Below are 243,793 nucleotides of genomic sequence, written 5' to 3'. Positions count from 1 at the left end.
GGGGCGGGGTTCAGTGATTGACAGGCGGTCTGGGAGCGGGATTCAGTGATTGACGACGGGCGGTCTGGGAGCGGGATTCAGTGATTGACGACGGGCGGTCTGGGGGCGGGGTTCAGCGATTGACGGGCGGTCTGGGGGCGGGGTTCGGTGATTGACAGGCGGTCTGGGGGCGGGGTTCAGTGATTGACGACGGGCGGTCTGGGGGCGGGGTTCAGTGATTGACAGGTGTGGGTTGGGTCTCCGGCTGGGTGGGGGAGGGGAAACGGGCGACGGGCGCCGAGTCCATGAGAGGAAAGTGGTGGCGGGAGCAGAGCGGCTGAGCTGCGGCTTGTTCCCTCTTTATTGTCGGTGCTGCAGCGGCGGCCGCTTCGAGCGCGGGGCGGAGAAGGTTCGGGACATCTCCCCCTCCCCAGGAAGCGGGGGGGTCTGACTGGGGGAGAGACAGAGCGATCCCCCTCCCCCGGACATTTCCCCAGCACCCAGAGGGGGGAAAGAGGGCGGCTCTCCTCAGCCAGGGAGCGGGTGTGGGGAGGGGGCGCGATGGAGTGAAGCAGCCCCCCAACCCCACCCCACCCTACCCTCAGAGCCGGCTGCTGGCGAGCCTCGGGGGGCCCGATGGCGGCGGCGGTGAATTACTCGCCTCCCTGGTGGGTGAACCTCCTGCACCGGCTCCCCCACATCAACATCCAGCTGGAGACGGTGAAGAGCGAGTTCCAGCCCGAGGACAGGCAGTACCAGGAGGTAAGGCAGGGCTGGGGAAATATCCCCTCATTGTCTGGCTGCACACAACCCCAAACTTACCTCTTCCCCCCCCCCCTTCCCCTTCCCCTCACTATATCAGTAATCACATTCCTGCTTCCACAAACCCCTTCTGTTTTTCAATCCAGTACCAGGAGATAAGGCTTTAATATCCCCTCATTGTCTGACTGGAGACAATTCCAGGCAAAGTTCCCTCTCCCCCTTCCTGACTTTTCACTCACCGTCAATAAGCACATTCCTGCTTCCACAAACCCCTTCTGTTTTTCCAATCCAGCACCAGGAGGTAAGGCAGGGCTGGAGAAATATCCCCTCATTGTCTGGCTGCACACAACCCCAAACTTCCCCCTCACCATTAGTGATCACATTCCTGCTTCCACACACCCCTTCTGTTTTCCCAAATCCAGTACCAGGGGGTAAAGCTTTAATATCCCCTCATTGTCTGGCTGGAGACAACCCCAGGCAAAGTTCTCTCTCCCTGACTTTCCACTCACACCATCAATAATCACATTTCTGCTTCCACCAACCCCTTCTGTTTTTTCCAATCCATACCAGGAGATAAGGCAGGCTCGGGAAATATCCCCTCATTGTCTGGCTGGAGATAACCCCAGGCAAAGTTTCCCCCTCTCCCCAACCCCACTTTCCACTCACACCATCAATAATCACATTCCTATTTCCACAAACCTCTTCTGTTTTTCCAATCCTCCTCCTCTTCATCCTTCTCTCTCCCCCCTCCCCCCCTTTCCTCCTTTCCCTTTCTCATCGCTGGAACTCTTTTATTTATCATGTTAAAAATGTGTACTTGAGGTTACACCGGTGGCAGTCAAGTGCAAATCTTTGTTTATCATGTTAAAAATGTGTACTTGAGGTTACACCACTTGAGAAGCAGCTTTCTGCAGATAATAACTGCAACTCCTGTTTCCTTCCCCCCCCAACTCCTGAAGATGCTGGTGGGTGGGTAGTTAAATCAGTATACACCGTGACAGGACTTCAGCATTAGAATAATGATGTGATGAAATGTTCTTCAACCCAGTATTAAGTGAAAAATTAACACTTTATACGTACTAGACTGTGAAGGGTACAAAAATTGTCCAGTGTGACTGCATGACACTTATTGTGTCTTTAAGATCTCTCTCTTCCCACCCCCCCCCAACTTGCTCTGTTTCTCCCCCCCCCCAAAAAAAAACAGAACATTATTTTTTCCTCTCCCCAGGAGGAAGAGGGAAGGAATTGTAGGACAGAATGGAGGGGAAGGGGTTTTTCACACACCTTTCTTTTGTTTTGAAGCTGGCAAGTGATTTAAGAGGAGAAATTCCAAAGTGAAAGGGTGTGTGATGGGTGGATTCCCTGTCACGGGGCTGAGGGAATGCACAGCTCTGGGGCTGATAGTGCAGGATTCTATTTTGATTGTAGGATCAGGAATGAATGACCAAAATGTGTACAACACTCTAATGGTGAATTTAACTATAAAAGAGCTATTCAGTAATGTTTAAAATCCCATTATCTTGGCTGTTTTTATATAAAGTTAGACCTAATTTGATGGAACATTTTTTTTCTCTGCATAATTAACTTCTGTAGCTGCAGTATTTAATTGTCAATATGTGAGAGCAGTGGCAAACTTTGGTGGCAGATGTACTTGTATATTTTCAACATGTATCAATAAATGGTAGGGAAAATGGAACCAATCAATTTTAACGTGATGATGCTGGTCAAACATAAAAACTCGAGGGGCAAAATGTAGTTCCGTCCATCAAAATTTATCCCTCTAGTCTCTAACTTGTGTTGATTTGCCCTGAAATTTGCTCCCACTGCCAATCCTTCAACCTTGTGGGTTAAATTGCTTTCTCCAGGCATAACCTAGATTGAAAGAACCAAGTCTGTAATTGTACTGTTGGAGGTTTATTCAATTCAAGTGGGCATACTGTTTTTAAAAAAAAATTCTCATGCCCACAATTGCATGTTGCTGAAATCCAGGTGGAAGAAAACAACCCCCCCTCCCCTCGGTGTGAAATGGTGGACATGTAAAATGTTTGCTTTTCTAAAACCCCTGTGACTATTTTCAGCCCTCAAAATGGAAAAATTTGCTGCTTATCGTGCACGTCTCAGACGTGGGTATATTGCTATGTTTGCTTGTGCAATGATTTGCTTTACAAAAGCTCATAGAACGACTGCTTATCTGTTTTGTTGTTGCAATTCCTGTGGTTAAATCAGTGTGTATGTACCCTGACAGGACTTCAGCGTTAGAACTGTGATGTGATCATATTGGAAATATTTTTCAGCCCTGTATTAAGTGAAAAATTAACACTTTACCTGTACTACACTATGAAGGGTGCAAGCACTGTCTAGTGAGTGCTTGACGGAATAGAGAATAATTGTATTTTAATTAAAATACTTTGTCTATAAATACTATATTGAAGCCGTTTTAAAAGGTGCGTCCCACTTATATTTGCAAGTACAAGTCATGTTTTTATAGTAAGCTCCCTTTACCTTCTATCTGAGTTATGGATTGGGAATACGAACTGGTGAAGATGTCTTTGACCAGAAAAGTCATATTTGAGCCAATATTGCAATTCATTGCCATACCACAGTGAATATTAAGCTTGATGTGTGGGCATGGAGCAAGGATGTTCCAGATAGTGGGTTGCATGTGTGGCGCGTTGGTAAACCAATATTTAGCAAAGTGCAAGTGAGGGAAGATCCTGTCGACCAAAATAAATATTAGGATTGGATCCCGATTTCGTTTTATTCTGGAAAGATCTGGCTACTGTATTGGCAATAGTGCTAATGTTAAATGCTTATTGCCCACCTGAAGTAGGAGCAGTTCCACACTCTGCCATGTTGTCCGCAGTGTTTGACTGTGTTGTGTTGCTGCAGTCTGCATGCAATAGTTTCTACTTGAATGGTGCATAGCAATAGCAGTTAAGGAAGTTGGGGATAAAAAAAAACATTGGCTGTAAGAAGATTTATTTAAGAGAATTGCTGCCATCTTGTATATTGATTTTAATATAGAATTTAATTGGTGGGGAATCATAAAGTGTTTAATATCGGGCGAGAGAGAATTCTTCAATGCAGTGAATTATTGTGATTTTTGTGACGGGTGAATATAGCCGTATTTTAGAGAAGATCATATAATTTGCACCTTGTCACGTGGGATATTTCTTTTCAGATCTGTTAGCTATTGCTGTCGGGCTTATTATATTTAATATGGTGAATGGCAAGGTGGTTTATTCCTGAAGGTTGGTAAATTTTGATTGATTCACAGAGGGGAAGGTGTACCTACTGCCCCCTCATTCTGATTTTACAGTGAAGATCCTTTCTAAGCATAGTTCTGGGATCTACTACAGTACCTAATTTAGATTTGTCCATGGTTAAATTATTTTTACACCCCAAGAGAGTATAATTGTCTAAATGTGAATAATCTTTCTCACAAAGCTGCACAGAGTCTCAAGGTGGGAACTATTTTTCTGCATTTTGACTGGATTGCTTCATGTTAAGTTTTCTGGTTGGGATTGTATTATAAATGCACAGTGCAGGTGCAAGAAAAGGAGAGGAAGGTTTTTATATATTCAGTTAAATGGCAAAAGACTTCACAGGCTGAAGATTTGGACTAAAAAACCCCCACAGAAATGCAGAGCAGAGTCAGCATCTGTAAAGATGAAACCTTTTGGCAAGAGGTTTATTTGGTCAGGTTTGGTGGAGAACACTGGCTTGAAAGGTGGCCTGAGTGGTTTGCACAATCTTAACTTTCTGATTTCTGTAGCTGTGCTCATAGCTTGTTGAATTTTGCTTTTGGGATTCTGTATTCTAAAAGCAGAATCCTTCTGCTTCTCCTTTGTAAAGTGCAGAGTTGCAAATTCTAATTTCTGTACCAGTCTCAGAATGTGCACAACTGAATCTTCTTTCCCTCCCTCCCTCCAACTGAAGTTACAATCTTGTCAGCAATCACCATGGAACTTTAAACCAACAGTAAAATGTAATTTTAATTGAGTGGCGTGCATGGTATGGGTGAAATTATTTTTAACTGTCTCTACTTTCTGTGGTGTTGTTTCCGTCTGTCATGTCTTCTGCTTCTATCTCTTCTTCCCTTTAATTCTTTGTTTATCTTTTACAGTGGTTGGAGATGGTGTATGGTTTTATGGGGAAGGGAGCCACTACTATCTGGCTTGGACCAGGCGATATTTCTGGGGAATTGTGGTCCTTGGTGGTTCCCAGCCCCAATCATGTGCTTTCTTCTGATACACCCTCACCCCATCCCAGCTTCTCTCCCCATTACCATTGTTACTCCGTGCTATGTCCTCGCTTCTATGATGATCCCTACCTTTTGCTCATTAAGCAACCCGTTCAATCCCTGTATTGTCTCTTTTCCCATGCTGCAGTATCACTCATCTCATTTGACTTTTGCACTAGTGCTGATGAGGGACCAGAGGCCTCTTCACTCTCAAAACAGTTTCACATCCACTTCCAGTCTTCACATCCCTTCACATTTTGAGTTTGCACTTAAAATTTAACATCAACAGAAAATAAATCAAATTGGGAAGCTTATCGCCTGCCTCGCTTTCTTTTGCATGTTTTCTCTGTCTAGTATCTGTATAAACGATTACTATTAACCAATATCTACAAAACTCAGCTGATGGGGCAAACTTGAAACTTGAATTAACATTAGTATTGAACTGACTCCTCCCCTCTATAGTTTAGTGCTTTCTGATGTTCATGGGGCACAAAACTAAAATTACAATGGACATTGACAAGCAAGTCAATTGTTCAATTCTTCTTGCTTAACTATTCTTGCACTTATTTTGAACAGTAGCTGAAATGTTTCACCTTGTTTGCCCAAAGTTCATTGAGGAAGACCAGATGCGTAGAATGTGCTAGAAGCCAAAGGAAAATATTCCCTCAGTGCAGTGAATTGGGTAGAATGGAAAGAACTTCTCTGAGGAATTAGGCACACTGCACATGCTCAGAATGAAGAGTCCAATTCAGTTCACATAGTCACTGCTCTGGTCAAAATAGCAATGCTTTTGGGAGAGACTGACTCCTTCAAGGAAAAACTTACATTAAGATCATTAACATGCATCAATCATTCATTAATTTAATCACGTTATTGTGACATATGTTTTTTTTTGACTGCTCTTATTTTGGGTGCTAGAATTTTCAGTGACTGAAGGGGATAATGGTGGAAGTATGTGCTTGGAGTCATAGAATAATCCTTACAGTGCAGGAGGAGGCTATCGGGTCAGCACCGTCTCTAACAGAGCATCCCACCCAGATTCTTTCCTGTGTATTTACCTCACTTAACCCCAACCCCCCCCACCCACTAACCTACACATCTTGGGACACTAAGTGCAATTTAGCATGGCCAATCCACCTAACCAGCACATCTTTGGACTATGGGAGGAAACCCACGCAGACACGGGGGAGAACGTGAAAACTCCACACAGACAGTGACCCAAGCCAGGGATTGAATCCCTGGTGCTGTGAGGCAGCAGCATTAACCACTGTGCCACTGTGTTTGTGAAAAACTTTTTGCGAACGCAGTGACCAAATTGGCCAATCCTGGAATAATGTTCACTATTTGAAAAATACTGTTGTCTGTCTTACAGCGCAATATCTTTAACATTGAAAAGAATTTAGCACCATCGATAGAATAATACAGATACTTGGGAGTTTTTTTTATTTCTGTGTCATTCCCTATGTAGCAAATCTGATGTACAGGGCTAGACTTGGCCGCAACAGGGCATCTAATGGCATCTGCCATTAATTAGACACCACTGTATCCTTCAGCTCAACATAGGTTATCCTGCAAAGTTGCTGAAATTCTGAGGTAATAGTGCAGCCAGGGAAACAGCATCTGGGATTTGAGTGAACAGGCAAGCCAACAAGGTACCTTATTAACCAATGGGAATTGAGGATTAGGAGATAAACAGCTGAAGGACTGAGATGAAGGGTAAATTACAAGGGGTGAATCCAGTATCAAATTAGGTACAAAAAACAGATAAGCGAAGAGGAAGAATGATTAGATAGAGAGAGAGAAAGGAAAACAAGGGAAATGTAAGAAAATTTAAAATTTGACCTTTTAAATATTTTTAACGTTCAAAATCTGAAGGAATGAGATACTGCTCTTGTAATTAATTTGTCAGTTTATTAACAATTATCATGTCATTAAAGGGGTACTTGTTCTACTAATTACAGCCTTAAGTATATCTGTCGTGTTTAGTTAGTATCTGCCAAACAAGTAAAGCAGCTTCATGACATTGTGTATCAGTGAGGCAGACATTTTGATGAAATTGATGAAGTGTAGCAACTTGGACAGTAACTTTTGGGTATTTAACTAACTATCTGTTTGGTTGAAGTTGTGCATGAACAATAATGAGGGCCATTAGTTGCAATGTTATTTTGGTAGCGAGCTTTAGTTACGTTTTTGTCTTTGTTCCAAATGTCCACAATTTTGTTCATTCAGTTTTGTGTATGTTTCGGTGTCGGTGTGCAGAACTTGTCTTGACTTGCAGAAGCATTGCATCAACAGAATTCTTCATGGGAACATGACCCACAAGATTTGGAAACTGATTGAAATGCTTAAAATTGTGCTTCCGTTCAGAGTGGAAGAGCATTGATTACAAAATGTAATAAATGTGATGATACAAATTTAATTCTCAAACACTCAATGACTTCTCCAGTACCTTACTACAGAGACAACACTTGTGTTTTCCAGTTTATTTGCAGCATGACCAGAGGGCATACAGTGGAATGACTACAGCAGAGCTGGGATGAAGTGAGAGGACTGTGAGAAGGGCTCAATTGTTCTACATACTGGAATTGATTCCAATGTATATTGTTCTTCCTGTAAATAAGTTTGAAATTCTTAAGGATGAGTCCTGGAGTGCTCTTAATGCTAACTTATTATCATGTTGATGCAGTTGGGCAGGAATGTCAGCCTGAAGCATCATTTTAAAGCAGGTCCAAGATGGTATTTGTTCATCAGTTGTGACAGATAATTTAGCTCTGGGGCTTTAATTTTTAGAATTAAATTTATCTGGGATGGGCAAAGTGACATTTTCCATTTTACGTTTAAAGAAGTTGGGCAAATGTATGCATAGCACTTGTATCAATATTTGTATTTCAACACAAACGTAGCATTAATGCAAAGTCTGGTGCAATAAAATTATCAGGAGGATTTTTATTCCATGTAGCAAATCTAATGTATGGGCTAAACTTGACTAGCAGGGCATCTAACGGCACCTGCCCTTAGCTGGGGAAGGGGGAGTGAGAGGTCCAGTGCCAATGATTTATTTTCTCTTAAAGCTCTGTAAATTAAACTCTTTCTTTGTCAAAGATGTGTATAATTTGTGATCAAACTCGAGCAAGGAACTAACATTAGTTTCTAGTCATAAGCAAGTCAATGCTTTGTGGCATTGTTTCACTGAGAAAGCATTCTGTTCCCGTGCACGCATTGGAGAAATTTTAACAGTGGGATATCTCCTCACTCTGCCTTAAAACCAAGGATCTAAAAATTATATGCATTGGAATTTGTATGTTTTTCTCCTGATAATGTTGGCTCTAATTGTAAACGAAGAGGTTGATCAGTGTACTAACTCTTGTACTGAACAGTTGCACTGATATTTTCAAAGGCATTTCAAGCTAGTTAGTGTTGCACCAGAAACCTTGCATTGATGCTACGTTTGTGTTGGAATATAAATATTGATACCTGTAGTACAATGAATACATTTGCCCAATTTTTCTCATTTTATGTATTAAAAATGTAACTTTGCCCATCCAATATAAATTTAATTCTAGAAATTAAAATTGCTCAGTAGGAACTAGCAATGTGATTATAAACTAAGGAAGCAAAAAGCCAAATGTAATTTCAACCCAAGCTCTCTATTCCAGAGGTTATGGAATTTTTGCCTGCTTGCAGAACTCAAAAGAAAATGGGCAGATAATGAAAGGAGAAACCGAGGGATTCAGGCTTGTTGCCAGGAGAGGTAAAAATGGCCTATGTAGGCAGTGAATGTTCTTTTATTTAACAGTTTATATTGAATGAAATAAAATGACTGTTGACTGGGCCTGTTATAGATCCCCCCCCCCCCCCCCCCCCCCCCCCCCACCCCAAACCCCATCATAACTTTGAAATATTAAAATAAATATCTGTGCTGGCAGCTTGTCTTCTGCAGTCTGACAAATACAGATTACTTCCAGGAATTCAGCTGTGAACAGAGCCATCCTTGATATTAAAGAAAATGGCTGTAAATATATGATGGCAGCACTAGGAGCAGGGATAAAAGAGCACTCAATTGACAAGGGTTATTAAGCTGCGGCACATCTGAAAATAGCCGCATGAACTTTATTAAAATTTAAACTGTACGGTATTTTATAAACTTCAGTCTCATTTGGGTTTTGCATCACTCTTCTATAATGCATTTGGGTCAGGTTTGAGCATGGTAATACTTGATAGTTTAAATAGGAATGAGCAAGTGCAATGTTGTTGAGGTCCTGGCTCATACTGGAAAATATAGTGTCAATATTTAAGTTGATATTCTCAATAATGTGTACAAGATAGTGTGAAGCCTTGTAACACCGATAATACCCACGATAAAATGAAAACATTGTTTCAGGTTGATGATCTTTTGTTAAGAGCTAAAACATCACCTGAATCATTAACTCTGTTTCCCTTTCTGCGAAGCTGCTTGTGTTTTCAGCATGTGTGTGTTTATGTTTCGTTCCAGCATCTGCAGTGTTCTGTGTTTAAGCGCTAACATATAAAATATTTGTACAGGAAGTATCAGAATTGATAGTGTTCATTTCCACGCCCCTCTTTGAATTAAATCTGAGGTACTACACTTGCTCTGGGAAGGTACATCAATTTAATTTTTAGTCCGCATCATTTTGAGTGCCTCAATCAGGCTGGGAAGGATTCTCAACACAGAGTTTTGATTCTGTAGTTCTGATTTCTGTTTATAAAGACGCATTTTGAAGTGGTTCTCCATAATGCACACTAAAAGCACACAGTGGTGATGTCGAAGCCTTTCTGGTGTTTTGGTATCAAGTGGGAAGATCAGGTAATATTTCAGTATGTTGTGGACATTTGTGATTTTGTCGTCTTAGCTATTTTTCAGTGGTTATTTTCTTCTAACCAGTGAACAACTTGTAATACTGAGGTATGCAATTAAAAAGAACTAATGGTTAATTATCTCAAGTGATACTTTTTTAAAAGCTCTCCTACAAGTTTCATCAAAGGCTGGTAAATACATACGTAGCCCATTTCTGGTCCATCATCCATTGCATTCCTTTTTGGCCAGAGAATGGAAGTCTGGTAGTAGATGGATGTAGTATGCAGCTTGCTTCAGGCTCTACTGTTCATAAGAGGCTTTGGAGACCACTTAGTCCCCCAGAACAAGGTGTGAGTGCGAGGATAGGGTCATAGTTGTTTGGGGGGGGTGGGGGGGGGGTGCTTATGGCAGGCGGCTAGTGACTGCTTCAGTCTGATATCTGTAAAGAACAGTAGGACCTTGGGATTATGGCTTTATGGCTGGGGTAGTAGCCAGGCGTGGTGCCACTTGGGTATGGAACTGAGTGGCAGGCTTTACGGTGATGTGCTTTTTCTCCTCCCATCGTTCATTCGGCTGTAAACAGTGGCTGCGAGAAACTGAATATTTTCAGCAAGCTGTCATTTTTCCCCAACAATACTTAATGCTTTATTCACAGACAATGAACAAATAATAAAATTGGAGCACAAGTCCTCCTCAATGAACAAATCTGATACGTTACTTCAAGCAACAAATCTCTCAAATAATATATCCTCAGTTTTCTTTACAACCTTTTTATTCTGCTAATGCCGGTACATGTTCGTTCTTGTGTTTCCTTGGACATTGTGATTTGGAACGCAGTATCTGAAAGGTGTTGGAAGCAAATTCAATAATATTCAAGAGGGAATTGGGAGGAAGAGCGATTACAGGGCAATGAGGAAAGAGTAGGGGACTGATGGCTCTACCCAAGGGCTGGCATAGGCACAATGACAGGAATAGCCTCCTTCTGTACTCTGTCATTCGATGATTTTCCTTCTTGGGGTGTATAAATAAACGAATTCAGTTCGTGGAATATTCATATTTACATTACAGAAGTACTTTGCTTTTCTTGCTGGAGTAAGCACTGTGCTGGCCAGTGAGTGAAACTTGATCCTATTGGCACAGAAATTGGTGTGGCGTAGGTAATTATGCCAGTGATAGTTGGCCCTGATGCCTGAAATAGTGTTAACATTCTTCACATGGATGAGTACAAAATTCACAAAAAATTAGTTTCACTACCCTTTGCTGACTTTTTGTCCTTCGAAATGACTGTTCATCATCTGGGGTGTTTGGTCGAATTCCGGTGTGACATGACAGCTGAGTCTGATCTGTGCTCGGAATGTTTTGCTGCAAGTAGGATAGGTAGGATATCGCAGATAGTTGGGTTTCGGACAAATTGCTGGCTTGGGATTCACTCTCCTTTGTGTTTTCTCTCCATCTCTGGGTGCTTGCTTTCAAAGGGAGCTGCATTGTTTTCTATCTAGTAGTGCTGGGTGATCTTTGATTTGATTTATTATTGTCACATGTATTGGGATACAATGAAAAGTATTGTTTCTTGCGCGCTATACAGACAAAGCACACTGTTCATAGAGAAGGAAAGGCGAGAGTGCAGAATGTAGTGTTACAGTCATAGGGTGTAGATACAGATCAACTTAATGTGCAAGGTAGGTCCATTCAAAAGTCTGATGGCAGCAGGGTTTTGGTTGGTTCTTGGTTCTGCTGTTTTTGGTTGGTATGTGACCTCAGACTTTTGTATCTTTTTCCCGAGAGAAGAAGGTGGAAGAGAGAGAATGCTCGGGCTGCGTGGGGTCCTCAATTATGTCAGCTGCTCTGCCGAGGGCAGCAGGAAGTGTAGACAGAGTCGATGGATGGGAGGCTGGTTTGTGTGATGGATTGGGCTACATTCACAACCTTTTGTAGTTTCTTGTGGTCTTGGGCAGAGCAGGAGCCATACCAAGCTGTGATACAACCAGAAAGAATGCTTTCTATGGTACATCTGTAAAAGTTGGTGAGAATTGTAGCTGACATGCCAAATTTCCTTAGTCTTCTGAGAAAGTAGAGGTGTTGGTGGGCATTCTTAACTATAGTGTTGGCATGGAGGCACCAGGACAAGTTGTCAGTGATCTGGCCACCTAAAAACTTAACTCTTGACCATTTCTACTTCATCCCCGTTGATGTAGACAGGGGCATGTTCTCCACTACGCTTCCTGAAGTCGATGACAATCTCCTTTGTTTTGTTGACATTGAGGGAGAGATTATTGTCACCGCACCAGTTCCCCAGATTCTCTCTCATTCCTGTACTCTGTCTCGTCATCTACCAATCATCTATGTAATCTTCTACCAGGACTTGAAGTCAATGTCCAAATTCTTAAGTGAAGCCTTCAGAGTGTTCTCGTAGCACTTCCTTTGATCACCATGAGAGTGCATCACAGACTCGAGCTCTCCATAGAAGGTTGGCTTTGATAAGTGGGTGCCAGTTTGCTGTAAAAGAGGTATAAGTTGGACTCTTGCAATGACTTGAAATTTTGTCAGGCCTTCTAAATGAAATCTGCACTGTCTCCTCTTGCTTTTATTTTCTATTATTTTTCCCTCTTGACTAATATCAGTTGTTCTGTCTCTTCCCCTGCGTTTAGATTTTTCCCCCGTCTCCCAACAATAAATCTGAGTTTGGGTGGGTACGTTGCAACAACAAAACAGACCCACAACTCTCAATTCAATGAACTGATAAACTTCTACTTCAGCTACCCTTGAAATGCTTGCTGCGCCCTTAATTAATGACTTTGTAAAGTGGATAATAGCTGGTAAATTAGTCTTTGTCTTTAACTGTACAACTCAATGCCCACTGATTTTTAAACAGTCTCTGTCTGTTGATGAACACTGCTGCATTTTTGTAAGTTATAACTGAGGAGTCCACTTAAATCACAGGTAAATTAAGCACTTTTCATGTGTCTGTCACGGCAAACCATGCAGGCATTTAGTGGTTGCATTCGTACAGTATTGACAGCAGTTACTCTTTTAAATATTGAGGTCACTGTTGCTTGCTTCTTGCCTTGGGTAGGAGCCCCTGCAGTAGATATGCATTTAAAATGTGATGCTGAACTAACAGGATGATTGATCATGTTATTTTTTGAGAAAGCTAGAGTTACATTGTGAGAGGAACAAAACAATTTAATGCCATCTGCAGATAAGGCTGCTGCTGGAAAATACTTCGCGCATATTCTGGGCTGAAATGTGTTTTCCTGTTTTGATTTGTCTGTCAAGGTTATTTTAACGAATGGTTAGAGTGATGTAATGTTTTCGAGCAAACTGTCACCCATACTGTACATCATGCACACAAATTTAACGAGCCAATGATTGGATTTAATGACCACATGAAGAAAGACATGCTTTCACATCACAGTGACCACGGAGAAATGTTAAAACAAACTGTTTTATTAGTTATTTGCATTTTATTTTGATTAATGCTTAGAAGGTTAATTTTGTGGACGATGCCTAATTTCGCTGTTCTGTGCAATCAGGGAGGCACGGTGGTTAGCACTGCTGCCTCACAGCGCCAGGGACCCTAGTTTAATTCCAGCCTCATTCACTGCCTCTGTGGAGTTTGCACATTCTCCCCGTGTCTGCGTGGGTTTCCTCCAGGTGCTCCGGTTTCCTCCCACAGTCCAAAGATGTGCAGGGTTGGGTTTATTGGCCATGCTAAATTGACCCTCGTGTCAGCGGATTAGCTGGGCAAATATGTAGGGTTACGAGAATAAGCTTGGGTGGGCTTGTGGTCAGTGCAGACTCGGGCCAAATGGTCTCCTCCTGCAGTGTAGGGATTCTATGATTTGAGATAATGCATTGTGTAACCCCCATATAAAACACACGGGCGATCATAGAATCACTACAATGCAGAAGAGACCATTTGGTCCTTCGAATCTGCGCCGACTCTCTGACAGTGTATCTTACCTGGGCCCTCGTTCCGTATTATCCCCGTAACCCCCCACGCTTCCTATGACGAATCTATCTAACCTGCACATCTTGTGACACTAAGGGGCAATTTAGCAGTTCAAGAAGGCAGCTCGCCACCACCTCCTTGGGGGCAATTAGGGGTGGGCAATAAATGCTGGTTGTGCCAGTGACGAGCGCATCCCATGAAGGAATTTTTAAAAAAAATTACAAGTGAGATTGTCTAACTTTTGGTAATGTAGTCTTATTTGGGGATTTATAAATATATTCCATATCATTTTCTGTTGTATATTTCAACTTTGTAATTTTAGAATTGTAGTTGATGTTCTGTTAATAATAGTTATCTGTAGCTGTTCTGAAATGCTCTGTTGGGCCCCATTAGTCATTTCAACACATTTTTGTATAAAATAGATAAATGAGAAGGCACCAATGAGGCATGGGCCACTCTTTTTAATTAAATCTCAAGTCCCAACTACAGTGTCTGATCTATTTTGTGTCACTCCTGTCAGATAATAAAAAATCTGTCTTTTTAGAGCGCTGTAGGTGACATAGTTGGGATAAACAATGGCCTACTTTTCAAAAGACATTGCTTTATTTAACGTGCCATCAAAATAAATTTCTTGAATCTTAAGGTTCAGTGTAAATGAGTATTCTGATTTGTTTGGTTTGTAAGCACTTCTAAGGACATCAATGTCTCCTTTCTTCGTCTGTACTAGGGTTTGCAAATCTTCAAAATTCTTGTTCTTGAAAGAGAAGTATTAAACCCAGCCGAAGAATCCTGATGTGAATGTCTTTGGTGTTTTCCAGTCAGCAGATTAAACTTAAAGCAAAGAATTACAGAGTGTTCCATGGTGACATTTAAATAAGTTCCATCTCCTATACGTTACAGGGAATCAAGTGAAGAAAGGGGCTTTGCCTGAATAAGAAGCTTATTTTTAGAAAGGAAATATCTCCAATCCTTTTTAAAGGTAGGGCGGCAGAAGTCAGTTTTAGCTGAAATTGCAGACGTTAGGATTGTGGCTTTGAATAGAAACTTTACATGCTAAAATTTTAGTGATACCCATAGCGATTTGAACCCGCAAAGCATTGTTCTAGTCTCCAGTTGTAAAATCATTTTCTATGTACAATAAAATTTTACTGATAGCCTGCAAGAAATAGGGCACCGCAGCTTTAGCAGACATCAGCAGTACATCATGGTGAAACATAATGAACGAGAGAGAGCAGGTTGGCTGCATGATACCATCTTGGACTGCTTTTGCAGAAATTGTGCAGCAGAGAAGACAATGATAATGAATGGCATCATTTAAACTGGGAAGAACCACTGCTTTGACATTTGATTATAATTGCAGAACTTAAAAGAGAAAGTCTTTTCTAGCACTGATATAATATTTAACCACAGGTGCATACAATTCAGAAAAAAGCTCAAAAATAGCATAGTTAGGGCTGGAGGAATTTTAAAAATTCTTTTCTACAGTGCTTGTCGCTGGCAAGGCCTATATTTGTTGCTCATCCCTCATTGCCCATGAGAAGTTATTGATCACTTATTGTTCTAAAATTGTTAAAATAAAAAAAAATACACGTTTTCCCTGAACTCTGTCGATTTTCTTTTCATTATTCTTCCCATGTTCAATTAGTTCCTCCCTTTTCACCCCTTGCAAAATCTCTCCTGGCTGTCATTTAGCCAAAGACAAGTGACTTGTAGGAACAAAGTACATGCAGGAACAAAGAAGACATTTATTTTATTCATTTGTGGGACATGGGTGTCGCTGGGCTGACCAGCATTTATTGCCTATCCCCAGTTGCCCGAGGGCAATTCTGAGTCAACCACATTGCTGTGGCTCTGGAGTCATATGTAGGCCATATCAGGTAAGGATGGCCGATTTCCTTCTCTAAAGGACATTGGTGAATCAGATGGGCTTTTCCGACGAGTGATAATGGTTTCATGGTCATCAGTAGATTCTTAATTCCAGTTATTTTTTATTGAATTCAAATTCCACCATCTGCTGTGGCAGGATTCGAACTCGGGTCCCCAGAACATTAGCTGAGTTTCTGGATTAATAGTCTAGTGATAATACCACTAGACCATCGCCTCCCCCTTAGCACCTTTTAGAACTTTAGGGTTCCTGAAAGTGCTTTACAGTAAATAAACTGTAGTCATTGCTATGATTAAGGTAACCCAGTATGTAAATTTGCACAATAGGGTCTCCCAAACAGAAATGTGCTACTGACCAGATCATCATTTTTAGTGATGTTGGTTGGGGGTGAATATTAGGCTGGATACTGGGGCAAACTGCTCTGCTCTTCAGAGTAATATCATGGAATCATTTACACCCAACCTCCATAGGATCTTAATTTAACGTATCATAGAATCATAGAAACCCTACAGTACAGAAAGAGGCCATTCGGCCCATCGAGTCTGCACCAACCACAATCCCACCCATATTCCTACATATTTACCCACTAATCCCTCTAACCTACGCATCTCAGGACACTAAGGGCAATTTTAGCACGGCCAATCAACCTAACCTGCACATCTTTGGACTGTGGGAGGAAACCGGAGCACCCGGAGGAAACCCTCGCAGACACGGGGAGAATGTGCAAACTCCACACACACAGTGACCCAAGCCAAGAATCGAACCCAGGTCCCTGGAGCTGTGAAGCAACAGTGCTAACCACTGTGCTACCGTGCCGTCTCCTCTGAAAGATGGCACCTCTGACTGTGTACTAATCACTGGAGTGTCTGCCTAGATTTTGTGCCCAGGCCAACGGAGTCCACAACTTCCGAGTCTGTATGAACTCTGGGAAAAATGCCTGGCCTCTGCTTGGCACCTCCATATGATGACTTTTAGGCTTGAAATTTTGCAATGAAAATTCACCACTACAAGCTGTGTTCTGTTGCATGGTTCATTGCTGCAGGGATGGATGCATCCCACTTCTGTCACCTTTTGAAGACTCATTGCAGCACTCGCAGTGAGGTCGCCGATCTCTGAATCAATCCAAAATCAGTGGTTTTAAAAGATTCATGCATACTTAGCACCAAGGAGATTGCATTGACCCATTACTGGTGTGATTTTGGAGGCTATCCCAACCAGTCCGTGTGTCAGCATGTATTAAATTACCTGCCAGATGCATAAGCTAACTTCTGATTAACATCTAAAATTTGCAAGTGATCTAATTTATTTTGGGGGTTGAAGTCAGGTGCTATTTTTAATGTAGAACTCCCACCAGTCTTTTTATAGGATGTACCAGTGAAACTGGAGAGAAACTGAGTGCATTTAACTGCACATGTGCAGAGCCAGAAGTTGCCATCAGTTTTGCTCCTTAATGACAATAAGGGGAATTTCGCAGTAACTTCATTGCAATGTTATTGTAAGCCTTACTTGTGACTAATAAATAAACTTTACTTTACTTTAAGTGGCACTGGTTTCGTCTTCATTATGACTGAAAATTCCAGACCACTACAGGTGAAAGATCTAGGGCTATTGATGGAAATAAATAACTTGAATGGATGCAGCATCTTTTACATTCTCATCACACCCCAAAATGCTTTGAAATTAGTGAAAAGCTTTTTAGTCCAGTCAGTGCTGTTTTGCAGGCAAATGTTCTGTGCAGAACAAGCACCAGCAAACACAAATTAGATAAATGACCAGTATTTTTGGTTAGAAGAATTAATATTGTCGGAATGTGTGAGAACATGGTGCCCTTCAAGGTAGGGGAGCTCTTGCTTTAAAGTGGTATCCAAAAGTCAAAACGCAGCACTCGCTCTACAGTACTGAAGCAATAGCCTTAATTGTGTTCAGGTGATGGAGTGGGAGTTGAACTCGCCCCCTCCTAATACAGAGGCGACAGTTCCAATACAGAGCAAAGTCGACATAGTTTATTGAAGCTGATCAGCACAATGTTGGATAGCTGTAAACAAAAAAGGTCTTGGGCATGACCCAGAGAAAGACTTGTACTCGAGGTGGTGCTGAACTTGTTGACAGCTTTAGTTACCATCCTATAGTCTATCCTGCTGTTGGATATTTTATTTTATTTATTAGTGTCACAGGTAGGCTTGCATTAACACTGCAATGAAATTACTGTGAAAATCCCCTAGTCGTCACACTCCGGTGCCCGTTCGGGCACACTGGGAGAATTTGGCATGGTCAATGCACCTAACCCGCACATCTTTTGGACAGTGGGAGAAAACTGGAGCACCCAGAGGAAACCCATGCAAACACAGGGAGAATATGCAGACTCCGTTGGGAATTGAACTTGGGTCACTGGCGCTGTGAGGCAACAGTGCTAACCACTGTGCTACCCTAGGCATGGAGGAGGACAAGACTGAGAGCTGAAGAGCAAATATGGTAAGCTTATTGCTGAAAATAGAGGCATATTAGCGAAGCTTTTCATCTTGCACTTGGGACGAATGCAAGAGTGCCAAATTTCAAATGATTGCAACAATTTATACTGCAGGAGATTTATACTTTATGCTTTTCCAATGGCAGTGGCTTTACCAATAAGCATCAACTTGCCAACCAGTTCCCAATCCTTTTCCTCTGCAGTATCAATTGTTGTGATTGTTTAAAATTTGGCATTCTTGCATTTGTCCTGATGAGTGTTGGATGAAAAGCTTCAATAACATGTCTCTCCTTACTGCCAAACTCAAGTTCTGAGCTGCCAAGCAACTGTTTATAGTATGCTAATTAAAACTTTGCCATCAGTTCGATGAACAGCATTGGTCCTGCCCATTCCTGTATCTGTGGAAGGTCAAAAATAAGCACAGAGCAATTAATCAATGAGTAAGCCGAAAATTGCCACATTTGTGGCATTCACAAGAGAAAACATGTTTTAAATATAGGTACATTTTGCATTAGGTTCATCAACTCCATCCTCTTCCTTACCCACGAAAAAACAACTGTACTCTTGTGAAAATGATGACTATTGGTTACATTTTTGTCGTTCAGCTCGAGGGGAAAAGTGCTGTGGGGTGAAGGAATGAAAAGTTGTGGAAGAAAGAAATTGAGTCTGTGATTGAACAGCTTGTAGTTCGTACCTGTGGTTAAATTATTTCAGTGATTAGTTGTGACACTAACCCATAACTTGCATTGACATTTAGATTTGATTTATTATTGTCACGTATTACTATACAGTGAAAAGTATTGTTTGTTGCGTGCTATACAGACAAAGCATATCGTTCATAGAGAAGGAAAGGAGAGGGTACTAAATGTAGTGTTGGACTCATAGCTAGAGTGTAGAGCAAGATCAACTTAATATAAGGTGGGTTGATTCAGAAGTCTGATTGCAGCAGGGAAGAAACTGTTCGTGACCTCAGACTTTTGTATGTTTTTCCTAATGGAAAAAGATGAAGGAGATTATGTCTGGGGTGTGTGGGGTCCTTAATTATGCTGGCTGTTTTTCCGAGGCAGCGCGAAGTGTAGTCAATGGATGGGAGGCTGGTTTGCGTGGTGGACTAGGCTACGTTCGCAACTCATTGTAATTTCTTGCGATCTTGGTCAGAGCAAGAGCCATACCAAGCAAGCTGTGATGCAACCAGAAAGAATGTTTTCTATGGTGCATCTGTAAACATTGGTGAGAGTCGTAGCGGACATGCCAAATTTCCTTAGCCTAAGAAATTAGAGGCGTTGGTGGGCTTCCTTAAGTTCAGTTTTGTCGAAGGGAGAGGAGTTGTGTAGCGGGGAGAGGAGTTGTGTAGCGGGAAGAGGAGTGGGACATCATTATAGATTATCTACATCTACCCATTTAAAAACTCGGTGACTTGAATGCTAGCAACATTAACTGCAAAGTTTCAATCTAATGTTTTTTGGAGTAATGCAATTTTAGTAATTCCCCTTGGTGTTCTTGTTGATTTGACTTTGTGAGAAGTTTTGTATTCAATCAATTTTATTGTGCAGTCCTTTCATTAAGAAATCAATTCAACTATATGGTGTTTAGTATTAATTCAGTTTATGACTGAGCTACATGTTCTGCAGTGATTTTCTTTTACAAGCTACAAAAGTACTTAATAAAACTGAATTGTGATGCTGTTGACTTGTTTAAATGCATTTCCAATATCTTGTATTTAGCATGCAACCCTCAACAAATGGGGATGTTTTGATCTTTATGGGTTACCGTAGTTCAGTACTGCGCAGTACTTCACCAATTAGGCCATTGGTGTGCAATGTATTGTTTTCCTAACAACTGCTTGCATTTATATCCCCCTTTAAAGATAGTGAAACAAGGTTTAGAGGAGCTTTAGCAATCAAAATTTGACACCAATTCACCCAAGTAGACCGATTACCAAAAGCTTGTTCAAAGGCTTAGATGTTAAAGTGTGCTTTTAACAGAGGAGAGAGAGGTTGAAAAGTGCAGCACAGAAGGCCATTCAGTCCTTCAAATCTCTATCCACTCTTTTGAGCAGCAATCCAGGTCAAGAGGTGGAGAGATTTGCGGAGGGAATTCCAGTGTTTGGGGCCTCAGTCGTGGAAGGCGTGGCTGCCAATGTTAGAATTAATTGGAAGCGGTCAGAATTGGTAGATGGGGTTATAATTGATGTAATTTAATATTTCAGCGTGGAGCTCTCATAGCCTCTGAGATCCATCTGAAATGAGGAATGCTTTCCAGTGTGAGATTTTTGAAAATAATCTGTTTTGGCTACATTCATATTTAAATATTTGAAGTTTTCTGGTTTCTTAATCAGCTAAATGGATCTACACACACTAAAGATTGAAAAAGCTGGAAATACTCGGCTGATGAGGCAGGCATTATCTGTGGAGAGGGAAACAAAATTAATGTTTTCAGGTTGATGAATTTCAGTCATGTTCCTCTCTCCATTGATGCAGCTTGGCCTGCTGAATGTTGCCAGCATTTTCTGGTTTTATTTCAGATTTCCAACATTTGTGATATCTTGCTTTTGAATTTGGTAATTCAGTTCGTTAAAGGAAAGTCCTTCATTGTAAAGAATGTTAATTAATGCACCCTAGTACTTTGCAGGCATTTACATATCATGCATTAAGCCTATATCTCGATTCAAATAACTTAAATTATTTGTCAGTGAAAGGGTTAAAAATAACAAATTTAAAAATCACAAGCTGCCAGCTGAACCTCAGTCACGCAGGGAAAGCTATGTGCAAATGACAGGTTTTGATTAAAGTAAGCCCAGATAAGGCTCAAGGACCATCTAATCGAATGATGTGCAGCCGCAGTTCATGTCTGCCCATTAGAACAAGGAACAATGGAAAAGGAGGTTGAAATACCATTGGTCAGAGATATAGCTATCAGTTCTTGACAATATAACATGCACAAGTTTTAATTGAACATTATACCTTTATGTATGCATGATGTAACCATAACTATGATTGCATGGCGATAACTCCTATTTTGTTATCGGTATATGCCAATTACTTGTAATCAAAGCTGAGTCTTTAATTACCTTTTGTATTTTGGAATTTTTCACTCTGAATGCCCTGAATATACATTCAAGGCCCTGCAGCTGGCTCTCGTAAAGATCATCTTGAAACCTCTCTTACTTTGTTTGGCTACTTGAGGGGAACAATAGATTTTAAATGCAATAAGAAAACCATCGTTAACAGCCCCTAACAGTAAGTTTAGCACTAAATTTCCACTTCGAAAGAAGTCACATTAATTAAACAAATTGGATAATTCATTTTTTGGGCATTTCAAAAAATAATTTGGAATCATCAGGTTGCTGCTAATCTTTCGCATTAATTCCAGCGTTCTGCTCAATAAAATCATATCTGGAGATTTAGTGCAATTGCCTGAAATTAATAGTTGTCATTTTGATTTTATCCCCTTTGATCCTTTTTCCCATGTTAGTCATTTAAACTGAACAGAACACTGTCAGTCACAATTTCCACAGAAACTTTGGTAGCATTTATTTTTACATTCTTGATCTAGATTCGAGGATTAGCAGTTGACCAAGGAAGAAATACCAAAAATGTGCGTAGTATTTCAGAGAGGGGTTAGGGGGTAACCTCTCGAGCTTTTGGTCTTTACCAGGTGCAAGGTTGCAGTTAGCTTTCAAGACTACAGTATGGTAGGTAGGTTTTCAATTCCAATTAAATTAAACTGCATTTCAATTTAGTTCAATTGTGCCAAATTAAGCAGCACCAAAAATTGCATTTTAAATTTCAAAATATTAAAACACAGATCCAACACTCTTTTCAGGTATCTGGGTACAAGGCTAAAGCAACAATTACATTTCGTTTTCTGTCTTGTTTCGCAATCCTTCATATCTATTGCAATGTCACCATTTGTATTAAAAGTATTAAGTCCAGCAGCTGTTAAAGTATGTCTCAAATTTTCTGATGTTATTTCTATAGGAAAGCTGTTTTGAGTCTTCAATCTGAAAGTGGCAGAGACCTGACTTGATTGTTGTTGCGGAGAGGACTGGATTGATGTATTTTTAAATTGGATCATTGGAAGGCTTTTATGCCACTCTTGGTGTTTCCCTGTAAGATGCCCTACTGCTGAAAAGAAGCTTTGTGGACATGGCAGATTTGCAAAAGAAGGGTGACAATTTTTATGGCGCTAAATGTGTTTGTTCTTATTATTTCAGGTTTAGATGTGGCCTCTGTAAGCTTTGCACTGCTTGTATAGCTTCATTTGTTATAAAAAGTGTTTTTAAAAAATTTACAACTACAATTAACAGACAGAAGAAATCCATGTTATTACAAGAAATTTTACACACTGAAAATAACGAGGAATTGATTATTTCTATTGATCAGTTACCTGCGATGTGGTTTAGTTGCTGTTTCTGCCTGTGCTGAAGTTTGTTTGCTCAGTGACGCTTTTGAGGAGGTGGCCCAAGTAGTCATTTATGGTCAACGAGAGTAATTTTTGTTTTGGAAGTTTCCACACAAACTGACATCTGGTTGGGGGGAAAAGGATGGTTATCCAGAGGTTAGAAAATATCTCAAAAAATTACACGTGGCCTTGTGTATTTAAAAATAAAAATCAGTTTTGGCTGCGATTAATTATTTGAGATACAGTGGCGAGAAATGGACTGTGGTGAGCTATTTGGACTGGTATTTTTTGTTTCATATATTTAAACATTGCTGTTATTAATTGCCAAACATCATTAATGATGAAACATTCTAGGTCTTGTGGGTAACTCAAATTGATCTCAATTGGACACTCCTAATAATGCTGCTTTGACTTAGATGACTGTTTGAAGTTGGCTGGATTAACCATCACTGGCTAATATTTAGATTTGGAGAAAGTATCAGGCTCAGGTTCTTTCATGAAAACCCTGGATACTGAGCACCTTCAGTAAAACTTTAAAACCTTTCACTTCATTGCATTCAAAGAATTTTCCTCCTCAACTTTTCCCTCTCTCTCTCTCTCATCCCCTCCAGAGATGCTGACGTTACTGATAATTGTATTTCCTCACTGCTTTCCGGCACAGTGGTTAGCACTGCTGCCTCACAGTGCGAGGGACCCAGGTTCGATTCCTGGCTTGGGTCACTGTCTGTGTGGAGTCTGCACTTTTTCCCCCGTGCCTGCATGGGTTTCCTCCAGCTGCTCCAGTTTCCTTCCACACCTGCTGGTTAGGTGCTTTGGCCATTGTCCCTCAGTGTACCCGAGCAGGTGCTGGAGTGTGGCGACTAGGGGATTTTCACAATAACTTCATTGCAGTGTTAATGTAAGCCTACTTGTGACATGAATAAATAAACTTTAAACTATCCCAGCTATCTGGAACAGACCAGATTAAAGCTAGATTCTTCCTCATTGCTCAACTTTGTAAAGCAGGAAAATACATGGATGGCATCACTGATATGCCTGTCCAATGAACCTGTCAGCAGAGAAACTGAAATTCCAAAAGCAGAGGATTGGCTCTCAATTAAACTGGAGGTCATAAACCGCAGCCTGTAATGCTCATTCCAATTAATTAACCTATAAAAGCATTAAAATGCATATAGGCGTTATTTATGCATTTACAGTGCTTTCCATTTGATATGCTGGTGGTTTACATGAAAGCACTGCAGTTAATTGCGGATGAACCATGTATCTACAGTTGGCTACACTTCAAGCGTGAAACTGTCTTTGCTCATGTTGGTGAAGCTTGCCCACCGTGCAGATGGTGTCAGTTCATCATCAATATCTCGGATGAAGGTCTCCATTAATCTACTGAATGCATTTTTCCGTTGATTGCAATGAAGCATTTTTAAAAAGAAAAATCACAACATCACATCAGTAGTTTAAGGGGTATTCTGTTCCGTTTCCTGGCAAGCAAAACTGGACCATGCTAATGCTTATTGCAAATAGGATTTAACTATTCAGAACAGAATTCTGCTGCATCTGAAAGCAAATGTCTAAAACCTATATGATTAAGCTGGTTTGTGAGCAAGCAAGAAAATGTGTTTTTCCTCTTAAAATGTTAAACTGGTGAGATAAATATTGTAAGAAGTCTCACAACATCAGGTTGAAGTCCAACAGGTTTATTTGGCAGCACTAGCTTTCGGAGCCTCAAGCTCCTTCAGGTGAGTGAGGACTTGTGTTCACAAACAGGGCATATAAAGACACAAACTGAATTTACAAGATAATGGTTGGAATGCGAGTCTTTACAGGTAATCAAGTCTTAAAGGTACAGACAATGTGAGTGGACAGAGGGTTAAGCACAGGTTAAAGAGATGTGTATTGTCTCCAGCCAGGACAGTTAGAGAGATTTTGCGAGCCCAGGCAAGTCATGGGGGTTACAGATAGTGTGACATGAACCAAGATCCCGGTTGAGGCTGTCCTTGTGTGCAGAACTTGGCTATCAGTTTCTGCTCAGCAATTCTGCGCCGTCGTGTGTCGTGAAGGCCGCCTTGGAGAACGCTTACCCGAAGATCAGAGGCTGAATGCCCGTGACTGCTGAAGTGTTCCCCGACTGGAAGGGAACACTCCTGCCTGGTGAACAATCACCAGTCCAAGCCGGCATCTCCACATCAGAACAATCACCAGGCAGGAGTGTTCCCTTCCAGTCGGGGAACACTTCAGCAGCCACGGGCATTCAGCCTCTGATCTTCGGGTAAATGTTCTCCAAGGCGGCCTTCATGACACACGACAACGCAGAGTCGCTGAGCGGAGACTGATAGCCAAGTTCCGCACACATGAGGACGGCCTCAACCAGGATCTTGGTTCATGTCACACTATCTGTAACCCCCATGACTTGCCTGGGCTTGCAAAATCTCACTAACTGTCCTGGCTGGAGACAGTACACATCTCTTTAACCTGTGCTTAACCCTCTGTCCACTCACATTGTCTGGACCTTTAAGACTTGATTACCTGTAAAGACTCGCATTCCAACCATTATCTTGTAAATTGAGTTTGTCTTTATATGCCCTGTCCTCATTCACCTGAAGAAGGAGCTTGAGGTTCCGAAAGCTTGTGCTGCCAAATGAACCTGTTGGACTTTAACCTGGTGTTGTGAGACTTCTTACTGTGCTCATCCCAGTCCAACGCCAGCATCTCCTCATCAGAGATAAATATTTGCAGTGTTGCATGGCACTGTAGTACAAAATGGACTTTGGCCAAATGTGGAAATGTGCTCTTCTGGTCCCAGATTTTGCACATTTTTTTTTGCATAATCTTATGGTATGAATTTAATTGGTGTTAGAAGAACTAAGCCATCTTAAAATGAACGATGACAATTGCTGTTTGTTTCGGTAAGTTATCCTAAAATTGAAGGGAATGAGACTTTATTACGTGCCGAAACTTGATTTGAACTGTGTTTTTAAAATAACTGTTTGGAGAAGTAACTCACTTTAATGTTTTTAACCATGTGAACTATACAGGTTATTGCCTTTTTTCACGCTATAAAGTTACCTTTGCCATGTGAAATTGATATCTGAAGATTGCATTTGATTTATTATTGTCACATGTAGTATACAATGAAAAGTATTGTTTCTTGCGTGCTGTATGGACAAAGCATTCTGTACATAGGGAAGGAAAGGAGAGAGTGCAGAATGTAGTGTTATATAGCTACGGTTTAGAGAAAGATCAACTTGGTGCGAGGTAGGTCCATTCAAAAGTCTGGTGGCAGCAGGGAAGAAGCTGTTCTTGAGTCAGTTGGTACGTGACCTCAGACTTTTGTATCTTCCCAACAGAAGAAGGTGGAAGAGAGTATGTTCGTTGTGCGTGGGGTCCTTGATTATGCTAGCTGCTTTTCCGAGGCAGTGGAAAGTTTCGATGGAGTCAGTGGATGGGAGGCTGATTTGCATGATGGACTGGGCTTCATTCAGGACCCTTTGTAGTTTCTTGCATCAATTTTATCTTTACTTTCTTTAATTTTATTGATGAAATAAACTGGCCATGGTCCTGTGAAGTTATCCAGAGTGAGGCCGCCTCACTCAATGCTTTCTCTATCTCAATATTTAAACCACTGTTGATGTACCAGGATGATGACAGTAGTGTATTGTTCCTTTATTGTCTCAACAATTAAATGTTTGGAGCTCTTCAGGAGAAGCAATTCGACTGCCACGTAAAACACTTAGGCCACATACTGGTTTGAGGACCTACCATTCCAGTTATCCCGTATTATTATTTAAAAAATAAAAGCAAATTACTGCGGATTCTGGAATCTGAAACAAAAGCAGAAAATACTGGAAAACCTCAGCAGCTCTGACAGCATCTGTAGAGAGCGAATAGAGCCGATGTTTCGAGTCTGGATGACCCTTCATCAGAATTGGAAACAAAAAACGGATACTGTTTAGGGTTGTGGGGGAGGTGGAGGGTAAAGTAAGGTGGAAGGAGGCTTTTTGAAGTAATGTGTTTTCACTCCACGTTCTGGTAAAGAAACTACGTTATTGTATTGTTCTTTATTGTATTAATGGCTATTTACTAAACCCTTTAGTTTTGGACCTGCATGTAAGTGGAAATCTTTTATCCTATCGAACCTAAGTATAATTTTAAAGACCTCCATCAGGTCTTCTCTTTTCAAGAATAAAGAGCCCTGGCTTTTTTAGTCTTTCTGATAACTGTACCTTGTCTGTTCCACTATGATCATTGTGAATCATTTTTGTATTTTTTCCAGTGCGAACTGGGCACAGTACTCCAAGCATGGCCTAACCAAGATTCTATATAGGCTCAACATAATGGAGAATCCCTACAGTGCAGAAGGAGGCCATTCGGCCCATCGAGTCTGCACTGACTCTCTGGCAGAGCATGTTATCCAGGCACTTTCCCCTGCCCTATCCCCATAACTGTGCCTAATCTACCGAACCTACACATCTTTGGACATTGAGGGGCAATTTATCATGGTCAGTCTACCTAATCTTTGGACTGTGGGAGGAAACCGGAGCACCCGGAGGAAACCACACAGACGCTGGGAGAATGTGCAGACTCCACACAGCCACCAAAGGCCGGAATTGAACCTGGGTTGCTGGCACTGCGAGGCAGCAGTGCTTGCCACTGTGCTGCCCTATCTCTACTTTTGAACTCTTCTCCTCTGGAAATTAAGCCCTTTGCTTTTTATTTGCATTCGATATGTCTGTCTAAACCTGTGTTGCTACTTTTGATTTGAGAGTCTGTACTCCTAGATCCCCTTGTGCCTCTATCTCATTTAGACTTGTATTTTCCAAGGAGTAGGTGACCACCTCCTCCTTCCTGTCAAAATGTGTCATTTTAAATTGGCTATTTTGAAACACATTTGCCGTTTACAAGCCTGTTCTGCAGGTTTGTTTCTTGTCTTGTATGTTGTCGCAGGCCTCATCTGTATTGTACCCACCAAGTTGGTGTCGTCATCAAATTTTGATCTACTTTCTGGTTTCCAAGTACAAATCATTTTTGTAAATAGTGACAGAAATTGACCCAGCAATGATTCCTGTGGAAGAGCCCTTCCCACCATCTGTCGACTTGAGTAGCTACCATTAATTTTGCAATACTTTTGACAGTTTTGCAGACAGTTTTGCAAACAATTCACTAACCCTTTCGAGTTGCAGACTGACTTAAGCGAGGTTATGTTGTAACTGTATAAGGTGTAGCTGGTGAGCACTGTGTACAGTTTTGGTCTCCTTACTTGAGAAAGGATATACTGGCACTGGAGGGGGTGCAGAGGTGATTCACTAGGTTGATTCCAGAGTTGAGAGGGTTGGCTTATGAGGAGAGACTGAGTAGACTGGGACTATACTCATTGAAATTCAGAAGAATGAGGGGAGATCTTACAGAAACATATAAGATTATGAAGGGAATAGATAAGATAGAAGCAGGGAAGTTGTTTCCACTGGCGGGTGAAAGTAGGGGTCATGTCCTCAAAATAAGGGGAAGCAGATTTAGGACTGAGTTGAGGAGGAATTTCTTCACACACAGGGTTGTGAATCTGTGGAATTCCCTGCCCAATGAAGCAGTTGAGGCTACCTCATTAAATGTTTTTAAGGCAAGGATAGATAAATTTTTGAACAGTAAAGGAATGAAGGGTTATGGTGAGCAGGCGGGTAAGTGGAGCTGAGTCCACAAAAAGATCAGCCATTATCTTATTGGATGGCGGAGCAGGCTCGAGGGGCCATATGGCCGACTCTTGCTTCTCGTTCTTATGTTAATATATTTGATTTCTAGATGAGGTTTCTATTGCACGTTTGAGTAAAAATATGAATAGCTTTCCTATTACCATCGTTATTGTTCTATGCTCTTCAATCTAAGTAAGGATGTTAACTGAAATGACAATGATGGGTCACACCATTGTAACATTTTCTTTGGCATTCAGTTCAGGAATATGGAGCAAAAATGGATCTCTTTGTTTTCAATTTGATTAAATATATTTAGACTTGCGAACAACAGAAATCAACAGTATGAATTTACTCTCTCTAATTATGCTGGAGTTTTTTTAAGTATAATTTCCCTACCTAAGTTTGTATGATTAGTTTCAATGGAATGCAAGTTCACCTGATGAAGGAGCAGCGCTCCAAAAGCTAGTGGCCTGTGCTACCAAATAAACCTGTTGGACTTTAACCTGGTGTTGTGAGACTTACTATGCAAGTTTACACCAGAGAAATTTATTTGGTCTAATTCTGGATCCATGTTTGCTACTGCTGGTGCACCTTGCACAGAACAAAACGTTTGAAGGTGCTTCACAGGAGCATTATAAAGCAAATTTACCATAGGGTGCAATTAGGGGAGACGACCAAAAGATGAGACAGAGGTAGATTTTAAGGACCATCTTAAGAAGGAAAGTGAGACCAAGAGGTATATGAAGGCATTCCGAAGTTTAGGGCCTATGCAGTTGAAGGTGCGGCTAACAGTGGTGGCACAATTAAAATTTGGGATGCTTGAGGCCAGAAATACAGGAGTGTAGATATTTTGGAGGGGTGTGGGACCTGGGGAGATTACAGAGATTGGGAGGGGCAAGGCCATGAAGAGAGTTGAAAACCAGGATGGGCATTCAAGTGAGCATAGGTGAGAAGTGATCGGGACTTAATGCGAGTAAGGACACTGATGCATGTATACAAATATATTGGAAAAAAATGGAGTGCAGCTGATTAAAAATTAATTTGATTTGCATTATTCTAACTCCTATTGTGGCTGGATATAAATGGACCTGACCACCCCTTTAATAATGGCAGTCAAAATCTACTCATTCAAATTTCTGATCTAATTTTGGCACAAGAAATTGTCTTATTTGCAGATTCCGTTCGGGAACCTAATATCTTTTACTGGCAGTGGACTCCCAACCAAATTCCCCACAGAGTAGTTAGCTTCATTACGTTTCCTGTGCAGTTTGAAATGCCAGATCAGTGCGCAAAATCAGGGGAAATCAGGCAAAGGATTTTGAGCAATGTAGGATTATAATGTACAATTTAGATTGATGTTTTTATATTGAAGAAAACCCTAAGGGAAGTAATTTTGGTATAAATCATCTTCCCAGCTATGTTGTTTATTATGCCGCTCCCCTAGCCAAGCTCTTCCAGTACAGTTACAACACTGGCAATCAATGTGGAAAATTGCCCAGGTACACACAAAGCAGGACAAATCCAACCCAGCCAATTACTGCCCAATCAGTTTACTCTCGATCATCAGTAAAGTGATAGAAGGGGTCATCAACAGTGCTATCAAGCAGCACCTGCTCAGTTATGTCCAGTTTGGGTTTTGCCAGGGTCATTCAGCTCCGACCTCATTACAGCCTTGGTTCAAACATGGACAAAAGAACTGAATTCCTGAGGTGAGAGTGACAGCCCTTGACATCAAGACTGCATTTGACTGAGTGTGGCGTCAAGGAGCCCTAGCGAAACTGGAATCAATGAACATCAGGGGGCAAACTCACTGCTGGTTGGAGTCATACCTGGTACATAGGAAGATGGTTGAACAAGTGGCAAGTAACATTCGCGCCACACAAATGCCAGGCAATGACCATCACCAATAAGAGAGGCTCTAACCACTGCCCCTTGACATTCAATGGTGTAACCATCACTGAATCCCCCACTGTCAACGTCCTTGGGGTTACCATTGACCAGAAACTCAACTGGACTCACCACATAAACACTGGCTACAAGAGCAGGTCAGAGGCTAGGAATACTGTGGCGAGTAACTCACCTCCTGACTCCTCAAAGCCTATCCATCATCTACAAGGCACAAGTCAGGATGTGATGGAATACTCCCCACTTGCCTAGATGGGTGCAGCTCCAACAACACTCAAGAAGCTCAACACCATCCAGGACAAAACAGCCTGCTTGATTGGCACCACATCTATAAACATTCAATCCCTCCACCACCGACGTTCAGTATCAGCAGTGTGTACTATCTACAAGATGCACTGCAGCAATTCACCAAAGATCCTTAGACAGCATCTTCCAAACCCACGACCACTTCCATCTAGGAATACGAGGGCAGCAGATAAATGGGAACACCACCACCTGCAAGTTCCCCTCCAAGCCACTCACCAACCTGACTTGGAAATATATCGCTGTTCCTTCACAGCCGTCATAATCCTGGAATTCCCTCCCTAACGGCACTGGGATTAACCCAAATAACATGGACTGCAGTGATTCAAGAAGGCAGCTCACCAGCACCTTCTCAAGGGAAACTAGGGATGGGCAATTAATGCTGTCCAGCCAGCGAATGTCCCACGAATGAATAAAAAAAATTTCCCCCCAATTTCTCCTATCTTGAAGGTGTTGAATTTCTGTTAGGATGTGGTTCCCACTCATTCTGTTGTAACAGAATGACGATATATGTATGATTGTTTCCCACTGTCAGCAGAAAGCAGTTCTTTCTATTCTGGGGTGCCTTAATGATCCCTGTAGAGACCGAAAACTTTTTAAAAAAAAGAAAAATATCAGTTTACCAGCAATTGACGGAAAGAATCCCAGGACAAGATTTCACATTTAAGACCTTAATTATAATAAAGAAACTAAAATCAATATACTGGCAACTAGGACATCAAACTACAGGAAAGATACTTCCGCATTAACTAATAATCATCTAATCAAGATTCTTCATTCAACTTCTTTTGCCGTGCAGATTTTCTGGCCGATCGTCCAGGTCTTGCTGAAGCAGTCCATGTCCAAATGCAGCAAGACCTGGACAATATCCAAGTAGCAAGAAACATTTGTGTCACTCAAGTGCCAGGCAATGACCATCTCCAACAAGAGAGGACCTAACCATCTTCCCTTAACATTTAATGGCATTACCATCACTGAATCCCCCGATATCAACATTCTGGGGGTTATCATTGATCAGAAACTGGACTAGCCATATAAATACTGTGGCCACAAGAGCAGGTCAGAGACTGGGAGCGTTGCAAAGAGTAATTTACCTCCTGACTCCCCAAAGCCTGTCCACCATCTACAAAGCCCAAGTCAGATGTGTGATGGAATACTCTTTCCTTGCGCGATTGAGTGCAGCTCCAACAACACGGAACAAGTTTGACACCATCCAGGACAAAGCAGCCCAATTGATTGCTATCACTTCCATAAACATTTGATCTCTCCACCACTGATGAACCGTGGCAGCAGTGTCTGCAAGATGCACTGCACAAACGCATCAAGGTTCCTTAGGGAGCAAGTTGCAAACCCACAACCACTACCATCTCAAAGGACAAGAGCAGCAGATACTTGAGAACACCATGACTTGAAGATTCCCTCCAAGTCATTCCCCATCCTGACTTGGCAATATATTGCCGTTCCTTCACTGTCGCTGAGTCAAAATCCTGGAACTCTCTCCTTAATGGCTCTGTGGGTGTACCGAAACTTCAAGCACTGCAGTGGTTCAAGAAGGCAGCTTGCCACCAACTTCTTGAGGGCAACTAGGGATGGACAATAAATGCTGGTCGAGCCGGAGATGCTCATATCCCATAATGAATGGAAGAAATCATAGCAATGTAAGATTAAATCCCAAAGTGCTTCCCACAGGCTCTCTGCTTCGAAATTTACTGAAAATCATTCCACTCTGCTGGAGCATTCCAAAACAGACTTCCACCAGCCAGGCCCACCTTGGTAACTCCTTTTCCTTGAACCTCCAAAAGACCCGTCATTCCTGTTCCTTTCCTTTTAAACAGCCCAACTTCTACAAGCATTCTTCTTAGATGTTAACACAAAAATATTTACACTCTGCTCTGCACAGGTGTAAGTCCTTTTGACTATCTTTTTGTCCAAAAAGCAATTGTCCCACTTTGTGCCAAGGTGTCAAAACAGTTACTCGATTTTCAATAATCGTCGATTTGGGTTTCTATCCCTCTGACAACCAGATCACATGGGCCTGTGTCCAGGCAGAGTTGGTTTGATCATCAGGCACTCACTTAACCCCCCCCCCCCCGCCCAACCCACCCACTCAGAACATTTTATTTCACACTAAACTAAAGGAGACAATTGAAATCATAGCCATCTTATAAAGTGCAATGGTTGTAACGAATGCAAAGTCTAATTATAGTGCCCCTGCTGGCAAAGATTAGTTATAGTAAGAAGTTTAACAACACCAGGTTAAAGTCCAACAGGTTTATATTCACGTGTGGCTTTTGCTACCAAATAAACCTGTTGGACTTTAACCTGGTGTTGTTAAACTTACTGTGTTTACCCCAGTCCAACGTCGGCATTTCCACATAGATTAGTTATGCTAACCTGGATCTGTGAAACAGGTAAGTATCTTTAGCCAAAGAGAGAGCCTATCTATATCATTGTTAGAAAGGTGGCAATCCTTTCAAAGGTAAATTTTCAGTTTTGTGAATTTTAATTCCATAGGGAAAGAGAGAGACAGTTTTGGATCATGGCTTGCACTTGCCACTGATGTGCTGTCTAGGTTATGGTCAGCATCTTTATATCAGACGATGCTGGAAAAACTCAGGTCATGTAGCATCTTGAGAGGACAGATGGGTTAACATTTTGAGTGTGGCAGTATGTTCATAGGAACATGGGAATTAGGAGCGGGAGTAGGCAATTCAGCCCTTTGAGCCCACTCTGCCATTTAACATGATCATGGCTGATCTTGCCCTAATCTTAACTTCACTTTGCTGCCTGCTCCCCGTAGCCCATTACCCTGCTTTTCATCAGAAACATATCATGCTGGAAACATCAATTCTGTTTTATCTCTGCACAAGATCTGTTCACCTTGCAAGAGGAAAATTGTACCTTAATTTTCCACACCAATGTAGCAGTAGCGTACCTTCTACATACTGGATTTACAGGAGGTTGATTGACAGCATAATGGTGCTGTTTTTGTAGAAACATAATATGCAACATTTCCACCACTTAGTTTTTCTTTGACTCCAATCTGCAGTTCATTCTCTCCTCCTCCTTCCTCCCCTACTCCCCTGTGTACATCAGAGCTCACTGATGTGAATAGTGATGCCAGTTGCTCGTGCCTGATCCAGTTCATTCTGGCAGGCATTTTCCTACATCTGGCAAAAATGCTTTTGCATATGGCGCACCTGTGATGTTAGAGTGATTAAAGCTGACTTTAAGAGGAGGTAAATTTAGCTTGGGCAATAATCATTGTGCAACGTGATAAATTGATTCTGGACAATGAAATCTACAATTTTGTTATAAAATCTGGAATAACTTAGGCACAGTCCATCTCAGATTTTTCCACTGTACCTTTCACTTCTTTGTGCCTTCTAGTAAGGCATGCACCTTTATGTTGATTTGGCACAACTGAGTTCCAGTGTTAACAAAAAACTTCGATTTTGGCTAATTTAGGATTTTTTTTTGGTCATCTCATTTAAGGAAGGATGTAAATGCTTTGGAGGCAATTTAGAGGAGGTTTACTAATTGGATACCTGGAATGAGCAGGCTGTCTTATGAGGATAGGTTGAAAAACTAGGCTTGTTTCCACTGGAGTTTAGAAGAGTGAGGAGTGACTTGCTTGAAAGGACGGTACGGTAGCACAGTGGTTAGCACTGCTGCTTCACAGTTCCAGGGGCCTGGGTTCAATTCCCGGCTTGGGTCACTGTCTGTGTGGAGTTTGCACATTCTCCTCGTGACTGCATGGGTTTCCTCCGGGTGCTCTGGTTTCCTCCCACAGTCCAAAGATGTGCGGGTTAGGTTGACTGGCCATGTTAAAATTGCCCCTTAGTGTCCTGAGATGCATAGGTTAGAGGGATTAGTGAGTAAAGGTCGGTGCAGACTCGATGGGCCGAATGGCCTCTTTCTGTACTGTAGGGCTTCTATGATTTCTATGAAATATATAAGGACCTGAATGATATTGACAAGGTGGACATGGACAAGTCCAGAACTAGGGGGCACTGTTTTAAAATTAGGGGGACACCTTTCGGACATAAATGAGAACACTTTTTTTCCTGAAGGTTGTGACTTTGCGCCACTCTGTCTCAGCAGGCAGTGGAAGTGGGATCACTGAATATTTTTAAGGCAGAGGTAGATGGATTCTCATTGGGTGAGGGAATTAAAGGTTATTGGGGGTAGATGGGGAATGTGGAACTCATTACAAACATATCAGCAATGACCTTATTGAGTGGCGAAGCAGGCTCAATGGACCAAATGGCCCAATTCTGCTTCAATTTAGTATATTTGCAATTTTAATCCTTTGTTCAACATTCAGCCTTGTGGACTACCATCAGGAGCTGCCTCATAGTCCAAAGATGTGCGGGTTCGGTTGATTGGCCATGCTAAAATTGCCCCTTAGTGTTCTGAGATGTGTAGGTTAGAGGGATTAGCGGGTAAATGTGTAGGGATATGGGGGTAGGGCCTGGGTGGGATTGTGGTCGGTGCAGACTCAATGGGCCAGATGGCCTCTTTCTGCACTGTAGGGTTTCTATGATTCTATGATAGTGATGACTAAGAATCCTGACCGAATCCTGTCTCTCTAAATACAGAGTCACTGTGGCTAATAAAAGAAGCATGTTCCTAGCCCAACTGGGATTACCTCACAAAAGCAAAATGCAAAAGTCATCTGATATCTTGCAGATGTTCTTAAGGAGCTTTAGAAGATTCCCATCCATATGCATGAATGTGGCTCCTAAAAAAACTTTCCATGCAAAATTTAAGTAGAAGCATATCAGGAAGGTGGGAGATAGCATGAGTGAGTTTCTGAACAGATGGGAACAAATAGCAATCTTGCCTCTGAACTCTGATAACTGGATGAGCTCACTCAGGCAGCATGCATTTGGTCCAATCTTGCAAGAGTAAAATTGAACTCTTTTTCACACTGATATAGTAGAGGTATGTATTCTAAACATAGAATTTACAGGAGGCACAGTGGCCTCACAGCACCAGGGACCTGGGTTCAATTCTCGGCCTGGGTCACTGTGTGGAGTTTGCACATTCTCTGCGTGGGTTTCCGCCGGGTGCTCTGTTTTTTTTTCCACAGTCCGAAAGATGTGCTAAATTCTCTCTCCGTGTACTCGAACAGGCATCAGAGTGTGGCGACTAGGGAATTTTCACAGTAACATCATTGCAGTGTAAGTGTAAGCCTACTTGTGACACTAATAAATCAAATAAATAGAAAGAAAACATGCAACAGGTCCTAGAGTGAATACTATGGGCAATACAGCCAGGCAAGGATTCACAAGGTGGCTATGTTCCCAGTAGCCAATTTGCCACCCGATTTGTTGGAAAACAAAGGGTGTTGAGATCCTGGCTCAGTTTGAACCTCTGGGTTGTGTGGAGATTGAACGCCATTCCACAGTAAGGAGCTTACAAGGCAGAAAATTGTTGTACAGATTATTGTCAAGGCATGGACCGGTATAGACACGAGTTTGGGTAAATGGCGTTTCTATTTTATTTATTCCATATTTATTTGAAACTGACTTCCTCCATTTTGTTTCTCTTTAAAACACAGGATGCTAAATTGGATAAAAAGCAGCTTTTATGTTTGAACATCAGTATTAAAATCAATGCAAACAAATCAGCTGTGAATAGCAGTGGTTAATTATTGCACAATTATAATAACTGCTCTCCATCTGTTGGAAATGCTCGAGACATTAATAAAATCTTTTGACACTAACCTTAAATTGAAGGCAATCCACAATAAGCTTTGTTAGGGCTTCTCCTGATTTTTGGAAGCAATTTTCTTTGGGTTCCTTCTGTCGATTTTAATACATTTGAAAAAGACAATGTAATGACCAAACTCTCTCACTTGCACTGACTGGGTAAAATTGATGGGAAAAATTTCATGCCTGCTTTTCTTTATAAAATAAGCCATCAATTTACTGGTACAGGGATAAGTTTGGAGAACCTCTTAAAATTGATTTAGAAGTGGGTGATACTGGGAAATTACATTATCAAGATCTTGCATTTGCACAAATCGGTGTTTTATCACTTTATTAATCCCAGAAGATCAAGATCTCCAGATGGTAAACTAGGTCATGCAGTATATTAATACATTGTCAGCCATGACTCAGTTGGTAGCACTTTCACCTCCGAGTCAGATGGTTGTGGGTTCTTGTCCCAGTCCAGAGACTTGAGCACTCGTTAAAGTAGAAACATGCCATGCAGTGCTGAGACTGTGGTTCTCTGTCTGTCTCCCTCTCTCTCTCTTTGTGTCTGCCTGTCTCCCTCTCTCTCTCTTTGTGTCTGTCTGTCTCCCTCTCTCTCTTTGTGTCTGTCTACCTCTCTCTTTGTGTCTGTCTGTCTCCCTCTCTCTCCCTTTGTGTCTGTCTGTCTGTCTGTCTCCCCCCCCCCCCCCTCTCTCTCTCTCTTTGTGCCTGTCTGGCCTTCGCCCTCGGTCGGTCTGTGTCCCCCCCCCCTTTCTCTCTCTCTGGGTCGGTCAGTCTGTTCCTCACCCCCCCCCCCCCTCCTCTCTGGGTCTGTCTGTCTCCCCCCCTCCCTCCCTCTCTCTCTGGGTCTGTCTCCCCCCTCTCTCGTTCTCTGCATCTGCTCTGCTCGCGTGCGCACTTTTGTGTTCCCTTCCTCCTCTGATTCGAATTGGGCAATGATTGTATATTTGTGACAGTTTATAATTGCCTTAAGTTGTGAATTCCCATTGGGAATTTGAAAATCTATTATGCTTTTACCAAGTTAAAGGCAGATTTTTGGGTGTGTTGCTGAACTTGATAAAAACACATTCTGTTCACCCTCTTCTTGATCACAATGATTTTTATTAATGAGTCAGTGTCTGCAGAATTTCAATTCGGTTGCCATTAACCACTAATTACAGGCTGAAGCAAAAGCTTCTTTAAGATGTGCTATATTTTTTTCCCAATCATTTTTTTTTCCTCCTCCGCAGTGTTTTTGTCTGGTTGTCAAACTCTGCATAGATGCCATCAATGCCACAGGAACTCACTTGAGGGTACAGAAAGGAATCCTGCTGTTGCTCTCCCTCTCATTCTCCCAGGCAACTTGGTCATGCCAGGGAAACATGCCCTCTGCCAGTGCCAGTTCAAATCTGGTTTCAACTCTGGCTTCTCTCCTGAACGCGAGGCCAATGTTCCTAATCTATTCATCAAGCTGAGAACTGTGCTGCTTTTCAACATGTAGAAATAGTTTTTATTCAGTTAATCACCCTCAATTTCATAATGGCAGCTGAAATTGTATTTGATTTGGGGGGACAGTAGCATCCTCTTCCTGTTCCCCATAATAAATCGTCTCTCAACACCAGGTTAAAGTCCAATAGATTTATTTGAAATCACGAGCTTGCGGAGCGCTGACTCCACTCACCTGATGAAGGAGCAGCGCTCCGAAAACTCGTGATTCCACATAAACCTGTTGGAATTTAGCCTGGTGTTGAGACTTCTTACTGTGCCCTCCCCAGTCCAACTCCGGCATCTCCACATCATGTTCCCCATAAATTTGTAAATATGTCTAACATGTCTAGAATATAAAATGCATTAAGCATATTTTGAACTGTCCTGCATTTTTCTGAGCAATTTGGGGCTGAATTTACTGGGTCACTAATAAAGTTTATTGGACTTTTTGTTTTATTTCCTTGACTGTGGCTCGAAACATCCTCTACCTCCATTCTTATCCTTTGGGCGCCCTAATTCCCTCTTCCACAGCATCTTCCCATACAAATGTAGCCTGCCCTTGTACAGCGAAGAGAGAGGGATGGTAAAGAGCCCAAAGCAGCGACTTGCATGTATGCTGTATTCGCAGCTCACAATGTGTCCGTTTCTACGTTCGGGAGCACGAGCATAAATTGGGTGATTTGTTTGCAGAACACCTCCCTTCAGTCTTCAAGCATTCCTTGAAGCTCTGATGGCAGTCCATTTTAATACTCCACTTTGCTCTCGTGCTGACATCCCCATTTTTGGCCTGCTGCACTGTTCCAGTAAAGCTCAGCACAAGATCGAGGCACCTCATCTTTCGACTGAGCCCCTTGCAGCCTTCTGAACTCAACAAATGTCAGTCTGTAACCCCTGTGTCCCCATCCCCACATACCCCGTCGTCTTGTTTTCGTGTTTTTGTTTCAGATATATTGTTTGTTATTCTGCCATTCACATCCGCTCTAGGCAAATCTTTTATTTGTTTATTACAACCATTATCACTCCCTTTGCCTTTTGTACAATGAAATATTTTGATAGTTAACTTCCCCACTGTTCCACCCTATCATAGGCCTCCCTCTTTTGTTCTTTCTGCCCTCTTTCCCCCTCTTCTCACTTAAAATTTATCACGGGTCTATCTCCCTTTAGTTCTGATGAAAGATCACCGATCTGAAACATTAACTCTGTTTCCCTCTCCACAGATGCTGCCAGACCTGCTGAGTATTTCCAGCATTGTCTGTTTTTCTTTCAGATTTCCAGCAGCCGCAGGGTTTTGCTTTTGGAAGGCTGCTGTTTTCATGCCAGACTAAGACTCGCTCTTTGGTCCTGTAATAACTCAAATTATTCAGGAGCTTGTACAACCCCGCGGCCTGAAATCTTTTCTCCTGGAATAAATGAGCACTTCACCCTAATAAAGTGGGCTGGCTGTCATGTGCAACCTAGTGGCAACCAGTTTCAGGCAATTAATGTGCGGCAGTGAATTATCCTATATTATTTTAAAGTTAACAGCTGTCAGCCCTGGAGGTTATGTTTTTAAACTTCCCTCAAGGACTTGGGCAAGTGCTGTAGGCTGACATTTTAGTGCAGCACTAAAGGAGTGCTGCATTGTCGGGTGGTGTCTTTTCAGATGAATTGTGCGTGCTCAGGAGGGCATAGAAGATCCCATACACTGTTTCAACAATAGAGTTCTGCTGACATCCTGGCCAACATTCCCCTCTCACCCACTATGTCAAAAACAGATAATGTGGTTCTTTATTCATTTGGTGTTTGCAGGATCTTCCGTGTGTGAAAATTACCTATCAAATAAGAAACTGTACTTAAGTTATCCACTTTGGTTCTGAAACACTTTGGGCCATCGTGAGGGTGTAAAACGCACTGTGTAGATGCAGACTTGTTAAATCTTTGCCCCGCTTCCCTAAGTGTTCTGGCCTCCATTCAGCCCCTTCACATAAATAAGTAATATCAGGTGGCATCGTGTTGCTTGCACTCCTGAGAGAGAGAGAAATTGGATGTTTTTTTTTATTTTGCATGCTCCCAAGTCTGATCCCATGGTAGATGAAAGGAAAATGAGAACATATGAAATGGAAAAAAGTGGAAAAAATGGAGAAGCTTGGAGGGGTGATAGGAAGAAAGCAGGATTGCCATAACTAGCCCATCTAACCTACACATCTTGGGACACTAAGGGACAATTTGTCGTGGCCAATCCACCTAATCTGCACGCCTTTGGACTGTGGGAGGAACTGGAGCACCTTAAGGAAACCCATGCAGACACTGGGAGAATGTGCAAACTCCACACAGACCTTCACCCAAGGCCGGAATTGAACCCGGGTCCCTGGCACTGGGACAGCAGTGCCAGCCACTGTGCTGCCCTGAGGAATCAAGGAGGGAGTTGCACAAAGGGGAAGGGAATGAGAAATGGGTGTTGGAGATAAGCCTGAAGATGCCAAGAAAGCAATGAGAATGAGGCACCTCAAAGGGGAACAGAGAATGGAAGACCCGTGAAGGTAGTTACAGGGTAAGATTTTTTCCCCTTAATTTTTGTCTGGGAGTACTGTAGATTACTATTTAGAATTGTATACTGTGTTTTAACTTAGAATGGAAGTGTCTCAAAACATTAAATTGGCCATAAAAAGACTCATAGAATTCAGGGTTTTCCACTGTCATTGAAGATAAAAGCAGGAAGGTGATAAATTTGTGTAGCTCATTCTTCCCTGGTTAGAGTATTGCATAGAGTATTGCAAGCAGTTCTGGATATCCATTACACGAAGAGTTCTGAAAATTTTACTCTGATTTATTGGATTGAGTTGTCATAGTGATGAAGAAAATGTCAATCATGGTTTTATCTCTCTCCAGAACGAAGAAAGGCACAAGCAGAACAAACAACGATTCTCAAAATTCATAATGGGTTTTCCGAGGGTCAGGATTGAAAATTGTTTCTGTTCCTTTAGTAAGAAGGGGCATGGACAAAGCAGATTAGCATGAAAAGGAAAGTTGGAAGACTTTTTTCACAAGATTGTTAAGATATTTCTTTGTACAATTGACTTTGAGTTAGAGGCAATATAAAATATTTATAAAATTCAATTGGATGGGTATTTGAAAAGGAAGAATACTAGATCGAGACAAGTGCAAAGAACTTAATGGCTTCATTTTGAGCTCCAATATCAATAATTCTGTGAAAATTGTATTCAGCTTATCATGGCTAGTGCAGAGGGGGGATTTTGATATTTACTTAAAAGAAATGAGCATCCAACTTAATGGAATATGGCTCATCATTGAAAGGAATGTAGTATTGTACAGTGCACACAGCTGGTAAGTTATAGACCTAATGTATATATGCTCTTGAATTCAGTATTCCTGTTATATTCTTTGCATCCTCTTCAGAGTCAGCATGGATTTATGATAAGGAAATCATGCTTGATACTGGAATTCTTTGAGGATGTAACTAGTAAAGTTGCTGAAAGGGAGCCAGTGGATGTGGTTTAATTTGGACTTTCAGAAGACTTTCAACATGGTCCTAAGAAAGAGATTAGCGTGTAAAATTAAAAGCACATGGGATTGGGGGTAATGTATTGAAATTTTCTATGGTTCTATAAGTGCAGGTCAGTGGGACTAGGCAAAAAATGGTTCGGCACAGACCAGGAGGGCCAAAAGGCCTGTTTCTGAGCTGTAATTTTCTATGGTTCTATGGAAATAAATAGAAAACTGGTCGGCAGACAGAAAACAGAGTAGGAATCAACGGGTCTTTTTCCAAGTGGCAGGCAGTGACTAGTGGGGTACCGCAGGGATCAGTTCCAGGACCCTAGCCGTTCACAATGTATATTAATGATTTAGATGAAGGAACTAAATGTAATATCTTCAGGTTTGCAGATGAGACAAAGCCGTGTGAGAGGGTGAACTGTGAGGAGAATGCAGAGATACTTCAGTGTGATTTGGACAAGTTGAGTGAATGGGCAAATGCATGGCAGATGCAGTATAATGTGGATAAATGTGAGGTTATCCACTTTGGTAGCAAAAACAGGAAGGCAGATTTTTATCTGAATGGTTTTGGATTGGGAGAGGGGAGTGTGCAACACAACCTGGGTGTCCTCGTACACTGGTCGCTGAAAGTAAGCATGAAGGTGCACAGGTGGTAAAGAAGGCAAATGTTATGTTGGCCTTCATAGTGAGAGAATAGAGTACAGGAGCAGGGATGTCTTACTGCAGTTATACAGGGCTTTGGTGAGACCACAGCTGGAATACTGTGTGCAGTTTTGATCTTGTCTGAGGAAGGGTGTTCTTGCTATGGAGGGAGTGCAGCCACAGTTTACCAGACTGATTTTTGGGATGGCGGGACTAATGTATGAGGAGAGATTGAGTCGGTTAGGATTATATTCACTGGAGTTCAGAAGAATGAGGGGGATCTCGTAGAAAACCTATGAAATTCTAACAGGACTAGACAAGGTAGATGCAGGAAGGGCGTTCCTGATGGTGGGTGGCGTTCAGAACCCAGGGTCATTGTCAAAAGATATGGAGTAAACCAAGTAGAACTGAGGTGAGGAGAAATTTCTTCACCCAGCGAGTGGTGAGCCTGTGGATTTCTATACCACAGAAAACCGTTGAGGCCAAAACGTTGTATGTTTTCAAGAAGTTAAACATGGCTCTTGGGGCTAAAGGGATCAAAGGATATGGGAGGAAAGCGGGAACAGGATACCGAATTGGATGATCAGTCATGATCATAATGAATGGCGGAGCAGGCTCAAAGGGCCAAATGGCCTATGGCTGCTCCTATTTTCTATGTTTAAAAGTTATTTATTTGTCACAAGTAGGCTTACGTTAACATTGCAATGAAGTTGCTGTGAAAATCCCCTAGCCACCACACTCCGGCACCTGTTAGGGTACACTGAGGGAGAATTTAGCATGGCCAATGCACCTAACCAGCACGTCTTTCAGAGGGAGGAAACCCACACAGACACGGGGGGAACATGCAAACTCCACACAGACAGTGACCCATGCTGGGAATCGAACCCGGGCCCTTGGTGCTGTGAGGCTGCAGTGCTATCCATTGTGCCACCGTTTCTATGTTTCTGAATCCAAGTGCGGAGAGGCGAAGCTCTGAGTTGGATCACCTTTCTCCCTATTTGTCTATATCCCATTGTTTGGATGGCAAAGATGTTGGTTTCTCTTAATCTGTGTTGACACCCTTGTTTACAAGAACTCATCTACCCCCACACACTGATCACATTGTTGAACCTTCTTTGAAAGAAGCTCGCTGAAATAGTATATTGTCTATTTAGTAGCTGCTGGAGCAATACACAGCTTTATTCATGTTAGCAGGCAGTGATAACCATTTGTTTTATTTATCCGTGATTGTCTAACAAACAAATTACGATGCATTACTTCGTGACTCAACTGCAAGACATCAGTTACTGTTCCTCCTCTTAGATCATCGCAAAAATGTTATACTTATATCAATTTACCTGGTTAGGATGAAAAATTACATTTGGATTTTTAATGATGTGTTTAAAAAGAAAACAATTATGGAGTCATGCAAAAATAAATGAATATTTAATTTCTGTAGAAATCATGAGTCAAAACTAACATTTTATATTTATTTGGACTTGGGCAACTGTTGGGATTTTCCGGCAACTGTTGGGATTTTCCGGCCTCCTTGTGGCAGGACTTGCTGCGGGAAATTCGGCTGATAACTGGATGATTCCGGAGGAAGCCTGGGCCAGAAAATACCACCTTAAAAGCTTGTGATTGGGTATTTAGGATTTCAGATTATTTTGCAACTATTTTCCTGAAAATGTTTTGAACCTGGCTCATGTGTTACCTGTTTCTCTTTTTTGTTCTGCTCTTTCCCATGTGAATATTGCAAAGTTCCTGGCACATTCAGGGTGGCACGGCGGCACATGGTTAACACTGCTGCCTCACAGCTCCAGGAACCCGGATTCGATTCCCGGCTTGGGTCACTGTCTGTGTGGAGCTTGCACATTCTCCCCGTGTCTGCATGGGTTTCCTCTGGGTGCTCTGGTTTCCTCCCACAGTCCAAAGATGTGTGAGTTAGGTTGATTGGCCATGATAAATTGCCCCTTAGTGTCCTGGAGTGCGAAGGTTAGAGGGATTGGTGGGATAAATATATGGGGTGACAGGGATAGGGCCTGGGTGGGATTGTTGCCGGTGCAGATTCGATGGGCCGAATAGCCTCCTTCTGCACTGTAGGGATTCTATGATTTATGACAGCATTGTTTTGGTGGTATTAATATTTTTGATAAAATCCACCTGCAGCACTGCACTTTTCTAATATCTGTTAAAAGGGAATGTGTGATGCACTAAATTTTGTAAGAATTCGATAAATGCAACAACTTTACAATGGGGAGAAAAATTGGGATATAGTTTTTAGCTGCTATTGTGTAGAATGATATTGAAATTCTACAGTAATTTGGCTTCATACCTGTTTAAATGAAACACTTTATTGATCCTAATTCAGGAAGCTGAAACTTGAAAGAAGCATCAAAAGTCTACAAAAACCTGCTTGCTATGTTTGCTACTTGCAGATCCTTCAGGATATATTTTCAAAGAAAGCATTATTATGAAGTCATGCAAAAGCAAATGAATATTTAATTTCTGTAGAAATCATGAGTCAAAACGTCTATTTTATATTTATCTGGAGTTGAGAAATTGCAGGGATTATCCGGCCTCGTTGTGGAGGTGCCACGAGAGATTCGGCAACCCAGCCAAAAGACGATTGACTGGATGATTCTGTGAGCTGTAATTGGTCAAAGTGAAACACCAAATAATTACCTAGGGAAAGAAGGCACCAACAGAGCAATAGTGGGGTTCCGATATTTATACAGTGGTATTAATAATCACTCTTAAAACCCGTTTTACAATTGGCAAGCTACAGTTCAATCAAGCTGTTACTGGGGCTAGACTCGAGAAATGTTTATTTAGTACCAAATTTGTGAAATTTGCCAATAAACTGTGAAATGAGCCGCAGCCCAGTTTATGAAAGTGTATTTGTAGCACTTTCAATCATATCGGTCTGCGATGCAGTGATTAGTCTCACAACAACAGGTTAAAGTCCAACAGGTTTATTTGGTAGCACAAGCCACTCGCATTCGGAGCGCTGCCCCTTCATCAGGTGAGTGGGATTTCAGTTCACAAACAGGGCATATAAAGACACAAACTCAATTTACAAAATAATAGTTGGAATGCGAGTCTTTACAGGTAATCAAGTCTTAAAGGTCCAGACAATGTGAGTGGAGAGAGGGTTAAGCACAGGTTAAAGAGACGTGTATTGTCTCCAGCCAGGACAGTTAGTGAGATTTTGCAAGCCCAGGCAAGTCGCGGGGGTTACAGATAGTGTGACATGAACCCAAGGTCCCGGTTGAGGACGTCCTCATGTGTGCAGAACTTGGCTATCAGTCTCTGCTCAGCGACTCTGCGTTGTCGTGTGTCGTGAAGGCCACCTTGGAAAACGCTTACCCGAAGATCAGAGGCTGAATGTCTGTGACCGCTGAAGTGTTCCCCAACAGGAAGAGAACAGTTTTGCCTGGTGATTGTTGAGCGGTGTTCATTCATCCGTTGCCATAGCGTCTGCATGGTCTCCCCAATCTACCATGCCTCGGGACATCCTTTCCTGCAGCGTATCAGGTAGACAACGTTGGCCGAGTTGCAGGAGTATGTATCGTGTATCTGGTGGATGGTGTTCTCACGTGAGATGATGGCATCCGTGTCGATGATCCGGCACGTCTTGCAGAGGTTGCTGTGGCAGGGTTGTGTGGTGTCGTGGTCACTTTTCTCCTGAAGGCTGGGTAGTTTGCTGCGGACAATGGTCTGTTTGAGGTTGTGCAGTTGTTTGAAGGCAAGAAGTGGGAGTGTGGGGATGGCCTTGGCGAGATGTTCATCTTCATCAATGACATGTTGAAGGCTCCAGAGAAGATGTCGTAGCTTCTCTGCTCCGGGGAAATACTGGACGACGAAGGGTACTCTGTCCGCCATGTCCCGTGTTTGTCAAACGCGGGACACGGCGGACAGAAGTACCCTTCGTCGTCCAATACTTCCCCGGAGCAGAGAAGCTACGACATCTTCTCTGGAGCCTTCAACATGTTTGTCGTCTTCAATGACAACTTGCCAAAGCCATCCCCACACCCTCACTTCTTGCCTTCAAACAACCTCAAACAGACCATTGTCTGCAGCAAACTACCCAGCCTTCAGAGAACAGTTACCACGACGCCACACAACCCTGCCACAGCAACCTCTGCAAGACGTGCCGGATCATCGACACGGATGCCATCATCTCACGTGAGAACATTATCCACCAGGTACACGGTACATACTCCTGCAACTCGGCCAACGTTGTCTGCCTAATACGCTGCAGGAAAGGATGTCCCGAGGCATGGTACATTGGGGAGACCACGCAGACGCTACGACAACGGATGAATGAACACCGTTCGACGATCACCAGGCAAGACTGTTCTCTTCCTGTTGGGGAACACTTCAGCGGTCACGGGCATTCGGCCTCTGATCTTCAGGTAAGCGTTCTCCAAGGTGGCCTTCACGATACACGACAATGCAGAGTCGCTGAGCAGAGATTGATAGCCAAGTTCCGCACACATAAGAGCGGCCTCAACCGGGATCTTGGGTTCATGTCACACAATCTGTAACCCCAACGACTTGCCTGGGCTTGCAAAATCTCACTGACTGTCCTGGCTGGAAACAATACACATCTCTTTAACCTGTGCCTAACCCTCTCTCCACTCGCATTGTCTGTACCTTTAAGACTTGATTACCTGTAAAGACACTCATTCCAACCATTATTTTGTAAATTGAGTTTGTGTCTCTATATGCCCTGTTTGTGAACAGAACTCCCACTTACCTGATGAAGGAGCAGCGCTCCGAAAGTTAGTGGCTTGTGCTACCAAATAAACCTGTTGGACTTTAACCTGGTGTTGTGAGACTTCTTACTGTGTTTACCCCAGTCCAACGCCGGCATTTCCACATCATGCAGTGATTATGCAGCACAAAATGCATAGCATTGTTATTTATCTGTCACAATGCATTTTATCTTTATCTTGATGAATGCAGTTAATTCTATATTGCCTTTATCTGTTTAAAATTGTTACAGTAGACGTTTTGTTTTCCAGAAAGATGATTGCTCCCTTTTGTTAATTTTCTCTTTACCAATGGTGGCGATTAGCATGTACAGTAGTATTATTTTAGAATGTCACTCCTGTAAAGCAGCAAAGCAATTGGAGTTAACTACTGCAGAATGCAGTGACTGCTGTATGATGGTAATTATTTTATATATTCCAGTGGTAGCAATTTGAATGACTCCATCTCGAATTAGGCCTACTCGAAGGAATGCTGAAATTTACAATCCGTGACGTTCCTTGGTGCATGAGCCAGGCTGTGGTCGAGATTGTTTTTAGAATTCCTGAGTTGTCCATCTTGACATGCTGGAAGGCAGTTTTTAAAGGCAGATAGTATAACAGTTCTGCATCAGCTATTCAATTACTGTCATGTTCTGAACATGGCATATGACTGTGTCTTATGTGCTTTGGAATGTTCTTGTATATTTACAGAAAGGCACCACTGTGTCAGCCAGTGAGCTGCCTGCGTCGGTTCCATTTTACTGATCATGAGTACACAATGCCCTGAATCTCTTTGGACCTCCTTTATTGCTAGCTTTGCGCCATTTAAAAATGCTCAGACCTATCCTTTTTTTCATTCAAGATAATGACCCCCTCAGCTGCGTTGGGGGCATAGGAAAAGGAGCAAAGGCAAGTTCATAACTGTCCAATCATTTCTTCGCCATCGCTGTTCAATATTTGCGTCTTTTTAAGAACACTGTGCACTAATTGGAGTTTACCTGAATGAGAGGTGACCTCATTGTGACGTATCAAGTTTTCGGGTCTTGACAGGGTAGATGCTGAGAGTTTGTTTCCTCTTGGGGGCGAGTCTAGAAACAGAGGGCATAACCTCAAGGTAAAGGGTCACCCGTTTAAGACAGCGATGAGGAGGAATTTCTTCTGAGGGTAGTGAATCTGTAGAATGCTTTACCGTAGACGCTAGGTGGTTAAATATGTTGAAGGCTGAGGTAGACTGATTTTAAATCAGTTAGAGAATCAAGGGTTATGGGGCAAGGTGGAAATATCAAATCAGTCATGATCTCATTGAATGGCGGAGCAGACTCGATGGCTGCATCAAGGAACCCACGCACCCCGGACATACTCTCTTCCACCACCTTCTGTTAGGCAAAAGGATACAAAAATCTGAGGTAACGTATCAGTCGACTCAAGAACAGCTTCTCCCCTGCTGCCGTTAAACTTTTGAATGGACCTACCTCGCACTAAGTGTATTTTTTTACACCCGAGCTATGACTGTAACACAACATTCTTCACCCTCTCCTTTCCTTCTCTATGTACAGTATGCTTTGTCTGTATAGCGCATAAGAAACAATACTTTTCACTATATATTAATACATGGTGTGGTAGACAGTGAGGAAGGGTGTCGTAGTTTGCAGGAAGACTTAGACAGGTTGCAAAGTTGGGCCGAGAGGTGGCGGATGGAGTTTAATGCGGAGAAGTGTGAGGTAATTCACTTTGGTAGGAATAACAGATGTGTTGAGTATAGGGCTAACGGGAGGACTTTGAATAGTGTGGAGGAGCAGAGGGATCTAGGTGTATGTGTGCATAGATCCCTGAAAGTTGGGAATCAAGTAGATAAGGTTGTTAAGAAGGCATATGGTGTCTTGGCGTTTATTGGTAGGGGGATTGAATTTAGGAGTCGTAGCGTTATGTTGCAACTGTACACAACTCTGGTGCGGCCGCACTTGGAGTACTGTGTGCAGTTCTGGTCCCCACATTACAGGAAGGATGTGGAGGCTTTGGAGAGGGTGCAGAGGAGGTTTACCAGGATGTTGCCTGGTATGGAGGGGAGATCCTATGAGGAGAGGCTGAGGGATTTGGGATTGTTTTCGCTGGAAAGGCGGCGGCTAAGAGGGGATCTTATTGAAACATATAAGATGATTAGAGGTTTAGATAGGGTGGATAGTGATAGCCTTTTTCCTCTGATGGAGAAATCCAGCACGAGGGGGCATGGCTTTAAATTGAGGGGGGGTAGTTATAGAACCGATGTCAGGGGTAGGTTCTTTACCCAGAGGGTGGTGAGGGATTGGAATGCCCTGCCAGCATCAGTAGTAAATGCGCCTAGTTTGGGGGCGTTTAAGAGATCCGTAGATAGGTTCATGGACGAAAAGAAATTGGTTTAGGTTGGAGGGTCACAGTTTTTTTTTTTTAACTGGTCGGTGCAACATCGTGGGCCGAAGGGCCTGTTCTGCGCTGTAATGTTCTATGTTCTATGTTCTATGTGACAATAAATCAAATCAAACTTCTGTTCCTACATTTTATGGTCAAAAGTCCTTGGAGTTGGCAAGATGTGGTTAGATACTGGAAGATGGTGTCTCTGGCAGGATGTGATAGATGGGCCTACTTCATCTGTGGAAACCTGAAGAAATCAACTTAAGTTTTTACTTGTGCCCTGCAGTATAATGCAAAAGTTGTTTTTTTGCATGAAAGAAAATTGGATGATTTGATTTTCGAGTTAAGCAGCATTAATAACACAGCAACATGGGAATTTAGTGCATTATCAGGTGATTCAGATGAAGTAACTTTGAATGAAGAATATATCATATGCATATTATGCTTACAAATTGAATAATTATTTGAATGAAAATAAGCACAGTTGGGAATTGGAAATAAACGCAAAGATGTTGGAAATGCCCAACAGATTGGTCAGCATCTAAATTATACACCTATGGTTGTGTAGAGTACTTCAACAATCAAAATGGATTACATTGACAGAAGTTAGTTGTCACATTGTGAAAATACCCCCCTCATAAGGTATGGGGAGCTCACATTCCAGAGGGCATCTCATTTCACTCATTACATTTAAAAAGTCAGCAGAAAAAAGAGAAAATGGAATACTGAGTTCTGCATTCCTTTGACATTACGCATGTTGTTAAATAGGGTCATTAACTACTGCGCTGAACTAAATCCATTTAGACATCCAAAGTCAAGTCTGGGAAGGATTTGACTAGTTCTTAGTCAACAAATCTACTTGGGTAGATGAAATTCAGTCCCCCATTGATGTTTAAACCTAAATATGATCGTTCACACGTTATTCCTGTAGGAAATACTTGATTGTTTATGGAGAACCCAGGTGAAAACTCGATCTACAACTAACGTCCAACATTTGCTTAACCCTTGAGCTAGTCTTTCTTTCTCATCTCCACCATCAGTCACATTATCAACAAGCTTGGAGAATTTTGTATCGAAAAACAAGGTGACGATCCTCGTTTGTCAGTGGACGGCAGTCGTTTTGTCTGTCCACAGGACAATCGCCGACCTTTCGTATTCCAGATATTTTGTTGTCCTCCTGAATCAATAAGTTCAACAGGCTAACCACACTTGAGGTTCAAGCCTGTTCTATACCATGTAGACTCCACTGCAATTGAAATAAAATGTCCTAAGCACTTCATAAAGGATTGAATACCAAGAGTTTGGAGAGAGATGACCAAATGCTGCACAGGCTTTGAAAAGATTGGTATTGAGATTTTTAAAGGTAGGTGTGAACAGTAACCAGGGGGAAAGTTACCTGGACCCTGTGTTTCAGAGGCAGGTAGCCACATCCCTTCAGATAGGATCATATGATTTGGTTCCTGGTCAGGGACAGATGGATGTGAGTGAGATGCGGGGATCGAGAAGGTGGGAATGGAGGAGCCTTACCCCTTGCAATTGTCCAACAGATTTGAGGTTGTTTTGGCCTGTGTGGGCAAAAGTGAGGGCTGCAGGGGTGTGCGTGCGTGTGTATGTGTGCGTAGTGGGATAGTGAGGATCCGGTTGCATGGCCCAGGTGGATATAACAGTACAGGTAGGATTGCACTAGAGGTTCTGCTTGTGGCGAATGAGCACCTAGGGATTAAATGAGAAAACAGAACCTCGAGCACGATCTCTGGGTTATTGTCTGAGCCTCAAGCAAATTGGAGTAGGGTAAGGAAGATTAGGGAGTTGAATGTGTGGCTCACAGATTGGTGTGGAAGAACCAGTGCATGTGGTATATTGGGATTTTCAGAAAGGTCTCGATAAGGCCACACAAGAAGTTAGTAAGCAAAATAAGAGCGCATGGGTTTGGTGTCATATGCTGGCATGGATTGAGGATTGGTTAATGATAGAAAACATTAGGAATAAACTGCTTATTCTCAGGTTGGCAGGTTGTAACTAACGGGATAATACAAGGATCAATGCTTGGACCCCAGTTATTCACAATATATATCAATGATTCAAATGTGGAGGCCAAATGTATTTCCAAGTTTGCTGATGACACTAATTCGCATGGGACTGAGTTGTGCGGAGGATGCAAAGAGGCCTCCAAGGGCTAGATAGGCTAAATGATGGATAAGAACATGGCAGATGGTATATAATGTGGAACAATGTGAAGTTAGAGTATTTTTAGATGGCGAGAGATTGGAGAAGTGCTAATGTTCAAATGGACCTGTGTTAGCCTTGTTCACATCACTGAAAACTAACATGCAGGTTCTGCAATCAATAAGGAAGGAAGACAATGCGTTGGCCTTCATTGCTAGAGGATTTGAGTGCAGGTGTATGGATGTCTTGCTGCAATTGTATGGAACCCTGATGAGACTTCACCTGGGGTATTATGCACAGTTTGGTTTCCTTTTGTAAGGAAGGAAATATTTGCCATTGAAGGAGTGCAGGGGAGGTTGATTCCTGAGATAGCAGGATTGTCCTGAGAAGACATTGAGACCAGGCCCATATTCTCTCAAGTTTAAAAGAATGAGAGGTGATCTCATTGAAGCATACAAAATTCTTACAGGGCTTGACGGGACAGATGCAGGAAGGATGTTTTCCATGGTGAGGGGGGGTCTAGAAGTAATGTGATGAGAGGAGGTAGCAGAGCATACGTTACATCTCCTGTGTTTGCGTATTAAAGACGTGGGTTGTTGGGCTGATTCAGGAGTGGACCAGGGTGTCATGGAGGGAATGGTCCTTTTGGAATGTTGATAGGGAAGATGTTTAGTGGTAGCATCACACAAGAGGTGGCAGAAATGCTGGAAAATTATCTGTTGAATACAGAGTCTAGTGAGCTGGAAGCCAAAGATGAGGGGAACCCTATTGTAGTTCTGGGAGAGAATGAAAGAGGTGAGAGTAGAAGTATGGGAGATGTGGCTGAAACAATCGAGGGCCCTGTTGACTATGGTGAGAGGAGAGTCCTTTATGGAAAATTATGCTACCTGAGTTGGATACAGATTGACCTGTTTGTGCAACACCGCTGTTCAGTCCACAAACATAACGTCAAGCTTCTGTGAACCAGTGAAGCTCAACATAAGCTTGAGGCACACACCTCATCTATCAATTAGGCTCCTTACAGCCTTTTGGCTGAGTTCAACAATTTTAGATAGTAAATTCTGTCCCCCATTTTGTTTCCTTTTCTTTGCATGTTTTTTTCCTCTTCTTTTCACTTTCAGACAGTAACATGCCTGCTCTCGGCATGTCTTTGTTTATTTGTTTCTTTCCTTGCCCCGTCACCACTTCCTTTGGCCCCGGAAGACGGGAGTGACATTTCTGTCATTCAGTTTCTCCAGTTTTCCACCCAATTACAGACCTTCCTGTTATCTTTGTTCCACTCACTCATTGTTCAAAAACATTGCAAACTTTTCCCAGTTCTGATGAAAGGTCAGAGACCAGAAATGTTAGCTGTTATTTCTTCACAGATACTGTCTGGCTTGCTGAGAATTTCAAGTATTTTCTGTTTTTAGTTCACATTTCCACAGTCCGTGGTCTTCTGCTTTTTGATCAGTTTTTAAAAAATGTTGGAGCAAAATATTGTTGTTAACTACATACGAGTATAATTTTATTTGTCCTTGTCTTTTCTTGTACCTATTTGCAAAAGCTGGGTTATATTATAGGCCCTCATCTATCTAGATCTCAGAATTTAAAATTTCTTCAGTAAAATTGGCAGGAATTATTTGCAGCTATGGAAATGAAAGCTACAAAGGGCAGTTAGATCTCACTGAGAAATTCTGGTCAAATCGTGTTCACAACTCATTTTGTTTAAGATAACAAGTAGATACAATGGAGACATTTCTCCCATAGTAGAACCATGTAGACCAGCAAGTCCGAGGTCTCTGTTTTGTGGTTTGTGCTGAATTAACTTGGGTCTTTAATGTCGCTCGATTCAAAACTCTGAAACGAAGAAACATAGAAGATAGGAGCAGGAGGAGGCCAATTGGCCCTTCGAGCCTGCTCCGCCATTCATTAAGATCATGGCTGATTGTCCAACTCAATAGCCTAACCCTGCTTTCTCCCCTTAACCCATGACTCCATTCGCCCCAAGTGCTATATCTAACCGCCTCTTGAATACATTGTGTTTTCGCATCAACTACTTCCTGTGGTAAAGACTACCACAGGCTCGCCACTCTTTGGATGAAGAAATGTCGTCTCCTATCCGTCCTAAATGGTCTTTCCTGAATCCTCAGACTGTGACCCCTGGTCCTGGACTCCCCACCATCGGGAACATCCTCCCTGCATCTACCCTGTCAAGTCCTGTTGGAATTTTATAAGTCTCTGAGATCTCCCCTTCATTCGTCTGAACTCCAGCAAAAACAATCCTAACTTAGTCAATCTCTCCTCATACATCAATCCTGCCATCCCCGGAATCAGCCTGGTAAACCTTCGCTGCACTCCCTCAAGGGCACAAAAATCCTTCCTCAGAAAAGGAGACCAGAACTGCACACAATACTCTTCTTGGAAGCGCATACGTGGAGTTTTCACCTGCAGTGCCTCTGACTGCTGATTATGCTTTTGAACCTTGCATATAAATAATGAAAAGATTCTGGAGGGATTTGAAAGCAGGGAAATTTTGAAGGAAAAGGAAAAAAGGCTGGCAAAAATTGCAACCGATGCACTGTCCACCAGTTGAAATAGTGACACCTTCCATCCTGCAGCTTAGTGTGTTAAAATCCCTGAAAAAAGGAAAGGAAATAGACTGGACTACAGGAAGGAGAGACAGAAATGGTGCAGGAATCCTAAGCAAGGACCTAAAGGAGTCATTTTAAAAGACTGACTAAAGTAATGACTGACTAACTGTTTACACTCCTAAGCTGCGTGGGTGCCTGACTGTGGAGTAATCGTGGATATACAGAGCAGGGAACAAATAGGTCATGCATAAACAGCACTTCCTTTAGATGTGAACATGTGCGGCCGCATGACAGTCCTTCAGGATCGAAGAATGCAACAAGCAGGCTGCACACAAATAGAACAGTGCTTCCCAAAATCTTTCCCACTGGGACTCCAGTTTGAGGCTTTGAAGTTGCTGTGACCTTTCAGTGGGAGCTGTGGGGAGGGGGAGGAATCAGGCCTCCAGCATTGGCCAGGTAGACCATGCCCACCATCTTAAAGGAGCCTCGCTGCTGTTAACATTCAGTCAGAGCTTTGTGGCAGCCATTACTGCTGCAGAGCTCGCGACCCCAAAATGTCATCTCGCGACCCCCAGTTTGGGCAGTCCTAAAATAGAAGTTGGAAGAAAACGTACTTATGGCTATTTGTAGAATTGTTAGTTTAAGTATGACCTAGGGATGAGTCTGCATTTCTGATGGCCATATATCTAAAAGTACCTTAAGGTTATCAAAACATCTCCCATCAAGCTATTTAATATAGTATTGTAATCTCATTCTTATTATACAGTCAGTATGTGTCTGTGCATTTTCTTTTTGCAGAAATATCATTTTTATTCAAACTCTATGCATTGAATTGGGCAGACAGGACATCTGTTCCTGCAATTTAAAGTTTGCATGCAATGGAATAACCCCAAGTGGCCAGGATTTCCTCTCTCGGCTACAGTATAGTGTATGAAATAATTAGGCATTTATTCTTGAGCCTGAGAAGCGAAGCCAAATACTGCTACAGTACACATTGTCTTCGGCTGGAGAAACAAACCAGATTCTCAACTACACAATTCCTCCGTTTCCAGCTCTTTTGGTGTTGAATTTCATTCAACTCATTGCTCATTTTGTCACATAGAGCTTCAGCAGGCATTTATGCTGAATTTTAGGTGTGGCAAATATAAATGGAACTGAATTGGATGCATATCAGCGTACTAACTTAAGTTCAGTTGAGGTCTGTGTTTGAGACTACAATGGCAGGAACACCAATGAACAGGCACAGCAGTATACCTTGACTGCTTTTTATTGGCTTTGAAAGTGTGGACTAGAGACAACAGTATTAACATACCTGTATAGACTCATTCTCTGACCTACATACCTGCTATTGCACTGGCATTGAGATTTGTAACGCACCTAAATACGTTCCATCCAAAGTTCAAATTCGCCCTTAAAATGGAGCGGTCTAGTAAGCTCTCTTTCTTCAACTTATCAGTTGAGAAACCTGCTAATAGGTTATTTGCTACTGTCTGCCGTAAGCCTAGCTTCACTGGTCAGTATATATGTTGAGGTTCCTACAACCGCATGAGCTACAAGATTGGCCTTATCAGCAGTGTGGCACGAGCCATTTACTCACCGTTCAAGCCCGATGCTGAATTTGGGTGCATCAAAGCTATCCTGCAGGATAATGGCTACACCAATCAGATCATCGCTTGCGGTGTATCACACTGTATACCACAGGCCTGAAAAAGTGTTCAGTTTAACTCAAAAGTTCCTTGGAAGGGTAAAGCATCTCAGAAATTTGAACAACCTAGTGGTTTCATGCTGCTACTCTGTAGTGACAACCTGAGTGATATTCCCCACGGTTGTGGGGTATCTAAAGACACTTGGCATGGCGTTTACTGCTGCACTTTTAAAACTTAAACCAGCAACTTGATCAAGCCTGGGTGATCCCATGATGCATCATGCACCTTGTAACCAGAGCAGAACATCTTTTTGGTTTGAAGGTTCTTTCTCTCTCTCTCTCGCACTGAGTTTAACCTTTTTGCTACTTATAAACCTGATTTGATTGTAATTCACTTTCTTTCTCAGTAATTATGTTTCTCGATCCTTAAGCCTTATTAGTTGAGGATATACCCTATTGGTTTCATGGTTTACTAAGGTCCCAGATACTGCGTGTTGCTGAACTGTTATCAGCTCGCACTGCCAACAAGTTATGCTGCTAACATTCTTCAAGCTGGAAGGCAGAGACTCCATGATATACTCCTCCCATCCAGATTTGGCTCAATGTCTTGCTGCTGCAATTGTTTGGATATCAGAAGGATGACCAGCTGGTTTGCGCATTTTCTTCAGGTTTTTGAGTTTCTTTGCCACTGCACAGATGGTCTATGACTTTGAAGTTCATTTCTTATGCCAGTTTTCAATACAGATTAATATGCTGAGACTTGATTGTTAAGTAAAGTATTTGTTTATCTGCTTAATCATTCTTTTTCAATTTTGCTTAAATAGGAATTTTGGCCGAGGGCAGTCTGTCAAATCAGTGTTTTCTGTGAGCCTTGAATCATTTGGAGCATGCTGGATATAGACTGTTATTTCTGGAGCAAACCCAAGTGGTAGAAAGGCTTGTTGTTCACCTTGTAGAATCTGCATGCCAGATGTTTAGAGCAGAAGGTCACGTTTTGACTTGTAAGAAGAGTGTGCTTGCCCGTGGAAGCCAGTTTCTGGAGAGTATGAAAGGCTATTTCTTAACTTTGGTTTGTAAGTAGTCCTGGTTTTCTCTCTCTCTCTTGTGCTCTCAGTTTTTCTCTTTATTCCCTCTCTATTGCTTTCTTTCTCTGGCTCTCTCTCCACCTGGCACCTACCTTTTTCGCATGTAGCTTCCCTCTTGCCTCAGTGTAGTTTTGTGCCCCTCTCCCCTCCCCCAATAACCCCCCTGCCTCAGCTCCCTCTCCTTTTGTAGTTTATTTCATTTTCACAGCTGGCCATAGTCATTGTGGTGGTTCTGAGTGACGGTATTTCCTCTTATTATTTTATTCCCTTTGGATTTGTACAGCAGAGTAATATTAGCAGTTGAGTCATGAGAAAACCTATGCCAACAATTTTCCATCAGTGTGCACTGACTGCTATTGGAAGGGAATCATTAGCCCCAGACTATCGCTAGACTATTAATCCAGAAACTCAGCTAGTGTTCTGGGGACCCAGGTTCGAATCCCACCACGGCAGATGGTGGAATTTGAATTCAATAAAAAATTATCTGGAATTAAGAATCTACTGATGATCATAAAACCATTGCCAATTGTCGAAAAAACTCATCTGGTTCACTAATGTCCTTTAGGGAAGGCAATCTGCCATCCTTACCTGGTCTGGCCTGCATGTGACTCCAGAGCCACAGCAATGTGGTTCATTCTCAACTGTCCTCGGGCCATTAGGAATGGGTAATAAATGCTGGCCAGCCAGCAGCGCCCATGTCCCACAAATGAATTTTTAAAAATCTGATGAATGATCTTTTTTTTATTCATGACTGGGCCTGAGGAGCTCTGCTTTCTGGCAGTGGTTTATCATGGTGCCTTACTGTAGGTTGGTTGATAATTACTGAATACGAGCTAGAATTGGGACTGTTAATTCCGTTATCTTGCCTGTAATTTTTAGCTTTATACTTGGGACATGGTGCTTCTGTAAAGATCAAATAAACACTGCAGGAGATAGTCATTTGTGAAAAGATCTCTCTAATTGTTATTGGGTTGTGTAACGATGGGAATCACAGACAGTTGCTTTCTTCTTCTCAACTGAAGATTACCTAAACTGTTAAAATTGTCATCAAATTGACTTTTGAGTTGGCCCTCCTTTGGTATAATATAAACAGTGCTGAATATTTAGTAAGTCTCAGGCCTGTTATTGATGGAGTCACTCTGTTACATCATTCATCAACATATGTTCGACCCCAACTGGGATAATTTCAGCAGCGTGAGTTTTTCGTAGAACCACACAGCACAGAAGGAGGCTTTAGGCCTTTAGGCCCATGATAGCTATCCAATTATATTCACTGCCTCACTCAATGGTGCATATCCCTTCTGGTAATTCAGCTCCTAATCAGTGTCGGGCAACAGTAATCTGATTGCTCACTCACTGTTTATGATGAAATAGTCCACATCTGGATATGGGTACATGGGGCATAATTTCAAAGTTTGCAGGTGACTTAAATCTCGGAAACCTGAGCAGTGAGGAGGATAGTAACAGACTTGAGGAGGACAGGGGAAATGGGGAGATTTGTTACAGATGTTCAAAATCATGGAAGGTTTTGATTGAGTAAATAGAGAGAGAGATTGTTTCTAGCCGCTGAAGGTAACCAGAGGGCATAGGTTGAAGGTGATTGACGAAAGAACAAGAGGTGACGTGAGAGAAGAAGATTTATGCAGTAGATTTTTATCATCTGGAATGCACTGCTTGAAACTATTGTGGAAGCAAATTGAACAATGCCTTCAAAAGGGAATTGAATAAATATTTGCAGAGGTATGTGGAAAGAATCATAGAATCCCAACAGTGCAGAAGGAGGCCATTCAGCCCATCGAGCCTGCACCAACAACAATCCCACCCACGACCTATTCCCGTAACCCCATGTATTTACCCTGCCAGTCCTCTTGACACCGAAGGACAATTTAGCATGGCCAATCAACCTAATTCTCTCATCTTTGGACTGTGGGAGGAAACCTGAGCACCTGGAGGAAACCCACACAGTTACAGGGAGAACGTGCAAACTCTGCACACAGGGAGGGACCCAAGGCTGGAATCGAATGCGGATCCCTGGTGCTGTGAGACAGCAGTGCCAACCATTGTGCCACAGTGTCAGAAAGGACAGAGTGCGAATGGGATAGTGTTACATTGGCACAATGGACTGAATGGCTCCTTTCTGTTGTATCATGCTATGATAAGTTATTCAGCAGTAATCCTTCAAAGGTATCTGCTTTTGGTGAATTAAAATAAATGCAGACTAACTGTCGTGGCAAGATGGGACTACTGCAAGTCATTGGTCCCTTTTTTGACTATTTCAAATGAAAAAATTAGAGCCTTGCAGAACGTTTTGGTGAATTGTGATTTTTTAAAAAATCATTCCCTAAGTTCCTTTTATAAATGAGAATGCTATAACGTTAGAATGTCTGTAAATATATTGGGTGGGATTTTACGGCCTCGCTCGAGAGAGACCAGAAATTCACGCCTTGAGGTCAACGGAGATTTCTATTGACGGACCATTGCCCGCTCCGATTCTGTGGCGGGCGAGGTGGTACAGTTCTGGTGTTGAACTCTAACTTGTCACTTCAGTCTATTACCCAACACCAAATGTGACTCGACAATTTCTGATCACACTCTTGGATCTTTGAGAGTAAGGCAGTCACGCCCCATACCACCTAATTATTGTAACTAGTTTGAACCAGCTTGTATTTGTATGACACCTTAAACATAAGGAAACATCCCCAAGGCACTTCACAGAAGCATTATAAAGCAGTATTGTACAGTTGCCGTCTCCGACTGTGTACACAGGTCGATTCCTGCGATGAAGGGGCTGAACTGTGAGAAGAGGTTGAGCAGTTTGGGCTTATGAGTTTAGAAAGATGAGAGATGATCATACAGAAGATTCTGAGGCGGCACGACAGGGTAGATTTTGGGGGAATCGCTTGTGGGCGAACCTAAAACTAGGGAGCACAGTTTAAAAATAACGCGTCTCCCATTTAGAGTGGCTACCAGGAGGAATTTCTATCTGAGGGTTGTTAATCTTTGGCCTTCTCTTATGGAGAGCAGTTGTGGCTGGGTCATTGAATATATTCAAGGTGGAGTTCCTTTTGATGTACAAGGTAGTCGAGAGTTATGGGGGACAAGTAGGAAAGTGGGATCATGACCACAATCGGATCAGCCATTCACTTATTGAATGCTCAATGGGCTCCCGAAAAGAGGGAAGAAAGTTAGACAGCTGCAATTGCTGAAATAATCTTTTTGGTTGAATGAGAGATTTCCGATTTGTCTTGCTTTTATTGAACAGCAATTTGCATTTATATAACCTTCACAGGGGCATTGCACCATAAGATGCAGCACTTAAGAAAGATTCTAAGTGAGGTGACCAAAGATTTGGTGAGGGAGCCAGTTTTTAAGGAGTGTATTAAAGTAGGAGAGAGTGGTGAAGAAGTATAGACAATGAGTTCCAGAGTGTAGTGCCTAGGCAGCTGAAGGCTGGCAGTGGTGGGATGAAAGGAAATGGGAATGCATAAGAGGCCAGAATTTGAGCAACGCAGAGTTCACGGAACGGGTCGGGCAGAGATATGGAGTGACTTAAACATACAGATGAGAATTTAAGTTGAAACATTGTTGGAACAGATTGCTAAGATTGGAATGAGACGAGGGCAATCCTGCTCAGCTGAAAACAGGGAAACCTTGGAAATACATCAAAAGTAGTTGTGCTGGAACACACTTTGTTTCACAAGGTTTAAGGTTTTTACAGTGTCAATTGCAAATGTTAAACTGGGAAGTAGATTTAATCGGTGGATTTGTTCAAAAAAATTAGTAAACTATTTAAATTTTCTCTTTAGTGGGCAAAGTTGTATTTTACGTAGTATTCTTGCAAACAACTCTGTGAACATGTCTCCTAACAGTTGGCATTACTTGTTCATATGTTCTGTTTATATATTGCAAAGATACATTTATCTATTGAAGATGACATGAACCGTGGAAATGCCTTGAACAGTGAGGAAACTTCAGGACACAGACTGGTGAAATGGGTAGAATGATGGCAAATGGAACTTAAGATGTGGAGATGCCGGCGTTGGACTGGGGTAAACACAGTAAGAAGTCTAACAACACCAGGTTAAAGTCCAACAGGTTTATTTGGTAGCAAAAGCCACGAGCTTTCGGAACAGGCTGTCCCTTCGTCAGGTGGGTGGGGGAACTCCCACCCACCTGACAAAAGGACAGCCTGTTCCGAAAGCTCGTGGCTTTTGCTGCCAAATAAACCTGTTGGACTTCAACCTGGTGTTGTCAGACTTCTTACTAAATGGAACTTAATGCAGAGAAGTGTGAAGTGACTCATTTTTGTCAGAAGGAAAAGAAGTTTGATGAAAACTAAATCTACAGTTTTAAAGGAAGGGCAGGAACAGAGATGCCTAGGAGTGTATGTGCACAAATCTTTCAAGATAGTAGGATGAGAAGGTTTGAGATGGGTGTTACTATGGGGTACGGATCTATGGCTTTTTATATTTGAGGCAGAGTCCAAAAGCCTGGAAGCTGTACTGAAAAAACACTGATGTGACCAATTCTGGGTACTATATTTTCGGAAGGATGTCAAGACTTTGGAGAGGATGCAGAGGACGTTTGCAGGGATGAAAGATTTCAGTTTCGTGGAGGGACTAGAGAAACTGGGGTCATTTTCCTTGGAGTCAAGATGGTTAAGAGGGAAATTTGAAAGAGGTATTAACATTTTGTAGATTTGATCAGGAGTAAATGGGGTGCAACTGTTCCCAGTGGTAGAAGGGTTGGTAACCAGAGGACACAGATTGAAGGTGACTGACAAAAGAACCAGCAGTGATATGCCGAGTTTCTGATTTCTGAGGATTTGCAGGTGTGATCACGAAGAGGAAGAGCTGAAACAAAGGAACAGATCATGAGTGGCCGTCAGTATCTGCCTCTCACTTTTGAGAGGACATTGACGACGATGGATCTCGATCTCCCTGATGATTTTGCTCTGAAAGCACAGACCATCTTTGGTACACTCATCATGTTTGCGAGGCTCTTCACCTAGATCCTCAATCTTTTTTACCGTCACTCTTTCCCATCAGCATCAAACTTTCTAGATCATGGTAAATCAGAGGCGGCACAGTGGTTAGCACGGTTACCTCACAGCGCCAGGGACCCGGGTTCAATTCCAGCCTCGGGTCATTTTCTGTGTGGAGTTTGCACGTTCTCCCCGTGTCTGCGTGGGTTTCATCCGGTTTCCTCCCACAGTTCAAAGATGTGTGGATTAGGTTGATTGGCCATTCTAAATTGACCCTAGTGTCAGGATTTACAGGGTAAATATGTGGGATTACGAGAATAGGGCCTGGGTGGGATTGTGGTTGGTGTAGACTTGATGGGCTGAATGGCCTCCTTCTGTACTGTAGGGATTCTATGATTCTTATTACATACTCACAAATTCCAAACATCTCTTCCTAGATCTTGATCAGCAGAGATCTTTTGGTCTCAGACTTTACTCTTTTTTGGTAGTATGACTTGTCCAAGATACCTTAATTATTCAACTCAATAACAACAGCTTTGTGACTCTATTCCTCTCTGCATTGCTTCACTGATTATCAAGCTCTTGCTTCCATGTGTCAAAATTGCTACAAGGAGAACAAATAGGCCAACATTTTGTATTTAACCCTTCATTTGAACTGAAAACTGAAATAAACGAGTTAGTAGCATTGGAAAATAAAGGGCAAAAATAAAGTGTTTGTAATCAGAAAAGTTGTTAATGGGCTAAATGATCTAATTGTTTAATATTTTCCCACACTAAAGAGATGGTAGAAAAACATGGGAAAGCCTTGTGGTAAAAGCCAAATTAACTTTCTAACTATAGTACTATGTTTCTCCTGTATCATGTTTAACTTGCCTCCTATAAAACACCTGCTTTTTGTGTCATCCTTGACTCGATTGCAGCATTCGTTCTGAGTTCGAAGTTTGTAGGTTTAAGCTCCATACCTAGAGTTCTGCTCAACTGACATCAGACTGAATTGTTGGAGGTGGCATCTCCAATGGATGAGACATTGAATAGAAGTCCGGGATAGATAAAGATCCCATAACGCTATGTGAAAAAGAGCTCGAGACTTCTCCCCGTGTCCTGGCGAGACTTCTCCCCGTGTCCTGGCGAGACTTCTCCCCGTGTCCTGGCGAGACTTCTCCCCGTGTCCTGGCGAGACTTCTCCCCGTGTCCTGGCGAGACTTCTCCCCGTGTCCTGGCGAGACTTCTCCCCGTGTCCTGGCGAGACTTCTCCCCGTGTCCTGGCGAGACTTCTCCCCGTGTCCTGGCGAGACTTCTCCCCGTGTCCTGGCGAGACTTCTCCCCGTGTCCTGGCGAGACTTCTCCCCGTGTCCTGGCGAGACTTCTCCCCGTGTCCTGGCGAGACTTCTCCCCGTGTCCTGGCGAGACTTCTCCCCGTGTCCTGGCGAGACTTCTCCCCGTGTCCTGGCGAGACTTCTCCCCGTGTCCTGGCGAGACTTCTCCCCGTGTCCTGGCGAGACTTCTCCCCGTGTCCTGGCGAGACTTCTCCCCGTGTCCTGGCGAGACTTCTCCCCGTGTCCTGGCGAGACTTCTCCCCGTGTCCTGGCGAGACTTCTCCCCGTGTCCTGGCGAGACTTCTCCCCGTGTCCTGGCGAGACTTCTCCCCGTGTCCTGGCGAGACTTCTCCCCGTGTCCTGGCGAGACTTCTCCCCGTGTCCTGGCGAGACTTCTCCCCGTGTCCTGGCGAGACTTCTCCCCGTGTCCTGGCGAGACTTCTCCCCGTGTCCTGGCGAGACTTCTCCCCGTGTCCTGGCGAGACTTCTCCCCGTGTCCTGGCGAGACTTCTCCCCGTGTCCTGGCGAGACTTCTCCCCGTGTCCTGGCGAGACTTCTCCCCGTGTCCTGGCGAGACTTCTCCCCGTGTCCTGGCGAGACTTCTCCCCGTGTCCTGGCGAGACTTCTCCCCGTGTCCTGGCGAGACTTCTCCCCGTGTCCTGGCGAGACTTCTCCCCGTGTCCTGGCGAGACTTCTCCCCGTGTCCTGGCGAGACTTCTCCCCGTGTCCTGGCGAGACTTCTCCCCGTGTCCTGGCGAGACTTCTCCCCGTGTCCTGGCGAGACTTCTCCCCGTGTCCTGGCGAGACTTCTCCCCGTGTCCTGGCGAGACTTCTCCCCGTGTCCTGGCGAGACTTCTCCCCGTGTCCTGGCGAGACTTCTCCCCGTGTCCTGGCGAGACTTCTCCCCGTGTCCTGGCGAGACTTCTCCCCGTGTCCTGGCGAGACTTCTCCCCGTGTCCTGGCGAGACTTCTCCCCGTGTCCTGGCGAGACTTCTCCCCGTGTCCTGGCGAGACTTCTCCCCGTGTCCTGGCGAGACTTCTCCCCGTGTCCTGGCGAGACTTCTCCCCGTGTCCTGGCGAGACTTCTCCCCGTGTCCTGGCGAGACTTCTCCCCGTGTCCTGGCGAGACTTCTCCCCGTGTCCTGGCGAGACTTCTCCCCGTGTCCTGGCGAGACTTCTCCCCGTGTCCTGGCGAGACTTCTCCCCGTGTCCTGGCGAGACTTCTCCCCGTGTCCTGGCGAGACTTCTCCCCGTGTCCTGGCGAGACTTCTCCCCGTGTCCTGGCGAGACTTCTCCCCGTGTCCTGGCGAGACTTCTCCCCGTGTCCTGGCGAGACTTCTCCCCGTGTCCTGGCGAGACTTCTCCCCGTGTCCTGGCGAGACTTCTCCCCGTGTCCTGGCGAGACTTCTCCCCGTGTCCTGGCGAGACTTCTCCCCGTGTCCTGGCGAGACTTCTCCCCGTGTCCTGGCGAGACTTCTCCCCGTGTCCTGGCGAGACTTCTCCCCGTGTCCTGGCGAGACTTCTCCCCGTGTCCTGGCGAGACTTCTCCCCGTGTCCTGGCGAGACTTCTCCCCGTGTCCTGGCGAGACTTCTCCCCGTGTCCTGGCGAGACTTCTCCCCGTGTCCTGGCGAGACTTCTCCCCGTGTCCTGGCGAGACTTCTCCCCGTGTCCTGGCGAGACTTCTCCCCGTGTCCTGGCGAGACTTCTCCCCGTGTCCTGGCGAGACTTCTCCCCGTGTCCTGGCGAGACTTCTCCCCGCGTCCTGGCGAGACTTCTCCCCGCGTCCTGGCGAGACTTCTCCCCGCGTCCTGGCGAGACTTCTCCCCGCGTCCTGGCGAGACTTCTCCCCGCGTCCTGGCGAGACTTCTCCCCGCGTCCTGGCGAGACTTCTCCCCGCGTCCTGGCGAGACTTCTCCCCGCGTCCTGGCGAGACTTCTCCCCGCGTCCTGGCGAGACTTCTCCCCGTGTCCAACCTTATTAAAAACATTATCTCGTGTGAAGAAAATTTTTGGGGTTTCCTATTGTGAAGAAGACTTGTGGCTGTATATATGACTAATTTAATTAAACTGAAGTCAGTTTGTCCACAAGGTTAGGACGTCAAAGAAGCCTAATGTGAAAGGCTGTCACTTAAAGTAAATATGGCCAAGTTGAATTTTCTATAAGCAAATAAGACGTGGTTAGAAATTTGCATTCGGAGATAACTCACTGCTGTGTTCAGAATATAAAAACAGCGAGCAAAATTTCTACAAATATATAAAATGAAAGAGTGGCTAAAGTAACCATTAGTCCTTTAGAGGGTGAAAAGGGGGATGTAATAACTGGAAATGAGGAAATGGCTGAGACATTGAATTGGTATTTTGTGTCGATCTTCACAGTGGAAGACACAAATAACATGCCAAAAATTGATGACAAGAAGGCTATGGCAGGTGAGGACCTAGAAACCATCATCATCACGAAAGAGGTAGTGTTGGGCAAGCTAATGGGGCGAAAGGTAGGCAAGTTTTCTGGCCTTGATAGAATGCATCCCAGGGTACTAAAAGAGATGGCGGGAGAAATAGCAAATGCACTAGTGGTAATTGACTAAAATTCGCTGGACTCTGGGGTGGTTCCTGCAGATTGGAAAACAGCAAATGTGATGCCACTGTTTTAAAAAGGAGGTAGACAAGGTGGGTAACTATAGGCCGGTTAGCTTAACTCCTGTAGTAGGAAAAATGCTTGAATCTATCATCAAGGAAGAAATAGCGAGACACCTAGATATTAATTGTCCCATTGGGAAGACGCAGCATGGGTTCATTAAGGGCAGATAATGTTTGACTAATTTGGTGGAATTCTTTGCGAGCATCACGTGCACAGTGGACGATGGGGAACCTGTGGATGTGGTGAATCTGGATTTCCAGAAGGCATTTGACAAGGTGCCGCGCCAAAGGCTGCTACATAAGATAAAGGTGCACGGTGTTACAGGTAATGTATTAGCATGGATAGAGGATTGGTTAACTATAGAAAGCAAAGAGTGGGGGTAAATGGGTGTTTTTTTGGTTGGCGATCAGTGACTAGTGGTGTGCCTCAGGGATCAGTGTTGGGACTGTAATTGTTTACGATTTACATAGATGATTTGGAGTTGGGGACCAAGTGTAGTGTGTCAAAATTCGCAGATGACACTAAGATGAGTGGCAGAGCAAAGTGTGCAGAGGGCGCTGAAAGTCTGCAAAGGGATATAGATAGTCTAAGTGAGTGGGCAGGAGTCTGGCAGATGGAGTACAATGTTGGTAAATGTGAGGTCATCCATTTGGGTAGGAATAACAGCAAAATGGACTATTATTTAAATGGTAAAAAATTGCAACATGCTGCTGTGCAGAGGGACCTGGGTGTCCTTGTGCAGGAATCACAAAAAGTTGGTTTGCAGGTGCAGCAGGTAATTAAGAAGGCAAATGGAATTTTGTCCTCCATTGCTAGAGGGATGGAGTTTAAAAACAGCGAGATTATGTTGCAGCTGTATAAGGTGCTGGTGAGGCCACACCCGGAGTACTGTGTACAGTTTTGGTCTCCTTACTTGAGAAAGGATATACTGGCACTGGATGGAGTGCAGAGGAGATTCACTAGCTTGATTCTGGAGCTGAGAATGTTGGTTTTTAAGGAGAGACTGAGTAAACTGGGGCTATACTCATTGGAATTCAGAAGAATGAGGGGAGATCTTATAGAAACATATAAGATTATGAAGGGAATAGATAAGGTAGAAACAGGAAGGTTGTTTCCACTGGCGGGTGAAACTAGAACTAGGGGGCATGGCCTCAAAATAAGGGTGGGAAGATTTAAGACTGAGTTGAGGAGGAACATCTTCACACACAGGGTTGTGAATCTGTGGAATTCCCTGCCCAATGAAGCAGTTGGGGCTACCTCATTGAATGTTTTTAAGGCAAGGATAGATAAATTTTTTAACAGTAAAGGAATTGAGGATTATGGCGAGTGGGCGGGTAAGTGGAGCTGAGTCCACGAAAAGATCAGCCATGATCTTACTGAATGATGGAGCAGGCTCGAGGAGCCAGATGGCCGACTCCTGCTCCTAGTTCTTAGAAATTTAACAACTGAACATAAGAACCTAAGGGAAGTAAAAGAGTTCGCAACTTGGCAAAGGTAATAATTAAAGCAAGGTCATGAAATTTTATTTTATCCAGAAGCAGGGGCAGTAAGGAGAACATGAAAGATTTTATTTTCTGGGAACGTTAGGTTTCGAAGAAGGATTACGAACAATAGACGCAAATATGAAAAATGAGAAGTATACTGAAGGATAGGGGTGTGAGCTGTGTTTTAGGAATCCCAATGTAAGGCTTCCTGGAGTGGTGCTCTGTGTTGGGGAAAGAGCTGTGAAGAAGCAAAGTGAGGCAGTTTTCAACCCATAAGTGTCTATTGTTTTCAGAAAGCAGGATTTTGTTTTGAATGTTTTTTTCTAGAATTTCCACAGCAGAGTGGAAGAAAGAGAGAAGCCCTGTGACATACCACCCTGTTATAACACCAGTGCGCTTGCCTTGTGGTAATATTGGAATTTTTAATAGACTAAATATCTATCAGGGAATGTTGCCTAAATGGGTGTTTGTTTGTGAGTCCAACCAAGTAGGAAATTTTTGTTGAGGGAATGTTCTGTAAGATAATTTTATCTGTGTAAATAATCTTGTGTGTTTATATTTTATTTCATTTTGTTAATAAATATTTTAATTTAATATTTAAAATCCCTAAAGTGTTACTGAAAATTGTGTCTTCTGACTTGCGTGACCGTATCTTCCCATGATAAAATGCAAAAAGTAAAGAGTTGTGATAGCTTGCCAAGTTTCCCCATGGGATTGGGTTTCCATGGCACTTACCACCTGCCAGATCAGAACAAAGGTCACTCACCAAATTGCTGTTTGTGGGACATTTACTGTGACTTAGAGCTTGCTGACAAAACAACAGTTGCTGCACTTCAAAAATGTTTAATTGTCTGTAAGCTGTGGCATGCAAATACATTAATATAAATGCTTATTTTCTGTGCATTCTTGATGGCTTAAGTCATTGATTGAAATCACTGTCTGAATTTACATGTAAACATTAGGTATGAGCCAGCTGTTTTTTTGTTTTTGTGCCTCTGATAAAAGCAACTAAAATGAGTCAACACTTGATTATTGCTTGCTGGGTGTTTATTCATCTCATTATGTCATTATTGACTAACCAGCTTCCTGCTTACAATCCGAGAAAGTGTTGCTGTTTGTGAGTGATCGCTCAGCATTACAATACCTGTCGTCTTGTGGTATAATTTTTCCACCTCCGTCAAAATTATTTCTTGCTGCAATTTTCTATCTGAGAGTGGTAATAGATTTTGCCCCTGATTTGTTTCTATCAATTGTTTCTTTTTAAATTTTATGCTATTTTGGGGCTTTCTTTCGTTTAGAAATCATGGTTCATTCTGTAGTTCCTCCTTCTGTACCAGGCAGAAACTGGTACCATGAAATGAATAAGTCCATTATTCACAATAGCGTTGTACTTCACTATTTAAGGTAGTAAAATATAAATCATTGGGTCATTTTTGAATTTAGTTGTTTGAAGTATGTTCATTTTTACCTTTCAACCCCAGTGCCTTTTTTTTTTACAGTTGTACTTAAAATAACTGATCCAGTAGCAGCTTCTACTGTGTATATTTACTTTGAAATGAGGACATGATTTACCCATCACGTTTACTCTTAACATTCCCAAAATGCATTTATTAAAGTGCTTATAATTGAGGGTATGTGTGTTTCCTGATGGTGGAAGTGTTTCAGAAAAAGCAAATTTAAGATTTTCTCTTTTTTGTTTTCAAAACAAAAATGGTGTAAAATGTTACATTCTGTTGCAGATTCATGGGCATAGTTTGGCTTGTTTGCCCCTAAATATGCAACAGTGTGAAATTGTTCATTGATTTTAACTTACAATAATAAAAAAGCAAAGATGCTTAAATGCCAGCATTTGAGAGCCCTTCTTTCTACTGACCCTGTTTACCAGTTTCCAGCACATTTCCCGCAATTCAAATTAACATGCCACTGTTAATCCTGATTTCACACTTTGAGCAAAAATGCAGGAGGCATTTTCTATTTCTGCCATTATATTGTCCTGAATTGTTTTTGTATTAGGAGTATGGTTTTGCAAAGTATTTAAGCTGAATTTTTTAACCTTAAGTTTTCAGTGTAAAAAAAAATCTTTCTATGTCTCCAGTTTCAGTATGTCTCCATTCCTGCAGCATCCTCCCTCCAAAAAAAAATCCTCCTTTTTCACTCTGCATTGTTGTACAGATATTCAACGCCAGGTTATGCACTCACTGATGCACGGGAAGTGTAAGATTTCTTCATGCCTTGCTTCAAGGACTAGTTTCTTTGGTACATATATTGTGAATGATTCTGAATTTGAGGGTGACAGGAGTAACTTCAGTTATTGCATTGAATATTAACTCTTTCTCCCCCTCTCTCTCTCTACAGTCACTCTTGCTGCTGGGTGGAGTTGCTCTCGTCTGCCTCGCCCTCAACCTCCTCTTTCTTCTGTTCTATTCCTTTTGGCTGTGCTGTCGGAAGAAGAGTGAAGATCAGCCAAACGCAGACTGCTGCTGTACAGCGTGGTGTGTCATCATAGCAACACTTGTGTGCAGGTGAGAAATGCCCAGCCATTACGAGAGTCGTGTTCCTCATGCAGATATTTACACGGTTTTTTCTTGGCTAGGGTGAAGCTTATTTGTCTTGGTGATGCAATGCAGAGTGATGCAGAACTCTTCTATGTGAAGTGTGAGGTGATGCATTCTGATGGGAAGAACATGGGGAGGCAATATAAAGTAATGGGTAAAATTAAGGGGGTGCAGAAGCAGTGGGACCTGGTGTATATGTACATAGATCATTGGAGGTAACAGGACAGGTGGTGACAGCAGTTAGTAAAGCATATAGCATCCTGGGCTTTATTAACAGTGGCATAGAGTACATGAGCAAGGCCGTAATGTTGAACTTATGCAAGACACTAGTTACACCTCAGAACTGTACACAGTAACCCAGCTGAGTGCCACATAATAGGAAATATGTAAATGCATTGGAGAGAGTGCAGAAGAGCTTTACAAGAATGGTTCCAGGGATGAGAAACTTCATATATGAGAATACATTGGAGAGGTTGGGATTGTTCTTCTTGGAGAGTAGAAGGCTAAGAGAAGAATTGATAGGGGTGTTAAAAATCATGAGGGGCTGGACAGAGTAGATCGGAAGAAACTATAAAAGGAACGAGGATGAGAGGGAGGGGTCCAGACCCCCCCCCCCCCCATTTACTCATTTACTGCCTGTTCTGAGTCTGGTATAGCCTTTTGCTTGGGAGCTTATTACCTCCTCAGCCTTTTTCTTGTGATCTTAATTGCCTCCTTTGAAGTCTTGCATTGCTTACAGACTCCCTTTTTAGAGTTGCCCTCTGCTTTTAGAATTGCCCTGTAACTGAAGTCTCTTCTGATTTTTCTGCCCGTTGTCCTTTGTTCCTCCTTGTGGTTGTCATGAAATATTGTACAACTTTAAATGCATTACTGCTTTAAGACTGTCAACTGCCACAGCTGCTATCTGTATGCGTCTCTCTCTGATTTTCCCGCTTTATGGAGTTTTGGCTGGAACTACAGCTCTTTCTTGGATCTTTCTTTTCAGACTGTTAACTCATCTTTTTGCTGTTGGAAGACTTTGACTTCAATTTCCACAGTTTTCTCATTTTCCTGGCTGGCCGGAGAGTCTTTTTTTGTTCCAAATGTGTCATTCATTTTGTTAATTTCACTCGGAGATCAGTGCTGTCCTTTCAGGACCCTAATGTTCCCTCAACTTTTTAAGGCTCATTCAACAGCACAGTTCTAGAACTCGTTTCCTAATAGTACTCTGGGCAGCAGTCAGATGGATGACAGTGGTTCAAGAAAGCTCACCACTACCATCTCGAAAGTACTTGGAGATAGGCAATAAATGCTGGCCTCCCCAGCGACACCCAGATCTCATGAACGAATGAAAAAATGAGAAATCCAAAATGGGATAAAATGAACAGACTGGAGCTGACTCACTGGGGTTTAAAAATACAAAAGTCAACTTCTTTTGAAATCATCCTTGCAGTTTTTGAGATAAAACAAACATTGATCACAGAGATAGCCACCTGTCCCCTTCGTGGGCGAATAGATTTCATAAGCTTTATGCTGGTGTTTCACATGGAGCTCTCTTCTAACTCAGTTCATGACCAGTGTAAGGGGATTTTCTCAAGCGTCCCTCTGGGGGTGTTTTGTATCCAGCTGATCATAGCTAACACAAAGACTTGTGAAAGACAATATGCAGTTAAAGACGTTCTTTATTTGACCAACACTTATTGGGAGAGAGATGGTCAGAGGATTCCAAGTTTCTCTCTGACGTTGCATCACATGAGCACAGCAGATGTACATTTCTGAAGATTCGATCCTCCCGGCCAGCCTGTCATCCAAGCTGGACGGTCCAATTACATTAATACACTTTATTTATTTTGGCCAATAGCATTCTACCTTTTAGCAGAATCAGGAATTCATTGGACAACCAAACCCAGAGGTTCTTCCTCCATTGCCTGGTAGCCTTACCTACACAAATCCAGTAGGGTCGCTCCTAACACCTGCAGTCCTGGGAACAAGAAGGGAGTCGTCATCTCTTATCTGTTTTCTGTCCCCTTATCAGTGGAGGCTGAATTTGTCTATTCATTGCAGTTAGAAGCTGAATCTTTCTATTCATTTCAAAAACCTTTGTAGTTTGTAGCTGCCTGGCCTGCCTCTGATAATAGGATATATGATCAATGCTTCATTGTTCCAAAAGAATGTGGTCTGTCTAATTAAACTTATTTCCCATTATGCCAAGGGGTAAATTGCTTATTGGCCAAAGCTCACAAGAAAATACAAAAATACAGTTTAAATCTATAATACTTGTTCAAAAATGATTATATATGTGCTTATACAGACAATACCTTCGTATAATATATAAGTAAGGCACACTATGTCCCTATTTTAAATTAGTCTCAAAGCAGGGGTTTCTGTATCTCCTACTACACATGGCTAACATTGTAGTAAGAGTGATATATCTGTGACTTTTATGTACAGGATTCTCCTTTGATCTAGCAACATTCTATCCTGATGCGATTTTCAAGGCAAGTTCATTGTTGCACAACAGTTAAACATAAACTAGAATTGTTCCAGTAGGACATTAGTGCTTTACAGCATTGCAGTTGGAATATTAATGGTGCTTTGTACTTTCTCTGGGCTACTTGCATCTCTTTGGCCAGCTTGTTGGCATCCTAAAAAGCGTACAACTCCCATCTTTGAGTTTGGCATTTTAAAAGTAAATTTAAAATGAGAAAGCAAGTTTTGAGAAAAATAGAAAGAAAACATGGAAGAAATACTTTTATCATGCTCATATTGCTGCCCTGTGTCACTTGGATTGACACATTAAACTTTCTACTTCATGGAATCATTGTCTGTAATTGCATTTACTGTGGTTACACAGCAGAATTCTACAGTACCCAAAAGAGATACCACTGAAATGCAATGTCTTAAAATAGTGCATTCATCCAACCCTTGTCTCTTGTTTATCCGAAAATTATTTTCCCCCCATCTGGCTATGACATCCTTAGTTCTGGAATTTCTTCCCTATATCTCCCCGCCTTCTCTCCATCATGTGTCTTCTTGAAATCTATCTTTATGTTGGGTTTTGTCCAACCATGGGACTTTTTTTCTATTTCAAACATGCTATCTAAATGGAAGCTGTTGTGGAATTAATTTTCCCAGGCACTGAAGTTCAGTATGATTTGCTTTAAGTATAGTTTTTCCTTCCCCGACTTCCTCCTCTTGGTCTAGCTTGGGAAAATCGCAGATATGACAACAGTTCGTCGTTGCAATGTTAAACCTTGATTTTCTGATTGATATGTTAATCTAGAATTAAAGGTTAAAACATCACTGGTTGAATTGTTTAGGTCCACAATAATGCTTATAATTAGCTTGCATCTATTTTCTGATAAATAAAATCTTGTACTGGAATAGCTGTACTTTGGAGTGCTTGTCAGGAATTTATAACCATGGTGCTTGGCAGTCGCGTGGTTTCCATCATAGCTATTCTTTGAATGGATGAAGTTAGCTGACCAGGCCCTGCTTTCCATGCTGGCCCACCTGCCCATTAGTGACACCTAATGGCTTCTGTTAAGAACCCTGCTGATGTTAGATGCGCGGCTATCCCAAAACCCAAAAGGTAGCTTTGGAATGCCAGGTCTTAATTTATTTTTCAATTTTGGTATAATTTGAGGACTGATATGTAAACCAATGAGCAAAGGTCCAGTCTTGTTATAATCATTCAAAGAGAATAGTGTTTATTCATTTGAAGAAACACACCATCCCATACAATTTAACTTGGTGCTAATTTCAACAAATAATTACCACCCACAAATTGTACCTTCAACTTTGGGAAGCCATTCTTCTGATTCAGTGTAGATTTTGAGATTTTCAAACAGCAGCTTCTAGCATAAAATTGTCTGTCCTGCGAGAACTTCCTTTCAGCTGATTGTAGCTATGATCATAACTGCTGCTTATCCTGCTACTAATATAGCATATTTCCCTTTTGATCTCACTCTATCTAAATAACTCAGAAGCCATTCTTTTAGCATGTGTGTATTCTTATGTTTCCACTTTGAACCCATCCCTTCTGTATTTTCAACACCTACAATTCGCTTCTCTATTGTTCCCCACTTCACTGAAGTAAATATCTGTTTATCCTGCTGTTAAGCTAATTTGCATTTCAGAACACTTCAGGCAGCTGCAGTCTTATCCAATTTATCCTTTTATCCAATTATTTGAACTTTATTTTATCCAATTCTTAAATCAAACATTTTTGCTTCCTTCAAGTTTATTTCATTATCACAAATAGTCTTACATTAACACTGCAATGAAGTTACTGTGAAAATCCCCTAGTCGCCACGCTCCAGCGCCTGTTTGGGTTACACTGAGTGAGAATTTAGCATGGCCAATGCACCTAACCTGCATGTCTTTCGGACTGTGGCGGGGGGGGGGAAACTGGAGCACCCAGAGGAAACCCATGCAGACACGGGGAGAACGTGCAAACATCACACAGACAGTGACCCAAGCCGGGAATCGAACCCGGGTCCCTGGCGCTGAGGCAGCAGTGCTAACCACTGTGCCACCATGCTACCCCAACCCCTAGCTCAGTGTGGTAGTGTATAATGTAATTGGGAGAACAAAGACTGTGGCTGATGAATTCCTGTTAAGATTTTGTTAATGAACTGTAAGAGTTCACTCTTAACAACTGATCCGATAGCTTACTAATATAATTCTTTTTCACTTGCTGGTAAATCCACCTTGGTTTAAACTGTGGGGTATTATGGTCAACTGGAGACAAAGTGGATGCAACTGTACTGGGCACATACATCAGTGCTGAGTTTTCTGCCTCCCTTAAGATCTTTGGCTGTATTTCGTTTCTTGAAAATGGCTTGTGGCTGTAAGCTGTGTATGTAGTGGATGTGAGTCCTGATTGACATGTGGGTGGTACAGTTGCTACGCTGCCAGAATGGTGAGGGATGGGCAGCAAACAGTCTGCCACCAGCCGTGTGTTTTCACCACTAATGACTTCATTTTTGTTGCTCGCAATGTTGGTGGCAAAGTGAAACGTGAAGCGACATTTGAAACCTCAGCAAAAGAAACTGTTGTTATTGTTGTTTTCCGATATTTAAGGTTACAGAGATGACACCAATTTCTACTATTTAAATTTTGAAACTCAAAGAAGTCTTTGACTAAACGCTGCTGATTCCACTTTAGATTTTGTACATGTGACTGCTACATATAAATTCTCTTTAAATAACTTTGACAGTCTTCCTTTATGACTGCGACCTAGCTTTCTTGAATATTTTAGATGTGATGTTTATGACTAAATGGTGAGGGTTCCTTCGCTCTATGCTGTAACTATTCTGTTTTCTGGCCTGGATGGAGAACTTTAGGTTGTGGAGTAAAATTTGTTTGACATCCAGCGTTCCAGATAACATTTCTTTGCCTTGTTTTTTGGGATGGACAGTGGTATTATGCTGTTCATCTGACTTTACCTTCGTTTGCTCCTGATTAATTTATCCTTATTTGTGTATTGAAGTGTGCAACATATAATGCCATTGCTGTGGTTTAAGAAAAGGAGTGTATCTCTGATGTTGAATCATTCCACTGATCACCACAAATGTTGGAACTGCAATGTTGTAGAAGGGAATGTATATGAATCACTGGCATTTTATCTGATCCTGTGACCAGAACCTTGGTGTGAATATTGTGGTCTCTTCATGTATGGTAGTCAGAGTATAAAACAAATTAAATGGAAACAGCCACCTGTGATTTAAAAGTGACCACTTTAGTCATTCAAGGCATCTTCATCTAACATCCAGCTGTCATATAAATCTGAGTGCTTTCACTCGATATGATGTGCAATGTGTGTATTTATCCAGAGACAGCTGTGCCAAGCATCTAAGTGGGTCTAATCTCCACAGTTTCATTTTATCAGCATGTGCGATATTTGGAAGCTATTAGAAACAAATCCTATGATTCAAGAGATGAGTTTATTTTCTGAAGATAATGCGGGGAAGAACCGCAACGCTTAAATGCGGTACAAAATAGAGCCACGAGATTGGTAACCCTCCTGGAATGACTGACTGACTAGGAGAAATTTGGGCTTTTTGGCCTTGCTATCAGGCAGTTGATGGGGAATTCATAGTTATGCACAATAATAAAGACAAAAAACTGAACTGGAACATGATTTTAAACTAATGGGCCAAATGTCTCTGTCACCTCTACTAATTTTGGTGATTAATCTGTAACGGGGGGTGAAACTACAGTCTGAACCATTGACCTTTATTATGGGTGCCAGCAAGTTGTTGGTACAGAGTGATCGAGGATGTCTCTCCAGCGGTTGCAGGACGTTCTGAAGGGGGAGGGGTGAACTGTCAGTTGCTGTGGTACACATTGGTACAAACGACATAGGTAAAAAAAGGGATGAGGATCCTAAAAGCAGAATATAGAGAGCCAGGAAACAAGTTGAAAAGTAGGACCTCAAAGGATTACTACCAATACCATGTGCTAGTTCGAGTAGAACAGCAGGATATGTAGGGTGAATACATGGCTGACCACTTTCTTGCGCACTCAGTATTTTATTTTGTTTTATAATGCTCCTGTAAAGTTGCTTGGGACGTTTTGTTACATTAAAGATGCTAGATAAATGTAAACTGTTAATATTTTTAACAATACTTAATACCCCTTGCCATCCCTGTGCTGTATAAGATAGCTGCTCTGTTGGGATCTGTGTAAGAGCTTTCAAAATGAATGGTTCCTTCTTTCCCATTGAATAATTCATTGCTTTCCCAAGCACCTCTGTTGATATGCTTGAGGTTGGGAATGAGTTTACATCCCACTATTATGTGGCATGTCATTGCATCAGTTACAGTAGATTGTGGGGTATAAGCTGACCTTTGAAGACTCAAAAAACATTTCAAAAAAGGTGTCGACTTGTATAAGAGTATAAAATACAAATCGTTGGTAAGGGCATGGGTAGTCACCATTTTGAAATATGGAAATAAAAACATACCAGTGGTGATTCATATTAAATTAACTGTACCAAGATACCTTTAACTGCAATTGGTACATTTTAAAACCATCCAGTTCATTGTCTTTGGGATCTGAGAAAAAAGTTCATAGAATCGTAGAAACCCTACAGTACAGAAAGAGGCCATTCGGCCCATCGAGTCTGCACCGACCACAATCCCACCCAGGCCCTACCTCCATATCCCTACAGATTTACCCACTAATTCCTCTAACCTATGCATCTCAGGACACTAAGGGCAATTTTTAGCATGGCCAATCAACCTAACCTGCACATCTTTGGACTGTGGGAGGAAACCCACGCAGACATGAGGAGAATGTGCAAACTCCACACAGATAGTGACCCAAGCCGGGAATTGAACCCAGGTCCCTGGAGCTGTGAAGCAGCAGTGCTAACCACTGTGCTACCGTGCCGCCCTATTCATGTAATACTTTGCAGGTCACTTTGGCTATGGCATCATCACAAGGATCCTACTCTGGATCAGATGTGGCACTTTTGCTTTCAAAATCATGCCACCGCAACAAATCATTGTCGTCTTCCATCAAATTGCATGTTTGAACAATCTGATGATACTTGGTGCACATGTAGCATTCCAAGATTTTATATGGAAACCATGCGGAGCAGCGCACACACTTCCATTCGCTGTGAAGCTTTTTTTTTCTCTGTGAACCATCCACCTATTCCATTTGATACTGAAGTGTTCTTTGGCTTGTTGAAACACACATCCAAAGCTTGAACTATGGATGATAGGCCCCCTGGGTTTTTTCACAAGCACTTCATGGTCTTATCAGTTTAAGTGGGATCGAAATATGTCCCACAATAAAGCTACATTCTTTACATAGGCCAGAGGGATGCCTATTCTACACATTATCCATCCTCATGCATCCAACTATATGGACATGCACAAACGTTTCTGCAAGAAACTTGAATTTTGACATTGCCTGTCCATAAAATTGAGAAATTGCCATATATTCTAATTTAATTTTCTTGGCCATGCAGACAAGTGCTACCGTGAATCTTGTCTTCTCATGCTCTCACGTTTTCATTCGAACTGTTTACGATTCATTCCATCACTGGGTATATTGGAATTCATGGGTGTTCCACGCCTGTTGAGTTGATGTGACTTGGTGGGTATTTGTGTTTTTGCCGCTGTTTGATGAATCTTCGGAAACTTTGGCAATGGTAATTTTGGCAGTCAGGTCTTTTGGTAAATTTGCAATCTTTGTCATCTGTTGCAACACTAGTGGTTTTGTTCCATAAAGTGACTTCACCAGCCAGCTGTTGGTATGAAATCTTTGCTGCACCCGGGGTTTGATTTGACCCACTTAAATGCGTGTATAAGCATTGATTCCTGGTGACGATGTAATGATTCTGATGATGTTCGAGGACCCATTCCCATGCATGCTTCTCAAAATCAGGCCAGTGAGAGTTCCCTGTTCTCATGGAGCATCTGGCCTTGGGCATCTTCTTCAGGGCGGATTCCTTCTCCCATTTTTGCACCGGTCACTTCACGAACAGAGTTCCCTCGCCGCAGCACAGTTATTTGACAAGCTAGCAAATGTTGCCACTTGTAGCTTGAAAGCAGCTTCATGCTTCACTCTTTTTGCTCGAGGACTTATTTCTGTTCGTCGCTTGCTATGCCATGCGCACTATGCTCTGTGCGGCTGTGTCTTAAACTCCTGCATATCATCTTTGCAACACAGCCTGGATCGCTGGCTTGGTCCCATGCGCTGACCTACAGTACAAGGTAAATAAAACATGCATTTCTGGAGTGAAAAAAATATCCAATTACTAGCATGGGTATGGTATTTTGCAGTTGAAAAGGTGGGATTGGGGGTGGGGGGGGGGGGGGGGGGGGGGGGGTTGCCTTTTATGCCGAGTATTTGCAAGAGCATGATTTTTGCCAAACAAGTGAAGTTGTCTCCTATACTGGGCTGCCTTATGTGCCATGATCTGCGGTACGTTTTTAAACTGCCAAACGCAGTTACAAAGATGCAGTGGTTTTTGGATCTGTGTAAACATAAAGAAGGTACAAGCGTTGTAACTCCGGGTGGCAAGATTTATTTCCCTCCACTTTGTGATCCAGACTTGAGCAACTTAACATTCATAAAGCATTGTCCTGTAATTGGGCACCACCTGTGTTATCTCACCGATGCTTTGCATTTACTGAGGCAAATTATAGCCATCTGTGCAAGTGATTGGTTTAAAGAGCTTGAAAAGAGGAATAGTGTACATAAAACTGAGAGAAATGTTAAATTTACATCGAACTGGAATAGTGTAAAAAGATGATTGAAATGCTGGAGCCCATTTTACAAGGATGTGATTGGGATTGCGAGCATGCAACCTTTGGGGAAGATTGAGCAGACAGGATTTTCTTTCTGAAATGAGAGTAAGAGGAGACCTGACCAGTATCCAACTCGTTTCAGAGGATTCAACCTTTTCCATTCCAGACACCATGCAGGCTGATCAGTGTCAAATTCAAAGTACCTATCCTGACCACCAACCATCACTTTATGATGCATTTAAGGTTAAGTTAGATAAACGTATGAGGGGGAAAGGGGTTTGTTTGTTAGGATTACATTAAGAGAACTGGATTGACATTTATGTGGCGCAAATATTCCATTCTGGACCAGTTGGGCTGAATACCTGTTTTATGCTGGAGACTTGGTGTAAACTGATATTGGTAATCTAAATGTGTAAACCAGCCAACTAAAAACCATTAGACCTGACCATATTTGGGTCTCTGGTAGTTGGAGAGGGAGGGTCAGTGTGAATATCCCAGCTAATCCTTGTAGTCTTTGAACATCTTTTTTCTCTGCAGACCAGAGATTAAGAAAATGAAATGGGGAAAAGCAAGAACCTGAGTGGGTTCTTTGTCTGTCTCTCTCGCTCGCTCGCTGCCTGTCTCTATCTCTCTCGCTGTCTATCTGTCTCCCTCTCTCTCTTGCTGTCTGTCTCTCCCTCACTCTGTCTGCCTGTCTCTCTCTCGCACTGCCTGTCTCTCTCTCTCTCTCTTTTTCTCTCTCTCTCTCACGCTGCCTGTCTCTCTCGCGCTGCCTGTCTCTCTCTCTCTCTCTCGCGCTGCCTGTCTCTCTCTCTCTCGCGCTGCCTGTCTCTCTCTCTCTCGCGCTGCCTGTCTCTCTCTCTCTCGCGCTGCCTGTCTCTCTCTCTCTCGCGCTGCCTGTCTCTCTCTCTCTCGCGCTGCCTGTCTCTCTCTCTCTCGCGCTGCCTGTCTCTCTCTCTCTCGCGCTGCCTGTCTCTCTCTCTCTCGCGCTGCCTGTCTCTCTCTCTCTCGCGCTGCCTGTCTCTCTCTCTCTCGCGCTGCCTGTCTCTCTCTCTCTCGCGCTGCCTGTCTCTCTCTCTCTCGCGCTGCCTGTCTCTCTCTCTCTCGCGCTGCCTGTCTCTCTCTCTCTCGCGCTGCCTGTCTCTCTCTCTCTCGCGCTGCCTGTCTCTCTCTCTCTCGCGCTGCCTGTCTCTCTCTCTCTCGCGCTGCCTGTCTCTCTCTCTCTCGCGCTGCCTGTCTCTCTCTCTCTCGCGCTGCCTGTCTCTCTCTCTCTCGCGCTGCCTGTCTCTCTCTCTCTCTCGCGCTGCCTGTCTCTCTCTCTCTCTCGCGCTGCCTGTCTCTCTCTCGCGCTGCCTGTCTCTCTCTCTCTCGCGCTGCCTGTCTCTCTCTCTCTCGCGCTGCCTGTCTCTCTCTCTCTCGCGCTGCCTGTCTCTCTCTCTCTCGCGCTGCCTGTCTCTCTCTCTCTCGCGCTGCCTGTCTCTCTCTCTCTCGCGCTGCCTGTCTCTCTCTCTCTCGCGCTGCCTGTCTCTCTCTCTCTCGCGCTGCCTGTCTCTCTCTCTCTCGCGCTGCCTGTCTCTCTCTCTCTCGCGCTGCCTGTCTCTCTCTCTCTCGCGCTGCCTGTCTCTCTCTCTCTCGCGCTGCCTGTCTCTCTCTCTCTCGCGCTGCCTGTCTCTCTCTCTCTCGCGCTGCCTGTCTCTCTCTCTCTCGCGCTGCCTGTCTCTCTCTCTCGCGCTGCCTGTCTCTCTCTCTCTCGCGCTGCCTGTCTCTCTCTCTCTCGCGCTGCCTGTCTCTCTCTCTCTCGCGCTGCCTGTCTCTCTCTCTCTCGCGCTGCCTGTCTCTCTCTCTCTCGCGCTGCCTGTCTCTCTCTCTCTCGCGCTGCCTGTCTCTCTCTCTCTCGCGCTGCCTGTCTCTCTCTCTCTCTCGCGCTGCCTGTCTCTCTCTCTCTCGCGCTGCCTGTCTCTCTCTCTCTCGCGCTGCCTGTCTCTCTCTCTCTCGCGCTGCCTGTCTCTCTCTCTCTCGCGCTGCCTGTCTCTCTCTCTCTCGCGCTGCCTGTCTCTCTCTCTCTCGCGCTGCCTGTCTCTCTCTCTCTCGCGCTGCCTGTCTCTCTCTCTCTCGCGCTGCCTGTCTCTCTCTCTCTCGCGCTGCCTGTCTCTCTCTCTCTCGCGCTGCCTGTCTCTCTCTCTCTCGCGCTGCCTGTCTCTCTCTCTCTCGCGCTGCCTGTCTCTCTCTCTCTCGCGCTGCCTGTCTCTCTCTCTCTCTCGCGCTGCCTGTCTCTCTCTCTCTCGCGCTGCCTGCTCTCTCTCTCTCTCGCGCTGCCTGTCTCTCTCTCTCTCGCGCTGCCTGTCTCTCTCTCTCTCGCGCTGCCTGTCTCTCTCTCTCTCGCGCTGCCTGTCTCTCTCTCTCTCGCGCTGCCTGTCTCTCTCTCTCTCGCGCTGCCTGTCTCTCTCTCTCTCGCGCTGCCTGTCTCTCTCTCTCTCGCGCTGCCTGTCTCTCTCTCTCTCGCGCTGCCTGTCTCTCTCTCTCTCGCGCTGCCTGTCTCTCTCTCTCTCGCGCTGCCTGTCTCTCTCTCTCTCGCGCTGCCTGTCTCTCTCTCTCTCGCGCTGCCTGTCTCTCTCTCTCTCGCGCTGCCTGTCTCTCTCTCTCTCTCGCGCTGCCTGTCTCTCTCTCTCTCGCGCTGCCTGTCTCTCTCTCTCTCGCGCTGCCTGTCTCTCTCTCTCTCGCGCTGCCTGTCTCTCTCTCTCTCGCGCTGCCTGTCTCTCTCTCTCTCGCGCTGCCTGTCTCTCTCTCTCTCGCGCTGCCTGTCTCTCTCTCTCTCGCGCTGCCTGTCTCTCTCTCTCTCGCGCTGCCTGTCTCTCTCTCTCTCGCGCTGCCTGTCTCTCTCTCTCTCGCGCTGCCTGTCTCTCTCTCTCTCGCGCTGCCTGTCTCTCTCTCTCTCGCGCTGCCTGTCTCTCTCTCTCTCGCGCTGCCTGTCTCTCTCTCTCTCGCGCTGCCTGTCTCTCTCTCTCTCGCGCTGCCTGTCTCTCTCTCTCTCGCGCTGCCTGTCTCTCTCTCTCTCGCGCTGCCTGTCTCCCTCTCTCTCTCTCTCTCTCGCGCTGCCTGTCTCCCTCTCTCTCTCTCTCTCTCTCGCGCTGCCTGTCTCCCTCTCTCTCTCTCTCTCTCTCGCGCTGCCTGTCTCTCTCTCTCTCTCCCTCTCTCACCACCCCCCCCCCTCCCCCCCTTCTCGGTCCTCCCCCTCTGTTTCCTCTCTCTCTCTCTCTCTCTCTCTCTCTCTCTCTCTCTCTCTCTCTCTCTCTCTCTCTCTCTCTCTCTCAACCCCCCCACCCTCTTGGTCACCCCTCTCTCTCTCTCACTCCCACTCACACTCACACTCTCACTCTTACTCTCTCTCCTCCCCCACTCCACCCCCTCTCTCTCTCTCTCTCTCACTCTCTCTCTCTCTCTCTCTCTCCCCCCCACTCCCGTTCTCGGTCTCTCCCCCCACCCCCTCTCGATGTCTGTCTGTCTCTGTCTCTCTCTCACTCTCATAATTGCAAGAATTCACACCCCTTTGCAGCCAAGGACCTGCTGTCTCCACTAGGAAAAATAAAGCCCCCTTCAACAACTTCCCCCTGCACTTGATTCCAATTCTTGGAGGGTCATCTTGGTCAGCCTGATGCCAGCCACGTCTTCAACCTTCAGGATCCTTGAACCTGTTTAACTTAATTGGAATTGAAATTGTTTAATCTTTCCTCCCAGTCTCTGATCTATTTCTGTGTGAGGTGCGAGTGTTTGAGATTTGGAGCAATTTAATTATTTTACTTAGACTGGGTTAAATGCAATAAATACGATTCTCTTTGTTTTTAAAATCTATCCCATTTCCCCTGATCGTAACAATAAGATGGTCACTAACAGATCACATAAAGAATTCGGAAGGAATTTAATTGCATGGTGAGGCTAGGATGTAGAACTCTGCCGTATGGAGTAGGTGAAGATGATGCCATTAAAAGTGAGGATTAATGTGAGAGAGAGGGAGCGAGACACGTACACAGGCAATGCGAGAAAGTCAGAGGCTTGTGTGGAGCCTAAATGCTCCCAGAAACTATTTGGGGTGAATGGCCTGTTTCGATGGTCTGCATTCTGCGAGATTTAAAAAAAAAGTCCTTATCCAGTAATTTGGATAAAGAAAACTGTCAGCATTGTTCAATCACGTAAGGCTGGAACAGATTTCCAAGTTTGCCATTTTTATTTTAGTGTTCCAGAATAGAACACAGGAAACCATCTGGTATAGATAAAGATTTTGTAGCCATTGGATATTTGTGAAATGCTCCCATGTGCAGCCGTAGCATGAGCAAGAACGAATGAATCTCGTTATGTTCTATTGTAAGGACAGTACAGCATCTGACTTTTCAAAACACCTTGCCTCTCATTTCCCACCTTCCAGGTCACCGAGTGATTCGCAATAAAATAAAACTGGTATTCAATTTAAATGGGTCCTTAGTGGACAAGGTTTGCAACTTAATTGGAATTTGGAGTCATTAAAACGTTCAGCATCTGGAACCTGGCAGTGACTAAAGCTAACTACATGTCTTATTCGAATATGAAAATTAGGATTTCTTGGAACTGCGTGACGTTTTACTGAACCTGTGTTTATTAAGCAATAACAGTTGGATAGACTGTGCCGCACAAGTTGGGATAGATAGCTGAAGGTTTGCATTTATCATGGAATTGTTAGATTGCAGAGGAGGCCTTCGAGTCTGCATCGGCTCTCCAAATGAGCAACTTGCCCACTGCCATTCTCCCACCTCCTCTCCACATTCTTCCTTTTCAGGTAACAATCTAATTTCCTTTTAAATACTTCACTTGATCCTTCCTCTAGCTTCACAGCGTCAGGGACCCATGTTCAATTCCATACTTGGGTCACTGTCTGTGTGGAGAATCATAGAAACCCAGAGTACAGAAAGAGGCCATTTGACCCATCAAGTCTGCACCGACCACAATCCCACCCCAGCCCTACCCCCATATTCCTACATATTTTACCCGCTAATACCTCTAACCTACGCATCTCAGGACACACGGGCAATTTTTAGCATGGCCAATCAACCTAACCTGCGCACCTTTGGACTGTGGGAGGAAACCGGAGCACCCAGAGGAAACCCACGCAGACATGAGGAGAATGTGCAAACTCCACACAGACAGTGACCTGAGCCGGGAATTGAACCCAGGTCCTTGGAGCTGTGAAGCAGCAGTGCTAACCACTGTGCTACCGTGCCGCCCTGAGCTTACACATTCTCCCTGTGTCTGTGTGGGTTTCCTCCGGGTGCTCTGGTTTCCTCCCACAGTCTAAAGATATGCGGGTTAGGTTGATTGGCCATGCTAAATTGACTCTTGTGTCAGGGGGATTAGCAGGGTAAATAAATGGGGTTACAGGGATAGGGCCTGTGTGAGATTGTGGTCGGTGGAGACCTGATGGGTCGAATGGCCACCTCCTGCACTAGGGATTCTACGATGATGACGATGAAAACTCTCAGGCAATGCATTTCAAACCCTAATCACTGCGTAAAAAGTTTCTCCTGATATCACTCCAGCTCTTACTTTGAATCTGTGCCATCATAGAATCCCGACAGTGCAGATGGAGGCCATTCAGCCCATCAAGCCCGCACAAACAACAATCCCTTCTAGGCCCTATCTCTGTAACCCCACGTATTTACCCTGCTAATCCCTCTGACACGAAAGGGCAACTTAGCACGGCCAATCAATCTAACCTGCGCATCTTTGGACGTCATATTCTTGATCCTTTCATGAGTAGAAACAGTTTTTACTCTGTCCACATCCCTCATGATTTAGAATACCTTTATTAAATCTCTTCTCAACCTTCTTTTCTCTAAGGAAAACAGTTCTAACTTCCAGTCTGTCATCTTAACTAAAGTTCTCTTCATCTCTGGAACCATTCTTGTGAATCTTTTCTGGACCTCCCTCTAATGTCTTTAGACCTTTCCTGAAGTAGGGTGTCCAGATCTAGACGCAATATTTTAGCTGAGGCTAAATTAGTGACATATAAATTCAATATAACCTCCTTGCATTTGTCTGCCACCTCTCTGCCCTGGGACAATACTGTGGGACAAGTCAAAATACTTGCACCTTTGAATTTGCTGCGATTATTGTATGATTATATACCTTTGTGATTTTGTATGAATAGCTGAGATCTTAGCATACCTGCATGTAATTCACTATAATCGCAAAAAGATTATGGTTTGCAATCCAAATACTAGTGATCTGTTATGTCTGCTTGTGCGTTAAAAGAATATTCACTGGAACTTCTGAACTTTGTACTTTGAACTTTGTCCAACGCCATCATCTCCACATCATGACTTCTGAACTTTGACAGGGCTGTAAAAACTGTGATATTTGGATTTGTTTAATGGCTAGGAAAATCTAGCAAAGTTTTTTCTCATGGCTGATGGATCAGATCTGATATTGTCTGCTTTATGTTCCATCTTTGAAAGTTCAGTCTGTTACTTCCATTTAGTTTTTCAACAACTATTTTTGGTAAGATGTTATATGCGAAAAATGTTTTGCTATTTGTCAGAAGAATATTGCAGGAGTTCTTAGCACTAGCACTTCTTAGCACTATTGTAGGAGTTCTTAGTGGCACAGTGGTTAGCACTGCTGCCTCACAGCGTCAGGGACCCGCGTTCGATTCCCGGCTTGGATCACTGTGTGGAGTTTGCACGTTCTTCCTGTGTCTGCGTGGGTTTCCTCCAGGTGCTCCGGTTTCCTCCCACAGTCCAAACATGCGGGTTAGGTGGATTGGCCATGCTAAATTGTCCTTTAGTGTCGGGGGGACTAGCTGGAGTAAATGCATGGGGTTATGGAGATGGGGCTTGGGTGAGATTGTGGTCGGTGCAGACTCGATGGGCCGAATGGCCGCCTCCTGCTCTGTAGGATTCTATGATTCTAAACAAAATACGGGAAGAACAAGAACGCTATCTGGCCATAACTAATGTTTTTATTTATGCTTGTAGAACGGTAGAATTAACTGAAAACACACAGAACTGATGACATCTAAGTTGGGGAATAGTGAATATATATGTACCAATATTAACCAACAAAGTGAATGTAATGCCATATCTTGATTTGTATTATTTTGGGCAAGTGTTGATGTAATTGTATCGAGCCTTGGTGCGACTACACCGAGTATTGTGGACAGTTTTGGTCATTTTATCTAGGGAAGGATATACTTGCCATAGAGGGAGTGCCACGGAGATTCACCAGACTAATCCCTGGTATGGCGAGATTGTTTTATGAGGAGAAATTGAAGAAATGGGGCCAGTATTTTGAAGGATGAGAGGTGATCTCATTGAAACTTACAACATGTTTTACAGGGTGGATGTAGATTGAATAATTTCCTCTGGCCGGTGGGTCTAAAACCAGGGGGTCATAATCTCAGGTTAAGGGGTGGGCCTTTTAAGACTGAGATGAAGAGGATTTTTTTCATTCAGAGGGTGGTGAATCTTTGGAATTCTCTACCACTGACGGCTATAGAAGCTCAATCATTGAGTATGTCCAAGACAGAAATTGATACATTTCTGAAGACTGACATCAAGGGATATGGGGAAAGTGGTGTTGAGGCAGATGATCAGTCATAATTTGATTGAATGGCAGAGCAGGCTGGATGGATGCAATGGCCTGCTACCGTTTCTACATTACAAAGTGTATTCGAATGCTTAATTATATATGAGGGGTGAAGTACAACCCTTTGCTACTACCTTCCTATTCACATTGCCAATGTGTAATATGTTCCTCTATCTCTGAATAGCATTGGTATTCCTCTAAGCCTCTAAAGAGATGGGTACTTGCCAGATTATCTTTTTGTGTACTATTTTTAATACAAATAATGAATTCATATCTGGAGAAATTGATGAACTGAACAGATTTTATCGTAATGGGATTTCTTGTTGTTTCAGTGCGGGCATTGCTGTTGGTTTCTACGGTAATGGTGAAACCAGTGATGGAATTTTCAGACTTGCCTATTCGATGAGACATGCGAACCGCACGATAACCGGAGTTGAGTACCTGGTAAGTACTAACGTCCAGGGAGTACAAGTTTTCTACAGTTAGGGGTCCATGAAAATGAGGGATTGGATATTTAACGAAAAAACCGTTATCAGCGCAGACACTTGCCAAGGTGCACTCCCCTTGTATTTATTGTGGTATTCAAGGTTCTAACCACTTGCAAACCAAACTGTCAAACCTTGTATTTAGCTTGAATTATATCAGTTCTTTGAAGCAGCTGGAAATATTCCTCATGTTTGATAAATGGCTGTTGTGCCTGGCATCATCTGCTTAACATTAGCTAAATAGGACTTCTTGGGATCGATGTTAATTCTCCTCAAATTGATTGGATTGCAAGCTAAAGAGATTTACAGATTGGCTGCGTCCTGCTCCCCTTGGTGATGGAAATGGCACAGGAAGAAAATGAATTACAAAGATAACCTCATGCAGCAATGCCTAATCCACGCATAATATAGGAGCGCAGTGTATGAGATGTTTTCGAACTCTAATACTGCAGTGACGTTGAAAGTGCAAACTGTAGTGAAACAGATTTCACAGCATTGTTTGAAATCCAATTTTCAGTAGGATGCATTTTAAATAGCGTCCAGTTGAGCAGAGCTTACTCATCCCATCGGGTTACATTAAATCATTAGTGTTCTTTTAATATTTTTTGTGGTGAACCAGTCTTGTTTTTGTCAACTTTAGTTTTTTCCAAATACATGAAAAATGTTCTTTTAGACATTTTTTTTGTATGAAAATGCCCCAATCTCATTTTATTCCCCAAAGACAATAGAAAAGATGAATAGCCAAGGTCTTTTCACCAGAGTACGCAAGTCCAAAACTAGAGGGCACAGATTTAAGGTGAGAGGGGAAAGATTTAAAAGGGATCTGAGGGGCAACTTCTTTACACAGAGGTGTATGGGATGAGCTGCCAGAAGAGGTGGTAGAGGCGGGTACAATTACAACATTTAAAATACATTTGGACAGGCACATGGATTGGAAAGGTTTAGAGGGATATGGACCAAACACAGGCATATGGCACTAGTTCAGTTTAGGAAACCTAAACTGGACGAGTTAGGTCGAAGGGCCTGGCTCTATAATTCTATGACTCTTATCACAGATCTGGATACACTTCCCATGTGACTATTTGAATTGCTCTTGATTTAGCATTCTGCCACACTCAAATTTGGTTTGGGATGTATATTTTACGAAGAAAACTTTCCCTCACCTTGATGGCGGTACTACTGCCTCCCATCTCCATAAATTTGTTGTTATTCTTGTCCCATACCATACTAAGTCCCATTCCCCTGTTTCTTTCCTAAAAACTTCTGTCTTTCTAACTCTTCATTTAAGGCCCTCCCTAAAATGTACCACTTTCACCAACGCTGCAGTAGTTAGTGGGAGAAACCTGAAAATTCTAAGAACACACAGTTTCTGTTGCGGTGAATGAGTCCTGCATAGTTTACCTGAAAGATGATCCTGCGAAGAATTTAAGTAAGATTTCCTCATCTTTTCCATTTGCCATACCTTCCTGGCAACCCTTTTGTCGAAAGTGATGTTAGAAGTAATGAACAGGATCTTGGTGAAAGAACGTGATTTTAGGGAGGCCTTAAAGGAGCAGGAGGTAGAGGCAGAGGTACTTCTGAAGCACATGAGTGAATGGGATGGGGTATCGGGATAACAAATTTATGAAGATGGGAGACCACCTAGCGCAGTAATGCTGCTATCATGATCGAGAATTTTGTTCAGGACTTTGGTTAGGAGCATATGTTTTGACAGTGGCAGAATCCTAATTTGCAGATTCAAATGAAGTCAGAAATGAAGTCCTATCTGGGACAGAAGGTCTGAAGAGGAAAAGGATATTGGGGCAATTATTTGTGGTGTTGAAATGTCCATTACATGGAGTTTTGTCATTTGGATTATTGAATTAGATGACAAAAACTAAGAGGAGGTAATTTGCGCAGCTTGTAGTTTCTGGTGCTTGCTCCATTCTTAAATTGTCTTTTAATGGTCTCAGTTGGATTTGTTTGATCATAATTGTATTGAAAGGATTTTTAGCATGAATGTGAATATTTTTATGCTGATGAAGTATCTGGATGGAAGTATCAGGGCGGCAGTGGTTGGCACAGTGGCTAGCACTGATGCCTCACCGCTGCGGGGACCTGGGTTCAATTCCCTGGCTTGGGTCACTCTCTGTAGAGTTTGTACGTTCTCCCCGTGTCTGTGTGGGTTTCCTCCCACACTTCAAAGACGTGTGGGTTAAGTACATTGGCCATGCTAAATTGCCCTTTACTGTCCCGGGATGCGTAGGTTAGAAGGATTAGCAGGGTAAATATGTGTGGTAACGGGGATAAGGCCTAAGTGGGATTGTTGTTGGTGTAGACGCGATGGGCCGAATGGTCTCCTGCACTGTAGGGTTTCTATGATTGGAGGTTTGATATACTTGATTGCAGTCGGTTCCTGTGTTACTCTGTTGCTGTGGTACTGTCTATGCAGAACAGTTGAGAACATGGACAGTGGTAGAACTCAATTGTGGAGGTTTACTCAATCATCTTTGGAACTGGGAGCATTTTTGCAGAGCTCGTGGCTGGTGAGAACCAATGTTATAGATTCAGGATGAATCAATTGGCATTTCTTTACTCTGTGCTTCCTCATTTTTGATTCTATATTGTTTGACATCAGTGATTTGTCCACGGGAAAAGTACAGTTCAGCAAAGCTGTCGAGTGTTTACAGGACAATAATTCAGAATTCGATGCCCTGTTTCTAAGTACAGCACAGGTTAGAATATATAACAGTACATGATTGCTTCAATAGTAATATACTTTATATGAAGTTAGAATGGCAAAACTGAAACTACATCTAATGAAGTTGAGAAATTCTGATTTTTGAACTTGTGGATAAAATGGAGCAACATGTTGTTTTGTGCTAGTCCTTAAGTTGTTCTCTGCTACAGGGACATTGCTGAACATTGACTTCAATTTGTGAAATGAGTTGGTTGCATTTGAGGTTGCTTAAAAGTTCCTCCAATTGTGGTACTGCATGTTAAAGTGCAAGAACAGCACTTCAAAATGACCTTTCAAAGCTGTTGACTACTGCATTTTTGCTCTCCCTGGCTCAAATGATGGGATAAGTACTTCTCGTATTGTATGAACTGCAGTTTCTCTGCGTTTACGATCAACATTAAAGCCAATGTTAATGTAGCATTTAATTGTAGTGGGCACTTTTCATATTATTAAAGACATATACAGCATTTGGAGCTTGTCATTGTTTAAATATAATCAAATTTAAAGCTACGTAATTCTTGCGGTTACTGAAATCAGCAGTATTTGCCAGTTTCAATCCATTTATCTTGAGATATTGAAATGAAAAGTTTACTAAATTTATTTATTCACAAGCATATGATCCAGCAAATGTCATAAGTGGGGTAAAATTATTCATTAAGTAGGGAGCAAGCCATCTGAATAGCAGCACTATCAAAACAACCGTTTTTGAGGCTTGAGATGGATAGCAGACAAGAGAATAAACCAAGGAATGCAACGCCTTTCCCAACTCCCAATTCTCAAGAAAACTGCTTGAGAGGCCAAATTTTAAGAATTAAGGCGAAACGCAGCAAATTCCTCATATGTTCTTGGATAAGTCCATTGAGGCCTGTTAGCAATTTGGCTCTGCTATGGACGCCTTCTCTGGTTCAGTAACTCCTTAAGTGACCTGAACACTTTTTTTATGGATACTGATTCTAGCTGCCCTATATGCTACTTATACAGTAGCATTGTCTTTTACATGTATATTTCTTCAGATTTTCTGAATTATTACTAGGCGAGAAAAAGAATGATAGGAATCATTGAGTGACTTTATTTCACATTTAAGGTGAATTTTGTGTTTCACGTATTTATGTCAATCTAACAATATAAAAATGAGCAAGTTATAGTATCCTATATGAAGGAGATAGTCATCGACTATAGGAAGTGTAGTGGAGAACATTCCCTTGTCTACATCAATGGTGGTGAAGTGGAAATGGTCGAGAGCTTCAAGTTTCTAAGTGTCCAGATCACCAACGATCTGTCCTGGTCCCTTCATGCTGACACTATAGTTGAGAAAGCCAACCAATGCCTCTACTCAGGAGGCTAAGGAAATTCGGCATGTCCACCACAACTCTCTCCAGTTTTTACAGATGCACCATGGAAAGCATCCTTTCCAGATGTATCACGGTTTGGTATGGCTCCTGCTCTGACCAAGACCGCAAGAAACTACAAAGGGTTGTGAACGTAACCCAGTCCATCGTGCAAACCAGCCTCCCATCCATTGACTCCGTCTGTACTTCCCACTGCCTCGGGGAAAGCAGAGGATATAAGCAAGGACCCCATGCATGCCGGATATACTCTCTCCCACCACCTTCCATTGGGAAAAAGATACAAAAGTCTGAGATCATGTACTAACCGACTCAAGAATAGCTTCTTCTCTGCTGCCATCAGACTTTTGAATGGACCTACCTTGTATTAAGCTGATCTTTCTCTACACCCTATCTATGACTGTAATTGTACATTCTGCACTCTGTCCTTTCCTTCTCTCCTATGTACTCTATGAATGGTATATTTTGTCTGTATAGCGTGCAAGAAACAATACTTTTCATCGTATCCCAATACATGTGACAATAATAAATCAAATCAAAGTCCTCTTTTAATGAGTTGCCATGCTTACCAAAGCTGATTTTCTAACTCCTCCCGTCTGATTTCCATCCTTTCACTGCCCTTTTCTGTCTGTGTTTTATTTTTTGCAATTGACTCTCTAACACATGAATTAGAAGCTGGAGTGGATCATTCAGTCCTTCGAGCCTGCTCCATCATACAATAAGATCATGGCTGATCTGATTGTAACCTCAACCACACATTACTGTCTACCCCTGATAATCTTTCATCCACTTGCTAATCAAGAATCTACCTAGCTCTGTCTTAAAAATATTGAAAAATCATCTTGCTCAAAAAAGCAGTGGAAGCAGAGTTCCACAGACTCAATTCTCTGAGAGATAAACGTTCTCCTCCTCCTCTGTCTTAATTGACTAGTCCCTTATTTTTAAACAGTGACACTTCGTACTAAATTCTCCCACAGTAGGAAACATCCTCTCCACATCCACCCTGCCAATACCCCTTGGGACCTTAAGAGGCGATTTTGCTCCTCTTAACTTCAGTAAAATTAAATCCAATCTAACTACTCAACAAAAGCTTAATTCACCAGTTTAGTCTGGCAACGGTCCTGTGGTGTGGACAGACAAGCAATGAGTGTACATCACAGGAATGTTAAACTACCTTTCATTATCTCCACACTAGTTAAGACTATCGTATAACACCTTAATTTACGTCTGCCAGTGTTGCTGTCTCCATAATTAAAAAGGCTAATGGAATGTTGATCTTTAACTCGAGGAGACTGGAAATTTGGAATGCTCTTCCCCAAAAGGTTGCTGACGCAGAGAGTTTTATTAGGGCAAAAGGGTGTTAAGGTGACTGAACCAAGTGGTGGATGAAGTGAAGTTGCAGATCCACGGTGATCTAATTGAATGTTGGAACGTGCTCGAGGAACTGAATTGTTTACTCTTGTTTGCACCACCTCAGGAGTTGAGCTTGGTTTGTTAAGGGTTTCCTTTTACATTATGTCAAGGGCTTCTTGAATCCCAAAGAGTGATAGGAACCTAATGCAGTATATCTGTTAAAGGGATTTGATTTTTACTTTGGAGCTGCTCACATTTCAGTCCACTAGAAAATCAGAGCTAGCAGCAACGCTCTCTTGTCAAACTGGATCTGGCACAGTGACCGTCTCTGAAGAATCTTTGTGACTGCCTCAGTTTTCTCCCATGTTTTCTTTACAAAATATTTTAAAAGAAAATTGTTTGACATATTTTGAGAATATTGTTAATATTTCATTAACTTTGTCAAATTGAGGGAGGTTTTGTGAAAAGCTTTAGAAGAAAAATGATCTTGCGCGTCGTGAGGAGTATGCTGACCGTGGCATATCAAATTGCATCTGAACGTCAACAGACCAGAGCATACTGAATTATTTATTGTGTAGCCAGTTTGATTCCTAATTTTAAAAAATACGTAGGTCACACCTGTGCTGCAAATTCAGCTACTCAGAGGGAAGGTACAACCCTTACTGTTCTACAGGCAAGATAGAAAGAGATGAAAAGGAGAGAGAATCAATTTTTCAACCTGTTTGGTTAGTTTCTGAATTCACATTTTGTTTATTTGCAGGTTTCTGAGAGTGCTCGAGACCTGAATCGGACTGTCGAAGGGAGCATTCGAACTCTGGAGGATTTGTTCACAAAGGAACCACGGTACTTGGAGAGAGTGCAGAAGTCAAAACATCTTCTTGGAGAACTGGTTAAACAGCTCACTACTATTCCATTTTGGGAGAAGAATGACGTATCGTTAGAAGAGCTAGCTGTCTTTGTTGAGTTGTATGACTATTACAGGTATGTATCGGTTGATTGTGATTCCCTGTCCTTTCTGCTCAAGGTGAAGAATGTTGAGCAACTGAAACCTGTGTCATTTCATTGAGCAATGGGCATTTCTAGGTCAGGACATCGGCTGATTGTGTGCGGATTAAAAGTCTTTAACATCAAAAGGATTTCTAACTGCACCAACGAGGCATCATTTTCCCATTTCTTACACCAAAGCACAGGCATTCATGTTTGCTTTCGGACTGGAATGTGTATCTTTCATTTGCGTTGGAGATTTATACCATCTTTTTGTCAATAGTCTTCAGCGAGAGAAAGCAATTCCTTATAGAATCCCTACAGTGCAGATAGAGGCCATTCGGCCCATCGAGCCTGCTGTACTGACAATCCTACCCAGGTCCTATCCCCGTAACTCCATGAATTTACCCTCTGACATTAAAGTAAAGTTTATTTATTAGTCGCAAGTAGGCTTACATTAACACTGCAATGAAGTTACTGTGAAAATCCCCTAGTCGCCACACTCCGGCACCTGTTTGAGTACGTTGAGGGAGAATTTAGCATAGCCAATGCACCTAACCAGCACGTCTTTCGGACTGGGAGGAAACCGGAGCACCCGGAGGAAACCCACGCAGACACGGGGAAAATGTGCAGACTCCACACAGACAGTGACTCGAGCTGGGAATCGAACCCGGGTTCCTGGCACCGTGAGGCAGCAGTGCTAACCACTGAGCCACGGGCAATTTGCAAACTCCACACAGACAGTCATCCGAGGCTGGAATTGAACCCGGGTCCCTGGTGCTAATCACTGTGCCACCATGCAGTTTGATCATAGGGCTGGAGGTCAGTTCGTAGGAACAGATCCTTTATAAAAATATGCGCGCACTCAAAGATTTGAAAAGAACTTAACGTTTTAACAGAGGTGTAGTTAGCTTTATGATAAGGCCGTTCATTGTTACAAAGGGATCTCATGTTCATTGATCAGCAAAAAGATTAATTGAGCAGTTATCAACAAATCTTTAAATGCAATATCTCCAGCATTTAGTTGCCCTTTTGTTCGCACTAATTTAATTTGTAATTTATAAGTGCAGTCTTCAGGTCACTTGGTGATAGAAGGTGAGGAGATAATTGGATCAGGTCTGAGGAAGGTCGACAATGCTGAAGGGAAAGGTAGAGTATTAGGGGAGAGGAAGATTTTGCGGTGGGGGAGGGGGGGGGATGAGGCTGTGGGCTGGGGAGAGGAGGGGGATATGGAACAGAGAATGGGGTGAGGGTGAGGTGCAAATTTCTGATTAAATATTTGGGTGTGATAGCAAAAGGCTGCTGCTGTCTGTGGAACTGCATTCCAGTAAGAATCAATACCCTCCGGAGAGGAGGAGAGAAAATAGGTGACGGCAAAAGGGGGGAAAAAAATGAAGTGAATTGTTTTGCGGTAGTGTATTGCTTCAAGAACACTGCTGAGTCTGTACTTCCTTTTGGAAGTTTCAGCATTACTATTCCTGATGGTTTTAGATCTGTGTCGAAGTGCAGAAAAGAAGCACATCTATTTCAAATTGTTTTGTGATCACTTTTGTTTCCTTTCAGACTTGTTCTTTCTCTCTCCACTGCTTCCAATCTTTTCTTTATAAGTTCCTTCATTATTCTCATGGATCCTTGCCCAGCTGGGCAGACAAGCCATTCAGAAATGGTTTTCTCCATAACCACTGTCAGTGCTGCTCTGCTACTAGCTGGCAGCAGCATGATTTCAAACAGGGCGAGGAATATGGTGCCAATTCTTTTGTTTTCATTACAGTTTCTCTCATCTGACTGGAGACTTGTTTCTTACAGCAGAGGCAACCCGCATATATCTGAGGTTCTGCACAAGCGGGAGTGCCTACTCTACTGCTGTCAATGCTTCTACGTGTAAACCTGCACATCTTTGTGCATTGTTTTTTAACTGAAGGGTGTTTAAAGTGTTCATACCAGCAATTGTTCACCCATCCTTTAAATGCTAATGTCACTTCAGGAACTTTAAGCACTGGTGTATGATTTCCATTATGTTATAATGTTCATCAAATCTGTTGGTGATCATCTAACATTTATGTGCACTCCGAAATGGGCATGTGGTGAATTAGTCGTGGATCCAACTATTCCCCTCTGAACATTCCTTTTATTTGATGGTGATTTGCCAGCTCGGGGTTGGGGAACGGGGCACAGTTATCCTGGCCTATAATAACTTCAAATAGAAGGGTGTTTCCTCAGCTTGGAGCCACGTGGCCCCTCCTGTCTGCTTCTAACCGATAGCATGTCAGGGACATCCCTTGATTTGACAATATTGCTTTAGTTTTCATTTTGTCATCCGTGCAGCCGTGGATGAGTTCTTAAAAGATGCTTCCCACTGCGACTCCCTCCCCTGTCTATCTTGCGATGGTTAAAATTAATCAGTGTTACTGGTCAGCTGTCCTTGCATATCTCTCCCTTTAGGTCATCTCTCCTGCTTACTGACTCTGGAATGTGATCGCATTGTAACATTTTCCTTTTCACTTCCTCTCGATCCTTGTGCATTCTACCTTAATAAACAGAAACATTACAAATTGTTTAACTTGCCGATGGTTTATTTTGGACAGTTACTGCCAACTTGTTTCCTGTTATAATGCTAATTGTGCCTGTTTAAAAATCTTTCCTGTTTAACTGCAGAGTCTTAAAGGATTTTAATATTTTGCTAACCATGGTAATGAGCATCTTGGCATAAAATTCCTTCCTCCTTTAAACGCTCACAATCCTAAAATGCATTCTTTTGTACAGTAGTCTGAAACCACAACCTTTTTCTCTCAAAGAATTAATCAGTTTCTCTCTGAACTGTCGGTTATTCTCTATCTCTGTCTTGTCTTTGTTATTTGATGAATTGTAATGTGCACTGAGAATTGGATCACTTCCCTTACTCTTTCCTAATACCATTCATATGGATTCTCTCTGTGCTTCTCCTTAAGGCATACATTCTTGTGCTCTGATTGAAATCTTTACCAATTCTGTCACCGCCCCCCCACCCTACTTCCCCCATGCCTCTTGTTAAAGGCTTATAACCAGGAATGCTAAGCTTTAGCTTTGCCTAAACCTCAGCAATGCTTTCCTCCACTGTTAATGCTTTCAACTCTCCAATTTTATTTCTAATACTTGTGCAATTAAATGTATACCAGTCAATCCTGACTCTGTATTGTTGACCCTAAGTTTGTTTCCTGATTTTAATGTTTTAAAATTTTCGTGTCTCTTTGAAAGCAGAGTTTTCATCTTACTCTCTTGTGTCCTTCCTCTTTTCTGATCATATTTGCCATTAAAGTTGAACCTTCTGCTTTTCCAACAGCTTTATTAATTGGTAATCATATCTCTCATTTCAAATAGACCTTTCCTGCCCTCCTGCCATATTGCTTTAAATATGATCCCAGTGCTCTATTTGCCTACCGTTGAAGGACTTTGATATCTTTTCACTTCAAGTGATGGCTAGAGTGGCAAGGTAGCACAGTGGTTAACACTGCTGTTTCGCAACACCAGGTTAAAGTCCAACAGGTTTATTTGGTAGCAAATGCCATTAGCTTTCGGAGTGCTGCTCCTTCGTCAGATGGAGTGGAAATCTGCTCTCAAACAGGGCATACAGAGACACAAAATCAAGTTAGAGAATTCTGATTAGAATGCGAATCTCTACAGCCAACTAGGTCTTTAAAAATACAGACAATGTGAGTGGAGGGAGCATTAAGCACAGGTTAAAGAGATGTGTATTGTCTCCGGACAGGACAGCCAGAGAGATTCTGCAAGTCCAGGGGGCAAGCTGTGGGGGTTACTGATAGTGTGACATAAACCCAACATCCCGGTTTAGGCCATCCTCATGTGTGTGGAACTTGGCTATCAGTTTCTGCTCAGCGACTCTGCGCTGTCGTGTGTCGTGAAGGCCGCCTTGGAGAACGCTTACCTGAAGACCAGAGGCTGAATGCCCGTGTCTGCTGAAGTGCTCCCCCACAGGAAGAGAACAGTCTTGCCTGGTGATTGTCGAGCGGTGTTCATTCATCCATTGTCGTAGCGTCTGCATGGTTTCGATTCCCGGCTTGGGCCACTGTCTGTGTGGAGTTTGCATGTTCTCCCTGTGTCTGCGTGGGTTTCCTCCGGGTGCTTCGGTTTCCTCCCACATTCTGAAAGACATGCTGGTTAGGTGCATTGACCTGAACAGGCGTTGGACTGTGGTGATTAGGGGAATTTCGCAGTAACTTCATTGCAGTGTCAATGTAAGCCTTACTTGTGACTAATAAATAAACTTTCTCTCTTTAATGTAACCGTTCCTTCTTTCAGGACCCGCCACAATGATCTTTGAATATGAACCCTTCTGACATGCATTGACCACCTTAATCTTTTTTCCTAAACTGCACAGCATGTGGCATAGGAGGAAATCCTGAGATTACTTTCTTGTACAATTGAAGCATTTAAATGAGCATAAGAATGGAATGTACATCTTTAAATGGGGCAGAATTATCTGCCCAGGCCCTGATTCCTTTGTCTATTGTCTCTGAAGATTTCACTGTGATAAGTCTGCACTCCTAGGTGCAATACAATAGGAGATCTGTCATGTACGTGCAGTTGCTCAGTGGATATAAGGATAATGCATTAGCTTTAATTTTCATGGAAACTAGTCATGGAATTCAGTGTTGAAAACAGTTTAAAAATCCCATCATGAAAATAGTATTTTTTCCTCACAAGCTGCGTTAAATGTATTGGTGCAAATCCACAATGCTAAATGCGAGGACCTACCTAATTTCAAACATGACATTAAATTGAAAGGACTTAAACAGACAACCTAAAGTGGTGACTTGCTGTATTCCTTATTCCTCATACGCTTGTCTAGCTTCTCCTTAAAAGCATATGTATTATTTGCTTCTGCCACTCCTTGTGGAAGTGCGTTCCACATCGAATCCCTACAGTGCAGAAGGAGGCCATTTGGCCTATTGAGTCTGCACCGACCCTCCGACAGAGCATCTTACCCAGGTCCACCCCTCCTCTACACTATTCTCATAACCCCACACATTTACTCCGCTAATCTTATGACCTACGAATCTTTGGACTGTGGGAGGAAACCAGAGCATCCGGAGGAATCCCGTGTAGACTTGGGGACAATGTACAAACTGTGCATTCACCCAAGGCCGGAGACCCAGCCTTCCAATCCTTTCCTATTATGTATACCCCATCCATTTCTGATATCCTTTTGAATTGTTTGTGTACTTCTATATCCTTTTCATAGTATGGTGACCAGAATTGCACACAGTATTCTAAGTGTAGCTCTAAACTAACTTCGATACAGTTCTAACATAACATCCCTACTTTTCACTTCTATCCTTGTAGAAATAAAGCCCAGTGGTTGGTTTGATTCTTCTATGTTCACATTCGGGATGGCTCTCTGTCTGAAGATGCCAAGTAGTGCTTCAGATACGTGATTGTTGAAACTTAACGTACAATGTTTTGGACAGGCCTGTGTGCCTGCTATCTTGGGAGTTGTGAACACATCAGATACATTCCACTCGCAAGGCCATGCACTCGTTCATATCTCAGCAATAATCTCTTCCATTGTTTTGACTACTGTCGCATCCATTGGATTCAGTCTTGTCCTTCTGCCTGGTGTTCTTTATTGTTTTACCTATTCATTTTTCAGTGTCTCAGGTTCAAGCACTCGAGTGGGTTAGACCAAGAGTAGAGGTTCAGGTGTCAAGAGTTGCTAAGTGCAGTTAGGAAGTGGAAGATAGCCATGTATGGATAGGGGAAAAGAAGACTCTATAGTCTTGTCCTGGCAACAGCTGAAGGAGAAATTAGGGGCATAAGAGAAAAATTGGATGAGTGGATAACATTGAGACTTGGCCAGAGAGAATCTGGAAGAAAAGCAGAAAAGAAGCAAACTGAAGAGATCTATTCAAGATGTATTCCTTATGAGTTCTTGATGTCAGCCATGCCATATGGAGGAGATCCCAGAGGGAGATGGAGCACATGACTACTCGAGCAGAAATATTCTAGTGAAAAATTTGCGTTTGCTCATGATGCTGTAAGAGTGGGTTATCTGCCTGACATGAATGAAATCATTTTGCATTTTTAACTTTCTGATAGTGCTGCTTTCTTTTAAGGTGGTTGGGGTATCTTGGCCTGCTGCTTTTTGATGTTCTCATCTGTCTACTGGTGCTATTTGGGCTAATCCGAAACTCAAAGGGAATTCTCATTTGGTGAGTTTGCTTATGTAATGCAGTGTATTTTACTGGCAAGCAGATTTTTTTATTTTATTAAATATCTACCATTGGAAATTAGTTGCAGCAGCTCAATAGCCTTCCCCACGTGAAAATGTCTCAAGTTTATCCAGGTCATCAGAAAAGGATGATAATTGTAGACAAGGTAGTTTTCTTAGTAATTAAAAAAAAATAAGCTGTTCTATCTACTATTTTCTCTGCAACCATTACTTTCAGCATTAAGTTATTAGGGTGGAATTTTCCTGTCCCGCCCGCCACAGGAATGGGTGGGACAGGACCAGTCAAAGGTTCATTGACCTCTGGTGGGATTTTCTGGTCTTGGGGTGAGAAAATCCCATCTTTTGTCTTCCATGAGCCGATTATTCTCCTTCCGCCCCTCCCGCCAAACTCCCCACACCCAAAATAAGAGCTTTCTCCAGGATCACTCGGTTTGGGAAATTCTGCTTTCCCTTTTGCCACCTCCAAGACAATTTTTCACGTCCCATTGACTTAATGGGCCAGATTTTCACTACTGAGGTGGGTAGCTTGAGTTCGGAAATTTCCCGACTCTCAAATCTGCCTTTGTTTAAAGGGCCTTGCTATACCCAGTTTTCCCTCTGGGATGGTGGGGGTGGGACAGAGTTTGGCCCGCTGACCCCAGAAAGTGATTGTTGATGGGCAAGTGCTGAGGCAGGCATTTTATTTTTTTTTATTCCGGTGAAATTGAAAACTTCATGACTTACAATGCTTCTGTTAAAATCAATAATCTGTGTCGTGCAAAGTGAAACAGCAATTTTAATAAATGAGAGCTTTTTCCACCATGAAGGATGTATGAATAAGAGCTTACTGGATTTTTAGAAGCTTTTTTTAAATCTCCTACATGACTTCTGATGTCCATTTTAGATATCAACCGTCCCCCCTCCACCCCCTACACTGTCCCCCGGATCTCTGGGACTTTGTCCAAGTTATTTTAAAAGCCATTAGGCCCTCTAGCTTTCATCCCTCTCATTCCTTTACCCATGTCCCATGCCTCTCAATCCCATCTCTGAAACCACTTGCCTGGTATTCACTATGGTCAGTCCTCAGGAGCCATGTAGAGATTAAAAAACAACTTCTAACCATCTAATACAGCCCTGACTAACACACACTTGGTGAAAATCTCCCATTCATGAAATCTATTCAAAGTTTTCAAGTCTCACTCAAATAACTAATTTGTTATAAAAAGAAAGACTTCTGTTCACTAATAACATAGATAACTAATCCTTTAAAACATATTTAAGCTGTCAATCAAACTGTAAACTAAACTGGCTTTGTAGCTTTTGAAACTTGACCAAACATTCATAATAACAGCACTTTGGAAATGTCAACAAAGCCTTATGGAACATTACTTTTCTAACCTCTACCAGGTAGCCTGTCAATTAAAGCTGTACAACAGAGTGTTTTTAAAGCTTCACTGACAGCTTAAACCTGTTTATTCCATGTTTAAAAATTGAGCTCATGACACTTAAAAGACGATATCCACGCTTGAAGAGCATTTATGTCCAGTCAATAAATTAGTGACTCCCACACTGCAGTTAAGGCCTTTAAAATAGTCAAAATCGGTTCTGCTTGACCTCTGCACCAAGTTCAAAGGACCCTGCTGAGTTTGGGTTTTTCAGCTGTGGGAATCACACCCTGCCCCTTCCCACGCCAGCAAAAATTGGATCTTTTGGAAATGGGAACAAGACTTCCACAAGATTTATAAGCACTGGGCGTAAGACACTGATAGTTGATTTGAAACTAGAAATGGTTTGGTACGAATGGATGTATTGTCAGTACACAACCAGTACCAGTCATTTCAATGGGGAGTGTAGCTGCTATCTGCTTTTTTTAACAAAAATGTTAATGAATCAGGAGAAATGTATAACATCTAGATCGTCAAGGCTTATATGACTAGAAACTAACAGCTGTTTGTGCCTTACAATGCACTGGTGCACTGGATTACTTTTAATGTTGTGCTTTCAAGTTATTCAGATGTGCTGTTTCACTTGAAGCCAGCAGCCTTGAAGAAATATTAGCTGATTTATTAGGGTTCGATCGGCTTACTTTGCCATTTTGATGAGGGTTATGATGTTGATATTCGAAGACGGCACTAATATTGTATCAAAAAGGTTTATCTGACAGTTCAGAATAATAAATTACTTTAATCCTTGAAATTATCTTTTGGGTAAAGTAATTCATCACAAACGCCATAGATTATCAGGTTACAAACACAATTTATTTATGTTTTTGCCCTCGTGAAATTAAAAACTTCATGATTAATTCTTCTGTTAAAATCAATAACCTGTGTCATGCTAAGTGAAACAGCAATTTTAATCTTTATTTAATTTGAGGGTGATATTGAATGCATTTAAACACAATTTAACTTGCACTGCAAAACCTTGGAGTATGAACTCTTTTATGTTTGTAAGATTCATACTTTAACAAGACAGGTTTGTCGTTATTGCATCGGTGTTTTATTATGGAATTTCTGGTATAGTTTTTAAATTATGCTGTCTCTCTTGCACACCGACTTTTCTCTCTGCACAGCGCGGCCCTCCTGGGAGTGCTAACCTTGATCATCAGCTGGAGTTCACTTGGCCTGGAACTGGCTGTGTCAGTGGTGAGTTTCTTTCACTTTAGTAAATAATGGTCCAGATAACTGGCTAACAGAATGCTAGCTATAGTTTTTCTTTTTGCAGCCAATGCATGTTTAAAATGGTTGTACCAAGGCCTTAGCGGTAATTATTTGTTTTTTAGCTCAATGGTTTTCCCAAAAATGTTCTGTTGAACTCTGCCACCATGTCTTAACTCGCAGCAAGTCAGGTTCTCCTATCACCCCTTTACTTGCTGACCTGTAATGGCTCCCTGTTGAGCAATGTCTTGATTTTAAAATGATCAATTTTGTTTTTAAATCCCTCCATAGCCTGCCCATTCCTATCTCTGTAACCTCCTCCCTCCTCACAATCCTCTGAGATACCTGTGCTAATCTAATTCTGGTCTCCAATGTATCCTGGTTTTATTTCCGCCAGCATTGGTAGCCACACTTTCAGTTGCCTAGGCCCTAAATTCAAGAATTCCCTCCCTACAGGCCCCCCCCCCCCCCCCCCCCCCCCCCCCCATGCCTCATGCTCTGAGCAGTCCCCTGTATTATAATACCACGGTGGCAGAGTGGTTGGCACTGCTGCCTCACAGCACCAGCGACCTGGGTTCAATTCCTGGCTTGGGTCACTGCCTGTGTGGAGTTTGCACGTTCTGCGTGGGCTTCTCCGGGTGCTCCGGTTTCTTCCCACAATCCGAAAGACATGCTGATTAGATGCATTGGCGATGCTAAATTCTATCTCTGTACCCGAACAGGCGCTGGAGTGTGGCAAGTAGGGGATTTTCACAGTAACTTCATTGCAGTGTTAATGTAAGCCTACTTGTGACACTAATAATTAAACTTTAAACCTCTTTGACCATGCTTTTGGTCATCTGGTCTAATTGGCCTAATATAAATATAAGTTGTTGATGTGTATGGTAGTCGGCTGCTACGTAGAAGACTTGCATTTTCATGGCTATCACAGTTATAAACCCCATGTAATCAGTGTTGTCTGTAGCTTCTGATTTGAGAGTTCTGTTATATTTAGCCTGTCGTTGACTTGGAAGGTACTGAATGTATGTGTGTTATTAGAGGAGCTTCTGAACTGAACCATGCCAGTGACCTGAATTAGCTTGCATAACTGAAGCAATGGGATCTTTGAATACCTTGGGTCATTTGTTTAGGTACTGACTTTTTTCACATGGTAATTATCTGAATCATGGTAATTATTAGTGTAATCCAATACCATTAATGTTGAATTTTTGACTTTTCTGTTTGAACTTATGTTTAAAAGCTTCAATGAAATATGCTAGTGGTGAGACTCAAAACATTTTTAGAAATTGAAACTGCGTAGAAACAATTTTTGTAGAAATGGGATGAACTTTAGTATTAACACAGTCCAATCGGTGACTCAACAAACTAAGATTTACATTTCCTCAAGTTTGTACTACTTTTCTTTTGCTGCCCTTGTTCTAAATTATCATTTTGCTCCACTGCTTTCTTTTATGATGCTAATCTATGTACGTTTAAGGTGTTTTTCTTTTTTGGGTACAGTGCATATTTCAAACTGATGCCAGTTTTGCTTGGTCTGCTTGTACATTATACTATGAGTACTTCCCATGCTTTTCCCCACTGGAACCCCAATTCGAGGCAGGCCCGAGGGGCTGAATGGCCTACTCCTGCTCCTTGGTCATATGTTTATGTTCCAAGGCTTCAATGTTGCTGTGACCACCCTCAGTGGGAGCTGGAGGAACCCGTGAAAGCAGGAGAGGCAGAGTTTTTAATTTTGACATCTTTTTAAAAAACTTTTGTTTCCAGTTGATTTTCTTGAGCAGGAATCGGACATCAAGCATCGGCCATTTAGGACATACCCACCGTTAATAAAAAGCAAGGATTGAAGGGTCCCGGCAGCTGTTAACTTTCAGTTGAAACTCCGCAGCAGCCATTGCTGCCCCCCTGTTTGGGAAACCCTGGATTATGATATGAGGAACCTTGATAAAGACTTGAAAAATTATGAAGAATTCTGCTGAAAATTTTCACTGGGGAAATGCTAAGCAGATGTTGTCAATGAATTTCTCACCAAGTCTGAGGAGTGGTTGTTGCAATGTCTTGCTACAGGAACCAGTTGAGACAGGATTGCTGAATCCTTAAAGGTAAAATTGAAATGATTGAAGCAGAGGAAGGCAATGGGGTTATGAGTGGGAAGCAGGACAGTAACATTTGCTTGGATTGCTCCAGCAAAGAGGTGGCACAGACTCCAGGAGCTAAATGATCTCTGCATGATACAAGATTCTATGGAGTTCATCTTATCTGTCTAGTATCTATTTAAACAATGATGTGGTGATGGTCAGTGCGTAGGCCCTTTTTGCATGTCGTGGATATTATGAACTTTTATATGATGGCATGTATTTCCAGTATTTACAAAAAGTGAATTTAAAATCACTGTCCAGGAAAAGAAAGTTCAAATGACAACCAAAGAATTGAATGACCAGAACTCAATTTTTACAGTGGACATGATCTATTTCCTACTGCAGAATGATCTCTAATACTGTTCTTTATTCCACATCCCCCAGCCGTCTCTTGCACCAATGGTATCATGAGCCATAACCTTTTACAGTAGGGGCTGTAGCCCCTATACTATTTCCCAGATGCTTCCAGCACTTTGTCTGCTGCCCTCAGATGCCAGTATCTATTCCCTATTACTCTTAAGTATCTGAGACACAACTCCCAGATGCTACATTATCCCTTGTGCTGCGACATTCCACCATGTGTTAATCCCTTCACACTCTAAGATTGCTTCCACACTGTCTCCACATCTCAATTTCCAGTGTACGGTTTCTATTTCTTCCAGACTCTGAAATTCCCCCCCATTCCCCCCGAACTCAAGACTTGATGTCCCTCCATGTCCCAATACTCTTTTGTTGCCTGAACCCCGACAGACACTCCCTATATTCTGTGTATTCTCATACTCATCACCGGGAGATCTACTAGAGGTTCTAATGTAGCAATAAGTGCAAGTTCTTTTGGCATGCTACCTAAGTGGAATAATACCTGAAGGTGACTGAGTTACTTCCTAGTATCTGTGCATCATGTCCTCTAGCAGCACAAGGAGATTGCATTTCAAATGCAGATTATATTATTATTTACTGTATACAAAGTAAATGCCAAATGACCCAATGTAGCATTTTTATTCATAGAACATAGAACATAGAAAGCCACAGCACAAACAGGCCCTTCGGCCCACAAGTTGCGCCGATCACATCCCCACCTCTAGGCCTATCTATAGCCCTCAATCCCATTAAATCCCATGTACTCATCCAGAAGTCTCTTAAAAGACCCCAACAAGTTTGCCTCCACCACCACCGACGTCAGCCGATTCCACTCACCCACCACCCTCTGAGTGAAAAACTTACCCCTGACATCTCCTCTGTACCTACCCCCCAGCACCTTAAACCTGTGTCCTCTCGTAGCAACCATTTCAGCCCTTGGAAATAGCCTCTGAGAGTCTACCCTATCCAGACCTCTCAACATCTTGTAAACCTCTATCAGGTCACCTCTCATCCTTCGTCTCTCCAGGGAGAAGAGACCAAGCTCCCTCAACCTATCCTCATAAGGCATGCCCCCCAATCCAGGCAACATCCTTGTAAATCTCCTCTGCACCCTTTCAATGGCTTCAACATCTTTCCTGTAATGAGGTGACCAGAACTGCGCGCAGTACTCCAAGTGGGGTCTAACCAGGGTCCTATAAAGCTGCAGCATTATCTCCCGACTCCTAAACTCAATCCCTCGATTAATGAAGGCCAGTACGCCGTACGCCTTCTTGACCGCATCCTCCACCTGCGAGGCCGATTTAAGAGTCCTATGGACCCGGACCCCAAGGTCCTTCTGATCCTCTACACTGCTAAGAATGGTACCCTTCATATTATACTGCTGCTTCATCCCATTGGATCTGCCAAAATGGATCACCACACACTTATCCGGGTTGAAGTCCATCTGCCACTTCTCCGCCCAGTCTTGCATTCTATCTATGTCTCGCTGCAACTTCTGACATCCCTCCAAACTATCCACAACACCACCTACCTTGGTGTCGTCAATGTTAACAAAATTGAATGTGCTTGATTCCAGGACCAAAATGTCATTTTTAGCCTGAAAATGGGCTCAATTAAAGCTTGCCTTTCCTTTCCTCTTTACGTGTTGATGTGTTATTTGCAAAACAAGATTACATGATGTTTTGTTCAGAAGCTCCAGGCCAATACTAATGTAACATAATTTTGTCAAAATCCTTTTGAATTTGCATTACAATGCATAACACCAGCATGATTGATTCTGTTCAATAATTATGATGGGGGTTCTTCAAGGTTTTAAAGATTCTTGGCTGTAATAATTGGTTTGGGGTTAACTTAAATTGTCTGTTGGTCAATTTGTGATTTATGCCATTGTGAAGAAGAAAATATTAATAGGTTGCTGTGGGATTTGTTTTAATACATTGAGATTGATAGATTATTATAGTGATGGCCTCATTATCATGAGACCAAGTTTGTTATAATATAAAATTAGAAAGTGAGCAAGTAACAAGGAATGAAAAAAAAAGTGGAAATGAGAACACATTGTTACCGTCATATGCAGTGATATGGAATAGATTATAATGTTGCAGAATAGATTAGAGTGATTTGAAGGGTTAATTAACTAATCTGTTCTCTTGTAGGCATGTTGAGTTGCATACCAATTCACATTGCCTGGGTGTGAAAAGATCGAGAGTAGATTATTTTGAGTAAACACTTAAATGACATTAAGTGGACTATATTATGGCTCAAAATTATTTTGCACCATGAAGTAAATTTTGTAATTTAGTAATGCTACTTAATCCATAAAACCCCTTTGTTGTGGGTATAATTCACACATAATTGTACTGGATAATCTTGATTATTATCACCAATGTAATTTTTGTATTCATTCATGGGATGCAGGAGTCTCTGGCAAGACTAGTATTTATTGCCCTCCCTATTTGCCCTTGGGCAGGTGGTGGTGAGCCACCTTCTTGAGCATCTGCAGTTCATGTGGTGTTGCTACTCCCACATTGCTAGAAGGCAGTGCTGTTGGGAAGGCTGTTCCATGATTTTGACCCAGTCACAGTGAAGACATGGTAAAGTTCCAAGTCAGGATGGTGTGTGACTTGGAGGAAAACGTGAAGCTGGTGGTGTTTCCAAGCACCTGCTGCCCTTGTTTTTATAAGTTGCAGAGGTCATGGTTTTGGAAGGACTTGGTCCAGTGCATCTTGCAAATGGTGCATGCAGCCACTGTACATCGGTGGTGGAAGGAGTTGTTTAGGCTGGTGGATGGGGTTGTTTTGCTCTGGATAGTGTTAAGCTTCTTGAATGTTGTTTTAGTTGCGCTCATGCAGTATTCCATCCCACTACTTGTGCCTTGTAGATGGTGGACAGGCTCTGGGGAGTTAGAAGGTAAGTCATTTATTGCAGGATATTCAGTCTTTGACCTGCTGTTTGTAGCCACTGTATTTGTGACTGCTCCAGTTAGAGCGTCAGTCAGTAGTGCACCCCAGGATGTTGACGGTGAGAAATTCCCTGATGATAATCTGAGTGGCACGGTGGTTAGCACTGCTGCATTCACAGCACCAGGGACCCGGGTGACTCTGTGGAGTTTGCACATTCTCCCCGTGTCTGCATGGGTTTCCTCGGGGTGCTCCAGTTTCCCCCCACAGTCCAAAGATATGCAGATTAGGTTGATTGGCCATGTTAAATTGACCCTAGTGTCAGGGGGATTAGGAAGGTAAATATGTGGGTTTACAGGTATAGCGCCTGGGTGGGATTGTGGTCGGTGCAGACTCGATGGGTTGAATGGCCTCCTTTTGCATTGTAGGGATTCTATTCTATTATTCTCTCTCGTTGGACATGGGTTAAGCTTAAAGTAACAGCAGAATACAATTCTGCTGCTGCTTAAGACACCCAATGCCTCATGGATGTCTGGTTTTAAGATGTTGTATCTGTTCTGAATCCTGTTTTGCATGTGGTCCTGTCACCTAACATGATGGAGAGCATCTTCAGTGTGAAGATGAACTTTTGTCTGCAGAAGAATTGTGTGGTACTGGCCCCTACTGATACTGTTATGGGTAGATGTACAAGTGTAACTGGCAGGCTGATGAGGGTAAAGAAAGTCAAGTAGACTTCTAGTAATAGTTCTCTCATCACCTGCAGCAGGCCAAGTCTGGGAGTAGAAGGACTCGGCCACTGCAATCATTTATGGTGCTACCAAGCCACTCTTGTTGATAGACAGACATTGATGTACCTTGCTGAGCATTCTGAAAGTCACGTTATGCCTGTAAAGTTTATTGGGAAATGGGAACTTTTCACAAAAAAAAGCAACATTTTAGAACATAGAACAGTACAGCACAGAACAAGCCCTTCAGCCCACGATGTTGTGCCGAGCTTTATCTGAAACCAAGATCAAGCTATCCCACTCCCTATCATCCTGGTGTGCTCCATGTGCCTATCCAATAACTGCTTAAATGTTCCTAAAGTGTCTGACTCCACTATCACTGCAGGCAGTCCATTCCACACCCCAACCACTCTCTGCGTAAAGAACCTACCTCTGATATCCTTCCTATATCTCCCACCACGAACTCTATAGTTATGCCCCCTTGTAATAGCTCCATCCACCCGAGGAAATGACATTGTTTTTTCATAAAAAAGACTCAGTCAGGTGACCTCTTTTGTGGTTTCAAGACAGAGGTGGGCATGATAACATAGCTCTGGGAAGTTACTTCAAATGCCATTCTAGATGTTAATTGACTACGCTTTGTAATTTTAATGGAAGAGCTTTAAAATGCCAATGGCTGCCAGACCTGCCAGTCCCATGAAGATGGGATTTCAGATGGTCATAGCTGGAATGTTGAGTGGGATATCAACCATTTCCCTATTGTGTGTCAATAACATCGGCTCCAACCCATTCTACGGACAATGGGATACATCAATACTGTCATTGTATAACTGAAACTGGCTGGAGAGGGAGTTGATACCTAATTTAATTAACAAGGACAGCCCAACCAGGGAATCTGGGAGCAGCACCTCAGAGGGAGAGTTGGCCCCAAAAAACAGAAAGAACACTGCCTCAAAAAGACAATAATCTCAAGCAGTGAGAGGGATAATTTTGCTTTACCTGCAAGATTATGGGCAGATTTTACGGCCTCACTCATCCCAAAACCGTAAAATGGCGCCCAAGGTCAATGGACCTTTCCATGGTTGGCCCCTCACCTGCTCTGAGTCATGTGGCGGGCGGGGCGGTAAAATTCCAGTATATATCACTTCACAATAGAAGCTAAACCACACTTCCAGTTGAAAAGCCAGGAAGTTCCAACCTCTGTTTGTCTTCAAGGAACGAAAGAAAATCCTTCAAGCCTACAATGTTTCTGGCCACCATCTTAAAGACTATAAACAAGTGACCTGTTTCTTGTAACTCTGTTAGTAATCTTAAGTGCATGCTACATCTCTAGAAATCGTCTTTTCTTGTTTGGGAATGGTTGTTTGTTGCGTTTGCATTTCTGGTGTTGTGAAAGTAAAAGTTTACCCTTCCTTTTGATTTAAACTTACAAGAAAACCTGTTTGTGCCTATTCTTTAACGGCACTCAAAAGTGTAAAAACACACCCCTGCTCAAAAACACATCTTGTTGCTTTTAGCCAAGAGGTGAGAAAAGGAAGAAGATTGTCTCGCATCTCTCCCCATCTGTGCCCTTTTTTGCTACCCTCTGTTTCGTGCAGTTGATGATCAACACAGAGGGGTACTAATTCATCAGTTGAGTGAAGGCAGTAGGTGACAGACAGTAGGAGGTTTCTTTGCCTATTTTTGACCTGATGAGATGCTGTTCCCACATTGAGGAATCCTCAGGCCACTCCCTCCTGCCTGTATATCACTAAGAAGTTTAACACCACCAGGTTAAAGTCCAACAAGTTTATTTGGTAGCAAAAGCCACACAAGCTTTCGGAGCCTTAAGCCCCTTCTTCAAGTGAGTGGGAATTCCCACTCACCTGAAGAAGGGGCTTAAGGCTCCGAAAGCTTGTGTGGCTTTTGCTACCAAATAAACCTGTTGGACTTTAACCTGGTGTTGTTAAACTTCTTACTGTGTTTACCCCAGTCCAACACCGTCATCTCCACATCATGTGTATCACTGTGCCATGACTTCTAGCGGCTATGTCCAGCTGGTGGCTGGAGGAGTCGGGAATATTGTCTGAAAGGTATGATTCTGAGATATGGCTGTCAAGCTGTTATTTGACTTCTCTGTGGGATAGCTCTCCCTATTTTGGCAGGGTCCCAGAAAGCCAGTTGTTAAAGAATCGCACTGGAGCGATCTTTGCACACTTGTACATTTTATTTATGGCGTTACATGTTACAGGCATATGCTTGCTAACCCAACAGCCACAGTTTTAGTCTGTGTTTATTTATAGGAGACTCAGATGAATATTCGGGGGTCATTCTCCCAAAAAATTCAAAATGTCGGAATGGAGTAATTCACACTTTTTTTTCAGTGGGAGTTCACACCAGAATCTCCCGCACAATGTGCACTGCACCAGCGTGAATATCATTAGATTTCAGGGGGCAGGGCCTATTCATGCTGGAGGGGCTGAAACCAGCGGGACTCTGCACATGCGCAGTGGCCCTGAACTGTCATCCTCTCGATTGCTGGCCAGCCCATCCATTCCCGGCCCACCCCAATCTCCAGCAACCCTCCAAGCAGTGACAATCCTGCCCCCTTTGCAGGCAGAGACTGGGCAGTGCCAAGGTGCCCCTGGGCATGGGCACTTTGTCCCTTGGGTAGTGCCCATGCCAGGGGGCACCCCCCACCATCCAACTCCCTGGGGGCCCTTGATTGCTCCCCCTTCACTCCAGCGGGGTCAGACCACTAGCTCCCCTAAAGTGGGGAGCTACTGTAATTCCCGCTGGAGTGAAACAATCTGGTGGAGTGGGAGATGCTAGCGAGCTCAGAATTCAGTGCCCGCTGATGGCATTTACATAGCATGTAAATTACTTGCTTGCCCGCCGATTTCCAGCGCCGCCCAGCCACCGCTGGAAATCCGGGCCTGGGAGATGCAAGTGCGGCGCGAACGCTTGTGGGAATCCCGGCCTGGCTTTTATCACGTCTTGCCTAGGTTAATGTTAGTTTTATTATTCACTCTTTTGAAGAGGTTCAATAAAGCTGAATGGTTTGCTAGGCTATTTCAGAGGGCAGATATGTATCAACCACATTGCTGCTGTTCTGAAGCAGTGAGGTGAAAGTGACTGCCCTTGAAAATCAAGTAGTATTTGACTGAGTGGCATCAAGGGGCCCTAACAAAACTGAATGGACTGGATGGGAACCAGAGAGAAATTTCTCCACTGGTTAGAGTCACGGGTAGCAGAAAGAAAGATGTTTGTAGGTACAAACTGTTGGAGGCTGATCATCTCAGCCCCAAGACATCACTACAGGAGTTCCTGAGGAGAGTCCGAGATCCAACCATTCGGATTCACCAGAGGGCCAGAAATAGGGATGTTTTGTAGATGATTGATATGTTTGAGACTGTTTGCAATTCCTCAGATACTGCAGCAAGACCTAGATAACATTCAGGCTTGGACTGATATGTGGCAAGTAACATTCAAGCCAAGCAATGACCATCTTCAATTAGAGCGAACCTAACAACTTTCCCTTGACATTGAATGGCATTGCCATCACTGAAGCTCTACCATCAGCATCCTGGGGATTACCATTGACCAGAAACTGAACTGGACCAGCTATATACATATGTGGTACAAGAGCAGGTCAGAGGCTGGGATTTCTGTGGTGTATAACTCATCTAACTTCCCAAATCCTGTCCACCATCTACAAGGCACAAGTGAGGGGTGTAATGAAATACTGTCCACTTGCCTAAATGAGTGCAGCTCCAAAGACACTCAAGAAGCTCGACACTATCCAGGCCAGTTAGCAGCCAACTTGATTAGCACCCCATCTACCATGGGCAGCAGGCACAGCACCTGCAAATTCAGCTGAGCCACACATCATCCTGACTTGGTACTATATCACCATTCCTTCACTGGAACTTCCTTTGTAACAGTATTGTGGGTGTACTTGCACCATATGGACTGCAGTTCACCACCACCTTCTAGAGGGGGTTTGGAATGGGCAATAAAGACTGACCTTGCCAGCAACACATCCTATGAAAGAATAACAAGTCACATTTAATAGCCAGGTAATACCATATCATGTCAGAGGAGGAATGGAAAGATGATGGAGAAGTGGACTAGAATGACCCAGCTTTTGGGGGGAACTGCATGGTTGTGTACCTTGGAACTTAGTTGACCGTGTCATTGAAGCTGTATTCACCCGCATAATCAGTTGTTATGACACTGTGAACTCCATGATGATAGTACATGATTGATAAAGCTTGAAAGGGGATCTGCAAGCACCCATGTTTCATTTCTGAAATTCCAGGATTGATGGACTCCTGATCTCAAGGACTGAAGAATCAGGGAACTACTTGCAATAATATTCAGAGATTTGCATTCAGATAAGGGTCCTTAGACATTCGACATCCTGTCGCTTCTGATAAAAATATCCGAATTTTGTCAAGTATGCTCAGTGAACAGTCACAGAAAGAACTTGTCAGGAAATTGTGTGTCAACAACCTTTGTGTCTCCATCTGTTTGAGTGATGGGAGATCTAACTTTAAAAAACATTCAATTCCCAGCCAAAGCTTCCTGTAAATGTGGCTCCTCACTGAGAAAAATTACCTTTTGAAACCAAAGTGCAGACCCATTAAGCTGTTTTTCCTCCCACAAGATTAACTCAACATAAATCAGATTTACAGCAAGTAGGTACTTAACATCGAGGTCATGTCCTGGGCAGTGGTAGCATCTACATATTTGGATGGGGGAGAAGTGTTGGTAGGTCTAAAAGGAGAGAGCTATTTTGAGTAATTGTTAGAACCATAGAAAATTACAGCTCAGAAACAGGCCTCTTGGCCCTTCTTGTCTGTGCCGAACCATTTTATGCCTAGTCCCACTGACCTGCACTTGGACCATATCCCTCCACACCCCTCTCATCCATGAACCCGTCCAAGTTTTTCTTAAATGTTAAAAGTGACCCCGCATTTACCACTTTATCCGGCAGCTCATTCCACACTCCCACCACTCTCTGCGTGAAGAAGCCCCCCCTAATATTCCCTTTAAACTTTTCTCCTTTCACCCTTAACCCATGCCCTCTGGTTTTTTTTCTCCCCTAGCCTCAGCGGAAAAAGCCTGCTTGCATTCACTCTATCTATACCCATCAAAATCTTATACACCTCTATCAAATCTCCCCTCAATCTTCTACGCTCCAGGGAATAAAGTCCCAACCTATTCAATCTCTCTCTGTAACTCAGCTTCTCAAGTCCCGGCAACATCCTTGTGAACCTTCTCTGCACTCTTTCAATCTTATTTACATCCTTCCTGTAACTAGGTGACCAAAACTGTACACAATACTCCAAATTCGGCCTCACCAATGCCTTATATAACCTTACCATAACACTCCAACTTTTATACTCGATTCTCCGATTTATAAAGGCCAATGTACCAAAGGCACTCTTTATGACCCTATCCACCTGTGACGTCACTTTTAGGGAATTCTGTACCTGTATTCCCAGATCCCTCTGTTCAACTGCACTCTTCAGAGTCCTACCATTTACCCTGTACGTTCTTCTTTGGTTTGTCCCTCCAAAGTGCAATATCTCACACTTGTCCGCGTTAAACTCCATTTGCCATTTTTCAGCCCATTTTTCTAGTTGGTCCAAATCCCTCTGCAAGCTTTGAAAACCTTCCTCACTGTCCACTACACCTCCAATCTTTGTATCGTCAGCAAACTTGCTGATCCAATTTACCACATTATCATCCAGATCATTGATATAGATGACAAACAACAATGGACCCAACACCTATCCTTGCGGCACACCACTAGTCACAGGCCTCCACTCAGAGAAGCAATCCTCCACAACCACTCTCTGGCTTCTTCCATTGAGCCAGTGTCTTATCCAATTTACTACCTCCCCATGTATACCTAGCGACTGAACCTTCCTAACTAACCTCCCATGAGGGACCTTGTCAAAGGCCTTGCTGAAATCCAGGTAGACAACATCCACCGCCTTCCCTTCATCCACTTTCCTGGTAACCTCCTCGAAAAACTCTAATAGATTGGTCAAACATGACCTACCACGCACAAAGCCATGTTGACTCTCCCTAATAAGTCCCTGTCTATCCAAATATTTGTAGATCCTATCCCTTATCACACCTTCCAATAACTTGCCCACTACCGACGTCAAACTTACTGGCCGATAATTTCCCGGATTTCTTTTGGAACCTTTTTTAAACAACGGAACAACATGAGCCACCCTCCAATCATCCGGCACCTCCCCCGTGAATACTGACATTTTAAATATGTCTGCCAGGGCCCCTGCAAGTTCAACACTAGCTTCCCTCAAGGTCCGTGGGAATACCCTGTCCGGTCCTGGGGATTTATCCACTCTGATTTGCCTCAAGACAGCGAGCACCTCCTCCCCTTTAATTTGTAAAGCTTCCATGGCCTCCCTACCTGTTTGCCTAATGTTAACCTGACATTATAGCGAAGAAAGCGGTATGATGCTTAATGTTAACATAATTCCGTTTGAAGGGGAAGGAGAATTTGTGCTACTCCATATTTGACCAGAAAATAATGCTCAAATGACAATCGTGAATCATAAGCTATGAAATATCCAGATGGCCTATTGAAATGGTGGCAATGGTGTGGGAGAAGTAGGTTTAGGTTCGTGGAGCACTGGCAACAATACTGGGAAAAGGGAGAGCTGTACCCCTGGAATGGCTTTCACCTGAACTGTTAGGGCCATTGACCTGACAAATCGTATAACTGGGACAACAGAGAGGGTTTTAAACTAAATAGTGGAGGGAAGAGGGGAATGTTCACCTCAGGGGGGATTTGGAATGTTCAGGAGAAACGACGAGGCTATAGTGCAGGATAGTGATATGGCTACAAACATACTGCATGAACAAGAAAGGCCGGAGTAGGGAAAATGGTAAAAAGACAAAATAAAAGGCTTTTTATTGGAATGTAATGCACTGGATGAATTAAAAATAAATAAAAAATAAATGAATATATGATATGATAACCTTGCGATATGGGTGCAAAGTGACCATGGCTGGCACCTGAATGTTCAAGGGTTTTTGATATTTCAGAAGGACGGGAAGAAAGGACAATGCAGTCGGGTAGCTTTGATAATGGAAGGATGAGATCAATACAGTTGTGAGAAATGGTCTAGGTTTGGAGGATCAAAATATAGAATCAGTTTGGGGGTGGAGGTAAGAGATAGAAAGAAGTAATTGGTGGGAGTGGTTTACAGGCTCCCCTGACAGTAGCCACACTGTAGGACAGAGTATAAATCAAGAAGTGAGTGGGTGCTTGAAAGGTACTGCAATAATCATGGGAGATTTTTAGCTTCATATGGATTGAGCAAATTAAAATTGGCAAAAGCAGCCTGGAGGATGAGTTGTATTCGGGGCAGATTTTTAGAACAATACATTCTGCAATCAACCAGGGAACAGGCTAAAGGCTAATTTAGGTCTGGTAATAAGACAATCAATGACCTAGTAGAGGATTACCTAGATAAGAGTCATTATAACATGGTTGCATTTCTGATTCGGTTTGTGGATGAGAAATGTGGGTCTCAAACTAGTCTTAAATAAAGGAAGTGGACTGAGAAAATAGGTTAAAAGGTGAGGTGGTAAAGAAGCAGTGACAGACATTTAAGGTGGTATTTCATAACTCCCAAAAAAGTTGTATTCCATTGGAAAAACAAAAACGCTACAGAAAGGTTGTACCACCCATGGCTAACTAAAGAAGTTAAGCATGGTATCACATTGAACGAAAAGATGAACACTTGGTTACCCAGAAGATTGGACACATTTTAGAAATCAATAATAGATGGCTTAAAAAAAAGAGGGAGAAATTTGGAGTACGAGAGAAAACTAGCAAGAAATATAATATCAGACAGTAAAACTTCTACAAGTGGCACAATGGTTAGCACTGCTGCCTCACAGCGCCAGGGACCCAGGTTTGATTCCCGGCTTGGGTCACTGTGCAGAGTCTGCATGTTCTCCCTGTGTCTGTGTGGGTTTTCTCCGGGTGCTCCGGTTTCCTCCCACAATCCAAAAGACGTGCTGGTTAGGTGTATTGACCATGTTAAATTCTCCCTCAGTGTACCCGAACAGGTGCTGGAGTGTGGCGACTGGGGGATTTTCACAGCAACTTCATTGCAGTGTTAATGTAGCTTGCTTGTGTGAAAAGGAATGGAGTAGCCAAAGTTAGCCCCTTCGAAGGTGGGACTGGGGTATTAATTATGGGAAACAGTGAATTATAACTAAAAGTGCCACAGGAATCAGTGCTGGTGTCTCAATTATTTACAATCTATATTAATGGCTTGGTTGAAGGGACTACCTGTATTGTACCCATATTTACTGTCGATATGAAGAGCAGTAAGAAAGCAAAGTGTGAGGAGGACACAGTCTGCTAAGTGTTATGGGTAGCTTAACTGAATGGGTTAAACATAGACAGATAAAGTGTAATGTGGGGGAAATGGGAGAGTGTCCACTTTGGATGGAGAGAGACTGCAGAATGCTGCAATAGAGAGGGAAAGCAAATGGAATGTTTATTGCAAGAGGGGTGGAATATAAAAGTAGGAAAGTCTGCTGCTGCTATGGAGGGCATTGGTGAGACTGCAGCTGGAATACTATGTACAGATTTGGCCTGCTTACTGGGGGGGGGTTTCTATTTCAGTATTTCAGAAAAGGTTCGCTGGGCTGATTCCTGGAATAAATGTGTTGTCTTGGGAGAAAGGTTGAGCAGGTTGGTCCTACACTCATTGGAGTTTGGAAGAATGTGAAGTGATCTTATTGAAACATATGAGAGAAGCTTGACAGGGTAGATTGCGAGAGAATGTTTCCTCTTGTGAGGGTATCTGGAACTACAGTGCACAATTTTAAAAATGAAGGGTTTCCCATTTAAGATGGCAATGAGGTGGTTGCTCATCTTTGGAATTCTATTCCACAGAGAGCGGTGGAGGCTGTGTCATTGAATATTCTCTAGGCTGAGTTAGACAGATTTTTGATCAACTGGGGGGTTGAGGCTTATGGGGGACGGGCAGGAAAGTGGAGTTATGGCTACAATCAGATTGGCCATGATCTTATCGACGACTGGAGCTGGCTGGATGGGCCAAATGACCTACTTCATCTCCTGTTTCTTATCATTCTTCATTGAATTTATAGCCATGTCACTATCTTCTGACATTCCTGTTTCAGTGTTGCTATAGACGTGCGATTTGTATCTGATTGCATTGGCTTTAAATGCACTTGACCCAAACCAGTTATTAGACAGGAATAGGTTGACTCTTTCCAAATCCGCTCTTAGACAGTTTTCATTGACTATTCTGTAATTCCACATTATTAACCTTGTGCTTTCATTTCTTGGCCAGGGTTCCAGTGACTTCTGCGTGTCTCCTGAAGTATACGTCTCCAAAATGGCAGATGAGCATGGCCTTATTGCTAAAGGTATGTTGGCCTTAACAGAACTTGATAAATAAGAAATTCACTCCTCTGAATGTAACATAACAGTACAGAGGTTGTAATGATTTACTGTTCCACCAGTAATAACAATAGGCTTGTAGTTAATAACATGGCTGTTGTATCTAATTTGCGGATTATTTTTAACCGTGGTCACCGGTTGACTCAGAAATAGCTCGATGTAAAATTGTCCCGGTGCTAATTAGGGAGAAATATCTCGATACATGAAATTCAAGCTTCCCTGCTTTCAAGTACATTTCTAATTGTTCCTTTCAAGGTTTCCTTGAGGTTAGCTCTGGCATAAGTTTCAAATGGTTTCTGTAAGGGTTATCATGATTTAAGATTTATTGAGTCTTGTCCTGTCTGGACTGATATCTGTATTGATTTGACACGTCGTTTTGCTGAAGTAGACTCCTGACAACTTTCTGTCCTCTGAATATGAAGATTCTGCTTGCAGTTAGTGAACAGATGCACTCCACTCTGAAGTTTATTTGTACATTACAGTTTTTACATGAACTCCAGTTTATTTGTGCCATGCTTTTACCAAGTTCATGCATGGTTAAATAAAAAAGCAGAAAATGTTTCCCAAAACATTTACAAGCCCATAAAGATTAGCAAAGATACCAGCCCTTTGGGTGCCACCTTGTTCATGGTCAGAAACAAATTAGACCACTTTACCCAAGTGCCAGTTTTAGCAGTTGTTCTTTACCAGCAGATCAGTGTCACAGAGCAAAATCCCCTGCCCAACTCGGGGAATTTGACGGCTTAGATTGATTTTGATTGCTTTCAAAATTGCCTCTGGTAATAGTTTTCACTTACGTTGTGCCTTTAACATTGATGTATGTACCAAGGCACTGAGGAATGCTACCAAACAAAATTTGATACCTAGACGCATAGGGAAAGAGACAAGTTTTAAGGAGCAGCTTAAAGGCAGAAAGGAGAGTGGAGAGGCTTGGATAGGGAGCTCCAGAGCTTAAACCCTTGGCATGAGACAGTTTGGCTGCCAGTGGTGGAGCAGGAATGATCAGGAATATGGAAAAGGCCAGAATTGAAAGAGCACAGATACTGGTGGGTTGTTCAAGGAAGTACAGCGATAGAGAGGGCAGAGGCCATTGAGGGATTTGAAAACCAGGATGAGGATATTAAGCTGAGGCATTGGCAGACTTAGGAACCAGCGCTGCATATGGATGATCTGCAAGCTGGACATGGACAGAAGAGTTTTGAATGAGTTAAAGTTTACAGAAGTTGGAAAGTGGGGGACTGGCCAAGAGAAAGTGGAAATAGTTAAGTCTGGAGAGATCAAAAATTAAATGGCTACATACTTGCTTTCAGCCATCATTCTTGCTTGCAAATGTGCTGAAAAGAAGCTATGTTGTCCAACTCATTGTGTTTAAGTGGTTAGGATCATTAACAAAATATTACATTGATTAAACAGTTATTAATGCAATGCAACATGGATTATTTTGACTAATGCTGTTGATCCATGATGGATCCTATTCAGTGAATATATATTGTGAAATCATTTTCCTAATTGATTTGTCATGTTTTAATGAAATATTCCACAGACTGGAGTTGCAGGAGTGCTCAACTATAATGTATTTTAGATATTGATGACTTTGGCTCGACAATAATGATCTTATTAAAAACACTGAATTATTAAAGCACAGCAGATAAAATGTGTTTAATCAGGGTATTGTGTAACTTTAAATATTAAAAATGGGTGTTTTAATATCTGTTCATTCGTTAGCACAATTTTCATCCTTTATTTGAGCTTTAAATGCCTTCAAAGCGCAAGATACCTTTGTGAACCAGTTTAAATCTACCCCACGGTTGAAGGTGACTTTGCATGCTTTGTTCGAAGATTGTACCATTAATTGCTCATTATTGAAAATAATTATGTAAATTGTTTTTCATGGTCTGTTTTATAATTTGCTGTCAACCTGCTTTATCCTCGAGAATGAGAATAATGGACGAGACATTAGAGATTCCTCTGCTTATATGTTGGAAATTAAATGTTAGCTATCCAGTTTTTAAGATTTTAAAAAAATGTTCTGGATTTTCACACATCACTTCACGTGCCCACATGATTTGTATTCAGATGAATTTTCACCATGACTCTGAATTTTCTGGGAAGATAACGGCGCGTTCATAGTGCGCACGGTTATTACTAGGCATAAAAAGCCTAGTAATTTGTGATGAGGGAGAGCTAGGTTGTGAGCTGCAAGATCAGGGTGGTATGTGATGCCTATTAACCCCTCAAAAGTTGGTGATCACCAGTATTCTCCCCGAGTGTCCGAAATTGCTGGATTTGTGCCGTGACTACAAATTAAGCTTGTTGCAGAAAGTTAGAACTGCAACCTTGCAGCAAAAGGAATCCTGTTAGCATAACCTAGGAAATAGGAGTAGGCCATTCAGCCCTTTAAGACTGCTCTGCAATTTAGTACGATCATAACCTATCTTTTACCTCAACTCCCACTTCCCAATGTGACTCTCCTATCCCTTAATTCCCTTGGTATACAAAAGCCTATTGATATCTATCTTGAATATACCCAGCAATTGAGCACCCACAGCCCCCTGGGGTAGGTAGAGAACTCCTTATTCTCACAACCCTTTGAGTAAATACATTCCTTTTCATCTTAGTCCCTAAATGCTGGACCCTGAATTGGGAAACTATTCCCTCTATTTCTAGATTCCCTAGCCGGGGGAATTTTCCTCCAACATCTACCCAATCAAGCTCTGTTAAGAATTTTATGTTTCAATGAGATTACCTCTCATTCCTCAAAATGCTGTGAGCTTAGTCTGTTCAGTCTTTCTTCAACCTTCGTTGCATTCCCTCCAAGGCAGGTATACCCTGCTTTGGTTAAGGAGTCATGATGTGGAGATGCCGGCGTTGGACTGGGGTAAACACAGTAAGAAGTTTAACAACACCAGGTTAAAGTCCAACAGGTTTATTTGGTAGCAAAAGCCACAAAAGTGTGGCTTTTGCTACCAAATAAACCTGTTGGTCTTTAACCTGGTGTTGTTAAACTTCTTACTTGGTTAAGGAGACCATATTAACAGGTGTTTCTTCCCACAGCAAGAGATTTTTCTAAAATGAAAACAAAACATGGTGGGAATCTTCAGTAGGTCAGACAGAATCTGAAGAAAGAAAGAAAACCCGTTAACTTTTCACATTGGTGACCTTTCATCTCTCCCAGTTCTGATGAAAGGTTTTGTTTGTAACTTAAGCAACTGCGGGGCCAGGGTTTGGGATGGTGTCCAGGGAGAGGGAATAAAACATGGGAAAGTCTCTGTTTGGATTAAAGGCGTGAGCAGTTTTAACGGACCAAAGGGTCAATGGTTCAAGACAAAAAGGGGTGATAATGGCAAAAGTATTGAAGCAAAAGATGGGTCCAGAGGCAGCATAAATGACAAAAGCAGAACCATTCCCAGCACCTTTTGTCGCAAGAAAACGAGAGCGGTGGTTATGAACTTGACTCGGTGTTGCGTCGTGATACATCTGAAGGGTGTGGAATTTAAGCTGGCATCTGTGTGCTGAAGAAAGCAGCATGCTGCGAAAGCAAGCTTCAGTAGGTACCTGATCAAACTCAACGAGGAAACAGATAGCAGAAGGTGAACAGGGTATAAGAGACAAACTGAATTCCTGTCCGAGAGAGGAGCAGAATGTTAAGCTGGACATTGCTGTAAGAGAAGTAATGGTGAAGTAAATATTAAGAACAAAATATTATGAAAGCTGAAAACCTGAGATTTTCCTAAATTTGTTTGTTGCCATATAATGAAAAAGCAAACTGAAATATTATCTAAATGAAAGCTCCTAGTCTCCCTTTGGTTTGAGAGACTAGAACCCTGATCCAAATCAAATACATTACCTTTGGGGCAGCACAGTGGTTAGCACTGCTGCCTCAAAGTGCCAGGGTTCAGTTCCGGCCTTGGGTGTCTGTGTGGAGTTTGTGTGTTCTCCCTGTGTCTGCATGGGTTTTCTTTGGGTACGCTGGTTTCCTCCCACACTCCAAAGTCCAAAAATGTGCATGTTAGATTGATTGGCCATGCTAAATTGCCCCAGTTTAGGGGCATTGGAGGAGCAAATATATGGGGTTACACGGTTGGGATCTGGGTGGGATGCTCTGTTGGAAGATCGGTGCAGACCCGATGGGCCAACAGGCCTGCTTCTGTGCTGTAGGAATTCTATAATTCTATGATTATAGGTGGAATTATAAGGATTCACTTCACTGCATTACACAGCTGTAGAGAAATGTAGTCGAGATATCCATAGAATGGTAAGGTGATAGCATTTTGAGATCTAAATAAACAAATAAGTTTCAGTCTTAGTAGGGATACTTGATTTCTTGTGTATCTAGCAATTTTGGATTTGTAGATTGTATTTTTATAACTGACATTTCAAACAGTGCTACTCTATAAATTGTCTTATGACCTTATTGTCTCGTACAGTTTCTCAGACAGCTTTGACGGCCTTTGTGATTTACAGGAAGCAAGACTCTTGGATAATTGGTGTGTCTACTCTCTTCCTCAGCTGTATACTGACAAAATGCCTTCCTTTATCAGCAGTGAGTCAGTGACTATGAAACAGAATCTCCTGCTGGAATTCAAAACGAACCGTCCCATTTATCTAATGTCCTATTTATGCTCAATTTTGGTTTGAATAAGATGGATATTTGGATTGTTTTAATGATTAATTACAATCATTTTACTTGGCCTGGAATTTCTTCTCTTGTGTCGGCATGACATCTGAACATAGTAGGTTCTATTCTTCCCATCCATACAGTTAGGTCAGTACCAGAATGCAGTAGTTTAGTGGTAACTGTACTGGATTCTTAATCTAGGGACCTGACCATGGACTGGTGGCATTAATTCTAATCCCACCAAAGCAGTTGGGGAATTTAAATCCAGTTAATTAAATAAATCTGGAACTACCAGAAAAAAAACTAGTCGTTTCCCCTGGCAGTCTTTTCCCTTGGTTTCTGTGGCTATGACTCCTCGTTCATTCCCCCTCCCTGCAGTATAAATATCTCCCACTTTCTATGCCCTTTAGCTTTGACAAGGGGTCGTCTGGACTCGAAACGTCAGCCCTTTTCTCTCCTTACAGATGCTGCCAGACCTGCTGAGATTTTCCAGCATTTTCCCTTTTGGTTTAAAATAAACTAGTAATAGTTGTGAAACTCCTGAATTCTAGTTTCAAAACAAAAATTCTGCTTCACAAATGCCCTTTAAGGAGGAAAGTTTGCTAGCCTGACCTGAACTGGCCTAAATGTGACTCCAGAACATCTACAATGTGGTCGACCCTTAACTGTTCTCTGAAATAGCCAAGCAAGCCACTCGGTTGTATTAAAGTGCTATGCAAAATTGTAGTGAGAATAAAGCTGGATGCGTACCTTGCATTGACCAAAGACCAGACCAGACAAGACAAAGATGCATCCAACCCAAGTCAGCCCTGCAATGTCCTGTTGTAACATTTGGGGACTTGGGGCAAAATTGAGAGACTTGTCCTCCAGCATATTCAGGTAAACAGCCTGATGATCAAACTCTCAGAATCGTACCTTTTCTTCTAACGTCCCATCCCATTGTCATCGCATCCATGGATATATCCTATCCCAGCAGCATGATAGACTCACCAGAAGTGGTAGCACAGTTGTATACAGTTGAGAGAGAACATCCCTGGAAATCCTCCTCATTGACTCTGGACCCATGACGTCTCATGACATTAGGTCAAATATGGACTTGGAAATCTCTTTCTGATCACCACCTACTTCCCTTCCTCAGCAAACAAATCCATGCTACTCCCTGATGAACACTACTTGGGAAGCACAGAGGGCAGCAGGGACCCGCAGAATGTACTCTAGATGGGAGACTTCAATCTCTGAGAGTAACTCAGTAGCACTGCTACTGGCTGCACTTGATGACATGGCTGCTAAACTGAACTTGCAACCTGAAGTGAGACAACCAATACGAGGGGGACACTCACTCAACATTGACCTCGCTGATCTACCTGTCACATCAGTTTTTGTAGGAATGACAACTGCGCAGTCCTTGTGGAGATAAAAGTCCCATCTTCATGTATCGGCCATCGTCTACTGTGATTGTGTTGCTACCACTACTAAATGGAGAACTAACCCCGAGACTGGGCATTCATGAGGTGCAGTGGGCCACCAGCATTTGTAGTATTGTATTCTCCCACAGTTTATAACCACATGGCGCAGCACATCCCTCACTGTACTATTGCTCTCAAGCCAAGCGATCAACCCTGGTTCAGTGATAAATAATTCAACAACTAGGATCAAAGCTGATCAGGTCAGGGAAACCATGGCAGCTCTGTAATCCTGCCATTTCCAGTAGTGAATGATGGACAATTGAATAACAAGCTGGAGTGCCACCATCCTCCATGTCTACATGGCAAACTGGAAAATTCCCCATGTAAGACTTAGTCACAAAAAGCAGGACAGACCCTATCCAGACAATTAGCTCCCCATCACTCAATTCGCAAAGTGCTGAAAAATGTCATTGACAAAACTGTCAAGCAGAACTTAGTCACCAATAACCTGCTCACTGATGCTCAGTTTAGATTTTGCCTGGGCTACTCCACTCCAGATTTCATTACAACCTTGGTCCAAACCTGCGCAAAAGAGCTGAATTCCAGAGGTGTGGTGAGAGTGACGGCCAACTGTGGGAGCAAAGGATCCGAGTACAATTGAAATCAGTAGGGAATGGGAAGACTCCATTGATTCGAGTCATATCTAGCACGTTGGAAGATGGTTGCAAATTGTTGAAGGCAAATTGTCACAACCCCCAAGACATTCCTGCTAGAGTTCCTCGGGATAGCGTCCTCGGCTCAACCATCTTTAACTGATTCAACAATGACTTTCCCTCCATCTTTTACTAAGGTGTGGGAGTGTTTGCTGATGATTGCTATAATCAGTTTTTTTTGCAATTCCTCAGATAATGAAGAAGCCCATGCCTTCATGCAGCTGTACCTGGACAAAATTAAGGCTTGAGCTGATAAGCAGCAGGAATGTTGTTTTCCATTTTAAGTGCTAAGATCATCTCCAACAAGAGTGTGTTACCATCTCCTCATGACTTTCAATGGGATTGCCATTGCAGAATCCTCCATAATCAACATTCTGGAGGTCACCATTGTCTAGAAAATTAATGGACTCAGCCACTAAAACTGGTGATAAGAGCAGGTTATAGGCTCGGCAATTTGGCGAGTCTCTAATCTTTTGACTCCCCAAAGTCTTTCCACCACCTACAAGGTACAAATTAGGAATGTGATGGAAAGCTGTTTATTAGATGAATTCAGCTCAACAACATCTCAAAAAGGTCAACATTGTTTAGAACAAAACAGCCTGCTTGATTCATGGGTGAAATCATGATCACCTGGCAGGGGTGTACTTCTCAGCCTTTTGGCTAAGTCAAGCATCAGATCAAGTCCAAGATGGAGGACAGTGCCTTTTCTTGTCAGCTTGGACCTTGTACGTCTCTCTTTCAGAGGACCATGAATTGGATTCAATTTGAATTGGTTTTTGGAGCAAACAAGGAATGTATTCGGGACTACCCAGTCCACACTGTGAGTTGGTTTTGTAACTTTAAGAATGGACTAAAAGGGTAAAAGTTCAGTATGTACACCACCTGACTATCTGCACGATGACCTACAGCATCTCCCAATCCATGACTCTGCTGCTTAGAAAGCCGATGACAGCTGATGCATGGGCCATCACTGCCTGCGGGTTCTCCCAAGTCATCCTTATTTAGAAAAATATCGCATTCCTTCATTATCACTGGGTCAAAATCCTGGTACTCCCTACCTAACAGCACTGTAGGTGAACCTATACCACGTTCGTCTTGGTTCAAGAAGGACATTCACTGTCACCTTTAAAGGACAATTGGGGATATGCAGTAAATGTTAACATTCCCAATGCACCAACATCCTATAAATGATTAAATCACAAATTGGATCTAAATTTTGTTTGGTTATAAACAAATCTGCATTAACTACACAATGGTGTTATGCATATGTTTTAATGATAGTTGTCTTAAAGGAAATCTCTTATTTAATTGTCCATGTGTGCCAAAAGTAATTAGGATAGAACAGGAATTATGACCTATAGGCATGAGGTATTTACTCCACAATGATCAAAATTGCACAAGAAACCCATCAAAGCAACATGTATTTTTACAGCACTTTTAATAGGGTTACCATTCCACAGCACATCACTGACCTCTTGTCAAACAACGTTTTGATATACGGCCATGTGAAGGATTAAGGCAGGAGATGAAAAACTTGGTCCAAAAGCTAGGTTAAAGGATCTTGAAGGAAGAAGAGAGGAAGGCATTCCAGAATTTAAGGCAGCGACAGCTGGAGGAATGGCCGCTAGTGATGGAGCAATTAAAATCCGAATGCACAAGAGACCCGAATTGGAGGAGCACAGAACTCTTGTATGGAGAAATTTGAAAACAAGGATGAAAAGTTTGAAATTGGGCCATCATCAGACTGGCTCCTAATGTCGGTCTCTGAGCAAAGAAAAACACACATGATCCTTTGGCCTTTAGTTACAAATACCAATATTGTAGCACCAGAAATGTGAGGTGCTTGGTTAGGTCTTTTTTAAATTCATTCGTGTGACTTGGGCGTCATTACTACCTTTAGTACCTATCCCTAGTTGCCCTTGAGAAGGTGGTGGTGAGCTGCTGCCTTGAGATGCTGCAGTCCATGTGCTGTTGGTTGACCCACAATGCGATCAGGAAAGGAATTCCATGATTTTTACCCTACGAAGGAACGGCAAAATATTTCCAAGTCAAGATGGTGAGAGGCTTGGGGAGCGGGGGGGGGGGGAGGTTTGTCCTGGATGGTGTTGAGCTTCTTGAGTGTTGTTGGAGTTGCACCCATCCAGGCAAGTGGGGAGTATTCCATCACACTCCTGACTTGTGCCTTGTAGATGGTGGACAAGTTTTGCCTCTTGAATACCAGATTTTGAGTAAATATAGTAGAGACAATTGCCTCCAACGTATCTCCTCATTAGTTCAAAGCAGTTGTAAAATTCTGCTTGTGTGGAAGTTCTGTTGAATTCGGGTCCATTTACGAAGGGTTAGCTAACCGCTGGGATTATCTGATTTTAATATTGAAACCTGCAAGGAATCAGTAGAAACTGATGAGTACACTACTGGCAAATCACATCACTTGGATAAAATGGATATGATAGGCTATTGGCTGTAAACAAGATTCTGCTGCCTGATTTGCTGAATATTTCCAACATATTCTATGTTTTTCAGACTTTCTGTCTTCAATATTATGCTTTTTTTGATAAATGGCCAAGTGTCCCACAGCAACACGTCATCTAGTTTTTTGGGAGTGCACAGGCAATTTAAATTCTTTTTGTCCGATGACCTTAAGGGGCTGACTTGTGCGTGTCCTGTTTGGGAACTGTCAGGTTGATATGTGGCTGCGTCCCTCAGAAGGAACATTATCCAACCTTCAGCCATGAGTGTTCATTTTTGCATAGTATAGGTTTGAGACAGTAGGAAGAGTCCTTGGTTAATTAGCTGAAATTATCATTCCATTGAGAAATAGTGTTGGTTGTCTGCGGTCTTCTTTGTTTGCAGTCAAATCTTTTTCCACGTGTGCAGATTTAAGATGGGGCAAAAAGAATGCTGTCTCTGAGATGCCATTTTGTGGTTGCTGGACACTTGAAGATTGTAACAAAGGAAAACATGGCCAGTGAGAATCAGCATAACTGTCTTGCAACTAATTATTTGCCTGCAACAGTGGGCTTCATGCACACCATTCTAGTGCTTACACCCAAATTTCTTATCTGCAACAAGATGAAATGGGAGGGTAGTACTTGCCCAACACATTGTCTGGAACATGTAATTTGATTCCGTCTTTGTCAAGCAGGCTACAGAGTTCTGACAGAGTTCAAACACTAATACACTACAGATGCTAGAGAACTGAAATATGAACAGAAAATGCTGGAAATACTCACCAGGTCAGAGAGCATTTGTGGTGAGAAAAGTGCAGTTAATGTTTTAAGTCTGTGACCTTCCATCTGAGCTGAAAAATGCTCGAGATGCAACCGGCTTTAAGTATTTTAACTGTTTCTCCCCAGATACTGCCAGATCTGCTGAGCATTTCCAGCATCTTTTGTTTATATTCTTAAGACTACTTAATTCAAAGAGATAGTTAACTGGATACTTTTCATAACAAAAATCAAAGTATACCAAAACCTTGCTTCTTGGAATCATTTGACCGAACATTATGCTACTCCAAATTTGATATTTTTCTTAATGTTGCTTTTAATGTTGTTGTTGTTGTTGAGGATGAAGGCATGAAGTTTATTTTAACTATATGGTGAAATATAGAGATCATAAAATCCTACAGTGCAGAAGGAGGCCATTCAGCCCATGAGTCTGCAGCGAACACAATCCCACCCAGGCCCTATCCCCATATACCCATTGGTAATCCCATTGACACTAAAGGGCAATTTAGCATGGCCAATCCACCTAACCCACACATCTTTGGACTGTGGGAGGAAACCGGAGCACCCAGAGGAAACCCACGCAGACACGGGGAGAATGTGCAGACTCCACACAGACAGTGACCCAAGCCGGGAATCGAACCTGGGTCCCTGATGCTGTGAGGCAGCAGTGCTAACCACTGTGCCACCGTGCCGCCCTTATTGTCAGCAATTAAGTGGTAAGATATTGTAAGAGGATGCACAGCTCTGGCTGCTCAGGCAGTTGAACTTCAATTAAGATTGGGTGCAATGTTGAATGTGGTAGAATATGGTGCCACCACGATGATAAAAAAAGTAGTTGGAAACTTCATTAAGCTGCAGTGAGGCAGAATATTGTTTCTGCCAAAACAATGTACCTGAAAATGGCCGTGCAATCCATTCCTCACCACCGAACAGCAATACTGTACTCGGCCATGATAGGAAATGCCTAACTATGTGCTGAGTGGGTCTGAAATGTGGTTTTCATTATGCTACACACATAAAGGCATAGTAAATCATTCAACATGTGTGGACTTTTAAAAACTTGAAGGTGGTAATCTCTCAAAATTTATTAAAGGAATGTAATTTGTTATAAACCTACTGATCTACTTGGCTTACTGTAGCATTTAAATTGTCATGTTATTTTTGCTTAATAGATTATTTCAGTTTAGATTAGGAGTATATGCCAACCACTGGAATATTTGCTGTAATCCCTAGAATTGTGCACTTTCTTTATATTGCATATAATTTATTGTATAATTAAATTATATTAATTGGACTAGGCAACAAAAACAACACACAAATTAGATTTTATGTTGTGTTTTCTGCCTCACCCCAAGGCGCTCTAATTAAGAATCATTAGAAAAAATGCTTGATTTAAGGCCACTGCTGAGAATTGTAGTGCTTTGTAAAGGGGCCGTCGAGCTGAAGCAATAAATGCTGAATGGCAACGTTGCTGTCCAGCAAGCACTTGCTTCATAAGCATCCTTCAGTGTAATTTGTGTGCCTGCTCAGAATCTAAAATGTGGCATTTAAACTGCCAAAAGCCGCCGTCATTACTTCACTTCTTGATGTGTCGCTGTATGTTGCACGACCTATAGAGAATCCTTCATTCGTAATCAAGGAGGGAAGTAGAGAAGAAATTAATATCTTTGAAATATTTTGAAGATTGTGGCACTTATCAGTGAAGATTTCGAACACAATTTATTTGGTAAAAAAGCAAGATGATTTTTTTGAATGTAGAACATAGAAAAGCTACAGCACAAACAGGCCCTTCGGCCCACAAGTTGCGCCGAACATGTCCCTACCTACTAGGCTTACCTATAACCCTCTATCTTACTGATTTCCATGAACTTATCCAAAAGTCTCTTAAAAAAACCTGATCGAATCTGCCTCCACCACCAGTACCAGCAGCTGATTCCACGCACCCACCACCCTCTGAGTGAAAAACTTACCCCTAACATCTCCTCTATACCTACTCCCCAGCACCCTAAACCTGTGACCTCTTGTGGCAACCATTTCAGCCCTGGGTAAAAGCCTCTGAGAATCCACTCTATCAATACCTCTCAACATCTTATACACCTCTATCAGGTCACCTCTCATCCTTCGCCTTCTCCAAGGAGAAAAGACCTAACTCTCTCAACCTATCCTCATAAGGCATGCCACCTAATCCAGGCAACATCTTTGTAAATATCCTCTGCACCTTTTCTATGGCTTCCGCATCCTTTCTGTAATGAGGCGACCAGAACTGGGCACAGTACTCCAGGTGGGGTCTGACCAGGGTCCTATACAGCTGCAGCATTATCTCCCGATTTCTAAACTCAATTCCTCTATGGATGAAGGCCAGCATTCCATACGCCTTCTTAACCACAGCCTCTACCTGCGGCGCTGCTTTGAGTGTCCAATGAACCCGGACTGCGAGATCCTTCTGATCTTCCACACTGCCAAGCGTCTTAGCCTTAATATTATATTCTTTCAACCACCACACACTTATCTGGGTTGAAGTCCATCTGCCGCTTCTCCGTCCAGTCTTGCATCTTATCTATGTCTCGTTGCAACTGCTGACATCCCTCTACACTATCCACAACACTACGAACCTTTGTGTCATCAGCAAACTTGCCAACCCACCCTTCCACTTTCTCATCCAGGTCATTTATAAAAATCACAAAGAGCAAGGGTCACAGAACAGATCCCTGGGGCACTCCACTGGTGACCGACCGACCATGCTGAAAAAGACCCATCTACAACCATTCTTTGCCTTCTCTGGGCAAGCCAGTTCTGAATCCACAAAGCAATGTCCCCTTGTATCCCATGCCCCTTCACTTTCTCAATAAGCCTTGCATGGGGCACCTTATCAAACGCCTTGCTGAAATCCATATAAACTACATCTACCACTCTTCCCTCGTCTATGTGTCTAGTTACATCTTCAAAAAATTCAATTAGGCTCGTAAGGCATGATCTGCCTTGGACAAAGCCATGCTGGCTATTTCTGATCATACTATTCCTCTCCAGATGTTCATAAATCCTGCCTCTCAGGATCTTCTCCATCAACTTACCAACCACTGAGGTTAGACTCACTGGCCTATAATTTCCTGGGCTATCTCTTCTCCCTTTCTTGAATAACGGAACCACATCCGCAATCCTCCGGAACCTCTCCCATCTCCATTGATGACGCAAAGATCGTCGCCAGAGGCTCAGCAATCTCTTCCCTCGCCTCCCACAGTAACCTGGGGTACATCCCATCCGGTCCCGGCGATTTATCTAACTTGATGCTTTTCAAAAGCTCCCAACACATCTTTCCTAATGTCCACATGCTCAATCTTCTCAGTCCACTGCAAGTCTGCACTGCAACTACCAAGATCCCTTTCCACTGTGAATACTGAAGTAAAGTATTCATTGAGTACCTGTGCTATTTCTACCGGTTCTATACAGACTTTCCCACCGTCACATTTGATAGGTCCTACTCCTTCACACCTTATCTTCTTGCTCTTAACATACCTGTAGAATGCCTTGGGGTTTTTCTTTATTCTGTCTGCCAAGGCCTTCTCATGACCCCTTCTTGCTCTTCTAATTTCCCTCTTACGTTCCTTCCTACTAGTCGTATACTCTTCTAGATTTCTAACATTACCTAGCTCCTTGAACCTTTTGTAAGCTTTTCTTTTCTTCTTGACTAAGTTTGTTACAGCTTTCGTGCACCATGGTTCCTGTAACCCTGTCTCATTGGAATGTTGCTGTGCAGAGTTCCAGACAAATTTTCCTTGAAAATTTGCCTCATTTCTTCTGTACATTTCCCTGAGAAAACCTCCTTCCAATTTATGCCTCTAATTTCCTGCCTTATAGCCTCATAATTGCCCTTACTCCAAATAAACACTTTCCTAGCTTGACTGATCCTATCTCTCTCCAATGCTAATGTAAAGGAGATAGAGTTATGATCACTATCCCCAAAATGCTCTCCCACTGAGAGAGCTGACACCTGCCCAGGTTCATTCCCTAATACCAAATCAAGTACAGCCTCTCCTCTTGTAGGCTTATCCACATACTGTGTCAGGAAGCCCTCCTGAACACACCTAACAAACTCCTCCCCATCTAAACCCCTTACCCTAGGGATATTCGAATCGATATTTGGGAAATTAAAATCTCCCATCATGACCACTCTGTTATTATCACATCCCTCCAGGATCTGCTTCCCAATCTGCTCCTCCACATCCCTGCTACTATTGGGCGGCCTATAGAAAACACCCAGTAAAGTTATTGACTCCTTCCTGTTGCGAACCTCCACCCACAGAGATTCCTTAGACAATCCCTCTGTGGCATCCATCTTTTCTACAGCCGTGTACCTGAACTTGTTTGCCTTTAGAACGAGGGGAAAAACATTCCATTCGTCACTTAGTGGAAAAATGTTTGCTTTAGAAACTGCAAAATGCCATGTAAATAGGATGCAACACAACTGATTGGTTTTGTGCATAAGTGTCGGTATTCCTTGCTTGGAGGAAGAAACTTTTCAAAACTTGGTTTTCAGAGGATGAGTAAAATATTTATGTGGGAGAGAATCCTACAGTGTGAATAACGTATTTTTAAAAATATGTAAATGTTGGAAATCTGAGATGGAAAAGCAATACCAGATATACAGAAGCAGGTGTGTTGGTGCTTTAGAAAAAGAATAGGTTAAAGTTTCAGTCCTTCATTCAGCACCTTAAACTGTGGTGAACAGCAAAAAAACCACCTCTTTTATTCCAGCCTCATTCTCCCATGCCAATATTCCATTGTGTATAATGGTTACAGATAAAGTCATGATGATTTCATTGCATATAGAATCTCTGCAGTGCGAAACGAGGCCATTTGGCTCATCAGGTCTGCACTGACCCTCCAAAGAGCATCTCCACCCAGGCTCCAGCCTATCCCCATGTTGTGGGCAATTCATTTAGGTGGCCTGATTAATTTAAAGACTTTCATTAAACATTTTCATTTCACAAAGGCAAAAAAACAGTTTATTCAGTTCAATGAAATTCTTCAACTAAACTAGTTTTTATTAAAACATTGAAATGTTAGAGTCAAAAACATTACAAATTAACAATATTCAGACAATCGTACAATTAGGATAAGACAAATCTCATTTTGGCCATAATGGGAGATCAATAGTTCCACCTACACAGCTAACACGCTATCAGGCTTTCACAAAAGATCTCCGGTTTCATGACAAAAAAGTAGAAGAGTTATTTTTTTTAATCAGATTAATCTGTCCAACACTTAATTAACAGCAATTTTGTTCATTCACTGATCTGTCAATCTACTGATGACATGCCTTTCAATCAATAATTCTCTGACACCTTCAAATATAACTGTTATTCATCAGTCTGTTTTCCGGAAGGTGTCTCACAAAAATTTAAACCAATTGAAGACATCTTTATCTATTGGACTTATTTCCCCCGGCTTAGATATGCATTCCTAATTTACTTTGTTGCATTATTTGTGCCTGACTTGTACTGATATCTTTCATGAATACATCTTTCATTTTAATGGCATGCTAAAAACATTTCTTAGAGACGTTAAGACGTTACATATTTTGTATTATTCTCAAACCATGTATTAAAACATTAGCTGCTAATTATCCTCATGTTGGGTGTTTAGAATAAATCAGAATTCTCAACTATACCCCATAACCCCACGCATTTGCCATGGCCAATCCACCTAACCTCATCTTTGGACACTAAGGGGCAATTTAGCATGGCCAATCGAACTAACATGGCATCTTTGGACTGTGGGAGACAACTGGAGCACCCGGAGGAAACCCACACAGACACGGGGAGAACGTGCAAATTCCACACAGTCACCCAAGGCCGGAATTGAATCGGGGTCCTTGGCGCTGTGAGGCAGCAGTGCTAACCACTATGCCACCCACCGTATGTAGCAATTTTGTATATGTAGTCATTTTTTAACAATAGATGCTGGGGATGTTTTATTTCCAAACGTGGGTGCCATTGAAGTCATTCACTGCCTCATTTTCCAATTGACCTCCAACACATTGCAGTGTAGAGGAGACACAAGATTTTTCATATTTGAACAAAAACGCCAAGTTTTTAAAAAGAGAATCGACCCTACAACAGATGCTAACCCAATTTAGTGTGCCATTGTTGCTTGTATCATGACTCAATTTTACGTCACTACGCAGTCACACTGATGCATTTAGAAAACTAAGAGAGATGGCGGGATCTTTGACAACAGATTGGAAGACTGATAGCTCGGCTCAGCATCCAAATGTTCTGCTTGCCTGCTTTCTGAATTTAAGACCATGTGTGTACAATTCGCTTCTTTCCATGGTGGAAATAATATACAGTAGCAACGATGAACCCACTTTATTTTGATTTTCCATTTATTATCAACTTTTCAAGGTTATCGGTACTGCTGCTATATAAAAGGTTTGATCAAGTTTGCTGTTCTCCTTTTCAATTTTCCTCAGGGTGTGCGTTTTATAAGCTTGTACCTTGAAACTATCTGGTTGTGTTTTTCTTTCACATTTGAAGTGTTAAAAATTACAATTTTTAAATTTGCTTTCTCTCTTTCTGCAGAGGTTTTAAATTACTACCTGGTGTGCAACATTGGATATCCAAACCCTTTTCAACAGGTGAGTCGGTATCTGCTTGCTATACTCCATCCACCTTGTAATTTCGGGCATCTGTGGATGTGCTCTTCAAAGGGAAATTTAGACATGGAATTAAATTGTTACCTGTTCTACTTGTTTCCACTGCCCAGGTTGTGAAGGTTTACATGCTCATTCCATAAATACAACCAGATAAATATGTAACATTAAAAAAAAATTACATTCAAGCACAGAATTGTTGCTATCACAACATTGTAAATGAGTTATTTCGTTTCACAGTGCTATATTAATTAGTCGCGCAATGTTGCATTTTTTACCTACCTATACTTATCACAGTGCTCTGGGTAATATGTTCTTCTTGCAACTATTTTACTTAAACTGAAATCAGGAAGTCAGCTGAAGAAAAAAAAAGCAATTTTAAAAATTGCTTGGGGTGTGGATGGCGCTGACTAGGCAACATTTGCTATCCATCTCTAATTGTCTTTGAGAAGCTGGTGATCAAACACTTTTTTTGAACCGCTACAGTCCATGTGGTATGTAGGTACATCTAGAGTACTGTTCAGAAGTGGGTTCCAGGATTTGACCCGGCCATGCAACAGTGAAGGAATGGTGATATTGTTCCATGTCAGAGTGTTATTTGGCTTGGAAGGGCCCTTACAGGTGGTGATATTCCTATGCACCTGCTGCACTTCTCCTTCCGGGTGGTAGACATCACAGGTTTAGAAGATGCTGTCGAAGAAGGCTTGGTAAGTTGTTGCAGTTCATCTTGTAGAAGGTACACACTGCTGCCACTGTGCGTCAGTGATGGACGGATTGAATATTTAGGGTGGTGGATGGGGTTGGTAGTCAAGTGAGCTATTTTGTCCTGGATGGTATCAAGCTTCTTGAATGTTCATGGACTGCACTCACCAGGTAAGAGGAGATGATCCATCACACTCCTAACTTATGCCTTTTAGATGGTGGATGGACTTTAGAAAGTCAGGAGGTGAGTTACTTGTCTCAGAATTCCCAGATCCTGACCTGCTCTTGTTGATGCAGTATTTATATAGCTAGCCCAGTTAATTTTCTGGTCAGTGGTGACCCCAAGGATGTTGATATTGAGAGTTTCAGCCGTCGTAATGCTGTTGGACATCAAGGCAAGATGTTTAGATTCTGTCGTCTTGGAGGGGGTCATTCTCTGACACTTGGTTGGCAAGTAACATTTGTGTCACAGAAGTCTGAATGTTATCCAGATCTTGCTGCACATGGACGTGGACTGCTTCAGTTTTTGAGGAGTCAGAAATGGTACTGAGCATTGATGATTGCACAGCGAACATCCTCACTTCTGACCTGATGATGGAGGGAAGGTCATTGATAAAACAGCTGCAGATGGTTGGGCCGAGGATACTGCCCTGAGCAACTCCTTCATTGAGGTCCTGGGACTGAGGTGATTGGTCTCCAACAACCACAACCATCTTCTTTTGTGAGGAGCTTTCCCCTTGATTCCCCACTGATTTCACTTTTGCTTTGGCCCCATGATGCCACACGTGATCAAAGGCAGTCACTGTTGCCTCGGCCTTATGCATGATGAAGGACCGCAGTATCAGTTAGTTTGTCCAGCACAGCTACACTCAGTTCAGAACATTTGGTAAAGATTACATTGGTGACAAGGGGGCTAAGATGTATTTTTAAGATTTGCTGAGTTTCTCTTTCTTTGTATTATGCAGAGGAAATGTGTTTAAACTTCTATATTCATAGAATTCCTACAATGCAGAAGGAGGCCATTTGGTCCATCAAGACCGCACCGACAACAATCCCACCCAGGCCCTAGCCCTGTAACCCTATGTATTTAGCTTGCCAGTTCCCCCCTGACACTGAGGGGCAATTTAGCATGGCCAATTCACCTAACATCTACATCTTTGGACTGTGGGAGGAAACCCACATAGACACAGGGAAAACATGCAAACTCAACAAGACAGTCACCCAAGGCCGGAATTAAATCTGGGTCCCTGGTGTTGAGAGGCAGCAGTGTTAACTGTGCAACATGGTGACACAGCGGTTAGCACTGCTGCCTCACAACGCCAGGAAACTGAGTTCAATTCCCGGCTTGGGTCACTGTCTGTGCAGAGTTTGCACGTTCTCCCCACGCCTGTGTGTATTTCCTCCGGATGCTCCGATTTCCTCCCACAGTCTAAAAGATGTGCTGGTTAGGTGCATTGGCCATGCTAAATTCTCCTTCAGTGTACCCGAACAGGCGCCGGAGTGTGGTGACTAGTTGTTGATGTGGGACTACTTGTGACACAAATAAATGAAATAAAATAACCTCTGCACCACAGTGCCGCCCATATTGAACTGAAATAAAGAATAATTCCTATAACAATATTACAGAATTGTGTGCAAAACAGTTTTAATGACCATTGCAGTAATCATATCATGATTAAAACGACAACAAGGCTTAAAGTTTAGAGAATGATGTTTAATGTAACTGATTACATTGACTGTAGCAGTAAGCCAATGTAGCTTGTCTTTGATAATCCTGAGGCTATATGATTTGGAAAGTTGGAAGAACAAGCATTTAGTTTATACAGCTGGTACATGTTGGGCTAGAATAAACTGGAGCCAGGGAACAAATGCTATCTGTTCCTTGTTAAACTTGCCCATGCCTGTTTAATTGTTATAAGTCTGTGCTGAAAGGTACTGTCATTGGAACTGCTGCATGGTGTTTTCTTCAGGACCTGTGCGAACAGGGCAAGAACTCCATAACCCATCAGACTGAAGAATTGGTATTCAACAGTGCAAAGTCTAAACCAGGATGTGTAACTAATAATGAATTCATATTAGGTACAGAAAATAAAATAGTGAGGGAAAGAAGAGATGGAATTTTATTTTAAATATCTGAACTAAATGTAGAAGGACTGATAAATGTTAACTTTCAATTCCAGCGATGTTGCTTTGAGTAACTAAGTTGTATTGCATCATTAAAGTGGATATTTAGAGAGAAATGGAGAAGTCCTAATTTTCTGTGGCATGTTTAGTCCACATCAATGACATATGCACCAGAACATAACTCTGTTCAATGTGAAGCCAGGGGAGTGAGATGATGTTTTCACAGTCTGAGGGGGAGTGGGGTATCTTGGACAGCAGCTACCAGATTTTTGCTTTTCACTGTCTGATGTGTGCGTAAATAATGTTAACCGTACCATTTTTACAGCATGTTTTGGCCAATTTACAGAATCATGAAAAATACATCTTTAATGGCAATTGTAGAGATTATATCCGCAATAAAACAATATACAGATATAAAGTTCATGAGACAGGATTGAATGTGGCTGGTTACGTTTCCGAGCAGTAAGTAAACACAGATTGTGATAGGCAGCCCTCAGGTTACAAGCTTTGGAAACTTGGGGGAACGTTCGTTTTGTTAATGCAGCTGGAATGTGCTATGCTTGTGGTGTGGTGGTTTTATTTTCCATGGAAGAATGATTCTCAGCAAATAAATTTTTTTGAGGGGTAGTGGGAGGTGATTACTTAGATGTGTTGGATGAGTTTAGTGATAGTTTCTCATTGCAGAACCCAAGGTTTGACTGATTCAAAGTAATTGAAAGTTTTTTTTTGATGTCTTGCGGGGTAAATTTTAAACTGTCTACATTCAGATCCAGATTCAGTATCTCCTGATGGCAGTGATAAAAGGAAAGTTAATTTTTTTGTTAGATATTCGGATTTTGCACTTAACTGATCAACTTCTCAGAAGTTGGATTTTTAGAGGTAATTTTAATTATAATACACATTCGAAACACCCATTACTGAATCTACCTCGTCTGCCAGCTCATTGACAATAGCATCAAATAAGTTCTCTTTAAAATGGTTACATAGTGAAACTTCAGTGTACTAATTGCCTAATTTCAAAATTTGCTCTTTTGGCAGTGGGTGGGTGGGGAGGGGGCATTTTCCATATTTATAGTTGTACAATAACAGTAAGGATGGTTTTAGCTATTGTGTTGTCAGAGTATTAATGGCAGTAGTCATGTCTTGATCATTTTTTTTTCAGCATTGTAGACTGTAGCGGCAGTAATGAGGGCAAGGCTGGAACCATCACAGAAGTAACTGCTGGAATTGGGATGGGAGTATGAAAAGGGCTCGTAAAGGATTTCTAATGAAGAAATAACTTGAGGGGGAAGATATAACATGAAACAGTGCTAAGAGGAAGAAAGCCCTCAAAATAGACTCAAGTAATCAAGTGCAAAGCGAAAATGCGCTGGAATTAGTTTTCCGACAGTGCATGTCGCTAAAATTAATAGGGACCTATAATTTCTTTGTGATTATTAGCACAAATTGCATAGAATATAAGAAATTAACCAAATAAGTCTATGATTGTAGAATCTTTGAACGATGATTTATAATTGAGAAGGAAAGTGGGGATGAACGGGAGTGGTGTAAGACTTAAGTATCATTGTCCCCCCCGCCCCTAGAATCAATCCAGCTTGTTATAAGTTGCCAGTTCCTGACCCTGGGTGTCAGGTGGCCAGTGGTGAGATGAACGTAGAGCTCTGAAGGTTTTAAGCTGGTGCTCATGTTTTGTTTTACAGGGCCTTCATTTCAGTGAGAAACTTTCCACTGGCAGGAGGCTCGGTAACCATAGTGCACAGCTTGAAGATAATTGGCAAAGATCAAGGGGGAAAGGATCAGAATGATTTCTAAACAGCAAGTTCTTACAATCTGTAAGGCACGAACTGAAAGGATGGTGAAAGCAGATTTGATGGTAACTTTCAAAAGGGAATTAAACACAAGCTTAAAAAGGATACATTTGCAGGGCTGTGGGGAAAGAGAAGGGAAGTTGGACACATTGATTGGATCTTTCAAAGAACTGTCACAGACACACAGTGGACCAAGCCATCTTCCTATTGTGCTGTACGATTCTATTCCTGATTGTTACCAGTCGTTCTGTAGCTCGCAAAAACGATGGCTTAACAGCGCCGATGTATCTTGGTGATGTTGTGCTGACATTACTCACGTACACCACCATTCTTTCCAGTGACGCTATGATGTAATTGTTCAGTGTATGCATACTGAGCGAATTATCATGGACAGACTGCAATTGTGTGGAGTGTCTGAGTGGCTGTTTCTCCAAAGACCAACTGCACTTCAAGATGAATGCAAAAAGAGTGCAGTTAGACACAGGCCAAATATAAAAGCAGCCTTGGTTTTAAGCTGTGTTCATGCCAACTGGATTGGATGTTAAAAGTTTTTGTTCCGGGCTGGAACACAGATGCAAGAGTTGGAGGAAAGCAGCATTTACAAACTCTGGTTAAAGAGAATTAAGGTCACTGTAAACTTTAAAACCATGTTTATAGGAAATTTGACATCTGCTCTTTTGAGTATGTGTTCAATTCCACTTGTGTTTTTACAAGATCATCAGGGTTTTTTTGTCTAATAGAAATGTTAGGTATAAAAGATGACAGTGAATATTGCTTGACTTGAAAATCTAGTCAACTGCAATTTGTTTTTCCCAAACTATCGTCTTATTCAACCTCGTAGTCTCCCACCTTTTGATACCTTATATTTGTGAAGTTGATTTGAGAGATTGGAAGAGGAGCTGGAGGTTTGTGCAATTATAATTGCAGTTGGAATACCATGTGGCAACTTTAATGTAATAAAACATCCAGGTGCTTCACAGGAATGCTATAAAGCAAAGTTTGACACTCTGCCATGTAAAGCGATAGGGCAGCTAGCCAAAAGCTCGGTCAAAGAGGTGGGTTTTAAGGAGTGTATTCATGGAGGGAAGCGAAAAAGGCTGGGTGTTTAGGAAGGGAATTCCAGAGCAATAAAAATTGGGATTGTACAAGAGGTCAGAATTAGACGAGTGCAAGTATCTCCGAGCATTGTGTGGCTGGAGGAGATTGCAGAGATGGGGAGTGACAAGACCAAGAAATGGTTTGAAAGCAAGTCTAAGAAATTTAAAGTCAAGGTGCTGCTTGACCAGGGAGCAAATGTAGGTCACTGAGCACAGAGGTGAATGGGATTTTGTTGCCTGTGTTGCTACTTGGGTAACCTCAAATGGGTAGAAAGTGGGAGGCCCACCATGTGTGTTTTGGAATTGTCCAGTGGTAACAGAGGCATGAATGAAGGTTTTGGTGAGGTGGAGTTAAGTGTTATGATAGTGTTATTAACCTTGAACACAATTTGGCGTGGTGTCATTAAAACTCTTCTCTCGCTACTATTGTGTAAAAGATGGTCTTTAATCATATACCACAATGGCAGAGGTAAAGCTGTAACATAAATGAATGGTTGTCTTACCATGACAGCCTGCACTAGTACCCCCAGTTGGAACTGCCAAGGGCAACAAATGAAAATGCTGTTAACTCTATTTGGCATTGGGTCATGATTTTGGTTCAACTGGTCTAGTCCCAGCCAGGATAGCAAATTTTCAAAACCCAGTAGGATATTGAAGCCAGGTAGCCAAGGGATGACTTGATGCAAGCTAAAAAAGCACGTCCGGTTGGATGCTAGGAAATGCTGCTTTTTCTCGGAGAGTTGTCGGGCTTTGGATATGGTTACTCATACAGGGGATTTGCAGAAACCAACCAAAAGGTAGCCAGGCAAGTGCCTAGAAAAGGAAGACAATCAAAGTGATAGAAAGTTGCTGAGTTAATGTGGATTAGCGATATCAATCACCAACTTATTTGATTGCCTTTGGCGTTGAGAGAGGAAATTCCACGAGTTTTTCTGAAATGGCGGAGGCGTTTTTTTTTAGTTTCCTAGAAGATGGACTGCCGTGTGTGGATGAAATGGTGTATGTGGGTTACACCATGTTGGGTGGAATTGGCGTGATGAATATTCCCTGGCTTTTTTTCTGTATATTGTAAAAATGCATATGCTGATATTTAGGGCTGCAGGGGGTATAAATGATTCACCACCTAATTATTTTGCTTTTTTACCCTCCAGAAACTCTCCAGTAGCCATAAGGCCCTGGTAGAGATACAGGATCACATATCGGAGCTTCTGAAGTCAGCTGTACGCGAGTTCCCATCCTCTCGTGTAAGTAATAGCATAAAATCGATGGAATCCATTTTCTTTCACGCTAGAATTTTCCATATAGTTTCCCCAGTTTCCAAAGACGTTTTGCGCATTCAGCAATGTGACGATGGTGTAGCACTGAGATTGTAATTATCTGTGAAAAATGAGTAGTAATGAGAGAAATATTAACTTTTGAAATATCCCTCACTTTTGTGGATTGAATAATGATTGATTATTTTTAATGTATGTTATCCATTTGAATAATTTGTCTTTTGTTTAAAGTTGTCCCTTTACGCAGCTCTCGGATGCATAAACCATTGCAGCTGCCTGATTATGGATTGAATGCACCATTGGTTAAATGTTAATTTTTTAATGATTCGTACAAATCAAATAATATTTGAAGCACATGCTTTTCATATTGGGCATATATAGCACAGAAGGAGACCATTTAGCCCATCATGTCATCTCTTAGAGCAGTGCAATTAGTTCCACTTGTCTGTTCTTTCTCAATAGCTCAGCAAAGATTTCCTTTGCAAACATTTATACAATTCGCTTTTGAAAGTTGTCAAATAGAACATAGAACATAGAACATAGAAAGCCACAGCACAAACAGGCCCTTCGGCCCACAAGTTGCGCCGATCACATCCCCACCTCTAGGCCTATCTATAGCCCTCAATCCCATTAAATCCCATGTACTCATCCAGAAGTCTCTTAAAAGACCCCAACGAGTTTGCCTCCACCACCACCGACGTCAGCCGATTCCACTCACCCACCACCCTCTGAGTGAAAAACTTACCCCTGACATCCCCCCTGTACCTACCCCCCAGCACCTTAAACCTGTGTCCTCTCGTAGCAACCATTTCAGCCCTTGGAAATAGCCTCTGAGAGTCCACCCTATCCAGACCCCTCAACATCTTGTAAACCTCTATCAGGTCACCTCTCATCCTTCGTCTCTCCAGGGAGAAGAGACCAAGCTCCCTCAACCTATCCTCATAAGGCATGCCCCCCAATCCAGGCAACATCCTTGTAAATCTCCTCTGCACCCTTTCAATGGCTTCAACATCTTTCCTGTAATGAGGTGACCAGAACTGCGCGCAGTACTCCAAGTGGGGTCTAACCAGGGTCCTATAAAGCTGCAGCATTATCTCCCGACTCCTAAACTCAATCCCTCGATTAATGAAGGCTAGTACGCCATACGCCTTCTTGACCGCATCCTCCACCTGCGAGGCCGATTTAAGAGTCCTATGGACCCTACTTCCACTATCCTTTTAGGCAGTACATTCCAGATCATCATAACTGAATAATTTCTTTCCCCCTCAAATTGCCTCTGGTCCTTTTGCCAATTACCTTAAATATGTCCTCTCGCTATAAACCACCTGCCACAAGAGAGAATTTCTCCTTATTTACTCCATAAAAATCCTTAACGATTTTGCACATGCTATGAAATTGCCTGTTAATGTTTTCTGCTCTAAGGAGACATTTATATAGACAGCGCTGAAATGTAACAATAGCAATGCTGAAAGGCCAAGTTTACTTGTGTATTCTTCCCAATCTGAGTTGGTATTTGAGTGCAGCTCTCTTGTGGTCTGTATCCCTCAAAGAATACAAACTCTGAAATTAAACTTTGATTCCTGTGAAATGCAGGAAAGCACAGTGGTAAGGATCCAGGTCATCATAGAACAAACAAAGAACAATACAGCACAGGAACAGGCCCTTCGGCCCTCCAAGCCCGCGCCGCTCCCTGGTCCAAACTAGACCATTCTTTTGTATCCCTCCATTCCCACTCCGTTCATATGGCTGTCTAGATAAGTCTTAAACGTTCCCAGTGTGTCCGCCTCCACCACCTTGCCTGGCAGCGCATTCCAGGCCCCCACCACCCTCTGTGTAAAGTATGTCCGTCTGATATCTGTGTTAAACCTCCCCCCCTTCACCTTGAACCTATGACCCCTCGTGAACGTCACCACCGACCTGGGGAAAAGCTTCCCACCGTTCACCCTATCTATGCCTTTCGTAATTTTATACACCACTATTAAGTCTCCCCTCATCCTCCGTCTTTCTAGGGAGAACAACCCCAGTTTACCCAATCTCTCCTCATAACTAAGCCCCTCCATACCAGGTAACATCCTGGTAAACCTCCTCTGTACTCTCTCCAACGCCTCCACATCCTTCTGGTAGTGTGGCGACCAGAACTGGACGCAGTATTCCAGATGCGGCCGAACCAACGTTCTATACATCTGCAACATCAGACCCCAACTTTTATACTCTATGCCCCGTCCTATAAAGGCAAGCATGCCATGTGCCTTCTTCACCACCTTCTCCACCTGTGACATCACTTTCAAGGATCTGTGGACTTGCACACCCAGGTCCCTCTGCGTATCTACACCCTTTATGGTTCTGCCATTTATCATATAGCTCCTCCCTATTTCTACCAAAATGCATCACTTCGCATTTATCAGGATTGAACTCCATCTGCCATTTCTTTGCCCAAATTTCCAGCCTATCTATATCCTTCTGTAGCTTCTGACAATGCTCCTCACTATCTGCCATGTTTGTGATGGTGGGTGTGTGCAGTAAGCTATTACATACCATGTTTTGTTTTTATTGGAATAAATATACATAAGACTAGAGTGAAGGAGAATGTTTAAGTGAAGACTGGGTTTGAAAGGCTCAGTGGTTTCTTGGGCATTGATCAAGTCCTTTAACTGAGTGGTTAACCTATGTTTAAAGTTTATTAGTGTCAGAAGTAGGCTTACATTAACACTGCAGTGAAGTTACTGTGAAAATCCCCTAGTCACCACACTCCGGTGTCTGTTCGGCTACACTGAGGGAGAATTTAACAACACACCTAACCAGCCTTTTGGACTCTGGGAGGAAACCAGAGCACCCGGTGCAGACACGGGGAGAATGTGCAAACTCCACACAGACAGTGACTCAAGTCAGGAATCGAACCTGGGTCCCTGGTGCTGTGAGGCAGCAGTGCTAACCACCATGCCACTGTGCCGCCAGTGTAGTAACCACTCTATCAGCTGTTATAAAAAGATGAATGTTGTTCATCTTGCAGATTGTTAATCTATTTCACAATATTCTCCAATGGAAGAGCATGTACACTAAATCTCCTTAGTACGGTATGCTGACACTTTTGTATTCATTCATGGATTCTGGGATTTGCTGGCTAGGTCAGCATTTATTGCCCATTCCTAGAGCCCTTGAGAAGGTGGTGGTGACTTATCATCCTGAGCAGCTGCCATATGATGTAGTTTCAGCCACAGTGCTGTTAAGGAGTTCCAGAATTTTGACTCGGCAACAGTGAAGGTACACCAATATATTTCCAAGTCAGGATGGTGAGTGGTTTGGAGAGCAGCTTCCAGGTGGTGGCATTACTATGTTTCTGCTGCCCTTGTCCTTCTAGATGGTAACAGTCAGGGGTTTAGAAGGTACTGTCGAAGGAGCCTTGGTCAGTTCCTGCAGTGCATCTTGTGGATGGTACACACTGCTGCCGCTGTGTGTTGGTGGCAGAGGGAATGACTGGCACCTCATCCGGAAACAATCAAGTGGGCTGCTTTGTCCTGGATGGTGTCGAGCTTCTTGAGTATTGTTGAAGCTGTACTCATCCAGGCAAGTGGAGAGTATTCCATCGCACTCATGATGTGAACAGTCTTTGGGAGTCAGGAGGTGCGTTACTTGGTGCAGGATTCCCTACTCTTGTAACCACAGTATTTGTATGGCTAGTCCAATTTGGTTTCTGGTCAGGATGTGGTTAGTGTTGGATTCAGCGATGGTAATGCCATTGACTATCCAGGGGTGGTGGTTAGATCCTCTCTTGTTGGAGATAATCATTGCCTAGTACTGCCTGCACTTGTGTGGCGTAAATGTTACTTACCACTTGTCAGCCCAAGCCTGAATATTGTTCAGGTCATGTTGCATTTGGACATGGACTGACTGCTTGCTCCTGCCAGAACAGTTCCTTGCACGAAGTTGCATTGTGTGCAGTTTTGCTGTTGATAATGAATACCATGACACTTCATTGCTGTTGTGCTGTGAGCCAGTGCCATTCTTTGCTAAACATATCTCCCTTTGTCTGCTGGACTTCAGTGAGAAGAACTTGCACAGTTTCTTATGACGGGAGAAACCCTCGCTCTGCTTTGCTGACCTCAGGGACTTGCTTCACAGCAAATAAACCGAGGTTCTGCAACAAAAGCCTTTTTGTTTCATTGCCTTGTTAAAGCTGCTGCACATTTCCGCACTATTTCCATTCCTCAGTGACCAGCTTCTAATCCATTGCCACATAATAAATGTGTTTTCAAAATTGAAGCCCATGGGATTAGAGGAGCATTGGCAGCATGGATATGAAATTAGTCACGAGACTTAAAGCAAAGAGTAGTGGTAAATGTTCCAGGTTGCTGGAAAGTATGAAATGGTGTCCTATTAGGGCTACTATGTTTGCTATATATTAACCCAACTTGGGTATGGGGGGGGCACAGTATTTCGATGTTTGCAGATGGCACAAAGCTTGGAAAGATAGTAAACAGTGAGGAGGATTGTAGTAGATTTTAGACTGATGAAATGTGCAGACAAATGACAAGTGAAATTTAATGCAGCCAAGTGATGCATTTTGGAGTAAGAATGTTAAAGTAAAGTTTATTTATTAGTCACGAGTAAGGCTTGCATTAACACTGCAATGGTTACTGTGAAATTCCCCTAATCGCCACACTCCGGCGCCTGTTCGGGTCAATGCACCCTAACCAGCACATCTTTCAGATTGTGGGAGGAAACCGGAGCACCCGGGGGAAACCCACGCAGACACGGGGAGAACGTACAGACCATGACCCAAGCCAGGAATCGAACCCGGGTCCCTGGCGCTGTGAGGCAGCACTGTGCCACCGTGCCGTCCAGAATGTGGAGAAGCAATATAAATAGAAGTTGGTAAAACTGTCAAAGTTTTGGGGTTCCTTGGCCTTATAAATAGTCGCAAAGCATAGAAAAGCCAGCAAGTTACTCTAAACCTTTATAAATCATTGGTTAAGCCTCAACTAGACCATTTCGTCCCATTTCAGGCATCACACTTTAGCAAGGAGGATGTCAAGAGGGTAAAGGTACAGAGGAAATTTACCAGAGTTTGACCTGGATTAAGGGACTTCAGCAATGTGGAGAGTCTAGATAAGCTGGGGTTTTTTTCCTTTTGAGGCAAGAAAAGGTTAAGGAGAGAATTAATAGAGGTGTTCAAAATCATGAAGGCTTCAAATAAAAAAAGGAGAAATGGATTTCACTGAATGATGGGTCAGCAACCAGAGGCTGCAGATTGAAGGTAATTGACAAAAGTGCCAGAAGGGGAGCTGGGAATGTGCTTTGGATGGTGAGTTGTCACTATCTTGAATGTACTGTTTTAAAAGTTTGTGGAAGCAGACTAGTAACTTTTAATAGGGAAATAAATATAGTCGTGAAGGGAAAATGGGCAGGAAATGGGAAAAGAGTTGAGCTAATAGGATCGGTCTTTCGAAAGTTGGCATGGGCTCCTGTGCTGTATGGTTCTATGAATTCCAGATCATAACAAAGTCATCATTTTTAATAAATAGCTTGATGTTCACCCCACTTCACTGGTGTCTCCAATCGATTCCCCTAATTTTTTTGATTTGTTTTCTGGAGCAGAAATTTTAGGCTAGGGTACACATTTTATCCAAGTTAAAATAATTTTCAAACTCCTACTTTTGATTTATACTGTGAGAAACAAAATAGAAATAAGTTAGCAAGGCACACGCTGCATGATTCTTTTCGAATCCTGATTGAAATTGACTATTATTATTTGATTTATCTCATTCCATATGTGCATTTAACTAACTATAGGTAATTGAATTAGACGGGAATCATAATGACTAAGTCACGTTAGTTTTACTAATTTTTACTCGTGCATCTGTACATTTAATTAACGATGGAAAAAATTAAAATATTGCCAGAATTAGATGTTGTAGTTGGGATTGCACTGGACATGGTGAAACCTGTAACTGTGATTGTTACTGGTCCAACAATGCTGACGTATCTATTCAGTATTCGCATAGACTTTAACAACCTCCTCCTGCTCATAAACTGGTGCTCATGAGTGTTGTAAATGTGCCATCAATTGTGATAATGTCCTATAAAATGATCACTGCTTGCTTGTATTGCTAACAGGAATATCTGGACCGGACCCAAATAGTACTGAACTCAACAGAGACCACTCTGCAGCAGTTGACAGCTCTGGTTGATTGTCGTAGCCTTCACATGGTGAGTGTTCAAGGTGGCGTGAAACTGCAAAGAAAAGTCAAGTATTGGGGTTCACAAAATGTATGATTGCTGTTTGTGTTATAAGGACATAGTTTGTCACTTTTTTGCACTCCATATGTAATGCCAGTGTCAATTTTTGAGATTTTAAGACAGTCTTCTATCAGGCTCCTGACCTAGTTGATCTAATTATAGAGTAGTGTAGAAATTAATGAACCTGATAACAAGCAACAAACTGATCCAGCGCAGCATTGTACTGCAGTTTGTCGTCTTTGGCAATGCTGGTGGCCTTTCTCATGACACCTCAACTTCACACTATTTATATTTTAATTAACTTTGATGTGGAATTTCTTTTAATGAAAGGTGATAGAGTAGACTGGTGAACTTCTTAAATTGCACATTTGGTAGAATACACAATCAACGTAAGTTATTTTAGACTAATGAAGGCACATGATTCACTTGTTAATGCACAGTGAAATGATTTCATGGGTTTGTTGTGATCGCCTGATGGGGTCGGCCCCCCCCCCCCCCCCCCCCCCCATAGGCACCACAGGTTTTTTTCTCCTGTGCCTTTGTTAGGAAATTACATTTGGAGAGTTGGGCTTATAGGACATGTCAAGATTCACCAGCCATCATGTGTGTAGGGCAGGACTGATAGGCCAGCTGGTCTTTTTCTGCTCCTCATTTTATGTTCATACGCGTCTGGAAATAACACATCCATTAGCAGCTGCGTTCCACCCAGTGCACTATTAATACCCATATAGAATTGGTTCACCTGCAAACTAAATATACCTCTTCGAACTCATAGCGCAAGAACAAAATTAGAATAGATGCACATTATCACTACAGACACCTGTGACTGGTTTTAGGTACTCGCACAAAGAATGAATTTGGTAAGAAAACTGGTCCATTTATGAAGTCTTGTTACTGCCGCCTTGAAGAATTGTACAAAATAGAAGTGCAACATGGAATTTACAGGAACAAAATGCTCTTTTTTGGATAATTAAAGTTTTCTTTAATGCTAACAATTATATTTTAAGATAAAATGAGAAATTTCCTGAAATTGTAGTGAATTCCAATGTGCAGATTTTGCACATTTTTGTCCAAAAATGGACTCAAGTCAATTGAGATATTAGGTCAGGTGAACAAAAGTTTAGTCAGAGATTTTAAGGAACCTCTGAAAGGCAAAGAAGGGAACTTTGAGGTTTGGAGTCTAGAAAGCTGAAGGTGTAGCATAAATGATGACATGATGGAAGCCATGCACAAAAGATTTGAAGGAATGTGGAGTTCCTATGGGGCTGTGAAGTTAGAAGTTAGAGGTTGGGAAAATTAAGTTTTTTCAAGGCTAGGTCGTGATGCAGTGAATTGTAGCATTTTTATCTACAATAGTTGAAATTCTTAATTGACCTTTTGAGGGAGTAAGGAGAGCATTAGAGCCCAGAATCTGACACTTTCCCTGTTCTTCCTGCCTCTACTCCAATCGTTTTGAAAATATTTCGCGGGTAACTGGATATGAAATAATTGGCAAGTGAATAAGTGCATTTGTACTGTACTTTTTCTTAAAACTGCATGTTCGTGTTTTCATTCTGGCTTTCTTGCTGCTTCCTCTGATTGTGATGATGCATTTTTTGAGTATATGTCTTGGGAGTGTTGACACACTCCAGCCACCAAATGGATATTCATGCATGAATCTTTGGGTGGCTCTTAAGTGATGGTCATGTCCTCTCCGTGACTGCATGAATACTTGACAAGAGAGGGTACCAGACATTAATCAAGTATGGGACCTCTGGCCCATGATTTCCCTTCTATATTTCTATGTCTCTCTTATTTTCTGCAGGATTATGTGCAGGCTCTGACAGGACTGTGCTATGATGGCGTGGAGGGTCTAATTTATTTGGTTCTGTTCTCCTTTGTAACTGCACTGATGTTGAGTTCGATTGTCTGCAGTGTTCCTCATACTTGGAAACAGAGCAAGAGGTACAGTGATAACATCATTACATATTTGTATTTTATAATACTCTCTTTATCATCTGAAACAGCATGGATGCAGTTGACAAATGATTAGTCCCAATCTTCTTATGCTTTTGTAGGCTTTAGGGCCAAAATATGTAAAAGTAAATATGCCTGTGACGTAACATATGACATCCAGACAAAAAACAATTAAAAGGATAAATCTAAAATGACACTGCTTTATATTTAAACCGAGAACAATTTTGTCGAATTTCCAAACTTATTACAAAATCAAATGCAATTCCATTATTTTACCGTGCTTCATTACAACTTTGAAAAGTGAATTACTCATAACTTGTGTTCCTGTAGCTGTTGAGTTTGGCTTAACCCTCGAGGCAAATAGCTAGCACCAAGCACAGTTAACAGTATATTTCAAGCTTGATTGAATTCCAAAATAGTTTCAGGAATTGCAACATGTTTTATGTACAATGCTTTATCTCACTGTTTTCATGTAAGTGTAAGTAAGCATTTGATTTGATTTATTATTGTCACATGTATTAGTATCCACTTGCATGCTATACAGACAAAGCATACTGTTCATAGAGAAGGAAAGGAGAGGGTGCAGAATGTAGTGTTACAGTCATAGCTAGGGTGTAGAGAAAGATCAACTTAATGCAAGGTAGGTCCATTCAAAAGTCTGATGGCAGCTGTTCTTGAGTCGGTTGGTACGCGTCCTCAGACTTTTGTATCTTTTTCCTGAAGGAAGAAGGTGGAAGAGAGAATGTACGGGGTGCTGGCTGCTTTTCCGAGGCAGCGGGAAGTGTAGACGGAGTCCATGGGTGGGAGGCTGGTTTGAGTGATGGACTGGGTTTTGTTCATGACCCTTTATAGTTTATTGCGGTCTTGGACAGAGCAGGAGCCATACCGAGCTGGGATATAACCAGAAAGAATGTTTTCTATGGTGCATCTGCAAGAGTCATAGCGGACATGCCAAATTTCCTCAGTCTTCTGAGAAAGTAGAGGCATTGGTGGGCTTTCTTAACTATAGTGTTGGCATGGGGGACCAGACGGTTGTTGTGATCTGGACACCTAAAAACATGAAGCTCTCGACCATTTCTACTTTGTCCCCATGGATGCAGACAGGGGCATGTTCTTCACTACGCTTCCTGAAGTCAATGACTATCTCCTTCGTTTTGTTGACATTGAGGGAGAGATTATTGTCATCGCACCAGTTCACCAGATTCTCTATCTCATCCCTGTACTCTGTCTCGTCATTGTTTGAGATCCGACCCATTACGGTGATGTCATCAGCAAACTTGAAAATCGAGCTGGAGGGGAATTTGGCCGCAGAGTCATAGGTATATAAGGAGTATAGTAAGGGGCTGAGAACACAGCCTTGTGGAGCACCGGTGTTGAGGATGATCATGGAGGAGGTGTTGTTGCCTATCCTCACTGATATGGGTCTATGGGTTAGGAAGTTCAGGATCCAGTCACACAGGAAGTAATGACCATTCACATTTGTTTTGAACAGGCATGGTATGCGAAGGGGTATTGAAATTGGGCTCTATAGTTCCAGTTTTCTGGGCACCATGATGCCTTTTAAACTATGAAACTGGTAACATTTCAGGCGAGAAGTGCACCGGACCCCATATTTGTAATGGGTCTATGCACGTGCACACAGTGACGACCGGGACTGTGCAGGGCTGACGTATAGTGACATCAGTTAGCGTGTAACACTGATTTGATGCCAGTGCTGTTGTTTTGGAGGTCCATCCGCCTATACCATCTCCCAACCTTGCACAGATGAACATGTGCTTAATGGCATGGTGGTCCCCTGCTCCCTAAGTAACACTAGTAATTATAGTAATTCGTTGGTGAATTCTTTCTTCTGAGTTGCTGTAATTATTTTGTGCAGAGACCACTTGCTCTCAGATATGGATGGCCAAGTGCACCTTCATTGTGACATTGAATATGACTGGGATAATAAACCGAGGCCAAGCAGAGCAGGGCAAGCAGCTAAAGGAGGGGAGGGGGAGAAGGGCTCTTAGCAAGAGTCTTATTTGCGAAGGGTGTTTAGGGAACAATTTTCTTTCTTTTTCATGACCAATCTTTGAGGATTCATTAAAGAGAAAGTGACTGAAATCTGACACCAACTCTGCAGCAGGGCGAGGACACAATCTTTTGGCTATGTCAGGACTGTGGCCAGGACATTTTATACATCTAAATATTTTTATAGTATAAAGGTGTGCCATGACTCAAAAAAGGTTGGGAACAACTGGTCTAGGTGACACATGAACAAGTCTTTTCCTGTACGTCCATCGTTCTTCAACTGGCTGGATGGCAGTGTTCCAGGGTATGTAGGTGACTACTGAGGCTGTTCTGTGCTTGAAAGACTCTGCTTCATTTAGGACAGGATACCATAGACAATTCAATTTTGGACTTGGCTTAGGATTTCCTCCCCTTGAGTTTTCTCTCTGCTTCTGATGTATGCTTGTTTTCAAAGCAGGCTGCACCATTTTTCTTTTTATTTGGTTGCACCAGATGTATTTAGAAATCATAGGATCCCTACAGTGCAGAAGGAGGCCATTCGGCCCATCGCGTCTGCACCAACAATCCCACCTAGGCCATATTTACTCCGCTAATCCCTCTAACCTATGCATCCTGGGACACCTAAGGGGCAATTTAGCATGGCCACTGCATCTAACCTGTACATCTTTGGAGTGTGGGAGGAAACTGGAGCACCCGGAGGACACCCACGAAGACACGGGGAGAATGTGCAAAGTCCCCACAGACAGTCACCCAAGCCGGGCATCACACCCAGGTCGCTGTAGCTGTGAGGCAGCAGTGCTAACCACTATGCCACTGTGCTGCCCTTTGATTGCCATGAATACTTAACCCAAACTAAATCACTGCATAGAAAATTTGCTCTGGTAAGCGAGTCAGGCCTTTTGGCTATACGACAACCCAATTCAATATGTTGTGGATTCATGGCATGCCAGCTCAGGTGAGCGTCTCGGTGTCTCGTATTTTCACCCTGCCATCTGATCTACGGAAGTTTCTGAAGGTAGCTCAAGTAAAAATGTTGAGCTTCTTGGTATGACACGTACAAGTAGTCCATGAGTGATCCCAGTATCCTCAACCACAAATTCCCGCTCACCACCAGCTCCACCTTTCTTCTGTCACTGACCCTCACATCAGTCTCTTGCAAAATTAAAAGCCAACACAGAACCCGTACTCCAATCCAAATTTATAAATTTAACCTGCAAGGTGCTTTCTCAAGTGGCATTAGTTGTGGGAAACTGCTGACGTTCAGTGATGAAGGCTACAGTGAAGACTGCAAATGACTTTACAGGGGAGATCTCGAGCTGCTCTGGGCCCACAAGGCATGCTGCAAACTGCACTATCTCTGTGACTGGCTGGCTGACCAGAAACTGCGAGGACACTGGCAGAGTGGCAGGGGTTGGAGCACGACAGCTGTTAACCCCAAACAAAGCAGTAGATTCATACTCCATGGAACCTGCGCTGCTCTCCTGGCGAGTGTCTCTGCAATTCTAGTATTCTTTTGGGCAACACATTTCTGGAGTGCTGAGAAGCCCTTTCCTTTGCACATTGGCATCCTGAACTACGATGGTAGCAATCTGAACTTGCATGACAGCGCTCGAATGTTGGGTCGATGCTGAATGTGCTTCATTAGAAGCTGAGGTATTGACCATCAAACACTGCATCATAGTTGTGAGGGTGTGATATAGTATCATATATGTTAGCTGTGAGTGCTGATAGATTAATGCCTGGAGGATCTCCTGCATCCCACCCCTTCCCCACGATGATACAGGGCATCTCTTTTCCTTTCCACCTCTTCTGCTAAGACTTCCAGAGCAGCTTGCAAAATCCTTTGTCCGCAGTGCCTCCTATAATCAACCATTGTCGATTGTTCTGCTACATGATATTCAGGGTGATTTCAGCAGCCACAATGTACCATCCCTTTAATGCAGGCTAGGTTTAAGTTGTTCTAGGTACTAACGATATTGGCTTCACACATCAGCAAAGGGCCTAATGAAAAGCAGAGGGAGCACTGGCTGCATGCAGAAATCATGGGAATAAGCAAGCAGCACCATATTAGCAGCCTGCCTGCATTGCAATCAATTGGCACGGGTTAATCGCACATCCAGATCCTTGTTTTCATCTTTGGGAGTTACCCAATTTAACTCTATGGCACTTTCAAGCCAGAAGGTGTGCAGTATAGTAAAGAGCATGTTAGTTGTTACTTGTGTCAAGGCTGGTTGCATCAAACATTTGCAGGTGACTTATCCTGCAGGTCCTCTTGCACTGATTGGTGTGTAAAACCATTTTATTGGAATCGGGCAAATATGGCAACCACCCGCTGTTTTGAGATTTTCTCACTTTGTGCTTAAGTATAAATAGTGTCTGGTTTTTAAAATGACAGAAGCATTTTTTTATTTGTTCTGCTCATTACAGGGGAATGTTGGCAAGTTCTATCTCCCTGTGTTACTTTCTTTGGAAATAAAAGCAAAACACAGTAAATGCTGGAAACCTGAAATAAAACAGAAAATGCTGGAAACACTCAGCGGATCAGGCAGCATCTGTGGAGAGAGAAACGGAGTTCACGTTTCTGAAGTTCACTGAAGCTCGCATTTAAACAAATGTTTTATTAAATGTTGCTTCAGTGCTGATTGTGCACATCCTGCACAGTGATTTTGCTCTGCCATCTGATGCACTATTAGTCCCTGGTGCTGTTTGTGGAATTGTCAAAGTCCTTCATGTAATGCCTTTACAGGAGAGTGGAAAATATTCATACCTTTATTGAGCTTTAACTTGGTTTTCAAGGTCATGCCTACTGACTCCATATGTGTCCACTTAGGTGTTCAGGTGGTAAGAGAATCAATGGGGTCGGCAAGATAGTGGAGTTGCCATAATTTTATTGAATGGCAAAGCAGGTCCAAAGGGTCTCATGGCCGACTTCTACTCCTGTTTCGTATGTTCATAATTTACTTACTTTCTGTGCGACCCATTATCACTGCTCTATAGTTCTTGCACCTTTTTTGTAATGTCCCTGTAAATTTATTTCTCTACGTCTTCCCCAGTGACCTGCAGAATACCCTCTACTTTTTCTTAACTCTAAACAAATAGATTCCGTACTTGACCCTTTAAGATGCCCTCTATAATATTCTCCTTAATCAAAACTGCCACTCCTCTTTTCTTTCCTTATTTTTTCTGAACAGTTTGCGTCTAGAAATATTCAGCAGTCTGCCCTGCCCTTTCTTGAGCCAGATGAGTATATCGTTCAACAGCAGTGCTGCACATATTAGTGATCTGGATCTTCCCGCTTTGCTTTATGTTAACTGGATGGGTTGGTTATTGGAAAGATGTTATTTCAGAATGATATAACCTAATCGCGTTTTGTGCAGGAGTGTAATAGGGCATTTGCTATGCAAGCTGCTGAACATTGGCTCACTTTAATAGCCCCAATGTCTAGACATACAGTAACTTTTTGAGGGACCAACAGATATGTCACATTGTCAACTAAACATGTTTTTTAAATCATTAATAATTAAATCATTGGGGTAAACAGACTTAATGATTCATGGAAGTAAGGAACTAGTTGGCAGCACTCTGATGTAATGCACTGGTGTTCCAAATTGCATCCTGTGGACCATATGCAGGCCATAACTCTGGCAGCTCAGTTCTTTTGGCACTCATATTCTCCTTTGGTTTCTCATGTTTAAAATTTGCAGGTCCATAGATTTGCACAAACTGTTCATAGTATAGCTGTCCAATAAATCTCATCTTTAATTAATTGACTGATTAATGGGAACATTCAATTTTCTTTTGTGGCCTGCAAGATTCCATGACAACCACCTCATCAGCCCTACCAAGATATAAAGCTCTCTCAGTGCCGCAGTGACGTGCAGTGTGGGGTTTGGTACAAGCATCAGCGGTGCCCCTCTGTCCTCTAGTGGTGAATGCTTACCATTTCAACCTGTGAATGCTTACCATTTCAACCTATACTGGCTCTATGTCATTTTGGTTTCTTTGGGAATTAATTTTATATAATACAAAGCCACTAATTTGAATTAATTTTACTTTCATTTCAAATTTTGCGCTGCATTTAGGAGCAGTGCGGGATTATGTTATGAAAATGTTAATCTAATTATTTTATCCTATTTGTACTACCTCTGCTTTGAGCATCCTTCACTTTGGAGGACAAGCTGTCACACTCTGGAAACTGTGGCACCGTTTCCGTTCTGTAATCGGGACCCTGGGATTTTGAGAAACCTTGAGGCCGATTTTTGCAGTATCCCACACCAGATCCTGAGGGTTTAGAATGTGAACTCTGACCATTCAGGCAGTTAGAGGTCTGAAGTGAAAACGGAAGATGTTGAAATGGTGCAATAACCCTTCCAGTCACAGGAAAAGCCGACTAATAACTTTGCAGATGTACAAAACCATCCCCCACCAACAGCTTGTTTTATATATAGTGCCTTTTAAGGTAATAATGTATCCTAAGACACTTTAGAAGGGTGCTATCAAAAATATTGTGACATCAAGGAACATCAGGAGATTCATAAGCAGGATGACCAATAGCTTGATCAGAGAGATGGGTTTTAAGGAGCATCTTGAAAAGGTGGGAAGAGAAGCACTGTGGTGGAGAGGTTTATTGGGAGTAGGGGCAGAGTCAGTGGCTCGGGACATGGGCATCGCAGGCTGGCCGGCATTTATTGCCCATCCCTAGTTACTGGGGGCAGTTGAAAGTCAACCACATTGCTGTGGCTCTGGAGTCACGTAGGCCAGACCAGGTAATGACGGCAGATTTCCTTCCCTAAAGGACATTAGTGGATTAGATGGGTTTTTCTGACAATTGACAATGGTTTCATGATCACCAATAGATTCTTAATTCCAGGTATTCTTTATTGAATTCGAATTCCACCATCTGCCGTGGCAGGATTCTAACCCGGTTCCCCAGAACATTAGTTGAGTTAATAGTCCAGCAATAGTACCACGAGGCCATCATCTCCCATAAATGGAGTTTGTGGCTGAGATTGGAGATGCTGGAAAAAGCCTTCCCAATGTTTAGTTTTCTTCAGATCTAATATTGGACAAAACAGTCTGGCAATTTGGAGTCAGTGGAGGGGAGCAGGGAGGTGGTGTTGAGTTCAAACTTGGTCAATGTACATATGGCCATCACTGCCAGAATAATCCTTTTTCTGTTTATGGAATACGAGGACAGAATGGGAGGCCATTTTGCCCACATCACCTGTGCTGGCTCTTAGAACTCTCCAGTTAGACCCACTCACCTGCTCTTTCCCTGCCTGAGTTCTCGTGGCTCAATATTGTTTCCCCGTTGCAAGTGATTCTCTAGTTTCCTTTTAAAAAACTTTTCACCACCTTTTCAAGAAGTACACTTTGCAAATCATACTAACTACTGATTATGAAAAGTCGCATCTCACCTTTGGTTCTTTTGCCAATCACTTCAGACCTGTATTCTCTGGCTACGGACCCTCCTGCCACTAGTAACAATTTCTCCTCATTATCAGAAACCTTCAAGATTTTGGACACGTCTGTTGAATCTTCCACTAATATACTTTGCTCTGACAATGGCATCAGCTTTTCTAGTCTTTCCACTTAACTGAAATATTCGTCTCTGCTACAATTCTATTAAATCTTCTCTCCAGCCTCTCTAAGGCTTTGATTTTTTTTCCTAAAGTGTGGAAGGTTTGGTCACTTTAGTCCAGGTGCGGCCTAACCAATGTTTTATAAAGGTTTAGCATAATTTCCTTGCTTTTCATATTCTACCTCTATTTATAAAGATCTTGTAGGCCTTTTAAGATTCTCTCAGCTCGTCCGACTACCTTCCAAAAACTTGAGTTTTTAAGACTCGTCTTTTAAGCCAGAAGTCTCGGGCAGAAGTACACTGTTCACCCACTCTAGGGGCCAATTGAGGCCCACATGTGGCCAAAAATGCACACTTGGGGACTTTGTCTTGCTCATGCTGCTATTTTGCAAGTTGTGGGATGCCCATGCTGCTAAGGTTCCTGCCAGTTCTGACACCCAATCCCAGTGGAGGTCCATGTGTTTTTCTCCTACTGCCCTCCTGGTCCTCGCCCACCGACTCTTTTCTGGGGACTTGCCAGCCTGGTCTTGTGAAACCAAATTTCCCCCCTCCCCAGCTCAACAGTTATCACTGGCTTCAATTACCATTATCATTGGAGTCTGCCAGTGGTGCGGTGCCTACTGAAGGGTCTCAGTTGGCCCAAGGGTGGACGGGCCACCTGATGCTTCCCCCGCCACTGGTTAAGTATCAGCCGGGGAGGCTGTTGGTGACGGGCATGCAACTGATTAGAGTAACCAGTCATGCTGACCTCAGGAGATAACTAGCATGGACATGTTACGTACATCATAACAAAACCTGCACTGTGCTCTTTTAAACCACAAATCCCATTTCAATGCTAAAAGCAATTTTATCAAGTCTTCAGCATTTACAGCAAATATAATGGGTAAGAAAAACTGTTAAAATGTTTTAAACCTACAAAATAAATTAAGTTTAATTTTTTTTAAATCTGCAATATGTTACTGTGCAAAATTTAGTCCAGAATGAATATGCTAAACCTAGGATGGTTGTACACATGATTAGTTTAATATTAGTTTAAATAAGAGTGTCCTGTCTGATGTCGATATTGTCTGGTTTTCCCTTTCCTGAAGCAGTCATGTTGATGATGACGGAGACGAGGATATTGTGAGCCCACAAGGAAACCGCCAACAGCATGACAATCTGTACAGAGTTCATATGCCCAGTCTGTACAGCTGTGGGAGCAGTTTTGGCAGCGAGACCAGTATCCCTGCCGCAGCGCACACTGTCAGCAATGCCCCTGTCACAGAATACATGTAAGTGACTGAATGACCGTCTGTTCTTTTAGTTCCTGCTTTACAGTTTGCTTTATCCCCGCTTCTGCTTAAAATTAAAATATTTTGCAACTGGAAGTCCAGAAGCATTTTAAAACCTTGGGTGGAATTTTACCGGTACGTCCGCCCGAGGTTTGTTCGATCCCGCCCAAGGCCAAGGGAGAATGCTGCTCTCCGATCCTTGCCTGGCTCCCAGAATCGGGGCAGGTGTGCCGGTAAAATTCCGGCACTTGTGAGAGAAATGTTAAAGTGCATTTTATTTTATTATTGATTTATACAGCAATAATGTTAAATTATAACCTCTGTAGCCAAGTTGAGGTGGGAACCCAATTTAGCTATCGAAGTGGCATTTTTATTTGCTGCTACTGATGTGCCAGTTTATTACAGGAAGTGATCACTTTACCAGTCGAAGCCCTAAGCGGGTTGGATTTTCAATCATTCCCACCTGATTCCTTTTTCCTGATTTGATATCCGTTTGTAAAAGCAGATAAATTAACGACATTTTCCCTCAACACTTAAAGAAAGTACATTTTGGTTGTCATGATGCCTTGACATTTCTACTAGTCTGCTCGGGGTCTAGACTTTTCCCACGGCCTCTAAAATCAAACCTCTTGGTTTGAAGTTTCGGTTTCCATGACTCTTAAAAGAAATGGTTATGTAAAAGTCATTGATTTTGATTTGATTTATTATTGTCGCATGTATTAGTATACAGTGAAAAGCATTGTTTCTTGTGTGCTCCACAGACAAAGCATATCGTTTGATAGAGAAGGAAACAAGAGTGCAGAATGTAGGTTTACAGTCATAGCTAGGGTGTAGAGAAAAATCAACTTAATGCGAGGTAGGTCCATTCAAAAGTCTGACAGCAACAGGGAAGAAGTCTGTTGATACGTGACCTCGGACTTTTGTATCTTTTCCCTGATGGGAGAACATAGAACAGTACAGCACAGAACAGGCCCTTCGGCCCACGATGTTGTGCCGAGCTTTATCTGAAACCAAGATCAAGCTATCCCACTCCCTATCATCCTGGTGTGCTCCATGTCCCTATCCAATAACCGCTTAAATGTTCCCAAAGTGTCTGACTCCACTATCACTGCAGGCAGTCCATTCCACACCCAAACCACTCTCTGCGTAAAGGACCTACCTCTGATATCCTTCCTATATCTCCCACCATGAACCCTATAGTTATGCCCCCTTGTAATAGCTCCATCCACCCGAGGAAATAGTCTTTGAACGTTCACTCTATCTATCCCCGTTTGAAGAGAATATGAGAATTCAAAGTTAAAAATGCTAACTTCAGTTTATTTTAACTCTTTGGCATGAAATGCCTTATTTAAGCGGTGGGGGGCGCGGGTTACTTTTCAACATGTACATTTATAACTTCAGCGTGTCCCCCAGGTTAGTTTGAAGTCGCATTCTCCTGCTTCTCTCTACAATTGGTGCGATTGGAGTGGCTCAGGTGGGAGAGAGCGCCTCTGCTCAAAAGTGGATACTTTTCCAAAAAAAAAGTAAATTTTAGAAGAGTTTATCATTTTCTTGTGTAAAGGGTAAAAGTGCTATGCATAAACTTGATCTCCTAAACCTCACTTTCCTTTATATTTATATAAACGTACAAATAAATGGTGTTGCCATATTATCAATCGAAAGTCCCATTGAGATCAAGTTTCTTAAGCCAAGTACATGTCCAACCAGAATGTAACATTTTTTTTCCTCTGTCATTAAACAGGAGTCAGAACACAACCTATCAGAATCCCCGCTGTGAGAACACACCTCTGATTGGCAGAGAATCCCCCCCTCCTTCTGTAAGTTGATAGATTTATTTAGTTTCACACTGAAAATTAATTTAAGTCAAATGTAAAACCTGTCCAAAGCTTTAGAAAACTGTAATTCAGTAGACTTGATCAAAGAAAATATATATATATATTTTTAAAAGGGAATGCTGGTCACTTAGAATGTTTAAGTAACACTAATGCAATTGCTTTTTGTTTGTGTAGTATCCTGGTGCTGGAAAATGAATGCATACCACACAGATTTTTGAAGAGTCTGGTGCAATAGAGCCTATGGTATCTTCTAATGAAGGGATTTCATGTTGCTCTAATTTCCTGTATTAGAACAAGAACAAAAATGAGGCACCATTCATCAAAAATTTGTCCCATAGTTCTTAGACATGGTGGGATAAAACAAAAATTGACTACACTAGCCCCTTACTATAACATTGTCTGGTATGCCACAACCTCTCAGATAACACATATTCCTTATGGCTCCCTTTCCATAGGGGAACCATATAAAAGACTATCTACACCACACTCGTCAGTATAGCGAGCTTTTTGTGTGACTGCAAAAGACAGCTTTATAGAGAGGGTCTAGTGTGTACTGGTAAGTGGTGTTTTATCTTGCCTAGTTTAATTCAGATTGTTTTTCTTTTGTTGTCTATTAATGGTATGCATATAACATCAATTTAATCCTTTGAGTACAGTGTAGTATTTTGCACCATTCAAGTGCTTAAAATTGCAGCTAAACGTCCAAATTAAAATGTATTTGCATTCTTTGATAGGATTCTAATTATTTACCCCATTGTAGCATGTAATATTGGAAGATTATTGAACGGTATATTTTAAAAGGTGCAGAATAGATAAAAGTCTTAAAGGATTGAAATGTCTAAAGAAATAGTGTGAGAAATGCTGCTCAGATGATGGCACTTAACACCTCAGCAGTCCACTTTCCTTAAAAAAAAGCTTTTGTTGAAAGTGAACTGTTGAATGTATTTCTTTCTGTTTATCTGTGAACTGTTGTATGAAGATTTTGCCATCCTGGCAATGTGGGGACCAACATTTTTCTAATTCTGCTTTGCACACTGCAAAATGATGTGGTGACATCTTTTGGAATATGAAACACTTGGGAGTTTGAATTGACACCAAAGACCATTGATTGGAATACAGTATTGGGATATTTTCTTATTTTAAATGTATTTTATCACTATTTTCCATTTAAATTCTGTTTGTCCTTTTCTCATTTGTGTCTCTGTTGTTCTCGTTAACGCTGTTTTCAATGTCAATGCTCTTTCATTTTGTGTAGCTTTATGGCCTTCACTCTAATATGCACAATCTCTTCTGAGTCTTGGTTAATATCTGGTAAATACAGACTAAGAAGTTTAACAACACCAGGTTAAAGTCCAACAGGTTTATTTGGTAGCAAAAGCCACACAAGCTTTCGGAGCTGCAAGCCCCTTCTTCGCTTAAAGCCCCCCACCGCTTAAATAAGGCATTTCATGCCAAAGAGTTAAAATAAACTGAAGTTAGCATTTTTAACTTTGAATTCTCATATTCTCTTCAAACGGGGATAGATAGAGTGAACGTTCAAAGACTATTTCCTCGGGTGGATGGAGCTATTACAAGGGGGCATAACTATAGGGTTCGTGGTGGGAGATATAGGAAGGATATCAGAGGTAGGTTCTTTACGCAGAGAGTGGTTGGGGTGTGGAATGGACTGCCTGCAGTGATAGTGGAGTCAGACACTTTGGGAACATTTAAGCGGTTATTGGTTTAATAATGTTTAATAAGTTTAAATAAGGAAGAAGGGGCTTGCAGCTCCGAAAGCTTGTGTGGCTTTTGCTACCAAATAAACCTGTTGGACTTTAACCTGATGTTGTTAAACTTCTTACTGTGTTTACCCCAGTCCAACGCCGGCATCTCCACATCATAAATACAGACTTTCCAGACTTCATTGAGGTGATCACACTAAGAAGTCTCAAAACACCAGGTTAAAGTCCAACAGGTTTATTTGGAATCATGAGCTTTCGGATCACTGTTCCTTCATTAGTTGAGTGCTCCCAAAGCTCGCGATTCCAACTAAACCTGTTGGACTTTAACCTGATGTTGTGAGACTTCTTACTGTGCTTACCCCAGTCCAACACCGGCATCTCCACATATTGAGGTGATATCAGAGCCTTTTCTATTTTGATCATAATTGATCTCAAAATAGTTGGCAATCGGATTCACCTGCTGATTGGTTGTAAGCCAGGGTGCAAATTTTAGAATCATTTTTTGGCATTTGCTAAAATTGGAAACTAGTCATTTGGCATAATTTATCAAATCAAATACTGGCGTTTGCTTCCCGTACTGTGATGCTGCCCTATTATTAGGTAAAATGTGTTTGACCAGAACTGGTCAACAAGCTGACAATAAAAGGGCATCTCGTGAATAATGTTCATAATGTGATTGAACTTGTTATTGGATTTGAGAGGAAGGGGGAGTCACAAACCAAGGTTTGAAGTTTAAATAAGACAGACTTTCAAAGGATGAGAATGACCCAGGCGTGAGCTGTTAATGGGTAAACCTGTGGGAAGGATTCAAAGCATATTTGGTATGAAAGACTAGAACACTTCTCATCCTTTTGGCCAAGATCAAGCATCAGGTCAAGCCCAAGATGGGATGCAGTGCCTTTTCTTGTCAGCTTGAATCTTGTTCATCTCTGCTGTGGGGACCAGGAATTGGATTCAATTTGAATTTGGTTTTTGGAGCAAGTAAGGAGATGGATTCAGGCTTGCCCTGTCCACTTTGTAACTTTAAGAATGGAGTAAAATATTTTTTAATGAAAAGAATATACCAAAAAGGCAAACTTTCTACTTGTGCAACATTATTAAACCAACCATGGTCAACCAATGAGCTTCAGTGCAGAGAAAAGGCCTCCACAAAGGCAAGGAAAGTGGGAATTTAGTTAGGAATTACCAAAGGGACATAAAAAGTTATGAGATACAAAAAATGATATACAAAACAGCTTGCAAAGGACATCAAAGCTAACAGCACAATCTATTATAAATATGAATATGTTAAAGGAAAGAGGTGATGGGGAATGTGAACCCATTGAAGACAGATGCAGGTGTGACTATAATAAAGAAGAAAATGACAGACACTTTAAATGAATATTTTGTATGTTTTTACAATAGAAGAGGAGGATAAAATACCATTGGTTCTAAAGAACTAAAAATAAGTCACGGGGAGGAACTTGATGGATTTAGTCTAAAATAGAAATGCCAATGGAGAAAATAATGAGACTTAAAATAAACAAATCTCTGGGATCTATGGTTTCCATCCCAAGATAGTGAAAGAAATAGGTGAGGAAATTGGAACTGTTAAAATTATCCTGAATTCTCAATGGTATATTTTGGATTGGAAATTTGTAAATGTCATTTGGTTATTTAAGATGGGAGGGATTGACAAAAGAACCACATAGCTACAGACATGTCGGGACTATTTGTGGAGAAGTTACTGGAATTTGTCATCAGAGACAGTGGCTGAGCATTTGGACTTGTATACATTGATCAAAGACGATCAGCACAGACCTGTGAAGGGTGGATCTGTTTAATCTAATTGAATTCCTTTGCAGAGGTCATCACCAGCATGGTGGCTAGAGGCATGCTTATGGATAACATAAGAACTAGGAGCAGGAGTCGGCCATCTGGCCCCTCGAGCCTGCTCCGTCATTCAATAAGATCATGGCTGATCTTTTTGTGGACTCAGCTCCACTTACCTGCCCGCTCACCCTAACCCTTAATTCCTTTACTGTTCAAAAATGTATCTATCCTTGCCTTAAAAACATTAAATGAGGTAGCCTCAACTGCTTCACTGGACAGTGAATTCCACAGATTCACAACCCTTTGTGAGAAGAAGTTCCTCCTCAACTCAGTCCTAAATCTGCTCCCCCTTATTTTGAGGCCATGCCCCCTAGTTCTAGTTTCACCTGCCAGTGGAAACAACTTCCCTGATTCTATCTTATAAGATTATGAAGGGACTAGATATGTTTCTATAAGGTCTCCATAGAACTGAAGATTGTCCATATGTATTTTGAGAAACCATACAAGATTCCACACGAGTTTATTAGTGTAGATAAAACTAAATTAAATTGGAGCTAACCTTATGAAGTGGGTGGATAATTACTGGGGATATTAGGAGATATTGAATAGAGAAACAGGGCTGTTCTGTGATTGGTATGATGTGACAAGCATTGATCCCCAGAGGTCTGCACTGGAGTCTCAGCTTTTGACCATATAAATGACTTGGATAAAGGAATATGAGGTGTTGCAGTATCCAAGTTTGCAGTTAAGATCAAGCTGGAAGGCACAGTAAATTATAAAGCTGGAGCAGAAAATACCAAGAGGATGAGCTAACTCGGCAGAATTGTGGCAAATGGAGGTCAGTGTGGAAAAGTATGGTTTAGAAAAAAATCTGAACATTTACCAAATAGAGACTAGGAACTGTGGAGAATTAGAGAGATTTGGGTGCCTACACACATTACTAAAAGCTAGTGCACAGGTGCAAAAATGAGCAAATAGGCTAATTGAATGCTGGCTTTTATTTCAAGGAGGTTCCAAACAAAAGTGAGGAAGTTTTTTTTAAATTCGTTCTGCAGCACCAGGGACCTGGGTTCGATTCCTGGCTGTGCGGAGTCTGCATATTCTCCCTGTGTCTGCATGGGTTTGCTCCGGTTTCCTTCCACAGTCTGAAAGATTTGCTAGTTAGGTGCATTGGCCGTTCTAAATTCTCCCTCAGTGTACCCGAACAGGTGCCGGAGTGTGGCGACTCCGGGATTTTCACACTAACTTCATTGCAGTGTTAATATAAGTCTACTTGTGACACTAATAAATAAACTTTAAAAACTTTAAACATATGACTGGAGTAATATGTTCAGTTTTGGGTACAAAATATATCTTGAAGAGGGTACACTGAGGGAGGACATGTTACAAAAGTGGGCTGAAATCCCATCAAGTTGGAAAGGTTAAGGAGTGATCCAATAGGTGAAGCAAAATTATTTCTGAACGTGGAAGAACCTCGAACTCTGAGGACATTTTCTTAAAATTAGAGCGAGGGTATTTGGAGTGAAAGCAGGAGGCATTTTTGCTGCAAAAGGTCGTGAAAATTCGGAACACATCTCCGCCCCCCCCCCCCACCCCCCAAAAAGGGCTGAGAGTAGTGGTTGAACTGAAATTTTTAGAACTAGATTGCTGGGTATCATATCGAGTGTCAGGGCATGCAGAAAAACGGTAGGCCATTGGAATTGAGATACAGAGCGGCCATGGTTTTCTTGAATTGTAGCTAGCAGATTAAATGGCTTACTCCGGTTCCTATAGCTGAGATTTTCCAGCCCCGTTAGGGTGGGATCCATCGTGGGGGATTCAGCAGCCCAGCCAAAAGTCCATCAACTTTCGGTGGGACTGGATGATCGCAGAGGCAGGCGGGTCCGGCAAATCCCACACAATGTTTCTGAATCATGATCGTACCAAGGTCTTGCACATGGACATCACTAGAAATATCACTGGTGGTACGAGATGCTTTTTTACCCCCCTAGAAAGCAAAGTATCCCCCTCCATACCTGAGCCAGTTTGAGTTCTGCACCTCCTCGCTTCCTGAAGATTGTGTCTTTATTGTTATAGCGGTCACTTTTAATGGTGCATTGTGATGCTTTCAAAATAAGCCCCAAGCTATTGTTTTTTTAAAATACCAATACTGTGTGGATTAAATAACTACTTTGAGAAACAAAACCCGTTTTCCACCCCTTTTCAAAAATCACATTCAGGAGAAACAAGTGTTTTAAAGATATTCGAGATTTCTCTGAATTATATCAAACTGATAATTCCAGCTGTGTTTGGCTATGGTGCATAATTCTACAGTCCTCAAAGGTTAAAGTGTGCTTGGTTTAAAAGTATAATCGAGTATTGCATTAAGTTAAGAGAAGTAGGAGTGGGCTTGGTTTGCTGAGGGGTTTTTGTGCTGTTAAGTTGATAGACGTGTTCATATATGAAAAGGTTTTTAATTTTATAAGTTGTGGTGCTCCCACTTGTTCCTGTGTTCCTTCCCCCTGTCCTGGGAATGTTCCTGGGTGTTTTGTGGGTTTGTTTCCCCCTTTACACTTGCTTGCACTGGATTTCTCTTTTGAGGCTGCACTCTATTTCTCTCTCTTGCAATGCCACAGCTGTATTTGGCTGCTCTGGACAATGGCAGCCATCTGAGCTGGCAGCCAAAGAACTGCAACAGTGCGAGAACGAACTCTTACTGGTAAAGAAGGCAGCAAACCAGAACAGGTACTGAAATATGGCTTTATATCCCATTCCCTATTGCTTTCAGTTCCTCAAGTACTCACCCTTGCTAAAGATTATTATTTTGAATGAGCAATCCTTACCCCACTCTGATTCTCTGAAACAGCACCCTTTAGCCAGCACAGCATTTTAAATGGACACTGGAGCATTGCTTTGTTGCTCCACTCCATGTGGCTTCTGATCCTCTTTTAAATTCTGCACTCTTGCTAAGTATCACAGAAGAATAAACATTACGATACAGCTTGTATCCTATTTAGTTATTGCTTTTAGCACTCTCAAAAATTACACCTTGCAGAATAGCATGGAAAAGCGTTGGAAGATGGCTCCAGATACCATGCACTAGTAGGGATGTCACAACATAGGTTACGACAAGATGGTGCATTGCTTTGCCAACCCTTTCCAAACATCGAGGTTAACGTGCATGTCAAGGATATAGCATTCCGCGAAGGCTTGCAATTTTCATCAGCCCAGACTATGTGGACTAGTGCAAGTAATGTTGAATGTGGAATTCACTTGTGCTGTTTGTTTTATATCTCCAATGCTTAACATTTCTGTTGGGCTGGTGTTCCAGTAGAAATATTTGTAATCGCAACATTTATCTTCCAAAAAACACTCCCAAAATATTGCAATAACCTTCTCTGACTGGTACGATATCACGAGGCCACTATTGATGTGAAAGATCCTTTGCGAGAGATCATTAATTTGTGATACCAATCGTGTGACATCCCTGTTATATGCTTGTATGCACTCAATGGAATGTACAGAATGTAGGTGACCACTGAAGCGCAGCTTGAACACTTTGAGCACTGTATTAGCCCTTTTGCACCAAAATTATTTTAATTTTATATTTATTTTAGCTTGCTCAGAAAATGCTATAAAATGTTCTGTTTGATGTATTTTCTGGTGATTTGTGAAAATGCAATGTTTTACAGTGTGGAAACATAATTTTGTTGCTGTTATCTCAAGGACACCTTGCAACGTCTAACTTTTTAAGTTTTCATTCTTCAGCAGCAGTGATTCTGATATCCTACAATAAATGCTGTGCTGCACATCATAGTGTTCCAAATGGAAACTGAAACATGCTTTGTCACCAGTTGTCATCTTGATACTAAAATGTACATGTTTAAATAATGTGGCTTTGGTGCAGTGCCTTCTATATTCCAATGAGAAAAGAAATGGTGATGGAGTAGACATGATTTATACTTCAGCTGAATCATAATACTCACTGGGATATGTTCCTGCCGTCTTCTGGTTAGCCTGTGCAAGGGAAACATTTATTTAACTATACTACCATTGTATTTTGTTAACCAACCTGAAAAGTCAAAGGAATATAGAATTTTTGAGAGAATATGTAAATAATTGAAAGGGAGGAATTTTTATTGCTGATTTTTCTTCCTAAAAGGAAGCAGGGGAATTGAACAGGATTTATAATGGATTTGTTATATTGTATAACAAGAAGCATTTTAAGCAAAACAAGTATAATCTTATGGTCCATAGCCAGAATTGTTGGGTACAAGTCTCAAAACAATGCTGAGGCACTGGCCAGACCACACTTGGCAATATTATACAGTTTTTGGTTACCATGCATGCATTGGAAGAGGCTGCAGAAAAGAGATGTTTAATCTCTCATTCCACTCCACGGTCATCCAGCTAGATGGATTTGCACTTGCCCGGTTCTGTATCTAATAGCCAAGGGTGTTACTTGCAATGTTTTCTCTTCCTGCTCTATGATCTCTGGTGTCCCGAAAGGATTGATTCTTGGCCCACTTCTACTTGCTGCCCCTCAATGTCAGCATCCCAAAGCACCTCAGTTGTTACATGTACGTTGAAGACGCCTAGTCCCACAGTACCTCCACCTCCTCCACTTGCCAAATCATGTTGCTTAGGGGATGCCATGGTGGCACAGTGGTTGGCACTGCTGCCTCACAGTGCCAGGGCCCCAGGTTCCATTCTGGCCTTGAGTCTCTGTCTGTGTGGAGTTTGCACATTTTCTCTCTGTCTGCGGGGTTTCCTCCGGGTGCTCCAGTTTCCTCCCACAGTCCGAAGATATACAGGTTAGATTGATTGGCCATTCTAAATTGACCCTTGGTATCATGGGGACCAGCAGGGTAAATGCATGGTGTTGCGGGAATAGGGTCTGGGTGGGATTGTGGTCAGTGCAGACCTGATGGGCCGAATGGTGGCTTCCTGTAGGGATTCTATGCTTATCCAACATCTAATACTCAATGAGAAATTCCTCCAACTAAATATGGCAAAGATTAAAGCAATTGTCTGCAATCCTCACTCCAAACTCTGCTCTCCAGCTACAGACTCTGAAATACTGAAGTTATAAATTTATAAACTTACATTAACATAGTCAAAGGTTATGGGAGGGGAAGTGGCAAAGTGAGCTAAGATCACAACCAGATCAGCCATGATTGTTTTGAATGGCACAGCAGGCTCCAAGGGCTGAATGGCCTATACCTGCTGGTATGTCCTATGTCCGTATGACTCCATCCTCTCCCACGCAACTGAGCAGGCTAAACCGACCCTTCAATCTTGATGTCATACCTGTCCAAGATGAGCTTCCAAGTACATATCTGTGCTATCACAAAAGACCACCTATTTCCACCTCTGCAACATTGTTAGCTTGGCCTCACTTCAGCTCATCATCCTCTGCTGAAACCTTCCTTCATGATTTCACTTTCTCTAAATTCAACTATTCCAATGCTTTCCTGGCTGACCCCTCACATTCTTGCATCCCATAAATTTGGTGTCATCCAAAATTCTCCCCTCCGTGTTCTTATTCGCACCAAGCCCTGTTCCCATCATGCTTCACCTGCTGACCCACATTGAGCCCTGATCAACAGTTTGATTTTAAAATTCCCATCCTCGTCCCTCCCTACCTCTGTACTCTCCTCTATACTCACAATCCTCCAAGGTATCTACTCATCTAATTCTTCAACATTCCGGTTTGTAATTGCTCCACCATTGGTAACTGCCTAGGCTTCAAGTTCTGTAATTCCTTCCATGATCCTCTGTGGCTCCCTACTTCTGTTTCCTCCTTTGGCACACTCCTTAAAATAGACATCTTTGACCAAGATTTTGGCCATCTGCACAAATCTTACCTGTGTCTAGTCTTGCTTCATAACACTTCTTGGGATGGTTTATATTCACAGTGCTACATAAATACAAGTCGTTGTTGTTATTAGTTCTATGTTAATGTAAGTTGACATTCAGTTAAATTCTCTGTTCTTCAATGAATCGCAATGAGATCCCACTTTATTGTTTTATTCCTCATCACTGTAGGGCTTATGCCTCTCAGTTTTCCTCTTAACTGATCCCAGTTTTCAGATGGGAACACAGGTCACAGGAGTAGGCCATTGAGTACAAGATGTTGGATAAGCAATCTGATGATTTGGCAGGTGGAGGTGGTGCTGTGAAGCTCGGTGTCATCAACGTACATGTAACAATAAGGTGCTTTGGGATGCTGTCATTGAGGAGCAGCAAGTAGGTGGAAAGTAGAAATGGGCCAAGGAGCAATCCTTCAGGGACACCAGAAATCACAGTGCAGGAAGAGAAAACATTGCTATTACATAGGAATGGAACCACTCGAGCGCAAACCCGTCCAACTGGATGACCGTGGAGAGTGGAATGTGTGATTAATCATGTAAAAGGCTGCAGACAGGCTAAGAAGGATGAGGAGAAATAAATTTGATTTTTTTTCTCTCTCAATCACACAGAAAAATGTGGGAAAATAAATCAAGACAGTTCACTGGAGTGTGATCTAGACAATTAAAACCAGGTCAAAGGAGTGAGTTTTAAGGTTTGTAGAGAAGAGGGAGGTACAATGCTGAACAGATTTAAGGAGAAAATCCTAAACCTTAGGGTGTAGGCTGAATACTTCAGGCAGGTAAAACTACAGGGTACAGAATTACGTTGGTGGAAATTAAAGTTCAAGCAGATGTGAGAAGATAATTTATTACAAAATGATTGATCAATATTTGTAATTGTGGGGAAGGTAACAAAGCTCTGACATTGAGGGTGTTCAAAATGCATTTGAATGGGTCAAAATATTCATTCATTTACGTGCAATTAACACAATACAAATGATCGCCATCAATATTTAAAACAGTTGCATATGGATTGTTGGTTTCTGTTTGTGCAAGGGGTAGGGGAAAGATCCATAAGCATTTGTTTAAAGGGTGACTCCACTCAGTTACATCATGACTTGTGGTTCTCCATTGTCTTTGCCACTTGTGCTGAGAGAGAGTCTGGATATTGAATATTCAACTCTGCAAAGCCAAACCTTACACTATTCCTTCATCTTCTGAGAGATGGGGATCAGGAGCTGGACTATATTCCATTATTGCCAAAGTATGATGAGGCCAGTTCCAATAGTTACCCATTCTCCAGCAGGGAAGGTTAAAACTCAGTCATTGATATATTTATCAGCTGGGCACATTGTTATCTTGTGTAAGCAAATGCTGAGACGATGGATTGGCATCTGAGGAGCATTCAGCTGACATAACATTTCCAGATTCAACTCTTGTCAGCGTTCAATTCTGATGAAGGGTCTATCTTTGAAACATTAGCTTACCTGTTCTCTCTCTCTCTCCTATTTAATATTGACAGCATTTTGTATATTAGTTGTTTTCCAGCAATTGCAACTTTCTGACTTTTGTCTTTTTATTCATGAAAACAATAATTAAAATATTACTATTTTTTGAAAAGTTGTTCATCTAGCTAAGGTAGCTGCACTTGGCAAAATTTCCAGAGTTGACTTTAGGGGACACTAAATTGAAATGACGTATGGTAAGATGTCAAAAGTGTATTGAGCCATTTTGCTATCCTATGGCTGGCTGATTGAGAGACTGTACTTGCTGACTGGAGAAGGTTGAGCCATGATCTCATAGCCGTTTTTGAGATTATGAAAGTTGTTTTTTCATTTAAACCGAGATGTTGTTTCCACTTTGCAGGGGTGTTCAGAAGCAGGGGTCATAAATACAGGACGATCATTAATAAATCACACAATGGGGCATCCGTGTAGCTACTTAATCAATGAGAGTAAATGATTGAGAAATAAACAGAGGGAACATGGTGCGGGAGAGGGAATTGAAGTGGGTAAATTCAATGCCTAGTCAGGTATAGAAAGATTTTGATCCTATTTGTAATGTCTACTTCATCGCTTGGCATAAAGGCTGGCATTTTTCTTTTTCATTCCTAGTGTATTTCCCCAAAGGCAGAGAAAGTTCAGGGGAGATTTAATAGAGCCATAGAAGTCTATAAAATAATGAGGGCACAGATCAGCTAGATAGTCAATATCTTTTCTCAGAGGTAGGAGAGTCTAAAACTAGAGGGCATAGGTTTAAGGTGAGAGGGGAGAGATACAAAAGTGTCCAGAGGGGCAATTTCTTGACACAGAGGGTGGTGAGTGTCTGGAACAAGCTGCCAGGGGCAGTAGTAGAGCCAGGTACAATTTTGTCTTTTAAAAAGCATCTAGACAGTTACATGGGTAAGATGGGAATAGAGAGATATGGGCTAAAAGTGGGCAATTGGGACTAGCTTCGGGTTTTAAAAATAAAGGGCGGCGTGGACAAGTTGGGCCAAAGGGCCTGTTTCCATGCTGTAAAATTTTATGAACCTCTATGACTCTAATCACAATCATGAAGGGTTTTGTCAGCGTAAAGATGGAGAAACTGTTTCCAGGGGCACAAATTTCAGCTAAATGACAAACGAACCAGAGGCACAATGAGGATTTTTGTTTTTAAGAGTTATGATCTAGAATTCGCTGCCCAGAACTATGCTGGAAGCAGATTCACTGATAACTTTCAAAAGGGGATTGGATAAATACTTGAAAGGGAAACATTTATGAAGCTCTGGGGAGTGGGAAGAATCAAATAGTTCTTTGAAAGCCCCAGCACAGACACTGCCAAATGCTGTCATTCCATGTTTCATGATTAGTTTATAAAATCGCTTCGATATAATAACAGTACTATTCCAACTTTGATTTGTCTTTCAACTGAAATGATAAACAGCTGCCTTGCCTGCTCTGTCAAGTGGACCCTGAAAAACCCTTTGGCAAGTTTCAAAGGACAACAGGGAAATTTCTGTGTCCTGGCCAACATTAATCCCCTGAAATATTGTCTGGTTGTTTGTCTCATTGGGAACTTGCTGTGTGCAAATTGATGGCTGTGTTCACCTCGTTTACAGCCGTGACCACACTTCAATTAGTATTTAATCGCCTATATACACGCTGGGGCCTCCTGAGGTTGTCCAAGATGCTATATAAATGCACACTTTGTTCCCTCCTGATCTTTTTAACTGCAGCAGAAATGCGAACTGACGTTTCTGTAGGTCATCTACAATTAACCACAGAACTCTTTGCTTGTGAACTCTTCCCAGTATTGCCCAATAAGCATGCGTGTTCCTTGATCACACACTAAATACTAAATTTACACTTGATCCATATTGAATCCGTACCGTCTCCCCCCCCCACCCCCCACGCCGTTGAACAGCAATTCCCCTCCCGCAGGCACAGTTACTTAAAATATTGAAATCTTTCTGAACCTAGTTGTCTCGTTGCCCACCTCACTACTTTTTTAAAAAGGAGCAAGTAGCTGAGCTTGTGCACCCTGCCTGTAATCTCTTTCCATATCCAAGTTTCCATTTATGGTCATGTATCATTTCTTGATTTAAGCTGGTTATGTAGCCAGCATCATATTTTCATTCCTTAAAATAATTTTCACACGGATGTGAAACTTGTGAAAAGCTGAGAGCAGCATTTCCTTTCGCCTACTAGGCGAGAAATATTTTCTAAATCCCCCAGAATATTGGCTAAACTTCCTGAATCCGTGCTGACTGTTCTTTAGCGGGATATAACTATTCACATGGTCACCAACTGGCTAGTTGTAAAGAAAAAAACTTTCCTACATTTTGAACGTTATGCCCTGCGGTTTACACTAATATCAATTCTACTCATTTATATGCACTATTTGACGTCAGTTTGCCTTTTTTTATATAGCTGTGAAGTAGAACATTTTGTATCTGTGTGAGAATCCATAAACTAATGTGAATTAATCCTTCACTCTGGTGCTGTTCATTTTAAATGGAATCCATAGGCACACTGTACATGAGAACAAAATTGAGGTTTCCATCTTTCAGTATGGTGAATGATTGTATAGATGATTTGAGCATTGGGCTTTTATCTTTGAATATAGACAAAGTAACCGCCAAATTCTGTGATGATTAATTACATAGTGTCTCATCCCTTATGTTTATAAATGTATAAAACAATTACGTTAATTTTTGAAAGCATTTTACTTTCGATCGTAAGAACTGAGGATATTTTTAAACAATTTTACCCCTTTATTGTAGTTATGTTTGCTATAACCCTCTTAATGTGTGTGGCCATGGTGAAGTTTATTTTTGTGTAATATGTCGCTGATCATTTTCATTAAAATCCTTTATTGAACATAGGAAATAGGAGTAGGTCATTCATCCCTGGAGCCTGGAAGATCATCCGTCTCAACATAATTTTCCTGCACTATTCCGTATCCCTTGACATCTTTAATATCTAGCAATCCCATTGATTGCTGTCTTGAACGTACTCAATGAACTGAGTCTACACTGCCCTCGGGGGTAGAGAATTCCCAAGATTCCTCACCCTCTGTGTGAAAGAATTCCTCCTCAACTCAGTCTGAAATGATCTACCCCTTATTCTGAGATCTTTGTGTTGGCTCTTTTCATTCTGTCACTTCCAATACCAGATGATCCAAGTACAGGAAAATATTTAAAGGCAGAAAAGATTGCTGATTTAAATGCAATTCTGATTTGAACGTACGGAGATGCCTTTTTGCCACCCCTTCCCCATGCATGTACTCATTCTGTTACAAACGGACCACTATCATAATAATGGTATCTGAAGGCGAACACCAAGTTCCTGGGGCAAGGTGTCAGTGCCAGTAATCAAAGGCAGTCTGTGCCCATTCTAGTGAGGAAATTAATCGCAAACTTGTTCAACCTCCTCTGCAAAACAAACTTGTAACATACTATCCCACCATCACTATTCATTTTAATGAGCATGATGGCATTAAGTACAACCTCTTTATTATTCATTCATGGGACATGGTCACCACTGGCTAGCCAACATTTATTGCCCATCCTTGGTTGCCCATGAAACTAAGTGGTTTGCTGGGCCATTTCAGAGAGCAGTTGAGAGTCAACCACATTGCTGTGGTTCTGGAATCATGTGTAGGCCAGACCAAGTAAAGATGGTAAATTTCCTTCCCTAAGGGACATTAGTGAACCAGTTGGATTTTTCCAACAATGGATTCGTGGTCATCAGTAGATTCTTAATTCCAGAATTCAAACTCCACCAGCTGCCGTGGTGGGATTCGAACCCAGGTCCCCAGAGTATTAACGGAGTTTCTGGATTAATAGTCTAGCGATAATACCACTAGGCCAACGTCTTCCCATGTTGCTTAAGGTTGTTGTTTCACCAACTTGAAACTCTCTATATCTCGGCCTCCTTGATGTACAAATCCGTCTCTTCCAACATTTGTGATGATTATTCCCTACAAAATGTAATGAGTTCAACTTGGATGTTATGGCCACCACTTCATAATTGGGGATTGAGGAGCGATTAATAATATTTTACAGAAACTGAGTTCTTTCAATCGCGCTATTTGCACAAGTGTGAAATGGAAAATTGAAGGAAATAGTCTATTGGTAAAGATGATGTAGCTTATTAAATAATTGTTGTGCAAATTTGATAGACCTTGCTAACATGGTTTCTCCTCTTGCCTCACAGTACTCAAACAGCATGAGAGCCAAATACCTCGCCACAAACAGGCCTGAAACCAACAGCATCCACTAAGACTTGAGGAGAAAAGGAAAAAAAACTGGAACTTCTGCTTGTCCAATGCCACTAATACAGTCAAACTAACTTAATGAGAGCAACGCTATTCTATCAGTTGTACAACAATAGGTAGATTAGTGATTACTAGGAATGGATAATTCTGCCAAAGTAACTTGTGGTATGAATGCTTTGGGGTGTGTACTGTCACATCTGTAGATGCTGCACAACCTTACCAGTCCCGATATCACATTTTACATCATTCCAGTTTGCTTCAGTTTAAGGTTCTCTCATTTCTATTATTGCAACAGGGGTGTCAGGATATCTAGGTGCACCGGTCTATCACCGTATGAACAAGACCACGATAGCTGTACCGGTTGGTTTTCATGTTGTAATAATTGTAAAGTGCACCAGTCGCTGTAGATCAATAAACAATAATTCCGATCAAAGCAAAGTTTGTATTTATCTTGAGAAGTTCACCAAGATGGGATGCCAAAATATGATGAGAATGCAGTGCTGATGTTAATTGTTTTATGATCGTCACAAGCTCAAAGTATTGTGGCATCTCGAAGACATTAGAGATAGAAATGTGGAGAGACATTATTGAGTTCATGGTGACACCTGTGGTCTTTTACGTTTGCTATGGATGTGATATCACTTTTAACCACTTTAAGTTGAATATAAAGGGGATGTTTTATCTGTGATAATGGCATATATTGCCACAGAAATTTTGTGTAAATATTGGGAAAATGCACTAAAGCTCTGAAAGCCAGCAAACTTAGGTAGCTAATCAATGTGGTTAATCCGGTTCTAGTTATCACTGGAAATGCATGTGTCGTAACTTCTGGATTAGAAATGGTTCTCTAAAGCTTAAAAGAAATTTACACCGGAAAATGTCCAGTCCTAACAGGTGCATGTTTTCAGTATTGCTTCGCAAACGTTTTAATCTGTTGCACAAAAGATCCCTTCCAGTACTCTTTTTGATATATTTTTTAATTATATCGCAGTATTATGCAGTACCTGTAGTTTTGCTTCCATTTTGTTTTAATTTTATTTAAGGTGCAATTTCTCATGCTTTGACCTGCACAGACATTATTATGTATCACCTGATTTTAATGAGTTTAAATTGGCTCAAAGTTGTACATTACTGGAAACATATCAATGCATCTAACCACTTGAGGATATAACGTCCTTGCGGATAATAGAGTAGCTGCATTTTCCTGTAAGACTCAGTTTTGTGGACTATTAATACACAGTTTAATTAGTGCGATATTAAGAATAGAATCATTTAATTTTATCGGTTAGGTAAATCAAAAGCTTCAAAGTTTTTTTTTCTTCCTCAATTATTGCTGTATTGAAAGATGAAGTAACCACAAGCCTGAATCGTGACAATCCACTGTTCATTGTTTCCGCTGATGTTTAGCGATGGTGCTGTTTAACAATCTAATCGGCTATTTATAGAACACAGTATGGCAGTTCTGTCATTCAGATTCAAGAAGAAACATTCCAACTTTGTTGGAGTTTGAGCAGTTTTGTTTAGTGTGAAAAGGACGTTTGGAATTAAAGTGCTCAAACTTAAGGCAAGGTGTCTAATCGCTGGAGGATTCTTTAAAACAAGGTCATTTAATCTGTTCTCTTCCTACTTCTCTCCAGCTAATAGCTGAGTAATAACATGCCACAGATTCCTGAATGAAACATTCCAGAGGTCTAGCCCTCATCCCAGTCCCGTTCTTGTGGAAAAAGTATAACACAACGCTACCTTGCTCTTAACATCTGAATAATCCATCTCAACAACACTTGGAAATCATAGTGCTGCTGTTATCTTTCCAACAATCCGTGGATTCAGTTCCGGGGTAAAATAAATTGGGCCTAGTTGCTCCTGGGTGCTAGCATAAATAAAATTAATAATATTTTCTAAACTCTTTTTTTGGAAGAATTGTTCCAATAACTGAACCATGTTTAATCACTTCATGCCTAGGTCTATTATGTTTTTTTTTGTAATCTCTATAGTGGAACATTTCTGCAGTAATTTTGACAGGAATGTGGTAAATGCGGTAATACTCAATTGACGAATAAAACCGTTATGCACCAAAGTAAAAGCTGGATTGGAAACTCCTAAAACACAAACATGCCTTGTTTAGCTTATTGAAGTACAGAAGCTAGCTTTCACCAGTCAACCAGTTTTAACATTGACATGATCCTACTTCAGTTTAGATTCCCTTCCCTCCAGTTCTGCGCCGAGATGTAGCTTTGCCACCAACCAGCGTAGTTCCAAATGGGTACCCATGTCTGATTCAACTTTCCTAAAGTCAAAAGGTTACATACAAGATATTCCGTAAAATACTGATCCTTTTCCTCGAATAGAGTGACGCGCTCAAATTGTGCTTCAAAAAAAACTGAACCACATCCTGCAGTAGCAAGACATACGTTCTTCACTATAAAAACCAACATCGAAATTTACAATGTGTGAAAATAAAACCCAACATGTTTTTACAGTTCATCGCATGAAATGTAGTAGTCAAATATTACTTGGATGTGGGGAAGGGAATTAAAGGTTGAGCTTGAATTCATTGTGCACTGTGTTGCTGACGGGGTTTCTGTAATAATTTTGTTTTAAGTTCTGTCCGTCGATCAAAAAGTGGACATGTTCACCACTTTGTTCAGCCTGATCTGCAGGATAATCAAAAGAAGATTGGTGTACTCAGCTGCAAGTATGCACTTATTCTCGATCACTTTCAGAAGCACAAATGTTTTAATTCTGTGACACGTGGGTTTCCACAGTTTTATCTTTTTACACCTGGGAAAGCACATAACCAACCATGCAACCTTGAAAATGTGAATGCTGGAGACACCAGGGTGTAAAATTGACCATCAACCCAGACCTTGTGGTGATTGTAAGATATTTGCTGTGAATTTCCTAAGCACTGCAGATTTAACCTTGTAGTGCCATACTGTTTATGTAGTACTTAATGTATTCTCTTGCTAGTATGGGGACTCGAGTACTGATGGATGTTTGAATTTCCGACCAGCATTTTTGTTGTTTTGCCAAAAATTCCATTTCAAATGAACAGGTTACTTTTGTGACCAGGGTCAGTGGAAAGCAGCAGCAACATTTGCAAGATCAGTGGCTGTTTGCCCTACCTTTATGTATATTGTCTAATCGATTCCCTGCTCACAAGGTGAGATTAAAATAATAGGTTTGTTTAATAAAATTTCCAGAAGGCCTTAAGGTTAACTGCTGATGGGAGATTGGAATTGGGGTAGCGAAAGGTAGCTCGGGCATGTAGATGTTGCCTTTGTGAGGCTACGCAATGATATGATGTGCCTTTACTGGGTGACAATTTACTCAGTAGCCACATTGAATGTGATACCTGCCATTACAGCAGTGGACGGAATTGAAGCATCTAGTACAAAGTGATTATTACACACAACCTATTTACATAGTAAAGATTTTTAAGCTTAAACTTCAAAATTTGTGTCCCGAATTCAGCCACGTTTCACATGGACCCTGTCACAACTTTCTTGCCTTCCCTGTAAGCAGCAAAACTCACTTTTGTTTACATCAAACTCCCTTTTTTTTCCCAAAAAAAAAGAGATTTTAATCATTTTTTAAGTTTTATTCAATAGGTTAAATGATTGCAGTTCCAACACAATTGATCTGGAACTTTAATTTCAGATGTAGTTCACCAATATTTGAAATTATTAGAAAATGCTGGCAGGTGAAAATTTTGAAATGTAAAAAAATGTGAGTCCTGTATAATCTATTTAGTTACATTGTGAACCAGAGTTACTCTGTCGTATTAGTGTGACAATCCTTAAGTGTTTTAATAGAAATTTTATCATTTGTAGAAAGCTATATCCACAAATGAATATCTCTTGCACGAACAATGGGCGTTGATTGGTGAAATGTAATTTGCCTCAATGCACTTTTTTAACCATTTCAAACTATTTGTTGTGTAACATACTGCTTCAATTTTTACTTAATATGTAACTTAAAACTGGTAATTGTAGTAACTAGTACTAGTGTAGTTTTGTGGAGCCTGTTTTTAAAACAGCATTTTTTTTTGATTTAAAAGAAATGATAAATGATCCTATGTACTATTGCTCTTTTTATTATTTTTGCTAAGAATTGCTCTAGCTCTTAATAGATTTATAACATTTTAAAACAAAATCTTTTTTTCCAATGAGTAAAATGTTGTAAATGTCAAACCTGTGGTTCCCATGAGCTTGAACTCAATGTTTTCAAAATGAAACTAATAAAGTTTGTTGGACTTGCCAATTGCACGTCGTCATCCCTTCTGGCTTCAGCGCAAGGCAACAACCCTCCCTTATTAATACAATGGTCTGATTTAGACAGACGCTTCTCATGGAAAATGCCAGCATGTCATAGTGGGACGGCATCTGGCTTCATTTCTGCTTCTTCTACAGCCTGAGAACACCGTCCAGAAGGTCAAGGGCAGTAACTGCAGGAGGACACTATTAGCTCCAAGTCTCTCTCCATGGTGGCACGGTGGTTGGCACTGCTGCCTCACAGCACCAGGGACACGGCTTGGGTCACGGTCTGTGTGGAGTCTGCACGTTCTCCCTGTGTCTGTGTGGGTTTCCTTTGGGTGTTCCGGTTTCCTCCCACAGCCCAAAAGACATGCTGGTTAGGTGCATTGGCTACGCTAAATTCTCCCTCCGTGTACCCGAACAGGCGCTGGAATGTGGCAACTGGGGGGATTTTCACACTAAGTTCATTGTCATGTTAACATAAGCCTACTTGTGACACTAATAAATAAAATCTCATGCCATCTCCACTTTGACCATGAAAGAATGACAAAGAAAACTGGGTCAAAATCCTGGACCACCTTAGCTGAACAATGCCGTGGCAATACTTTCACCACATAGGCTGAGTCCCGTTATCACCTCATCAAGACTACCCAATAAACACTTGGTCAGCAATGTCAGAAACCTAGCATTTGTTAAATTCTTGCTGCCCTATGGGTGGAACATCCTGCCTCAAACACCCATTTATCCAATCCATCTTTACACATGAACAAGTCAAACATAAGTTCATGTTGGTTCTCCTGGCTTCAAACATTTAAGCAGAAAAATATTTAAGAATCATCTTTTCCCTTTTTAGCAGTGATATTAAAACCAGAAGGAGCTGCCCATTGCAAAACAATGGTCAGAATCTAGTGGTCCCAATAGCTTTTACATTATTTCGGGTTCTCCTCGCAGGCATCAAGACAGCTGGGGACATAGCCCTTCAAACCAGAAGGAGTATCAAAACTCTGACACCCTCAACTCTGATCTCATTGCTAGCCTCCCCAGTCCCCCACCCAATCCCAAAAATAATATTTCGTTGAGGCGAAAGCCGATCTGGGGAGGCATATCTTCAACTTGTGAGGGGGTGTGCCACTGGATTTTGTCTCGCACCTAGACCACCCTACTCGCTTCATCGATGGATCCACATGACAACTAAAAGCAAATTCTCAATACAACTGATGCAAAGGTCAAAATGTAATTTAACATTAAGTCAGCAGTGTATGTTTTTTTGATTTGATTTATTATTGTTACATGTTCTGGGATACAGTGAAAAGTATTGTTTCTTGTGCACTATATAGACAAAGCATACTGTACATAGGGAAGGAGAGGGTGTAGAATGTAGTGTTACAGTCATAGGGTGTAGAGAAAGATCAACTTAATACAAGGTAGGCCTATTCAAAGGTCTGATGGCAGCAGGGAAGAAGTTGTTTGAGACATTAGTACAGGAACAGCCGGTAAGATTGCACTCATTGTCTCCAAACGTTCCCTGACCTGTTTTGTGATCAGGGTGCAGCATTTGAAATTCTCCAGTTCTCCGGCATCACTTCTGTGTTGAAAGGAGATTGAAAGTTGTGCCCAGTTCTCTAACTTCCATCCCTTCCTCAGTGATCTTGAGCTTTTTCCCGGAATGACTTCAAGGGATATGGGGATACTGTGAGGAAAATGGTGTTAAAGAGCTAGAGGATCAGCCATGATTGATTTGAATGGCGTGGCAGGTTTTATTGTCCAATAGGCTTACTCCTGCTCCTACAGCTGGTGGCACAGTGGGTTAGCACTGCTGCCTCACAGCACCAGAGTCTCTGGTTCGATTCTGGCCATGGGTGACTGTGTGGAGTTTGTACGTTCTCCCCGTGTCTGCGTGGGTTTGCTCCAGGTGCTCTGGTTTCCTCCCACAATCCAAAGTTGTATGGTTAGGTGGATTGGCCATGCTGAATTGCCCCATAGCATCAGGGGGATTAGCAGGATAAATACGTGGGACATGGGGCCTGGGTGGGATTGTTGTCAGTGCAGACTTGATGCGCCAAATGGCCTCTTCCTGCACTGAGGGTTCTGTGATTCCCTATGCTCCTACATTTCTATCAAGTGCCTTCACTTTTGAGTGCTCTCAACCTTTTAAGTACCCTTTTATATCTAAATTTATCGCATTCAATATCACTACTATTGTTACAAGTCAGGTTTGGATATTTAAAGGTACTCCATGAAGCTCGTCTGACCTGTAATGTTTTACATTCAATTTGGCTAGGATGAGCATGAGGTTTCACTTCAAGTGTGATTGAAATGACCCACTAGGAGCTTTTATCAAAAACAAAGCTAAATTAAGAATATTGTTGACATGTACAGTAAGACCATTAGCAAGAACTTTTAACAATTACAAACAAGAAACGCAACAACCACGATAGTGTATAACTCTTAAGGAAATGTCTCTAATGTATTCCAACCAAAGTCAACATCCAATACACAAACTCCTCCAAATAAGCACAACACAGCACAGGTTAATGTCCACTTGTTACAGGAATCCAGCCTCCTGGGTTGAATGCTGAAAATCCCCTGTGAAGAAACTCAGAAGAGGTTGTAGTCGAATCTGTTTCCCAAAACACAGCTTCTTTAAGGCAGGGTCGCAATAAGCCTCTCCTTCAGCTAACTGATAACAGTTTCAGAACCAAACAAAAAGAAGAACAGGGAGAGATGGAGACTGCTTCTTAGCTTGCTGTTAAACTGCTTCCAACGCACACTCCCCAAAACGAAACTGAAAGCCCAAAAGAAAAAAATCCCTATCACCTGACTGCCGCAAAGGAAATGAAAACCCTATCACCTGACTGCTACAGCTTAGCTCCACCTCCAAATGACTGCTGAAGCTGTAAGCTGCATATTGTTTAAAAAACCTTTCTTAAAGGTACATTCACATGACATTGTCACAGCATGATAGCAATTTAATAGAGGCTGGAAATTTGAAATAACATAAAGCTGGAAAAACTCGGCAGGTCAGGCAGCATCCGTGGTTGGAAGCTCACGGTGATCTCTTCCTGTTTTACTGCATTTCCTTCCTGGATGAGGACCGATGCCAGCTATTCATTGAGGACCTAAGATCTGATCCAATGGCTAGGCTGGGGAGTATCAAATAGAAATTTATGAGCTTAAATTTAAAAGAGAACATTTCTACCTGACAAACCCCCTTCACTTTCAGAACATTGTGTTATGAATCGGAGGTGGAATCCCCCCCCCCCCCCCGCCCCACCGGCCCCGAGAACTAACACCTAACCACTCAAAGAGGAGTACCTCACTTCATAATCTGTTATGAGAGTGTGTAGTGGTACAATGTGTTCTTCAGCAACTTTTAGTGGTTAAATAAAAATAACTCCCTGACACACACTCTAAAGTCAACAAGTAACAATTTATTGATCTAACTAACAGTGAACAGGTTAACTAAGCTATTAACAAACCCAATAAACCATGATTCTAATGGAATGCAGTTCAGATAAATACAATTCCCATTCATTAACAAAAAGAAAATAGAATTTTAGTCACTCTCTAAATTACAACCGGGTTTTGTCTCTTCCGGAATATTCTGGGCCTTCTCTGTTGATGATTCTTTGCTATCTAGATGAGGCTTTGAGCTAAAAGCTATGAGAGGTGGCAGTTGCTCTCCTGCTCTGTCGCACCGCCTCCTTCCTGTGACGACATATCAATACCCACCCCATAATAGGATTGGTCCTTGGTTGCCAAGATGGATTAAATTTAATAGGTTCTTGGTATCTAGGTGCCCTAATTCAAATTGATTGGCTGAATTCAAACAATTCAAATGCCTGAACGCCTGTTGCCTTGGTAATGCTGCTGCTTGGCCTTCCGATACAAATGTTTCAGTCTGAGTTCTCTATATGTACTCACATTTTTTAAATTTTCTAAGCACAGAAAAAGCTCCACCTTTTAAAGGGACCACACAATGCTTTCTCCCCAGCATTTTACAATTTTACGAACACCAATCTACAATTACTCATCTTCACAACAATTGCAACTAAAATAGTTCATGTGGCTCCCTATGGGACTGTTTGTCCAGATAAAGATCCACATGATCATATAGCCATGGCCTGGAGATTCCTGGCCCAATCCTGAAGAGTTGGTAACCCTCCGCACTACCCTCCCCTGATCCCAAAGCACCACATTGTAATCAGCTCACCTCAAATGGCTTCTACTCCCTTAGCTGTGAGCCCTCGTCAATATGGTCGAAAACTCTGTGATTGGCCGCAGGCGCATATCCTATAATGGCTGCTAGGTCTCGCGAGCAGCTAGAAACAGGATTTGGGCTGGCGAGATCTCAGTTTGAGATCACACACCCCCTCCCGCCCCCACTCCCCAGCCAGTGACATAAGGTGCATAAACCTGATTTAGATATATTGTAATAAATTAAAATGTGATTACAGGACTGGACGCCATAGTGTCTGCCCACAATGCATCCTCCCCTCCCAGACTGTGATGTCACACCACCGTGAATCACTGCTGGTCTTCAAAGGCGAAAACCAGTTGTGATGCCAACACCGGGGACACAAAGGAGCCTGTAGTGGGGGCCCAGGGGGTTGAGGGGCAAGATGGCTACCTAGCAGTGCCAAGGTGGCATGTGAAGGGGGCAGTGCAAAGGGAATTCTAATGGGACTTTTACCCCCCTTCCATTGGCGGGTGACAAGGTTCCCCTTATGTGTGGTGGGGGAGAGAGGGGAGAGCCCTGATGTTTGTGGGGGGGGGGGGGGGGGAGCTGCCCTGATGTTGGCATTGTGGTGGGAAGGGGGTCCTGATCTCAATCGGTGGAGGAGAGGGTGCCTTAAATTTAACTTTGAGACTGGGGCGCCCTCTAATAAAGAGGTCCCAATCTCAGAATCCCAGAGTTACCGACATGTTTAGGCCCCGCCCCTCCAGCACTCTGGAATTGCACAGAGTGCCATTAAACGAGGTGAGGGAAGGTGTGTCTGTGAATCCAGCCAGTTTTACCCCTCGCCTGATCCTACCATGTGCAATTTTGGGACGATCGTACCCTTAGTTTCTGCACTTTCTACCAATACACTACCCTTCTGCTGCAAACCCTTGTCCAATACTCTCAAACCCGCTTAATAAATCTTCAACTTGCCATCTCTCATTATTCATTCAATTTTGTCTACTTGGCCATATCATCACTCACTATCGCCAACATTTTCTTGTTTGATACCCAACACTTGCCCCTTGGGGCAGTTCATTAAGTGAAAGGTCTCGAATGGCAGTATGGAGGCAAGGCATTGGGTGAACTGTTGTAGGTGGCCGAACAGTCTCAATCCTGTTTGCAGTCAGCAGAGGACACTCACTACAATAGTCTGGCCTGGAATGAAACTCGACAGAGGCCTGCACTAATATTTTGTAATATTACAGCAGGGCAAAAGTCAAGAAGCAGCTGAATTGATTGACATCCGTTGACAAAGACCAGTTTCACATACACTCAGTGACATTAGCTGCTCACGAAGGATTCAAGTGGTTCACAATGTTTGGCAGGGTTTTGAATAAATCTGGGGCCATTGCTTCAAACTGGCAGCAGAGGGCAGCAGACACAATGGAATGAGAAAGTGATTCCACCATGAACAGCAAGGTTTAGTCTCGTTGCCCATCAAACATCGATTTGACGGAGCATTAACCTACCACACGAAGCTGAATATTGTTTGCAAACATCTATCAACAAAAAAATTGCTGAGAAGGAAAGCTGTGGAAATCACAGGGACACCAGAGCTAGGAGCAGGAGCAGGCCATTTGGTCCATCGAGCCTGCTTCGCCATGCAATATAATCATGGCTGATTTTGGGTTTCAAATCCATTTTCCTGTCTTCTCTCTGTGATTAACCCCCACGAGGTCCCTAGGGAATCACTGATTGACCTCCCTGTAGGGCTCGCCGAGTATGAGTTCCCCTGGTAACAGGCAGTGGCCTGCCCAGCTGAAACTCATTCACTGAGCCTTTTATAAGGCAGGCCCGGGACTGGGCCTGCTGAACTGCAGTCCCAGGCGGGGTCTAGTGTGTGTGTACACTGTGGTAGCGGTTTTATTTTGCATTCTGTAATAAACTGTGTTCCTTTCCAGTCGGGCCTCCTGAGTCATTACATTCCTCAAATCCCTTAATTCTCCAAGAGAATATATTCACCGATGGACCATTCACATCCCTCTGGGGGAGAGAATTCCAAAGATTCACAACCCTCTGAGTGAAGTAATTTCTTCTCATCGGAGTCCGAAATGATGGTCTCCTTATGCTGAGACTGTGCCCCCGTGCTCTGGATCCCCCCGCCCGCCCCCCCCTCCCCCACCCCCGTAGTCAGCAGAAAGACCCTCTCAGCATCCACCCTGTCAAAGCTCCTTCACAATTTTGTAGATTGTCTCTCATTCTTCTAAACTCCAGAGACTATGACCCAATTTCACCACAGGACAATCACTTCATCCCAGACACCAATCCAATGGACCTTCGCTCTACAGCCTCAAGTGCAAAATCATTTAATTTACCAATACCTAGAGCAGGATTTTCCAGTCCTTTCTGCCGGCAGGATCTTCCAGACCCACCGAAGGTGACCCTGTGCCCGCCACAGCGGGTTCCTCAGCGACGGGTCAGATGAGTTGTGGTAAATGCAACGGACATCGCTGGTTGTCACCTTTGCAGCTGGAAAACAGGCCGTGGTTGGGCAGATAAATGCCTCCCCTTAAAATTGAAGAGGACTTATGTTTTTAAAGTCACGATTTTAGAACGCCCTCAAGTACCCTCCAGCCATTGAAATATAAACTTGCTGCTGTGTGGGTACTTTCAGAGTACTAAAACCTCCAAAGTTGCTACTCAGGTGCACAACCAGAGAAATATTGGCAAGGGGGTGGAACTTTACAGCCCTGTCTCAGTGGGGATGGGGCTGGAAAATAGAGTGAGCCATTAAAAAGTCTATTGACTTCGGCGAGCCTGGAAGATCCTGTCAGCGGGAAGGGTTATACAACTCCGCCCCTGTGAGGCAAAGAAGGACCCAAGTAGAGTCATAGAGGTTTACAGCATGGAAACAGGCCCTTCAGCCCAACTTCTCCATGCCGCCCATTTTTTACCACTAAGCTAGTCCCAATTACACGCATTTGGCCCATATTCCTCTATACCCATCTTACCTATGTAACTGTCTAAATGCTTTTTAAAAGACAAAATTGTACCCACCTCTACTACTACCTCTGGCAGCTTGTTCCAGACATTCACCACTCTCTATGTGGAAAGAATTGCCCCTCTGGATCCTTTTGTATCTCTCCCCTCTCACCTTAAACATATAAGTTGGTGACCCAAAGCCTATTAAAGCATTCAGTTTTAAGGAGAATCTCAAAGAGATTCAGGGGGAGAATTCTAGAACTTGAAGCCTGGACAGCTGAAGGCACCAGTGGTGGGAGCGAAGGAATGTGGGTGCACAGAATTACCGGAGAATTGTACGGCTGAAGAAAGTTCAAGATGGGGACAGACAGGCCCAAGGAGAGAATTAAAATTCAAGGCATTAACAGTCCAGGAACCAATGTGCGTCAGTGAGAATGAGGGAGAAATTGTGAAGTGAACTTGGTGCCAATCGATATGTCAAAACATTCAATTGCCTTTTTAAATTTAAATGTAATCAGTGAAAGATGTTGATGACGCATATTTTTCCTATGATGAGAGTCAAATAACTTCTACAAAAATGTCTGTGGTCAGCACTGCTGCCTCACAGCGCCAGGGAGCCGGGTTCAATTCTGGCCTTGGGTCACTGTCTGTTTGGAGTTTGCACATTTTCCCCGTGTCTGCATGGGTTTCCTCCGGGTGCTCCGGTTTCCTCCCACAGTCCGAAGCTGTGCAGATTAGGTGGATTGGCCATGCTAAATTGCCCCTTAGTGTCCAAAGATGTGCAGATTAGGTGGATTGGTTATGCTAAATTGCCTCTTAGTGTCCCAAGATGTGCAGGTTAGCTGGATTGGCCTTGGTAAATGCGCTGCATTACGAGCATAGGTTGGGGGTTGGCCTGGGTAAGATGCTGTTTTGGAGAGCCAGTACAGACTCAATGGGCCGAATGGCCTCCGTCTGCTCTGTAGAGATCTTATAGTTCAAAAATCATAAGGCTATCAAAAAATAATGTTTTTGTTCAAACTCTGGGAATATTTTAATTTATTTGTAATGTTTTTGAAGATGGTTAAAAATGGCACTTTAATCCGATAACAAGAGAATATATAAATTGTAGATTATTTGAAGCAATTTCATCAGGTTCAGTTTATTTTTTTAACTTGCTTTGCATTCTCTATTTGGAAGTAATGTTTGCGTGTTCCTTAGGAGGCAGTTCGAAGAGGGTTCACTCCTGGGGTGAAGAGATTGTCTTTTGAGGAAAGGTTGAGCAAGTTGGCCTATCCTCATAGAATCATAGAATTCCTGCAGTGCAGAAGGAGGCCATTCAGCCCATCAAGCCTGCACCGACAACAATCCCACCCAGCCCCTATCCACGTATTTACCCTGCTAATCCCCCTGACACTAAGGGTCAATTTAGCACGGCCAATCCACCCAACCCGCACATCTTTCGATTGTGGGAGGAAGCCGGAGCACCTGGAGGAAACCCACGCAGACACGGGGAGAACATGCAAACTCCACACAGACAGTGACCCATGCTGGGAACCGAACCTGGGTCCCTGGCGCTGTGAGGCCGCAGTGCTGACCACTGTGCCACGGTGCTGCCCGGTGGAGAGTGAGAGGTGGTCTTATTTTAATATGTAAGGCGGGGTGGGGGGGGAGGGGGGGGCGCCTCTTGACATGGTCGATGCTGAGAGGAGGTTTCCCTGTGTGGGGGAATCTGGAATTAGGGTGTAGGATTTCCAAATATGGAGTCTCCCATTCAAGACAGCGATGTGGAGCCATTCCTTCCCTCAGAGGGTGGTTAGTGTTTGGAATTCTCTGCCTTAGTGAGCAGTAGAAGTTGGGTCTCTGAATACATTCCAAGCTGAGTTTTGATCGACAGGAAGTCGAGGGTTGTGAGAGCGACAGGAAAGTGGAGTTTGAGAGCACAATCAGATCAGCCATGATCTTATCGAAGGGCGGGATAGGCTCGAGGGGGCCGAGTGGCTTACTCCTGCTGCTAAATCTTACAGTCTTGTGCACTGATGTCCAAGCCACACATTTTTAGTTCAACATTTATTCTAATCATAAGGGTTTGAAAAACACAGCTCTTAGAGACTGAGCTATATGGGATGTATTGATTTGATTTGATTTGATTTGATTTATTATTGTCACATGTATTAGAATACAGTGAAAAGTATTGTTTCTTGCATGCTATACAGACAAGATATACCGTTCATAGAGAAGGAAACGAGAGAGTGCAGAATGTAGTGTTACAGTCATAGCTAGGGTGTAGAGAAAGATCAACTTAATGTGAGGTAGGTCCATTCAAAAGTCTGATGGCAGCAGGGAAGAAGCTGTTCTTGTGTCGGTTGGTATATGACCTCAGACTTTTGTATCTTTTTCCCGACGGAAGAAGGTGGAAAAGAGAATGTCCGGGGTGCGTGGGGTCCTTAATTACGCTGGCTGCTTTGCCAAGGTAGCGGGAAGTGTATCGGAGTGACTTGACAATGAATGTTGACAGATTAACGAAGGAACTTTGTAGTCCATTTGAGTGCCGTAGTGTGCAATGTGAGGCAGCTCTTGGCTGTCCAAACAATTACAGCGCGGAGTTCAAACCAATATCGGGGAGTGGGGGTTGTCAGGTGGCAATCACATGCTTTTCCCAAAAGAGAGGAAAAGGAGTTCGGAATGCCGGGCAACTTGTGTTGGAATCTCTATCTCAGGTCATCCTTGGGAAATTCCTGCAGAACAACTGTGGCAAAGGTTTTCAATCTGCCCTCTTTGATTTGGTTTGCCCTGTGGGGTTAAGAGAGAGAGGAGTAAAGTCAATTTAATCATTAGGCAGTAAGTTAATTGCAATTCTGAAATATTGTTTAATTGATTTTGTCTATCGGAGCCGCGGGTAATTTTGCAGCAGTTACACTGATAAACTGTATCTGTTTACTCTGGGTATACTGAAGGTTTTGGCATCGTGAACATAGAAAAGGCAGAATTAAAATTCTGAAGTTTTCACAGTGATTCATAGAATGCCTGCAGTGCAGAAGGAGGCCATTCGACACATCAAGCCTGCACCGACCACAATCCCACCCAGGCCCTATCTCTGTGTATTTCCCCTGACAGTAAAGGGTAATTTAGCATGGCTAATCCACCTAACCCACACATCTTTAGAGTGGGAGGAAACCGGAGCACCTGGAGGAAACCCACGCAGACACAGGGAGAACGTGCAGACTCCCAAGGCAGGAATTGAACCCAGGTCCTTGGCGCTGTGAGGCCGCAGTGTTAACCACTGTGCCGCCCCTATTTGAATAATACTAGTGGATTTTCATAGAATCCTACAGTGCAGAAAGAGGCCATTCGGCCCATCGAGTCTGCACCAACCACAATCCCACCCAGGCCCTATCCCCATATCCCTACATATTTACCCACTAATCCCTCTAACCTACGCATCCTGGGACACTAAGGGGCAATTTAGAATGGCCAATCAACCTAACCCTCGCATCTTTGGACTGTGGGAGGAAACCGGAGCACCGGGAGGAAACCCACACAGACACAGGGAGAATGTGCAGACTCCGCACAGATTCGAACCCAGGTCCCTGGAGCTGTGAAGCAGCGGTGCTAACCGCTGTGCTACCGTGCCACCCTATGAATAGCAATGTATTGGATCCTAATTGCCTCACCCTTTGATGTTGGAAAGACAGTAATTCTTTATTAACCTCTGGTATTAGCTCATGATGGGATTAGATCAAGAGATAATTGTTTAATTAAGATTACTTAAGCTTCACTTTGTAGATATTTTTCTGCACTTTTGATGGATGCTTTTGAGGAGAAAAGATTGCAAAAAAGGCAGGTGCTAAGTGAAAGCAGCAAATCGATACGAGATAACACAGCTGCAATACGATAACATTACAATTCGACCAACACTAATAGTTTAGTCAAATGAGTATAGTGCTTAATCAAAAGCCCAAAGTGGCCTGGAACCAGACTGAAAATACAACTTTGAGTTTAATAACCATTTTAATATAGACAAATATTTAGATAGGTTTATTGGTGGTATGTACTGTGCAGGAGGATTGTAAAATCAGGCAGACAGTCACGTACAGAATAACCAACTTTTATTGAAATTGCAGCCTAATTCACATACATATTTATGTATACATATTTAATTAAGCCATGTAAATGCATGCTCCATTATGGGAACAATTAGACTGCGCCAGCACAGCAACCTACCTCCAACTATCCCTTGGGAGTCTGAGATGGAGAAACTAATTCCAAATTAAGCTCAGTAAGATAATCATCGAGTGGTTACATCACAGAAGGAGGCCATTTGGCCCATCAAACATGTGCCAGCTCTCTGCTAGAGCAGTTTAGTGAGTTTCACACCCCTTCCCCCCACAGCCTTTCATCCTCAGCTTCTTGTCTAACGCGCTGTAATAATCTACAAGTAATGTCACTGTTAGAACATTGAGTTCCATTACAGATTTTTCATTATCTAATGAACTCTGGTGAAATAGCTTATGGACTCGAAATTAATTAATTTTCTCATTAATAAAGTTTGCTGGATTAGTTCCAGGGATGAAGGGTCTGCATATAAAGAAAGATTGAGCAGTTCATACTCGCTGGAGTTTAGAAGAAAAAGAGGAGACCTAATTGAAGTTTATAAGTTTATTTTATTTGTGTCACAAGTAGGCTTACATTCTGCAATGGAGTTACTGTGAAAATCCCCTAGTCGCCAAACTCCGGCACCTGTTCGGGTACACTGAGGGAGAATTTAGCACGGCCAATGCACCTAACCAGCACGTCTTTCAGACTGTGGGAGGAAACTGGAGCACCTGGAGGAAACCTATGCAGATACGGGGAGAACGTGCAGACTCCACGCAGACAGTGACCCAAGGCCGGGAATCGAACCTGGGCCCCTGGCGCTGTGAGGCAGCAGTGCTAACCACTGTGTTGCCATGCTGCGGAGATTGACAGGGTAGACCTAGAGCAGATGTTTCCCCTTGTTGGATATCCTAGAACAAGAGGCCATTGCTTTAGGCTAAGGGGGTGGCAGATTTAAAACAGAAATGAAGAGGAATTACTTCACTCAATAGGTCATGAATCTGTAGACTTTTCTACCCCAGAGTGCAGTGGACACGGGGACATTAAACAAATTTAACGGGGAGATAGATAGATTTTAAATTAATAGTGGCATGAAGGGTTATGGGGAATGAGTAGGAAGGTGGCGATGAGGCTGAGATGAGATCAGCCATGATCATATTGAATGGTGGCGCAGTCTTGAGGGGCTGAATGGCCTACTCCTGCTCCTAGTAAGTTCTTATCCACATTGATTTGAATGTTGGTGTTCAGGTCTGTTGATTATTTGTCAATAAGAAGCGAAGGAAATCTGACCTGATTGGCTCTCCCATAACGTCCCCTAATATTGAACCAACTTGGTATGACAGAGGCAGTTACAACGTTCAGCTGGAAATCTTTCTTCGATAGATACAATATTCAAGGTTTACTATTAACAGGATCCTGTTACTGAGGTCAAACCCAAGACACAGTGCTTTTCATTATTCAGGGTGTTTATTGATTTGCTCAGTCTCATAGCTCTCCCCCCACACAATCCAACGTCCCCTATTACTATATTCCAAGTTCCAATTCTCTTCCCACACCTAGTGACGCACGAAGGCAGACTTTCATCTGTCTCCATCGTTAGTGATTCCCGGAACAGGTAGCTAACCTGTCATCAGGGGGCTTACGGCTTGAGGGACACCTCTCCACACCAAGTGTGGCTGACTAGTAGTTTCTCCTGCTCTTACTGTCAGCCATTGGCATGTTTGGAAGGATTTTGCCTGTTAACACTCAACCAGTTTGACCGTGTTATGAATGCATCTTCCTTGGTCATCAAGTCCCGAGGTGGGACTCGAACCCAGAGCTTTTGGCTCAGAGACAGGGATGATACTCACTGCGCCACAAGACCTTCCCTGTTTACATATGCTGAAAGACAATTAATACTCATCACCTGTTTCTCTTAATCTTAACATCATAATTAACGCGGCATTTCCAATGTAATTGACATGATATTAAGATTATTACATTCATTCAGAAATTGATGGTTGCAATGTTAAGTGTTTTAGACAAGCATTATTTGTGCTCTCTTCAGTTTGAATAATCATGCTCAGAATCTGGCTTCTCGAGACAGTGCCAAGGAAAGGAACGCGACCATCGCCCACTCACACCACTGACTCTGCCTCCAAACGCGTCAGCTGTGGACTCTCTCCATGCAAATCACCATTTTGTAACAGTGCAGCACGGTGGCACAGTGGTTAGCACTGCTGTCCCACAGGACCAGGGACCCAGCCTCGGGTCACTGTCTGTGTGGAGTCTGCATGTTCTCCCCGTGTCTGCGTGGGTTTCCTCCGGGTGCCCCGGTTTCCTCCCATAGTCCAAAGATGTGCAGGTCAGGTTGATTGGCCAATCTAAATGCGTGGGGTTACGGGGATGGGGTGGGGTGCTCTTTTGGAGAGTCAGTACCAAATCGATGGGCTGAATGGACTCCTATGGTAAGTTTTCTTTTCTTCATTCATGGGATGTGGGCACGCTGGCTGGGCCAGTATTTATTGCCCGTCCTTAATCACCTATGAGAAGGAATTTAAGAGTCAACCACATTGCTGTGGGTCTGGAGTCACATATAGGCCAGACCAGGTAAGGATGGCAGATTTCTTCTTTCCCTAAAGGTTAATGAACCAGAGGGGTTTTTTTACAACAACCGGCAATGGTTTCATGGTCATCATTAGACTTTTAATTCCAGATTTTTATTGAATTCAAATTTCACCATTTGCCCTGGTGGGATTCGAACATGGGTCCTCAGAGCATCACCCTGGATCTCTGGATTACTAGTCCAGCAGCAATACCACTACACCACCACTTCCCCTTAAGTAAATGAGAAAAAGTGTTGAAAGATGGGTGGTGGAAGGGGAGAACATAGAAACAGGAGGAGGCCATTCAGCCCTTCGAGTCTGCTCTGCCATTCATTATGATCATGGCTGATCATCGAATTCAATATCCTGATCTCACTTGATCTCTTTAGCCTCAAGAGCTATATCGAATTTCTTCTTGAAATCACACAACGATTTGGCCTCAATTACTTTCTGTGGTCATGAATTCCACGCATTCACCACCCTCTGGGTGAAGAAATTTCTCCTCACCCCAGTTCTAATAAGGACGGCAGATTTCCTTCCCTGAAGGACATTAGTGAACCAGATGGGTTTTTCCGACAATCGACAATGGTTTCATGATCATCAGTAGATTCTTAATTCCAGATTGCAGTAAAACATCTCCATTCCTATAATCAAATTTTCTCGCTATGAAGTACAAAAAGAAACATCTGTTGATAGGGGCAGAGGTACAAGAGATTAGAAGCTAAAAGGTGAGCTGTTGTTCCTGGACTAGTTTGTGAAGCTGTGTGGCTAGTTAGAGTGATAGTGGGGCAGAGAATTACAATGTCAAGTGACTGCATAAAAGCTCAGTGTTGTTCTTGTGGTCTGAATGGAGATTCCAAGTATGTTCGCCCAACCAACGTGACCCTTCACTTTTACAGATGCACCATAGAAAGCATTCTTTCTGGTTATATCACAGCTTGGTATGGTTCCTGCTCTGCCCAAGACCGCAAGAAACCACAAAAGCCCAATCCGTCATGTAAACCAACCTTCCATCCATTGACACTGTCTACAATTCCTGCTGCCTCGGAAAAGCAGCCAGCATAATTAAGGACCCCACGCACCCCGGACATGCTCACTTCCGCCTTCTTCCTTCGGGAAAAAGATACAAGAGTCTGAGGACACGCACCAACCAACTCAAGAACAGCTTCTTCTCTGCTGCTGTCAGACTTTTGAATGGACCTACCTTGCATTAAGTTGATCTTTCTCTGCACCCTAGCTATGACTGTAACACTACATTCTGCACTCTCTCCTTTCCTATGTACAATATGCTTTGTTTGTATAGTGCCCAAGAAACAATACTTTTCACTGTATCCCAATACATGTGACAATAATAAAACAAATCAAATCAAATCAACTGAGACCTGAAACAGATTGCTTGATCATTATCACAATATTCTTTTGTGGAATCATGCCATGTGAAAATCTCCCACATGATATGGAGGGGAGGTGGTGGCGTAGTGGTAATCTCGGTGGACTCGTAATCCAGAGACCCAGATGTTGTGGGGACGTGGATTCAAATCCCACCACGGCAAATGGTGAAATTTGAATTCAGTAAAAATCTGGAAATAAAAGTCGACAGATGATCATTAAACCATTGTCTGTTGTCGTACAAACACGATAGGCCAAATGGTCTCCTTCTGCACTGTAACAATTCTGCATAATGTACGTGGATCAGTGGTGAACATCGCAACTTTTAGAATTATATCTTAGGACGATAATAAAAGTGTGTTTTGTGGCAGAGACTCTTTTAAAATTATGCTTAGATTGTTCTTCAGCTGGTCCAGTATAGTCCTCCCTGTATGAGTATGAATGAAACAAAGTGAAACCATAAAAGTACAAAGCTACCTTCAAAAGCAGGAGAATTTACCATGAAGGGGGTCATTAAAGTGGATACATTATCACTGCAAACTCATTCCCAATAGCGTGACCCCGCAATATGACAGTAAATGATCAGCAGGTTTTATTTATGGCAGACAGACCGGGGACAGCACAGTGGCACAGTGGTTAGCACTGCTGTTTCACAGCGTCGGGGACCCGGATTCGATTCCCGGCTTGGGTCACTGTCTGTGCGGAATCTGCACGTTCTCCCCGTGTCTGCGTGGGTTTCCTCCGGGTGCTCCGGTTTCCTCCCACAATCCGAAAGACCTGCCAGCTAGGTGCATTGGCCATGCTAAATTCTCCCTCAGTGTACCCGAACAGGCGCCGGAGTGTGGCGACTAGGGGATTTTCACAGTAACTTCATTGCAGTGTTAATGTAAGCCTACTTGTGACTAATAAATAAACTTAAATGAGAAGTGGATGGAAGTTGCATTACGATTAGAGACTGGACTTGATATTTAATTGTGTTTGTGGCTGTACACAATGCCTGGAAATTTCTATTCTATTTTCCACATCCCTGTGTGCATGGCAACAATAACAAGGTGACCTTACAAATCATTTGCTTTGCATATCAGTGATCATGTACCAGTGAACACAAATGGACCTAATGCTACCTGGGCAGAAAATGAGTAGGTAATACAGTTTATTGTAACATAATAAAACTGTCACCACAAACTTAATGAACATTCGGAGTAGTAATTCATGTCCAGTATTCAAATCCCGTATATTTTTTAAATTCTCTGTGGAGTTATCATTAGAAGCTTCTGGTAAATTAATCAATGTTGTTCTCTTCAGAAGAGGATGAGAAGAATGGAGGTTAGCATCGTTTTGTTCTGCCTCTTTTCACCGCTCCACACTCTCTAAATTGTCACAAGGCTTTTCTGACATCTAGTACCGGGTGAACAGTAATTTCCTCCAATGCTGGGAAGCTCAAAGCCAATGTCTCGGCACCCCCCCTCCACCTACAAACTTTGTCCCCTACCTACTCACTCCATCCCTCTCCCCAGCAACTGACTCTGTCGAACTAGACTGTCCCGTGTTTCGAACAAAGAACAAAGAAGATTACAGCACAGGAACAGGCCCTTCGGCCCTCCAAGCCTGCACAACCATGCTGCCCGTCTGATCTGAAACCCCTTACCCTTCCAGGGACCATATCCCTCTATTCCATCCTATTCATGTATTTGTCCAGACGCCCCTTTAAAGTCACGACCGTATCCGCTTCCACTATCTCCCCCGGCAGCGAGTTCCAGGCACCCATGTGTAAAAAACTTGCCTTGTACATCTCCTTTAAACCTTGTCCCTCGCACCTTAAACCTGTGCCCCCTAGTAATTGACTCTTCCACCCATGCCCCTCATAATCTTGTAGACTTCTATTAGGTCACCCCTCAACCTCCGTCGTTCCAGTGAGAACAAACCGAGTTTCTCCAACCTCTCCTCATAGCTAATGCCCGCCATACCAGGTAACATCCTATAAATCTTTTCTGTACCCTCTCCAAAGCCTCCACATCCCTTTCTTCATCAATGGGGATGAAATGGAAGTGGTCGAGAGCTTCAAGTTTTTAGGTGTCCAGATCACCAACAACCTGTCCTGGTCCCCCCATGCCGACACTATAATTAAGAAAGCCCACCAACGCCTCTACTTTCTCAGAAGACTAAGGAAATTTGGCATGTCAGCTACGACTCTCACTAACTTTTACAGATGCACCATAGAAAGCATTCTTTCTGGTTGTATCACAGCTTGGTATGGCTCCTGCTCTGCCCAAGAACACAAGAAACTACAAAGGGTTGTGAATGTAGCCCAGTCCATTACGCAAACCAGCCTCCCATCCATTGACTCTGTCTACACTTCCCACTGCCTTGGAAAAGCAGCCAGCATAATTAAGGACCCCATGCACCCCGGACATTCTCCCTTCCACCTGCTTACGTCGGGAAAAAGATACAAAAGTCTGAGGTCACGTACCAACTGACTCAAAAACAACTTCTTCCCTACTGCCATCAGACTTTTGAATGGACCTATCTCATATTAAGCTGATCTTTCTCTGCACCCTAGCTATGACTGTAACACTACATTCTGCACTCTCTCCTTTCCGTCTCTATGAACGGTATGCTTTGTCTGTATAGTGTGCAAGAAACAATGCGTTTCACTGTATACTAATACATGTGACAATAATAAATCAAATCAAATTTTTAAAAAATCATATCCTTCCAGTAGTGTGGCGACCAGAATCGAACACTATATTCCAAGTACGGCCCAAGGTTCTATAAAGCTCCGGGACTGGCTTCTGATCACATAACTGTGCCCTCAATAACACCGACTATTTCCACCTCTGTAATATCACCTGACTCTGCCCAGGCCTCGTTTCAACAGCTCCTGAAACACTCAGTGCCTTTGTTAGATGTCAGCATTAGCTCCCTTGTGGAACCAAGCTTTTGGGAATGGGCCCTGGATTCAGCACATCCCGACAACGTGGTTGGAGACAATTGGGGAGTGATTAACGTGGGGGTTATGGGACGTGGATTTCGGAGATAGGGAAATTCATATTCCCATGCAAAGTAAAATAAATGTCACTGCTAACCTCTAGTCATTGGGAAAATTGCTCTCTGCTGTTAGAAAGCATGAAATTGAACTGGAGAATTATCATTACGTTACTTGTGTGTCACATCTGCTTGTGATGGAATTGACTCAAATTTCTCTTACGCTCTTTTGCCAAACTCTTGCTGTCATTCACACCAGCGGGATCTTACTGTCCCTTCAACAGTGCAACTCCACCGTGGATCTCCTGGTGGCAAGGGGTGCGTTCAACAGGAAACCCCATTGACAATGCTGGGTCCGTCAGATCACGTTGCCGAGCAACACAACGTAGAGAGGGGGAAAGGTCCAGCCCTGTGTCTGGCAGCATTTAAGTCGTAGCATGGCACTGCGGCATGGTGGCACAGTGGTTAGCACTGCTGTCTCACAGCTTCAGGGATCCAGGTTCAATTCCAGCCTCGGGTGACTGTGTGGAGTTTGCACATTCTACCCGTGTCTGCGTGGGTTTCCTCCGGGTGCTCTAGTTTCCTCCCACAGTCCAAAGATGTGCAGGTTAGGTTGATTGGCCATGATAAATTGTCCCTTAATATCAGGGGGATCAGGGGAGTAAATATGTGGGGTTACGAGGACAGGACATTACCTGGGTGGGATTGTGGTCGGTGCAGGTTCGATGGGCCAAATGGCCTCATTCTGCACTGTAGATTCTAAATCTGAACCTGAGATACTAGACAGTTCATGATCCATTAATTCTCAGCTGGGAGGTCAGTTTAGCTCTGTTAGCTGGACGGCTGATTAGTGATGCAGAGCGATGCCAACAGTGTGGATTCAATTAATGTCCCCTTCAATTAATGTCCCCTTAGTTGAAGAGTCAGTTACAAGGGGACACGAGTTAAAAGTGAGGGATGGGAGGTTTAGGAGGGATTTGAGGGAAAAATGTTTTTACTCAGAGGGTGGTGACGGTCTGGAATGTGCTGCCTGGGAGGGTGGTGGAGGCGGGATGCCTCACATCCTTTAAAAAGTACCTAGGTGAGTGCTTGGCACATCATAGCATTCGGGGCTATGGGCCAAGTGCTGATAAATGGGATTAGGTGGGCCGGTCAGGGATTCTTCCGTCGGTGCAGATTTGATGAGCCTCTTCTGCACTGTCGTATTCTGTGAATTCCCGTACCGGGTGAGATTATTCACAAAGGACCTGCCTTCTCAACCTTGCCCCTCAGCTCAGGTACGGTGACCCTCAGGTCACTGCCAGTCAGCCCATGGTCAGCTGGGAGTATGGTGATGTTACTTTTAATTTTCAGTGCATTGTGCTACGGCCGGGATTCTGTAAAGTCCAAGTCTACGTGATGCCTGATAGCAGCTGAAAGTGAGGGGTGGATTTAAATGACAACAGGACCATTTGAAATCTTTCACCCCCGGCTCCTGAGATTACTGTGACGTTGTCTTCTTTGAAAAAACAGAAGATTACAGTGCAGGGCAATCATTTTATTCAGGAAGACCTATTTAATGTGGTAAATTTTCTTTTCACAGTAACTCAGAAATAGAATTACTGCACTGTGTTAAAGGTCAGGCCTGTCACTCATATGGTGCCATGGCCTGATTGGATTCAGTACATTTTTAATGCAAACTTTGGAAATAAACAAACAGGAGGGTTTTTACTCAGCAGGAAAGGTCAACAGAAGATTATTGCACACATAAAGGCCCCAAATGCCCCTGAGGTACTTAGGATCATAGGAAATAGGAGCAGGAGTAGGCCATTCAGCCCTTCGAGTCCATTCCACCATTCACTGAGACCATGCATTATCCCCATATCCCTTCACGTTGAGTTTACTCAATGACCGGGCTTCCACAACCTAGAGGGAAAAGGTTCAACGCCCTCTGAGTGGAGAGATTCATAGAATCAGAGAAACCCTACAGTGCAGAAGGAGGCCATTTGGCCCATCGAGTATGGACCGACAACAATCCCACTTCAGGCCCTATCCCCAGAACCCCACACATTTGCCCTGCTAATCGCTCTAACCTACCCATCCCGGGACATTAAGGGGCAATTTAGCATGGCCAATGCACCTAACCCGCACATCTTTGGACTTTGGGAGGAAACCGGAGCACCCGGAGGAATCCCATGCAGGTAGGGGGAGAATGTGCAAACTCCACGCAGACAGTCACTCAAGCCGGGAAACAAACCTGGGTCCCTGGAGCTGTGAGGCAGCAGTGCTAACCACTGTGCCAGTGTGCCGCCCACTAATCCCTCCTCATCTCAGTCCTGAATGGGCCTATCCCTTATCTTGAGTCCGTGACCCCTGGTTCTAGACCCCCGCAGCCAGGGGAAACATCCTTCCTGCAGTTACCCTGTCGAGCCCTGTTAGAATTTTGGATTTTTGAAAGAGATCACCTTTCATTCTAGACTCCAGAGGAGGAGTGGACAGGTTTTGGCATGAACTCCCACGTGGAGCCAAGCATTTGGGAATGGACCCTGTATCCAGCACACCCCGGACAACGCGATCACATCGCAAATTGCCGCAGGCTCCAGGATGAGCCAAGGAAGGGTTCTCCCTCGTGCCAACCATTGGTAGAGTTTAGTCATCGCAAATTCCATGATGTCTACCTTACCCACCCCCAATGCCCCCCCCTCCCCCCAAACACCCCCCTACCCCCCCACTCCTACTGGACGCCATGATACAGTAGGTGCTACATCCTGGGCATGCTCATTGAAACCAGCATTACTGATTAAACAAAAGCTGTTGATGGTGAGATTACTGAGATTACTGGGATTATCCGCATCGATTTCTCAAAATGGTTACACCGTTTTATTCAGGAGGTCTTTACACTTTCAATTCTCTCACAGAAGCTTCTGTTTTTAAAGTTTTTTTTAGAAAAGTTTATTTATTAGTGCCACAAGTAGGCTTACATTAACACTGCAATGAGGTTACTGTGAAAATCCCCTAGTCGCCACACTCCGGCGCCTGTTTGGGTACACTGAGGGAGAATTTAGCATGGCCAATGCACTGAACCAGCACGTCTTTCGGAGGAAACTGGAGCACTTGGGAGGAAACCCACGCAGTCACGGGGAGAATGTGCAGACTCCAGTCAGTGACCCCAAGCCGGGAATCGAATCCGGTTCCCTCGTGCTGTGAGGCGGCAGTGCTAACCACTGTGCCACCATGCTGCCCTGTTGGAGGGTGATTAGAGGATGATATCTGAAGACTGCACAATAGGCTTTCCATATGATATGTACAATATATACGAGAGGCAGTGTATCCCAACTTGTGACTGTTGTGTTTCCAGATGGTTCAGGGTAGAGTTCAGAAAATAATAGAAGATTTGAATTGAGAGTCTTACCTGAACAAAGCTGGTGAGGCCATTTTGTTTTTTCTATCATTGCGGCGTGGCCGTGGGGTAGAATTCTCCTGGCATTGATCACCTGTCACACCTCTTACCATCGCTGCCTGGCCATATCTTGAAAGCCTTTGGCCCCAGTTGAAGCAACATCGAACTCCCTCTGTAGATTACCCCCGCCACGATCCTCATGAGGGGATAATCCGAGCAAAGGCACAGTGTCATGAACTCACAACTCTCTCTTTGGAAAAATGATTTAAAGAATTTTCCTCACAACACCTCACCCACATCTCACTCGTCAGCTGTCCACCTAAACCCAGTGGAACGTGGCAGCTGGTTGAGCAACATCTGGATAGCCTGAGGCTGATGGCTGGCATCACAGGAAGGCATGCTGGCAAGCTGGGTGAGTCATGGTGAGGACTGGGTAAGTTCAGGCCGAGTAGGCCGTAAGTTCCCTCATGGGGTAGAGAGGGGGGAAGGTGGGGGTCCTGACACACAAGTGGAGCAATTCCCCCTTTACTCTGGAGGCTTTGCTCATTCTCCTGACACCCAACAAGCTGCCTTCATCTGGCGGAAGAACCGTGGCAACCTCCCCAGCTGAGACCCCAGGCGATTTATGTGAATTTTATGTGGCTCCCACCAGCACCTCAGTTGCCAGGCTGTAGTTATGATGGCAGCCAGTGGGAACTACGGCCAAATCCTCCATTTTAAAGACTCCAGGCCCAGCGGTTCAACATTCCTCGGATCATGTTTACAGCATCTGGGGAAAATAATATGTGCAGCCTCACAGTGCCAGGGACCCGGGTTCAATTCCTGGCCTTGGGTCACTGTCTGTGCGGAGTCTGCATGTTCTCCCCGTGTCTGCATGGGTTTCCTCCGGGTGCTCCAGTTTCCTCCGAAAGACGTGCTGGTTAGGTACATTGGCCATGCTAAATTCTCCCTCAGTGTACCCGAACAGGCGCCGGAGTGTGACAACTAAGGAATTTTCACAGTAACTTCATTGCAGTGTTAATGTAAGCCTACTTGTGACACTAATAAATAAACTTTAAACTTTAAAGTTTGTTGACATCAAAAGACATTGTCCCGTGTAATCTTGGTAGTCAAGGACGATTGAGCGGATGTATCGAAAGCAATGAGAGCATCGTGCCAATTCTAGAAGATTCCGTCTGACACACGTTAACCAGTTTGGTCTCTGACCGCATTCATCAACATTTATGTGTCTGGGGGAATATAAGGCATTTGTCTAAAAAAGATAGACAAAGATCGCTAGTTGCTATTTTCCTTTGCTTGTGAGGTTTTGGGGGAATATAAATCCACAGACACAATAATTCATGTTGGCACGCTGTAATGAAACGGCACCAATTGTTATTGAATAACTATCTGTTTGGCTCTCAAAGTTCTCTTGCTGATGTTCCGCCATCATTTCACCGCCACTCAACACATTAGCAGCTGTCAGTGTGGACACCACGCAAAGAAATCAGGACGCCAGCCATAACTTGTTTTATCGATTCCGTGTTTCCAAGAGCGACAGAGAAACACTGACAGATGACACCCCGGGTAACATGAGAGAAAAGGGGCGAGCGGGAACAAAGGGTGAAGATGGGAGCAGGAGGTAAACTCAGTCGTGCACTTGGCTGAAACGAAGAGAGGAGGGAGAGTCAGCAAGTTGAACGAAAGCAGCGGGAAGTTCAATAGGATGAAGCCTGCTAAACTATAGGTGGAGAGCGAGGATTCTGACTGTTCTGGCTCTCTCCGCATACATCAAAGGTGGGTGGAGGAGACAGTGGGCGGCACGGTGGCACAGTAGTTAGCACTGATGCCTCACAGTGCCAAGGACCCAGGTTCGATTCCCGGCTTGGATCATTGTCTGTGCGTAGTCTGCTCGTTCTCCTCGTGTCTGCGTGGGTTTCCTCTGGGTGCTCCGGTTTCCTCCCACAGTCTGAAAGACATGCTGGTTAGGTGGATTGGCCATATTAAATTGACCCTCAATGTCAGAGGGATTAGCAGGGTAAATATGTGGGGTTATGGGGATGGGGCCTGGGTGCGATTATGGTCGTGCAGACTCGATGGGCCGAATGGCCTCCTTCTGCACTGTAGGATTCTATAACTCTGAAGACAGTGCTGTCGTGGTACAGTCACTGGATTAGTAATCCAGATGCTTCTGAGGCCAATACTCTGCAGACGTCGGTTCAAATCCCACCATGGCAACTGGTGGAATTTAAGTTCAATTGATAAATCTGGAATATAAAGCTAGTCTCAGTAACGCTGACCTTGACAACTTCCTGCTCTGCCCAGGACAGCAAGAAACTACAAAAGATAATGAATGTAGCCCAGTCCATCACACAAACCATCCTCCCATCCACTGACTTCACCTACAGTTCCCGATGCCTCTGAAAAGCAGCCAGCATAATTAAGGACCCCACGCACCCCGGACATTCTCTCTTCCACCTTCTTCCATCGGGAAAAAGATACAAAAGTCTAGATCATCTATCAACTGACTCAAGAACAGCTTCTTCCCTGCTGCTGTCAGAATTTTGAATGGATCTACCTCGCATTAAGTTGATCTTTCTCTGCACCCTAACTATGACTGTAACACTACATTCTGCACTCTCTCCTTTCCTTCTCTATGAACAGTATGTTTTGTCTGTATAGCATACAAGAAACAATACTTTTCAGTGTATACTAATACATATGATAATAATAAATCAAATCAAATCAAATCATCGATTGTTGTAAAGGCCCATCTGGTTCATAAATGTCCTTTAGGGAAGGAAATCTGCCGTCCTTACCTGGTCTGGCCTACATGTGACTCCAGAGCCACAGGAATGTGGTTGACTCTGAAATGCTCAGTTCGAGGGAAACTTATAGGGATGGGCAACATATGGTAGCTTTCCAGTGACTCCCATATTGCATGGAAGAGTAAAGGATAAAAGGATTGTTTCTAATTGCAGTTTAGAAAGTTAAGGCATGATTTGATTAAAGCTTTCAGAGAGTATCAAGGGGAACAGGTTGGGTAGATCGAAAGATCCCGGGTTGGGGAAGATTGCATTGTTGGATCAGGCGAGAAGAGCTGTGTGAAACTTGTTGGCTTGCAGTGAGGCTGAAGTATTTCACATCGGTATATAAGTGATTTGCACACGCCCACATGCACTTCACTTGAGATCAAGGTGCTCACGCAGTGCTGGGGTACACTAGGAGGCCTTGCTGCCAACACCACATCGCTACTGGGAGGTTGGGGGGGGCGGGGGTTAACAGGCAAGGCTCTGCCTAACACATCAGTGGTTAAGGTGGGGGTCACTTCAAGTTGGCTGCAAGGCCAGACCCCCAACTACGAAATGGGGAAAGCGGCCAGAAGGGCTGCAGGGTAAGGCCCCAAACCTGGCAATGGAGCAGGTGGCCAGAGGCATGACAAGGGCAAGGCTGACACTGAGGGTAAAGGTAAGGCTCACCCACATGACTGGACTGGTGTCTGTGTGTGTGTGTGTATGTGTGGGGGGAGAAGCGGGGGGAGCAGTGGGGAGTAGGGGGTGGAACGTGTTATGTGCCAGAGTGAGCATTTGGAGAACTGAGGACATGTTTCACTTCACATTGCTTATCTTACCAAGAATTTCCTTCCCCCAGTTAAGAGAGGCTGGGGCTGTGGCAGTCCAGTCTCCGTCATACCCAGAATATTGTCCATAGGGCATGAACAAAACATCTCGTGCCTCAGTCTCCAGCCCGCTCATGGCCAATCCACCTAACCGCAAGTGGTATATCAATCCAGGGGGCAATCTGCAGGCTATAGGTGGAGAAAAGGTAACGTGGGGGCATTCGAGGGTCTGACAGCAGGGGGGGGGTGGGGTGGGGATGTATTAATTGGCAGTAGGTGGGACTAGCGTCTGCTCTTGGAGAGCTGTCAACCACTCAGATTGGACAACAGCTCTCCAGGCACAGTGCTGCAGTGGTCAGAAGAGTTACTACAGTACTATACCTGAGCCTAAATCCAGGGACTGCACTTCAGGTAATTACTGGGGGACCCATGGGCGGGAGGGTAGGGGATGCTGTGGGGTTTGGGGAGGGGGGGGCAATCTCAATGTCAGGGGCTAGGTCGGGGGTGGAGGTTAAGGGGGGGCCAAAGCTCTCAGGTGCCAGAAGATTTGATTTGAGCATCCCTTCTTCTCTTCCCACTCGAGATGGGGATTTCTAACTTTTCCAGTTTCCTACCCTGCTCAGACTGCTGCAGCTAACGTAGAAATGGAGGCCAGGCAGGAAAAGGCCATTAAGTGGCACTGAAAGAGGATTCCTAATGTAGAGGCTGGCCCCTTTAAGGAGTGTACACTGGAGGATCATGTGACCTGATCGCCCAATGCGGCTGAGTGGGGGCGGGGTCTTGGTGCAGAGTGTGGGCTTTTGCAGTCAGAGTAGATGCTGGAGCTGGAAGTGTGAACATTGTGAAAGTACTCCGTGTATATATATCTGTAAATACATCGATATAGTTCATTATACCAACTGGTGGTCACCAATTTTCCCAAACACTAGGTCAACATTTTCCAGTGGAGATCCAGTGGTCTGGCGTGGTTTCCTGGCAGGTGTTTTGCCTCTCCCGCGCTAATTCTGTCACCTTAGCTGCTGTCTCAGCTGAAAGAAGTTGGATCTTTCCCTTCGTCTGACTGAGCGCTTCACTGGGAATTGTTTAAACCCACAAGCCTATTGATAAAGGCCTTATTACCAGACTGATGGCTTTTTGAGAATTGCAGTAATAAACTAACTTAAAAAAATCATTTTCTTTCCACAAACCAAGGCCGAGATTCTCCCAAAGCATTCTAATTTCCCAATGTGCGGGAAAATGGGAGTAAATCTCACTTTTTTTTGCATAATTACCAGAGTGAATCTCCCACACCCTGAGCATTGCAGAGTGCCTCAGCGGGATTCACTCTGGAAAGTAGGGGTTGGGGCCTATTCCCGCCCGAGAGGCCAGAGCACAGTGCTGACTGGGCCACTGTGCAAGAAACTCCAACCTGTCAGTGTGGAGATCGACGCATGTGCAGTGCCCTCCCCATTGCCAGCCTCCCGATCGCTGGCTTTCCTGCTCGCTGGCGAACTCTGCGACCCCCCACCCCCCCAATCACTGGCCTTCCAACACCCCCCGCCCCCCACTGCTGGCCTCCCGGACCTCCTCGGGCTAGCCCCTGTCGCCCCGGCTAGCCCCGATCTCCCTGACCCACACCCGGCAGTCCTGACATCCTCCGTCCCAATGACCAGCCTCTATGTCACCCCATCCCTAGCTAACCCTGATCTCCTTAACGCCCCCGCCCCGATAGTCTTGACCACTCCCCCCACCTGGATGGCCAGCCCCGATTGCCCTACTCCCTCCCTCCCTCCTGATCCTTTTGCAGAGTGGCAGCAGGTTTCCCCCCCCCCCCCGCCACCGATCACCCCCTCGTGCCCCCAGTAGACCCCACCCCTAGTTACTCCCTGGCCCCTCTTGGCACTGCCCCGTGCCCAGTGGGCAGTGCCAAGTTGCTCCTTGGACAGTGTCAGTTTGTCCCTTGGGCGGTGCCAGGGTGCCATACTGACACTGCCAGGCTGAAACTGCTCATGAGGCACCACTCCCCCTACCCCTGACCTCCTGTGTGGGCTTCAGTGACCACTGTTCCCTCCTGCGGGGCTGGGCCTCCTGTTCCCCCTTAGTGGGGAGCAGTCATAAACGCCACTGGAGGGGATCATTCCTGGTGGGGTGGGCGGGGGGTGCTGGGGGGGAGGCGGAATGCTGGTGGGTCCGGAGAATTCCGTCCCAGGCCCGCTAATCATTTACAAATGTCAATTTGAATGACATTTCCATAATGCAACCAGAAATCAGTGCGGAGCTGATGATGCAAAAAAACTTACCTTGGGAGAGGCTCGGAGACAGTGACGCCCAGCAGGAAGCTCGCGGAATGGCCGCCGGAATGTCTCCCGGCCTGCTGTGCTACCAGAGCAACGCAACGGGCTGGGAGAATCACTCCCAAATGTAAATCATTTCATCTCAGAATCTTCCAATCTATGGATAATTAAATCAATAAAATCTCAAGTTATTGCCAATGGACAGAATTTTAAAAAAGGAAATTGGGTAAATACCAGGAACTAATAACTGGGAGCAGACTAACACATTGATGCCTTGGCCTGCATTTTAATTCCCCTCCGCTGTGTATGTGTGAGGGTTAGCCGTCTCTGTCACTTAGTGTCGCATTCTTCTACACGATCCCTTCTCATTCATCCATTTGTGGGAGGTAATGAGCCTTTGCTCGTTACTGAACCTCGTAATATTAGGAATATCTTTTTGTAGCTTTCCCCGCGTTGGTTGGAGAGGGTGAACTTTCCCTTCGTGCCTTGGTAAAACTGAAAACAATCGGTAAGGTGAGATCTGACCAAAGCAATGTACATGACAGCCTCTCGACTGACCCAGCCGTGGAGTCTCATTCATACGGGCGGCACAGTGGCGTAGCGGTTAACACTGCTGCCTCACAGCGCCAGGGTCCCGGGTTCAATTCCCGGCTTGGATCACTGTCTATGCGGAGTTTGCACGTTCTCCCTGTGTCTGCGTGGGTTTCCTCTGGGTGCTCCGGTTTCCTCCCACTGTTCAAAGATGTTAGGTTGATTATACACGTCAAATTGACCCTAGTGTCAGGAGGGGTTAGCAGGGTAAATTAGGTTTCTGGGAATAGAGCTTGGGTGGGATCGTGGTCGGTACAGACTCAATGGGTCAAATGGCCTTCTTCTGTACTGTAGGGATTCTATGATTCTATGATATGGTACTGATTTAAAAACTAGGCTGTACGATTCCCCTTTCACCTCCACTTCCTTGACTGAATCTGCAATTCTAATGTTTGACGGTGCTCTCCTTCAGCAGGCTGCCTTGCCTCCTTAATGCTTTGCTGTGATAGCTCAGTTGGCTGGACGGCTGGTTCACGATGCAGAGCGACGCCAACAGCACGGGTTCAATTCCCGTACTGGCCCTGCCTTCTCGACATTGCCCCTCGCCTGAGGTGTGGTGATCCTGAGGTTAAAAACACCAACAGTCAGCTCTGCCCCCTCAAAGGGGAGAGAGAGCAGCCTCTGGTCATCTGGGACTGTGGTGACTTTGCCTTATGATTAGCAAACAGCGGAGTAATGTTAAGAGAAGGCTGGAGGGTACAGACATGACCTATTAGTGACGCTCAGTCTCCGTTACATTACTGGGGGGCGGGAAAGAGCAGAAAGCTGAGATCATATTGAGCCTCCAGCATCACTGAGCAATAAAATATAATATAGACTAATGGATCCCCGGGAGGGAGGATTATTAGACAGCCAGGAATTCAGTGACATCACAGCCAAAAAGCACTAGTGGTTTATAAATATAATCTGAAACTTCGATCGTTACCTTAAATCACACCCTGGTGCGTTTTTATTCATATCTTTTGTAACTATTTAAATTTGATGAGAGGGTTTTATTTTTGCTCAGTCAGTTTTAATGCTGTTAACAGCTGTCAGCACAGATGTTGTCTGGCAGTCGGCTCCTTCACCACACGATCCCCCTGCACAGTGGCATTACTTCACGGCAATGGCAATACTGCAGCTTTGCTGAGATGCCGCGTGATGGATTCTATATGAATCAGGGGGGAGGGGGTGTCCACCACAGGCAAGCCCACAGCCAGAGGCAGCAGACTGAAGCTGCGAGAGGATAAGTAACAGATTAATCCGGCCTATCCCGTATTTCTTCCCCCCCCCCCCCCATTATTTGACAGTCAGGCGAATAAGCCTATCCTTCCTTACAAAAAGATGTGTCTTAAATAACAGAGTGAAACAGATATCAATTAGCTTCATCATTAGTTGTCATTAATTAGTGTCACTAGTAGGCTTACATTAACACTGCAATGTGAAAGTCCCCTAGTCGTCACACTTCGGCACCTGTTTGGGTACACTGAGGCAGAATTTAACATGGCCAATGCATCGAACCAATATGTGCTTTGGACTGTGGGAGGAAACCAGAGCACCCGGAGGAAACCCACGCAGACACGGGGAGAACATGAAGACTCCACACACACAGTCACCCGAGGCCAGAATTGAACCCAATTCCCTGGCGTGCTGAGGAGGCAATGGCCCAGTGGTATTATCGCTAGACTATTAATCCAGAAACTCAGCTAATGTTCTGGGGACCTGGGTTCGAATCCTGCAGGTGGTGGAATTTGAATTCAATAAAAAATATCTGGAATTAAGAATCGACTGATGACCGTGAAACCATTGTCAATTGTTGGAAAAACCCATCTGGTTCACTAATGTCCTTTGAGGAAGGAAATCTGCTGTCCTTACCTGGTCTGGCCTACATGTGACTCCAGACCCACAGCAAGCAAGATCTTGGTCAATTGGGTCAGTGGGCTGACGAATGGCAGATGGAGTTTAATTTAGACAAATGCGAGGTGATGCATTTTGGTCGATCGAACCAGGGCAGGACTCACTCAGTTAATGGTAGGGAGTTGGGGAGAGTTACAGAACAAAGAGATCTAGAGGTACATGTTCATAGCTCCTTGAAAGTGGTGTCACAGGTGGTCAGAGTGGTGAAGAAGGCATTCGGCATGCTTGGTTTCATCGGTCAGAACATTGAATACAGGAGTTGGGATGTCTTGTTGAAGTTGTACAAGACATTGGTATGGCCACACTTGGAATACTGTGTGCAATTCTGGTCACCCTATTATAGAAAGGATATTATTAAACTAGAAAGAGTGCAGAAAAGATTTACTAGGATGCTACCGGGACTTGATGGATTGAGTTATAAGGAGGCTGAATAGACTGGGGCTTTTTTCTCTGGAGCGAAGGAGGCTGAGGGATGACCTTATAGAGGTCTATAAAATAATGAGGGGCATAGACAAGGTAGATAGTCAATATCTTTTCCCAAAGGTAGGGGAGTCTAAAACTAGAGGGCATAGGTTTAAGGTGAGAGGGGAGAGGTACAAAAGTGTCCAGAGGGGCAATTTTTTCACACAGAGGGTGGTGAGTGTCTGGAACAAGCTGCTAGAGATAGTAGTAGAGGCGGGTACAATTTTATCTTTTAAAAAGCATTTAGGTAGTTACATGGGTACGATGGGTATAGAGGGATATGGGCCAAATGCGGGCAATTGGGATTAGCTTAGGGGTTTTTAAAAAAAAGGGCGGCATGGACAAGTTGGGCCGAAGGGCCTGTTTCCATGCTGTAAACCTCTATGACTCTATGACTCTATGTGGTTGACTCTCAGCTAGGGCAACTAGGGATGGGCAATAAATGCTGGCCAGCCAGCGACGCCCATGTTCCACAAATGAATAAAAACAAATCAGTCACAAATGCTGATTAAGACAGTGAGATAGAAACAATCAGCAGAGAAAATATGGAATCAATTAAAAGAAGTAATTAACTAAGCTATAATGTTAGGTTTAGTTTGTGATTGATGTGTCGACAGTGAGAAGAATACTTTTTGCTTAGTAAGAGAGATAGAGAGCAGGAAATACAATGGAGAAGTGGTTTAGCAATAAAATTGCATAAAAAAGAGGTTTGTGAACTATCTGTTGTAAATTATTAAATTACATCAGTGTTATATTTATTAATATTTGACATATTTGTCGGCACTGTGAGGCACAGTGGTTAGCTCTGCTGCCTCACAGCGCCAGGGACCCGGGTTCGATTCCTGGCTTGGGTCACTGTCTGTGCGGAGTCTGCACGTTCTCCCCGTGTCTGTGTGGGTTTCCTCCGGGTGCTCCGGTTTCCTCCCACAGTCTGGAAGACATGCTGGTTAGGTGGATTGGCCATGCTAAATTCTCCCTCTGTGTAACCGAACAGGAGCCGGGAGTGTGGCGACGAGGGGATTTTCACAGTAACTTCATTGCAGTGTTAATGGAAGCCTGCTTGTGACACTAATAAATAAACTTAAACTTATAAACTTAATTTGATTTAACCCCTGACCTTGCACCCCACCCTGGATCGAGGTTGCAGCTTAAATGTTAAGGCTGCTTGGCCAATCAACACGCCCGCCAACTATAAAGGCAGACGGGCAATGGAAAATCCTGGTCAGTTGCTGTTTGATTAATTTAAATTCTTCCTGGTTGTCGGTGCGCCCCGCGACCAAAATATTGCGCAAGGACTCGATGATGTTGGGGCGCAGACTGCCATCTTCCTCCGCAGTTTCACACGCTTCTGGATTGGGCAAGTGAGCAACATAAAATTCCGACCTTGATCCTCGCAAGGGTAGGTTGCAGAATCAGGATATAATCTTCAAAACTGACTGCCCCTTTCTCATAACAAACAAAGCTTCACAGCTGCAGCCAAGCCACGTTGATGAACATTACCACGTTTATATTTCCTGAACGTATTCCGCAGCTTTCAAAAATGAGTACAAAAAAACTGTTCATCATCGTCAGTTCATGGGGAGGGTCAGCGTTCTTTCATTCATTAACGCAACTTCACGTTTGAAATGGTCCAGACCCGCACGATGGGCCTGATTTCAACTGTGCAACTGGACAGGCAATGAATGGGTTAAAATGGCATGTTTTCGCTAACGGGGCTGCCTCTGGCATTATTGAACTGTGGCCTGTCTGATGTGCATTTCCTGACAAGTTGACAGGGCGCAGATATTAATTTATCAAACCCCATAATTTGTAATTAGTTAGTCTTGAGTGCGGGCCCAGGAATGTGTCATGTTCTGTGCCATTAATTGCTCTGTGTAACAATAGCAGCGTAGTAAGTGCTGCCTTTGGTTAAAATCGCGAACTGGTAATTACTGCTACATCGTAAAAACCAACCCGATCAGTTCTGTAGATGGAAAAGACTGTCTTTATGAGGTGGACTCAGTTTTGACACTTGAATCGGCTTACTGTTAACGTTTCTGATATGAGAAAGGTAAGGGTGAGGGGAAGGGGTGGAGGAGTTTAAGGAATTGTATCCTGATGCTAAGCTTTTAATTGCTGCAAGCGCACACTGGGAGTCGGACACTCCCCATGGAATGTTGTGAGGTGGCCATTCAGCCCGACTAATTTGCCATGCTAGTTCGAACCACAAAAGAAATATTTCCGTCTGCCTCCTATTCTGAGTGTCTGACCGAGATCGATGTCTGACTAACATCTGGTGGTGAAACAGGTTCATTTTCAGCGGGCACTTCGCAAAGAATTATGTCCCAAAACGCTTCATTTTCAAAGAGTACTTTTGAAGGTTAATCGCTGTGGCAATGTAGAACAATACTACGGCAAGCTCCAACTAAAAATCAGAAAGATAAACGAGTCATTAATCTTGTTGAGTGGAGGCCGTTTTACGGGCTTCCCTCTGGGCGCCATGGCCTCTTCAAGTCTCCGGCCGCCAGATTTCCAGCATCGTCAGCTCTGTGCCAGGAATGAACGTGGAGATGTATAAATTATGTCGGTGAGGATTTAAATCCCATTAGTGGGCCCAGGATGGAAGTCTCCAGGCCCACTTGCCTCTCCCCTCACCCACGCCAGGAGTGTTTCCCTCCAGCAGGGTTTACAATAGCTCCCCACCAGCAGGGAGCTGGCGGCCCGACCCCGCCGGAGTGAAGGGGGGGCCATGGAAGCCCTCGAGAAGGTCGGGAGTAAAGGTGGGAGGGGTGCTCCTTGGACATTGCCAGCTTGGCAGTGCCAGCCTGGCCCTCCGGCACTGCCCAAGGGGCAAAGTGGGAATTCCCAGAGGGCACCTTGGCACTGCCACCGGGCACTGACAGAAGGGGGCAGGGCCTAATGGGGGAAGAGCCTGTGGGGATGTGATCAGTGGAGGTGGAGGGGTTCAGCTGCCACTCTGCACTCGGCGGCGACAGAGGGAGGGAGGCCAGTGATCGGAGCTGGCTATCGGGGTGTTGGTGGGGAGGGCGGTAGGGGAGGGCGGGGGGGGGGGTGCGGGTTGGCCTGCCAGGGGGTGGGTCGGGGCTGCTGGGGGGATGGGATGTTGGGGCTGCCAGTGGTGGGGTGATCAGAAGATTGTGATTGCCAGGGGGCTGCCGGGGGGGTCAGTTCTGGCCTGGACACATCCGAGAGACCAGTGATTGAGCTGGTCAGTGATCAGGAGGCTGGCAGTGCCGGGCTACTGCGCATGCGCTGATTTCAGGCGCTGACAGATCAGCGCATGCACTGTGGCTCGCTCAGCGCTATGCTGCCGGCCTCTCCAGCGGGAATAGGCCCTGCCCATTGATTTTCAGCATGATTCATGCTGTGCACAGAGTGTGGGAGATTCATTTTGAAAATCCCACTGAAAAACCAACGTGATTTACTCCAGTTTTGATGCAAATTCAACATTTAGAATTTTTTTCGGGAGAATCACTCCCAACATCTTTCACATCGACCTGAGAGGGTGGACAGGGGCATGATTCAAATTGCATCGAAAAGATCTTCAATGGTTCAACATTTGATTTGAGCTGACAAATTTAATATAACTTGCCCAGCTGGAAACTGGTTTAACTCCTGAAATCATACAGTGGGATCATCCGTCTTTCCTGCCAGCGAGATCTTCCAGTCCCACCGAAGTCAGAACCTCTGTCCCCCCCTACGGCATAGATACTAGAAGCAGGAGTAGGCCATTCGGCCCTTCGAGTCTGCTCTACCATTCATTTTGATCATGGCCGATCATCCAATTCAATATCCTGATTCCCCCCCCCTCATATCCCTTGATCCCTTTAGCCCCAAGAGCTGTATCTAATTTCTTCTTGAAATCACACAACGTTTTGGCCTCAACTACATTCTGTGGTAGTGAATTCCACACATTCACCACCCTCTGGGTGAAGAAGTTTCTCCTCACCTCAGGTGCAAAAGGTTTAACCTTATCCTCAAACTATGACCCCTAGTTCTGGACTGCCCCACCATTGGGAACATTTGCCAGAATTTTACTGCCTCACCCACCCGAGACTCGTAAGATCCTGCCCGTGGCCAATGGAGAATGCCTTTCTGCGAGCCTCACCCGCTCCAATTCTAGGACGGGCGTGCCAGTAAAATTCCAGCCATTCTTTCTGAATCTACCCTGTCTAATCCTGTTGGAATTTTATAAGTTTCTATGAGATCCCCTCTCACTCTTCTAAACTCCAATGAATATAATCCTAACCAAATTCATCTCTCCTCATATGACAGACCTGCCATCCCAGGAATCAGCCTGGTAAACCTTCGTTGCACTCCCTCTATAGCAAGGACATCCTTCCTCAGATAAGGACACCAAAACTGTACACAATACTTGAGATGTGGCCTCACCAGCGCCCTGTACAATTGCAGCAAAACACCCCTATCCCTATGCTCAAATCCTCTCGCTATGAAGGCCAACATGTTCCCCAGCAACGGGATGGGGGAGTCCCGCTAAAAGCCATAGACATTTGCGGGACCGACAGCAGCCAATGGCAAGCCATTTCCATTCCAGAAAACATGCCATGGCAGGGGGGGGGGGGGGGGGGGGGTCTCGGAAATCCACACCCATCGGGCTGAAATACTAAACAAGACCGAACATTGACATTTCAAAGTGGACCTGCGTGGGGTTCCTACCCAGTATGTTTGGGTAAAATGAACACTGAACTGTCAGCCTGGCTCATGTGCTGGAGTGGTGCTTGAAGCCAAGCTGCTCTGAGTGTAAGAGTGCTACAGTTGAGTCAAGTCTGATGCTAATAAACTTGCAGCTCTCCCGAGCGTACAGCTTTTAATTGTTTTTTTGGCTGCAGGATTCCCAGAGCCAGTGGTTACATCAATGTAAAGCAGCTGGGACCTTTTGGGACTAATGATAAAATGTCGTTCCAGCTTTTTTTGCATCAGGAATGTTGGACCTCTGCAGCGCAGCAAGCTTGCAGTCTGCACAGTATCAGACCAAATACAGAAGAGTGCTTCACTTATCCTGAGCCACAACATAGAATCATATATACACCAACACTATATACACCAACACTTCCCATCCAGCAGACCAGGTCCTGAGAGAGAAGCCAAATAATATCCCACCTATCCCACTTTGGGGCAGCACAGTGGGACAGTGGTTAGCACTGCTGCCTCACAGCGCCAGGGACCCGGGTTCAATTCCGGCCTTGGGTGACTGTGTGTGTGAGAGAGTGTATGGTGTGTGTGTGCGTGAGAGAGAATGTGTGTGTGGGAGAGAGAGTGTCCCCCTTAGTGTCCGGGATGAGCAGGTTAGAGGGGTAAATATGTGGGATTATGGGGGTAGGGCCTAGGTAGGACTGTCGTCGGTGCAGACTTGATGGGCCGAATGGTTTCTGTGATTCTATCCCACTTATCCCACCTTGGGAAAGCACGGTGTCACAGTGGTTAGCACTGCTGCCTCACAGGGACCCGGGTTCAATTCCAGCCTCGGGTGTCTGTGTGGAGTCTGCGTTCTCCCCATGTCTGCGTGGATTTCCTCCGGGTGCTCCGGTTTCCTCCCACAGTCCAAAATGTGCGGGTTAGGTTGATTGGCCATGCTAAAATTGTCCCTTACTGTCAGGGAGATTAGCAAGGTAAATATGTGGGGTTATGGGGATAGGGCCTGGGTGGAATTGCTGTTAGTGCAGGCCCGATGGGCCAAACGGCCTCCTTCTACACTGTAGGGTTTCTATTCTATATTTTTCTCCAAATTGCCATCTGTTTTGTTGTGGTAAATGGCATTAAATGGGCTTTCAAACCTGATTTTAACTCAGTGTGGAACAAGTGCCAAGTTCACACTGGGTTGCTGAGGTGAATCCGGGATTCATTTAATGGACCAGACCTGACTGCCGCCTGATTCTGACACCAATGGCATTGGCCAGCAGGCGAGAGATAGGCAAACACAGCTGGAAGCCACGACCAAGTATCCGTGGAAATATTCCCAACAAGATGACCAAAGATAGGGAAGGAAGGTGCAGAGCTTGGGAGAAGGGGATGTTCGTGGGGTTCAGAGGGGTAAGAATGGGTGGTAGGTGAATGGTTCTGGTGCATCTTGGAGTGACACTGGATAGTAGCTGTCCCAGAGGAGTGTGCAGCCATGACTGCAGCTGTCTCTTGTACACATACTGGGGGGAGACTGAAGCAGCAAGTTCAATGCTGTGAGGTTCTTGGGACAGAAAGAGTTATAGATTCCACCAGACCCATTTGGAATTAGAACTCCACGAGCTATTAAGCATACACCTTCCTTATTTATTACTCTCTTTCTAGCCAACCCCCTATACTGGTACATGCATGTATGGTAGCCTCAAATGGACAAAATGCACATTGCAATTTTCAAAGCACTACAACCTCCAGAAAGTGAGTGGCATCCAGGTTTTCTCCTTGGAGGCTACTAATGCTGGGAAAAGGCTCAGAGGAGCTACTGCTTGGTGTCAGAACAGACCAAATAGTCCCAACCCTACCTTACAAACCCTGTGCAAGGAGGACTTTTCAGCTGACCCTCAAAGCACCCATTCAAGCAGCAGGAGATGTGATTCCAGGAGCCACCAACCTTCAATGCTGTTCCTGGTATCTGGAAGTCACAGAATTCTCTTGGGCAAAGCGAATGGAAATAAAAATTCGGTGCGGTATTAAAAAAAAAAGGGCTGCCAATTCCTGCCAGCTGTTGTGCCCGATCAAAGTCAATGTCTCCTGGTGAGTTCCAGTTGCACTGTTTTTGGGCAGATAGCATTTGGAAAGTTGCAGGGAGGTGACAGAAGTCTGGGTTGGTATCAGTTCTGCCTCTGGTCTGGGAAGCAGAGTTAGACAGGGGCCTGGGAGTGGGTCATATGTTCACACTCTCCGAGTGCGCCAAAAACAAATCCAGCTCCAAAAAGACTGACAAGAGTTTGTGCTCAAACAATGGAATTCTGAGTCTGAGCTCAACAGAGCTTATCTCTGCTCCCAACCACACGGAACTCTCTCATTTCACATGAGCTAATGCTTTGGCTCTGATTTGTTACAGATCCCTAAATGACTATACTTTATATTGTGGCGTTCTCTTTTACACAGAACAATATGTGCACATGGCGACAATTATTTCATTGTGAACTGCAGAAAGATGTTGCCATTAATTACATGATTGTTTCATTACGGATAGTTTTATTTCCAGTGCAGATAAAGGTCCTTAAGATTATAATTGTAGAAGATGCAATAAATCTAAAGTCTTTTTATAAGTTACAATTTGAGATGCGCATTTTCCATTACAACCACATGTCCCATTATTCCTTCAGCGAAACCCATTAAAGTAACAAGAAAAATCTGTTAGAAGAATTGGTTCCCATTTTGATGCCAATGAGATTGTATGATAAAATCATAATTACATTTTATAGTGGTTGGCTAATCTTGGCTGCTTCAATGATGTGTTAGAAAGTCTAGTGATGATGTAATATGCCTTACAGGTGAACAATAAAATGGCCGTGATTCTCCCAAAAATATTCTAAGTGCCGAATTCGCGTAAAAACTGGAGTAACTCCCGCCGGTTTTTTTAGCGGGATTTTCAAAATGAATCTTCCGCACTCTGAGCATCACAGAGTGCGTGAATCACAATAAAAATCTGTGAGTGGGACTTATTCCTGCTGGAGGGGCTGGCGGCATTGCACTGAGCGGGCCATTGTGCCTGCACCGATCTGTCAGCACGGAGATCGGCGCATGCGCAGTAGCCCCGCACTGCCGGCCTTCCGATCGCTGGCCAGCCCCGCGACCCCGCATTGCTGCCCCTCTGACCCCCCTGACCCCCCCATGTCTCCGGGCTAGACCTGGCAGTCCCGCTCCCACCCTCTCTCCCTGGCCTGTCTTGATAGAATGATAGAATCCCTACAGTACAGAAAGAGGCCATTCGGCCCATCGTGTCTGCACCGACCACAATCCCACCCAGGCCCTACCCCCATATCCCTACATATTTTACCCACTAATCCCTCTAACCTACGCATCTCAGGACACTAAGGGGAAATTTTAGCACGGCCAATCAACCTAACCCGCACATCTTTGGACTGTGGGAGGAAACCGGAGCACCCGGAGGAAACCCACGCAGACACGAGGAGAATGTGCAAACTCCACACAGACAGTGACCCAAGCCAGGAATCGAACCCAGGTCCCTGGAGCTGTGAAGCAGCAGTGCTAACCACTGTGCTACCGTGCCGCCCATCTCTGCCCCCCGCCCCCGGCAGTCCCGTTCTCCACCTCCCCAACCCTTCTACCAGCTCCCTGTTAGTGGGAAGGTGTTGGAGTGAACCACCCCATCCAGAAACATTCACTCCCTCCACCTCCACAGTGGCAGCCGTGTGTACCATGCACAAGGTGCGCTGCGGAAACTCACCAAGGCTCCTTAGACAGCAGCTTCCAAACTCACATCCGCGACCAGCTAGAAGGACAACAGATGCATGGAAACACCAAATGGGGTTAGTGTGGATGAACATTTTGGTTGGCATGGACCAGGTTGGGCCGAAGGGCCTGTCTCCGTGCTGTAGAACGCTATGGCTGGAATTTTACCAACGCCGGCATCTCCACATCATGGAATTTTACTGCCACGCCTGCTCCAGAATCGGAGCGGGTGCGGCTCGCAGAATGGAATTCTCCGTTGGCCTTGGACGGGATTTTACGACCCTCGCCCGAGCGAGGTAGTGAAATACCAGCATATGACTCTATGACTCTATGACCTGGAAGTTCCCCTCCAAGCAACTCACCATCCTGACTTGAAAATATATTGCCGTTCCTTCACTGTCGGTAGGGTCACAATATTCTCAAAATGTCACACTGTCTCTTTGTCCAGCTGCAGGGTGATTTGAAAGCTGAACTAGCCACCAAATGCTTCAGGAAGCTTCTACAGCACAACGCTCTCCGCAGTGTCCCCTCCAACTGAAATGAACAGCAGTTCAGTGAGACAGCCACTGGTGAGTCTAAGACCGAGGGTGAGGTTCAGGGTATGGCAGGGAGAGGGAACAAGGAACTGTAAATGCTCTTGGCCATTTGCAGTAAAATGTGAGTAGTTTCGAAAGCCTGAAGCCGCTGATTTAACCGACTGGGAAGGTCAGTCTGATAGCAGGCAACTTCTGACAGCCAGCCTGCCTAGCTAAGGCAAGCACTGATTCATTACAGGAGAAATGTCAACAACTGCAATAGGGCTAGTTTCTTGAAAATTAGCTATGGGTCTGGAGTCACATATAGCCTGGATCTTTCCCAAAGGACATTGGTGAATCAGATGGGTTTTTACAAAAATTGGTAATAGTTTCACAGTCATCATTAGTGGGCACAATCATAGAATCCCTACAGTGTGGAAGAGACCATTCAGCCCATCAAACCCACACTGACTCTCCAACAGAGTATCTAACCCAGGGCCCACACCCCATCCTATTCCACATATTTACCCTGTTAATTCCCTTATCCTGCACATCTTGGGACACTAAGGGGCAATTTAGCATGGCCAATCCACCTAACCTCATCATCTTTGGACCGTGGGAGGAAACCGGAGCACCCGGAGGAAACCCGTGCAGACACGGGGAGAATGTGCAAACTCCGCACAGACAGTAACCCAAGGCCTGAATTGAACCCGGCGCTGTGAGGCAGCAGTGCTAACCACTGTGCCACCCCATCATCAGTAATCAGGTGGACGCAGGTAGACAGAACAGCATGAGTCATAATAGAGAGTGGATGACACACCCCACTCACAACATTGCATTCCAAGTCAGTGTCTGTGCTCAGTGCATCCTTTGGAATCTTTCCAAATTCCCAGGACGTTTCTTTCCTTCGTGCACTGAGGAAAGATTCTTAACTGAGCTTCTATTTTAAAACCAGCATTTGCAAGTTGACATGACATGTTTTGATTTGGGTCAGTTGGGTTGATGAATTAAGATCAGATTGACTCCGAGTGACAGTTTTAAGTATAAGTGAGATTTCACCACAAACGGAGTTGCCTTTACATTGCCTTGAGAATTTGTCTTAATCCAGGATTCAGGGGCAGTTTCATGCACTGATCTGACAGATTCACTTCCCCACATTCTAACCAGATGGTCGCTCAACTGAGAGTCCTGAATTTGTAGCAACAGTGTCGGATGAATGTCCCTTTTAATTGGTCAAGTTTCCATCATAGTTTTTTTTTGTAATATCTTTCTCTGGCATTTAATACTGGCCTCGTTCGTTGCCGGGATTCTCCGGTGCCGCTGAAAGTGAATGGAGTTTTGGCTGGAACGCCAGATTCTCCGTTCTCACTGGCAATGGACGTGACTGGAGAATCCCAGCCACTGTCTGTAGACAGGATTGTAATTGTTTTCGTTACTTCTAAAGTATTTAGAAAGGCAACAAAGTATAAATTTAAACTCTTGAATGTGAGCTTGAAAATATTAACGGATTAAAACTGAATTTAGCTAGTTCATTCCCTTCCCTGAAGAAGGCACTCATGCTATCGGCAACCCTCTAAGTGCTCTATTCAAGGGGCTGAGATGCTGTGCACGGTGGCACAGTGGTTAGCACTGCTGCCCCAGAGCGCCAGGGACCCTGGTTCGATTCCTGGCTCGGGTCACTGTCTGTGCGGAGTCTGCACGTTCTCCCCGTGTCTGCGTGGATTTCCTCCGCGTGCTCCGGTTTCCTCCCACACTCCAAAAATGTGTGAGTTAGGTTGATTGGCCATGCTAAAATTGACACTTGGTGTCAGGGGGATTAGCAGGGTAAATGTGTGGGATTGCAGGAATAGGGCCTGGGTGGGATTGTGGTCGGTGCAGACTTGATGGGCTGAATGGCCTCCCGTTAGTGGGGGTGTTGGCACTGTAGGATTCTATGATTCTATTCTATGATTCTAAGCTATTCAACTGTGGAGTCATTACAGATGAGGCTGGCTTTGATCTCATTTGCTTTCCACACATGTGTTCTTTCTAGTTTGGAGGTCACAAGATAATCATTACATGTAAGAATCAAGGCTGTTTTTTCACTAACATAGACTGGGGGCAGGGGAACATCCATCCCTGCTGAGAGGACTCATATAGAAGATTGCAAAAACTGTTACACTAAATATCTCTCCACTCAGCACCCCATCGAATTTTCCAGCTGGGCTGTCCACTAGTGTTAAAAACATCTTTGACAGTAATAGTCGAATGGTGTCTCAAGCCTTCTTCCTTGGTCACTTAGGAAACATATCCTGGGAGTGACAAGCAAGACCACCCTCCTCATTATCATCTGTGCCATTTGCACCCCTCAACCATCAAACTGGAATGCTAAGTTGCTTTCTATTAGATATTTAAAAGGGTTGCAGGTTGCTTTAAGAGCAGATCACATGATTTGATGGCGATGCCACTGGGGTGTTGCCACAGGCTGCTGTTTGACTTTCAATTTTGTACTCGGTGAAGAACAGAGAGCAGCTCTTCGGTAAGTCTGTTGTTGTTACTTTGAATCCATGGGTAGGATTTTCCGGCTGTCCTCGCCCCAAAACCGGAAAATCCCATCTGAGGTCAACAGACCATTGCATGGTCCGCCTCCCCCCCGCCGCCAGCTATGATTCCCGTGGTGGGCGGGATGGGAAAATTCCACACCATTTGTGCAAACTGCATCTTTTCTCTTTGTGCAAAAAACCCCTAACATAGTTCGGACATTATTTCACTTCATTACTTGGCCATAAACCTGATCTCTGACTTTCACATTTTATACTAGCTACCAGGTTGTGCCAGATATTTTGTCATCCAAGTGGACTTTGCAAAGTTTGATTTATTAGCAGTCTTTGTAAAGGTTAATATTTTTTTCTCTCCCGTCAATGGATATATAAGTGGCTACATCCTTTTAACTGTATCTGCTACTCCATGGCAATGCCTCAGCCAATCACAGTCAATATGCCAACCAATTGTCTCCCTTTTATCTCCTGCAGTATAAATTCATCGGATCATAGAGTCCCTACAGTGCAGAAGTGCTGTGATCAATTGATATTCTTGTGTTTGTCCTGATGAGTGCAAGTTGAAAAGATTCAGCAAAGTGGCTCTCTTCAGCAATATCTGCTACCTTAAGGAGGGTATGAATGTGATTCCCAGCCCCCTGTTAGTCAGCTCCTAGTACCAGGCTCATAATGAGCTGGAGGTTTCCCATATGATAGAAATGATGTCCGCTCTCTAAAACCGGGCCTGGTGAATGGAGAATTTATTGCAATTGTAACCTGCACAATATCAATCAGACTGGACTCCGACAGATTGGAATTTCAGCCTGAGGCCTCCTGATCTGTACGGTTCAATGCCCTGGAGAATTTACTGCCTGATCATTAAGATTTCCAACTGTATGTTTTATGCTACAAGACTGTGGAGCATAGGAGGCTGAGGGGTGACCTTATAGAGAGCGATAAAATAATGAGGGGCATAGATCAGCTAGATAGTCAACATCTTTTCCCAAAGGTAGGGGAGTCTAAAACTCGAGGGCATAGGTTTAAGGTGAGAGGGGAGAGATACAAAAGGGTCCAGAGGGGCAATTTTTTCACACAGAGGATGGTGAGTGTCTGGAACAAGCTGCCAGAGGTAGTAGTAGAGATGGGTACAATTTTGTCTTTTAAAAAGCATTTAGACAGTTACATGGGTAAGATGGGTATAGAGAGGTATGGGCCAAACGCGAGCAATTGGGACGAGCTTAGTGGTTTGAAAAAAAGGGCGGCATGGACAAGTTGGGCAGAAGGGCCTGTTTCCATGCTGTAAACCTCTATGACTTTGAGGCAAACTATTCCAAATCAACTGACTATGAGGTTTACAGAGAAATATTCTGAAGTACAAGCGCCCAGCAGGGCGCTCTTTACAATTGTGAAAAACTAATTCTGTGACTGTTAGTGCGAGAATACTTGCTAAGTGTCGCAACCTTATAAAGACAATGTCAAGCTGATTAGCAGCAAACTGAACTGTGTTGTTAAGTGTGCCAGGAAACCCGCTCTCACCTGCAGCACTGACCCGAACATCACCCTGTCCCCTCGCTACAGATTGAGAGATATGTTTTTGTGTCTGATGGTGTCTGATTTTAATTTGATTTGATTTATTATTGTCACATGTATTAGTATACAGTGAAATTTTGTTTCTTGCGTGCTAAACAGAAAAAGCATACCGTTCATAGAGAAGGAAAGGAGAGATTGCAGAATGTAGTGTTACAGTCATAGCTAGGGTGTAGAGAAAGATCAACTTAATGCAACGTAGGTCCATTCAAAAGTCTGATGGCAGCAGGGAAGAAGCTGTTCTTGAGTCAGTTGGTTCGTGACCTCAGACTTTTGTATCTATTTCCCGACGGAAGAAGGTGGAAGCGAGAATGTCCAGGGTGTGTGGGGTCCTTGATTATGCTGGCTGCTTTTCCGAGGCAGTGGGAAGTGTAGACAGAGTCAATGGATGGGAGGCTGGTTTATGTGATGGACTGGGCTTTATTCCCCACCCTTTGTCGTTTCTTGTGGTCTTAGGCAGAGCAGAAGCCATACCAAGCTGTGATACAACCAGAAAGAATGTTTTCTCTGGTGCATCTGTAAAAGTTGGTGAGAGTTGTAGTGGAAAGTTGAGGTGTTGGTGAGCTTTCTTTAACTATAGCACAGTATAGGGGGACCAGGACAGGTTGTTCGTGATCTGGACACTAAAAACATGATTAAATACGAGAGTGGGTGCACCGTGTTGGTGAGAATGAGGGCTTCAGCGTTTCAGTTCTGGATCCACACTCGCTAGTGCCAAAGGTGGCAAAGCTTTTGCTCTGTGCCCCTCATTCTTTTTCCCGGAGGTTCAACTCCTTCAGTTTCAGTGTGTTATGATCATTGGGGGTGACGTGGGGCTGAAGGTGTGCAGGCAATAGGAGGGGCTGCATTTTTAAACAATGGCCCATAAGGAATCCAGCTGTAGAAAGTCTTTGGCTTGGGGATGGAGCCTGATGCTGCATGAGGGTTGAAGAGCAATACAAATTCATGGGCGTTAGATCTTTAATGGGTTTGTGGATGAAGGGGGATGTTGGCTTCTGTCATGGAGATCCCATTAGTAATGATGAACTGTCTGCAAATTTGGGCCCATTCAATTATTTATTTTATTTATTAGTGTCACAAGTAGGCTTACATTAACACTGCAATGAAGTTACTGTGAAAATCCCCTAGTCACCACGCTCTGACGCCTGTTCGGGTACACTGAGGGAGAATTTAGCATGGCCAATGCACCTAACCAGCACGTCTTTCAGAGTGTGGGAGAAAGCCAGAGTATGCAAAGGAAACCCACGAAGAAATATGGAAAACGTGCAGACTCCGCACAGACTGTAAGCCAAGCCGGGAATTGAACCCGGGTCCCCGGCACTGTGAGGCAGCAGTGCTAACCACTGTGCCACCCCCAGTCACAGTTTGTGACTTCCCTGGGACTTGATACCACATCAAGCAGAAGCGAAATTGTTGAATATGAATGGGAAGTTTAACAAGCTGCTTGGAATTGAGGAGTGTTGTGATGGGCTTGTAGCCTGCTTCCACTTGGAAGCAAGAAGTTTAACAACACCAGTTTAAAGTGCAACAGGTGTATTTGGTAGCAAAAGCCACACAGGCTTTCGGAGCTTTAAGCCCCTTCTTCAGGTGAGTGGGAATTCTGTTCACAAACAGAGCAGATAAAGACACAAACTCAATTTACAGAATAATGGTTGGAATGCGAATACTTACAGCTAATCAAGTCTTTAAGATACAAACAATGTGAGTGGAGAGAACATCAAGACAGGCTAAAGAGATGTGTATTGTCTCCAGACAGGACAGCCAGTGAGACTATGCAGGTCCAGGCAAGCTGTGGGGGATTACAGATAGTGTGACATGAACCCAATATCCCAGTTGAGGCCGTCCTCATGTGTGCGGAACTTGGCTATCAGTTTCTGCTCAGCGACTCTGCGCCGTCGTGTGTCGTGAAGGCCGCCTTGGAGAACGCTTACCTGAATATCAGAGGCCGAATGCCCGTGACCATGCAGACGCTGCGACAACGGATGAATGAACACCGTTCGACAATCACCAGGCAAGACTGTTCCCTTCCTGTTGGGGAGCACTTCAGTGGTCACGGGCATTCGGCCTCTGATATTCGGGTAAGCATTCTCCAAGGTGGCCTTCACAACACACGACAGCGCAGAGTCGCTGAGCAGAAACGGATAGCCAAGTTCCGCACACATGAGGACGGCCTCAACCGGGATATTGGGTTCATGTCACACTATCTGTAATCCCCACAGCTTGCCTGGACCTGCAGAGTCTCACTGGCTGTCCTGTCTGGAGACAATACACATCTCTTTAGCCTGTCTTGATGCTCTCTCCACTCACATTGTTTGTATCTCAAAGACTTGATTAGCTGTAAGTATTCGCATTCCAACCATTATTCTGTAAATTGAGTTTGTGTCTTTATATGCCCTGCTGGTGAATAGAATTCCCACTCACCTGAAGAAGGGGCTTAAGGCTCCGAAAGCTTGTGTGGCTTTTGCTACCAAATAAACCTGTTGGACTTTAACCTGGTGTTGTTAAACTTCTTACTGTGTTTACCCCAGTCCAACGCCGGCATCTCCACATCATGGCCACTTGGAAGGGCAGCCCCATCAGTAAAACACACATCGCTGCCCATGTAACCACCAGTGCCTCGTCTTCCATAGTGGCATACTGTTTGGTATTATAATAAAACAGTTTAAAAGAAAAAGAAAAAATACAGACCCAGAGCGGAAATTAAACGGCTGCACGAAAGGAAAAGACATCTGGAGTGTGTGTTCGGAAGCTTCTTAACTTGCGAATGGAAGACCTTTTTTCAGTTTGTGTGAGTGGGTGTGATTGCAGAAGGTGTGATTCTTTAGCTTGGATGTTTTTTTTTCATATGTCTGTTTCTCTGAACTAAAAATGGTTTAACTCTTTGTGGCCAGTGTGTCGAGAGTTGTTTTATCATAGAAATCATACAGCACAGAAAGAGGCCATTCGGCCCATCGAGTCTGCACCGACCACAATCCCACCCAGGCCCTATCCCCATATCCCTACATATTTACCCACTAATCCCTCTACCCTACGCATCTTAGGATACTAAGGGCAATTTTTAGCATGGCCAATCAACCTAACCTGCACATCTTTGGACTGTGGGAGGAAACCGGAGCACCCGGAGGAAACCCACGCAGACACAGGGAGAATGTACAAACTCCACACAGACAGTGACCCAAGCCGGGAATCGAACCCAGGTCCCTGGAGCTGTGAAGCAGCAGTGCTAACCATTGTGCTACCGTGCCGCCATAAGTCTTTTGTTTAAGGTGTGGAATATATATCTGTACAATGGGTGGGTTTCTAAGCTGGTTTAAACTTTGTTTTGTTTTTAACCCCCAGTACGCAAGATCTGGGGATAGTACATTGGCACTTAGGGTTTGGAATTTCCCCGTCCTGCCCGCTACGGGAATCGTAATGGGCGGGATAAGACCATGCAAAGTTCTGTTGACCTCGGATGGGTTTTTCCGGTCTCGGGGTGAGTGTGGCCGGAAAATTCTGCCCTCTGAGTTTATAACTCGTTATAGGAATTCGTATTTCTAGGGTGCATGGGTGTGTTTATTGAGTGTGTTCATGTCAATTTAAAATTGTACAGTAAAAACTTGGATTTTGAAAGAGATTTTTGAATAAAATTTACCTGTGAATCTGTGGGGAATCCGTGAAAAGTCAATGTGAGAATTCTAAGTATGGGCTACAAAGATGTGGAATTAGTGCTGGGATATTGAAATGTTGACTCTCTGCTCCATTAACCTCCTTTCATTTTTAAAATTCTTTTTATTCTATGAATTAATTTTTATTTTTTATTCTTTCATGGGATGTGGGTATGACTGGAAAGGCCAACATTTGTCACCCAACCCTAATCACCCTTGAACTGAGTGGCTGGTCGGGCCAAATCAGAGGGCAGCTAAGGGCCAACTTTGGCAAGGCCCGCTGCGGGGGGGACATGGAGGGCCAACCAAAAATCCATTGACTTTCGAAGGGACTGGATAATCCCAGCAGTCGGTGGATCCAGAACATTCTTCCTGAAGAGTCCAGCACATTACTGTGGGTCTAGGGTCACGCGTAGGCCAGACCTGGTAAGGACGGCAGATCCCCTTCCCTGAAGGAACATTAGTGGACTATAAGACCATAAGATCATAAGATATAGGAGCAGATTTAGGCCATTCGGCCCATTGAGTCTGCTCTGCCACTCAACCATGGCTGATATGTTTCTCATCCCCATTCTCCTGGCTTCTACTCGTAACCCTTGATCCCCTTATTGATCAGGAACCTATCTAACTCTGTCTTAAAGACACTCAGTGACCTGGCCTCCACAGCCCTCTATGGCAATGAGTTCCACAGATTCACCACCCTTTGGCTGAAGCAATTCCTCCTCACCTCAGTTTTAACAACTTTCACTCTGAGGTTGTGCCCTCGAGTTCTAGTCTCTCCCACTAGTGGAAACGTCCTCTCTACGTCCACTCTGTCTAGGCCTCTCAGTATTCTGTAAGTTTCAATTAGATTTCCCCTCATCCTTCTAAACTCCATTGAGTATAGACCCAGACTCCTCAAGCACTCCTCATATGGCAAACCCTTCATTCCTGGGATCATTCTTGTGAACCTCCTCTGAACCCCCTCCAAGGCCGGCACATCCTTCCTTAGGTATGGGGCCCAAAGCTGCTCACAGTATTCCAAGTGGGGTCTGACCAGAGCCTTATAAAGCTTAAGCAGTACATCCCTGCTCTTGTATTTTAGCCCTCTAGAAATGAATGCTAACATTGAATTTGCCTTCCGAGCTGCCAATTGAACCTGCATGTTAACCAGATGGGTTTTTAGGACAATCAATGATAGTTCCACAGTCACCATCACTGAGACTAACTTTATATTCCAGATTTATTAATTGAATTTCAACTGTTGCAGATATTCGGGTTATTAAGGTAATTTGTGGGAGTTTTAATCCCAAGTACAAAATTCACACACGTAAGAATGAGTCATTTCAAATATTTTTTAATGTTTGATAGAATTTAAGACAGAAATTAGAAGGTGTTTTTTTCTCTCGGTGGGTCGTGAGACTTTGGAACTCCCTTTCTCAAAAGACAGTGGTAGCAAAATCTTTGGATGTTTTTAAGGCAGAGTTAGATAGATTCTCAATGACTAAGGGGATGAAAGGTTATCAGGGGTAGGCAAGAGGTTACAGTCTAATTGTAGCCATAATTGTATTGAATGCTGGAGCAGCCTCAAAAGACCAATGTTTCCTCAGAAGGAACTCTTCAAAATGCAGCTAATGAAAATACAACAAAACTTACTCCAACTTATAAATCAAAGAAAGGATTTAATAAAGAAACTTCATTACTCCAAACTTGGGGCCTCGCCCTGGACCACTCAAAGCTTGCCACAATTCTGCATAGTTCCTTATTTATCGTGAATCAGCTGGTCAGCTGACTATTACATCCCTCTGTAATTGGTTCCATGGTTTACTGGGTCAGCTGACCCTTACGTCTTCTTCCCATTGGTCACATTACATCCAATACAAAGTTGTCAACGGTTACATTCTCACAGCCAAAAGGCCTACTCCTGCTCCTAACCCCTATGTTCCTGTGTACGCATAGACGTATGTCTGTGTGTTAATTGGAATTTGGGATATTTAATGTGATAACGGTTTTTCAATCATCCAGGTTATATTAAAATTCTTGGGTTGGAAAAGTTTTTTTTTAAAGTTTGGGAATAATTAGGGTTTGATTTTTAAGTACCTAAATTGATTGATTTAATAGATAAATAATCCCACTGTGCTCAATGGTTTTAAATTACCTTTTTTAAACAGGTGATAAAATTCTCCGTCAATTTTGCACATTTTTGTGAGCTGGAGAGGCTGAATCAGTTGTGCTGAATTTAAACCATCGCAGAATGGGTGGTTGCCGTGGTTTATGGCCCCTGGTATGAAACCTAACAGCAAGAGACAAGTTCTTACCTGCAGCCATCCAATGTCACTGCACAGCGATCGTTTGGAACTAACGCCTTTGCTTTCAAAAGGCTTTAAACTATTGGGGCGATTTGTTATCTTCAGGAATAAGGAACTGAAGAGTTTAAGTTTATTTATTAGTGTCACAAGTCGGCTTACATTAATACTGCAATGAAGTTACTGTGAAAGTCCCACACTCCGGTGCCTGTTCGGGTACACTGAGGAAGAATTTAGCATGGCCAATGCACCTAATCAGCACATCTTTCAGACTGTGGGAGGAAACCGGAGCACCCGGAGGAAACCCACGCAGACACAGGGTGAATGTGTAAAGCCCACACAGACAGTGACCCAAGCCGGGAATGGAACCCGGGTCCCTGGCGCTGTGAGGCAGCAATGCTAGCCACTGTGCCAGCCCATATTCATTGACATTGATATTCATCCTGTAGTGTGTTTTCCCTCGATGGCTTGTCATTGGCAATCTAACTTGCTCATATAAGTTTGCACATGATAAAATTGTCAGTGTTTATGTCAGGTAAGGGTGTATGACATGCAACCTTTCTACCAGATTGTAACTCTTAGGCTGGGGCTTTCCTGTCCTCCGTGGCATGTATTCTGGCAGCAGGGGAAGTTCGTCATCGGTTGGTGATGGGATCTTCCTGCCCCGTCGAGGTCAATGGTGTTTGTGTGGCTCGCCTGCCCCACTGCTGGGGAACCGACCGCGGGAGGGGAGGTCTTCAGCAGGACTGGAAAATCCCACCAGCGGGAAGGGCCGGAAAATCCCGCTCTTCGTCTTGTACCCGTTTTAACAATGTGGCTGATTTCAGAGGTTATCATCAATCCAAGACAGCTATGAAGTAATGATGTATCGGGTCTATTAGATTTAATTTTAATTTGGAACCATTAACTTGATGTAAAAGAAAGGAATGTACAAGCTCTAAGGGCAACACATTCCTAGCCAGCAGCTGCAAGTCATCTTTGGTTAGTCACCAATCACGGTCTCATTAAAACATGGTTGCTGAATAAAACATGACCTTTGACCCTCTGGCATTTTTAAATAAAATTTTGGCAGCTGTGCATGATAGTGAGATGTTTCAATTTCCTGTGCTGAATAATCTAACCCATGGGGGGAGCCCTGGATACTGATTCTTGATCTATTCCATTTTCTGGGGAGTCTAAAATAAATGATTCTTTTCATTGAAATGTATTACTACAGGACTTTAGTTCAGTCTATATTTCTAGAGTAAATCTTCCCCTCATGAGCTCCCGAGCAGTGTGTATAAGGAAACAGCTCTGAACTTTCTCCCCATTCCATTAATGGATATGAAGCAAGTTTCCAGAGGTGCTTCGAGTGCACAACGGAAGAATTGATCATATTTACTCTCATCCTCTGCAAGTGTCGTTATGGTATATATTCACATCTAAGTGTATGGTTAAAGAATTATAGAATTAAATCATAGAATCCCTACAGTGCAGAAGGAGGTCATTCGGCCCATCGAGTCTGCAATCCCACCCAAGCCCTATTCCCGTAACCGCACGTATTTATCCTGCTAATCCCCCTCACACTAAGGGGCAATTTAGCATGGCCAATCGACCTAACCTGCACACCTTTGGACTGTGGGAGGAAACCAGAGTACCCAGAAGAAACCCACACAGACACAAGGAGAACATGCAGACTCCGCACAGACAGTGACCTGAGTCAGGAATCGAACCCGGGTCCCTAGTGCTGTGAGGTAGCAGTGCTAACCACTGTGCTACCGTGCCATCCTGTGGATCCAACATCACTAACGCATAGATGGGATGATAGCACCAATATGTTATGAATGATGTTCCCTGTGCACAGAAACAATTTTTAGCCCATTATCTTTACTTCCATGAGGGCAGAAAGGACAACTCAGAAGCAATGAAATCAAACATGACTAATCATTTGTTTCTTTATAGCACACCTGCTGCCTTCCATATTTTGCAACATTAATTTTGGATGAATATGATTTCTTTTTTTAATTTGGAAAGCATTGATGTGTTTTGCTTCAATGTCATTACATGAGGTAAAGGTTGCACCATGGCTATTTTTGCAAGATGCAATCTATTTGTCAATAGATTGCTTTGAGATATTACAATGTCACTGCCCACTCCAAATCCCTCAGTGCGAGCCTTCATTACAACAGTAGAAATGTTGCTTATTGCTCGTATTTAACCAGGCTCGTTAATTTATATTCCTCGGCAAATTAATGAATCAAATTTAATAGCATATTGAATGTGTAGACTTGTGAAAAATAATGGACCACACTGCTTACCGTTTTCCTAAATATTCTTTGCAAGAGGAATTTTGTTATCGTCTGTTGAATGAAGTGTCAGCAATTGCGACTTAAGACAACTTGTAGGAGTGTGGACCCTTTAAGGGGGCAATTCTTGAGGGTCGCGTGAGGGGAGTGGACCCTATGGAGTGTTGAGGTGGGGGGCTGAGCCAATTAGGTGCAAAGTCGCGTATCCCGGATCGGGAGGACCCTCAGTCGGAGCCAGGAGGAGTGGAGGATAGTCGTATCATTAGATCTGTCAGATCCTTGTTTGTAAATGATTATTTGTTATTGACAATAACCCTTTTATACTTTGAGACATATCGAATCGCTCTCGATTCATTACACTGGCGATGAGGAAAAACTTTTGAAGTCATTGGGGATTGCAGTGCACAACGAGAGGGGGCATAGACTTCAGCATCGAAACCACCAAGAACAAAGGTGTATCTGCACATTAAAATGCCTTTGATTGAAAAGATTGAATCACTTGATCCAGAAATGGAAAACTGGGGACAGTATATAGAAAGGCTGCATTAATTCTTTGTAGCAAATAAGATAACCACTGAAGACAAGTGAAAGGTTATTTTGCTCACAGTCTGTGGCCCACAGAATTATAGCTTAGTGAGCAGTCTAACATCACCTGATGCTCCAGACATTTGGCCAGGTAGTTGAATTGGTAAAAAATAATTTCAACCCCCGACCTTCAATCATTATGCTGAGATACATATTTCATTCAGCAGTCTGGGAGCCAAGGGAGACAATCGCCCACTTCATGTCCAGATTGAGTGGGTTAGCAGAGCGCTGCAAGTTTGGCCCAGCTTTAGGAGAAATGTTAAGGGACCGTTTGCTCTACGGTGTAAACAGCCTAACCATACAGAAGAAGCTACTGGCTGAGACCAAAACCTTTTTCAAAAAAGCTGTGGAGTTGGCCCAGGTGACTGAATGTGCTGGGCAGGACGTGAGCCAGTTGCAAAGTGTGCCAAACGAGGCAAACCGTTTGTGGTGGGAGATGGCTGTTGTGAATAATAGCGTGAGCGCGGGTGCAGAAAGTCCAAAAGAGGGAGCACAGCAATAAATGTCACGGTGGCACAGTGGTTAGCACTGCTGCCTCACAGCTCCAGGAACCTGGGTTCGATTCCTGGCTTGGGTGACAGTCTGTGCGGAGTTTGCATGTTCTCCCCGTGTCTGCGTGGGTTTCCTCCGGGTGCTCTGGTTTCCTCCCACAATCCAAAGATGTGCGGGTTAGGTGCATTGGCCATGCTAAATTGCCCCATAGTGTCCCGGGATGCGTAGGTTAGAGGGATTAGTGGGGTAAATATATGGAGTTATGGGGATTAGGCCTGGATGGGATTGTTGTTGGTGCAGACTCGATGGGCCAAATGGCCTCCTTCTGCACTGGAGGGGTTCTACGATTGAATGAGGGCTGAAACTTGTTTTCAATGTGGGAGAAATCACTCCCAAGAGATTTGCCGATGCAGGAATTGTGTGTGTTACTGGTGCAATACAAAGCATTTAGAAACATGGTGCAGAGCGAAGCAGTAAGGACAGAATGTGCTGGAAAAAAACCCACAATGCTTAGTTTAACTCCTTTAAAAAAAACCAAAGGAGGAGCCTGACGTGGGATCCGATTCCTTTACCCTAAACTAGGTCCAACTAAGTAAAGTGACCCTTATAGAGATGGTATATGGCAGATGTCTTAAAACAGAAGTCAACACGGGGGCTGTGGCCACAGGCATTGGGGAGAAGGCATTACATTACCTTTAAAAAGGCCTCCAACCATTGAGGTGGAGCAAATCAGAAGCCGCATTGTCTACATATAGGGGAGAGACATTGAACACATTAGGGTCAGCCACAGTTACCATGTCCTACAAGAACCAAATGGCACAGCTTTCTGTCCTGATAATTAAAGATCACTGACTTTGCCTAATGGGCCGTGGTTGGCTCAACCAGATAAAATTTAATTGGTTGGAAATATTAAACCTATGAGATGGAGTTTTTCAGGAGCCGCTGTGTAGATAGCCCAAGGTCGTCCAGAATGAGCTAGGACTTATAAGGGCAGCTAAAGCCAAAATTCATCTCAATCCTGATGCAATGCCTAACTTTTTTCAGGCCAATCCAGTGCCTTGTGCACTTCGTCACAAGGTTGGAGTCAAGCCTGGAAGACTGGAAGATTTAGATATTATAACACCTCTGAATAGACCGCAACCCATAATCCCCATCCTTAAACTGGATTGTACTGTCACAATTTGTGGGGATTATAAACTAACAGTCAGATAGACAGATCCTTCATTCCTAGAATCAAGGACCTCTATGCCAAAATAGCTGGGGTTTGAAATACACCAAGTTAGACCTCTGTCACACCTACCAGCAGCTGGAGTTGGATGAAGATTCACGGTTATGGCGCAATGGTTAGCACTGTTGCCTCACAGCACCAGGGACCCAGGTTCGATTCCCGGCTTGGGGCACTGTGTATGTGGAGTCTGCACATTCTCCCCGAGTCTGCGTGGGTTTCCTCCGGGTGCCCTGGTTTCCTCTCACAGTCCGAAAGAAGTGCTGGTTAGGTGCATTGGCCGTGCTAAATTCTCCCTCAGTGTACCTGAACAGGCACCAGAGTGTGGCGACTGGGGGATTTTCACAGTAACTTTATTGCAGTGTTAATGTAAGCCTACTTTTGACAATAATAAATAACTTGAAACTTAAACTTACTATCAACACCCACAAGATGCTTTCGGAGAGTTGATATTGACTCGATGGGCTGAATGGCCTCCTTATGTACGATAGGCATTCAATGGGCATTCTATGGAAAAAAGGTATTTCCAGGTAGATATAAAGAAGGCTTGGTGGTCATTCATGCGGTCAAAAGGTTTCATCAGTATATTTATGGATGACATTTTGCAATAGCTTCAGATCACATGTGGTTGTTAGGTTTATTCAGAGAAGATAAGCCAATCCCACCAACTGCCTCTGCAAAGTGGGGGGGAATCTCTGCCAGGTGGGCAATTGGCAAGAGGGGTGGTGGTCCCAATGTCCATGGGGGGTGGGGGGGGGGGGCAACACCAAAATTAAGATTTCAATTAAAATCAAAGAAAACATTTATTGAGGCAATTTGTGACATTTCAGAAGCTCTGAGTCCATGTGTCCCCTGCAACCAGAGATCGTCACGCTGTGAAATTTATTGAATTCAAAACGCATTTAATTTCGATTTTGATTTTTTTTCAGCTCAAAAGGGTGAAAAGCAATTTAAATGCAGCCATACATGAAAAACAAAACTCAGCACTCCTCGCGGTCGACTCGAAGAGTGTGTTCTGAATTGATGCATGGGGGAGCTGAGCTCTGGTGGTTGCTCTTCAGAGGTCAAGGTAACAATTGTACAGCATCCCGAGCTGTAAATGGTGCTAGATCGCTCACCGTCTGGGATCGGAACATTAACACCAACTGATTCCTTTACCAAACTCAGTCCTCAGTAGGAAAAATGAGTTTCCATTCAGATCCACAACCCCTTTCCCTCACACTCATCCCCCATCAGCTTCCTGGGCTAGATCCGTCAACCCTCCATTGGCTGATTCCTATGATGCAGCTCTCATAGAATCACTACAGGAGGCCATTCGACCCATTGAGTCTGCACCGGCAACAATCCCACCCAGGCCCTACCCCCCTAACCCCATACTTTTACCCTGATAATCCCCCTGACATTAAGAGCCAATTTAGCATGGCTAATCCACTTAACCTGCACACCTTGCCATGATCGGAATAAATGGTGGAGCAGACGCGAAGGGCCAAATGGCCTCCTCCTTCTATGTTTCTGTATCTTTGGACTGTGGGAGGAAACCGGAGCACCCGGAAGAAACCCACGCAGACGTGGGGAGAACGTGCAAACTCCATGCAGAGGCTGGAATTGAACCCGGGTCCCTCGTGCTGTTAGGCAGCAGTGCTACCCACCGCGCTACTGTACCTGCCTGCGCATGGGCCGGAATTTGACCTTAATTCTACTCAAGGCAATTTAAAAGAGACAGAATTGTTCCTTCCATAGAGCTTTAGTATTTACAAAAGCAGAAAACCACACCAAATGAGGCAGAGGCTGAGGATCCTGTGGTGAGTCACTCACCTCCTGACTCCCCAAAGCCTGTCCGCAAGGCACAAGTCAGGAGTGTGATGGAATACTCGCCACTTGCCTGGATGGATGCAGCTCCAACAACACTCGAGAAGCTCAACACCATCCAGGAGAAAGCAGCCTGATTGACTGGCACCCTATTCATCACCTTAAACATTCACTCCCTCCACCATTGATGCATAGTGCCAGCAGTGTTTACCATCTACAAGATGCAATGCAGCAACTCACTAAGGCTCCTTCAGCAGCACCTTCCAAACCTGTGATCGCTACCATCTAAAAGGCCAAGGGTAGCAAATGCATGGGAACCACCACCATCTGCAAGTTCCCCTCCAAATAACACACCATCCTGACTTGGAAATATATCGGCCGTTCCTTCACTGTAACTGGGTGAAAACCTGGAACTCCCTCCCTAACAGCACTGTGGATGTACCTACACCACATGGATGGAGCGGTTCAAGAAGACAGTTCACCACCACCTTCTCAAAGGCAATTAGGGATGGGCAATAAGTGTCGACCTTACCCTTTTCCTGCTCTGCAGACTTACAGCAGACATCCTTTGCACTGGCTAATGCCCTTACCAATATGGCGTCTGGGTCGATTCACCTGACAACAATGGGTAGGTGCTGCTAATGACATTTTGCACTTCGAGGACAATCGTAGACACAAAGAATAAGCTCAGTGAGACCAACTTCTTGCGCAATGATAAGTCCAAATAATCATCCGTGCCTGTTTGTTAGCTTTTCAACCTTTTGGAATGTGTCATTCCCAGTACAGAATTATCCATCATTTCAAAGTTAATTATTTAGTTGTCCTGTCACACACACACACACAATGATTGGTGGCCCTGACTGTTTACAGTTTACATCATTCTCAGTCTTACACAGTTATTGATTGGTTCAATCAGATTATTCTTGACCCTGTGGACCGACATTACCGATTCATCAGTTACTGGAACCTCAGTCCAATCACATACTCTCGTCTCCAAAGACCACACAGATCAATCATCTGAAGTCTACTGAATTTTTGAACTCAAACCAGGAATAAGGCCACGTGCGAGAGTTCGAGTGGGTCATGATGCTGCAGAACGTTCACAGCTTCTGGTCCGTGTCTCCCACTCAAATCTCCTGGTATCCAGATTGTCGGATACTGAATGCGAGTTGGACGATGCATGTTAGGAACCGCGGAGGTCTTGATGAGTACACGTGTGCGCTAATTTCCCTGGCAGCTTAAACTTCCAATAGGCTGATTTCCACCACCCAAGACTCTCTGTGAAAGTTTCTGACCCTCATGAGCAGTACTTAACTGCACAATTATCCGATGGAACTGGTACGCTGGTTAATACATGATCTAACTCAGTGATTAATCAGCATGTTGAACTGGCCAACATAACTGATACCCCCACACATTGCCCAATCACACCTCCCCCTGCCAGACAGATCCAACTACCCCCATCCCTACAACCCATCTACCTTCCCCACCGTCTGATCACCCACTCATACACCTAGAATTCTTAGTAATGCGTCATTAAATTATCCAACGTTTCGAAAGCTAATTATTCTGTCTCGCACAGAAAAAACAACATGGTGGCAGCCACTCTAGTGAAATGAAGATGTGGCCGCTCCTTGCCTGTCTTTTCTTGTGCCCAATGGCATTCTCCATGGATGTTTGCACTGACCCTTCAATGCTCCTCCCAGGAAGTCCCTTGTGAAAAAAACGCAAAAGGATCGGTGGTGAAAATCATCACAGGCAGTGTCAAAATGTTCAGCGTCACCCTGACGGCAATCTGGGCTCTTAATAACAGTGCTTCAGTTTTAAGTTTAAGTTTATTTATTTATTAGTGTGACAAGTAGGCTTACATTAACACTGCAATGAAGTTACTGTGAAAATCCCCTAGTCGCCACACTCCAGCACCTGTTCGGGTACACTGAGGGAGAATCTTTTAGCATGGCCAGTGCAATTGTTCCTGATAGTTCCAGTGCATTGGCTAGTCATCATAGAATCATAGAGTCCATACTCTGCAGAAGGGGGCCATTCAGCCCATCGAGCCTGCACCGCCAACAATCGATGTTTCAGTAAGTGTAGGGAAGCTGGTAAAAGAGGTGGAGGAGTAGCATTGTTAATCAAGGATAGTTTAACGGCTGCGGAAAAGCACTTTGAGGGGGATATGCACACTGAGGTAATATGGGCTGAAGTTAGAAATAGGAAAGGAGCGGTCACGTTGTTAGGAGTTTACTATAGGCCCCCAAATAGTAATAGAGATGTGAAGGAAGAAATTGCTAAGCAGATTATGGATACGTGTGGGGGTCACAGGGTAGTTGTCATGGGGGACTTTAACTTTCCAAATATTGATTGGAGCCTTTGTAGGTCGAATAGTTCGGATGGGGCAGTTTTTGTGCAGTGTGTGCAGGAGGGTTTCCTGACACAATATGTGGATAGGCCGACAAGAGATGGGGCCACATTGGATTTGGTACTGGGAAATGAACCAGGCCAAGTGTTAGATTTGGTTGTGGGAGAGCACTTTGGAGATAGTGACCACAATTCGGTGTCTTTTGTTATTGCAATGGAGAGGGATAGGGCCGTACGGCAGGGCAAGGTTTATAATTGGGGGAGAGGTAATTATGATGCGGTTAGGCAAGAATTAGGGGGCATAAGATGGGAACAGAAACTGTCAGGGAAAGGCACTAATGAAAAGTGGAACTTTTTCAAGGAACAAATACTGTGTGTCCTTGATAGGTATGTCCCTGTCAGGCAGGGAGGAAATGGTCGAGTGAGGGGACCATGGTTCACAAAAGAGGTGGAATGTCTTGCAAAAAGGAAGAGGGAAGCTTATGTAGGGATGAGGAAAGAAGGTTCAGATGGCTCGATTGAGGGTTACAAGTTAGCAAGGAATGAGCTGAAAAAGGGGCTTAGGAGAGCTAGGAGGGGACATGAGAAGTCCTTGGTGGGTCGGATCAAGGAAAACCCCAAGGCTTTTTACTCTTATGTGAGGAATAAAAGAATGACCAGGGTGAGGTTAGGGCCGGTCAAGGACAGTAGTGGGAACTTGTGTATGGAGTCAGTAGAGATAGGAGAGGTGATGAATGAATACTTTTCTTCAGTGTTCACCAAGAAGAGTGGCCATGTTTTTGAAGAAGAGAAGGTGTTACAGGCTAATAGGATGGAGGAAGTAGATGTTTGGAGGGAGGATGTACTAGCAGTTTTGAATAAACTGAAGGTCGATAAGTCCCCTGGGCCTGATGAAATATATCCTAGGATTCTTTGGGAGGCAAGGGATGAGATTGCAGAGCCTTTGGCTTTGATCTTTGGGCCCTCACTGTCCACGGGGATGGTGCCAGAGGACTGGAGAGTGGCGAATGTTGTTCCTCTGTTTAAGAAAGGGAATAGAAATGACCCTGGTAATTATAGGCTGGTTAGTCTTACTTCAGTAGTTGGTAAGTTGATGGAAAAGGTCCTAAGGGATGGGATTTACGACCATTTAGAAAGATGCGGATTCATCGGGGATAGTCAGCACGGATTCGTGAAGGGCAAGTCGTGCCTCACAAATTTGATGGAATTCTTTGAGGAGGGACTAAGTGTGTTGATGAAGGTAGGGCAGTTGATGTCATATACATAGATTTTAGTAAGGCGTTTGATAAGGTCCCCCATGGTCAGCTTATGATGAAAGGAGGTGTGGGATAGAGGGAAAGTTGGCCGATTGGATAGGTAACTGGCTATCTGATCGCAGACGGAGGGTGTGGTGGATGGAAAATTTTCGAACTGGGGGCAGGTTGCTAGCGGAGTACCACAGGGATCAGTGCTTGGTCCTCTGCTATTTGTGATTTTTATTAATGACTTAGAGGAGGGGGCTGAAGGGTGGATCAGTAAATTTGCTGATGACACCAAGATTGGTGGAGTAATGGATGAGGTGGAGGGCTGTTGTAGACTGCAAAGAGACATAGATAGGATGCAAAGCTGGGCTGAAAAATGGCAGATGGAGTTTAACCCTGATAAATGTGAGGTGATTCATTTTGGTAGGACAAATTTAAATGTGGATTACAGGGTCAAAGGTAGGGTTCTGAAGACTGTGGAGGAACAGAGAGATCTTGGGGTCCATATCCACAGATCTCTGAAGGTTGCCACTCAAGTGGATAGAGCTGTGAAGAAGGCCTATAGTGTTAGCTTTTATTCACAGCGGGTTGGAGTTTAAGAGCCGTGGGGTTATGCTGCAACTGTACAGGACCTTGGTGAGACCACATTTGGAATATTGTGTGCAGTTCTGGTCACCTCACTATAAGAAGGATGTGGAAGCGCTGGAAAGAGTGCAGAGGAGATTTACCAGGATGCTGCCTGGTTTGGAGGGTAGGTCTTATGAGGAAAGGTTGAGGGAGCTAGGGCTGTTCTCTCTGGAGCGGAGGAGGTTGAGGGGAGACTTAATAGAGGTTTATAAAATGATGAAGGGGATAGATAGAGTGAACGTTCAAAGACTATTTCCTCGGGTGGATGGAGCTATTACAAGGGGGCATAACTATAGGGTTCATGGTGGGAGATATAGGAAGGATGTCCGAGGTAGGTTCTTTACTCAGAGAGTGGTTGGGGTGTGGAATGGACTGCCTGCAGTGATAGTGGAGTCAGACACTTTAGGAACATTTAAGCGGTTATTGGATAGGCACATGGAGCACACCAGGATGATAGGGAGTGGGATAGCTTGATCTTGGTTTCAGATAAAGCTCGGCACAACATCATGGGCCGTAGGGCCTGTTCTGTGCTGTACTGTTCGATGTTCTATGTTCTATAATCCCCATCCACATAACCCCACATATTTACCCTGCTAATCCCCCTGACATTAAGAGACAATTTAGCATGGCCAATCCACCTGTCCTGCACATCTTTGGACTGTGGGAGGAAACCGGAGCACCATGAGGAAACCCACGCAGACACGGGGAGAATGTGCAAACTCCACTCAGACAGTCACCCGAGGCCGGAATCGAACCTGGGTCCCTGGCGCTATGGGGCAGCAGTGCTAACCACTGTGCCACCATGTTGCCCCATGGCAGTCAGACATAAAGGTGCTCTGTCCAATGAATGCTTGGGTTGGTGTGACGTGTAATGGGTGCTTCTATTTCAGACTCTCTGGAATATTCTCTCTGCGTGCAACTTCCAGAAGCAGTGAAACGTCTGGAGTGTAACTGCGACAATCTGTGCTCACATCATGATGCCTTCTGGTTTTCAATTTAGAACACGCAAATAGAATAAACATCACTTTTCCTCCTCAAAATTTCAGGAACCATCTCCAAGGTTAAGTTTGGTTAATAGCCAGAAAAAGTTAAGCAAAAAAATTCAGCAATTACATCAGTGTCTGTGCTGAAAGAGAGGAAATGGAGACAATAGTATCAGCTTTGGTAGAGATTACTGAGACAGGGAGAGAATGTTGGTCACACATGGGGTTAAAATAGAGGTGGCCGGGCACTAATTCTACACCGTCGACTGTTGTTCTGGTGATTTGGTTGGAGGAAAGCCTGACCGAACAAACTATCTGGTGCGGATCAAAGGGCAGATCCAGCAGGGAGCCAGCTGGTCATGGCTGCCTCTCCTATGGGCTGATACAAAGCTGCATGGCTCATGGCATGGGAAAGGTGATGGCCGAGCGGTATTATCCCTCGACTATTAATCCAGAAACTCAGCTAATGTTCTGGGGACCCGGGTTCGAATCCTGTCAAGGCAGATGGTAGAATTTGAATTCAATTAAAAAAAATATGGAATCTACTGATGACCATGAAACCATTGTCGATTGTTGTAATGACCCATCTGGTTCACTAATAATAAGGTTCAGTAATGTCGTGTAGGGAAGGAAATCTGCCGTCCTTACCTGATCTGGCCTATATGTGACTCCAGAGCCACAGCAATGTGGTTGACTCTCAACTGCTCTCCAGACAAGGGCAACTAGGGGTGGACAATAAAGTTTGGCCCGCCAGCGACACACATGTCCCACCCACGAATGAATAAAAAAAGGGCCACTCATCTCCTGCCACATAAAGAGACCATCAAGTGAGCAGAGTCAGTGGGGCAAGCAGAGTGCACGCTTGGTTACTGGAGAGGGTCATGAGCCTCCAAGGTTCATGGCACCATAAAGGTGGGTTGGGGTGGGGTAGTATGCTTTGCAAGTGCAGATGATCATAAGCAAAGCAACAACTGGACTTCGGATGAGTGCATTTGGAGATTGGGACCTGGAGTGATCAGGATCGATATTTTCCACTGCAGATACAGAGTCCTGAGTGTGAGTTGGGAAGAGGAGAGGAACAGGGAGGGAGGCGGGGGGGGACGAAAAGTCACACCCTCAGTATTGAGTGGGCTGCCAAAAAACAAGCTCGCTGGACATGTCATGGAATCTGTGCTGCAGGAGGCTGCATCTATCAGGGCAGGTAGTAACTGAGGTTCATGCCCTTGTTGAGAAAGAGCTCCGACCTCGCACTGCTGCTCACCACGCCCTGTCAGTCACCGGCGAAGTCACAGTGATCTGCCTTCACCTCCAGCTCATTGCAACAGTCAGAAATCAGTAACAATCCTTGGTCCTATCTCTCCTGCGATAGGCAGTGCACCTTTGCCTCTTGCAAATCACTGTAGCCCCATTTACCAGCCGGCAGTTCAAACAGTTTCAACAGATGGGACCTCACAGGTGTTGGGTGGTGGGATTTACCTCTATGAGCGGATTCCTGGAGAGTATCAACATTTTCCCCAATGTGGGAGCGAGCCAGGGAGATCCATCAACAGGAACGGCTTATCATAGAATCATAAAATCCCTACAGTGCAGGAGGAGGTCATTCGGCCCATCGAATCTGCACCGACCACAATCCCACCCAGGCTCTATCCCCGTAACCCTACATATTTACCCTGCTAATCCCCCTGACACTAGGGTCAATTTAGCATGGCCAATCCACCTAACTCGCACATCTTTGGAGTGTGGGAGGAAACTGGAGCACCCGGAGGAAACCCACGCAGACACAGGGAGAATGTGCAAACTCCACATAGGCAGTGACCCGAGGCCGTAATTGAACCCGGGTCGTTGGCGCTGTGAGGCAGCAGTGCTAATCACTGTGCCACCATGCAGGCCTCAAAGCACTCAGCTGCTCCGTGACCACAGCAAGAGCTTGATGCATGTGTGTGGCCAATCAGTGACCTATCATGGGGGACATGATGGCCTAGTGGTATTATCGCTGAACTATTAATCTGGAAACTCAGCTGGGGACCAGGGTTCGAATCCCGCCACAGCAGATGGTGGAATTTGAATTCAATAAAAAGTATCTGGAATTAAGAATCTACTGATGACCATGAAACCATTGTTGATTGTCGGAAAAACCCATCTGGTCCTTTGGGGCAGGAAATCTGCCGTCCTTACCTGGTCTGGCCTACATGTGACTCCAGAGCCACAGCAATGTGGTTGACTCTCAACTGCCCTCAGACAACTAGGAATGGGTAATAAATGCTGGCCAGCCAGCGACGCCCATGTCCCACGAATGAATAAAAGAAAATTGCTCAGCGGTGCCACCAGGGAAGTTGTGGCAGCTGCTGATAATGCATCGGCAGCCCTGGGCACAACCAAGTGAAGGGCTTTGCAGGGGTGAGTGTCATGGGGGAGCAGGGAGGTATGTCGGTAACAGGAGCAGTGGTTGGCTCTAAGGTGGGTCCCTTGATCAGGCCCTTTGAATGATGGATTTCTCCTGCCTGGAAGCCTGAAAGCAACCCTGACAGGGTTTGCATTTCCAGTCCGCACATGGTGCATCCCCCGTCCAGCGCATAGTGATTACCAGCAACGGTTGGATGAGATCCTTAAGTGGGCGTTATTTAAGGGTCTCAATTGTCAGTGACATGGACTTCTTACATAAAAGCAAAATACTGCAGACACTGGAAATCTGAAATAAAAACAGACAATGCTGGAAAATCTCAGCAGGTCTGACCTGTGGAGAGAGAAACAAAGCTAACTCATCAAGTTTGTTCAACTCTTCTTCAGATGTCGACTTCTTCCTTGATTAACAGTGAGTCTCTGCTGCATTGTCCTCAAGACCAGGGTGGCATGGTGGCATAATGGTTAGCACTGCTGCCTCACCGCGCCAGGGACCCAGGTTCGATTTCCGGCTTGGGTGACTGGTCTGTGTGGAGTCTGCACATTCTCCCCGTGTCTGCGTGGGTTTCCTCTGGTTTCCTGGTTTCCTCCCACAGTCTGAAAGACGTGCTGGTTAGGTGCATTGTACTGAACAGGCGCCAGAGTGTGGCGACTAGGGGATTTTCACAGTTACTTTGTTGCAGTGTTAATGTGACACTGATAAATAACTTAACTTAAGACCGGGTGGTATCTCTGCAAGTTGTGTGGAGGACGACCAAGAAAGAGAAGGAAGGGTTCGCGGGGAAAGGTGGGGGAGATAGTGCAAACTGTCAAGGTGCCCTTGAAATGGCTGCCAGATCCACAACTCCATGGCATCTTGGTGGGGAGGGCAACTTCCTGCCTGCTCCATGCTACAGGAACCAGTAAGCTCCTCATTGCTCATGAGCTGAATAGCACAAGATCGCACGTGGTCAGCCATCCCGCCTAGACACCTGACGGATTGAGAAAGATTGAGAGAGAATTTCCATCAGGTTTGATTTCACTTGGGGACATTTTGTGAAAGATCAAATTCAATTCAACTCAATAAAAACAATCCCCTGTGAATGA

General features: G+C 43.4%; 1 protein-coding gene across 6 annotated transcripts; it reads left to right on the top strand.

Moving 5' to 3' along the window:
• Window positions 1–245: 245 nt before the first annotated feature.
• On the top strand, window positions 246–175,558 carry ttyh3a (tweety family member 3a). Of its 6 annotated transcripts, none has more exons than XM_078240070.1 (15): window positions 247–741; window positions 69,092–69,258; window positions 86,483–86,594; window positions 92,814–93,034; window positions 99,148–99,243; window positions 101,812–101,884; window positions 117,376–117,451; window positions 134,031–134,086; window positions 140,984–141,076; window positions 147,221–147,313; window positions 149,148–149,287; window positions 157,982–158,161; window positions 159,903–159,978; window positions 160,452–160,552; window positions 175,060–175,558. In XM_078240070.1, the coding sequence occupies exons 1-14, from the start codon at window positions 616–618 to the stop codon at window positions 160,509–160,511; spliced, it is 1,569 nt and encodes a 522-aa protein (XP_078096196.1). In that variant the 5' UTR covers window positions 247–615; the 3' UTR covers window positions 160,512–160,552; window positions 175,060–175,558. The 6 variants fall into 6 exon arrangements, with proteins under 6 accessions (XP_078096193.1, XP_078096196.1, XP_078096192.1 ...); XM_078240066.1 differs by lacking the exon at window positions 160,452–160,552 and adding an exon at window positions 166,145–166,253 and having other exon boundaries at window positions 252–741; XM_078240065.1 differs by lacking the exon at window positions 160,452–160,552 and adding an exon at window positions 166,145–166,253 and having other exon boundaries at window positions 252–741; window positions 157,979–158,161.
• Window positions 175,559–243,793: the final 68,235 nt, after the last annotated feature.

This window comes from Mustelus asterias, chromosome 23 (assembly GCF_964213995.1).
Source record: "Mustelus asterias chromosome 23, sMusAst1.hap1.1, whole genome shotgun sequence".
Classification (NCBI taxonomy): domain Eukaryota; kingdom Metazoa; phylum Chordata; class Chondrichthyes; order Carcharhiniformes; family Triakidae; genus Mustelus; species Mustelus asterias.
This window is presented reverse-complemented; position numbering and strand designations above follow the sequence as displayed.

Coding starts and splice junctions, on each gene's coding strand:
- ttyh3a (XM_078240065.1), top strand. CDS start 616: ATGGCGGCGGCGGTGAATTACTCGCCTCCCTGGTGGGTGAACCTCCTG. Junction 69,259..86,482: donor ATAGCAACACTTGTGTGCAG/GTGAGAAATGCC, acceptor TTGTTGTTTCAG/TGCGGGCATTGCTGTTGGTT. Junction 141,077..147,220: donor GCGAGTTCCCATCCTCTCGT/GTAAGTAATAGC, acceptor TATTGCTAACAG/GAATATCTGGACCGGACCCA.